This window comes from Rana temporaria, chromosome 12 (assembly GCF_905171775.1).
Source record: "Rana temporaria chromosome 12, aRanTem1.1, whole genome shotgun sequence".
Taxonomy (NCBI): Eukaryota; Metazoa; Chordata; class Amphibia; order Anura; family Ranidae; genus Rana; species Rana temporaria.
Genome location: NC_053500.1, coordinates 26,424,403 through 26,712,760, shown reverse-complemented (window position 1 = coordinate 26,712,760; position 288,358 = coordinate 26,424,403). Strand labels below are relative to the sequence as shown.

Below are 288,358 nucleotides of genomic sequence, written 5' to 3'. Positions count from 1 at the left end.
TTCATCTTCCACTAGTAAGCTTATGGTTGCTGTTGCCTGCCGATCTTTCCTGTCCCAGTCCCAGTCCTGTTTCCGTTTGTGGGTCTGTCTGTATTCAGCACTTGCCACAAGTCATCCATGCTAAAAAGCATTTATAGTTTAAACTTCCACAGCTGGTTCAGCATTGTTCAGCGTTGCAATTGTAAACCTTCACACCTGAACCGATTGCCATGTTTCAGCTGCTTGCTTGCATACAGTACACAGACTTGTAGAATTATTTTTCCAGTGCCTGGATACTACTGGGTTTGCTGGCTGTGCCTGGGCCCATAACCTATTAGCAGGTTATTGAATCATGTGCTGGAAGATTGTTGTATGCAGAGTATACCTTTACTTTCATGGAGAAAAAAGCTGAACATATCTTATGTCTTTATCAAAGAGCATAAGAGAACATACACTGAGAAAGATAATACTTCCTCTGGTTACATTACCATAGAATATACACTATAATGCTGCAGCGCCACCTTCTGCACAGATAGGTATAATGCATACAGTATTGTACGTTTATTAGCAACCATGCTGTTCTTTTCAACACTGACATCGCTGCATTCCAGGACAGGTAAGTGTCCTAAAATTAAAAGTCCTCAGCTACAATTACTGTTATTTTTTGTGGAGGGGCTGAACCTCCTCTTTAACTATTTCGACGTTTGACTGGTTAACTCATCAAATAAAGTAAAAAGCCTTTTATGCGTTGCTGCACAATGCAACACCAAGAGTACATTGTCAGTACATGATTATATTTGTAAGTAAAAGGATAATGTCTTCTGGAAGGTATTGTAATAAATCTAAACGCGTATGTACCAAGCCTATAGTAACAAAAACAAAATAACAAATTCAGTCTGTTGAAGTTTACCTGATTTTCATTAATAACAAAGAGGCAAGCACAGCATATTGCATATAATAGAGTTCCCCTGGAGAGTACATACATACCTTGACATCTGATATGATTCTGAACACTGTGCTACTTTCTCAGCTAATGTGTTTTTTTCCCCCCATCCTAATTACAGCTATGTGCAATGGGTAATCAGGCCTTTGACTTGCCCACTAATGGATCACAATGTTACTTCTAATGTCCCAGGTTGGCCTTGTTTGGAGACAGTGATTAAAGATAATTAGAAGCTTGACACCCTTCATACACACGGTGTGCTGTGATAAATGAGAATGCAGTGTATGCAAAAGGAGGATATAATCTAAGAAAGATGAGATACTAATAGCCCTGTCCCCTTACAAAGATCTACCATTATTTCCCTGAGTCTCCTTGGATATATTAACATTTCTCAATGGGCCTAAACGTGTAACAACCACATTAAGCACAAAACAATTAGGGATTGTTAAAAAACATGCACTGTGTAGCAGAATCTCTAACCTCTTCCAATCTAATGAGAACCTTTGAGGCCACAGACTGCTGACACCCTTCAATATGTAGTGGGTTGTGAAGCATAGTGGGTGCCAGACACTTCTTGGATGCAAAAGAGGTTTTATTTATTTTAACAGTCCTTTTTATATTTTGCAAGGGAAAGGAGGTTAGGGCAAGGACACCCTTAAGTGGTTGCAATTTCAATAGGCAGACTCTGAGACCTCAATAGGAAGACAGCCGTACAGGGAAAGGACCCAGCAAGGCGCCACTTCTGTACGTGTAGGTTTGCTGTCTCCTATGGTAACGGTATTTAACAGTTCCTAATGCAAAGTTCAACAATTCTCTCAGCTTGACTACAATGTCCACTTGTAGCTCTTCAGCCCCTTGAGCTCCTAGTCTCTCACTGGACTCTCTGATTCACTGACTCTGAATCCCTGGAGCTCCTCAAGGCTTTTGCGGTGGTATCTCCCTCAAGTTTTACCGACGCTTCCCTGCTGGGTCCCTAGCTTGGCACTCCTGGTACCTTTCAAGCTTCACCCCTGAGGACCGGCTCGGTCCCTGGCTTGACACACAAGGCTGCTCTGCATGCTATCCCCTCTGCTGGTTGGGTCCCTGAAAAGCTGCACCAATCTCTGTGAGCAACCGCTTTAGTAAATCTCCCCAATAGAGTAGCTGTGGAAGGATGTTCATCTTCAACATGGCTGCTCTACCGAACCCCAAAATATTTCATCCCATGTTTTCAGACCGGGTTGCATTCCTTAAAAGAGTGGGTGTGGTTTTGTATGTATAACTCACAGGGGAGTCACAGGGGAGCTGTATTCCTACATAAGTGATCGACTCAGTTGCCACACAAATGGGAAATGTTTTGGCATAAAGTCACATTATATTGGTTAAGGTTATTTTGAGTGGAGAAAATTTGGTGTACTTAATTTCTAAATAGATAAAGTCTGGAAATTATCCAAGGCAAGAATTAAATTAGGTAGTGTGGTGTGGGTTTCTGTAAAGAATAGAATACTGTCTGGCCTATAGTAAAGTATTTTCTTGGACAAACCCCAAGAAATGAGCAGGGTGTGTTCAAAGAAGGGTGCTAGGAAATATATTGAGCGATATTCTGATACCTAAGTTCTAAGAGTCTTCATTGGGAAATATTTGGGGCAAATGGACTTTCTTGGTACCATCAAAGACATAACAACATGTTATACTGTACATTTAAAAACAAAGGGCCAGATTCATGTACTTTTACGGCAGCGTAGCGTATCCCGTTTACGTTACACCGCCGCAAGTTTTCAGCGTAAGTGCTTGATTCACAAAGCACCTGCCTGTAAACTTGCGGCGGCAAAAAATTGAAATTTGACGCGGGAACGACGGCCATACTTTAACATGGGCTGTCTAATTTTACACCACCTAAATAGCAATCGCAACTTTAAGAAGGGAAAAGCCGACTAGCGACGATGTAAGAGAATGCGACGAACGCGTGTACCTTCGTGGATCGCCGTAAACAGCTAATTAGCATATGCGACGCGGAAAACGACTCGAACTCCACCCAGCGGGCGCGGAAGTATTGCATCCTAAGATCCGAAGGCGTACGAAGCCGTACGCCTGTCGGATCTTAGTCAAATGCCGTTGTATCTTTGTTTTTGAATTCAAAATAAAGATACGACGCGGCAAATTTGAAAGTACGCCGGAGTATCAGCAGATACTCCGGCGTACTTTTTCTGTGAATCTGGCCCAAAGATTGTTTTTTACAAATGTTCCCAAAAGACTAACACAATTACTCCAAAGGCTCCCTTAGGGCTATAGGCTCCATAATAATATATTCCAACAACATATTGATGTTAATACATTGTAGGGACAAATACATAGTCAGCCAATCTCAACATGTTTTGCGTATTAACTGCTAATTCAGGAGTATTAGAGGGACCGAGATTTCTGAGAAGAATCCAAAAATAAAATAATAGTAATGGTAATGATAATATACATTTAAAATATCACAATTATAACAGCGTGGATGAGATATCCAGAACGTACCCAGCAAAGCCAAATAGGTAAAGAAGGGTCAAGCATACAGGGGAAAAAGGCCAACCCTCACTCAGCAAGCATAGGAGCAATGTAAGGCCAAACAGTATCTACATGCAAACAAATAAATCCTTCATAAGCATCTAAACACTGCCATGACTTTACACTATTAAGAAAGGAAAAAATTATACGAACCATAAGGTGTACCTATAAGGAGGTAAACAATATACATACCAGCCAAACTAAGCTTCCAAAACTTGAAAAGCGGGCAGGTGGACCAAATGGCCAAACCAATACACAGGGGATATAGATATTCATTAATGATGATGTACATAAATAGCCAGATTCACGTAGTTTGGCGTATCTACTGATACGCCGTCGTAAGTCTACCTGAATCCGGCTAAAAGTGTCCAAAAATTCAGATTTACTAGTCAAATGATAGGGAGAACTCATAGGTGTGCGCATAGGGTGTGCCAGGTGTGCCCAGGCACACCCTAATCACCCTGTGCAGCATAAATTCCCCCTACTGCCCTAGTAGCCCTTCCACCTGCACTGCTGCTGGCTTTCCTCCTCTACCGGTGGCTGATGCTGAAGGGATGTTTTAGGATGAACAGGAAAAGGGGCTGGTAAATATGCAATTTACTGACCCCTTCCCTTTCTGAATGAACAAAGTGAGCGATTGGTAGTGTGTGTTTGAGCTTTGGGGTGCACACCCTAATACAATAGGCTGTGCACACCTATGGGAGAACTACACCTGCAATAACAAATAAAGCACATGTAGCTGGCAACCAGACCTAAATCCAAAAACTGTAGCCCTGGGGGCAACAACCCGTCGATCGCGATCTACCCGTCTGATGGGTAGATCTTTAACACTCCTCTGCTTTGCTGACCCCCACACCTCTTATTTTTGGGAGCACTTTATTCTTTTGGAGCACACATGGTTTTTGTGTTGGATGGAGTTTATGGTGTATATAAGTTTGAGAGTTAACAGTGGTCAGTAGTTTAATGAGGCTTATTAGTACAGGTAGTATGATCTCAAATTATAGATCTTTCCAGCCAGTATATAGGATTTTCAGTCAGGTATATGAGTATATTAGCACAGGTAGTGTGACCTCCAATACCCAGATTTTTAAGCGAGTCTTGGAGGTAAGTTTCAACCAAATAGAATCACTTAACACATTTGGTCTCCTCCAAATCTTTCTACAGGAAAGAGTAGGTGTCATAAGGTGGTGGTCTGAAAGGAACATTTGTTCTACAGTTGCTTTCTGTAGGTACAATAGGCCATGCTGTGGTATGAAAAAGTAGTCTATACTTGAGTGCTTATTATGTAGAAGAAAGAAGAAATTAAAATCCTTAACTGACAGAGTGTGCGGCATGTGTCATGTAGCCAGGGCCGCCATCAGGGGGGTACAGGCAGTACACCTGTAAGGGGCCCGGATGGCAACCCCCTTTAAAAGGGGTCCGGAGTTTTCCAGGGGCCCGAAGGCCCACAGGGCCCCAGATGGCAACCCCCATTTTTTTATTTATTTTTAAAAAAAACATATATATTTTTTTTAATATATTTTTATTTTATTTTTATTAAAGGGCCATTTTTTTTTTCTTTTTAGGGGTCCTGAGGTCCACAGGGGCCCGGAGATCCCCAGGGCCCTGGATGACAACCCCCCTTTTTTATAAAAAATATATATATTTTTTATATATTTTTTTATTTCTTTTATTTTTTATATACATATATATTATATTATTATTATTAAAGGGCCCAGAGGGCCCCGGATGGCAACCTCCCTTTTTTTATAAAAAAAAATGTATTTCTTTTTTATATTATTTTATTTATTTATATATATATATATATATATATATATATATATATATATATATATATATATATATTTTTTTTTTTTTATTAAAGGGCTCAGAGGTCCCCAGGGCCCCATGTGGCAAACCCCCTTTTTTTTATTTATTTTTTATTAAAGGGCCCAGAGGTCCCCAGGGCCCTGGATGGCAACCCCCCCTTTTTTTTTTATAAATGTTTATTTTTATTTTTTTTATTCTTTTTTATTTATTTATTTTTTATTAAAGGGCCCAGAGGTCCCGGATGGCAACCCCCCTTTTTTTGTAATTTCTTTTTCTAAAAAAATGTTTTGTGTGTGTGTGTGTGTGTGTATATTTATATGTATTTTATTAAAGGGCCCAGAGGTCCCTAGGGCCCCGGATGGCTACCCCCCTTTTTTATATATATTTTTCTGTATTTCTTTTGTAAAGGCCCCCCCCCCCCCGCTTCTCAATTCGTGGCAGCCTCCCCGCTTCTCAATTTCAGACGGCACCCCCCCCCCCCCCCCCGGTTCTCTTCTCCAGGGGCTGTGTAAGGGGTCCCATAATTCCTGATGGCGGCCCTGCATGTAGCATAAGTGAAGAGAATTGTTTCTTTTTTTGAAGCAGAGCCCTGTAAATCACTCGCTTGATGTTGAAATTCCACTTTTGAACTTGTACAGTTCATCGCGCACCATACATAGAAATAGTACCTGTTGATTGTCGGGACTCAAGTGTGATTGGTTTGCCTCCCGAGAACAAATAAAGTCTTTCCCTGTCTGCCAGTTGATCCATCAGCTTGGAAAACAAAATTGCATCCCCTTCGGTTGTACATGTCAGATTTGTGGTATGATAGACTGCTGGGAATCTATGGTTTAATAAGATATGATTTTAGTCACTTTTAAAAATTAGTTTGTGGTAGAGGTATCTTTTTTTTTTTTTTTATATATATGATACTATGGTGGAATTATTTATAATAAAAAAAATTATATTTTTTTGATAAAAATCCAGTTTCTTTTTTTTTTTTTTTTTTAAGAATCCTGTCCGGGCCTTTGGAACACACCTAATCTCATTTAATATACATTTATGTGAATGGTCTATGTCTAGCCAGTGGAAGAATTTTGTCTGTATAATTTTTACTAATTACCGTATTTATCTTGCTATAACGTGCCCCGGCGTATAGCGCGCACCCCCGAACTTGAAGGAAAATTCCTGGAAAAACAAATACTTACAGTTTGGATGCCCCTCGTCGGTGTCTTGCCCGTCGTCCATCGCGTCCATCGGCGGCCTCGTCCAGTCCGGCGTCCTTCTGCGGCCATCGTGGTGTCCTCCCTGCTCGATCCCTGCTTCCCGCGCTGTGTTTGAACCACTCCGCCGACAAATACCGAGCGCAGTACACTCGGGTATAGTCGGGCAGGCTCGGCTACTCTCGCGTAAAGGACGTACAGGACGTACACGGGAGAGGAGCCGAGCCTGCCCGACTATACCCGAGTGTACTACGCTTGGTATATGTCGGCGCAGTGGTTCAAACACAGCGCGGGAAGCGGGTATCGGCATATATCACGCTCCCACGATTTTGCCCTTAATTTTTTTAGGGCAAAAAAGTGCGCGGTATACGCCGATTAATACGGTACTCACACTTTCATGCCCAGACTATCACATTAGGGTGAACCTCTGTGACAACCTTTTTGGTTTTCTGCAGTAAAAGAAGTTGTGATTGTAAAGTTCATGTAGGTTTGAGACCTTTTCTAAGGTGTCCCCTTAGAGAGGCTGAACATGGTTGTGTAACTAGTAAAAGATGACATATGCTGATTCTTTTTACAGGAGAAAAAAACTTGGACCAAGAACTACAGTGGTCAACAAGAATGCAATTTTTGATCGGGTAAGACGTAATCCCAACATACTTAACCCTTGACCTCAGGGAAAGAAAAGTCTGTACAGAAAAAGTATATTCAGAAAAAAAAGCCAAAAACACAACAGCTGGAAACTTAATTGGAGCCTCTTAAATCTTTCACTTCAGGCAGAAGGTCCATAATAAGAAGGATATTGTTTGATAGACAAGTAATCTATTAACTGCCTCCTGCCCGCCATATAAACAAATGATGGCAGGCGGGATCCCCTCTCGTTCTGGGATGATGTCATATGACGTCGCCCAGTCTCACCGTGATCATGCGCCCCCAGGGGGCGTGACCCCGATCTTGGTAAAGAGCTGAAGAGCTGACTCTTTACCCATGTGATCGGCTGTGCAGGATCACAGCTGATCACATGTAAGCACGATAGTGCTGTTCCCTGACAGTGTGAAGAGAGGAAAGCCAATCATCGGCATCTCCTCACAGTGGAGACTTGTACTTATCATCAGGGCACTAATTATCAGTGCCCTGATGATCAGTGCAGCCCCAACAGTGCCCATCAGTAAGGCCATTCTGTGCCCATCAGTGATGCAAGTCAGTGCTGCCGATCAGTGCCCCCTATTCGTGCCACCTATCATTGCCCATCAGTGTCGCCTATCAGTGCCTATTAGTGCTGCATATTAGTGCCTCCCCATCAGTTCCCTTCAGTGCTGCCTCATCAGTGCCCATTAGTGCCGCCTCAGCAGTGCCCATTAGTGCAGCCTCATCAGCGCTCTTCAGTGAAGGAGAAAATTACTTAGTTTCTGTCAGAAGATTTTGCAAATAAGAAAAAACATTTCTTTTCTCAAAATATTTGATATTTTTTCTTTTATGTTAGCTGAGAGAGGAGTCCTCACTGACAGAATCAGGCTCAGAATACGAACCTGTAGAGCAGGGGTCTCAATCTGGCGGCCCTCCAGCTGTTGCGGAACTACAAGTCCCATCATGCCTCTGCCTGTGGGAGTCATGCTTGTAACTGTCAGCCTTGCAATGCCTCATGGGACTTATAGATCTGCAACAGCTGGAGGGCCGCCAGTTTGAGACCCCTGCTGTAGAGAGTAGCGGCATCCTGACAGAAAGCTCAGACGATGAAAAAGAGGTCCCTGCTAAGGTCAGGCATACCCGACCCCATGCTACAATCGCACAATGATTCTCATATGCAGCAGAGTGCCAGTACTAATGCCACACTACCTGCTGGTGAACTGGCAAGCACCGGCGGCCTAATTCATACTGGTCTTTTACATACCAAACACTGCAGTATCTCATGGCGACGTAGCGAGTGCCAGAAGTGCAGTCCAAGCTGGTGCAGTGGCTAGCACAGGTAGGGTCCCAAGAATTAGTAGTGTCCTTCCTGATGTGCTTGCAAATCCTGATTGGCAGCCCACAGATTCTGCAGCACCCGTACTGCCCACATTAAATGCCCAACCCGGAATTCAGGTGGAAACAGCAAATTTAACTACTCTCATTGATTTTTTTTTTTTTTTGCTGTTTTTCACGGAAGATCTGTATCGATTGATTGTGGACAAAAGCAATTTATATGCTGAGCAGTAAATTGCAGGCAGCCCAAATTCGTTCCTTGCCAGACAATTCAAATGAAAACCTATTATGGTTTACAGGTTTAAAACTTTTTTGGGTCTAACCCTCCACATGGACATTAATAAAAAGAATGACACCCGATTCATCATATACCCATGTTTCAGGCATAGATATGGGAATATAATGTGATTTATGTACCGTATTTATCGGCGTATACCGCGCACTTTTTTGCCCTGAAAATCAGGGCAAAATCGTGGGTGCGCGATATACGCCGATACCCGCTTTCCCGCGCTGAATTTGAATACTGCGCCGACATATACCGAGCGCAGTACACTCGTGTATAGTCGGCCAGTCTCGGCTCCTCTCGCGCTGACGTCCTGGACGTACAGGACGTCAGCGCGAGAGTAGCCGATCCTGCCCGACCATACACGAGTGTACTGCGCTCTGTATATGTCGGCGCAGTATTCAAACTCGGCGCGGGAAACGAGCGGGGAGGACGCGAGGACACCGCAGAAGGACGCCGGACCCGACGAAGAGGACACCCGAAGCCGCAGACGGACGCCGAACCCGACGAGGACGCCGCGCAAGACACCAAAACTGTAAGTACAAAAAATCTTTTTTCCACAGGAATTTTGGGCAACTTTAGGGGTGCGCGCTATATGCGGGAGCACGCTATACCCCAATAAATACGGTATTTAAATGACAATATACTCTGTTGTCCTCGGGGTGAGCCTGAATATGATCAGCTCCACAAAATTTGGCCCCTTAACCAGAAATTTGCAGATGTGTATACACCCCAACCAAATATCTGCGTAGATGAGTCCCTCATTCATCTTTCTGGCTGCCTTGCATTCCAATAGTTTCTCCCCAGCAAGTGTGCCAGATCTGGGGTCAAAATGTATAAGCTCTGTGGGAGGACAACAGGCTATACATGTAATTGCTTGGATTTATGAGCGAAAAGATAGTCACATGGATGCCCAGACTACATGGGGAGCAGTGGCAGGACAGCATGGGACTTGGTGTCACCCTTATTTCAAAAGGGATACGTGGACAGGTATTATTCAAGTGTGCCACTTTTCAGATACCTTTTTAATCTTGGAATTGGCTCATGTGGCACCATGCAACCTAATCACCAGGGCTTCCCCCAACGGCTTGTAAATACCCAACTTAGAAAGGGGGAAAGAGCCTGCTTGAGAAATAATGAATTGCTTGCAGTGAAGTGGAAGGACAAACGGGATGTTTTCATCCTGTCTCCTATTCACGAAACGACAGTTCAAATTTACGCGGCGTCTGGTGTTGTTGAGAAGCTCCTGTGTCCATGACTACAACCTTATCATGGGAGGGGTGGACTTTAATGACCAGATGAAGAAGCCGTACTTTTTTCCCATAGAGCCAGACGCTGGTACAAGAAAGTGTCTGTACAATCCTTTTGTTCTTTACAAAGCAATAGGACGAAGTGAATCTTTCTTAAAATTTAAGGAAGAGACCATCACGGCCCTTTTGTTTCCAGAAGGTGCTGTGGCCCAATCCCCAAATCCTGTTTACAGGAATGCCATTCAGCTGCAGCACTGACCTGTTTATTCTGACAGCAGCAGGGTGTGCTTTCAGAACACATACATCAGCTGTTGCAGTGCTGCTGGAGGAGATTTCTCATCTCAGTTTAAAAAAAAAACGTACATGCCCAAGCATTAGGGGCCTGTGGGCGGATAGCTCTTTTTTTTCGCATTTATATTTTTTATTTTATTGTTGGCACATATTTCACACCATTTTAAAGCGTGACATGTTTGGTATTTACTTGGAGTAGCATCATCTTTAAAATTTTACCAAAATAAATATATATTTTTTAAATTGTGTTTGAAAAACTCTGTTGCTCAAATACTGTGTGACATAAAAAAAATGCAACACCCAACATTGTAGTCTCTAGGGCCTCTGCTTTAAAAAAAAATGTTTGGGAGTAGTAAGAAATTTTCTAGAAAAAAATTAAAAACATTAAATGCTTAAGTCGCCATAAGCCCCAGAATTTTCTAAAAGCACCTCTGCCTAATAAAAAAACACAAACCCTTCATATTTTACATCCTGGGAAAAACCTATCGTATTTAGTTTCTATGAATATGTGTAATTGGGATGTATTTAACCCCTTGGTGCTGGCGCCTCCCAGCCCTTTAAGGGGTTTCAGATGCCGGGGGTGGGAAGGGGTTTATGATCATGTGAGCGCCGTAATTGGCTGCCACAGCAGTCATATGATCGGAAAGCTCCCTATCACAAGTAGCAATCAAGAGCTTTCCGTTAGCCGCTGGTAGCTATAGCTATAGCGCAGGGCACGTGCTCTCAGGACAGCTGTACTTACATTCTGGTACGCAAATATGCAGCCACTCGTTGTTAAGGCCCACCCGCTAAGAGGCCGTATATATGCATGCTGTCGGCGCCAAGAGGTTAAAAATGTTTGTCAAGGCTCGCCTTGAACTCCCTCCCAATTTATAAATGCATTTAGCTGTGATCTTCTACAAGAATGCTTTAACCACTTGCTGACCGCCCTCCCTATAGCACTTTTACTGCCACAGGGCGGCAGCTGTGGGCAGAATCACATATATATACATGATTTTGCATTTCAACCTGCAGGGGGCGGGGGTGCGTGCCATCGGCAGGTTGCTTCTGCTGTGATAATTCACAGCAGGAGCTGGTCTGTGGGTCCCTAGGATTCAATGTCCTCCAGCACCTGCCTGGTCATAGTAAAACACTATAGTAAAACACAGAGAACTGAGAAATGTAAACAATGCATATCTCAGTTCTAACAGGGGGGAAGGCACAATCCTGAGTCTCTGCAAAGCAGGCCCAAAGCAGAGACTAGAACCGATCTCTTCCCCTAGTGAAAACACCACACTGTGTACAGAAAAACACTGGCTAGGCACACAGTTAACCCTTTGATCTCCCTAGATGTTTAACCCCTTCCCAGCTAATGTCATTAGTACAGTGACAGTGCATATTTTTAGCACTGATCACTGAATTAGTGTCACTGGTTCTCACATAGTGTCAAAGTGTCAGTTAGTGCCACAATATCACAATCCCGATATAAGTCGCTGATCGCTGGCATTACTAGTATAAAAAAATTAAATAAATAAAAATTCCATAAATATATCCCATAGTGCAGATTTCCCCAACCCCTGGTCCGCGGCCCACTAACGGGCCGCGGCACTTCTGCAGCCAGGCCGCGAGCAGGCGGCATGAGAGAGCCCCACATGCGGACCGCGGCACTCTGCCATTCGAACCGCAAGGAGACTTTTCTTCCTCCTGCGTCGCTCATAGAGCCGACAGCGGGAGGCGGAAAAATTCTGGGTGGAGGGCGGAGCTGCCCGAGGTTATCAAACAGGCGATTGGCTGCTAGGACTGTCCTTCATCCTAGCAGCCAATCACCTGTTTGTTACCTCGGCCCTCCATCCAGAACTGTCCCGCCTCCTTCCCTGCAATTTTTCTCCTCATACTGTGCCTCCCTCCGATCTGTCCCTAAGTGTGGGGGATGGAACCGAGAACTGTAATGTGTGGGGGACGGAACCAAGGACTGTAATGTGTGGGGGACGGAACCGAGGACTGTAATGTGTGGGGGACGGAACCCGAGGACTGTAATGTGTGGGGGACGGAACCGAGGACTGTAATGTGTGGGGGACGGAACCGATGACTGTAATGTGTGGGGGATGGAACCGAGGACTGTAATGTGTGGGGGACAGAACTGAGGACTGTAACGTGTGGGGGACGGAACTGAGGACTGTAATGTGTGGGGGGGAAAGGCTGAGGACTGTAATGTGTGGGGGGGAAGGCTGAGGACTGTAATGTGTGGAGGGGGGAAATCTGAGGACTGTAATGTGTGGGGGGGGGAAGGCTGAGGACTGTAATGTGTGTGGGGGGGGAGGCTGAGGACTGTAATGTGTGGGGGGGGGAAGGCTGAGGACTCTAATGTGTGGGGGGGGGGAAGGCTGAGGACTGTAATGTGTGTGGGGGGACTGATGATTGTAATGTTTCTGGGGGGAAGGCTGAGGACTGTAATGTGTGTGGGGGGGGGAAGGCTGAGGACTGTAATGTGTGGGGGGGAAGGCTGAGGACTGTAATGTGTGGGGGGGGACTGAGGACTGTAATGTTTGGGGGGGAAGGCTGAGGACTGTAATGTTTGGGGGGGAAGGCTGGGGACTGTAATGTGTGTGGGGGGGGGGGGGGAGGCTGAGGACTGTAATGTGTGGGGGGGACTGAGGACTGTAATGTGGGGTTATGATATAAATAGGGGCAGATGACAGTAATGTTAATGGGGGAGCCCAGAGTATAACAACACTACCAGTGACAGGGTGAGTGTGAGCAGGGCCTAGTGGGGGCACTAGCTTCATCTGTTGGGGCCTTACCACATCTGGTGGCAGGCAGCATGGCAAGTGACAATCCGCATCTGGTGGCAGGCAGCATGGCAAGTGACAATCCGCATCTGGTGGCAGGCAGCATGGCAAGTGACAATCCACATCTGGTGGCAGGCAACATGGCAAGTGACAATCCGCATCTGGTGGCAGGCAGCATGGGCAAGTGACAATCCGCATCTGGTGGCAGGCAGCGTGGCAAGTGACACGCTCAAAGCTCCCACTGATTCTGCATTATGGTGGGTTTAACTTTATTTATTACTACAATGTAATAAATAGAAATAATGCCCTGACAAATTGCCTGCGAAAAATCGCTTACCCCCCGCATGCCATCCCCAACCTCCCCCCAACCGGGCCTTTGCAAAATTTTCTTCCATGCAGCCAGTCCCCGGTGCCAAAAAGGTTGGGGACCACTGCCATAGTGTGTAGACTCTATAATGTATGCGTAAACCAATCAAGATATGCTTATTGTGATTTTTTTTACCAAAAACATGTAGCAGAATACACCTTGATCTAAATTTGACTTTTTAGGTTTTTATTATTGCATAGTTTTTATAACGAAAAGTAAAAAATATTGTTTTTTTTTCCCAACGTTTTTTTTCAATTTCTTTAAAAATTGTCATTTTTTTTGTTTTGTTTATAGTACAAAAAAAAAAAAAAAAACGCAGTGGTGATAAAAATACCACCAAAAGAAAGCTCTATTTGTGGGGGAAAAAAAATAACACATTTGATTTGGGTACAGTTTTGCACGTGCAATTTTCAGTGCTGTATCGCAAAAAAATGGCCTGATCGTGAAGGGGGTAAATCTTTCCCGGAGGTCAAGTGGTTATTGTTGTTTTTTTGTTTTTTTTATAAAAGATGGGTGCATCCATTTATTGAATCCAATGACCAGTTGTGACACCAGACTTTTTACTTTAGGTAATTTGGCATGCATGGTACATGGTCCATAATCACAATGTCATTACTGGCCCTCAAGGATTTAAACACAATTGGTTGGTTGAGTTTTTCTAATATTGTAGTGCAAATAGTTATTAGGCTGCTGTGTACATAAGACAGAAACAAGACCATCTCATTTCACTGGGTAAACATCAGAATGAGTCATTGATTACCTTAAAATGGATGGAATTATATCCTCGCTTTTCTGTGCAATTTTCATAACCAATGCAAAAACTTTACATTTGACTAGGTTATTGACCTGCTAGCAATGCCCCCTTAAAATGAATTAAATAGTACATGATCCTGAATGGCCTTTAACTTTAACTTTAACTCTTTTTTTTTTTTCAGCCAGGTGGTACTAGATAATCACATCTCCTTTAGTATTCATAGAGCTGAACACTGACACTGAGGGGCAGATCCTCAAAGAAATTACGCCGGCGTATCTGTTGATACGCCGCGTAATTTAAAATTTTGCGAGTCGTATCTTTGTTTTGGTATCCACCAAACAAGATACGACGGCATCTGTGTTAGATCCGACAGGCGTATGCCTTAGTACGCCGTCGGATCTAAGATGCAATTTTCCGGCGGCCGCTGGGTGCCGTTCACGTCGTAATCCGCGTCGAGTATGCAAATTAGCTTTTTCCGACGATCCACGAAGGTACGAGCCGCCGTCGCATTCTTTTACGTCGTTTCCGTTCGGCTTTTTCCGGCAAATAGTTAAAGCTGCTATCTGGTGGCGTACTCAATGTTAAGTATGGCTGTCGTTCCCGCATATAATTTTGAAAATTTTACGTTGTTTGCGTAAGTCGTCCGTGAATGGGGCTGGACGCCATTTACGTTCATGACGAAAACAATGACGTCCTTGCGACGTCATTTGGAGCAATGCACCCTGGGAGTTTTGACGGACGGGGCATGCGCAGTTCGTTCGGCGCGGGGACACGCTTTATTTAAATGAAACACGCCCCCTACTCGCCGCATTTGAATTCCGCGCCCTTACGCCGCGAGAAATACACTACGCCGCCGTCACTTACGGCGCGAATTCTTTCTGGATTCAAACCAAAGCCAGGTAAGTTGCGGTGGCGTACCGTATCACAGATACGCTGCGCCGGTGCAGATCTTTGAGGATCTGCCCCTGAATCTATTGTTTCTAGACGTGTCTCTAAATACATTAAAAACCAAATTAAAAGGAAGGAAAAAAAGACGATGAAGACAGAAAAATTTCATATTTTTTTCTATTTTTCTGTGAAATTCCCTTTATATCACATCCATGTCTTAGAACAGTGGTCCCCAAACACCAGCCAGATGTGCCCCTTTAGTTGCTTTTATTTGACTCTGGAGGCTCTATTCCTCTCACTGATACCAACAGCCCCCACAGCCCATAGTAATAGGCACCTTTGATTAAGGATTTGAACTATAATACTCCATATCGATGTGAGCATATTTTCACACAAAAGAATATCTGAACTTTTGCGATGGCTGCTATGCAACAAAAAAAAAGCACACTTTTCAAAATAATTGACCATTAGCATTCACTTCTATAAGCTTTTATTTCTCATTTTAGATGCTGGATTTTTAGGCTTCATGTGCACAGGTTTGAAGACCTCTTCTGAACACTGACACTTGACAGCTAGTAACCGACGTTTAAAGCGGAGTTACACCCACATTTTTCACTCCTCACCATGCAGCACTAATGTGCATCCTTTAAATGAATTGGCAGTTAAATTTTTTTTTCTGTTCACTTACCTGATTTATGCCTATATCTAATTTCACTTCCTCCTCTAGGGGGCCGCGGTGCCCAGTTTTGCATTGGCTCCTGGGAGATCTTGGTCAGCTTGGCATGGCGTATATGGAAATTTTTGGCCAGCTTGTCATTGCACGGCTCTCGTAACATTTAACTTTGGTGTCTATGGAAAATCTCGGTCAGCTTGCCAAAATTGCACCGCACTGCATATGCGGAAGATCGGCAGGTGTATTCTGGGTAGCCAGCATGCACGGAATCCAGGAAGAAGGACACTGTGGCTTCAGATGCCCACACTGGAGATGGCCGCGCTGTGCAGAAACTTCACAAAGTAAGAAAAACATGGCTGCACAGATAGAAAACGCCGCATTAAAAGTCATATTTTGGCCGGAACTCCGCTTTAAGCACTTCAGCCCTGAAAGGATTTGCCCCCTTAATGACCAGAGCATTTTTTGCGATACAACACTGCTTTGCTTTAACTGACAATTGTGCAACGTGGTACCCAAACAAAATTGATGTCCTTTTTTTCCCCACAAATAGAGCTTTCTTTTGGTGGTATTTGATCATTTTATTTTTTTGTAAAGTTGCTGCGGCGTAGCGTAAATCCCCCGGCGCAAGCCCGCCTAATTCAAATGAGCCGGGTAGGGGGCATAGAGCATTTAAATTAGGCGCGTACCCGCGCCGAACGTACTGCGCATGCGCCGTCCCTAAAATTTCCCGACGTGCATTGCGCTAAATGACATCGCAAAGACATTGGTTTCGACGTGAACGTAAATGGCGTCCATCCCCATTCACGGACGACTTACGCAAACAACGTACATTTTTAAATTTCGACGCGGGAACGACGGCCATACTTAACATTGGTTGCCCCTCATATAGCAGGGGCAACTTTACGCATCGCAAATCTAACGTAAACGTAACTTCACTGCGTCGACCGCGCATACGTTCGGGAATTTGCGTATTTTGCTAATTTGCATACTCGACGGGGAAAACGACAGAGGCGACACCTAGCTGTGAAAAAAAAAAATGCATTTAAGATCCGACAGCGTAAGAGCCTTACGCCTGTCGGATCTAATGGTTATCTATGCCTAACTGATTCTAAGAATCAGTCGCATAGATACGACGGCCCAGATTAGGACGTACGATGACGTACATTGCGTTGCGCCGTCGTAAGCCCTTTGAGAATCTGGGCCTATGTCTCTGAAAACGCCTATAAAAGTAAACGCTTATAAACGCGAATTACCGCGTTTAGACGCTGTTACAAGCATTTAGCGTTTCAAGTACCCCTAAACTTCCGTCCTGAATGCAATTTTACGTTTAAAAAAAAAACACTTCTAACCTTAACTGCTTCTAAACGACTATAAACGCCAGAGTGTACATGTACCCATAAGATAATATTCAGGAGAGTTCCGAGGCTGCTGAAAAAACGCCCAAACGCTCCTAAACTTCGTTTACCAGCTGCAGTGTACATGAGGCCTTACAAAAGACTGAAAAAAGTAAACTAGTATAATCACTGGGTAAACACAAATCTATGATAAATGGTAGGGACTCAACTATATTAACTCGCTATCTGATTATTTATAAGTACAGTGGATTTCATCTGATTAAGTCGATTTGAAAAAAATATATTGTGAAATTTAAAAACTCTGATAAACCCAAAACTTTCCTCCTTTCCATTTCCTCTCACTTAAATACTGCAATATAATATTTTTTACTTTCAAATATTATAGCAGAATTGTGTCAGTAATGATAACGGCCCATGCATAGGTTGGAAGAAAAATATATCAGCCTGCTTTAAGAATTTCGAAGGTAGCCTGCTGCAGATTCATAAATCTAACTTCAAACCTTCCCACAAGCAATCAAATCACATTTCACAAATGCAAATTGGTGCAGACCAAGGCTGTCAGCTGGAGGAGTAGGCCGATCACACCGATATAAAACAAGTCTTATTAATAACTACAGGATGGATTGGGAGTCCTTGTATTCCTCTGGCAATCCTGTGTTAATGTCACAACTGAAGCTAGTGGAATTTGTCTGTGCTGATGTAAGGAATCTGTTTAACATTTGAGCTTTATAAAAAATATTTTACAGTACCTTGCAAAAGTATTCACCCCCTTGGCCTTTTACCCATTTTGTTACATTAGACCCCATTCACACCTAGGCGTTTTTACGCCTGTAGCTCTACGCCGCTGCCGCCAGAGGGCTGAAAACAGATGTCCCTCTATGGAGATGGTTCACATCTCCACGCCGAACGCCGGACGCCTGTCGCCTGCCGCGTGAAAAAAGGTCCCGGACCTTTTTTTCAGGCGTCTTCGAGCGTTCGGCTAGGAGATGGCAATCATCTCCATAGAGGGGGTCATCTTGGGGCACATCTAGGCGGACAATACCGGCGTTTTGTCGCCGCAAATCGCGGTACAAAACGCCGCTATTTTTACCGCGATTTGCGGCGACAAAACGCCGCGATTTCGTCCGTCTAGATGTGAATGCAGCCTTACAGCCTTTAGTTTAATGTTTTTTCAATCTGAAGTATGTGTGATTGATCAGAACACAATAGTCTAAATTGGTGAAGTAAAATTAGAAAAATATATACATAAAACAATTTTTCAGCAATAAAAAAATGATTGATAAATGAGGTGATAAGCGCAATAAAAGTGCAAATCAAATGAGAATGCAGCCTAAGGCCTTGTACACACTACGCAAAAAAACAGCAAGAAACTTGAGGCCTTACAAAAGACTGAAAAAAGTCTTGTGTACATTTTTCGACGAGGAAACTGTCGAGGATCTCGTCGAGCCAAAAAGAGAGCATGTCTTCTTTTTCCTCGACGGGAATGGAGAAATTTGGCTCGCCGAGATCCTCGACAGCCTAACAAGGAACTCGACGAGCAAAACGATGTGCTTCGCCCGTCAAGTTTCTCGGTCATGTGTACGAGGCCTAATGCTATAGTAAAGCCGCAATGGTGTGCAGTGATGTGAATAGAACACAACTGAGTTCTGTAGTAAATAGCTAGTGAACGCTAGTAAACATAAAATAATGCTGATAATATTCTTTCTGTGTTCTTCTGAATGAGTCTTCAAAGGAGTGGGCTCACAGAGCGCTTACCTTCCTGCAGTTAAAATAACGCCTTGGATGTATGGGTCTCTGCTGCTGGTGCTGGACGTGTGCTGTGCGGCTCCCCCTGATCCGTCTCCTCCTGGTGATTAATGATGCAAACTCGGTCCTCCGGGTGATCATCAATATTGCCCAGGATAAATTAAATAAAGGAGAGATCCCATGGTGTAGTATGTAGTGTACGATTTAATTAAAGATGCAAAAAAAAACTGCTGCTTACAAAGTTAAAATGAGTAATCACAGAGGTACTTCCTGATGTTAATTCCCTGGGTATATCCGTCCCTTACATGTTACGCCACATCACGTCATGATAATTGGCATGTGCGTATGTATTCACCCCCTTTGTTATGAATCCCATAAAAAGCTCTGGTGCAAACAATTACCTTCAGAAGTCACATAATTTGTGAAATGATGTCCACCTGTGTGCAATCTAAGTGTCACATAGTTACATAGTTAGTCAGGTTGAAAAAAGACACATCTGTCACATGATATGTCATTACATATACACACCTTTTTTGAAAGGCCCCAGAGGCTGCAACACCTAAGCAAGAGGCACCACTAACCAAGCACTGCCATGAAGACCAAGGAACTCTCCAAACAAGTAAGGGACAATGTTGAAGTACAAGTCAGAGTTAGGTTACAAAAAAATATCCAAATCTTTGATGATCCCTAGAAGCACCATCAAATCTATCATAACCAAATGGAAAGAACATGGCACAATAGCAAACCTGCCAAGAGACACCCACACAACAAAACTCACGGAACGGGCAAGGAGGGCATTAAATTAGAGAAGAAGCACAGAGACCTAAGGTAACCCTGGAGGAGCTGCAGAGTTCCACAGCAGAGACTGGACTATCCTTACATAGGACGGCAATAAACCATACGCTCCATGGAGTGGCCAGAAGAAAGCCATTACTTTCAGCAAAAAACAGAATGGCACGTTTTGAATTCACGAAAAGGCATGTGGGAGACTCCAAAAATGTATGGAGGAAGGTGCTCTGGTCTGATGAGACTAAAATTTTGTCTATCAAAGAAAACGCTATGTCTGGACCCAAAGAACACCATCCCCACAGTGAAACATGGTGGTGGCAGCATTGTGCTGTGAGGATGTTTTTCAGCAGTCAGGACTGGGAAACTGGTCAGAGTTGAGGGAAAGATGGATGGTGCTAAATACAGGGATATTATTGAGGAAAAACTGTACCGCACTGTGTGTGATTTGAGGCTAGGATGGAGGTTCATCTTCCAGCAGGACAATGACCCCAAACACACTGCTAAAGCAACACTTGAGTGGTTTAAAGGGAAACATGTAAATGTATTGGAATGGCCTAGTCAAAGCCCAGACCTCAATTCAATAGAAAATCTGTGATCATTAAATATTGCTGTTCACAAGCGCAAACCATCCAACTTGAAGAAGCTGGAGCAGTTTTGCAAGGAGGAATGGTCAAAAATCCCAGTGGTAAGATGTGGCGAGCTCATAGAGACTTATCCAAACTGACTTGGAGCTGTGATAGCCGCAAAATGTGTCTCTACAAAGTATTGACTTTAGGGGGGTGAATAGTTATGTGCATTGACTTTTTCGGTTATTTTTCCTATTTGTTGTTTGCTTCACAATAAAAAAAAACATCTTCAAAGTTGTGGGCATGTTCTGTAAATTAAACAATGCAAATCCTCAAATGTTTATTCCAGGTTGTGAGGCAACAAAACATGAAAAATGCCAAGGGGGTGAATACTTTTGCAAGGCACTGTAAAGAGCTACTACCATAGTTTGGGGTATTTTTGTATGTGAAGTTTATAATTTTACAAACTTACAATTACTTCTACAACATAAAATCCTTGTTTAAGAATTAAACATTTTACCCTATGGTTTTCCAGAGAGAGTGCGGCAGGAGGCATCAAGTTCTGTAAATAAGAAGAAAAGGCTAGCCTGGAAAACATGTGAAAAACAGCCAAGCACTCCACCAGGTGGTTGAAAATGAGAACACAAAACAACTATTGTGGAATAATGTATAAATATTTATTAAATAATGTATGTATTAATAATCTTTATTTCTATCCCTGATACTAAAAATAAATCTGAACAAGTGTTTGTTTGTTTTTTTTACATTTTTTATAAAAATTGTGAAAAAAACAAACTTTAAAAATGGTACGCAACACAGAGAAAGATGAAAAAGTAGGGATATACAATGGTAGCATGTACAGTATTAAGAAAATGTACAGTATATGTAAAACTGTAACCAGATTATATTTTAGTTTGAGGTAACATAATTATCTACCCAGGAAGGCCAATTTCTATCGAATATACAGCAATTCATCAAATTAATAGCCAACATTATTTCAGAAGTGTAATTGACGTGTACTAGGTTTATGGTTTCAGAGAAATTTGGGGAATCTTGAGAGTTCCACTTTTTGAGGATGGTGTTGCGAGCAGTTAATAGTATATGTGTCACTGTGGGTCTCATGGATTTTGGGTATGTATCTTTTACTAATATGTTAAGAATGGCTAGTCGCTGGTTGGGAGGTGCGACTGAGCACAATAAGTGGAATATCTGCCTCCAGAAGCTAGTGAGGCTCGGGCACTCCCAAAGAATGTGTAACAGACTACCTGTTTGCCCACAATTGCGCCAGCAGTTGGGGGATCTGTTTGGGTAGAATTTTGCTAACCTATAGGGTGTGAAGTACCATCTATGTGTGATTTTTTTTTTTTGTAATTTCCCAGTGGTTGCTACATTTGGAGAATTGATGTAATGATTGAAAGGCAGCTTGCTATTGTTTAAGAGAAAAGGTGTCACGGCCCCTACCATGCCAAGCAGACGGCTAGGCGTGGTCACGCCCCAAGTGGCTCTGGGTGGTATTGAACCTGGGACCTCTCTGTTGCTGCTTTGGTTCTTTACTTCTGAGCCACTCCTCTGTTTGGTATTCTGCCTGCTTTCCAGCTAAGCCTGGTTCTGACACCCCTTTCACACCTCTGCGACAAAACGCCCGACGCCGGACGCTCGTGCCGCTGGAGGGGAGAATTCCCATTGCTGTCTATGAGATGGTTCACATCTCATAGACGCCGTACGCCTGCCGCCTGAAAAAAAGTCCGGACCCTTTTTTTCAGGCGGCATTGGCGTTCGGCCATACAAAGCGGCGTTACTTGTCGCGGAGGTGTGAATGCAGCCTGAATGATGTGCTGATCGCCTTTCTCTGGATCTCCTTGCAATCTGCACCTGTCTCTCCTGGTTCAGCTGAGGCAGGTTACCTAATTAACTAGGGTATAAATCACTGCCTCACTCTGAGGGATGTGTCAGTTCATTGTTCTGTCATTGCCAAAGGTTTCTGTATTCCTGTGTTCTGTTTCAGCTACAGCTACAAGACTGACTCCAGCTTTTGACCCTGGCTATGTTGATCGTTTATTCTGAATTCTGGAATCTCTGACCACGGCTTTACTTCGACTATCCTTTGGCAAATCCCTATCAATCCCCTGTGCACAGACTCACAGCCCAGGTAGCTTCTTACCTTGTTACCGTGGGCTGTGTGTATTTGCAAGGGTGAGCATACATATCTGCATTATGGACTCCAACCAAGGTAAGCCCTTACAATAGGATTAGTTCAAATCTTTTTCCAATTTGAACAAATGTTTGACTTCGCAAAGCCGTTTTCTTCTGACTCTTCCAAAAGGAAAGAATCTCAGAGAAGTAAAGCCGACCATAGATTGTTCGTATCTCAGCCGGTGTAGCAAGGAATGGCCGAAATTTGAACCATATATGGGCAGGCTGTACCCAAGTTGATCAATCGGTCAGAGTTTACATGCAGGGCCGATCCTCCCTATAGGCTCACTATGCAAGCTGCTTAGGGACCCGCAAAGCTGGGAAGGGCCCCCCAAATTACTAGAGGCCCCGCCTGATGAGAAGTTATTTTTGCCCCCTCACCCCACTTCTAAACTCGCTGGCTGCAGAACACCCCCTCCCCCCGCTTCTCAACTTTCTTTGTCAGCGCCCCCCGCTTCTCATTTTTGATGTGCCAGGTCATTTTGCTTAGGGCCCCAGGGAGGTCAGGATCGGCACTGTTTACATGCGATTATTGCTAGCAACTAGCAGTAATCTCTGTGTTCTCCCGATGGTTGGCTCTGTTCCACTAATCTCACAATCTTAGCAGACAACTTTTTATGATGTCAAACAATGCAAACCAACATGATTTACACCACCTAAATCTTTGAAAAGGTTATAAGAAGGCAAGTCAATGTTGCTAAACAAGTAGGGATCATTTATGGATAAATACAATTGTACTGCTGTAGTTAGCTGATGTGATGAAAGACCCCATGCCAAGAGATGTCTGTGGAGGAAGATGATACTTGTATAGCATTTCCATGGACCCTCCCCACAGCTGCATCTGATTGTGTGCAAATGACTTTAAGAAAGCAAAGAAAGGAATAACCCAATGGATAAAAAAAGCATGTTCGCGCAAAAAAATTTAATAACAGCAATTAGCGGCGAGAGACTGAACGTGGCAATTAGAAAAGCCCAGATCAAAGGGAAACTTAAAAGGGTAATTTGCAACGGTGTCTTTAGAAAAGAAAAGTGTGTCAGCTCAGAGAACCTCCAAGACAGCTGTGGCTGCTTCTCCGCTGGTGCACAGCATGTTCCCTTCAGATAAAGGTGTTTACATGCCAGCCAATTACTCTGAGAGCACTCCACATGTCACAGAAAAAAAGACAGTAGTCACCAAACCAGCACATTGTTGCAGACCAAAGTCAGTTAAAACTGACAGCAAAATAATTTGGGAAACTAATGATAAGGGGGGGGGGGGGATAAAAAAAAAAAGAGACCCTTCCCTATAAAAGTACACAGTGGGTAACTTTATTACATGCTCGTAAACTTGTTTTACATGATTATTTGTAGCAGCAGTAAACCTGTTATGTCAGGCAGGGAATTTTAGGGTGTTTATGTTTGGCATTAAATTCTAATTTTACTCCCTTGTCTGTTACTATTACAAAACTTGTTTAAAAAGATTCTTAGGTTGTCAGGTTACATAGTTACATCTAGTTCAACCAAAAAAATAATAATCTATACCAGTGGTTCTCAACCTTACTAGTGCCGTGACCCCTTGATAAAATTTCCCATGTTGTGGGGACCCCCAACAGTAAAATTATTTTCGTAGCTTGGGTTGTCCTCACCCAAGGCAAGACAAATAATTTGCGCCCCTAAACCATGGACATTTAGCGCTCACTGAGTCCCTTCCACTCGTACAGTAAAACCCCTTATGGTACATTTTGGGATGTACCACTCTTTTTTTGTTCTCCTTTCTTTCCCTTTTATCTCTCTCTATCCTCATTTCTTCTTTTTTCCCCATCCCTCTCTCTAGCTGTCTTTCTTGTTCTTTCTCTTATTCTTTGTTCCTCCTCCTCTTTTCCTCTCCCTTCCATGTATTCTCTACTTTTAGGACTTTCTTACTCCTTGGTGGGGGGAATGGGATGAGTGGCAGTGCTGGTGGGGGGTGTGATCAGAGGCAGCACTAGGTGCTCTTGATCAAGGTCACCTATGCCATAATCAGGAGATAGGGTCTCCCCAGCCCCTCCCACTTCACATTCCTCACCAGTCAGCTGACGTCTAGTCTCTGCCCCCCACCCATGCCGTGAACTGAATTAGCGGCTGCAAAAAGTCTGAGTGGGCGGCCACAGGCTCCAGGGACAGCCCGGCTGGGCTTCCGCAAAAAGGCTGGGAGAGTGGTGCGGGTTTCAGGAACAGCCCAGGATTCGGTGACCCCTGGCAAATTGCCCTTCGACCCCCGAGGGGGTCCCGACCCCCAGGTTGAGAACCACTGATCTATACCCACAGTTGATCCAGAGGAAGGCGAAAAACCCTTCCTGATCCCCCGAGAGGCAATCAAATGTTCCCTGGATCAACTTTACCTATAAATGTTAGCACCCAGTTATATTATGTATACCTAGGAAATACTCCAGGCTTTTTTTAAAGCAATCTACTGAACTGGCCAGAACCACCTCTGGAGGGAGTCTATTCCACATTTTCACAGCTCTTATTGTAAGGAAACCTTTTCGTATTTGGAGATGCCCCCTTGTCCTCTGTGATGAGCTTAAAGTGAATGACTTATTACCAAGTTCACTATATGGACCCCTTATGTACATGTTGATCATATCCCCTTTTAATCTCCTCTTCTCAGGAGGGAATATATTCAGTTCCTCTGATCTTTCCTCATAGCTGAGCTCCTCCATGCCTTTTCTCAGTTTGGTTGCCCTTCTCTGCACTTTCTCCAGTTCCCCGATATCCTTTTTGATCTGGTGCCCAAAACTGAACTGCAAATTTCAGTTGAAAAGAAAAAATGAATGCAGAGTCTCAAAAGTCCGTCAAGGGTTAACTCCAAAAAAAGAATCCGTGAAGGGTTAACTACCAAGATAAGACAAGATGATTGCCAAGAAAGTGAATATAAAGTTCCGTGAGTAGTTAATTCCCAAAATGAATCAAGGTGTTGCCAAGAAAGTAGTAAGTGATACAAATCTTCCCAGGAACAGCGTGACTTTTCAGGTGTGACACCCAAGTGAATAATATCCTGCTTACCAGATAGCTGTGACTCCTCTAAAGCAGGACACATGGAGGAGAGATATTTTATACTGAATTTTGAATCTGAGATCTTGCAGTATTTTGTCATAGAGGCAAGCAAAAACCAGAAACTCAGAGGGTCCTTGTCTCTAGCGGGATCGCTGGTTTCCCGGAGCGATGAGGCTCCCTTCATGATGGTTGTATATTCTGCCAATGGCGAAGTCTATAAACTGAAAGCTGCTGATTCCAAGGAGCTACCGTTCTGGTTGACTCAGCTTCAAGCACTGAGACCAAGCATTATTGGATGATCAGCCATACCTCCGGACATCTATAGGGTTTGGGGAAACCTCATTCCCTAGGCTAGGTGAGACTGTGCATTACAGTCACAGCTATCTGGTAAGCAGGAAATTATTTACTTGGGTGTCACACCTGAAAAGTCACGCTGTTCCTGGGAAGATTTGTATCACTTACTACTTTCTTGGCAACACCTTGATTCATTTTGGGAATTAACTACTCACGGAACTTTATCATCACTTTCTTGGCAATCATCTTGTCTTATCTTGGTAGTTAACCCTTCACGGATTCTTTATTTGGAGTTAACCCTTCACAGCCTTTTTTGGGAATCTGCGTTAGTTTTTTCATACCTACTGATTTTTTTTTTTATTAATAATCTTATATTTTGTATTTTAAGGTTTATTATTTGTGTTATGTCACATATGATGTCAACTATTTAGCTCTGCACTCTTTCCAATTTTGTTAGATGGACACATCTCATAGTATTAATTAGTGTTGCTCACGAATATTCGTATTGTGAATATTCGGCTCGAATATGGCATATTCGAGTATTCGCGATATATTTCGAATTTCGCGGTGAATATTCGCTATTCCGAATATTCGCATTTTTTCAATTTTATTTTTAAAACAGATCACATCCTATCGACGTCTAAAAGCATTGCTGGTATGATTAGAGACCCTGGGCCGAGTAGCTAAGCTGAGGCGATCCTTTTATGTTGCCGAATATAAAAAAAAAAATTGCGAAATTTCGCTAATGCGAATGCGAAAATGATTGCAAATTTTCGATAACTGTGGTAGGAGAACTCTGATTGTCTCTGATGCAAAAGGGGGGGGCTTTGTGTATGTTTCTGTTATGAATATTTGCATGTTTGATATTATTTTTTTTTGTAAGAAGGAAAAAATTGCGCATACCTTAAAAAAAGGGGAGAATACAGCAGCAACTCAAAAATGTTATACAACATAAATTAATACAAGACAGAAAATGGAGTCGCTCTACAAGAATAAAAAATATGTCTAGTGACAAGACATGTGGGCAAATTATAAAATAAGCAAGCGCAAATAACTTGTGAAATACACAGTGAAACAAATATATAAAGAAATATAGTCCCAATAATAGAAAAATAATCTTTCATAAAAATGTCTTTGATATGTGAAGTGAAAAAAAGTCCAAAGCATGCAGCATGAACGTGTTCAATCTTCAAGGTGTTTGATTGACAAACGGCTGTGACAGATGGATAGAGTAAAGAATCACCACCAATGCAAAACACTTTTTATTTTCTATTGTAAAATATCACGAATATTCTGAGCCAATCAGAGTGCTCCTTCCGCATTTGCCGAATATTCGCAATTATTTTGTATTGTAAAATATCACGAATATTCTGAGCCAATCAGAGTGCTCCTTCCGCATTTGTCGAAATTTCGCAATTATTTTGTATTGTAAAATATCACGAATATTCTGAGCCAATCAGAGTGCTCCTTCCGAAATTTCGCCATCAATATCGCATTCGCATTTTGCGAAATTTCGATACAATATCACGAATATTCTGAGCCAATCAGAGTGCAAAATATCACGAATATTCTGAGCCAATCAGAGTGCTCCTTCCGCTGTTGTCGAAAATTCGCAATTATTTTCGCATTCGCAATAGCGAAAATTCGCAATCATTTCATTTCGATAAAATATCACGAATATTCGAATTTAGCGAATATATCTCGAATATTCGACTATATATTCGAGATATATCGCGAAATCGAATACGGCGTATTATGCTCAACACTAGTATTAATCCTCTCCTATTATCTTGTTGGATATTGTGTAATGCACATGCTCAGTGGAAATATGCTCAAAACCGCCCCATTATATGGAACCAAAGAATACAATTCAATTGCTTATTATCTATTGTGCATAAAAGAGCATGTTTTCAAATGTGCATTAACAATTACATGCAGTATATTATTCCCTGATGAATATGATGCACTTTATGGGGGGCCCTCCTGATGCCTTTAAACGGGAGTTCACCCAAAAATCAACTTTCTGCAGTTAGATCCAGCATACTGCTGACATCTGCAGTATGCTGGTCTTTATTTTATTTTGGTACTTATCGTTCTAGAAGTATTTTTTCTATAGCTCCGAGCGGGGAATCCTATGGGGAATGGGCGTTCCCGAAGGCAAGCAAGTTGATTGACGGCCTTCTTCAATAGCGTGTCACGGGTTCCGAAAACAGCCGAGATGACACTTGGCTGTTTACGGCGCCTGCGCCTGCCGAGTAGAGCTGACTGCGCAGGCGCCGTAAATTGCCGAGCGTCACTCGTGTAATCTTCGGAAGCCGTGGCGCGCTATCGAAGGCTGTCAATCAACTTGCTTGTCTTGAAGGGAACGCCTATACCAGGAAGTAATCCCCGCTCGGAGGCATAGAAGAGATACTGCTATAACGATAAGTACCAACCTAAAATAAAAAAGACCAGCATACTGCAGATGTCAGCAGTATGCTGGATCTAACTGCAGAAAGTTGATTTTTGGGTGAACTCCCGCTTTAAGTATGGCATGTCCCTTTTTGGTTCCCCAATACTGAAAGACTAGTAAGCTTGTATCCGTTTAACAAGGGGCTGGCTTGATATGCTTAGGGCTCGTACACACGACCGAGGAAATCTTCGTAAATGAAACATCGTTTTCCTCAACGAGTTCCTTGTTAGGCTTGTCGAGGAACTTGACAAGCTTTCTTTGCGTACACACTGTCAAGACCAAATCTCATCGTTCTCAAACGCGGTGACGTGTACAACACATACGACGGCAGGGGAAGTTTGATTCCCCTGGCACAACCCTTGGGGCTGCTTTTGCAAATCTCATGTTACTGCGTGTTAAGTAAAAGTTTGGGAAGAGACGATTTGCACTTTTCAGTCTGTTACAGTCTATCTCCATTACAAACGCTACTTTTACCGAAGGTGCGCTCCCGTCTCATACTTTATTCTGAGCATGCGCGGGTTTCTAAGCATACACACGAACGTGTTTCTTGTCGAAAACCAGCCCAACGAGGAACACGACGAGGAAATTGAGATTCCCGACGAGGAAAAAGAGAACTTGTTCTCTTTTTTTCTCATCGAGTTTCTCGACAGTTTTCTCGATGAAAAGAAAGCACACACACGACCGTTTTCCTCGGCAAAAAAGCTCTGCCACCAAGTTTCTTGATGGATTCTGCCGAGGAAAACGGTTGTGTGTACGAGGTCTCAGAAGAAAAACATCCACAGCATTTTTTTCAAACCAACACAAGTTTTTTTTTTAACATAAAAGAAACACTGCTTTGCCATGTATTACCAAATTCAGATCAAAGCAATCGTAATGCCCAAATTTGTCTTTTTCTCCCAGTAGGCTCTGGGAAGCAGATGTTAATATCACACTGTGAAATTCCATGTGTTTTTGACGCTATAGACTTTTCCTTCTTTCTGAAAAAAGTTTTCCTATCAAAACAAATGTAGTAATGTCGCACAAAATGTGACACTGCAGACCCAGGCCCAGATCTACAAAGAACTTACGCTGGCATATCTATTGACTTAGTACGCCGTCGGATCTAAGGTGCATATTTACGCTGGCCGCTAGGTGGCGCTTCCGTTGATTTCCACGTAGAGTATGCAAATTAGCTAGATACGCCAATCCTCAAACGTACGTCCGCCCGGCGCATTTTTTTACGTTGTTTCCGTAAGGCTTTTTTCGGCGTAACGTTACCCCTGGGTCTATGAGGCGTACGCAATGTTAAGTATGGACGTCGGGCCAGCGTCAAATTTTCCGTTGTTTACGTCATTTGCGTAAAACGTTCGCGAATAGGGCTTTGCTAAATTACGGTCACGTCGAAAGCATTGACTATTTGCGACGTGATTTCGAGCATGCGCACTGGGATACCCCCACGGAGGGTGCATGCGCTGTTCAAAAAAAAATTCATTTACGTGGGGTCGAGTAGAATTAACATAAAACACTCCCACATCTTATCCATTTGAATTGCATGCCCTTACGCCGACACATTTACGCTACGCTAACTTTAGACGCAAGTGCTTTGAGAATACAGCACTTGCCTCTCAAAGTAGCGGCGGCGTAGCGTAACTACGATACACTACACCTGCTTAAAATTACGCCGATCTACGTGGATCTGGCCCCCAGGGTATGGTATTTATATCTCCATATATAAAGTCCCAAAATATTGCACATGAGTGTAAAGACTAGATGGGTATAAAGTAATAATATTATTCATAGTCAAAACCTGCATTTCATATTCTATTTGGCCACCCTTTTTAAAACCCCTCCCCAGCCTGCAAAAGCAGAGATCCCAGTTGCAGTAGGGCCGTTTGATATTTTGCATGGTTTAATAAATGTACTCTGGAAGGTGAGTGCTCAGTGATCTTGGATTATAAATAGCAGCATCTGCAGAGCTCACAGGCCCCTATTCAGTAGAGAGCAATTACCTTGAATGTTGAGTAGTTGAAATGCAAGGTGAAAAGATGAGCACAATCTCTGAATTTAAATGCACTAATTACAATTTAGGAAATACAGTAATAAAGAATTACTCCAGGAAGTGAAACTAATCAGTAAGAGGATAATACTTTCCAGGAAACCCCAAAATTTGTCTTACAGGATAAATTTACCTTTTTTTTAAAAAAATAATAAATGTACATATTTTTGCAGGTTGCTTTAGGGAGCCTGAAAAACATTGCACCCGTGATCATCATGGCTGGAATGCAGGACACCTGCAGACTCTCAATATAGCTGTCTGCCCATACCTCGTATAAGCAGGCAGCCATTGAGAGCAGGAAGAATCAATGAACTACGAAGGCGCTCACCAGCGCCCTCACATTTCACTGAGAACTTCAAGCTGTCAGCCGCAAAGGATGACAGTAGTTGTAGTTCATTCATTCAAAGGAAACTGTAAATGAATTATGCGGGCGTGTAGGCAAAGTACCACACTGCCATGTTCTTTTAAAAAAATGACAGCGGGTGGGGAGAGAAGATCCCATGTCTGCTGTCACAGAATAGGGGAGATCGGCAGAATTGGAGGCAGGAGCTGGAACATGTTACATGTTTCATCCAAAATACAGTTGGAACATGTAACATTTTCCAAAACCTGAACTTATCCTTTTAAAGGGAATGTCAAGCCCCCCAAGAAAAAAATAAATCCTAGATTTGGATGGCGTGGGGAAGGATTTTTTACTGCTGTCTGGGGCAGATTTAGCCTCACTTAATTTCATATTGACAGTGTTTTCATCCAATCTGCAGTTGGGACACAAACAGAAACACAAATTTGACAGGGATTCTAGCTTTCCCCCACCCTACTAAAAGAGCTCTCCTTCTGGACAACCCTTCTACAGTCAGCTGATACCTAAAGGTATTGATCTACTACCTTAAAGTTGGTCCTCCAGAAATCATCCCGGTGGGTAAGGTACCCTTATTACTACCCTCTACAACTTGAGCTTGAGCCACGCATTGTACGATTGTATGTTTTTATTGTACAACTTCTAGGTTTTAGGTTTCGTTTTTTACATATGTGCTTCCCTCCAGGTGGGTTGTGAGCATGTGTATCTTTATTTTTGTACATTTCACACTTTTGTACATGTGTACTTTCGTCAAAAATTCAATAAAAAACATTTCTTGGTACCATACTGCTTCATTGTGACCCCTGCATGGGTCCCTTCTCTGAAAATAGCCAGATGTTGGCTGTGCTGTTGTACGTTTGTATTGTCAATTAGGTAGATTCAGTAAGAGTTAGGCCGACTTATCAGTAGATAAGTCGACCTAACTCAGAATCTACGCCGACTTATGTTTAAGCGTATGCTCAAACAGAGATACGCTTAAACATATCTATGATACGACGGATTGCGCCGTCCTATCTTAGATTGCAATATTTTGGATGGCCGATAGGTGGCGCTTCCATTGCGGTCGGCGTAGAATATGTAAATGAGGAGATACGCCGATTCACGAACGTACGCCCGGCCGACGCAGTACTTTTACGCCGTTTGCGTAAGAGATAGGCCGCGTAAAGTTAGAGCTAGGCCCTATTGGAATAGTAATGTCAATTATGGCCGCCGTTCCCGTGTCGAAAATTCAAATTTTTTATGTTGTTTGCGTAAGTCGTCCGTGAATCGGGATTTACGTAGTTTACGTCCACGTCAAAATCAATAGGCCCGTGCGGCGTACTTAGCCGCAATGCACACTGGGAAATGTAGGCGCCCGGCGCATGCGCAGTAAAAAAAACGTAAAAAAAATTCCTTAAGCTACGCCGCCGCAAAGTTACGCGAACGTACCTGAATCTACCTATATGTGTTTATTATAAAAAAATAAAAAGATAAAAAAAAAATCAATAAAAGAGATATTGTAAACAGTTTTAAATATATTAGATTATGTACACCACATGACAAAAATGCTTTAGCAATAAAGTTGTATTAGGCATGTACATAAAATTACACAATAGGTGTAATAGATGTCATATTACATCAAACATAATGCAGCATAGGGATTTGCGTCACTGGTAAATCCAACTAACAAAAATACCTGCCTTAAAAAAGTATTCACACCCCTTGAAACATTTTGTCATGTTACAACCAACAACTTAAATGTATTTTATTGGGATTTTATGTGATAGACCAACACAACGTGGCACATAATTGTGAAGTGGAAGGAAAATGATAAATGTTTTTTCAAAATGTTCACAAATATCTGAAAATTGTGACGTGCATTTGTATTTTACTCTGATAGCCCTAAGTAAAATCTAGTGGAACCAATTGCCTTCACCTAATTAGTAAATAGAGTGTGCAATTTAATCTCAGTATAAATACAACTGTTCTGTGAAGCCCTCTTAGAGAACCTTGGTGAACAAACCGCATCATGAAGGCCAAGCAACACACCAGACAGGTCAGGGATAGAGTTGTGAAGTATAAAGCAGGGTTATGTTATAAAAAAAAAATATCCCAAGCTTTGAACCTCTCATGGAGCACTGTTCAATCTATCGAAAATGGAAAGGAGTGTGGCACCCCAAAACTGAAAGGCCGGGCAAGGAGAGCATTAATCAGAGAAGCAGCCAAGAGGCCCATGGAAACCCTGGAGGAGCTGCAGAGATCCACAGCTCAGGTGGGAGAATCTGTCCACGGGACAACTATTAGTCGTGCTCTCCACAAATCTGGTCTTTATGGAAGAGTGGCAAGAAGAAAGCCATTGCTGAAAGAAAGCCATAAGAAGTCCCATTTGCAGTTTGCGAGAAGCCATGTGGGGGACACAGCAAACACGTGGAAGAAGGCGCTCTGGTCAGATGAGACCAAAATTTAACTTTTTGGTCTAAAAGCAAAACGCTATGTGAGGCAGAAAACTGGTTTTTGAATTCCCCATGGATTGAAGTTAAAGTAGAACTATAGGCAATTTTTTTTCCATTTTGGATAGAGCAAGAGATGCTTAGAACCCCGGTCTGATTTTATTTCCACCATCTATGTCCCATTGCAGAGATTTTCCCTCCTATAAGAGAGAAGAGCCGGCAACTCCAAAGTCCTTGTTGCAAAAAATGTTTTGGCTACATATGAACAATTAAAAAGCAAACCACTGGCATGTTTCCACGTGAGCCTTAAGCCTCGTACACACGATTGGTCCAACCCTATGTGTGTGATTATAAACCAGTATTACATTGTACAGTATATCCCTGTATGTTGTGGTCCTTCAGGTGCTTATTTAATAGTATTTTGAAACTATCGATGCCCCCCCCCCGCTGAGACGACCGCCTGTGGAAGGGAATCCCACATACTTGCTGCTCTTACAGTAAAGAAGCCTCTACGTAGTTTAAGGTTAAACCTATTTTCTTCTCATTTTAATAAGTGGCCACGTGTCTTGTTAAACTCCCTTCCGAAAAAGTTTTATTCCTATTGTGGGGTCACCAGTACAGTATTTTTTTAAATTGAAATCACATCTCCTCTCAAGCGTCTCTTCTCCAGAGAGAATAAGCTCAGTGCTTGCAACCTTTCTTCATAATTAAGATCCTCCAGACCCTTTATTAGCTTTGTTGCCCTTTTTTGTACTCGCTCCATTTCCAGTACATCTTTCCTGAGGACTGGTGCCCAGAACTGAACAGCATACTCTAGGTGCGGCCAGACCAGACTCTTGTAGAGCGGGATAATTATCGTTTTATCTCTGGAGTTAATCCCCTTTTTTAATGCATCCCAAATTCTGTTGGCTTTGTTAGCAGCAGCTTGGCATTGCATGTCCTGTGCTGTTCCAGGAGAGTATCCCCGTTCTTACTCTGGGCAATTTTACTCGCTCTATTTATATGCCAATCTTGATAGCCACAAGCTTTTAAGCGCATAGAAATATTATGGCATTCTATTGAGAAACTTTCCCGAGTGGAACAGTTACGCCTGACTCTTACATAATCACCGACTGGTATGGCACGTTTTGTGTGCAATGGATAGCAACTTGATGCTAAAAGTAAGGAATTGCAAGCACAACGTTTCTGAAATATTTCAGTATTAACATCTCCTGTACTGGAACTGCCCCTTAAGTGTGACAGAGATTTCCCCTCACCTTCTGCCCCAACGCCAAACAGGAAGTCAAACAAAATACTTGCAAATTAAGGGAATTCCTTGGGACCCCCCCTCCCCCCCGCCCCAGGTCACCAGAACTAGTGTCCCCATTGGAAGATTTCTCTTCTATTACCATATATACTCAAGTATAAGCCGACTCGAATATAAGCCGAGGCACCTAATTTTACCACCAAAAACTGGAAAAACGTATTGACGCGAGTATAAGCCTAGGGTGTCCATCTGTATGCCTCACTGTGCCCATGCCTCACTGTGCCCATGCTTCACTGTGCCCATGCCTCACTGTGTCCATGACTAGACTTACGTTTAACATGGGAGTATATAGAAGGGGTGCCCGACTTTGAAAAATCGGTGCTCCCCAGCCGTAGGTCCCCCGGACAACAAACTTTGCAGAGTGGGGCTATATATGTGCCAAGTTTGGGGTCCAGGGGACCTACGGCCGGCCGGTACCGGGTCCCCAAATTCCGGGAGATCAGGCGCAAAAAAGGTGACTCGAGTATAAGCCGAGGGAGGCATTTTCAGCACAAAAAAATGTGCTGAAAAACTTGGCTCATATTTGAGTATATACGGTACTTTTCGGAGGACAACCCAAAATTTGGGGTTTTCTTATACTTTTCACTTTCAATGATAATGGTAAACAGGACAAATAGAAAGGGTCAATCTTCTTAATGGGGGCACAGAACGCAATAAAAACTGAAAAAAAAAAAAAATGTTTTGCCTTTCGTTCTACTTTGTTTAAAATTCATTTAACAAATCTCTTTAGTGTTCTGTCAGAATACAAATAGGAAGAATGCAGGTTTTTTAATGCTCTATCATTTTTTGCAATCTCTTGTCCTAAAATGAGCTAGGTTGAAAGCTGTGATAAGTTGTGGTCTGGCTTGCCTCAGTGAAGGAAATAATTACTGTTCTTACAGTTGACATGAGTTATATAATGCTGAGGAGCACTCCATTATTCTTCAAAATTCCTGTTTACATTGTTGGCAGCTGGCAACCCGGAAAGCGTTCTCTTTCAAAAGCTAAAGGTTTTTATCCTTCGTAATATGCAGTCAGGAAGCCAGTAGAAGAGGCAGCTTCACAGCTCCTGAACTACAATAAAACTGGGTGCAATACACAAGCAATGGCGATGCAGCGATCTCTTCTGCTTAGACATTGAAGTTAATTTATGAAAACTGGAGAATGCTCGGGTTCGGTACGGACTTTGTTTTTTTTTTTGCTCCCGAACCCGAATAATTGTAAAAAGTTTGGGTTCGGGTTCGGAGTTCGGCTATTTTATGGCGCGCTGCACGGCAGCCAATCGCCATTTGTTATACTAGAGTTACTAGGAAGCCATCACAGCCATGCCTACTAATGGCATGGCTGTGATTGGCCAGTGCAGCATGTGACCCAGCATGTGACCAGCCTCTATATTAGATAGAGGCACACAGCACAGGTCGTCACTCTGCATTAGCTAGTGTAGGGAGAGGCTGCTGCTGGTTGAGGGACAGTGTCAGAGAGGTGTATCCTGCTTCAGAAATCTACACAAGCACTCTTTATTTCTGTGAGATCTGCATCATCTTATGGTTTATGGCTCGTCACTCTGCTGTAGCTATGGTAGGGACAGGCTGCTGTTTATTGAGGGACAGTGTCAGAGAGATGTATCCTGCTTCAGAAATCTAAACAAGCACTCTTTATTTCTGTGATATCTGCATCATATAGTTTAGGAATTTTGTTCAGCTATTTGCTATAGGGACAGGCTGCTGTTTATTGAGGGACAGTGTCAGAGAGATTTATCCTGCTTCAGAAATCTACACAAGCACTCTTTATTTCTGTGACATCTGCATCTTATAGTTGAGGGAGAGGTTCCAGCTATTTCCTATAGGGGACAGCAATCTATAGGTGACTCTCTGTATATTTCAACAGCACTGCACCTGCCACCACCTGTGCACCTGTGATATACTGTGTGTGTCCAGTACATAGTTGAGGGAGAGGTTTCAGCTATTTCCTATAGGGACCGCAATCTATAGGTGACTCTCTGTATATTTCAACAGCACTGCACCTGCCACCACCTGTGATATACTGTGTGTGTCCAGTACATAGTTTAGGGAGAGGTTCCAGCTATTTTCTATAGGGGACAGCAATCTATAGGTGACTCTATGTATATTTCAACAGCACTGCACCTGTCACCACCTGTGATATACTGTGTGTGTCCAGTACATAGTTGAGGGAGAGGTTCCAGCTATTTCCTATAGGGGACAGCAATCTATAGGCGACTCTCTGTGTATTTCAACAGCACTGCACCTGCCACCACCTGTGATATACTGTGTATGTCCAGTACATAGTTGAGGAAGAGGTTCCATCTATTTCCTATAGGGGACAGCAATCTATAGGTGACTCTATGTATATTTCAACAGCACTGCACCTGCCACCACCTGTGCGCCTGTGATATACTGTGTGTGTCCAGTACATAGTTGAGGGAGAGGTTCCAGCTATTTCCTATAGGGAAAGCAATCTATAGGTGACTATCTGTATATTTCAGCAACACTGCACCTGCCACCACCTGTGATATACTGTGTGTGTCCAGTACATAGTTGAGGGAGAGGTTCCAGCTATTTCCTATAGGGGACAGCAATCTATAGGTGACTCTCTGTATATTTCAACAGCACTGCACCTGCCACCACCTGTGATATACTGTGTGTGTCCAGTACATAGTTGAGGGAGAGGTTCCAGCTATTTCCTATAGGGGACAGCAATCTATAGGTGACTCTCTGTATATTTCAACAGCACTGCACCTGGCACCACCTGTGCACCTGTGATATACTGTGTGTGTCCAGTACATAGTTGAGGGAGAGGTTCCAGCTATTTCCAATAGGGACAGCAATCTATAGGTGACTCTCTGTATATTTCAACAGCACTGCACCTGTCACCACCTGATGTTAGAGACCTTGCGCTCTTTCACCTTCTGTTTAAGGATGCCCCACAGATGCTCAATAGGGTTTAGGTCTGGAGATATGCTTAACCAGTCAGTCCATCACATTAAACTTCAGCTTCTTTAGCAAAGCAGTGGTTGTCTTGAAGGTGTGTTTGGGGTCGTTATAATGTTGGACTACTACCTCCGAAGGGAGGGGATCATGCTCTGCTTCAGTATGTCACAGTACATGTTGGCATTCATGGTTCCCTCAATGATCTGTAGCTCCCCAGTGTTGGCAGCACTCATGTAGCCCCAGACCATGACACTCCCACTACCATGCTTGACATGTGTCTTTGTACTCCTCCCCTGGTTGCCGCCACACACGCTTGACACCATCTGAACCAAATAAGTTTATCTTGGTCTCATCAGAGCACAGAACATGGTTCCAGTAATCCATATCCTTAGTCTGCTTGTCTTCAGCAAACTGTTTGAAGGCTTTCTTGTGCATCATCTTTAGAAGAGGCTTCCTTCTGGGACAACAGCCATGCAAAACAATTTGATGCAGTGTGCAGCGTATGGTCTGAGCACAGGCTGACCCTCCACCTCTTCAGCCTCTGCAGCAATTTTGGCAGCACTCATACGTCTATTTCCCAAAGACAACCTCTGGATATGATGCTGAGCATGGGCACTCAACTTCTTTGGTCGACCATAGGGAGGCCTGTTCTGAGTAGAACCTGTCCTATTAAACCACTGTATGGTCTTTGCCACTGTGTTGCAGCTCAGTTTTAGGGTCTTGGCAATCTTCTTATAGCCTAGGCCATCTTTATGTAGAGCGACAATTCTTTTTTTCAGATCCTCAGAGTTCTTTGCCATGAGGTGCCATGTTGAACTTCCAGTGACCAGTATGAGAGAGCGATAACACCAAATTTAAGACCCCTGCTCCCTATTCATACTTGAGACCTTGTAACACAAACGAGTCACATGAGGGAAAATGGCTAATTGGGCCCAATTTGGACATTTTCACTTAAGGGTGCACTCACTTTTGTTGCCAGCGGTTTAGACATAATGGCTGTGTGTTGAGTTATTTTGAGGGGGACAGCAAATTTACACTGTTATACAAGCCACACACTCGCTACTTTGCAGCAAAGTGTCATTTGTTCAGTGTTGTCACATGAAAAGATAGAATAAAATATTTACAAAAATATGAGGGGTGTACCCACTTTTGTGAGATACTGTGTGTGTGTGTGTGTATATATATATGTATATATATATATATATATATATATATATATATATATATATCATAGTGTTTGAGCTCCAACAATGAAATAAAATTGTACAATAGCAATATATTGCAGTGGATATTCTGTATAGTGAAAAATGTGTCCTTCAAATAATAAAAACAATAAAATTGTATCCATAAGCATAAATCATAAAATGAGACGATTCAGGAAATTATAAATGAAGTTGTGTCCATGTGCATAAATCAAAAAAATTGATGACTTCAGATGGTAAGTGAAACAGTACAAGATCTCTTTACTCATTGTGACGGGGAAGTCTAAAAGCAGTCAAACTCAGGGGTGGGCAACACAGCAAACAGACACATAAAAATAAACAGGTCAAAAAGGCTTGACAAATCTGAGAAGCAGATGCCTATTACTAAAAAGCTCATAAAGCACTAATGCCCGGTACTCACAACCGGTTTTCCCATCGGAATTAACTCCAACGTTTTTCCGATGGAATTCCGCTCAAGCTGTCTTGCATACACACGGTCACACCAACTTCCGACTGTTAAGAACGCGGTCACGTACAACACATTACGACGAGCCGAGAAAAATTAAGTTTAATGCTTCCGAGCATGCGTCGACTTGATTCTGAGCATGCATGTTTTTTTTTAGTCTGTCGGAATTGCATCCAGACGAACAGAAATTCCAATAGGATTTTTTTCATCAGAAAAATTGAGAACATGTTCTCTATCTAATTCCGTCGGAATTTCCGATGGGGCATACAAACGGACAGAATATCCGATGAAAAGCTTCCGTCTGACTTTTTCCATCGGAAATTCCGCTCTTGTGTACAAGGATTAACAGATCTAGTAGAGTCTGCCTTAACAGGGAAGAAAGGAACCCTGTACTTCAGACTATAAGCCCTAATGACATCTTGTCCGATTCCCCTAGCATTGGTGGAGTGTGAACAGAGAGACCCCTGTGAGTACCTTCAAGAGCACAAAGAGGCATTCCGATTGTCTAAAAGAGGCAGTAGCAGAGAAGTAAACTCTCATGGCATGCACCATATCTAGACAGTGGAGTGAAACTGCAAACATGGATAAAAGGACCACCTGAGCCTTGGGCTTCAAGACAACTTTGTTTTGGCAACACTAAGAAAAGCTCTTTACTAGACATGTGCATTCGTTTTCGTCCGAATGCATTTTCGTCCAAATTTCAGGTATTTTCGTTATCGTTTTAACAAACGATAACGAAAGCACAGAAAACGAAAAACGAAATATCCGACATAAACAAATGCTTTTCGTTTTCGTTGCGGTCGAATGTGCCTAACCTTAACTCTTTTAGTTCAATATTATTCTACATAAAGAGAAAAGATTCGACATTATAGAGACATGAAGAAGAGTCGACATAGAGAGAAAAGATTCGACATTATAGAGACATAAAGAAGAGTCGACATAGAGAGAAAAGATTCGACATAGAGAGAAAAGATTCGACATTATAGAGACATGAAGAAAAGTCGACATAGAGAGAAAAGATTCGACATAGAGAGAAAAGATTCGACATAGAGAGACATGAAGATTCGACATAGAGAGACATGTAAGAGTCAAAAAATTTTTTTGTCGAATCTTCTTCTTTTTTTTTTTTTCTTACAACTTTTGACAGACACCATAAGCCTTCAATGACAGATTCGACCTTAATTTGGATTTTCGGACGAATGCATTTTTTTAACGAAAAACAAAATAAATAAAAACGAATTCCGGGAGTAAATTAATTAATAAATTTTTCGGACGAAAACAAAATTACGAAACAAAATATTTCAGTGTACACATGTCTACTCTTTACAGGATAATGCCATTAACTCACAGACCCTCTGAGTAGGGTAAGAGCAAGAAGACCTTGAGGTTCAAAAGGAATCTTATGCAGAGAACCAGGTTGAGTTCCCAAAGGACAAAGCAGGGTGCACAGGGGGGGAGAAGTGTGAGTTAACCCTTAAGAGGAATAAGAGGTCTCTGTAACAGTACAGCCAAGGCCAAGTTCAACCAAGTCAGATGCTGATCCAAAACAGACCGGAGAAAAGACAGAATACTTACCACAGAGTACTTTCTAGGATTAGAGTTTCACCAAGTGAAATCAGTCTTCCAGATGCCTCCTAACGTTTAAGAGGTTATAAGGCTGTATTCACACCTGAGCGTTTTGTCGCCTGAAGCGCGACGCTCAAAAACGCTAGAGGGGAAAAAATACATTATTCCCTATGGAGATGGTTCACATCTCCACTCCAAAACGCCTGACGCCGAACGCCTGAAGCTCAAACAAGTTCCGGACCCTTTTTTGTCGCGCAAATCGGGAGGTTTGGTTGTTTTTGAGCGTTTTTATTTCCCATAGAAAGTAATGGAAACGCTCAATTCAAGCGACTAGCGCGACAACGAGCGTTTGCTACGGGCTTTAATCAATAGAACATTTCACCCAGGCAGAAGTTTAAAAAAAATCTACCAACATAGCAACAAGTGTTGAAAAGATGATAATTTTTCCTATTGGCTAAAATAAAAACGTCGAAGTACAAAAACGTCGGACGAAGCTGTATGCAAACCCGCAAATAAGCATGAATACGCGCGACAAAACGCCGGAAAAAACGACCTACGCTCAGGTGTGAATGCAGCCTAAAAGGCCCATGTCCCTCAGGACTGTGGCTTCAATAGCCTTGACAAAAAAACTAGTCATATGAATGAAAGGATTTCAGGCCATGTGTTTGGTCCAGACAGGGGCCTCAGGGACACAGCTCTGCCACAGGCAGACCATTGCCCCCGAACCTTGAAAGCTCCCTGCAGTCAACTGCGTGTTTTGACCTACAGTGAAACCTTAGATAAATCTTAGACCTAATCCGTTCCAGGAGTATGCTCGCAATCCAAAGTACTCGCATATCAAAGCGAGTTTCCCGATTGAAGTCAATGGAAACTAAAAAAATTAGTTCCGCATTGACTTCATTGGTATGCAATACCGCATGCGGTCAGAGGCGGGGGGGCACCGGAGAGCCTCGTAAACACTCGGAAAGGGTCGCAGACACCTTGGCTGAACTCAGAAACACCCGGGAACGGACTATTTCCAAGATTTTCTGAACATTTCCGAATGGCTCCGAACTGTGCCGTTCGGCTCTGCTCAGCTCCGGCGCCCCCTCCACCTCAGTCCAAGCGCGGTATTGCACACCTGCTCTGTAACGGTCACCACCGTTTACGACCTTCCATCACATCCAAGACAGCTTATCGACACTCCAACCGACAGGACCCGATCCCATTTCATTTGCCCAGAATCAAGACGAGACACAGCTCTGTGCTTGTTCCAAATGTAAAGATACTTTAATGGTTTCTTCTCAGCTTTTTATACAGTACCAGGCATTAAAGCAACAATGAGATCTCCACCCCCCTAATCACACACTAAGGCTAATTACTAAACATTCCTTAATTAACAGCATAACAACAAACCCATCACACACTGAGTTATCTAGGCAGACGTTTCGTCTCCGCATGCAGCTTGACACCTATTCACACCTCTGAGCATCAATAGGTTTTAGACAGTGTTATCACACAATTAAAGGCCTTTCAAAAGCTAGCCTTATTTAACATATTAACAGTCTTCACAGAGAGATGAGTCACTATTGACTGGTTGGGGACACAATTAACCAACATCTTGCAGTGTCTCAAAATCCTGCAATACGAACTATCAGTGATGTTCCATCTCATGTAATACATGAATTATGATTCACTTGCCACCCCATGCCCAAAGGGCACAGGGTGGACTCAGACCCAAGAGTTATCAGTGACGCTGACACAGGAGTATCCTCCATCCTCACAAAGTCTTTGGGTGTCACGGGTCATTCCGTTACATGCTCGTTTTGCAAAACAACACTCGCACACTTTTTTTAAATACAGTGCTCGTATTGCAACAGTATGGAGCTTTAGAACTATATAAAAAAAAAAGTATGTAAGCAATAATGGAACATACAGCAGGCACTAAATATAGGTAGTAAAATGCTGCAGTGTCAGATGGGTAAAAAATTATTTTCAAACATAAATGTAACATCTGTCCTGCGTTCCATCTTTTTTTAAGTATAAAAGGATGCAGACACGTGCCAGGCTGGGTGATTTAGTGCAGGCAGTCAGTATGAACTCTCACTGTCAGACAAGAGGCAGCAGCAGTCGGATGCAGAATTACTTTGCACACAGAAATAACAGTTTATTGGCAAAACATGGCGGCATAATATGATGTTTTTATATTTCAGTCAGGTCTCCTTAACCCATGCATATTCTTTTCCTACTCTAGCCTGAGCATACTTCGGATATCAGTAGATATTTCCAAGTGGGGGGGCAGCCAGGCACTTGATATGGGAATTAAATGATTGTAGTTAATCAGCCATGCATGACCAATTTTACACTAATGGACACACATATACATGTTTCCGGTGTGTGCTGACCTTGTCCCGTACAGGGTTTAAATAACCAATTTCATCCCATGTGGGAAAAAAAAGAAGCTAGTGCAGTGTGCAAGTTAACAGGTGCAGATTGCCGAGGTCAGCAAAAGATCAATCACATCCCTGCCATCTCTATGAGTATCAGGACACCGCCACCACCCCAGCAGGACTGCCCCCACTTATAGGTGCATCCATAATGAGATTGCAGCCTGCATTCCTACATTAAAGATTGATTTTTCTTTAGAATATATGAGAAGCTGAATCGATTGCTGCTCTCCTCCTCTCATTCCCAGTGGTGAACTTGAAACAAGTGCCACTTTGTGGAAATTGGAAAGGGGATTTCAGATATAGACCTACTCCACTGACCTCTGGAATTATGCTCTGTCTGGCATGCCAAAGTTGTCCTATCGCCTCTGAAATGTCATTTATTCGCTCAGGTTTGATGTTTGTGTTATTTTTAGATTTACTGAAGCAGTGGTCTGGCAGAGGCTTAAAATTCTGTTCTTTGAACTGAGAGTTGGATGAAGACAAAGACATCAATCGTAACAATGTGAGCTCCTCTGAGATAATGTTCAATGTTCACTATCATAAAAAAACACAACATACAACTTAAATTATACCTTGACGGAAAAAAAAATGAATTGTGTTTAGTAAACTGTCTTATATTTTATCCAGGGCCGATCCTAGGCAGGGTGCATAGGGTGCTTTGCACCCAGGAGCCTGCAAAGGTGCGGGCGCCAAAGTGGCAGAGTTTTCCCCTCCCTACTTCTCTCCTTGTTTGTGTCCATCCAGAACTAGTGTTCTGAGCATAGGTGTGTGTGTGTCCGCCCATAACTGATGTGTCTCTGACCATCTCCTGTATTATGTATGCAGTCTCTGACCATCTCCTGTACTATCTCTGCAGTCTCTGACCATCTCCTGTACTATCTCTGCAGTCTCTGATCATCTCCTGTACTGTGTCTGCAGTCTCTGCCCGTCTCCTGTACTATGTCTGCAGTCTCTGAACGCCTCCTATACTATGTCTTCAGTCTCTGACCATCTCCTGTACTATGTCTGCAGTCTCTGACCATCTCCTGTACTATCTCTGCAGTCTTTGACCATCTCCTGTACTATCTCTGCAGTCTCTGATCATCTCCTGTACTGTGTCTGCAGTCTCTGCCCGTCTCCTGTACTATGTCTGCAGTCTCTGACCATATCCTGTATCATGTCTGCAGTCTCTGACCATCTCCTGTATCATGTCTGCAGTCTCTGACCATCTCCTGTACTATCTCTGCAGTCTTTGACCATCTCCTGTACTATCTCTGCAGTCTCTGATCATCTCCTGTACTGTGTCTGCAGTCTCTGCCCGTCTCCTGTACTATGTCTGCAGTCTCTGCCCGTCTCCTGTATCATGTCTGCAGTCTCTGACCATCTCCTGTATCAGGTCTGCAGTCTCTGACCATCTCCTGTATCATGTCTGTAGTATGTCTGGGGGCTCTTACTAACAGGCTCTCTAACAGAAGCCCTCTCTGTGTCCATCAGAGAGGCCCCCCTCCAGGTCCCAATAAAGTACTCTGCTTCTCTTCCTGTATTTTGTTTATTGTTAAGAGATCATGTAAGGATCCCAGGGTAATGAAGACTTTGTGGGGGAGCATCTCTGTGGTCATTGCCATAGAAACATTTGTAAAGGGGAGGAGTTAGAAAAATGATCACGCCCATGCGGGGGCGCCAGAAATATTTCTGCACCCAGGCGCCTGTGACCCTAGGATCGGCCCTGATTTTATCAACATGCTGTTGGTACACTTGACATTTACTCTGACTTAACCCGAGCTTAAAATGTAACTAGGGCCCATGAGGCCCCCCCGGTTCTCTGCTCCAGGGGGCCCACGCCCCAAAATTCCTGATGGCGGCCCTGACAACTATTACAAATCAGCAGTGCCAAAGGCTGCCAAGACCGTCATGGTCCTCATAATGGAACCAGCTTTATTTTTTATTATTGCCATTCATTTTTGAAAAATAGGTAGAAAATCAAAACAACAAATGAGAAGTACATGGTTAAAGAGCAGAGCCCTACATAGAAATCTGCAGTTTATATAAGAAGCTGCAGACATAATTGGTTAGCATTCCAGCAGCTATGACAGTAACAGAAATAAAGAACCGCCAACACAGACATGAGGTCATCCTGCTTTCAAATATAAAAGTAATAGACAGGAAGATGAATAGGGATGGTGCTTCTCTTCTGCCATTTTCAGTCATCTTAAAGTACTATTCGACTGATAATAAGATTTTTTTACCAATATGCCAAAGTTTTAAATAATGTGTCAGCAGCATGAAAAAGAAAGAAAGTGGAGGAAGGGGTAGGTGGCAACATTTATATACTCCATATACAATGTGAGAACTAGTTTTGTAGTCTAATAGGAAAAAAATATGTAATGTTAATAACACACTTCACTTAACCGCTTAAGACCCGGACCATTATGCAGGTAAAGGACCTTGCCCCTTTTTGCGATTCGGCACTGCGTCGCTTTAACTAACAATTGCGTGGTCGTGCGACGTGACTCCCAAACAAAATTGGCGTCCCTTTTTTCCCACAAATAGAGCTTTCTTTTGGTGGTATTTGATCACCTCTGCGTTTTTTATTTTTTGAGCTATAAACAAAAAAAAAGCGACAATTTTAAAAAAAATGCAATGGGCCAGATTCTCAGAGGAGATACGACGGCGTATCTCCAGATACGCCGTCGTATCTCTGAGTCTGGCCGGTCGTGTCTATGCGCCTGATTCATAGAATCAGTTATGCATAGATTTCTATTAGATCATAAGTCTCTTATGCCGTCGGATCTTAACTGCATATTTACGCTGGCCGCTAGGGGTGTGTACGCTGATTTACGCCTAGAAATATGTAAATCAGCTAGATACGCGAATTCACGAACGTACGCCCGGCCGACGCAGTACAGTTACGCCGTTTACGTTAGGCTTTTCCTGGCGTAAAGTTACCCCTGCTATATGAGGCGTATATGAATGGAAAAATGGAAAATGTAATTTTGCTGCAGTAGGCTCTATACATGGTACAGATATGCCACATTCCAGGTAGACTAAGGGGATCCCCCAGGCACTATATTTAAAGGAATTTTTCATTTTTATTGTCATGACTCATTTTTATGGTTTCATCAGTAAATCATGTTTTTATATAAACTTTTTTTCCATTGATACATGCACCCCATGGCAGTACCCGAACCCCCCAAACCAATGTTTGCCCAATTACTTGCATATAAGCCTTCAAAATCGTCCCTTTTGGTTTTTCCAGTTCGGGTCCCATAGACTTCAGTTTGTTATTCAGCTCCGAACTTTTGCAATGTTCTAAAGTTCTGCCGCAAATAGTGGTAACTATGGGCCAGATTCTCGTAGAAGTGCGGCGGCGTAACGTATCATAGATACGTTACACCGCCACAAGTTTTCATCGCAAGTGCCTGATTCACAAAGCACTTGCGATGAAAACTACGCCGGCGCAAGGCGGGCCAATTTAAATGGGCGTGTGCTTTTTCAATTAGGCACGCTCCCGCGCCGGACCTACTGCGCATGCTCCGTTTCTTAACTCCCGCCGTGCTTTGAGCGCCGTGACGTAATTTTTTCGAACGGCGACACGCGTAGCGTAATTCCGTATTCCCGGACGGCTTACGCAAACGACGTTATTTTTTACATTTCGACGCGGGAACAACGGCCATACTTTAGACAGCAATACGTTTGCTGACTAAAGTTAGGGCACCAAAAACGACGACTAACTTTGCGACGGTAAACTAGACTAGCGGGGACGTAGCGAACGTGAAAATCCGTCGTGGATCCGCCGTAACTCCTAATTTGCATACCTGCCGCTGGTTTACGACGCAAACTACCCCCAGCGGCGGCCGCGGTACTGCATCCTAAGATCCGACAGTGTAAAACAATTATACCTGTCGGATCTTAGGGATATCTATGCGTAACTGATTCTATGAATCAGTCGCATAGATAGAAACAGAGATACGACGGCGTATCAGCAGATGCGCCTTCGTATCTCTTTGGTGAATCTGGCCCTATGATCTTTACAATGCCTTCTGGTTCAATACATTACCGTGCAAAACAGAATATTCTGCAAAGATCTACAATGTGACGGCTTGTATGGCAATTGATGTTAAAGCGGAGTTCCGGCTACAATTTTACTTTTTAAATATAAATACCCCTGTAATACACAAGCTTAATGTATTCTAGTAAAGTTAGTCTGTAAACTAAGATCCGTTAGGTTGTTGTTGTTAGGTTGTTAGAGCATTTAGACACTTTATAAAATAGAAATTGACTGGGGCCATCTTAAGTGTGGGCATCATGAAGCCAGACTGTATGACTTCCTGTATGACATGCTCAGTGCTGCACAAGCAGTGTAATGGACAGTACAGGTGCTGAAACCTGACCTGAAACCTAAGTCACATGATTCTTCGAGACTGGGGAGTGCACAGACTCCTGGAAAGTTACACCCACTACATTCCCAGGAGTCTGTGCGGTGTAGGTTAGGAAGCTTAAGCACCTAGGTGCAGGAAGAGGGAAGATTAACTATTCTACCTAGCAACAACACTTTGAAGGCATCTAAAAAAAAAAAAAAAAAATTCTTTAAGGACTAATGACATTTTTTTAAAACTACTGATGTAATGTTATATTTGTGGGTTTAAGTAAATTCTAATTCCAGTGCTTTACCCTACTGTTTTGAGTAATCATAAGAAATCAAACAAATTTGATAAACGATTTGAAAGGCAATAGTGATGAAAAAGGAGAGACAAATGTCCTTTTGTCTCGTTTTGCATGCTTTGGTAAACATACAAAATCAGTCTATATTCCAGCGGATATATTGAGATATAAATGTCTTGACAAGCACAGCCGGAAACCACTCAGAAAAGTTTTTTTTTCTTGGCCGGATTTATCTATAGCCTCTTAATTAAAAAGAAATCCCAGATTCTTTAACCTTCTATGGCCAAGTTTCCCAAAGCGCTCATCTAGAAGCCAATCACATGTGACCCCTGCCTGTGAACAAGTGGGATAATTACAGGCTTGGTCAACTAGCTCACTCTGTCATTATATCACAATCTTGAGCGAGGTCCTTAAGCAAAGGGTCAGGAAATATTGATCTATAGCTTAATAAGCAAACATGACAAGTATTGCTCCCCTCTGTCATATTCAAGTTAAACTCTTTTCTGCCACAAATCACATTGCCATTAACAATAGAATGTTTTCACCCCACAAATGTATGCTTACTCAATGGAATGTATGGAATGCATTCACCTTTACAAGTAAGCATATAAGAGTCTGCAGAAAAGAAGCAGATTCAGCTGCACACTCTAACTGTTAAAAAAAAAAGAGAAAAATCAATGGCAATATGTGCTGGGGACACCCTGGGGACAGCAATTTAACTTGGCTGGTATTACAAGAGTAGCAAATTAGTTTGGAGGCAGCAGGCTGGTTATTGTTGATTGGTTAGAAGGAAACTTTAGCTGTTCAGTATAAAATGCTGAAAAAAAGGGGATCGTTAACTTGTAGTGGCCCTATTTCATGATAAGCAGTTAATTAGCTTGGTAATTAACAATTACCTGTTGTCATGACAATCAAATTTACAGCACCAATGCTATTTACTTTTGGCACCAAATGGTTATTATTTATTACGCGTGCTGTACACAAGAGAAAAAGTAATTTGTGTAATTGTTATTCCTGTTCACTGCATTAAAAGCTAGCGGAGGCGTTAATATTCTATTTCACATGAACAATATGAGGGTGCTTGAAACACAGCATACTTGACCTTTGGGCAATCTATGGTTCGCCAGCTGCCCTCCACTGTGGAATAGAGTGCAAATGAATGATCTCTCCCTTCCTTTTTTGCTGTTGTTATAGCAACTTATATATTAAAAAAATAAAATTTAGAGCTGCCAGTCTGCACTGCAAGAAAATTAAACTTTTTCCCCAGATGTAACAAATTTTGCAAAGGTATTCTTTTTGATTAGAACAGTAAATCCCACATCGGTAAATACAAAATAACTTTTACATGTCATATACTGTGCAATATAAAATTGTGTTTGTCAGATTTAACCACGTTCACTGCCTGCTCTCCAGTGTTCTCGATTCAAGTTTAGTTTTAATAAGAATTTAGGGGGTAATCCACAAAAGGGATACGCCGGCGTATCTACTGATACGCCGTCGTATCCCTGTTTCTATCTATGGAACTGATCCACAGAATCAGTTTACCATAGATAGGCAGAGGATCCGACATGTGTAATTGAATGACACTGTCGGATCTTAAAGCGGGGGTTCACCCATTTATACATTTTTTTTTTTCTCCCCTTAGCTTCCTGCTCGTTCGGTCTAGGGGAATCGGCTATTTGTATTAAAATATGAGCAGTACTTACCCGTTTTCGAGCTGCATCTTCTTCCGTCGCTTCCGGGTATGGGTCTTCGGGAGCGGGCGTTCCTTCTTTATTGACAGCCTTCCGAGAGGCTTCCGACGGTCGCATCCATCGCGTCACTCGTAGCCGAAAGAAGCCGAACGTCGGTGCGGCTCTATACTGCGCCTGCGCACCGACGTTCGGCTTCTTTCGGAAAATCGTGACGCGATGGATGCGACCGTCGGAAGCCTCTCGGAAGACTGTCAATCAAGAAGGAACGCCCATTCCCGCAGCCCATACCCGGAAGCGACGGAGAGGATGCATCTCGTAAACGGGTAAGTACTGCACATATTTTAAAATAAATAGCCGATTCCCCTAGTAAAAACGAGCAGGAATCTAAGGGGGAAAAGTGCCCTCTAAGGGTGAACCCCCGCTTTAAGGATGCAATTCTAGGCCGGCCGCTAGGTGGCGAGGCCATTGCGGCCGGCCTAGAATATGCAAATGAACACTTACGGCGATCCACGAACGTTCCGATGGGCCCGTCGCGCTAAATCTACGTCGTTTACGTCGAGTTACGCCGCGTAAAAATAGGGCTGAGTCCTATTTGACTAAGCCCTATTAAGTATGGCCGTCGTTCCCGCGTCGAAATTTTAAACTCTACGTCGTTTGCGTAAGACGTTCGTGAATGGCGCTGGACGCCATTTACGTTAACGTCTAAGCAAATGACGTCGGAGCGACGTCAGTTAGCGCAATGCACGTCGGGTAAGTTACCCCGACGGAGCATGCGCAGTACGTCCGGCGCGGGAGCGCGCCTAATTTAAATGGGACTCGCCCCATTAGATTCGGCACGCCTTGCGCCGGATGGATTTGAGTTACACCGCCGCAAATTTCCAGGTAAGTGTGTTGTGGATCGATACCTAACTTAGGAAATTTGCGGCGGTGTAACTTAAATCACTTAAGTTACGTTGCGCTGCGGGGCTGTGGATTTGGCCCTTACAGTGGGTGGAGAGACTGAAAGGAAACATAAGCAAATCAGGGCTTAGTCTGAAATTCTCATCGGCAGGGAGATGTATGTGCAATAAATGTATCAGTTATGAGTGAGCAGGATCAAGCACATAGGATCTCCTTGGGAATCAATAATAATTAAATGATACAAATCAATAAATTGTGTTTGTTTTTTTTAAAGCAATTTGTACTGGCAATTATAGATGTCACAATCAGGGGTCAGGCTCAGAGACCAGCTGCTATAGCAGTAGAGAGGCTCCCACCAACCAGCAGGATAAGTATAAAAGCACGTCACCCTGGTGGATGATGCTAGCTCACCGGGTGTGGGGTCTAAACACTAACCAGTATTCAACAGAGCTTCTGATGGTGGAGATTGATTTTGCTGAATGTTGGTACCAGGTCACTGTTCTCAGGATCGCCCCACCAGGAGGTGAGCAAAACGTGGGTCCAGTAGCAGATATAGCAGGTAGCGATCAAGCAGAAGCGTGGTCAGGAAACAAGTCAAAAGGTCAGTAAAAAGTAGTTGCAGGTTACATAGTTACATAGGGCCAGATTCAGATACATTTACGTTGCTCCACGGCAGCGCAACGTATCCCATTTACGCTACACCGCCGCAGGTTTACAGCGTAAGTGCCTGATTCTCAAAAATCTTACCTGTAAACTTGCGGTGGTGTAGCGTAAATCCAATTGGCGCAAGTCCGCCAAATTCAAATGGGGCGGGCACCATTTAAATTAGGCGTGTCCCCGCGCCGAACGTACTGCGCATGCTACGTCGGGTAAATTACCCAACGTGCATTGCGCTAAATGACGTCGCACGGATGTCATTTGTTTAGACGTTACCGTAAATGGCATCCAGCGCCATTCACGGATGACTTACGCAAACGACGTTGTTTTTTAAATTTCGACGCGGGAACGACGGCCATACTTAACATGGCTTAGAACAACTAGGGCTCAGCCCTAATTTTACGTGGCGTAACTCGACGGAAACAACGTAAAGTTAGATCGACAGGCAGCGTGGACGTTCGGGAATCGCCGTAACTAGTCATTTGCATATTCTACGCCGACCGCAATGGCCTCGCCACCTAGCGGCCGGCCTAGAATTGCATCCTTAAGATCCGACAGTGTAATTCAATTACACCTGTCGGATCTTCTGGCTATCTATGCGTAACTGATTCTATGAATCAGTCGCATAGTTAGGACGGCCGCAACACAGAGATACGACGGCGTACCAGGAGATACGCCGTCGTATCTCTTCTGTGAATCTGGCCCATAGTTACATAGTTAGTTAGGTTGAAAATAGACACAAGTCCATCCAGTTCAACCACAAAAAAAATAAACAAACAAATTAAAAAACACAATACAATCCCATACACCCAACTCCATACCCACAGTTGACGAACCAGTGACGAAACCGGTCTGGCAGAGCTACACATTCCTGTCATTATGTTGCTTTAGCCGCCTCCATCTTTGGTGTACTGTTTAATACTGATTTTGTTTGGAAACATGTAAGTGCAATATTCTTTTAATAAATGCAACAATTGTGAGAGGTTTTACACTATCAGCATTTATTTATTCTATTGGGAATATTAATCAGATGACCTGAGGAAAGAGGACTGGAATCACCCTGCGGCTGGTCTGGAATTGCTTGCCCTGTCTTCCATCTTTGACCAGCATTGGAGAGAAAAAAATTAGCATGTATGACCTTCCATATTAGAGAGTCCATCCCTAATTGTGGTGTCTGTGAATTCACCTGCTGGAGGGATTCCGTTATTATCTTGAATGCAAGATTTCTTTTCCACTTCATATGACACATATGAAACATGGGGGAAAATCTCCCTGCGTCTTATAGTCCGAATACTGAATGGACAGCCCCCCCCCCCCTGTCACGCCATTTAACATACCTGGGATAATACACGTCTGCAGATTGCAGGCAGCCGGCACCATCAGCGGGCGCACAGGTTTAGACTGGTCCACGGCGGGAAACCGTATTTTTCACAGCGGCATGTAGCGCTACCATTCAGCATATCACACAGCAAGGGAAGAGGGCAGGCGGCCTACGTTGAAGAAGCCCCAGGAAGCTTTTCAGCAGGTCCAGTGCACGGAGGTACGCCCACAAAGCGTCATTATGTGTAACTCCGTGCACTCTGCCTATTCTCCTGTTGCTGAGTCAGCTGACCAATATAGTGAGCCCTCATTGGTCGCTACCTTACAAGTCCCAAAGCACCTGTAAACAGCATACAGCATCTGTACAGCTTATAGTACACTGCCATAAACGGAAAAAGGCTACTTTACTGTACTTGGTAAATGGATATTATGGTAACACTGACCAGGTGCCAGCCCACTTTAGGGACCAAATTTTATTAAATATTTCAGTACACATTTGGGTCAGAATTTTTTTTTCTCTAATTTTTCTCCTCTAAAACCTAGGTGCGTCTTATGGTCAGGTGCGTCTTATGGTCCGAAAAATACAGTAGTTAACATTTAAAAAAGAATGTTAATGCACCCATTAATAAGAACAATGGGTGGTAAAATATAGACCTCATTCAAAGTCCCAAACTTTTTCCTTTGTAAAATATAGACCTGTCCTCAAGTGCAGCTTGACAGAAGGTAGAGTAGAGTAGATGAGTGCCTTGGCAGGTAGTGGCAACGCTTATCTCAGGGTGGAATAGCAATTGAGCAGATTTCCTAATCTGTCCAATTCATGTTATTCCCAATGATGGCATAGGCCAAATTGTGCAACTTTTATTTCATGTCCATGGGTCTTGAAATGGAACTTCACTCTCAATCAACACAGATTATTTTTAATCCTTATGCTGCTAGGTATGTAAAGTATATCCTATGTACCGTATTTATCGACGTATAACACTCACAGGCGTATAACACGCACCATAACTTTAAGAGGAAAGTTTCAGGAAAAAAACAATCCACAGCCCCCTGCGTATAACACGCAGGCAGAGTTTACCCTCTATTTTCAGGGTAAAAAAGTGAGTGTTAAACGCCAATAAATACAGTGCTTGTTTTTTTACATTTCTCTAGTTACTTCCTGGTTTCCAGGCCTAGGCAAATTATATCTCCCTTTTCCACCCCTCTCTCCTTTATTAAAAGGTTTTTCTATATGAATGTAATGGTGGGTGGGTCTAAAGGGTAATTTTTAAAAAATTAAAAATTAAATATTATGAGATGTTTAATCTTTGTATGTTCCCTTCCAGTCACAACACAATAAACCTCTGAAGAAGATCAGTAGGGTCGAAACGCGTTAGAAACAGTTTATACTGCAACACATTTCATTAGCCGTATAAATGCCTTGTTGTGCACTGCTAATACATTATATGTAAATCATGTCTCCTTGCTATGCCGCAACTCATTTTCTATTATGCAATCCATTATTTTTGCCCCTTTTTTGATAAAAAATAATTTTTATATATGTGAATAATTACTATATTTTTTACTACATTGAAATCATTTTTGTCTACCTGAGCTGCCAAAAAACCCCAACTGGGAAAAATGTCTCTATTGCACACACCGGGGTGAGCAGCAATTTTCTCTCCACTCCATGTGTTCTGTCCCTCCTAATGATATCATACATCCCAGAAGTCTTCAGGAGGGGAGGAGGGGTTTTCTCAGCTAAGCAAACCCTCCTATCCGCACGCCTGAGCTAAGGGAAAATCGATTCCAGGAAGTAAATGCTACATTAATCATTTGCCCTTACTCAAGATGACCACAGTTATAAATGTTATGCCACGTACCCACGATCGGTTCATCCGATGAAAACGGACCGATGGATTTTTCCATTAGATATCCTATGAAGCTGACTTTCATCAATCTTGCCTACGCACCATCAGTTAAAAATCCATTTGTGTCAGAACGCGGTGACGTAAAACACTAGGACGTGCTGAGAAAATGAAGTTCAATGCTTCCGAGCATGCGTCGACTTGATTCTGAGCATGCATGGATTTTTAACCGATAGACTTGCCCACAGACGAACGTTTTTTTTCTATCGTTTTTTTAACCATCAGATAATTTTTTTAACAGGTTCTAAGTTTTTTCACCGATGGGAAAAAAAACGATGGGGCCCACACACGATCGGTTCGTCCGATGAAAATGGTCCATCGGACCGTTTTCATCGGACGAACCGATCGTGTGTACGCGGCATTAGGGGATGATTTTCATAGTGATTTCTACGCTAAATAAAATTTGGAGACATGGATAGATTGGTAAGTTTTCTACAGAAACATTAACTATTTACAGTGTTCCGAGAGATGATACAACTGTTTTACATGAGCTGAGTCTACTTAACCACTTGCTTACTGGGCACATAAACCCCCTTCGTGCCCAGGAGAAATTTCAGCTTCCGGCACTGCGTCGCTTTAACTGACATTTGCGCGGTCGTGCGACGTGGCTCCCAAACAAAATTGACGTCTTTTTTTTCCCACAAATAGAGCTTTATTTCGGTGGTATTTGATCACCTCTGCGGTTTTTATTTTTTGCGCTATAATCAAAAAAAGAGCGACAATTTAAAAAAAATATATATATATTTTGTACTTGTTGCTATAATAAATATCCCAATTTTTAAAAAAAAAATATTTTTTGACGTATTTTTGTAAAAAAAAAAATCGCAATAAGCGACTGGTGTGCGCAAAAGTTATAGCGCCTACAAAATGGGGAACAGAATTATTATTTTATTTTATTATTTTTTTACTAGTAATGGCGGCGGACGTATCGGACACTTTTGACACAAATTTGGGACCATTCACATTTATACAGCGATCAGTGCTATAAAAATGCACTAATTACTGTATAAATGTGACTGGCAGGTAATGGGTTAACACTAGGGGGTGATGAAGGGGTTAAATGTGTATCCTGGGTGTGTTCTAACTGTGTGGGGGGAGGGGGGTGACTGGGGGAGGTGACCGATGCTGTGTCCCTATGTACAAGGGACACAGATCGGTCTCCTCTCCTCTGACAGCACGTGGAGCTCTGTGTTTACACACAGAGCTCCACGTCCCTGCTGTGTTACCGACGATCACGTGTACCCGGCGGACATTGCGGCCGCCAGGTACACGCATCGACTCCTCAGCGAAGCGCCGGGACAGTGTTTAACCTCTGCGCTCCCCCCAGTGGCGCGCACGGGTAATGCACTTTAAATGACGTCCAAAGACGTCCACTTGGCACTTGAGAGCCGCTCTCTTGACGTCTTTTGTCTATAGCGCGGGTCTTAAGTGGTTAAATCATCTAACTCCTGCAATTTCATTATTTATAACAATTTATCATTGTGTTTAATAGATTTTCTACATATGCAAATTTTAGCTTGGTGGATTGCTAGAAATGTTGCTATCATTTGACCCTGAAATGACCAAATACTTGAGATTAAATCAATATGCTAGTTTGACAGCAAACCGTAAAAAAAAAAATCTCTGGTGTTCCCGTGAAGAGACAATGATCACTCACCTGTCCAAATCAAGTGACAAGCCATAGGTCATTCTCTTAATCAATAATTAAAAAGACAAGACTAGATTAGATTGTGTAGTATGCTACTGGATTTGTGTGGAGAGGCTTTGACTGTGACAGGTATGCAAGTATTTTAATGGAAGTGTGTGGTACAGCTGTGTGTCGCTGTGGTTGTGAGTGACTGCTGTTTTGCACAACTGCATTCTAACAGAGGCTGAACTTGCTTATTATTTTAATAATAATACAGTAAAACCTTGGATTGCGAGTAACGCGGTTTACGAGAGATTCGCAATCGCGAAGGAAGAGGAGCCCACTCCTCTGTGCTTTACCATTGCACAATGCAAAGCTCCCAACTGTCCCTGATTTGGAACAAAGTCCCATTCTGCCGTTTGACCCAAATCATAATAGTGAAACACGCAGACCAGAGGGAAAAACAGTCTACATCCTTCACCTTTCCAACGTTCCGCCACAGACAGCGGCTGAACCTTTATTGGTCTTTTTTATAAACAACATGACATCATTCACATGAACACATTTGATTGGCTTAGTCCATATATAGTCCATATAAGGTGGCTTCTTCTCACAAGTCCATTTTTGGGCACAAGCAGTCCTTTTGCCACGAGACACATTGGCTCAGATCCACAAACGAATTACGCCGGCGTATCTATTGATACGCCGCGTAATTTCAAAGTTCCCCCGTCGTATCTTTGTTTTGTATCCACAAAACAAGATACGACTGAACGCTGGCCGCTAGGTGGCGTTTCCGTCGAATTCCGCGTCGAGTATGCAAATTAGCTAGATATGGCGATCCACGAACATACGTCCGTCCGGCGCATTTTTTTACGTCGTTTCCGTAAGGCTTTTTTCGGCGTATAGTTACTGCTATATGAGGCGTATCCTATGTTAAGTATGGCTGTCGTTCCCGCATTGAATTTTTAAAATGTTACATCGTTTGCGTAAGTCGTTCGCGAATAGGGCTTTGCGTAGAATGACGTCACCGTCGTAAGCATTGGCTTGTTCTGGTTTAATTTCGAGCATGCGCACTGAGATACCCCCACGGACGGCGCATGCGCCGTTAAAAAAAAACATCATTTACGTTGGGTCACGACGTATTAACATAAAACACGCCCCCATCACATCGATTTGAATTGCGCGCCCTTACGCCGCCTAAGTTACACTACGCCGCCGTAACTTACGGCGGAAATTCTTTCAGGATACCAAAAAAAAACTGTAAGTTACGGCGGCGTGGCATATCATAGATACGCTACGCCGGACGAAAGAATACACTGATCTACCTGGATCTGCCCCATTCTTTCCTTCCACAATCGCCATATTTGTTTTAGTCGACAGAGGGGTTTGAAGACATCTGTTTTCACTCTTAAATCCTGGCCGAGATTTTAACCGTATAATGTCTTTTAAGGAAACTAACAGCATTGTGACATATACCCATACATATGTATACTTATCTTATATAGATAAAGAAATAAAAACAATATAAGAATATAAAAGAAAAACAATATTTGAGTAGCTCAGGAGGAAAGTAACGTAACACAAAAATATTAATTTTAGTGACTTCCATCACAGTACCTATCAATGCCCACTAGTGCCACCTATCAGTGGCACCGATCAGTGCCAACCATCAGTTCCACCCATCAGTGGCACCTCTCAGTGCCACATATTAGTGCCCATCAGTGCCACCTATCAGTGCCGCCTTGTTAGATCCCATCAGTGGTGCCTCATGAGCACATATCAATGAAGGAGTAAAATTAGCTGGTTTTCAAAATTTTAGAACAAACTATGAAAGTTTTTTTTTTTTTTCTTCAAAATTTCCAGTCTCGTTTTTTATCAAAAAAATAAACGCAGCAGTGATTAAATACCACCAAAAAAAAGCTCTATTTGTGTGAAAAAATTATAAAAATGTCATTTGGGTATGACAGTGCAATTGTCATTCAAATAGTGGCAGCGCTGAAAGCTGAAAATTAGTCTGGGCAGCAAGGGGGTGAAAGTGCCCTGTAAGCAAGTGGTTAAAGTCTGAAAATCCTGAATATACATCCATTTATTGGTCTTTAACATGCCCAATTAAAATGAATAAATAAAATAAAGCAGAAAATATATATCAAGAACCATAAAATGATTGCACTAAAACAAGCTGATCTCGTACTAATGGTAATCATGACAACTGGCACTTAATAAAAATTACTAGTGTGGAAAACTGAATCAAATATTTATTATCCTTTCAATATTCTGTTCCTATTAAACTGCACGGCAATTTTATTATATTTTATAATAAAAAGGTCTTTGAGGGATAATTTTGTTCTATTTTGTATATCAGACCAAATATTTTAATAGCCTAATGTATAATATGTGTCACAACACTGTTTGTCCTGTGTGTCATAATAATTATGACCGCTCAGTAACCATACAAGGCTGAATTATTAAATAAATTATATGAAATTGTTTACAATTTAACAGTTTAACCTTTCAAAAAAATCTCTTTTATCATAAAAAGAAAAAAAAAGAGGATTGTTACAGTGATGTGGTTTAAAAAAAAGACAGGGCTCAGAAATTGGGAATACCTGAAACAAAACAGAGGGGTTGCTTTTTTATTTTTATTAAAATGGTGTGAAAAAGGGAAAAACATGTTTTGTCCATCCTGATGTGGCAGTCAATAACCTCTAGGTGGCGCTTTAATCACAGTGTCAGGAAAAAGGTTGACTGTACAGTTTTCAGCTGTATGGTAATAAACAACAAACATATTTTGCAACACTTTGCAGAGTATATAGTAATATTCACAATAGTCCATGTCACAGATCACCCTATAATGTCCACTAAATAGTCATAGACTTATGCCCTGTACACACGATTGGTTCATCCGATGAAAACGGTCCGATGGATTTTTCATCAGATATCCGATGAAGCTGACTTTCATCAGTCGTGCCTACACACCATCAGTTAAAAAAACGATTGTGTCAGAACGCGGTGACGTAAAACACAACAACGTGCTGAGAAAAATGAAGTTCAATGCCTCCGAGCATGCGTCGACTTGATTCTGAGCATGCGTTGATTTTTAACCGATGGATTTCCCCACAGACGATCGTTTTTTTTTCTATCGTTTTTTTAACCATCAGATCATTTTAAAACAGGTTCTAAGTTTTTTTCACCGATGGGATTTTTCACACGATCGTCTGATGAAAACGGTCCATAAGACCGTTTTCATAAGACAAACCGATCCTGTGTACGCGGCATTAGAAGTAAACGTAGGACGCTAAAGTCACAAGGCTACTGGGCTAATTGCTAATTCAGCAGATTTAGAGGCTTGATCTTTAGTGCAGAGCATCAAACCAGAAATATTATCTCATTACAATGGCATCTGAACTTGGGTGAGATATAATAATAAAAAAAGAGGGTTTAGTGGGACTTTATATGAGGTAATGGCACAATCATTAACCTGCATCCCTTTACTTGTATATTTAAAGCAAGGGTCCAGCGTAAAAAAATTAAAAATTAAAGCCAGCAGCTAAAACACTATGGGCCAGATTCACAGCGGACTTACGACGGCGTATCTCCACGTACGCCGTCGTAAGTCCGAATGAGAGCCGTCGTATCTATGTGCCCGATTCTTAGAATCAGTTACGCATAGATTTGGCCAAGATACGAGTGGCGTAAGTCTCCTACGCCGTCGTATCTTGGGTGCAATATTTACGCTGGCCGCAAGGGGCGCTTCCTTAGATTTACGCGACGAATATGTAAATTAGGTAGATACGCCGATTCACGAATGTACTTGCGGCCGCTACGCCGTTTACGTAAGGCTTACGTCCGGCGTAAAGTTACCCCTGCTATATGAGGCGTAGGTAATGCAAAGTATGGACGTCGGCAAGCGTATCTTTTTACGTTGTTTACGTAAGTCGTACGTGAATGGGGCTGTGCGTAGGTTACGTTCACATCACAGGCATTGGGCCTGGCGTATTTTAGGGCGTAAATTCGACGTGATACTGAGCATAGGCGCGCATGCGCTGTACAATTCGGCGCATCATTTACGTGGGGTCACGATTGATTTACATAAAACACGCCCACCTCTTCCACATTTAAATTACGCAGGCTTACGCCGGCCCATTTATGCTACGCCGCTGCAACTTATGGAGCAAGTGCTTTGTGAATACTGCACTTGCCCGTCCAAGTTGCAGAGGCGTAGCATAAATAGGATACGCTACGCCCGCACAAAGTTACGCGCTCGTACGTGAATCTGGCCCTATAGCTGCCGACTTTTAATAAGGGCATTTACCTGTCTTGGTTGCCCGCGATGTCGGCCGCCCGAGGTCAATCCATCACTTGAACCGGGTCCCGGCACCGCCATCCTCACTAAGGGAAACAGGTAGTGGAGCCTTGCGTCTTCACTGCCCATTTCCTACTGCACATGCGCGAGTCGCGCGGCGCTCTGTGAATGGGCGGCTGACTTCTGGGAGACACTCAGTTCCCAGAAGTCAGCGCGCCCCATTCCCCAGAAGACAACGCGAGGGGGACGAGACCGAGGAGCATCCTACAGCCACTGTTTGCCACTGATATACCATCTATACACCTGATGCCTGTCCATCCTGTGTGGGGCCTGTTGAGGTTGTCTGTCGTTGGGCACTCCGTCTCAGTCCCTGGGGGAAAGGTCCCTGCATATGGGGGTACGCACAGCCTGACTGCCATGCCATTAGTACATGGATACCCTGTATGCATCAGCTAGGACTTTGATCCCTTGTTTTTGCTCCTAATGTGTGAGTGCACTGGACCAATTTAAAATGTTTCTATGCCATTGTAGAAACACAGTACATGCTTGCTCCTTATGAACGACAGTAAGTCACGAAACGCGTAGAGCCTACAGATTTTGTGTTTCAATTATGTGTCCTATTAGTATTTCCCATATTGCACCTACTGTTTTATGCCTATACATTGTGGACTTCACTTGTGTTTACACCCATTGTATGGACTGCCTTGAACTATGTATTATCCCTGTACAATAAAGCTGTTATTTGTATTTGTGTACACTTTCTCATCCCTCCCAATGTTTGGGGATTAGAGCCATTTTTAATTACGCAGCTATCTATGCATATGTGTATATATATATATATATATATATATATATATATATATATATATATATATATGAGTTTTATTGAGCAATAGAATATAGTTACTTATGAATTAATTACTAAATATAATATAATATATACTATATACCATAGATACCGTATGTCAATTAATATTATATAACTAGATTATTGTCCCTCACATACTTCATGTAAATTCCCCCCCCCCCCCCCGATCCTTTCTTAAATATACAAATATTGGGTAGAGCCCACCCAGGTGTGTTACAACAGCGAATGTTTGCATCCAAAAGTGACCGGCGCCCATCATTTCTTTTTGCATCACACCCACCATGCCTGGTAACCCACTCTACAAGGAAGGATGTCAGAAAGGTAAGTGCCGGGCGATGGGGGGAGCAATCTGGCGTTTTTTGAGGGGACAAACTGGCGGCAATTGATGGGCACAGTGGCGACAATTGATGGGCACAGTGGCGACAATTGATGGGCACAGTGGCGACAATTGATGGGCACAGTGGCGACAATTGATAGGCACAGTAGCGACAATTGATGGCACAGAGGCTGCGTTTGATGGCATGGCACAGTGGCTGCATTTGATGGCACAGTGGCGACAATTGATGGCACAGTGGCGACAATTGATGGCACAGTGGCGACAATTGATGGCACAGTGGCACAATTTAAATAGATAGGCCCCTAGCACAACTCTAGAGCATAACTATTCTGCCGTTGATCCGAATTATGAAAGAAAGGCAAAAGACAGACTGCTTCCTTCTGTGCCCGATCGTCAAGAGACAGAGAGGCGGAACCTTTATTGACTTTATAGACAGAATGACATCATTCATATGAACACATTTGATTGGCTTAGTCCATATAAGGGTCTCTTCTTGTGAGTCTATTCTTGGCACGGAGTCCTCGTAGCACTCTCATTCCACAATCAATCGCCATCTTCCTTCCTTCGATGGAGGGGGCTTTGGAGTGAGTTACATCTGTCTTCATTTATCACTTCCTGGGCCGAGATTTAACTCTATTATCTGTTACTTCATTTAAGGAAGATACTATTGTAGTATATACCCATACATACATATGTATGTATGTGTATATATATATATATATATCTCAAGAAGTAAAAGAAATAAAACAATATAAGGAAAGAAAAGCAACATTTGAGTAGTTCAGGAGAAAAGTAACAAACACAAAATAATCATTTTATTTACCTCCACCACACAGTGGCGACAATTGAAGGCATGGCACAGTGGCAACAAATGATGGCATGGCACAGTGGCGACAATTTCTGGCACAGTGGCTGCGTTTGATGGCACAGTGGCGACAATTGATGGGCACAGTGGCGACAATTGATGGGCACAGTGGCGACAATTGATGGGCACAGTGGCTGCGTTTGATGGGCACAGTGGCAACAATTGATGGGCACAGTGGCTGCCGTTGATGGGCACAGTGGCGACAATTGATGGGCACAGTATCTGCGTTTGATGGGCACAGTGAGGCTGCAATTGATGTTGTTGTTTTTTTCATTGGTTTGCGCCCCCCCAAAAATGTTGAGCACCAGCCGCCACTGCCTTGAGGTCACCATTAGGCTTCCTTGGTCCCCGTGACCTTGCTACATATAGTTTTCTGTATTACGATATTTTATGTGATCATTTTAGAAAATCGAGTGAAGGTCTTAAGTAAGGGCAAACACCAGTGTTTTCCAAAGTAATGCTATTGATATCCAGAGAATATATATTAGCAAGAAGCCATCTGAGAAGGTGTTGTTTTAATTAGTTTTATTTGTGAGGAACTGGGTAATCTGAGCTGAGCAGAATGAAAGCATTAGATGTTGAAGTAGATAATAATGACGACTGCTGAAATCTGTAATTGTACACTGAGGCTTAAAGGATTGCAAAGTAGAAGTTTCACAAACAACATCACTTTCTCTGCCTCGGTGCACATGGATGTGTGATGCCGCGTACACACGATCATTTTTCGTCATGAAAAAAACTTCGTTTTTAAAAAATGTAATTTTAAATGATCGTGTGTGGGCTTCACATCATTTTTCGGGTTCTGAAAAACGACAAAAAAAAAATTCGAACATGCTGCATTTTTTAACGTCGTTTTAAACTATGTCTTTTTTCGGGTTGTAAAAAATGATCGTGTGTGGGCTAAAACGATGTTAAAAACCAGCGCATGCTCAGAAGCAAGTTATGAGACGGGCGCGCTCGTTCTGGTAAAACTACCATTCATAATGGAGTAAGCACATTCATCACGCTTTAACAGACAAAAAAGCGTTTTTTCAACATGCTGAAAAACAATGGGCCAGATTCACAAAAGAGATACGACGGCGTATCTCCTGATACGCCATCATATCTCTGAGATACGAAGGTCGTATCTATGCGGCTGATTCATAGAATCAGGTTACGCATAGATAGCCCTAAGATCCGACAGGTGTAAGTGACTTACACCGTCGGATCTTAGGCTGCAATTCCAGGCCGGCCGCTAGGTGGTGATTCCATTGCGGTCGGCGTAGAATATGCAAATGACTAGTTACGCCAATTCACGAACGTCTGCTTTGCCCGTCGCTCTAAATTTACGTTGTTTCCGGAGAGATACGTCGCGTAAAACTAAGCATGCCCTCTAGGTGGTCTAACTAATATTAAGTATGGCCGTCGTTCCCGCATTAAATTTTTAAATTTCACGTCGTTTGCGTAAGTCGTCCGTCAATGGCGCTGGACGCCATTTACGTTAACGTCGAAACCAATGACGTCCTTGCGACGTCATTTAGCGCAATGCACGTCGGGAAATTTTAGGGACGGAGCATTCGCAGTACGTTCGGCGCGGGAACGTGCCTAATTTAAATGGTCCTCGCCCCATTTGAATTAGGCGGGCTTGTGCCGGGCGGATTTACGCTACGCCGCCGCAAGTTTACAGGTAAGTGCTTTGTGAATCAGGCACTTACGCTGTAAACTTGCGGCGGTGTAACGTAAATGGGATACGTTACGCCGCCGCAGCGTAGCCCATTTCTACGTGAATCTGGCCCAATGTTTTTTTTCATGCTGAAAAATGATCGCGTGTACGCGGCATAACACACACACTCTCTGTGTTCTGCGGAGGTGTTTGAGTGGGTGAATCTTGTCAGGTAAATGTTCTTGAGTCACAAAGTAATTTTAACATTAGAATGATTTGGTGACTGAACAATCTCTGCTTTTTTTTTTTCATATAAAATATGTGCTGTGGTGACTTGAAAGTGCCGGTAAGCCCCTTTTTCATCATTAAAGAGAAAATGTATTGAAATCTGCCACCATTATCAAAATTTAAAGAAAGTCTGTCCTTTATACCAGTGGTCCCCAACCTTTTTGGCACCGGGGACCGGCTGCGTGAAAGAAAATTTTGCCAAGGCCCGGTTGGGGGGAGGTTGGGGATGGCATGCGGGGGGTAAGCGATTTTTCGCGGGCAATTTGTCAGCGCATTATTTCTATTACATTGTAGTAATAAATGAAATAGTTAAACCCACCATAATGCAGAATAAGTGGCAGCCTACCCCCCACATTACATTCCCAACCTCCACTTTAATATCCTCAGCCCCCCCTCACATCACAGTTCTTGGTCACCCCAATTTAACTTCTTCAGGCCCCCCCACAGTCCCCAGTCCCTCCCCCCCCCCCCACACTCCAGGCCTGCCACCTACAGCCATGTCACTTGTCACTTGCCACCTGCAGCCATGTCACTTGCCACCTACAGCCTGTCACCTGCAGCCATGTCACTTGCCACCCACAGCCTGCCCCTGCCACCATGTCACTTGCCAACCACAGCCTGCCACCTGCAGCCATGTGACTTGCCACCTGCCGCCATGTCGCTTGCCACCTGCCGCCATGTCGCTTGCCACCTGCAGTCATGTCACTTGCCACCATGTCACTTGCCACCACAGCCTGCCACCTGCAGCCATGTCACTTGCCACCCATGTTCCCCTGTATAACCTTCCCCTCAGTAACTTCACTTGTCATCAGTGTCCATTTGTGTGACTTATTTATTTACCTTTCACACCCTCTGGTGTATGGTCTCTCAGTGAGCCGGGCCATGGGTGGGAGGAGGAGGAGTCGGGCACTCGGTTGGCAGCCGTTGATCCCATCCAGCAGGTACACAGAACAGACACCAGACGACCATGTCCCTGCTGCTGTCACACCCTCTCCATGCCGCCGAGAGATCAGTCACACGAGTCCCTGCTTGTGCCGAAGGAGGCAGTGCCGATGTGGGCAGTGGAGAGGACTGTGCACAGCATGTCTGGAAAGGGACAGGAGACTGAGGAGAGGCGGGACAGTTCTGGATGGAGGGCCGAGGTAACAAACAGGTAATTGGCTGCTAGGACTGTCCTTCATCCTAGCAGCCAATCGCCTATTCGATAACCTCGGGCAGCTCCGCCCTCCACCCAGAATTGTTCCGCCTCCCGCTGTCGGCTCTGTGAGGATTACAGAGCGACGGCAGGAGGAAGAAAAGTCTCATGCCGCCTGCTTGCAGTCGCGGCCCCCGGCTGCAGAAGGGCTGCGGCCCGGTAGTGGGCCGCGGACCGGGGGTTGATGACCACTGAATGTCATAAGCCTGAGACTACTTTATGACATGGAAAATGCCATTTCCCCAACGAAAAGCTGATGGTCAATTTTCCTTTATGTACACAAAAATATACAAAAAATATGTTAGACAGAAAGCTTGAGAATACATTCACATGATTATCTATTTTGAATAAAAACATTGGCCCAGATTCTCGTAGGAGTTACGCCGGCGTATCTCCAGATACGCCATCGTAACTCTGAGTGTGAGGCGTCGTATCTATGCGCCTGATTCTTAGAATCAGTTACGCATAGATTTGTCTTAGATCCGACCGGCGTAAGTCTCTTACGCCGTCGTATCTTAGGCCTCGTACACACAACGGGACATGTCCAATGAAAACGGTCCGCGGACCGTTTTCATCGGACATGTCCGCTGGCGGATTTTGGTCTGATGGCTGTACACACCATCAGACAAAATTTCCCACGGACAGCGAACGCGGTGACGTGGTCGCGCCGTCGCCACGACGATGACGCGGCGACGTGCGCGACCCTGGAAGGTCAATGCTTCCACGCATGCGTCGAATCACTTTGGCAGCGATCAGCGATTTTTTTCCGTGACTGCCACATTATGGCGGAAACATCGGACACTTATGACCCATTTTTGGGACCATTGTAATTTTCACAGCGAAAAGTGCTATGAAAATGCACTGATTACTGTAAAAATTACAATGGGAGTAAAGGGGTTAACCAGTAGAGGGCGCTGTAGGGGTTAAGTGTGACCTAATGTGTGTTTCTTACTGTAGGGGGGTGGGGCTGGACGTGTGACGTCACTGATCGTCGTTCCCTATATCAGGGAACAGACGATCACTGACACTGCTACACTCACCTTTCCCCGTTCTTCAGCTCCTGTGACCCGATCGCGGGACACCGACGGTGATCAGGTCCTGTGGGCGTGGTCACGGAGCTCCGGACCGGGTCTCGAGCGCGCCGCTGTAGGGGTTAAGTGTGAACTAATGTGTGTTTCTTACTGTAGGGGGGTGGGGCTGGACGTGTGACGTCACTGATCGTCGTTCCCTATATCAGGGAACAGACGATCACTGACACTGCTACACTCACCTTTCCCCGTTCTTCAGCTCCTGTGACCCGATCGCGGGACACCGACGGTGATCAGGTCCTGTGGGCGTGGTCACGGAGCTCCGGACCGGGTCTCGAGCGCGCCGCTGTAGGGGTTAAGTGTGACCTAATGTGTGTTTCTTACTGTAGGGGGGTTGGGCTGGACGTGTGACGTCACTGATCGTCGTTCCCTATATCAGGGAACAGACGATCACTGACACTGCTACACTCACCTTTCCCCGTTCTTCAGCTCCTGTGACCCGATCGCGGGACACCGACGGTGATCAGGTCCTGTGGGCGTGGTCACGGAGCTCCGGACCGGGTCTCGAGCGCGCCGCTGGTGGCGCGCTCGCGACCACGGCTGGGCTCGTAAAGGGGACGTGTATATATACGTCCATGTGCCCAGCCGTGCCATTCTGCTGACGTATATAGTCGTGCGGCGGTCCTTAAGTGGTTAAAGCGGAGTTCCCTCTGCATTTTTCAGTGCTCACCATGCAGTACTAACGTGCATTCTTAAAATGAATTGGCAATTTATTATTTTTTTTCTGTTCACTTACCCGATTCATACCTATATCTAATTTTACTTCCTCCTCTAGCATGAGTGCTCAACTTGTGGCTCTCCAGCTGTTGCGGAACTACAAGTCCCATCATGCCTCTGCCTTCGAGAGTCATGCTTGTAACTGTCAGCGGCTTCCAATGCCTCATGGGAATTGTAGTTCTGCAACAGCTGGAGAGCCACAGGTTGAGCACCCATGTCCTCTAGGGACTGCAGCACCGTACGTCATTTCCGGTTTTGCATTGGCGCCTGGGTGATCTTGGCCAGCTTGGCACGGCTCTGCTCCCGTAACATTTAACATTGGCGTTTATGGAAAATCTTGGTCAGCTTGGCATGGCACTGCTCCCGCAACATTTAACATTGGCATCTATGGAAAATCTTGGTCAGCTTGGCATGGCTGTGCCATGTCAAGCTGACCAAGATTGCACTGCACTGTACATGCGTGAGATTGGCAGGTGCATGCTGGGTAGCCAGCCTGCACGGAATCCAGGACTGTGGCTTCAGGTGCCCACACTGGAGATGGCCACGCTGTGCAGAAACTTCACAAAGTAAGAAAACGATGCTGCACAAATAGAAAACCGGGCATAGTTTACATCATACCTTTGTTACATTGCACGAGGCATGAGTATTCTAGCAGTATTTTTATCTTAAAATACATATTTTGTCCAGAACTCCACTTTAAACTGACACTAAATCTCTTTATTCTGCAAGAAGAATCCAAACACATACACTTCTTCCCATCATCCATTTTTTGTGAACTCATGTCTCACTCCTTGTAACATCCTCTGAGCTACCGAACCTCACATTCTGTTGGATTGCTCTGTGCTCATTATAAATCCCAAATTGCATAGTCCATAGTCCCTAGTGCATCTAAGAGGGGAGTAAGAGAATGTGGCTACGTTCCTATATACAGCAGGACCATGGAGAAATAATGAAGTGACTCTCTAACAGGACGTCAGATCACAGCAGCAAATACAATGCTCCAAAAAATTAATGGAACACTTTTTAATCAGAGTATAGCATCAAGTCAATTAAACTCCTGGGATATTGATCAGTTAAGTAGCAGAGGGGGATGTTTATCAGTTTCAGCTGCTTTGGTGTTAATGAAATTAACAACAGGTGCACTAAATAGGCAAAAATGAGTCGACCTCCAAAACAGGAATGGTTTTACAGGTGGAGGCCAATGACATTTTTTTCCCTACTCATCTTTTATGACTATTTTTCATTCTTTTTGGCTAGGGTCAGTGTCACTACTGGTAGCACGAGGCGATACTTGGACCCTATAGAGGTTGGTCAGGCAGTCCAACTCCTCCAGGATGGCACATCAATACGTGTCATTGCCAGAAGGTTTACTGTGTCTCCCTGCACAGTCTCAAGAGCATGGAGGAGATTCCAGGAGACAGGCAGTTTCTCTAGGAGAGCTGGAAAGGGTCATAAAAGGTCCTTAAACCATCAGCAGGACCGGTATCTGCTCCTTTGTGCAAGGAGGAACAGGATGAGCACTGCCAGAGCCCTACAAAATGACCTCCAGCAGGCCACTGGTGTGAATGTCTCTAACCAAACAGACTTTGTGAGGTTGGCCTGAGGGCCCAGCGTTCTCTAGTGAAACTTGTGCTCACTGCCCGGCAATGTGGAGCTCAAATGGCATTTGCCATTGAACACCAGAATTGGCAGGTTAACCACTGGCGCCCTGTGCTTTTCACAGATGAGAGCAGGTTCACTTTGAGCACACGTGACAGACGTGAAAGGGTCTGGAGAAGCTGTGGGGAACATTATGATGCCCGTAACATTGTTCAGCATGACCGGTTTGGTGGTGGGTCAGTGATGGTCTGGGGAGGCATATCCATGGAGGGACGCACAGACCTCTACAGGCTAGATATTAGATAGCAGGATAAAAAACCCCACTTTTTTTGTAATTCCTTTTTATAAAAAATAATAATAATTTGTGTATATATATATATAGGGCCCAGAGGTCTCCAGGGCCCCAGATGGCAACCCCCCTTTAAAAAAAAAAGAAAATAATATATTTTTTCTTTTTTTTAAAGGGCCCAGAGGTCCCCCAAGCCCCGGATGGCTACCCCCTTCTAAATTTCAGGGGGCAGCACCCCCCCCCCCCGGTTCTCTGCTCCAGGGGGCCCATGCCTGAAGCTTTGTAAGGGGCCCCATAATTCCTGATGGCGGCCCTTAGTGCTTGTACTATGTGCCTGTGCATTTGGGCACGCTCATTAATGACCCTGTGTGTTAATTATAATTGAAATAATATTCTTATTTTGCATAAGCCTGGCTATATTTTCTTTTATCCTAGAGTCTACCTTGTTTAATCCTAAAGCTAATCATCATCATCTCTCCTTCCGCCAAGTCTGTCTTTCTATCTTATTGATCACGCTGGGATTGTTACTTATATAGTGCACACTCAAACCTGCATCCCCTGGAGAACACAAGTGATTTATAACTCTCCCATGAGTATGTCTTTCCACCATCAAGCATGCATTAGCTACTTCACATTTCTCACGTCCCCAGTCCCCCATGGCTCTGTGTCTGTGGTCTCCCTTTGCTTGCTGTCATGTTAAACACATTTCCTGCTTGTTCTGCCATTTTCTGCTGTCACAGCTCTATTTAATTTTACCCTCAAGTGGAACATTTTATTTCCTCCCTGAGTAAATAACTATAAACTACTGCACAACGGGTAGAATGTGTTAACTAAATCTGTTCATCCTATTATATATGGGGAAATCTAGTGATGGCCTGTGCTCTTCACTCCAAACGTCCAACTGAGGCCATTCATGTGCAGATGAAGCTGAAAATGATGGATGATCATGTACCATAATGAACAAATGTCCAACCTAACGACTTTTAAAAATGCAAAGCCACACATTCCCCCTGAAGGTTATTACCTGGGCATTACAGGAGTTGGGCTTGCTTTCAGGTGCTTTCAGCAGAGCTTTTTTTCTCAGAAAATAGGTGCAGGAACTCAACCATGACCCGTTCAGATTTCACAAACAGTAAAATTGTCTTTAAGGGGCATTAAATACCAGGATTTCATTACTTACAGAGTACAGAGTTCAGGGGGGTTACACACAGAGTACAGAGCTGTCACTTGTAAACACAAAAAACAGACTTCTGTGTTTACAAGTGATTGTGGTGAGCAGGCACCAAAGGGTCTGAGCCAGAGGTGGTGGAACTGAGTTCCCCCAAGTTCCCCCTGAAAAAAAGCCCTGGCTTTCAGGCAGGGCCGATCCTAGGGTCACAGACGCCTGGGTGCAGAAATATTTCTGGTGCCCCCACATGGGCGTGGTCATCTTACTAACTCCTCTCCTTTACACATGTTTACACATGTTTCTATTAGCTCAAACACAGAGATGCTCCCCTAAGAAGTCTTCATTAGTGTCCCCCATCAGAGCCTCCCAGCAGGTGTCCCCCATCAGAGCCCCGCCAGCAGTGGCCCCCCCATTAGAGCCCCCCCCACAGCAGTTGCCCCCCATCACAGCCCCCCCACAGCAGGTGCCCCCCATCAGAGCCCCCCCACAGCAGGTGTCCCCATCGAAGCCCCCCACATCAGGTGTCCCTTGTCCAATAGATCCCTGTAGCTTGTGCGCGCTGGGAGCAGAAGCACATTACAGGGGGCAGGGCATACGTGGCATCTTTGGTTACTTGGAGGGTGGCACTCGGAGAGCATTTCTGGGAGTGCAAGCGGGAATTATTGCCGCAGCGCCGGCCAACCCAGAAGCCTCTCATCACACCGCCTATGGGAAAAGAGCCGACACACGCAGAGGGGCAGACAGGAGACTGCTCCATGCACACCAGACAGAATTAATTAGGGGAGCCCAGTGCTCCACTGTGTACGTCTTCTGGTAATAAACTCCGCTGTGGTACCCAGTCCGGATTCCAGGGACAGCGGGAGGTATGCGCTCTTGTCGGTTGCCAGCGGAGAGAGCAAGCAGGATGGGAAACCGCAGCACCCGCTAAATGCGCTCTGTCTCTGGACTCAGACAAGGAGGTGGGAGGGGGGCACTTTGGAGCTTCGGCGCCCTCACCTCTGCGGCGCCTGGGTGCAGCTGCTTTTGAAATCAGTTTGACCCCTTTCACAACATATAACGTTTCCCTCACAAGGGTTCTTATTCAGTGATATGCACAACTGAAAAAACTAGCCCACTTGGCTCTCTCTCTTTAGCAGTACTTCTGCTCTTTATGCTGGTCCTCAGACCATAGGTTCTTCAAAGCCAACAGCTTCACTCTGGCCTTAATCCTTAGGCCATTACCTGTCTCTTGCAGACACGCGCGTCCTCTCGCTGCCACCTTCAGCCTCTGACTCCTGGAGATCTCCTGTCTCCCTTGGATGGAGCAGTCTCCAGCTGGGAACTATGAGGTCTTCCTATACCTTCATTATAAGGGCTGAGCACACACCCTGCTGGTCCTCCACAAAACCTGGACACAAGGTTGGAGATTCCGTCCCACCCAAGACACTATGGAATCTTGTGTCAGCGGGGGGTGAAGCTTGAGGAGTATCTAAGTGCCAAGCCAGGGACGAAGCAGGGAAGCGGGGGTGACGCTTGAGGAGTATCTGTGAGTTCCAAGCCAGGGACGAAGCAGGGAAGCGGGGTGACACTTGAGAAGTATCTAAGAGCCAAGCCAGGGATGAAGCAGGGAAGCGGGGGTGACGCTTGAGGAGTATTTGTGAGTTCCAAGCCAGGGACGAAGCAGGGGAAGCGGGGTGACGCTTCAGGAGTATCTAAGTGCCAAGCCAGGGATGAAGCAGAGAAAGCGGGGGTGACGCTTGAGGAGTATCTGTAAGTTCCAAGCCAGGGGACGAAGCAGGGAAGCGGGGTGACACTTGAGAGTATCTAAGTGCCAAGCCAGGGACGAAAAAGGGAAGCGGGGTGACGCTTGAGGAGTATCTTGTGAGTTCCAAGCCAGGGACGAAGCAGGGGAAGCGGGGGTGACACTTGAGAAGTATCTAAGAGCCAAGCAGGGATGAAGCAGGGAAGCGGGGGGGTGACGCGTGAGGAGTATTTGTGAGTTCCAAGCCAGGGACGAAGCAGGGAACGGGGGGTGACGCTTGAGGAGTATCTAAGTGCCAGCCAGGGACGAAGCAGGGAAGCGGGGGTGACGCTTGAGGAGTATCTGTGAGTTCCAAGCCAGGAACGATGCAGGGAAGCGGGGGTGACGCTTGAGGAGTATCTGTGAGTTCCAAGCCAGTGTCCTGCCCTATAGGGGAAGATACTCCTGCGCTAATCTCAAACTAGTGAAATTGATAGATCAATTAATGAAAATAAAAGGCTGAAGCAGCAACATAAACATGTGATAATCATGAAAACATACAGTAATAGACCAATGTAAACAAATAAAAACACTTTAGTGTCCTGGCCCTAACCCTCTCTCCCACAGTTCTGTTAAAGAGACAATAAATCTCTTGTTGCATTCTGAAGAGTGTCTGGCGCCCACCATTTCATCTTGCATTACACCCACAATGCCGTGCAACCCACCTACACAGAAGGATGTCAGCTGTCCCTAACTCCTGAGGTCACCATTGGGACTCGAGGGGCCCCGGGACTTTGTTACACTCTCTTACAATATTAAAGCTTAGGTGACCTATTCACAGACCCATTTATTGTTACATGTAGAAAGTCACATGCAAATAGTTTAGTTGTTAAATTTGAGAGGACATCACACAATCCAACATGGCCAACAGGCCCTCTTACCAGACCCAGCGAAACTACAGCAGTGATCCCTCCGACTGGATGATCGTTCACTCTGGGTTCCCCCGGGGGCGACTCTGGTCAGTAGTGTAGCATGTCTGCACCCTGGCAGTGACTCAGTCTTCTCTCTCTGGTGGCGATGGGCAGACGTGCCTCTCTCTGGCTTCCGCCCATCACACTCCTCTTTCTTTGTCCTGTAGCACTCACTCCCTCAGCTTTTTGCCAGCTGCAGTCTCTCAAGTCTCTCTCTTGATCGAGATGTATGAGCATAATGTCCCATTATGCTCTCCTTTTACTAGTCTCCTTTGATTGGCCCTCAGTTATGGCCAATTGGGGAAGAAACAAAATTGGCAGGAAGCTGGGCGGGGTAACCTAGTGAGGGCCGCCATCCAGTGCCGCCCAAGACATTGTGCTGCCTGTACCAAGAATGAAATGCTGCCCCCCCCCCCAAAAAAATTACGCCCACCAAAATGCCCCACATCCATTATTTTATATCATGATAACTAAAGTGGACCTATCATGGCTCTATACATGTATATATGAGTATACAAAGGACCTGTTATGGCTCTATTCATGCAATTAGCCCCACAGTGGAGTGGAGAGCAGAGCTGGCGGAATGGGATGGTGTGCGGGCGGCAATTTGCTGCCCCCCTGAATGTTCTGCCTGGTACAATGGTACCATCGGGTCCCATGGTAGGGCCGGCCCTGCTGCCATCTCTTCTCCCTGACCGGAGAAAGAGGGGGACGAGTGGGAGAAACCTCTGACAGCCCGCAGTTTGCCTTTCTCTTGTCACAGCGCCGCTGAGTTTTGTGCTGAACTGAGCAGGGAAAAGAGCCCGCAGTCACACTACAATGATGGGGGCTTGACAGCACCTTGATGGTGTCACCCCTCTGGCGGGTGGCACCCCGGGTGCGGACTGCCCGCACCCCTATAGCGACACCAATGTGCTGAATGTAACAGTGACGATCTGATCCCTGATTCCAGGGGGGGGGGGGAACTTGACCCCCCTTGCCCCTACCTGCGGACGCCCATGCATATAGATAGACCAGAGAGTTGTTGCATGAGTAAGTAGTTGGTTGTGGTTGTTGGATAACACTGCATTTTACTGTAAATCAATATTGCATATTAATAGACACAGCAGGCTAATTTTAGAGTCACAGGAAATGAGAATATTATGTGAAAAAAAATGTGTATTTATTTATACGTGTGTGTGTGTGTGTGTGTGTGTGTGTATTTTTAAACATAATTTGCACCTCTGCTTCCAACTCATTTATTTAGATCAAGGTTGGACATGTCCCGTGCCGGCAATAAATGCCTCTGCACATATTCTGCTTTGCAGTACAATTTGATTATCGCAGCTTTATAAATATTTCTGTCTTTAACCATTTAATAGCCATGGGGTAAAGACACAAATGGCTTTTTGAGTGACAAGAGCCCTGTCCGTGTCATGAAGAGTTCATCTGACCATTTACACCATTTGAAATACCCTACGGGTCCTACAAATACCAATACGACTTGTTTGAAGCAGAGGGCAGGACAAGCCACCGCCACACTCCACCTTATGCCCGCTATAAATATCCCATATATGAGCAAGGTATTTTACTCTTGACATTTATTACCTCCCGTACATCCCCAGAGCCCCAGGGGAGATGAAGCAATCTCATCTTATACAATTACTGGCCACAAGTAAGACAAAGAACTGACAGGGAGGAGGTATGCACATAAAATCCTATATTACACTATTCATTTCCTTAAGCTTTATTAAATCTTTTTTTTTATTTGAAGACAAGAATATTTAAAACATCAGACAGCAGACTGTACTTGATTACAGGATAGGAGAAAATTAGGGGGAAAAAATAAATGGGAAGTTTATTGGGAGATGCAGATACAGCGGGTGAAATAGTATTCAACTCGCCACAATTTTTCTAGGTAAATGTATTTCTAACAATTCTATTGGCATGACATTCTCACCACAGGTCAATAACAACCCATGTGTAAGAGTCCAGGGCTTACTATTCATGTACCAATGGCACTTTGCCGCAAGAGGAAATCTGTGCCAACTGAGCATGTGCCAAAGACGCCTCAGTGCGCCAACCCCAAAGTACCCTATCCCCATTTTGATAAGGACAGGGCCTCTTCCCGACAACCCTGGCCGTTGTACCCCCCATACTCATTCACCTAGGGTGGGGGCCGGTATCTGGGGGCCCCCTTATTAAAGGGGCTCCCAGATTCCGATAAGCTCCCCGCCCGCAGACCCCGACAACCAACGGCCAGGGTTGTTGGAAGAGGCCCTGTCCTTATCAACATGGGACAGGGTACTTTGGGGTGGGGGGGGGCTGCAGGACTCCTCCCTGCCTCAGAGCACCCACTCCCCCCCCCATGTTGAGGGCATGCGGCCTGGTACGGCTCAGGAGGGGGGGCACTCGCTCGTCCCCACTCCTTTCCTGACCGGCCCGACAGCGTGCTTGCATATGGGTCTGGTATGGATTGTGTGGGAACCCTCATGCCGTTTTTTTCGGCGTAGGGGTTCTCCTTACAATCCATACCAGACCTAAGGGCCTGGTATGCCCCTGGGGGGAACCCATGCCGTTTTTTTATTAAAAATTTGGTGTGGAGTTCCCCCTCATGATTCATACCAAACGCCGCGGTTAGAATTGGCGGGAATCCAAGTCGGATCTCGCCGAGAAAGGGAGCGAGATTGACACAATATCGCGGTCACCTACTGTACCTGGCCACCTAGTGTAAGAAGAGAAAAGTGCAACAAGGCCAATCTTTAAGGGAGGAATCAATAGATCTCTAACAATCAACCAGGATAACTACTCCTGGCAAGTAAATTTGTGAGGAGCAACCCTGCCTAAACTACAGGGTGCTACACTACTATAACTACAAATATAATATGCCTAAGCTCCTGAAAAAGCATTCATTACAATGTAAAGCTGATCTACAGCACGCCTCCTATTAGTCTACGTTAGGGGTCCCCAACCCGCAGCCTGTTTACCGGCGGGCCGCAAAGTCTGCGCTATATGAGGTGCAGCAGCGGCGGGTGAACAGAGAGATCGCCGCCATCGCCTCCCTTCCGCCCACACAGCTCCGCCACACTTCCGCCCACATAGCCCTGCCGCTACACCGTTGGGGTTGAAGCAGGCGAGCAGAGAGATGACATCATCTCCCACTGCCCGCCCCGCATCACCACTGTTCTCTCTCATGCGGAACTCACTGTGCTTGGTGACAATTTGCATCGAGGAGGCAGGAGACAGTGGCATGTGGCAATCTGCATCTGGTGGCATGTGCAATCTGCATCTGGTGGCATGTGGCAATCTGCATCTGGCGGCATGTGGCAATCTGCATCTGGTGGCAAGTGACTGTGGCAATCTGCATCTGGTGGCATGTGGCAAGTGACTGTGGCAATCTACATCTGGTTGCAATCTGCATCTGGCGGCATGAGAAAATCTGCATCTGGTGGCATGCGGCAATCTGCATCTGGTGGCATGTGGCAATCTGCATCTGGTGGCATGTGGCTGTGGCAATCTGCATCTGGTGACAGGCACCGTGGCAATCTGCATCTGGTGGCATGTGGCAAGTGACTGTGGCAATCTACATCTGGTTGCAAGCTGCATCTGGTGGCATGTGGCAATCTGCCTTTGGTGGCATGTGGCAATCTGCATCTGGTGGCATGTGGCTGTGGCAATCTGCATCTAGTGACAGGCACCGTGACAAGCTGCATCTGGTGGAAGATTCTGCATTATGGTGAGTTTAAAATATATACCCTTACTGATATGCCTTGTTCTCCAGGTCCAAGACTTGATTCCAGTTTTGACCAAATTTTACCTTGTACATTTTTTATAAATTTTTTGATGTCACAATGTAATGTATACGATTTCCTATCATCTGTGCCCAGTCTTGCCACACAGAGTTAATCCAGCTCTGAGCAATCCTCTTTTATTGTTTAGTAAAATAAAACGGACTTACAGAGAAAAACCTTAGTCTGTTCCGTCACCCTTGCTGTGAGTGACAGATTATTTACATATCTCATTCACTAGCCCGGAGACAGGCATTATTTTTTAATTCCCACCCCCACTCCTTTTCTGAAGTCATGTGGTTACTTTTCTGGATTTTGACTGGATGTTAGTGATCATAGCAGAATTTAGTGTAAGGAATACACAGGAAAAAATGCATGTTGACAAGGAGAGTGTAGAGGAGGGGGGGGAGTCTACTGACATCACGACTCCACCCACCGAGCTCCAGACAACAGATCCACCCACAGAATCTGCAGTTTTCAGTTCTTATAACAGACAGAGGGGAGACATTTGACAGGTAAGGATACATGCAGGAGGCATCTATATCCTTTAGATCAGCACTATGGCAGGAGTTTATAAAGGATGAGAGTGGGTTTACATCCACTTTAAAGGCAGCCATGCGGTTATTTATCATTTATTTGATTTCTTTATTACTCAAAAAATCCCTTCTACTACCAAAAGAGAATAGCAGGTAGCATTTAAAATGAATGGTTACAAAAATGTAATCCTCACAGGTCATAAATCTTATATACAGACTAGACATTTGTATTTATTTACCCAGGATCTGCAAATCTCTTGTGATATCAATCTGCCAGCCAATGTGCTGCAATACAGAACATTGCTTAGCAGCTAAGCATTCTAATTTTTCCTGTCGTCATGAGAAGGGATCTGTGTGGTGGTGGCGGTGGGCGTCTGTAATATATTTTCCCTTGAGAAGAATTGAGCTCACCAACTCTATAAGCTGAAAGACAGATGGACTAGTCAGCATCTCAAGGCTGCTAATGTCCTTTATCTATTAGGATGACAATGAAGCTAACAGGTCAAAGTAATAATCACAGAGCCTCACGGATCGATGGACCGTTTTCATCGGACGAACCGATCGTGTGTGGGCCCCATCGTTTTTTGTATCCATGGGTGAAAAGAAATAGAACATGTTTTAAATTTTTCCTATGAAAAAAAAAAGCAATAGAAAAAAATTATCGTCTGTGTGGAAGTCCATCGGTCAAAAATCCACGCATGCTCAGAATCAAGTCGACGCACGCTCGGAAGCATTGAACTTTTTTCAGCACGTCGTAGTGTTTTACGTCACCGCGTTTTGGCACGGTCGTATTTTTGACTGATGGTGTGTAGGCAACCCACATTTAAAAATATACCTTTTTCTGCTTTTTTTTTTTTAAGACCAACAATTCCTAAAACTACTGTACATTAAGGCTGGTAATTCGATTGCATATCTACAATTTTTACAGTTCATTTCCGCTCAGACTAACACTTTATAAAATCTATGTTTCACAGATTGATTTTTCACAGTAGTTCACACAATCTATAGACTCGATTTTTGCCTCAACGTTTTTCATGAACAGCGTTCACTCCCTTAGGGGGGGTATTGTCAGTGGAAATAGATCCAGCCAATTAAATACAATGACCTTACTATTGTGTGGGAAATAATCTTAACTGCCTTGATGGGGGGGAAATAGGTGAAACCTGACAGAGGACTTTCCTCCAATGGTGGCCCATACTTGATGCTTAGGGGATGACCAAACTCCAGGCCAAAAAGTATTCTATGTTGATCTGCGGTGGCTCAACGCGATTGGCACTGCGCTGACAAGCCATTCACCCCTGCAGCTAGGGGTTCGGATCCTGGTCTCGGCTACATGTGAATTGAGTTTGGTGGTCTCAGCCCGGCTCCCGGTGGGTGTGCTATGCGAGGTAAGCCTGCGCTTAGTACGCCCACCCCCTCCCACAAAAACCACCACACTTACACGCACTCGAAATTGGGTTTACATGCACGCACTTTGACCACGCTGTCTCTAAAAAGAGAGGCAAAGGACTAACAGGGCTGGTTGAGCGGGCTAGATCCTCTCACTCCCGTTAGGCTTCAAATAGGAGCAGGTAGGGCGGGCTATGTGGGAGGACCCCCTCACACACCCGCCATTGCCACCCGGGGCATGGAGAAAGGTGTCAGATTGCCTCTGGGGGAGGCCTGCCTACTCCCAACTCCTGCAGTCCTGCTCCTCTCTCGAGTACACGTACAAAAAAAAAAAAAGTCTTCTATGGTATGGAAATCTTCAAATATCCTTTTGATACAGTAGAATCAAAATCGGTTTAGATACTCCAAAATGCCCAGCTTCCAGTAGCTCCAAGAGGGGGAGGGGGACAAATGAGGAGACAAAGCTATCTCATGCTATACTTCTCTCAGCACTCAAAGGGGTTGATTTACTAAACCTGGAGAGTAGGGATTGCCCGGGACTGTCCCGCAATTGACATGTCTGTCCTGGGTCCCGGGCACCTTCTTTCCGGGACAATACAGTGTCCCGGAATGAAAAAGAGGACACAGCCACCCCCTACTAACTAGTAACTACATTTCCGGAACTGGTTGCTAGGACCAGCGCTGCCTGGCATCTTGCAACCAGTGACAATTTACTCTGACAGTGAGGCCAGGAGTGAGGCCTGCACCTAGTGCTGCACTGCTGTCCCCACCCACCTCAGCACCTCCTGCTTCTTCGGCACCCAGCGGCAAGCAGCAGGGACTGGTCTGATGTTCACTCTCCAGATAGTGACGCCACTTCTTTCCTTCAATGCATGTGGCTCATGCAGAGGGAGTAACAGCAGCACTGCATCTGGTGGCAAGTGGCACATTCACCTGACAAATAACCCGCGGCCAAATTCCCCATCAACCCCCGAGACTACATTTCCCCCCCTCATCTTTTGTTGGGGAAGGTGGGAGAGGGTGTGTGTCCCTGAATGGCAGTTTGGAAATGTGGTCACCCTACTGGAGAGTGCAAAATTCGGTGCAACTCTGCATAGAAACCAATTAGCTTCCAGGGTTTTTGCAAAAGCTTAATTGCAGCTGAAGTTAGAATCTGATTGGCTACCATGCACAGCTGCACCAGATTTTGCACTCTCCAGTTTTAGTAAATCATCCCTAAAGTAACCCTATTCCTCCAACCATTTCCAGCTCACACAATACTGTTGGGTGTTAGATGATTGTTGTTTTAGCTGGCAAATGTAATTTACAATTGATTTCAGCACCATGGACAGTGCTGATAGTTGAAGTTGCAAGACACCACGGCCCGGATTTACAAAGCACTTGCGCCGACGTATCTCGAGATACGTCGCGTAAGTGCAAATATGCGCCATCATATCTATGCGCCGTGCCCACAAACTGAGATACGCTTAAAAATAGGCTTCACCCGACCGACGTAACTTGCCTACGCCGGCGTATCGTGGGCGTATATTTACGCTGGACGAATGTGGCGCTCCCATTGATTTACTATTAAAATATGGAAATGAGGGAGATACGTCGATTCACGAACGTACTTGCGCCCGGCGCATTATATACACGGTTTGCGTAAGTCGTACGTCCGGCATAAAGTTATTCCCCATATATGAGGCGCAACTCATGCAAAGTTATGGACCAGGGAACACAAGCCGTCGTATCTTTTGTCGTTTACGTTGTACGTGAATATGACTAGGCGTAGGTTACGTTCACGTCGTAGGCAGTGATCCGGCGTATCTTAGGGAGTAGTTCCGACGTGATTGTGAGCATACGCACTGGATGCGTCCACGGGACGGCGCATGTGCCGTTCATTATTCGTATCTTTATGGCGCTTGGCCCATCATTTGCATGGGGTCACGCCTCATTTGCATGGCTCACGCCCACTTCCACTTACGACGACTTACACCAAAGAAACCCAGCGCAGATTTGGTGGCAAGTGCTTTGTGAATTCAGTGCTTGCCTCTCTGCTCTGTGTCAGCGTAGCGTAAAGAAGATACGCTATGGCGGCATAAATATGCGCCGATGTATGTGAATCCGGGCCCACATCTGCATGTGTAGGAGCGCTGTCTCCTATGGCAACAGTCTTATGCCCTGTACACACGACCGGTTTTCCTGACATGCCAAAACCCAACGTTTTTCCCGACGTGATGTGGGCTCGACTTACGTATGTGTTCATTTCTGCACACGAGCGCAGAGGGACTGGGCGCTTTAAAAAAAAATATCTTGTTTATTTTACTTCTTATTTTTTATTTTTACACTGTCCTTTAAATGGCTCATTTAAGGCCATTGGGCGGAAGTGACGTTTGAGTTGATGGTGGGCCATCATGCCCCCCTCATCTCCTCCACTACCGACGGATCCGGTAAGTGGTGGCGACCACCAGGTCGGAGCCGGAGGGGGCACCTCTCCCGCCACCAAAAAAGTGATCTTGCTGCGAATCCGCGGTGGAGACTCTTTTACCTTAAAGTGCACAGCCCGCCGTTTAAAAAAATACTGGGGTTATGGCAGATATCCACTGCCATAACAACGGTATTTAATGTCAAAGTAGCGACGTATATCAATGGTGGGCAGCGATTGTAAAGGCTATTTTTTTTTTTAGTTAAACGTAACAAACATGTTATACTTACCTGCTCTCTGTGGAGTAGATTTGCACACAGCAGCCCCGATCCTCCTCTTCTCTGGTCCCTCTTTTGCGCTCCTGGCCCCTCCCTCCTGTTGAGCTCCCCCACAGCAAGCAGCTTGCTATGGGGGCGCCCGAGCCACAGCTCTCTGTGTCCATTCAGACAGGGAGGCACGGCCCGGCCCCACCCCCGTTCTCCCCTTTCTCATAATTGGCTGACTGACTTTGATTGACAGCAGCGGGAGCCAATGGGAGGCTGAGGGGGGCTGCTGCACACAGAAGGATTTTTTATAAGATAAAGATTAAGATTAAAAAAAAACTTCTGCCTTTACAATCACTTTAACGCCATTGAGTTCACTTTCACACAAGACTATTCTGTCTTATTCTAAATATCTACAGCCTTGATTTCCAATTATTTCGATTTCCTGGGGAATTTGTTTTAATGACTTTGAAGCTACCTTTGCAATTAATTACTTTATTAGGTAGAAGAGATATGGTTTAATCTCTGACCCACAGAGCAGCCACCACTAAGTGAAATTCAAGCCCTCATTCTTGTTGCGCGTTTCAGATTTCCTTATTGCTATATATATATATATATATATATATATATATATATATATATATATATCATAATACTGGTAATAAACAGCCAAAGGTTCATTGCAGCTCCTTGAAAACCTACTTAATTTGGCTAAAAATAAAACATTGTCTTGTGGATGAAGAGGCTGTCTGCCTTTCATCGACTAATTAAAGAGCATGCAGTGGTGTCCATTACAAGGTTTACCTTATAGTGCATATATCGGTATATCTGCTGTAGCCATGATTCACTAGAACAAACAGCATGGCACAAAGCTGAGTTATGCTATACTTCTGCAGTCTCTAAAAAACACCCCATTATCAGAAATGTCTCATAGCACTACCACTTACCATTAGTGGTCTGACTCTAGCCTCAGAAATGTGCAGGGCTGGACTGGGACAACACATCAGGGTACAGGGTACAGTGCACATCAGGGCACGGTACAGAGCTCAGCACATCGGAGCACAGCACATCAGAGCACGGGGCACAATGTCGGCAAAACGTGGTAAAAACAGCCGCAAAAATTGCGGAAAGCACTATGCTCAGGTGTGAATGCAGCCTAACTGTGCCAATGCCACAAAAAAGCCAGTGAGGCATGTCAATGTGTTGTTGGGCATATTGTAACTAGTCTTTTTTGTGGAACTTGTACAGTAAACGCTTCTTTCTGGCAACTTGACCATGCAGCTTTTTTTTGTTCAAGTATCATCGTACCACACAAAACAACCACACCATATTTTTCCAGAGCAGCTTGTATTTCTCCTGAGGTTACCTGTGGGTTCTTCTTTGTATCCCGAACAGTTCCTGTGGCAGGTGTAGATGAAATCTTTCTTGATCTACCTGACCTTGACTTGGTATCAAGAGATCCCCAAAGTTTCCATTTCATATTAAGTGATTGAACAGTACTGACTGGCATATTCAAGGCTTTGGATATCTTTATACAGTATATCCTTTCCCATCTTTTCAATGTCGTATTACCTTGTTACGCAGGTCTTTTGACTGTTCTTTTCTACCTCCTCATGGCTCAGTGTCTAGCCTGCTTACTGCATCCATGTAAGAGCTAACAAACTCATTGTCTATTTATACACAGACACTAATTGTGATTTAAAAAGCCACAAATGTGGGAAATTAACCTTTAGATGCAATTTTAACCTGTGTGTGCCAACTTCTGTGTCTGTATCAAGGCCAAACATTCCAGGGTATGTAAACTTTTGACATGGGGCATTTGGGTGATTTCTGTTATCATTATGACCAGCAGGGCAGCCATCACAAATTTTGGGGCCCCTTACACAGCTTTAGGAAGGGCCCCCCTGGAGCAGAGAACCGGGGGGCCCTCCTCTCTCCTCCTGTGAGATGATAAGTGGGGTGGTTGTGGTAAGGAAAGTGTAATCTCTTCTCTCTCCTGCCGCGATATAATAAGCGGGACGGGGGGTTGGTGCTGACGAACAAGTCTTCTCTTCTCTCTCCTGCGGCAAGTTGCATGGGAGGGGCGAGCCGCGAGTTGCTAAAGGTGGGGGGTCAGACGAAAAAAAAAATGGGGGGTTGCGGCCGGGCCCCTTACAGGTGTAATGCCTGTACCCCCCTGATGGCGGCCCTGATACCCAGTAGTTCAGCAGATCAAGCAGGTAGGGGCAGGACAACACGACAGACTAGGAGGCAGTACACAGCACCCCATGTTCTTGGGTTTCCCAGCTGCTGTATAGCAATGTTTAGGCACCTGGACATGTTTGTCAACTGCTTTCTTTCTGCCCCCCCCCCCATCGCCCACTAGTTTTCTATAAAATAGTTCTTAGGTGATTCTTACTACTTTGAAGACAGCAATGCTCAGCTGGAAACGGTGACTGACAATAAGCAGAACTCCTGGCTCTGACAAGCAATTTACACTGCTGAATGCTTGGTAATTACGGCATCATCCACACCTCAATGTAACACGTCCCCGAGACAAACAACACACCAGTCATTATCCATCCACAGCTCAATACTATGTGTGTGTGTGGTTCTTATTTATGTGAAGAAGCAAAACACTGGTCATTAGGAAGCAAGTTTTAATGAAGCTGTTACAATAGGAATTCAATCAAATGTCAGGTTTGAAGAACACTTTTATCACAGTAAAGTGTTTAGAAATGCAGGCATTAACATTGTTAAGATGCTATCATAGGAAAACATGCAGCAATGTTGGACTAGAATATATTATGAAATTAGGGGGCCTTTTCTAATCAACCCCACTTGTTGAACGGGTACTGGTAAGTATTTTTCCATATTACTATGAGGTTTATTTACTAAAGGTGAATAGGCTATGCAAGAGAATTTGCACTTTGCAACGCTTAGTGAATTTAGAGAAGCTGTACTGACTACCATCATCCAATCATGTGCAAGTACAAAACAGAATCTTGATTTACCTGTTAATTCCATAATTTGGAGCACAGTACAGGGCACAGGCTGGATATTCATGGATCCTGGGTTATCGGCAGCTACCTTCATGTGACAGGACACTGATACCCCAATAACCCCACCCCACTCCATGAAACTTCAGTTTTTTAGCAGGCAATGAAAAATAACACAGTAATGGGGGGAGGCTGTCCTTTGTCTTCTACTGTAGACAGTATCAATATATGGTATTTACAGGTAAGTCAAACATTGTTTTATCTTAAAGAGGATGTCCACTAAAAAAAAATATTAAAAGCCAGCAGCTACAAATACTGCAGCTGCTGACTTTTAATACTAGGACACTTATCTGTCCTGGAGTCCAGCGCCATCCGCAGCAGAGGACGAGCGATCGCTCGTCACTCTGCTGGCCAACCCCCCCCGCCATCCTCGGTGAGCGAACCAGGAAGTGAAGCGCTCCGGCTTCACTGTTTGGCTCCCTACGGCGCATCTGGTATCTGCACCCCCCTGAAAGGTGTCAAATGTGACACAGGAGGGGGGGAGGGTTCCGATCAGTGGGAGTTACACTTTAGGGTGGAGCTCTGCTTTAATCATACAGTACAGGACAAAGGCTGGATATTCAGGATATATAGGATGTTCCCAAGCAATGAATCAAAAGGGGTGGGCAACAACAAACAAAACAATCAAGGGTCAAGGATTCAACTCAAGCGTGCCATTGAAAGAAACTTAAGACCAAAAGCTGCATTCACTATGTGTAGGCCTTACAAAGCTAAGCAACAGACAGTTGATGTTGGAATACTAAGAAAACTCCCACCATTCTATTGCAGCAAGTTCATAAAGGTACTGGAGGGACAATATCCTTTAGAGCATAAGTTCTTATAATAAGTTGAATTATGGAACTGGCAATAGTGGACTTGGAAATAGGGTGTTATCAGGGGTGGGCTCAGCCCTTCCTTTTCAGAGCTGGCTGCTCAGCTGTCAGTTAATTGCCACCTCTTGTCTCTCCACAGTGACTCACCTGTTGATGATATCCTGCTTATTAGTCCTACCTACTTAAGTCGTCCAGCTCAGATCATCTCTGCCTTCGTCTTGGTCAACATCACAGAGACTATCTCCTGCGTTCCTGTTGAAGACTTGCTTGGCTGACGTTCCTTCTGGCTCCTAATCCTGCTTCCTGTTCTACTACGTTTATCTCAGGCTCTCTGACATTTTGCTTGGATGACTATACGATCCGGTTCCTGAACTCTGGCTATATTTTGACTACGTGGAAAAATTTTCCTGGACTGCCGCACTCTGATAGGCGATTTATTAAAACAAAATGAACAAAGGATAAAATCCAAAGCTGTATGACATCCAAAAATTCATGCAACACTGCAATCAATGATAGAGAGTGGACATAGGGGACAAAAAAGCTAACATGTTTCACATCATGGATAGATGATGACCAGCTATGACTAAGCATCTATCCATGATGTGAAACATGTTAGCTTTTTTGTCCCCTATGTCCACTTTCTATCATTGATTGCAGTGTTGCATGAATTTTTGGATGTCATACAGCTATGGATTTTATCCTTTGTTCATTTTGTTTCAATAAATCGCCTATCAGAGTGCGGCAGTCCAGGAACAATTATTTTTCCACGATCAGCGCAGAGTCTCCAGCCAATATCTAGCTCTTGTTGCTCCTGCTGCTGCCCTATCTTTGCTATCACTCGTTGCCCTACCTTTGACTTTTTTTTCGACTAGGCTTCTGCTTGATCCCAACCTGCAACAATGTGTCACTGACCTTTGGCTTGTTTACTGCCTACAGTACAAACAAATGGCCACTGCCCCACCTATAACTGGTCTTTGCAGCAAGGAGCACATGGTAGGGTGACACATGTTAACCAAAACCAATAGAAAATTACCAGCTCAACTTACTGACCAGTCTGCAACCAACTGAATTATCCTGTCTAACAGTATGCGTTAAAAACAGGGGTTTCATTTGCACACATTTGCAAATACATGCATAAGCTTCAGAGCCACTTCACGGCACCCCAGTATTATCTGCAGTCCTAGCTTTAAATTTTGAGAGCCTCCACAGTGGAAGAACATATGTTATAATGGATAGGCAAAGGGCAGGTGAGCCTGGAGGGAGCTTACCCCTCCTTAAGGGCACAGGAGCACACTGGACACCCAGCATTTGGCACAATGGCAGCAAAGGTGTCCAGTGCGTCCCCCACCATTATTATAAAAGTACAAACAAATGGTCACTGCCCCCACCTAAAACTGGCCTTTGCAGCAAAGAGCATATGGAAGGGCGACACATGTCAAACAAAACCAAAGAAATTCCCAGCTCAACTTACCTACTAGTCTGCAACAAACCAAATTATCCTGTCTAACAGTATGTAAGCCTTGATGCAAAGGCCAGTTATAGGTGGGGGGCAGTGCATTTACTTTGGAGAAAAAGATGGTATTGATTTTTATGAACCTTCTGATTGAGGAAGTCTTAGCTTGGGCCTGCCCTTATGTAGAACAAAACAGCGCAACATTTTGAGACTTTTGTGACTGGGATGAAAGAAGATGTTTGGATCCTGCCCTACACATTATTATTCAACACTGCAGCATCCAGAATGAATTTAGTTATACACTATAGCATTAATTTCAGTCCCGACAGACTTAGGGAAGCATGTTCTTTAGTCTCATCAGAGAACTGCTCTTTAACCGTTATCATTAGTTCAAAATCTCAGCTATAAGCTCCCAAGTGGCTACAGCCTGATTTGACATATTATTTTTGTTAGATATCTTTATAGTCACAAGCAGATGTTTGTTCTTTCAACATTGTATTGAATATTTGTTGTGCAAATGGTATTTTAGGTTTGATGCTTGAGCTATAGGAGTGTTTTTCTTTCCTATGGGGAACTGTTATGGTGCTAAATGAGGACAAAATATAAACCAGAGCCCAATGCCATCAAATCACTTTTTACCACTTCCCGCCCAGCCTATAGCAAAATGAAGGCTGGGCAGTGGTTGCATTATCCTGACTGGATGTCATATGACGTCCAGCAGGAAAATACCAGTACTATTATCAAAATATGATCTGATATCCAGATAGATGTAAAGCTTCAGGATCCTTTCTGGATATCCGATCCTATTTTGATAATAGGACTGGTATTTTCCAATGTAAGAAAAGAGGATGCCTTACTTGTCAGTTTATTACCCACGGGTCTAACAAAAGCTGTACTAACCTGGGTAAAGAATATGTGATAAGACAATTTGTCACATGTTCTACTGACTTTGTGGTCTATGTGCTGTGGTGTCCCTGTGGGTTCTTGTTCGTGGGTTGCACAATTCGTGCACTACGTGCAAGAATAGGTGATCATCGCAGGCTCATACAGAAGGGCTGTGTTGAGCATAGTCTACCCCGACATTTCCAGAGATTCCATGATAAAGACAGCAAACACCTGGAGGTCTTTGTGATTGAAACCATACCCAAAGGTACACTTACGGCCAACGAATGATTCTCCCTGTTATGTAAATGGGAGGTCTTCTGAATATACATGTTCGACTCCTTGACCCCGACAGGGTTAAATGAGGAGCTAGAAACATGTTGTTTCATCTGAAGTCGCTACACATGTTAGGGCTTGCTTTAAGTTGGGGTAATTTCAGTATTTAAGTGGTTTTATTAACTATCAATTTTCTATATATAGATATATATAGATAGATAAACATCTTTATTGTCTTGCATTTAGTATTATTGTCATGTGGGTTTTTGTTTAGTCAGTTTTTGTTTTTTCGCATTTGTATGATATATTTCTAGATTTCCCATTTAATTAAAGCGGTGGTTCCCCCTTAAAAACAACTTTTTTTTATTCCACTGGCCCCCCACGTTACAATCGAATTAAGGCTATTATTTTTTTTTGTCTGCTGTACATACCTTGATACAGCATATTCACCCGTGCATCCGGGTTGCGAGTCCCGCGGGAGTGGGCGTTCCTCACATGTGTTTGATTGACGTTTTTCGGAAAAACGAGCTCCCCCCCCGTCGCGTAAGCCGCGTCACGATTGGCGAAAGGAGCCGAACGGCGATGCGCATGCGCAGTATAGCGCCGACTCGCCGTTCGGCTCCTTTCGCCAACCGTGACGCGGCTTACGCGACAGGGGGGAGCTCGTTTTTCCGAAAAACGTCAATCAAACACATGTGAGGAACGCCCACTCCCGCGGGACTCGCAACCCGGATGCACGGGTGAAGATGCTGTATCAAGGTATGTACAGCAGACAAAAAAAAATAATAGCCTTAATTCGATTGTAATGTGGGGGGCCAGTGGAATAAAAAAAAGTTGTTTTTAAGGGGGAACCACCGCTTTAATTACCCTTTTTTTTCCCCCCGCCCCATTTTACTTAATTTTCCTCTCCTTTTTTCATTATTTAAAAACCCCCTGGGTGTTACTTCACCTTGACTGGGTCAAAGCGTTAAAAGTGTGAAACGCATCATCGAGGCCACCCAGGATTGTCATCCCCTAAGATCTGGCTCCATTTGCAATCGAGAGGCACCTTTATTACATCTCTCAATTGCCCTGTTGTTATCGTGGTGTCCTTCCACAGAGCGCAAGGGTGATTTGTTATCTTCCCAGGGTGTGGGACCTTTTTCATAATTTCCACTGTACCATCGTTCTAAAGTTTTCCTGGTAGAAGATTCACAGTTCCGGTGTCATAGCACAGCAGTTCCGGTTTTTCAGTTCTGTTTTCCCTCTGCCAGCGTCGCAGCTGGCCTGTCGTCACTGGCCGGCGTGTCATTCGGCGGTTCCTGCAATGCTCACCGCTTCTGTCTCCCCATCGGTCGGATCACCACCTACAGGCCCATTGGAGTGTCCGTCTGACTTTTTCCATCGGAAATTCCGATCGTGTGTGTACGGGGCAGAAGGTATATTGAGTTGGTGAGTGTTTTATCTGACGGGAGAGGAATCACTGGCACCTGGGTGTGGTGTATGATTAGAAGATTTGAACACACATTCAACGTTTGAATTTCAGTTTATGAACTTTATGTTTTATACACCTATTTTTCAAGTGTCACAGGGTGTTTATCTATAAAAATATTAACACTGTTTGTCACTTTTTGGATCTGTTTTGAACAGACTTTTTTGGACATTTTGTTTGGACATTTTAAGCGCCACTTATTTTTGAACACTTATTCACAATTAAATAAATCAGCCTGATAAAATGGCTAACACATTAAAGTATATACTGTATAAGGGATGAATATGAAATGTGTTTAACAAAAACAGATTATACGGTAATTATAACTCACCCATATGTGCAACAGATTATACGGTAATTATAACTCACCCATATGTGCAACAGATGTAACAAACGACAGAACTCTCAACCCTGAGAATAAAGGTAGAACACATATTAAATGAAGTACAGATCTCTGTGTGGGTGCATCTCTTAGAAACACATTCATGTGTATTCCCGTATTATAAGTAAGTGGGAGTGTTGCTACATGGAAATTATAGACATTGGGTGATATAAGGTTGGAATTTTTCTCTACATAATACATATAAAATTAAATATAAGGAGATACATTTGGGAGCTGCCACTGCAAGTCTTGGTTTCACACCTGCCAGACTTTACCATTTGTTCCAGGTCAGTGGATAACCTGGGGGGGGGAGTGTATTTATCAATGAGTTTTGCCCATTTTTTTTTGGTAACCATTTACCCTCATGCATCAAGCCAACTTGGTGGAAATGTTCCCTAGATTCATCTAGTGCAAACTTTTCTCTGACATTCCACAACATTGGAGAAATGTCTGTGTTCGGATCCAAATAGCTTATGTGTCATGGGTGCTCAACCTGTGGCCCTCCAGGTGTTGAGTAACTACAAGTGCCATCATACTTTGGCCGTTGGGAGTCATGCTTGTAACTGTCAGCCTTGCAATGCATCATGGGACTTGTATTTCTGCAACAGCTGGAGGGACACAGGTTGAGCACCCATGCCATATAAGCTATTTGGATCCAAACACAGACATTTTCTAATGTTGTGGAATGTCAGATAAAAGTTTGCACTAGATAAATCCAAGGCAAATTTCCACCAAGTTGGCTTGATGCTTGAGGGTAAATGGTTGTGTCCTCTGCAGAGCTTCCGCCGATGAAGATCGGGTCAGATCGGCTTCCAAAATGGTATGTATACCTAATTATTCTTTACAGGGATAGAGAGGTTAGTGTTGCATCCCTGGTGTCTATAGATGCTGACGACTTTAAGAGTATGGACTAATATAAAAGTATGCAAGGCACTGCGTACAATTTTAAGCAAAATATACTGTAAATGCCAGTAAAAAAATAAGGCAACATTTAGCCTTAACACAACATAAAATTCTAAATTTGTATGACTCACCTAAAGTGATATTCCAGCTATATATAACTAGCCCTAAAACAACCCACTTGTAACACCTAGGCTAACAAACCTGTGTAAGAAAGATGTATATACTTACCTATTTTCAGCCCGCTCTGGTTCGATCACACAATCTCGCCCTGTGTCAGCCAGAAAAATTTCCATTCCCTTCCCATCCTAAAGACTTAACAGGAAGTAAGATGATATCTTTACAATGCAAGGGTTATCCCATTTTAGACAGTTGTTATAGGAACAAGTATCCCTATTATAGGCAAATTCACACTGCGACACAAAGCAGCTGGAATGATTTACCGCTCTGAATTGCCGGCTGCAGTAGGGGGCAGTGTGGGGCATGATTTAGCGCTCCACATGGCTCCTTTTTTATTATTTTTTTTTAAATAAACTTTATGCTAAGTGTACAAAACTTACACTTCATTCACTGCAATGCAGGGAAGCACAATGCGCTGTGCTGCCTTAAATTACAGTGCGATTTAACACAAACGATGTGATAAAATGCAGCATGTTTGCATTTTACTGCAGCATGCTGCAACACAGCACTTGGGACGTTGCAGTGTGAAAGGGACACATAGGAAACATTTGGTAAAGAAAATGTGCTGTGGTGACAGATGTTGTACAATGCAAAGAAAATGTCTGTCACCGCATATAGTGTGAATTAGCCCTATAAGATTTCCCCTCCATTCCCGCTCTTGTGATAAGTCAATTTTTTTTACCTTCACTTCTATTCTCAGTGACATTGGTCATCTGAACAATAAAACATAGTGAATCTGAGTACACAGACAGCAATAAAAACCCAACAGTGATTCTAATGCCTTGTACACATATTGGTGTGTATGTTCCCTAGCAGTCTTCTTGACGAAAATCTGCCCGCAAAAAAATTGAAACCAGCTCTCTTTTTTCTCGTTGTGTTTCCCGTTTTCTACTCGTCGTGAAAAACTGTCATGTGTATGCTTTTCCGAGGGAAAAAAAAATGTGCATGCTCAGAATCAAGTATGCAGCCCAAAAGCAGCCCAAAGGGTGGTGCCATTTGAAAGGAACTTCCCCTTTATAGTCCCTTCGTACATGTTGTACGTCACCGCGCTTTGATCAGACTTTTTTTGCATGAACGTGTGTACGCAAGTCAGGCTGGAGCGGAATCACGTCGGGAAAAACTTTGTTTTTTTTCCTGACGAGAAAAATGGTTGTGTGTATGAGGCATCACACCTCGCCACTCTATTCAAGTCTAGATAAATACAATTTTAATTATGCTTAGAAAAGAGGCCACACTTACATAGTTAGATTGAAAAAAAGACACAAGTCCACCTAGTTCAACCAAAAAAAAACATAATAATAATAATCATAATAATAATAATAATACAATCTCATATACACAAACCTATACCCACAGTTGATCCAGAGGAATGAAAAAAAAACCCCAGCAAAGCATGATCCAATTTGCTACAGTAGGGGAAAAAAATCCTTCCTGATCCCCCGAGAGGCAATTGGATGTTCCCTGGATATACTTTACCTATAAATGTTAGTACCCAGTTATATTATGTGCATTTAGGAAAGAATCCCGGCCTTTCTTAAAGCAATTTACTGAGCTGACCAGAACCACCTCTGGAGGGAGTCTATTCCACATTTTCACAGCTCTTACTGTGAAGAAAACATTCCATATTTGAAGATGAAATCATTTTTCCTCTAGACGTAAAAAGAGTGCCCCCTTGTCCTCTATGAAGACCTTAAAGTGAATAACTGAACTCCAAGTTCACTATATGGACCACTAATATATTTGTACATGTTGATCATATCCCCCCTTATTCTCCTCTTCTCAAGAGTGAATAAATTCAGTTCCTCTAATCTTTCCCCATAGCTGAGCTCCTCCATGCCTCTTATCAGTTTGGTTGCCCTTCTCTGCACTTTCTCCAGTTCCCCGCTATCCTTTTTGAGAATTGGTGCCCAAAACTCAACTGCATATTTCAGATGATGTCTTACTAATGATTTGTACAGAGGCAAAGTATCTCTCTCTCTCTCTCTCTCTCTCTCTGGAGTCCATACCTCTCTTGATACAAGAAAGGACTTTGCTTGCCTTGGAAACCGCAGCTTGGCATTGCATGCTATTATTGAGCTTATTATCTACCAAAACCCCCAGAACCTTGTCCACTATGGATCCCCCCAGTTGTACCCCCCCCTATTATGTATGATGCATGCATATTCCTAGCCCCCAAGTGCAAAACTTTACATTTATCAATATTAAACCTCATTTGCCACATAGTCGCCCAATTAGACAGAGAATTGAGGTCGGCTTGTAAATTGGAGACATACTGTAAGGACGTTATTCCACTGCATAGCTTGGTGTCATCTGCAAAGACTGCACACACTATGCTAACAGTTATTTGTTTAGTACAAAACTAAATTTATAAATTCACAAATTAGTATTAGCTCAGATATGAACCTCTTACATAACTAGTGATGATAGTTCTCAATTTTTTACTCAGGATTTTATGTGTAGCTGGGGCAGTATATGGAGGAGGTATGAGGGCTTTGTGTCAGCACAACTCTGGCATATTATGAAATGATAGCCGACATTTAATTTGTGCTCTGGCGTCTCACTGTTCTGTAGTGCTGACATGAAATGTTGTGTGGCACTTCATTCATGTGTCTGTAGGAGCCCAGGTTATTAACAGTCTGTTTTTAAACATCCATACATATGAGTCTGCTTATAGGGAAAGAATTGCATCTCTGGGAAATTCTGCCACAGCTGACACTCATTTTTTCAGCAGAAAAAACTATTAAAGCATTTATACATACAGTATGTGAAAGACATAATGCAAGAACATGTAATATCACAAATTATGGGGGTGGTAGTAAGGAGGTAAATAGTGAGAGCATGTGGGGGGGGGGAGCAAAGGGGAGGATAGATAGAGAGAGGGAGGGGAGGAGAGGTGGTGGGAAGAAAGTGAGGGGGGAGAGAGCAAGGGCAGGGTGGAGAGCGAGGAGGAGGAGCGACAGAGTGGGGAAAGTGATAGGGGGAGATAGAATGAGAAGGAGAGAGAAAGTGGAGGGTGACGGGAAGAGTGAGAGAGAGGGGGGTGATGGGGGAGAAGAGAGATAGACAGAGGCCTAAAAAACTGCAATCCAGACAGGAGAAATGATTCTAACAAAGAAGATTACAGCATACAAGTACAAAATTTGAAGTTACAGTAATTGTATAAGGAATATATTCTCAACAAGTTATTGATGAAGTTGGTCTGATGAGTAGAGAAAGGATGTTGGATTAACAAGGAAAAAAGTGGCAGTGAAACCAAATAAGTTTACCAGATCTTTGTAAGAAACTTTTTGACCCAATATTATGATATTAAACAGATTTCGAAGAGAAAATGGTCAGTTTTAAAGAATGTCAGGCTTTTGAGACCTCTTTTACCTGACCGTCCATCATGGTGTAAATTCATTACAACACAAAATTGCCCTTAATATAATTGACCGCTCTAAAAAAAAAAAACATTATTTTTGAGTCTATTGTAACACTGTGTACTGTTACTGTGATGCAGATTCATATTTGACCACAAGATGGCAGTGCTTGGCATCACTGCTTATCATAGTCCAAATACTGGAGTGCAAAGACTGCTGGGATTTGTGTGCTGAAAGCAGACATTGTCACACAGTGGAGCTGAATCTAAACTACAAAGGCCAGAGGCAATCGTCAGGGGCAGAAGCAGAAGCAGAAAAAAGCCCAGGAACACAAGGGGGAGTAGGAGAGAGACGTAAGCTTAGTACACACTATCAGTCCGCCTTTCCTTACTGCTTACAAATACTGCCTGCAGGTTACCCAACTGAGTTAACCTCCTGCTAGGTAGCCTTGGGTAGCTATTATTAATCCAAGTTCAAGTCACATTAGCAAGAAGTTTGTCGCCCAAGTCCATCTTTATTACTTAAAAAAAATTCACCCAGTTCCAGCCTGGGTGAATTTTTTTTTAAAGTCAGCAGCCACAAATACTGTAGCTGCAGACTTTTAATATAAGGACACTTACCTGTCCAGGGAGCCCACGATGTCAGCACCCGAAGCTGATCCGTTCATCGGCTCTGGGTGCAGGCACTGTCATCCTTACTAAGGGAAAAAGGCTGTTTCCTTCTGCGCATGCGCGAGTCTCGTGTCGCTTTCTGAAGGGTTCCGACATTTTCTGGGACACACACAGGTGTCAGAAGGCGATGGGGGGAAGGAGGAGGGCACCACGGAAGTGACATACCTCGCCACGACGCCGTGGGATGGAAGTCCCAAAGAAAACTTAAAAAAGGTATGAAAACAAAAATATCCAAAAACGAATGCTTACAAAGGAGTTAAATTTTTGTCTCGAACTCCACTGTAAAGGGAAATACACCTTACAACCTTCCCCCTACCCCCTCTCTGTCTTTAAAAGATTCTCGTCTCCAAACCATATATCTTAAGTTGAAACTCTGCCTTCTATTAACCAGAAATCTGCAAATTACCTGGTCACCACAAAGAGGAATTATCCTGATTTTTCACATCTTAAAGGGACCACACCTTTCACTGCATGCCAACTTAAGGGCCCCAACAAAGTCGGCTGAAGAACCAGCCTGCATAGGTGATTTGACAACACTCCTATTGTGTAAGCCTAGACCCTTCAGACTTAGGACATACAAGTGAGTTAGCCTTAATTTCTTGCTACTCTTTTATCTCACTTGTGGAGTATCTCCCAGCCTAAGGGCTACTGTTTATATTCTCAGTCCTACAGGACTGGTGGGCAGGCTTTAAAAGGGTATTGCACTGTATTGAATTGTTCCAGTGCTGAAACGTATTGTTTGCCATTAACTTCTGCCAACTGTTGAAATACTACTGTACACTTTGTTGATTTCAATACAACCTACACCTTTACTTAATAACAATGTGTAAGTATTTTACTTGTGTGACATCCGGGAGACTCCCTAGCCAAGGTAGTTCAGTGTCAGCAGTGATGGACCTCTACCTAGAACCCAATCATAAACAAAAGACCCAAATATACTCCTGCAGTGGTAGTGCTACACTATGAAAGGATTTTATTGCTGGAAGTGTACAGTTTGCAATACCAATAAATTTAAAGAGAGCAAGATTTCATTCACAACAGACTACTAAGTCTTATGATAGCAGTTTTCTCATAATATGTTCTTCGAAGAATGTTGTATATGTGATCCAATGCCCATGTGGTATGCAATATGTGGGATGCATGGTGCTTATGCTATTTGTGTGTCTGAAGAAACATATTGCTTATATTAAGCACTGCTTTACGGGTCACAATGCCAGGTGTCATAATAAGGACCCTGCAGGCTCCACAATTCTAGCTATAGATATATTTACACCTCATTGGAGAGGCAGTCAAGGGAAATTTCAAACTTAGAGACACATTCGATTTACAATTTGAAAACATATATCTCGTTTGGACTAAACATGGAATGGGATGTGAATTGTTTCATTAACAATAGTTTAATTCTCTCCCATTCATGTTTACCCCCTTTTTCAAAAATGTTTTTATTTTTTATTTTTTCACAAGTTTTGCAAATATAATTCTGAATTACAATTGTATAAATTCTTCCTTTTTCTGGCCCTTCCCTCTGAATTTTTAACATCTATCTAATATATATATATATATATATATATATATATATATATGTATATGTATCAGTAGATATGCCGTCGTAAGTCCGAATGCACGTCGTCTTATATTTAAGCATATTCTGGAAACCAGATACGCTTAAATTTGGCTAAGATACGACCGGCGTAAGTCTCCTACGCCGTCGTATCTTATGTGCATATTTACGCTGGCCGCTAGGGGCGTGTACGTGGGTTTATGTGTCGAATATGCAAATGACCTAGATACGCCGATTTACGAACGTACTTGCGCCGATACGCTGTTTACGTAAGTCGTTTTTCCGGCGTAAAGATAAACCACCAAAAAGATGGCGCAGCCCATGCAAGGTATGGACGACGGAACAGCCGTCGTATTTTACGTCGTTTGCGTAAGCGTACGTGAATGGGGCTGGGCATAGGTTACGTTCACGTCAAAAGCAATGAGTATTTGCGACGTGATTCTGAGCATGTGCGCGCATGTGCCGTACCAACGGCCCTCATTTACACGGGGTCACAGTTAATTTAAATGAAGCCTGCCCACTACATGCCTATTTTGAATTAGGCGGGGTTACGCCGGGCCATTTGCGCTACGCCGACGTAACTTAGGGAGCAAGTGCTTTGTGAATACAGTACTTGCCTCACTATGTTACGTCGGCGTAGTGCAAATGGGATGCGCTACGCCGCCATAAAGATACGCCACTATACATGAATCTGGCTAATAGATTTTATTATTGTGTGTAAATTTTGTTTTCGTTATTTTTTTAATTGTGTTTTCTATGATCTTATAATACGTTCGCAATCGACAGTGGTGATATTAAAGTTTTTGGTGCTGAAATATAATTTGGACACAAGTAAAGCATATAAGGCTCAGGTAAATAAATAGCTAAAGCGTGATGACCCAAAGAGGCAAGTGAAAACAAATGCCAACATGCTCTGAATGCTGAGCTTTGGCATTGCCCTCTTATCGCAACAAGCTGCCCTAGGCAGTGGCCACCAACTGCTTTATGAAAAATATTTTACTGCCTGGAAAACTAGTAAGAAAATACATGCCTGTCAGGGCTCCTTAGCTCGAGCTGATTTCCTAAGGCAGCAATAAACCAACAGCGATGAAAGGAATATTAGTAAACATGTCATTAACATGTTAACATAAAATATCTGTGAAAAAATGTATAATTTTTGTAAGGAGTATTTTTGATACGAGAACCTGCCAGGAACTCCTTAAACTTATTTTGGTGTGCGCAGTAAATTTTTTAAAGAAGATTGCAAACTAGACATCAATTATCATTTCTCTCCCACCCCAGAGAATTTGCACACTTCATCACATGATACAAGAAAGGAACACCGGAAGAGTGGTGAGGAAATAGAAACAACAGCTGTCCCTACTGTAGCAACTCTACATTCTCTCCCCGTTTCACAGACAGCAGAGCCTGGCAGAGACTGTCTAGACTGGCATCCTGAGCCTGGCAAGCGTAGATGATGTATGTATGCGGACAGGAAAAATGCCAAACCACACATGCTGTTTTTGTATACAAACACCTTCAGCAGTGCAAACACTTTTATGCTCTTAAATGATCCTATGCCCACAAACACAAGATGCTTTACAGAAAAACCCACTGCAGCAAGAAAACAGAAGCGCATTGCCCTGCAGACAAAACAGACAAGCTACGAAAAAGTATCCCTGCTAGATAATGTTTGCAAGCCAATATTGATCAGAATTTGATTGACTAGCAGAGGCCCCCTTATTTATCATCATTTACCGACTTCCTGACCAGGCCATTTTTTGCAATACTATATAAAAAACAGGGTGCAATCAGCGCAAATATATAGATCAAAAAATGATGATATTAAAAGTGTATTTATGTGATACAGACCCCCAGGGTTCAGATCACTGGTAATGCCAGCTGAACACTAAGGGAAATTCGCAAAAATCCTAAGCAAGTAAAAAATAAAATAGAAAAAGTGCAGCGCAAAACTCAAATATATAAATTATACTGGTATACTCAAACACCAATACCATAAGTGTGAATATGAATATGCAGAAAAAATTGAAAAAAAAATATATAAAAAATTAAATACAATTCAAACAAACAGTCCAAAAGTCCATAAGTGTCAGAAGATGAGTGAATTAAACGAAAATAAATCTCCACCACGTGACAATCCACCAAAATTTTGAAGTGATCCCTCCACCGTTGTAGATGGCTACTCTCACCTTCATATATGGACCACTGAGTTAACAGATGGTCAATAAAGCAAATCAAATAGGCAGGTCATGAACAGGAACCAGGCTGATGTATTAGATCCTCATAAGACAACCAAACCGCAAAGGACAGGTGCATGTAAAGAGATAATCACAGACTAAGTGCTCACTGTTGCAATGTGTGGATTTATTCTTTAAAAGAAGCAAAAGTCAGGCTACTCACATTTGGCCAGACAAAAAACGACATGAAGTAACAATCTTTAGGAATGAACAGCAGATGAGCGACGTGATGTTTCGGTCTCGGTGGTTTAGGAGCCTGAAACATCACGTCGCTCATCTGCTGTTCATTCCTAAAGATTGTTACTTCATGCCGTTTTTTGTCTGGCCAAATGTGAGTAGCCTGACTTTTGCTTCTTTTAAAGAATAAATCCACACATTGCAACAGTGAGCACTTAGTCTGTGATTATCTCTTTACATGCACCTGTCCTTTGCGGTTTGGTTGTCTTATGAGGATCTAATACATCAGCCTGGTTCCTGTTCATGACCTGCCTATTTGATTTGCTTTATTGACCATCTGTTAACTCAGTGGTCCATATATGAAGGTGAGAGTAGCCATCTACAACGGTGGAGGGATCACTTGAAAATTTTGGTGGATTGTCACGTGGTGGAGATTTATTTTCGTTTAATTCACTCATCTTCTGACACTTATGGACTTTTGGACTGTTTGTTTGAATTGTATTTAATTTGTAATATTTTTTTTTTTTTTTTCTGCATATTCATATTCACACTTATGGTATTGGTGTTTGAGTATACCAGTATCATTTATATATTTGAGTTTTGCGCTGCACTTTTTCTATTTCATTTTTTGCAATACGCCACTGCGTCGCTTTAAAGGCGTCGCTTTAAAGGACAATTTCACGGCTGTGCCATGTTGTACCCAAACTAAATTGATGTCCTTTCTTAACCACAAATAGAGCTTTCTTTTGGTGGCATTTGATCACCTCTGCGGTTTAAATTTTTAAACCGCATCCCATCCAGCCCATTCAGGTGTTTTACAACAACGAATAAACACTTGCTGTTGAAACACTGATCCCCAATCCAGCCAATCAGAAGCAGGTGTGAGACCCGTTTTGTCCAAAAAGAGAAGACTCTCGATTGGCGGGTATGATAAAGTTTGAAACACAAAATCATAAATGATAATATAATAAATAACTATAAATAATTATAACAAATAATAATGTAATTATAATAACAATTATTCAATAATGTAATCAAATCAAATACACTGAAAATTGCTCAGTTGCAGAATCGTTGCTGTCATTACTTTCAGTGTTTGATAACGAATTTCCCCACAAAACACTATCGCTCAATTCCGCAAGTGATTCTAATTTATTATTGCTGTTTTCTAGCTGGTCTAAAACCACTTTTGACGTAAACAGACACATTTGGTTGCTATGGACAATCTACAGTTTCCAGGCAGAAAGAACAGTTTTTATAATATAAAAGTGCATGTAGGGCACTGGGCAGACCACTAGGAACCGCGGGCATTGTGTTTGACACCTGTGTCTTAGATTGTACGCTCTGAGGCCGCGTACACACGACCGGTCAAAACCGATGAGAATGGATCGAGGTTCAGTTTCATCGGTCCAAACCGACCGTGTGTACGGCCCATCGGTCTTTTGTCCTTCGGACCAAAATTTTAAAACTTGATTTAAAATCGAACCGATGGACCGCTGATTGATCGGGCCAAACCGATGGTTAGTACACAAAAGCATCGGTTCAAAACCCGTGCATGCTCAGAATCAAGTCGACGCATGCTTGGAAGCATTGAACTTTGTTTTTTTCAGCACGTCGTGTGTTTTACGTCACCGCGTTCAGACCCGATCGGTTTTTGAACTGATGGTGTGTACACACATCAGACCATCAGGCCACTTCAGCAGTGGACCGATGAAAACGGTCCGTCGGACCATTCTCTCGTGTGTACAGGGCCTAAGAAGCAGGGCCCTCTGATTCCTATTGTATTAAAGTGTATTAAAGTGTAATTGTACTGTCTACCCTCAAGTTGTACAGCGCTGTGTAAACTGTTGGCGCTATATAAATCCTGTATAATAATGGTGCTTAAACAGTAAATGTAAGAAGACACGGAGCAAGACATTTAGAAATGTTTTCATGAGACACTACTAAGATGAAAAATAATACAGAGTATAAATTTTACATAGACAAAGAGGAGCAATATAAGGCAAGGGGGAAGTGTTAGAGTAAACCTGTCAGTACCATAATGGTGCTAAATAGTCTTCTGTGCTACAAAGCAATCATCTAAGTGGTGCCTGTACATACCCTTACATGTCTTCCTGAGTGCTCTGGATGCCCTGAATACCAAATAGGAAGATGCTGCAGAAGATTGGCCAGATTGCAACACTGCCAGGAAGAGTCATCATTTGCATATAATGTCGCGTACACGCGATCAGGCTTTTGCCCGGCCAAATCACATTGGAATTCCAACGGAATTCCATCGGAAAAATATAGAACATGTTCTATATCTAAAGTCCGATGGAATTCATCGGAATTTCCAATGAAAAAACTCAGATGGGGCTACACACGATCGGAAAATCTGATGGAAAAAGTCCATCGGAAATTCCAATCGTGTGTATGGAGCATTAGGAATCACTGAGATTCATAACTTATATATTTTAAACAGGAACTTACTAAATTGCTAACTATGATTATTTGGGGTTTTAAGGTCCGATAACTGACATCCTCCAATATTCTGCATTCGTGTCCATCTCATACACTTTATCAAGCTGAATTACAACTCAACGGTTCGAAAACGTCTCCTGTTTCAAGCCAACCGAAAAAAATCATCACAGGTCAACATGGACACCCCCGCCCATTCTGGATAAAACCCCTAGCACCAAAGTCAAAAGTCTCGGAGTAATTTTTGACACCTACATGACAATGGATGCACAAATAGGGTCAGTAGTCAGCGGATCGCACCATCTGCTGCGCCTACTACGCAGACTCACCCCCTTTATTCCGAAAGAAGACATTGCAGTCATGGTGGGAACAATTATCAATTCCAGACTTGACTATGCAAATGCCCTCTATCTAGGACTTCCCAAATACCAAATCACTCGTCTGCAAGTCGTGCAAAATACGGCCGCTCGATTAGTGACCGGCAAAAAACCATGGGAATCAATCTCACCTTCTCTGAGATCCCTTCACTGGTTGCCGGTAAAATACAGAATCTCTTTCAAGGCACTCTGCCTAATGCATAAGTGTATTCAAGGAAACGCCCCCCAATATCTATGCGCAAAAATAAAAGCTCATAACCCCAGTCGCATTCTGCGATCCACCAATCAAAACCTTGTCCAGATACCCAAAGCCAGATACAAATCCAAAGGAGATCGAAGGTTTGCAGTCCAGGGACCTCTACTGTGGAACGCCCAGAGGCATATCTAGTGAAAATAGCGCCTATGACAAGCACTAAAACTGCGCCCCTGTCGCAACATTTGAAACCCATCTTTCAGATAACCTTAACAAAAAAAAACAGCTAACAAAACTAGTGATATTTATCATCCCTCGTGATACCTTTGGTAGTGAAATATCCTCTTTATGGAGAAATCTGGGGTTTATTAGACTCCTGATCCCTCTTCTGCCCTCCAAGGCTAGGTAAATGCAGAACCAATACTGGAAGTGATGAAATCTTCATCACTTAAGGCCTCAGTTTTAACAGAGGAGAGGAAGAAACTGATGTTCCTCTGTCTTCTTTGTGTGCTGCCAATCCGACCAGATGGAATGGGAGAGCCTGGGAGAACAGGGGAGGGCTGTGGCTGAACGCAGCTGGGATAGCGCTGCCATTGTCCATTACTAGCAAAGGTGCTGAAAAGGAGATCCTGCCTATGCTCGGGAGGAGGGAAGAAGAGACCCTCAGACCCTGGTAAGTGCCTTGCTGCCCAGCCACTCATCAGCGCCCCCTATATATGGCGCCCATGGCACTTGCCATGGCTGCCATACCCTAGATACGCCACTGGGAACGCCCTACCAACCACCATCTGATTGGAGTTGGACCACTTGGCCTTCAGGAGAAGGATTAAAACCCATCTCTTCTGAGGTCAAAAGGAATTCACGGAGTGGATAGAGCGGCCAGAGGCGATTCGGGTTGCATGTGCTGCGCTATATAAGTTTTTCACCCACTCACTCAGAGCATAAAAAGCCCTTTTGCAGCACAAGAGGTAAGCATATTGTTATAGGGTTAGACCTGTTAACCTATGACATACTAAGAAGGGATATCCAAACAGAGGAGTAAAAGCTTGAAGCCATGCACGTTTGGATGCCAGTTAAGAGTCAAAGTGATAAGATAGAAAAAAAAATTGCAAATAAAGATATAGGACTAGCTTACATGGTGAATGTCGATATCAACAGTGCTTCACAGAGTTCTTTAATAAAAGTTTTTATGTACTGTAGATTTCTAAAAACCCAAATACCAGGAGAGACAGAGATATACGGAATGAAGCTATCCAAAAAAACAGTACAATGTACATTTAGTAGAAAGTGTGTGGGAGAAACAGAGGAAGGAGGGAGATGGATGCAGAGAAAACGGGGATGTTAGGTGAGGAGGGGGAGAGATAAGAGAAGAGAAGAAAGTGCATTGATACAGCAAAGGAGATCTTAACACACAAAAGAGCAGTTAAAGGGAGGGGAGAGGAGAGTTGGACTCTATCCAGCAAAGAAAATGTGTAGGAGAAACAGAGGGAAGACAGGGAAGGCTCTGTACAGTTAGGAAGAGACTAAGGGATTCCCCCACATGAGAGATCCCCACCCTCTAGGTTAGGAGAGCAAACAGCTGATGTCCCTGCCTTTGCTGACTGTCACAATACTGCTCTCCCTCTGCAGTGCGGGGATGTTTGGCTGTGTAATCTCTGGAAGGGACGCCAGGGGCTACAAAGGACTCGAAGACCTGCAGATGAGCTGGGGGTGAACTCACCCCGAACAAAACAGGACATTACTGCCAGCAAGAGGGTGAGACATTAACAAATACTAAAGGGACGAGAGGGGGGGGAATGGGCATATTCCACATCTCAATCACTCTGTTCAAGGCTATTTTATTAATGCTTGCTTTAAAAAAGAAAGCTACAAACCATGCTTTGACAGCTTAGCACCTGCAATATACATAATGTTAGGATTAAAGTAAACAGGGTGCTTCTTCATTTTTGAGAATTATTAAAGGAGTCAATATTGAAAAACCCAAAATGTATTATAGGATTAAACTACAAGGGTTGTAACTTGAGGCAGGTTGAAGAATCCATGGATTCTCTCAATGATTCTTGGGTATGAATAGAAGTAATTATATGTGGTTCTTTTTTTTGCAATAATTTTTTAGAAGAAAGATAAAAATGACCACACCAAACATTTTCTTTCTTTCTCTCCTTACGCGTTCTATCTGATGCAGTCATAGCATAAGTAAAATAAGGATGCACAGGCAGATTGACAGTGACAAACATGTTCTGTTCTTTAGCAGAAGTAACTGGTCAGGGAGAGACAGGTGGGCAGGCAAAAGAATCAGAGAAAAAAAAGTGCTATTAGTCTGTGGAAAAATCTAAAACTGTTAAACCCACATCCATTACAAACAGCTGTCAGACTAGCAAGGGAATCACACTAAACAATGACCCCACCAGTGAATTTAGGTATTCTCATAAGACCTTTTGACTCACAAAGATGTCAAGGACAGAAGAGATTCCTCATGATTTTGCTTCCCACCAAAGAGACATCCTGAAGGTCTCTCAAATTGAAACTGAAGAAATCACATAACGTTTCTCTTGATATTTAATTATTTAAATGATATATTTATATTTTTATTTTTGATTATATTTAGTGGATACAGTACAGGTATTTAATTCACTTTATTTTTTTACAGCACTAACATATTCTGCAACACTTTATTAATTCACTATTCACATTAATGTATATCTAATACATATAATGTATATCTAAAGAGCTGCATAAATTGACGGCGCTATAGAAGTATCTTAAATATCTACAATCTAATGTCAATATCTCTGACAAACTACGCACATTATGGCCAAACTTGCTGGTTAACCTAAAATTGTAAGAAACCAGAGCAGTAGGACTTCAAGGCTAAAGTGTAATGCCGCGTACACACGACCGTTATTCATGTCATTGAAAAAAACAATGTTTTTCTTGACGTAATTCCTCTCAAGCCTGCCTTGCATACACACGATCGTGAAAAAAAATGCTTGAGCAAAGCGTGGTGACGTACAACATGTACGACGGCACTATAAAGGGGAAGTTCTATTCGAATGGCGCCACCCTTTGGGCTGCTTATGCTAATTTCCCCGTCGCATAACTTGCTTCTGAGCACGTGCGTTTTTTCCCCCTCGTTAAAGCGTACACACGACCGTTTTTCACGACGTGAAAAACGGCGAGAAAAAATAGAGCAGGTTCTAAATTTTTAACGCCCATTTTTCTTGCCGTTTTTCATAATCAATTTAAAAAATGTATTTTTCTCGTCATGAAAAATGGTCGTGTGTGCATTAGAGTCCTAAGCCAATCACTTAGCATGTAAGACAAGAAAAAAACAACAACAACCCACTAAACAATACATTATAACTTTTTGTATTGATCTTCATTTCTGAACCATGCAGTTTTTGAGATATTGCCCTCTACTACCCTTTCATCTTATAGCAAGGCACTTACATAACATACAGCAGTGAAGTTATAATTAAATAACTGATGGCCGACTCTTAGTCTGCATGGTTAATCTTTGATTGAATCAATCAATGGCAAAGCCAACAAAAATATACTACAAATACACAATCAACGCTCTTGGATTTTACTGAACATTAATCCATGATCTATACAAACATCTGGTCCAAACCTCTAATTTAATAGTAAATACGGGTAAGATGAATTACCCCCAGTCTTCAGGAACGGGGCATCCCTCTCGCTTAAATATTGGATTTATATCATGGATGATATAGGAGTTGGAGTGAAACTACCATGCATAGGAAAGAACACTCAAGATTCAGGCCCCGTACACACGTCCGAGAAACTCAACGGGCAAAACACATCGTTTTGCTCGTCGAGTTCCTTGTGAAGCCGCCGAGGATCTCGGCGAGCCAAGTTTCCTCATTGACTAACGAGGAAATAGAGAACATGTTCTCTATTTGGCCCGACGAGATCCTCGTCAGTTTCCTCGGCCAAAAGTGTACAGATGACCGGGTTTCTCGGCAGAATACGGCTCCGATCGAGTTTCTGGCTGAATTCTGCCGAGAAACTCGGTTGTGTGTACGGGGCCTCAGGGAAATCTCAGTACAGGAGTATCCAAGGGACAAAAGAATACAGTGAGTGAATCCAGCACTAAATAAGTACACCAATTTGAATATTTTTATTATAATACATTTTTGGATAGATTATGCTCTTCATACAAAAATGTAAATAACAAAAAAAAAACATTGCATTAATGTTATTTCAATATGTAAAATTGCACATAATTTTCTCCTTAAATAACCTGACCTATGTATGCATTTTATGTAAATAAACTAATTTCAAGCAAAAGGGGCATTTTTTTTTTTAACCTATAAATGGACTAAGCTTCCATCATGATGAAGTTGGTGTTCACTGATGCACTGATATCTTAGGGCTGTAAACATAAATAGAAGTTTTAGACTCTTTTTATTTTCCTCTCTAGGTTTTATTCTTCCTTACGATAAGAACCGTTCAAAGAGTGATCACTGGATAGAGGTGGCTGGAAGAGAGAACACTGGGATCATACCTTGGGAAAGAAGGAGCAGAGGGAGGGAGAGGCAGGAAAGGAGGAGGAGGAGGGAGAGAAAGAGTGCAGAGAGAAAGGCAGGGATAGAGGATGCAGAGGTACAGTACAGAGATGCACAAGAGAAATGAAAGAAAACCTGATGTGGGAAGGTTTTGCCAAATGTAGCAGAGGAGCAGAAGAAAGAAAAATAGCAAAAAAAGAAGCTGGAGAGCAGTACAAAATCAACAGAGAATGGGAGATAGAGGGTAAAGGAACCAAAGAAGAAGAGAAAAAAGATCACACATAAATTGGGGATTGGAGAGAACAAGATACACAGTAAGAAGGAAAGCAACTCACAGGAAGAATGTAGAATATTAAGATGCAAAATGTGGAAAAGGGAGATAACTGATCCTTGAAAAGCTGACCTCACCTGTCTTTTTCTGCCTTGTCCAACTATTGTTCAATCAACCTTCTTCATATCATATCTGGAGACCCATCCGCTTAAACCACGACAGCTCTTCATTCCTTGCTCACCTGCTTATTTTCGAAGGTTTGTGTGCTCTGTATTTCCTTGTAGTTTGAATCAGGAAAAGTCTGTTCTAAATGGGTGAGAAATACTTTCTGTAAAATCGAGTCTTACTCACACACTCGGCTACGTTTTTAGAGGCAATAAAGCACTGCGATATAACTTGTGTCACCGGACTTTTTGGGTTTTCTCTATTGGTGAACATTGTTAAATTCCTAAGAATAGAATGCTGCTATCAAAATCTCCATTGCTACTATTTGTGCAGGTAAGACAACATTTAGTATTTATTTTAGTTTCTGGCTCTGATCTGTACCACCTACCTTTAGTTGTGGAATGGATTTTGTTTATAAGAAAGGATTTATTTGGAAATAGAGGAACTGTAAGGCGATAACACATGTTGGTTGAGGTCTACTGTCAAAGTCAACTGCTCTAAGACCTAAGACCAAAGTCAACTGCTCTAAGACCTTCTGCTTAACTGTGGATGTTTGCATTTGGAATTATCCCACTAAGAGAACCTAACTAGAAAACCTTTGTGTCTTTCTGAGGAATATCCAAAAATGGAGGGGGGGGGGGGATTCATAAAAAAGCATCTAATACAAACTTTGTCTCAAACCGAGCACAGCTAATCGTCTATTACATTTTCTAAGCTGTGAAACAAATTACTGTATTTATTGGCGTATAACACTCACTTTTTTACCCTGAAAATAGAGGGTAAACTGTGCCTGCGTGTTATACGCAGGGGGCTGCGGAAAGTTTTTTTCATTAAAATTCCCTCTTAAAGTTAGGGTGCGTGTTATACGCCTGCACGTGTTATACGCCGATAAATACTGGTAAATATAGAGGCTGAATGGCTGTTATGGACAAGAGTTCTAGTTGCGATGGAACTTGTCTCAGGTACTTTTTATTGATTCACCACAATACAGGAATGTAAAACATTTAGCAATAGCTTAAAAAGGTATGCCATAAACAATAATATTATAAAAAGGCAACTCAACTATATGGATGGGATTGCGAGTATGTATGTAGTAAACAAGTAGTAAACTCCTGATGAAGACTAGGCGAAAGAAAGAAAGGAATAAATAAATGTGTTATAATAATTAAGTTTCCTAATTGATATATAGGAGAAGAAGCATTTATTTAAAGTAATGAATTTTGTATAACTGTGAACTTTTGTATAAAAATGTATAAAAACTAAATTGAAATCTAATATATATGATCAGTGACCTATGATGAACACAGAAACTTATTTTGAGACAGTCGGTACAAAGTTTATTCTGACATAATGTTCTTTGCGTATTTCAATTTTATTAAAGATGCGTTCCTCCTTTTGCTAAACTTCCCGTCACACCATGTAACTCCTCCCTATAACCTACACATTGTTCCATATCCTCACAACTCCTCCCGTCACTCCATTCTCTCGCTACTACTACTTTTCATTTAATGGCAATAGATAAATTATATAATATGTTGCAACAGTACAGCAGCTACACTTTACGTTATTACAGGTTGATAAATGAATGAGTTATAAACCACAGCCAACACTCAATATCGGAAATATAATATGGTAGGGTAAAGATGTATCCAATTTTTTTTCCTATATTGTGTGAACCTCATTTTTAAACTCCCTGGTAAATAATGGACAATGGTTCTACATAATAAAGCAAGTTTTGATGCTGTTAATCACATACCTGAGCCATTCTCCCAACGTTTACGTTTTATCTTGCTTGGTGGTTAATGGGTAGTTTAAGATGCAGCTTCATTTAACGAAAGCAATTACTTAGTATTGTGATTCGATCTCCCACAAACCAGCAATTTCGTAATTGTGAGTCGATCTTCCACAAACTAGCAATTAATCGCTACTGCTAGTTTCAATGTGTATAGTTGTATTTGGGTCCAAATTATTTTTTGTACATAAGCTACCTGTTGCTTGTTTACTAGTTGGCTTATCATCTTTTTTTTTTTTTACTGCTACATATGAAATCCATCTGTTTTGTACTTTATATAAAGTGACTAAATCCAATACAAATGTTTACAATTAAAAAAATCCACTGATGAAAGTGGATGGATCCAAGGCTGTAGATGAAAAAGAAGTGCCTGGAGTGTAATTTGTCTATTATTTTCTTGGTATCTGATTTGCTGAACATCATATAATACAAAGTGGTAATTTGTGTAGATTTGAACTACACATGGTACATGCTGAAAATGCTACTTTGGTATCTTCTGTGTGGTCTGCTGATTTAGAGATCCTATGTGTACAGGTCCAGTGTCTTTCACAAATGACTTGCAGCATTGCCACTGATGTTTCATGCTCTACTTACCTGTTAAGACAACACTATGCTTCATTAGCTATGGCTAACAGTAGAAACTGGTGGCAGTGCAGGTATTCATAGCTGTGTTATGGACAGAAGAGTTCATCACGTTACTAGTGAACTGATTTACTATCTTTACTGTATGATGGCAATTGGTGCATACCAATAGTGATACACAACAGTGTATTTGTTATATTTTGCATTATTGCCCAGTGTAAAGACCTAGTACAGTTTTTTTATATATATATATATATATATATATATATATATATATATATATATATATATAATCTTTGTGCCAGTTGCTAAGGAAAACCACAACATTAGTGTATAAAATAGCCAATGATTAATGCCTAATGCGCTTAAAAATGTATTTTTATTTATCATTAAGACACTGATTTCCCAGAAATTAAGGACAGACATGTTTACCTGCTCTTCAATGCATTTGTTAACTGCATGTTGTACGCTACACAAAGGGGGTTATTTACTAAAACTTTTTGGTACAAAATCCAGTGCAGCTCTGCATAGAAACAATCAGCTTCCAGGTTTTATTGTCCAAGCTTAATTGAACAAGCTGAAGTTAGAAGCTGATTGGCTACCATGCCCATCTGCACCAGATTATGGGTGCACCAGTCCTAATAAATCTACCCCACAGTGACCAATGATGGCTAATTGATGTAATCTGTGAATAGATATATAATATGGGTATCTTTCACGTAGGGTTGCCTTTTGCTTGAAGTAAACCTGTCACAAACTTGGGCAATTCAAACAGAGCATATGATAAAAATGCATACGCAGGGACCACTCTCTGTGGAAACCACATTTAAACTGTCCAGTAGATCCAGACATACCAGGTGTATAGATAGTTGAATGTATATGAAAATCTTGACTTTCCCTCTTCCCATTGGCCTCCAAAGCCTCTCTATTGATTATTGAGCCTTAGTGAGGAGATTTATCCTCACTTCCTGTCAGGACAGGATGTGATGGAAATCTCTCCAAAAGAGGCACAGACATAAACAAAAACATGCTTTTAGTAGCATGAGAAAGTACAGACGATCCCGGGTTACGAACAAGTTAGGGACTGTAGGTTTGTTCTTAATTCGAATTTGTTTGTAAGTCAGGAATTATGCATTTTTAAGTGCAACTCCAATCTGTGCAGTGATGTGGGATGTTCTGGGCGCTTCTATGTGTGCAGTTGTGTTATTTGGGGCTCTTGTGGTCATGCAGTACAGCACTGTGGGATGTGTCCGGTGCCGCAAGACGGCTGCTTGGGGGTATCCTGGACCAGTGTGGAGCACAAGCGGCCGGCAGTGACGTCACACCACCTCCGTTCGTAAGTAGGAGTTGTTCGTAACTCGGGGACTGCCTCTATAAGGACTTCTGGCAATGTTTTTATTGCTGTCTATGCTTTCATATATTGGTGACAACCACAGCGACAGGAAGTAAGATTTAAAAAAACTCCCAAAGGGGATAAAAGAAGAAAAAAAGTTGACATAAATGTTAACTCTTCCTCACTATATGTAAAACAAAAAACTAAATGACTGGAATTAGGCTTCAAAGTTATGCATCAAGTTCTAGTGGCATCCCAAAGAGATTTTGCTGTCAGGTAGTCTTTTTCGGAAGTGAAAAAAGATTTTTATCAGCTAAAAGAGTAATTAACTACATGCCGACCAGCCGCCGCAGTTCTACGGCGGCAGGTTGGCTCTCCTGCGCGAGAGCCCGTAGCTTGACGTCGCCTCGCAAAGCGGCCACTACGGGCGCGTGCGCGCCCCCCGCTCGCTCCTGACTCCCGCACGCGTGCCAGGCGGTTGCGATCACCGCCAGGCACCCGCGATCGCTCGTTACAGAGCGAGAACCAGGAGCTGTGTGTGTAAACACACAGCTCCTGGTCCTGTCAGGGGAGAAATGCCTGACCGTCTGTTCATACAATGTATGAACAGCGATCAGTCATTTCCCCTAGTGAGTCCACCCCCCCTACAGTTAGAACACACCCAGGAACATACTTAACCCCTTCCCTGCCCCCTAGTGTTAACCCCTTCCCTGACAGTGGCATTTTTATAGTAATCAATGCATTTTTATAGCACTGATCGCTATAAAAATGCCAATGGTCCCAAAAATGTGTCAAAAGTGTCCGAAGTGTCCGCCGTAATGTCGCAGTACCGAAAAAAAAACGCTGATCGCCACCATTACTAGTAAAAAAAAATATTAATAAAAATGCCATAAAAATACCCCCTATTTTGTAAACGCTATAACTTTTGCGCAAACCAATCAATAATCGCTTATTGCGATTCTTTTTTACGAAAAATATGTAGAAGAATACGTATCGGCCTAAACTGAGGAAAATAATGTTTTTTTATATATTTTTGGGGGATATTTATTATAGCAAAAAGTAAAAAATATTCATTTTTTTCAAAATTGACACTCTATTTTTGTTTATAGCGCAAAAAATAAAAACTGCAAAGGTGATCAAATACCACCAAAAGAAATCTCTATTTGTGGGGGAAAAAGGACGCCAATTTTGTTTGGGAGCCACGTCGCACGACCGCGCAATTGTCAGTTAAAGCGACCAGCAATATGGTCCGGGGGTTAAGTGGTTAGTTGATTGATTGAATACACAATATATATATTAAAAAATATTATTGTGATTTGATGCTTATGCACCTACTAAATTACACATTCTGATGTTCCTTTCCATGAAATGAGCAGGATTCCTTTTCTGTAATACAAATGACAAGCATATTTTTTTTCCAGGCATAACTCTCAGTGCTATGTGGCTAAATCTTTAGTCTTACACCCCAAGAGTCTGAAATCAGAGCAAAGAGTTGGTAATCCCTTGCACGCATCAGATGCGTCTAACTCCTCTTTGCATGAATAGCGGCAGTTGGTTATTTTGAAACTGTAATCCTTAGATTATGTCTCCCTACTGAGAATATGGAAATAGAGCACACGTAGATGAAGCATGTAGATGCATTTAAAAACTTCCCAGCAGCTGGAAATGTTAAAATGCATTTTCATAATAAACACATCACATGTATACTGGATAGAACATTCCAGACTTCACTAATTAATTACCCACAGCTAGTGGGAACATTGTGGTTTCTCTGCCGGGGCCATATTTAAAATGTAATTAAAGATATCTAGGATACTAATGTCCCTCAGTCCAGCGATGCAGGGGAACGAAGCCCCGCTCCTCCCCCCCATCCTCTTCGTCACTGTGGGTGCCCGAATGTGTCTTCACAGCCGGGCATGCACTGCGCATGTGCGAGCCGCGCTGTGCACTGTGACTGGCTGGGCAATCATCTGGAACTTGTGACGCGTCCCAGATGACTGCCGAGAGGGAGGGGGGAGAGATGAACTTCCTTCCCGCGCCGCAGAGCCTAAGGAGGAAGTGGGAGCTGGAACCCTTTAAAAAAAGAGGATTTCTGCCCCCCCCTCAAAAAAATGACATGCCAAATGTGGCATGTCAGGGGGTCACCTTCACTTAGAGCAGAAGTTAAATTTTTGGGTGGAACTCCATTTTAAGTTGTGCTATAAATCAAAATAGTGCACCGCTTTGCAAATTTTACCCCAAATGATAAATATTTACCAATGAATATAAAATTTGAAATAATCAAAATATATAAGTCATGCCATGTAAATGAGATATTAACACTTTGATGTACACACAAACACAAACAATCGATCATACACATGACAATCAGTGAGCAATCACATTGTGCTTAAAGTGGAAGTAAACCCTCCTATTGGTTTCAGCCAAGGAAGCTGCCATCTTTGCCTCTGCTTAATCTACAACTGCCATGATGCTGCATATGTGATCATTTATGACACCAGCAATTGGATGGTTTGACAGTCTAGCTGAGAACACAACCAATGGAAGGGTTACATTCCCGGCATGTGCCGTAAATGTAACTGTTATTTTAAATATTTAAATGGGTGGGTATACTTCCGCTTTAAACCAGTCTAATACAATATAAGTGAAACTCTTGTGCAAACAAAGACTGTACAAATTGCAATAAGATGATGTTCGCCTCTCAAAGATCTTAAACACATGCATCCAAAACCAAGCGAGATGGGGTTCATCGCTCCAGGGAAATCCCAAGTGCAGTTGTGGATAAGTCCAGGTGGGTGTGGGTGCTGGCAATGCACTAGGCAATGGAAAGTAGCAAAAGTCATGTGTACGAGGCCTGAGGGTTAGGAGCATTTCATGTTTACTGTTCCTGGTTTTGGATGCATTGGAAAGTAGCAAAAGACGGATGGACGGCCGCGCACCAAGGAACCATGGCCATGAATAAGCACTAACTAAGTGTGAAACGCGTCGGCTGTTTTTGATTCCTGCTGTGTATTTGCGGTGTTTGCTTATGTTCCTTCAATAAAGACAACTCAAGAGTTCTTTGGTGTGCGGCCGTCCATCCGTCTTTTGCTACTTTCCAATGCATCCAAAACCAGGAACAGTAAACATGAAATGCTCCTAACCATCAGGCATCGTACACATGACCGAGAATCTCGTCGTAAAAGAAACGTTGTTTTTCTCAAAGGGGTTCTGGTGAGGCTTGACGAGAATCTTGTCAAGCTTTCCTTGCATACACACTGTCAAGACAAAATCTCGTCGTTCTCTAACCCGGTGACATACAACACGTACGAGGGCACTATAAAGGGGAAGTTCGATTCCACTGGCGCCACCCTTGGGGCTACTTTTGCTAATCTCATGTTGCTGCGTGTTAGTAAAAGTTTGGTGAGAGACGATTCGCGCTTTTCAGTCTGTTACGAATGTGCTATCTCCATTACGAATGCTACTTTTACCAAAGGTGCGCTCCCGTCTCATACTTTATTCTGAGCATGCGCGCGTTTCTAAGCATACACACGAACGTGTTTCTGGTCGTAAACCAGCCCCGACGAGAAACACGATGAGAAAATTGAGACTCCGACGAGAAAAAAGAGAACATGTTCGCTTTTTTTCTCGTCGAGCTCCACGTCAGTTTTCTCGACGAAAAACATACACACGACCGTTTTTCCCACCAAAAATTATCTGCCAGCATTTTTCTTGATGGATTTTGCCGAGAAAAAACGGTTGTGTGTACGAGGCCTCAGACTATAGAGTGGTCAACATCGCTTGTAAAGTTAATCCACAATGTGCTGATGGAACCAGAACCTCAGCTCAAATGGAGACAGGAACAGAAAGAGCCAAGACACATGTGGGTTGATTTACTAAAACTAGAGAGTGCAAAATCTGGTGCAGCTGTGCATGGTAGCCAATCAGCTTCTAACTTCAGCTTGTTCTATTAAGCTTTGACCAAAAAAAAAATGGAAGAACGAGATGGGGCATAGGCAGTTCACCTGCTCAGGCGGGCACAGTTGCCTATGCCCCATCTCGTTCTACAGAGCATATATAAGTATGCCAGTCATCTCCTCCCATTAGATCTGATGAAAATGCGGAAGCATTAAAACGCGTCATCACTACAAGCCCCTGTCTGACGTCACTTCCTGTCGCCGAGAGCCGTGTGCGCTCCAGGCTGAAACGCACGCCGCCGAACAGGTACTTCCGGGATTCGCTGTTCCTGCAGTGCTCTGCCTCGCTTCTTTCCTGGACAGCAACCAACAATATCTTCACCAGAGAAGCCACCATCATCAGCTGACTATCCTTCTTATGAGCGCATTTTGTACTACTTTTTAGTGAGTAGCCATTTGGCTGTTTTAATGAATTAATAAATTCCATATTATCAGACATACTGCACTTAGTAGGCGCATTTTTTCTATTTCTTTTTGCTATTACAGAGTCTTGCTTCACTCTCCAAAGTGCTGCCATGGTGTATATGTCATTTTGAACTGTTTATATACGAACTTTAAATATTGGGACTTTCATTACCATCCTTTTTATTATTATCCAGTTACTGGTCTTTTTGTTTCCCTTCCTCCCCTTCCCTTTTTATAACAATTTATTTATCCACTTATTGTGGTATTGTGGTTCAAATCTCCCTCTTTTGCGCCGTCATTGTGTTTGTTTTTTCATGTTCATATATATAGTATGCTTATAATACACAAACATGTATGGCTATGAGGAACCATGGAAAAATTCAGACTGTGTCTACAGAAGTTGGAAAGTAACTTCAGAGGCAGTGTCCGCTCCTTCGTCCTGACAAAATCAACCCAATCATTCATCAAGCATCCACTGGTCATGGGTATCTAAAATTTAACCTGTGCTTTGTCAATGAAGGGCAGAGAAGCAGGTTCATTTATATGCCCCCTTCCAAGGAGCTCATCCTTCATTTGCTCCCCTATTGTTCCATTCTACGAGTTTCTTAATTTGTAACTTACATAGAGCTATGAACTTTCTCCATGTGGCAGTGCTAGCGCTTGGTGATTGGCTCAGCGCTGTCACATGGAGTGAGTCACATGCTCCTTCACAACCTTACATGCTCTGTATTTTCTTTGCTTTTGGCAGCAGAAGATTTAGGAAAACGAACAGGTGAGTAAGTGCAGTTGGCAAGGGTATGAGGGATTAATGTGAACCTGTTGTTTTAAAGTGAGCACAGATTTCATTTACAGAGAAACTAATATGCGAGTATACTGAGCACACGTAGCTGTTTATCTCCCAGTTTGCCATCCTCCAGTGATGACAACTCCATGCTCTCCATTAACACTCCGTCATCTTCCCCACTATTCCTTCTGCATCCGGTACTTTCTTCGGTCACAGTCTGTCCAGAGATATTGCAACGCAACTCCTACAAATGCATAGTGGAATTAAATAATGTGACGGGAGTCCCTTTTGGGCATAGGATGACTGAGAACTGATATCTCGGATTACATGAGATGGGACATTAATGATAATTCATGTATTGCAGGAGATCTGGGAATATTAGTTTGATTTCATGCTGACCCCCAACCGGTCAATAAGAGTGTCTACTTCAATGCTTAACCTAGGCTGTTGAGATGCTAACTAAGTACGTCTGCTCCTAAGACCTTTCATTGTGTGAAGATGCTATTGATGATAGATATGTGTTGTGAGTTAGCAGTCTAAAGGTCAGACGTCTGACTTAAGGAATGTGTATTATGAAGTAGGTGAGAACAGCTTGGCGGAGCCATGCTGTCTGGATAATGTTTAGTAATTAGCCCATCTGAAGGTGTATTGAAGCCCCATTGTGTGATGTGTGGGTGGAGAGTTCCTTTGTTCCTTTGATTACTGTAACATGCTTGTAACTGCATAAAAAGCTGAGAAGGAACCATTAAAGTTCATTCATTTGACTCAGAACACAGAGCGTATGTCTCGTAATTCTGGGGGAACTCTTATGGAATGGATCGGGTCTGCTGGATGGTTGGAGTGTCGGAAGCTGTCTTGCGTTGGAGGAATGGAAGATCGTGAACGGTGTTAACCCCTGTTCGTTACAAATAATATTGACCGCACTCATTTCACACTAGGCATCTTACAGATGCCAAACTTCTCTAGGGCAGTGGTTCTCAACTCCTGTTCTCAGGACCCACTAACAGGCCAGATTTTGAGTATTACCTTGGGGAGATGCAGACTAGAATACTGCAATCACTGAGCAGCAAATGATATCACCTGTGATGTATTTCAGTTATCTTGCAAACCTGGCCTGTTAGTGCATCCTTAGGACAGGAGTTGAGAACCACTGTCTTAGGAGGAAAGGTAAATACGTTTTTAGTAGAGCAAAACAAAGTTTCTCATACCAAAAACCTATACCTAGTATAATCTAGTTCTGCTTTCAAAAAGATGGTGGAGCGTGGATGGGTGAAGCGGAGGGGGAGTCACATGCAGAGGTCCGAGCTGAAGAGGGGTGAAAGTAAGATGTGGATGGTAGATGCAGAGGTAAGCAGCTGTGGAAGAAGGCTGAACTCTGCGCTCTGTGTGTGGCGCACCCCTAAACTCTGCTCTCTGTATGTAGCCTAACCCTTGAACTCTGCACTATGTACATAGCACACCCCCAAACTCTGCATGTAGTGCATCCCTAAACTCTGTATTATGTACCAAGCGCACGCCCGGAACTCTGCACGTAGCGCCCCCCCCTGGGGGGCGGTTTTGGGGGGTTGTGGTTGAGTTCCTGCACCTATTTTCTGAGAAAAAAAATCCTGCATATATTACACAAAGTGGTTATTAAAAAACAAGACTAGAAAATAGCAATCACTTTGCACACAGTATTTAGCAAAGACTCGTGTTTTACCACTACATTTCTTTTATATCTTTTTATTCTTTTTTCGAATGACAAATATAAAGAGAAACACAGCGTAAGCAATCAATGTGGAAAAAATATTTGAAGTAAAGCAATATATTTAAAGCCTGTAGATTGTTAGGAACATGCCCATTGGGTTCCGAAGAAATGTAACAGAGGCATTTTTCTCATATTCACATCCTTTTCTCATCTAGTGTGTATGATCTCATGCCAATTATTTTCTTGGAAACGCTACATGCAACAGAAAATGTAAACTAGGCCATTAACATCAATATTTTTTTGCTCCACCTTTTCTGTAGAATTTCTCATAATAGTTAAAGGTGAAACTGTGCCAGTGGTTGCTTAACATCCTAAAGTTGGTTATATAGCATTACCATAAACGTTACCATAGCTAAATGTCAACTGAGATCAGACTGTTCAAGATTCAAAGCGAAAATTTATGAGCTACTGTACATATAGCAAATACCTACATTGTGGCACTTCCTCTGTATCTCTTAGCTGTCTCGACATATAAAAAGCTCAGTTTGTAGGGGGAGGCCCAGCCCGGGGCACAGGATGATCCCATTAGGGGTGCTCAGGACGGGTAGGCCCCCTAGACCAACGGTTCCCTTAGCCAGTGTTCCTACTTCCCTTGTTAACCCACTAGCCAGGGGTAAGGACTTCATCTTCTACCAGACAACCCTCCGTGGCGACCCGAAACACCGGCTGTGATCGTGTTGCCGATACCTTATTGTTTTATTCACACCTTTTACTGCTGTTACGCATCTTTCCTTATGTCATGCCGATATTACCGTATGTCATGCCTACTTGTTGATTTGAAAAATAAAAACCTATTGAAAGTAAAAAAAAACACATGTTCAACATGTTAATGTGGTTTGAGGTTTAATCATTTAAATGGGATGATAGTGCACATTAATGAATAAAAAATTGGGCCTCCACATTGTTTGGCAATGCTCTGCACCACAATACATAGTAGACATGTGTACACTGAAATATTTTGTTTTTCCGAATTTTGGTTTAGTCTGGAAAATAAATGTATTTAGTTACTCCCGAAATTAGTTTTTATTAATTTTGTTTCGTAAAAAATGAAAAATTCGAATTACCGTATTTATTGGCATATAACACGCACCCCAATTTTAGGAGGGAATTTTAAGGAAAAAATTTAATTTTAACCACTTCCCATCCCGGCAATTGTAAATTGATGGCCACGAGGTGGCTCTACAATGCCGGGAGGACGTCATATGACGTCCTCGGGCCTCCTGGCCACTGGGGGGCGCACGCATGCCGCCGGCAGCGCGTGTCCCTGCCGCGTCACTCAGGTGCCGATGTGCGTGACTGGCGGCCGCGATGTCCGCCCAGTACCCGCGATCGGCAGTTACAGAGCCATGGACGTGGATCTCTGTGTGTAAACATTGTGACGTGCCGATACGTGTCGGGATTGGAGCACTAGACCCAGCACTCTGACGGCAGGCAGCTCACAAGTGTCACCGATCATATAGCTGAAGTATATGTGAGTGTTTTTTACCGTTCTTTACCAATAAATGTGCACCATTTTTTATGGGATTACGCAATGTGCTTCCTTTCCTTTTTTCCTTGACCATACTGCCACCCTTCGAGTACGCTTTGCTGTACACTGGGAGTAGGACAGATCTAAGGGGAACATAAGGATTTTTGCGAGCTCTGCGCTCGTGGGGACAAGCCTGCTATTCATTGTTCCATGTGAGTGCAGTAGTGTGTTTGCCATCTGGGTCTACTTTGGGGTAATAGAGTTAAACTATATACATCCCTTTTCTTTCCACATGGTATCATCCGAGAGTGATTCCCCTGCCCGCATATGAGCTCATCGCAGTATCTGCTGTGTTACATGAGGTGCTATAAGCATTAAAGCATTAAAACAGCTTTGAGGTAAGCTGCTTGGCCACCACTGGAAGTGTGTGCACTTTTGGAGTTTTTTACCCCCCAACACGTGTGATGGTTTCCTGGATTCACCACTCAGAGAATCTCTCTATATCTGCTGGGCATTTAGTCTAGCTGGTGTAAGAGTTAAATTAGATACTCACTGGTTTAGGTTTCCTACCATCTGGCTGATTATATTATCGGATGTGTATCCCTTGAGAATTTTCAGGTCTTTAGATCTACAGCTGTGAGGTAAACTGCAAAGAAGCTCCTCATTTCTCAACACTTGGTTTTTTGGGACCACCACTCAGAGACTTTCCTATATATATTTATTTATTTATTATATTATTATATATAATATATTTTTGCACGTATTCTATGCTGACTTTGTTTGGCTCTTACATGTAAAGCATGTTACAGTTACAAATTACTTGTCTGAAAAAGTAAACTCAGTTACTACATTGGCAAAGTAATTAGTTACTCGGCAAAGTAACTGAGATTTTTTTTTGGTATGGACTACAAGCTTGAGCTTATTGTATCTGAACAGTCCATAAAGGAACCCTATAATTCATGAAAGATACAGGCTAATATTGGTGAATTATCCCCTCAAAAATATTACTTTGCCTAAGGCCTTAGGCCTGGTGTGGCGAAATATGAACTTTGTGCTGCTACTGGCTGAGCTGACTGACTGCTGATATTGCTTGTAAAGCTTAAAAGACTCCAATTATCTGTCGATAAATATATAACAGGCTGTTATATAGACAGCCACAGTGCAGCATGTTTACTAGATCCAGATCAGCTACCAAAAACCATGCATTTTAAACATGGGCGTAATGGCTGGGTTCACACTTGTCCGACAAACGCTTCGACATTGGGAGCTCATGTCGCATGACGTGTGAAAATCAATGTTTCCCTATGGGAACCGCCTTAACTGGTCCGACACAAGTCGGTCCGACTTTGAAAATGTTCCCTGTACTACTTTGGTCCGACTTTGGTCCGACTGCAGCCCATTGAATATCATTGAAGGCGGATCAAAGTAGGAGCCATGTCCTTACCATCCGACTTTTGACATCCGACATGTGATTACAGCAGCAGTAAAAAGGAATTTATCTCACTCTGGGAATGTTTTGATTGGTCAAAGAACAAGTTAGACTATCACAAAGTTGAATCAAAGAAGTATCCTGTTCATGAAAGTCGGATGGATGTAGGATCAATGTAGGACCTGTGGCAGAGCAAAGTAGGATGAAAGTCGTGTAGTATAGTGTAAACCCAGCCTTGGGGTTGCCACCTCATCCCTTTAAAATCCAACACATGTTAGTTAAGTACAGGCATACCCCACTTTTAAGTACACAACGGGACCAGAGCATGTATGTAAAACAAAAATGTACTTAAAGTGAAGCAATACCTTTTTTCACTTCTAGGCTGTAGTGGGGGTGCCAGGGGCTTTAGTGGGGGCATCAGGGGAACACTCACATGTAAATAAGCTCATCTGATGCAATCCATCCCCCGGACATCGCGCTGTGCACAAAGGACAGTGCTATTGAGAGGCTTGATGGCATTCTGTGGCTGACAGGGAAGCCTGAAAAAACACTGAGGGGATGTGATGTCACCGGAGGTGGGGAGGCAGCCAGGATACAGAAAGAGCACACTGGAACTGGGCAGGCTAAGTGCTCAGAACTTCAGTTCCGTCTAATGCGGGTGCACGGCGCGGGAATATTTGTACTTGTGAGACACTTTACGTACACTCTCGGGTATGTCCGTACCCGCGAGTGTACGTAAAGTGAGTGTCCGTAAAGCGGGGTATGCCTGTACTGTGGTTGATTAAGGTGGTAATTAAACTCCCTTGGTGCCTTATCTGTATTAAATTAGCCTCAGAACATGTGTAATTCATATGTGTTCGGGTTTAAAGGGATGAGGTGGCAACTTTAGCAATGAGAACTGGCCTTTACTTAGACTGCATTCTGACATCCATGGGTGAAACAGCCAAAGAGTTCAAATTTAAGGTTCACCACAGCGTTGCTACTAAATGTCAGTTTTCATCTGTAAAGCTCCTGTGTATATAAAGTTGAGCATATTTATTTTAGCTTTTCATCCCTGCTCCTGACAGGCAACTTTTGCTCTTCCCCAGCAGTCCTCAAAACTGACGAACACCTTTATTACATCCAGACAGAAGGAGACAGCTGCTGGTGTGTACTGACAATCACCACAAATACGGCTCTTTTTTTGGATTCAACACATTGTTTCTAACTCTGCTCACATAAACTCCTATGACAAGGCGGCTATAAAACAAGGCACTTGGTCAAACAATCCCAGTTTTAAAGAAGACAAATCCACAATGTAATATTGTGGCGGGTGTTCAAGGGGTTAAATGTGTGTTCCCTAAGTGTGTTATAACTGTGTGGGGATGGGAGTGACTAGGAGAGGAGACATATAATTTTTCCTGCAAAAAAAGGGAGTGGATTCAGCGCCAACTTAAATACTACTAAAAAAATATATATTAAATTTAAAGCTGCTCCTCTGAGTTAAAGTGTGAACTGTAATATATTGAAGGTGTGGTAGAGGGCGCTCTCCTATAATGTTAAACTACCAAAATTCAACTTATTGTTGGATACATATCAATAATACAAATATATAACCATGCATATATAATAATTACTGTGGAAAAACAAGTGAAAAATAGTGCACAATTTCTAGTGCAATAAATACAATAAATAAAAGTCCCGATATTGGAGTTGTAAGTGGTCCAATGATAGTTCTTCCAAACAACTTGACGTGCAATTTGCTTAAGGTGATATTATTTCTCCTCCACCAAACATTATACTCTGTCTTCACCAGGGGTGGACTGACAACTCATGGGGCCCCCGGGCAATAGAAGATTATGGGGCCCCCGGGCTTACAGGTGGCCACCACGCCAGGAGGCAGTGCAGAGGCAGGGCAGCTAAAATCTCAGGATTTTCACATCAAAAGCATGTCGGTTTCGGACATATAAGGGACAGATGTAAAAAAAAAAACACAGATTTTTACATACATCCCTGGTTTTATTGAGCCTGGCAACCCTGATGGGGCCCCCTAGTGGCATGGGGCCCTCGGGCAGTGCCCGAGAGTCCCTATGGTCAGTCCGTCCCTGGTCTTTACCCAAAGTGCTCAGAAGTAAAATGCGCTCACCAAAAGTACCTGACTTCTTTAATGAAATAGAAAGTCAGACATAGCGTTGACAGGATTGTGCCTGTACACATACAGTGGGGATCGAAAGTTTGGGCACCCCAGGTAAAAATTTGTATTAATGTGCATAACGAAGCCAAGGAAAGATGGAAAAATCTCCACAAGGCATCGAATTACAGATTAGACATTCTTATAATATGTCAAAAAAAAATTGATTTTATTTCCATCATTTACACTTTCAAAATTACAGAAGACAAAAAAATGGCGCCTGAAAAAGTTTGGGCACCCTGCAGAGTTAATATCTTGTACTGCCCCCTTTGGCAAGTATCACAGCTTGTAAACGCTTTTTGTAGCCAGCCAAGAGTCTTTCAATTCTTGTTTGAGGTATCTTTGCCCATTCTTCCTTAAAGAAGTCTTCCAGCTCTTTGAGATTTCTGGGCTGTCTGTCACGCACTGCTCTTTTAAGATCTATCCATAGATTTTCAATTATGTTGAGGTCAGGAGATTGTGAAGGCCATGGCAAAACCTTCAGTTTACACCTCTTGATGTAATCCCCCGTGGATTTTAAGGTGTGTTTAGGATCATTATCCATTTGTAGAAGCCATCCTCTCTTTAATTTCAGCTTTTTCACAGATGGCATCAAGTTACCATCCAAAATTTGCTGAAATTTTATTGAATCAATTTTTCCTTCTACTTGTGAAATGTTTCCTGTGCCACTGGCTGCAATACAACCCCAAAGCATGATTGATCCACCCCCATGCTTAACAGTTGGACAGAGGGTTTTTTCATTAAATTCTGTGCCCTTTCCTCTCCAAACCTACCTTTGCTCATTCCGGCCAAAAAGTTCTATTTTAACCTCATCGGTCCACAGAACTTGTTTCCAAAATGCATCAGGCTTGTCTATATGTTCATTTGCAAAGTTCAAACGCTGATTTTTGTGGTGAGGACATAGAAGAGGTTTTCTTCTGATGACTCTTCCATGAAGACCATTTTTGTACAAGTATCTCTTTATAGTGGAATAGTGTACCACAACTCCAGTGTCTGCCAGATCTTTCTGGAGGGATCGTGCAGTCAAACGTGGGTTTTGAATTGCTTTTCTCACAATCCTGCGAGCTGTTCTGTCTGATATTTTTCTTGGTCTTCCAGATCTTGCTTTAACTTCCACTGTTCCTGATGACTGCCATTTCTTAATTACATTCCAAACAGAGGATATTGACATCTGAAAACGCTTTGCTATCTTCTTATAGCTTTCTCCAGCTTTGTGAGCGTCAACTATTTTCAGTTTCAGCTTTCTAGACAACTGCTTAGAAGAACCCATGGTGCTGATTGTTGGGGCAAGGTCAGATGAGTCTGGGCATTTAAAACCTTTGAGATTGACATCACCTGGTCTTCCCAGAAGATGATTGAGAACAATACATGACACTGGCAGGTCTCAGCTTTGCAAAGGGGGCAGTGCATGCTATAAATTCTGCAGGGTGCCCAAAATTTTGCAGGCGCCATTTTTTTGTTTTCTGTAATGTTGAAAGTGTAAATGATGTAAATAAAATCTAACTTCTTTTTAACATATTATAAAAAATGTTTAATCTGTAATTTGATGCCTTTTGGAGATTTTTCCATCTTTCGTTGGCTTCGTTATGCACATTAATACAAATTTTTACCTGGGGTGCCCAAACTTTCGATCCCCACTGTACTCGTTTGACAGGGAAATTCCTTATTGCCTCACTCCTGGAGTTCAGGTTAGATAAAAAAAAGCAAACAGAAAAGCCCATAGCATAATACTGTTTTATTTTAAAAAAAATGGATAAAAAATGCCAAGTAGCTTCTTACATTATAATGTGCCTCCCGGCACTGGGGCTGCAGATTTGTCACCAATAAGTCTTGCGGTGCCGCTATGCTCTTGCCTCCGTGGCGGCGTGTGTTCCACCGGACCCTGCTAGCTCCTCAAGCGCTGGAGATGGAGTGGGCAGACATGTGACTAGGTACCACCGCCGACTTACGTTTCATTGGTTTACGTCTTTAGGGGGCCAACGAAACGTATGTTGGCGGTGGTACGTGGTCACGTGTCTGCCCACACCATCTCCTACGGGTCACGTGTCTGCCCACCTACCATGGGTCAACCGATACAAGAAAAAAAATTGTATTCCAAATGTGTGAAAGTACTTTTATAATTACAGCTCTTTAGGGAGAACATTGTACATTTTTACTATGGACATGGTGTAATGGAGAAAACGGACAAGTCCAACCATTGCCTCGAAAGGCCTGGTTAAATATATACAAAGTTTAGATGCTTTCCGTCAAGGGATACTGGTCCCTTTTTGCATTGATTTGCACAACTGTCTAACAGAACATAAATTCAATCTATTAGACCAAGAGTGCAATAAAACAGTCTCCCTCCCTTTAAATGTAATCACATCAAGAATGCATATATGCTAGATACAGAGGACATATGGAGACAGTCAACGATCTGCAAACATGCACAAGTGTGAAAAGGATAATATATACAATATAAAACTGGATTTCAAAAGAAAGCCCAGTGAGTATGAAACCGTAATGAGGCCAGTGAATATAACCTTTCAATGAACTATTGGGAAATAACATGGAGATTGAGATTGACTCAGCACAACCATGATTATTACTATCTCAGAGGGCAACACTCCACCTCTATAGTCTATTAAAAGTAAGATTACTACAGTGAGATTTATTTGTCAATTTTTTTCAACATGCATATTGAATAAAAGAGTCAGGTGAACTTCTACTGGATAGGCACAATTTAGGTTTGCATATTCTGAAACCTTTTTTTTTTAATTTAGCACCATCAAAATAAATAGTTAAATGTTTTTTCCCAACCTTCTGAAATTTAATTAGATTTGTAATGTAAATTGTAGCACAATCAAAAAAATAAATAAATAAAGGAAGCTTGATATGCCCACCCTCAGAAATTAAATTTAGTTTTTCATGTCATTTTGTAGCAATCTGCAGATAAAAGAAACATATTTTAAGGCATTTTCTCTGATCTCTGAAATGAGAGCAGTCAACCCACATTTTATAATTCTTTAGCGAAGTCTGCAACCTAGGGCATCTCATTACTTGTAAGAAATTACATCCCGTCAGAAACCTTAAACATGGAGGACTGTACCCGCAATTGAAACCGGTATAGAAGAAACATATAAAATGAACATTTGGAAACCCCTGAATATGTTCTTTTTTGCTGCTTTTTCAGCTAATGTTATTGCTCTAGATTAGGGGTCTCCAAACTTTCTGAACAAAGGGCCAGTTTATTGTCCTTTAGATTTTAGGAGGGGTGGACTTTGTCCAGTGTGATAAAAAATAATGCCCCATTGTTTGTTTCAATGAGAGAAATTGCGCCCTATTATTGGTGTAAGTGGGTCGAATTGTGCCCCATCTTGGGCACCATCGTTGGTGTCATTGAGAGGAATTGTGCCCCATGATTTATGTCATTGGGCACCATTGTTGGTGTTATTGGGAGAAATTTTGCCCCATTGTTGCCATCATTGCTGTCACCGGAAGGAAATATGCCCCCTTCATTGGTGTCAGTGGGGGGTATTTTGCCCCATTGTTGGTATCAGTGGATCAAATAGTGTCCAAATGGGCAGATAAAAACAAGAAAAAGGTCACATCTGGCCCCTGGGCCGCAGTTTGGAGACCCCTGCTCTAGATCAGTGTTTTTCAACATTTTTACAGCCATGGCGCCCTTGAAAAGTATTTTCTCAAAGAACCCCAGTCTAAGCCCCAGTTAACACCACTTTTGAAATAGCGCTACATAGGTGCAACTTCAAAGCCGCCAGCCAGTTCGATTTCACGTGCAGCTTCCCAACATCTGTGTGACTTTATGCGCTGATGTCAATGCACATAAAATCGACAAAAATAGCGCAGGAAACTTTTCAAAATCGATGCAAGTCAGAGTTGCACCAATTGGAACGGTTCCATAGCCAAAAATATGGTGCAATTTTTTTATTATTATTGTACACGATTTATATAGCGACTTTGTCATGCGACTTTGATCTGTCACATCACAGGACAATTCGTACTGGTGTGAATGGGGGCTAAAGCTCAGTTTACATTACTGTGTGTCGAGGGGCACACACAAAATCACACGTGCTCCCCGACACACTGACACATGGGTCTCTTTTGAGGGGAGCAGCAGTGCTTGCCCTATTATCAACGAGTCCTAAAAAAAGGCAGCTCTGAGCATACTGGATTAGGGGTCAGGATTAAAAGTAATGTTCATACACGCATATAAATATGCACAATTCACAACTCCTTACGCACAATGCCCGGGACATACAGCTTCCACACACTCCGGTAAAGTACACCCCCAACCCCAATCCTCCAACCAAAATTTACTCCAAATCCCCAAAACCAGATACAAGTCCAAAGGAGAAAGAAGATTTGCTGTCCTGGGCCCTTGACTTTGGAACACTTTGCCAACCTCCCTTCAGTTGGAGGAGAACCACTTGGCCTTTAGGAGAAAGATCAAAACCCACCTCTTCTGAGCTCAAGGGAGAAGTGGTCGAACAAGTGCCCAGAGGCGATTCAGTTCGCATGTGTAGCGCCATATACATTTTTCACTCACTCACTCACTTGCGCGCTTCCCCGCTATGTATTTTGTGGTCCGCTTGCCTATCTGCGGGCCCAGGGCCGGTATAGCAGATGCTGCCATGTAGAGGGGAGGGAGGGGATGTGTGTCTGCTCTCCTCCCCATCTTTTTCCCGTGCATGACATCACTTCCTGGTCCCCGTTGACATTTTCCCGACCCATGAAGGCTGAAAAAGAATGTAAAGCAGTGCGATCTTCAGGGAATTACATTCAGTGAAACAGAGGAGACAAACAGGGCCTTTTAGACCCTAAACGCCTCATTAAGGAGAACCTGTCACCAAAAAATTATGATTAAAAAAAGAAAAAAAAATGTTTTTAATTGTAAAAGATTAGTTACACCCAAGGACATAAAATCTCAATTAAAAATGTGTGCCCATATAATTAGTATGGTAAACAGATCTCTGTGTATTTCATCTGTGTACTTAGCTGTTTGCCTGAGATTCAGCTTTATTTTTTTGCACCTACATTAATTAAATCAGAGAAGACCACCTGTCTGCTGTTTTGAGGACGGCTGCAAATGCAATGTGTGCTATCTGCATTCCCAGACTCTTATATTTTACTGTAAACACTAAACATTTACTAGCAAGGCTTTCTCATCTATTGTTTCATTTTAGGTGACCTACACATTGCTGATCCCTGCACTGTATGTTTATATTGTGATTGTAATGTAATGCCCTGCAGAAAATGCTGCTGCTATATACCGTATTTATCGGGGTATTGCACGCTCTGGCGTATAGCGCGCACCCCTAAAGTGGACCCGCATTCCTGTAAAAAAAACATTTTAGTACTTACAGTTTTGGTGTCTTGCGCGGCGTCCATCGGCGGCCTCTTTGGGTCCGGCGTCCATCTGCGGCTTCGGGGGTGTCCTCCTCATCGGGTCCAGGGTCCTTCTGTGGTGTCCTTCCCGCTCGATCCCCACTTCCCGCGCTGAGTTTGAACCACTGCGCCGGCATATACCGATAAATACGGTATACAAAATAATGATAATCAAAGTAGGGGTTAAATATTCAGCCAGGTATTTGTGGCCTTCTCTGCCTCCTTCCAACCTGGGCTTAGCTCTCCTAACTTAGAACCTCTAAGGAATATTCTTGCAAGGTGATGGATTTGCTGCCTAATCAAAAAGGACTGCCTTCTTCTAATTAGCCGCCCCAATAAATGAGAAAACAGAAGAGAGGAATCCTCACCTTTGCTTCTTGAGCATTTAGGCACATAATCAGTGCTTCTCCATTAATCGCTTTTATGTCAGGTGAGTCTACCTACATCAAAGTCCCTCACTGTACAACAGGGGCGGACTGACAACTCATGGGGCCCCCAGGCAATAGGAGATCATGGACCCCCCAAGTTTAAAGATAGCTCCCGTCATACCCTCCGCGCTCCTTTTCTGTACATACTGCCCACTTTCATACCCTCCACACTCATCTCCTGTACATACCGTCCACTGTAATACCCTTCACACTATGACCGTGGGCAGAGGAGAGTCAATCGTCTTCTCCATAGCTGACAGGACGGGCTATGTGACGGCGCTGACCAATTAGAATGCTCCAAAACTTCCCTCCTGATGAGGGACATTTTTCACATTCAGCTCAGGGGATTAGAAAATAAATTAAAATTTACCCTTTAAAGTAAAGTCCCGCCTCCCCAGCAAAAAACTAAAAGTCACCAGATACACATAATGTATTCCAGGACCACTTACCTGTCCTGGAATCCAGCGATGTCGGCACCCCAGCCAATGTTTCCATTGGCACGTGGGTGCTGCCGTCGCCATTGCCTGTAATGGAAACCGCATGGGTGAAGTGTGCTGCGCTTTCTGACTAGCCGGGGGCGGAACTTCCGAGTGATCCTGCCATATCGAAGTGGGGACAGGTACCTGTCAAAAACATTTAACTGCTCCCCCCGAAAGGTGCCAAATGTGGCACTGGAGGGGGGGGGACAGATAAGTGGAGCTTCCACTTTTGGGTGGAACTCTGCTTTAATGAAACTAATATGGGGAGTTTCTATGCTTTTCTTGGTAGGATATAGACTAACTGTACCTTCATAAGGTCTGATAGCTCAGGTTGTTACGTTGTTATTATTGTCAACGTCTATATTCTATACCTGGGATACGGCTACATGTGTAATGTCTAGAACATGCGTTTACTAATGCGTTTTCCTAATGTTCGCATGATAAGGATATAAATAGATAATGTTGATTGAGAACGTTTAGTTCCACTTTAAAGATTTTAGCTAACTTCATGCAGATTCTTGCCTGCTTCTGTACCTCTGGAAACAGGACATTGCAGTGATTTGTTTAGACTTGAAGGGCCAGCCTACTATCATTGTGTTTGGTTGCCTTGTTGTTAAAAGGCATACACCCGTCTGAAATATTCAGCATCATAAAATCTTCCAGATGTTTAGTATCTTTGGGTTGATGAAAGACCCACTTCAGAAACACGAATGTTGGAGTTGCCTTAAATGTTATGCCAAGAACACTTCTGGCAAGCAGTAAACCAGTCATACAAATAGGAAATAAAATTTATTGACGTATTCCATACACCAACAGTGTTATCGTGAACCAAAATTGTAATTCTTCTCCAAACATAAAAAATAAAAAATTCAAAGGAGTTTTTTTTTAACCTACTATATATATATACTCGAGTATAAGCCGACCCGAATATAAGCCGAGGCACCTAATTTTACCACAAAAAAAAGGGAAAACTTATTGACTCGAGTATAACCCTAGGATGTCCATCTGCATGCCTCACTGTGCCTCACTTTGCCCCACTGTATCCATGTGCATGCCTCACTGTGTCCATGCCTCACTGTGCCCATGCCTGACATTTAACATGGGAGTCTATGTAAGGGGTAGGGTTGTCCCGATACCACTCTAGTTTTTCAAGTATTCTATTTAGGTATCGGGGGACCTACGGCTGGGGAGCACCGATTTTTCAAAGCCGGGCACCCCTTACTAGGGTTGTACCGATACGGATACCAGTATCGGTATCGGGACCGATACCGAGTATTTGCGGGAGTACTCGTACTCCCGCAAATACTCGGTATCGGTCCCGATACCGATACTGGTATCCGTATCGGTACAACCCTAGTAAGGGGTGCCCGGCTTTGAAAAATCGGTGCTCCCCAGCCGTAGGTCCCCCAGACAACAAACATCATACACTTGTAGAGGAGAAATGGGGCTACATCTGTGCCAAGTTCCGGGTCCAGGGGACCTAGGACCGGCCGGTACCGGGTCCCCAAAGTCACCTGAGAAATGACCATTTAACATGGGAGTCTATAGAAGGGGTGACCGGCTTTGAAAAAAATCGGTGCTCCCCAGCCGGTACTGGGTCCTCAAAGTCCGGGAGATCAGGCGCAAAAAGGTGACTCAAGTATAAGCCCAGGGGGGCATTTTCAGCACACAAAAAAATGTGCTGAAAAACTCGGCTTATACTCGAGCATATACGGTACATCCACCAGTACCCAAAGATGTATGGTTATGTAGCTAGGATACCCCAAATGCCAAACTGCTATGCAGTAAGCAGCAAGTTATGACAACTTCAGTTAGTATTAAATGGTAATTCTCTCACCTCTTACCTCCTGTATGTGAGTTGTAAGGGGTGAAGGTAAGCATGCAACACTAACTAGAAGTGATAAAAGTTGACTGTTAAAAAAGCCCAGCATTGGGGCACCCAGGCTGCAGAAGAATGCTCCCATGATATGTACAGGCAGCATCTGGATCAGTATAATTAATGTACTCACAGATTTATGTAATTACATTCAATTAGGTAATAGCTTGTTTAACAATTATGTATGTAATTTTAACTGAAGTTTTCCTTTTTAAGGTAACTCGATTTGACCAGAGGATAGTGTAGGTCTGTCCATACAGCTGAATACTGTATATAATCTGACTTAACTGACATGAAAGACTCATTTTGTGCTATTTATTACTATCTCTTGGTTCATTCTTACAAAAACGATTTCCATTAAACATGTAAAGCCCCAGGGACAGACCTGAAGCTTAAAAAAGGATTATGATTTAAACAAAAAAAAAGATATAATACACACTGTAGTACAGCAGAATATTAGATTTAGAACTTTTCTTGTGAAACGATTTGTGAAACTTCTTAAGAATCATTGACAGACACTAAATATGTATGCCATTCATTTGTAGAATGAAATGAGTTTATCAATGTGAAAGACCGGAAGCAATAGCTAAGTATATTCTGCTCCACCATCCATCTGCAGGTGTAACACCTTAATCAATATTGTTGCTTTCAGCTCAGCATCAAACACAGAATAAGCAAATGAAATGGCTAAATTGACCCTAGTATGTGTATGTATGAATGTGAGTTAGGGACCTTAGATTGTAAGCTCCTTGAGAGTGGGGACTGATGTGAATGTACCATATACAGTTAGGTCCATATATATATTTGACACAATTGCAGTTTTTTCAGATATTAACCAAATCATATTTAAGCTATATTTATATAATGGATATGGACTGAAAGTGCAATTTCTGGGGTTTAATTTGAGGGTATGTAAATCCAAATCGGAGGAAGGGTTCAGGAATTACAGCTGTTAAGAATAACCACCCCCTGACCTTTTTTTCAAGAGGCCAAAAGTAATTGGACAGTTGAATCAAAAGCTGTTTCATGGCCAGGTGTGGGCTACTCCTTCCTTATTTCTTCATCAATTAAGCAGGTAACAGTTCTGGAGTTGATTCTAAGTGTGGTATTTGCATTTGGAATCTATTGCTGTGAACCTACATCATGCGTTCAAAGGAGCTGTCCATGCAAGTGAAGCAGGTCATTGTAAGGCTTCAAAAATGAAACAAATCCATCAGAGAGATAGCAGCAACATTAGGAGTGACCAAATCAACAGCTTGATACATTGTGAGGAAATAAGAACGCACTTTTGAGCTCAGCAACATAAAAAGGCCTGGACTTCCACGGAAGACAACAGTGGTGTATGATCGCAGGATCCTCTATATTAGGGGTCCTCAAACTACGGCCCTCCAGCTGTTGTAGAACTACACATCCCATGAGGCATTGTAACACACTGACATTCACAGACATGACTAGGCATGATGGGAATTGTAGTTCCTGAACAACTGGAGGGCCGTAGTTTGAAGACCCATGCTCTATATGGTAAAGAAAAAAACATTCATAACATCCAGACAAGTGAAGGACACGCTCCAGAAGGTGGGCATATCATTTTCAAAGTCTAAAATCAAGACAAGACTTTACCAGAGCAAATACAGAGGGTTCACCACAAGGCGCAAACCTTTCATTAGCCTGAAGAATAGAAAAACCAGATTAGACTTTGCCAAAAAAACATATAAAAAAAGCCAGACTAGTTCTGGAAAAGCATTCTTTGGATGGATGAAACCAAGATTAATCTGTACCAGAATGACGGGAAGAAAAAAGTGTGGAAAAGGCTTGGAACAGCTCACGATCTAAAGCCACACAATGTCATCTGTAAAACATGGTGAAGGCAGTGTGAAGGCATGGACATGCATGGTTTCCAGTGTCACTGGTGTTTATTGATGATGTGACAGAAGACCGAAGCAGTCGGATGAATTTTGCAGTGTTTAGAGATATACTGTCATCCCAGATTCAGTCAAATGCAGCAAAAGTTGATTGGATGGCGCTTCACAATACAGATGGACAATGATCCAAAACACACTGCAAAAGCAACCCAGGACCTTTTGAAGGAAAAGAAGTGGAATATTCTGCAATGGCCAAGTCAATCACATGATCTCAATCCAACTGAGCATGCATTTTACTTACTGAAAGCAATACTAAAGGCAGAAAGACCCACAAACAAAGAACAACTGAAGACAGCTGCAGTTAGAGCCTGACAAAGCATCAGAAAGGAGGAAACCCAGTCTTTGGTAATGTCCATGGGTTCCAGAATTCAGACAGTCATTGCCAGTAAAAGATTCTCAACAAAATATTTAAAATGAACATTTTATTTATGATTATATGCATTTGTCTAATTACATTTGAGCCCCTGAAAATGGAGGGACCTTGTATAAAAATGGTTGCAGTTTCTAAAATGTATACTTCATATTTATGTTCAACCCTTTGAAGCTGAAAGTCTGCACTTCAAGTTCATTTGGATTGCTGCGTTTTAATTTTATTCTGGTGGCATACAGAGCCAAAAGTATGAAAATTGTACCAGTGTCCAAATATATATGGACCTAACTGTATATGTAATGTGCTGCATAACTTGATAGCTCCATATATAGTACCTGTAATAAATAAATAAAAGAAGCAAAATCTAACAACTATAAAAACTTAAAAAAGGGTGATTTGTCCTGTTGCTCTACTCAAATACTTACTGACCCACCAAAGGCAACAGACAGACAGACTTCCATACCATTTATCTTCTGTTTCCGATTTTACTGAAGTTATCCAAGAGAGAGGAATGAGAGAAAAAAATATGTAATAAACAGCAGCAAAAATTCACTCAGCTCAGTATCTATAACATTTGTCACAAACAAATGCAGATTTAGTAGGCCAGAAGAACAGTTACCTTTAGAGCCAGAAGTGTTGAGACTGCGCTAGGCAGTCTTTTCCAGTGCAGTACTATGCACAGACAAGGCAAGCTGCCTTGTTACCGATTTGTATCAGTTGCATTGGTGTGTACTGCGGTGAAAGGAAATTAATTATATATCATTTTGCTGTTTCAATACAGTTAAGACAAAAAAAATTCAACAATGCGACAAGCTGAACACAGTGCCTACCAGTGACCACAAAATGCACTTCTGGTGTGAATAAGCTATTTCCCGGACCATATTGCTGCCCAAAGACCAGAGCACTTTTTGCGATTCGGCACTGCGTCGCTTTAACTGACAATTGCGCGGTCGTGCGACGTGGCTCCCAAACAAAATTGGCGTCCTTTTTTCCCCACAAATAGAGCTTTCTTTTGGTGGTATTTGATCACCTCTGTGGTTTTTATTTTTTGCGCTATAAAAAAAATAGAACGACAATTTTGAAAAAAATGAATATTTTTAACTTTTTGTAGTAATAAATATCCCCCAAAAAATATATAAAAAAACATTGCTTTTCCTCAGTTTAGGCCGATAAGTATTCTTCTACATATTTTTCTTTAGAAAAAATTCATTGGTTTGCGCAAAAATTATAGCGTTTACAAAATAGGGGGTATTTTTATGGCATTTTTATTAATATTTTTTTTTTACTAGTAATGGCCGCGATCAGCGATTTTTTTTCGGTACTGCGACATTATGGCGGACACTTTGGACACTTTTGACACATTTTTGGGACCATTGGCATTTTTATAGCGATCAGTGCTATAAAAATGCATTGGATTACTATAAAAATTACACTGGCAGTGAAGGGGTTAACACTAGGGGGCAGGGAAGGGGTTAAGTATGTCCCTGGGTGTGTTCTAACTGTAGGGGGGGCCTCACTAGGGGAAATCACTGATCTTCTGTTCATACATTGTATGAACAGAGGACCAGCATTTCCCCCTCTGACAGGACCGGGAGCTGTGTGTTTACACACACAGCTCCCGGTCCCCGCTCTGTAATGAGCAATCGCATATGCCCGGCGGCGATCGCGCCCGCCGGGCACGCGCACGGGAGTCGGGGGCGAGCGGGGGCCCGCACGCCCCTAGTGGCCTGCGAGAGAGCTGACGTAGAGCTACGGGCTCTCGCGCAGGGGAGCCGACCTGCCGCCGTAAAACGACGGCGGCAGGTCGGCAAGTAGTTAAAGGGTTACTATAGGAAAAAAAATATTTCTTTAAAATAACAAACATGTTATACTTACCTCCACTGTGCAGTTCGTTTTGCGGCGCGTCGTGTCATTGGATGTGATTGACAGCAGCGCCAGCCAATGACTGCGTTGCTCTAAATCCATCTGCTCTAGCCAATCAGCGGCCAGGCTGAGCGGCAAAGAGGATCTCGGGACCAAGCACGGGACTTTCGAGGGGTCAGGTAAGTAAAACGGGGGCTTGGGGGGGCGGCATCATCAGATGTTTTTTCACCTTAATGCATAGATTGCATTAAGGTGAAAAAATTAATTTCTTTACAACTCCTTTAAGTAAAGTATCTTCAGCCCCTCTCATAGGCTAGTAATGGACCTTTTACCCGAGCCTGGAGCTTTGTATTAGCTGAACATTTAGGCCAGAAATTGACTAGGCAGAACTCTTCTTCAACCTCAGATTCCTTCTCTAGGCAGTAAGCCTGAGAAGCATGAATTGTGCCTCTCAGTTACTGACCAGGGTAAAATAAATATCCATATCATAAATAAATTTCATCTTCTAAAACAGAGCACACACTCGAAATCATTTCTTGTTCAACCCAGTGGGCACTGTCGCCATTCACAGAATACTTTGTATTTTTTTTCCAATGAACACAAGGCGCTCTCTGATTAGAAGAGGTGACGAGGAGGGGTGGTGACTGTGCTGTCCTAGGACCGAGAGCTAAACCTTCTTGCTCTATAAACCAGATACCATATTTCTTTGATCTTCAGTTCATTAGAACAAGCCAGACGAAACTACAAATTGATAAAACAAACATCAATCAGTACAATATGTCATATAATAAAGAAACAATGCTCTATAATACAGAATGGGATAACAAAAATTTACTTTTTAAGCTTGCTAAAGCAGGCCATACAAGGTCAAGTTTCGAACAAATTTTCTTTTCAAAATCAGAAAGTTCGTTTTTTTTGTGATTCAATGATGCCACCATTGATTTTCGAAATTCGGCCGACCAAGCCTTCATGTTGTTACAGAAAACAATTTTCATGTCTGGGAATCGTCTTTTCTCTCTCGGAATTTTCTTTTCTTGCAAATGCGCATTTTTTTTCTATAACATCTCTCGCACGATTCTCCCATCATTGATTAGAAAACTGTTTGTTTTTCAAAGAAATTCCAACATGTCCGATTCCTCAAATTTGATTACCGCAGGAAAATCGGCTGTTGCTGCAGCCCACTAACCGTGTGAAATTCGTACGGAAATTCTTAGAAACGATTTTCGAAAGAAAATTCTTTCGAAATTCGAACCGTGTATGGACGGCATAAGAGGTTATAGCAAGAGGTTGGAGAAAGCCTTGTTGTAAATTCTTAAAATGGTGGCTGACTCACTTTCTCTAGAGTATTCTCCCAGAATGCACTGGTTCCTAACAACTTTATTGACACATTCTAAGAGAATACAATGTGTAACTTCTATAAACAGCAAAGCTATACCAGAAAGGGAACACTAGGTGGCCCCTGCACTCTCTGCATATAACTAGCTTGGTGTACATCAAGAGTGAGTGAGTGAATAACTTGTATAGCGCTACAAATGCGAACTAAATCGCCTCAAGGCACTTATTCCATCCGGTGTCGTCCTTATCCTTCAAAAGAGGTAGGTCTTACGTTTTTTTCTGAAGACCGGATGGTTTTCTTCCATGCGGATGTTGGTTGGTAGAGCGTTCCATAGCCGTGGTCCTTGGACTGCAAATCTTCATTCTTCCTTAGATTTATAGTGGGACTTGGGGATGTATGTTATTTTACGCACATAAACATAAGTAAACTGAATAGAAGCCCGGTGAGCAGAGCAGTGACGCCACGTTGCTATGAAAGAACAACTGCCCTTTTCTTACAAATCCAAACATCTTACAGTAATGTAGCACAAATGTTTACTATTAACAGATACAGAAATGGATTAAAGAAGGTTATTTCTTGGCTCATAGATATAAGATGTTATGCTTACCAAACGATGCATTTACAATGACCGTGTTTTCACATTATTGTCTACTATAGGTGCCCATACAGAGGACAATTATTGGCTTAGAGAAGTTGTTTCAGACCTTCTCTGCCAAAAATTGGCCCGTGTATGAGTGGTCCTCAACCTCTATGATTGACAGATATTCTACATTCAGCCAGAATGGAAGATGCCGTTGCAGCATTGGTGCTGGTCTATGGTTTCTTAGCAATTGGTTTTGTTGCACCCTACACCGTCGTATATCTAAGACTTCATTTTTATCATGGACTGCTAGATCAGTTGCAAAACAGGCCTCCTTTCCAAAAGGTGATCTGCTATGTTGCCTGTTCTGTCCCAAAATGGCCAAACCAAATTTTTATTACAGGACAAGTACAAAAGTAATGATATTTCTGTGAAGTAAATTTAATTGTCTCTCATTGTTGATTAACCACTGTCAAGCTGGAAAACTGCCGGGACAAAAACTTGAGAGGAAAGTATGAAATGGTCATTGTCTATTTTACCCGGTTCAAGTGACTATTTAAAGCGGTGGTTCACCCTATAAAAAATTTCTAACACTACATCCAGCCCAGTTCTGCAAATAAAATTACACTGACCTTTTTTTTTTGTCGCCGTAGATAGCTTTTATCGTTCGAATTCACAGCAGCTTCCGGGTAGGGAATCCTGTGGGAGTGGGCGTTCCTATTGACATGCCAATTGATTGACATGCTAAACGACGGCGCATACAGCGCGTCACGACTTCCCGAAAGAAGCTCGGGTCGGCTCGGCTCTATTCGGCGCCGGTGCGCAGGCGCCGAATAGAGCCGAGCCGGCCCGAGCTTCTTTCGGGAAGTTGTGACGCACTGTATGCGCCGTCGTTTAGCATGTCAATCAATTGCCATGTCAATAGGAACGCCCACTCCCGCGGGATTCCCTACCCGGAAGCCGCGGTGAATTCAAACGATAAACGCTATCTACGGCGACAAAAAAAAAAAAAGGTCAGTGTAATTTTATTTGCAGAACTGGGCTGGATGTAGTGTTAGAATTTTTTTATAGGGTGAACCACCACTTTAATGTTCTGTATGGGTTGATTTACTAAAGCAAATAAACTGTGCACTCTGCAAGAGCAGTTGCTCCAGAGCTTAGTAAATGTGCAGAAGCTCTGCTGATTTCCATCACCCAATCACGTGCAAGCAAAAATGCTGTTTTTTTTTTCCTTACATGTGATTGGGTATTCTTTGCAAAGTGAAGCTTTAACTCAATTACTAATCTCTGGAATAACTGCACTTGCACAATAGAATGATAAATTTCCAAATGTGGTTAAGAGGAGAAAGGAGAAAACCCTATTGGGGCATTTGGGACTTTCAGGGTGCTATAAACTATTCAAATTACAACAATTTTAATTAAAAATATTTTATTTTTATTACTCATGAAAGAAGAGAAAGAGTACAGTAGTACATTTCCTCCATACAATTATTCCACACTTAACGTTCTACGTGTTTCGCCTTACGGCTTCCTCAGGAACATGTGTGGAAATTCTTTTCTAATGGATAAATATGAATATAGGGCCAGATTCTCAAAGAATCAGCGTTGGCGTAGTGTAAGCCATTTACACCATGCCACCGCAACTTACTGGAGCAAGTGCCGTATTCTCCAACCACTTGCTTCGTAATTTGCGGCAGCGTAGTGTAAATGGCCCGGCGTATAGCCGCGTAATTCAAAGGGGGCGGCTTGTATTCAAATTAAGCGCGCCTCCGCACCGATCGAACTGCGCATGCGCTGGGCGGTAAAAGAGCCCAGTGCGCATGCTCCAGCTCACGACGGAAAACGTCAATGACGCCGACGTGAGCGTCATTGAAGTAAAGTCGTATTCGCGGATGACTTAGTAAAACGACGTAACCAACGGAAAAAGACGACGCTGACCAGACGCCATACTTAACATGGCATACGGCAGACTGGCGTAAGGTTACCCCTCATATAGCAGGGGTAACCTTACGCTTACGGAAACGACGTAAACGACGACTACGCGGCGCAAATTCGTTCGGGAATCGGCGTATCAGGCTCATTTGCATAGTCAAATGAGAACTGAGCGTAAACGTCACCTAGCGGCCAGCGTCGCATTACATCTAAGTATCTATGCGAAAATTATTCTAGGAATCACTCGCATAGATACCCGGGGCCAAAAACAGAGATACGACGGTGTTTCCTGAGATACACCGTCGTAACTCTTTTGAAAATCTGGCCCATAGTATGTAACGCCATAAGGTGAAACATGTAGAATGTTAAGCGTGGAATAATTGTATGGAGGAAATGTACTACTGTTTACTTTTTCTCTTCTTTCATGTGTAATAAAAAATAAAATCTTTTTAATGAAAATTGTTGTATTTTAAATAGTTTATAGCACCTTGAAAGTCCCAAACTCCCCAATAGGGTTTTCTCTTAGCTGCACTTGCAACGTCTATTTGCTTTTAGTAAATGAACCCCAATATGTCTACCTACAGACACCATTACTCAAGGAAATATTGAAGCACCTCAATAAAGTTGCAGCTGTCGTGTCCATTAATGGGCCACAGTTAGCTTATCTGTCATATAAATGCAAGAGATTTATCAAAATGTCACATTTTATGTAATAATTATGTTGTATTATTTTGTGACCATTGTTTTGTCAGATTATGTGGAAATGTGTGCCAATTTGTCAAAATTTGCCTAAAAATAGCTTTTAAGAAAGCATTTAAAGGAGAAGTGCGGGGTTATACAAAAACAAACATACATACTTACCTACCTTTGCAGCATCAGTCCGACGCTGCAAGCTGTCCCCTGCTGGCTTTAAGCCTGAGAATCCGGCTCTCTGCCCCTCTAGCACTCACTGCAACGCAGGGCAGGAGAGGGGTGGGAGCTGCTGGCTCAGGCTCTCAGCGGCGTGCTGCGAGCCTAACTGGGTGGATCCTGCACAGCGGAGGCAAGTATGATATGTTTGTTTTGTTTTTTTGTTTTTTTTTAAACAAACCTTTAGTAACACTTTAAGCAACAGCAGAAGATTTGTGGTGGAGGGGTATTAGTAGACACTTTTTTAACCCTTACACCTCATCTTCTGTACACCTCACCTCAATGCTGTCCGTATGTGGCCTGTATATTAACCACTTCAGCCCCGGACCATTTTGCTGATCAATGACCGGGCCACTTTTTGCGATTCGGCACTGCGTCTCTTTAACTGGCAATTGCGCAGTTGTGCGGCGTGGCTCCCAAACAAAATTGGCGGCTTTTTTTCCCCCCCACAAATAGAGCTTTCTTTTGGTGGTATTTAATCACCTCTGCGGTTTTTATTTTTTGCGCTATAAACAAAAATAAAGCGACAATTTTGAAAAAAGAATTATATTTTTTACTTTTTGCTATAATAAATATCCCCCAAAAAAATATAAAAAAATATTTTTTTTCTTCAGTTTAGGTATTCTTCTACATATTTTTCATAAAAAAAATCGCAATAAGCGTTTATTGATTGGTTTGCGCAAAAGTTATAGGGCCAGATCCACAAAAGGGATACGCCGTCGTATCCCTGTTTCTATCTTTGGAACTGATCCACAGAATCAGTTTCCAATAGATAGACGGAAGATCCGACATGTATAAGGGACTTACACTGCCGGATCTTAGGATGCAGTACCGCATCCGCCGTTGGGGGCATTTCGAGTCGAAATGCCGCTTCGGGTATGCAAATTAGCACTTACGGAGATCCACAAAGCTTTTCAGCTTCGTTTTTTCTCCATAAGTTTTAGTTTGCAATCGTAAAATTAGGGCTTCTTTTACAAAGTGTAAACTGTTTACACCTAGTAAAAGTAGACCCTTCTTACCCGCGACGCTGTTATTTATTTATTTATTTTATTTTTTTCCCGCCGTATCTTTTTTTTTTCCCGACGCAACTTTTTTTACCCGGCGCGATTCACAAAACTCGGCGTAAAGTAAAACCGCGCTATGCACGTCGGGAAAATGACGTCGGGAGCATGCGCAGTACGTCCGGCGCGAGAGCGCGCCTAATTTAAATGGGACTCGCCCCATGAAAATAGGAACGCCTTGCGCCGGACGGATTTAAGTTACACAGCCGAAAATTTCTAGGTAAGTGCTTTGTGGATCGGGCACTTAGGTAGAAATTTTACGGCAGTGTAACTTAAATGGGAATTTTTTTTTTATGTTACGGCGGCTCTTTGTGGATCTGGCCCATAGTGTCTACAAAATAGAGGATAGTTTTATGGCATTTTTATTAATATTATTTTTTTACTAGTAATGGCGGCGATCTGCGATTTTTATCGGTACTGCAACCTTATGGCGGACACTTCGGACCCTTTTGACACATTTTTGGGACCATTGGAATTTTTATAGCGATCAGTGTTATAAAAATGCACTGATTACTGTAAAAATGTCACTGGCTGGGAAGGGGTTAAGACTAGGGGGCGAGGAAGGGGTTAATTATGTTCCCTCATTGTGTTCTAACTGAAGGGGGGGTGGGACTGACTAGGGGAAATGACAGATCGCTGTTCATACATTGTATGAACATGCAATCAGTAATTTCTCCCCCTGAAAGAACCGGGAGCTGTGTGTTCTCGCTCTGTAACAAGCGATCGCGGGTGCCCGGCGGTGATTGCGCCCGCCGGGCACGCGTGTGGGCACCAGGGGCGAGCAGCAGCCGAGCCAACCTGTAGCTGTAAAACTAAGGTGGGCGGTCGGCAAGCAGTTAACTCCTCCCTTATGAACCCTTTTATCTCCATCCTCCCACTGTGTAACCTGCAGTGTACATTAACCCCTCCATCTCCACTTCCCTCTGTGTATTACTTAGAAATGAATGAGCTGTATCGAATGCACAATTGACAAGCTCTATGTTTGAACCCTCTCAATGCCTGCATGTTTCTTCATTGCCACAACAATTGTGGCAAAAAGTTTGATCACCTTTAGATGTCCACACACACACCTTTAGGTGTACAAACAAATAGCAAATAAGAAATCTATACCTTGCATTCTTAGGCATACATTAGAGCTGCACGATTCTGGCTAAAATGAGAATCACAATTTTTTGGCTTAGAATAAAGATCACGATTCTCACCGTGTAACATCATCTTTTACATTATACAAAAAAATTGGGCTAACTTTATTATTTAGTTTTTTATTTTATTTATAGAAGTGTATTTTTTTCCAAATAAATTGCATTTGAAACACCTCTGCGAGTGACATAAAATATTCCACCATTTTATACTCTAGGGTTTCTGCTAAAAATATATATATGTTTGGAGGTTCTAAGTAATTTTGTAGCAAAAAATACCTATTTGAACTTGTAAGCAACAAGTGTCAGAAAAAGGTTATGGGCCAGATTCTCAGTTGAGATACGACGGTGTATCTCCAGATACGCCGTCGTATCTCTGCGTTGCGCCGTCGTATCTATGCGCCTGAGTCTTAGAATCAGTTACGCATAGATATCAGTTAGATATCTTACGCCGTCGGATCGTAACTGCATATTTACGCTGGCCGCTAGGTGGTGCTTCCGTCGAATTCCGCGTCGAGTATGCAAATTAGCTAGATACGCGAATTCCCGAACGTACGTCCGGCCGACACAGTAAAGTTATGCCGTTTACGTTAGGCTTTTTCCGGCGTATAGTTACCCCTGCTATATGGTTGCGTAAGTGCGGCGTAACAATGTTAAGTATGGCCGTCGTTCCCGCGACGAAATTTGAAAAAGTTACGTCGTTTGCGTAAGTCATCCGTGAATGGGGCTGGACGTCATTTACGTTCACGTCAAAACCAACGACGTCCTTGTGGCATACTCTGGAGCAATGCACACTGGGAAATTCCACGGACGGCGCATGCGCCGTTCGGGAAAAACGTCAATCACGTCGGGTCACACAACATTTACATAAAGCACGCCCCCCTGTTCCAAATTTGAATTAGGCGGGCTTACGCCGGACTATTTACGCTACGCCGCCGCAACTTACGGAGCTAGTGCTTTGAGAATACAGCACTTGCCCGTCTAAGTTGCGGAGGCGTAACGTAAATCGGATACGTTGCGCCGCCACAGAGATACGCCGCTGGACGAGAATCTGGCCCTTAGTCTTCAAGTGGTAAATCTGACCTCATTTACAGACTGAAGTTAATTGCTTTGTTTTAAAAGAACTAAATGATACTTTTTGAACCTAGACTTAGCTTTAACTACTTTGAGGAACATCCTCTATGGTGCAGGAAAAGTAGAAAGTGATCGAAGATTCATAAAAGAAAATGTCTGACAGCCTTAGAGAAAACAATCAAGGTAGCTATCTACTGAAAATGAGCGAAAGTCGTATAGAAAGAAGGAAAATTGGATTCTGCAAATAAAAATGAATACACAACATTAGGAAGATAGCTGCTGACAACCTCATATTTTTATTTTCACCCACGTCAATATTAAATTGAACAAAAGCTTTTGTAAACGAGGATCATGAGTAATTTTACCCCTAATTGTTATTTGTAAATCGAAAAATAGTATAATTATCTTATATCTATTTTTGAATATAAGATAATAATGTAAACATGGAAGGCTTTTATTCAGAGCTGATTATGCCAAAGGTAATTCGCTGTTTAAGTGAAGTAGAAATCCCATCATGGCCTATGTTTGCTGAATGTCATTGACGCTGTTTTCATCTTTGGTGGATTACTTGGTAAAATTAATGGTTAAAGGGTTTGTAAAGGTATTTTTTTTTTAAATAACAAACATGTTATACTTACCTCCACTGTGCAGCTCGTTTTGCACAGAGTGTCCTCGAACCTGGTCTTCTGGGGCCCCTCGCCAGCTGTCTCGGCTCCTCCCTGCAAGAACTAACCACCTTCCTGCACGTTCCTTCCCTCCAATGGGGGTTAGTTCTTGCAGGCTTGCTCCCGTGATAAAGTCGACGTCCATAGCCACAGACTGTATCACTTAGCCCCACCCCCCGGTGCGCCGGTTCATTGGATGTGATTGACAACAGCACGAGCCAATGGCTACGCTGCTTTCAATCAACCAATGAATGAGCCGAGAAGCCCGGCCGAGAAGCCAGCACGGGACTTTCGAGGGGTCAGGTAAGAAAACGGGGGGCTGGGGGGGCCACTAATCCTCGGATGTGTTTTCACCTTAATGCATAGAATGCATTAAGGTGAAAAAATGTGTGCCTTTACAACCCCTTTAACCACTTAAGGACAGCCTAACGCCGATATACGTCGGCAGAATGGCACCGCTAGGCACAATCACGTACCTGTACGTGATTGTATAAAGCCCAGCGGTGGGTCGCGGGCGCGCGCCCGCAACCCGGTCCGAAGCTCCATGGCCGCGGGACTCGGGGACCCAATCGCCACTGGAGTCCCGCGATTGGTCCCCGGAGCTGAAGAACGGGGAGAGCTGTATGTAAACACAGCTTCCCCGTTCTTCACTGTGGCGCTGTCATCGATTGTGTGTTCCCTAATATAGGGACGCACAATCAATGACATAAGACCAACAGCCACACCCCCCTACAGTTGTAAAGACACATGAGGTCACACTTAATCCCTTCAGTGCCCCCTTGTGGTTAACTCCCAAACTGCAAATGTCATTTTCACAGTAAACAATGCAAAAATTTGTCAAAATTGTCCGAAGTGTCCGCCATAATGTCGCAGTCACAAAATAAAATCGCTGATCGCCGCCATTAGTAGTAAAAAAAATTTTTTATAAAAATGCAATAAAACTATCCCCTATTTTGTAAACACTATACATTTTGCGCAAACCAATCGATAAACGCTTATTGCGATTTTTTTACCAAAAATAGGTAGAAGAATACGTATCGGCCTAAACTGAGGAAAAAAATCTTTTTTTATATGTTTTTGGGGAATATTTATTATAGCAAAAAGTAAAAAATATTGAATTTTTTTCAAAATTGTCGCTCTATTATTGTTTTTATCGCAAAAAATAAAAACCGCAGAGATGATCAAATACCACCAAAAGAAAGCTCTATTTCTGGGAAAAAAAGGACGCCAATTTTGTTTGGGAGCCACGTCGCACGACCGCGCAATTGTCAGTTAAAGCGACGCAGTGCCGAATTGCAAAAAGGGGCCTGGTCTTTTACCTGCATTTTGGTCCGGGTCTTAAGTGGTTAATATGATCCATGATTTATGGACTATATGTAAGGACTGCATCCATTAGATTTGTTTGATCTATTAATATAGTTCAATATATGCAGTCTGCTGCAGCTTCAACGATGCCACAACTTCTTCGTTATTATGAGGTGCAACACCGCCTGGACATTGGTAGATATACACTTTAAACAGCTGGGTCTTTATCTGCTTTTTACGGCTTTTATAGCTCAACTTTGACTCCAGCTTTACAGAATGTGTTCTAAACTCTAAGAGAAGGTTCAAACGTACCTTGACCTATATGCTCTTCACAATTTATGGACGTGGTTGCTTCACTGTGTTCCTTCCTGACCTTACCGATGTATGATGTACATGGAACAAAGGACTGAATATACCACTTGGGATGTGCCAAGTCTTCAGTACTGTGCTTCAATATTGATGCCTGTCAAGCACAGCTTGTTAGATTCTGCTTTGCAACTTTTTTAACCCCTTTAGGATTTTGCCATGCACATTTATTAGTCCTGCTCTGCTGTTTTTATTGGCTTTTCATACATTTGTGCTTTTGCTTGATTTTTTATTTATTTTTTGCCTTACCTACATTAACCAAATTTGGAGGTAACCAACAACTGGCCATGCCATGCTCATTTATGACATTTATAATTTTGTTATTTTTGGGGGGATTGGCACCAGTGAATTTTGACCTTCTAGATATTTTTTTTTTTACTTTTTTAGAACTATATATTTTTGTTTTTCCAAAATTCTGATTTTTTTGAACTGTTGGTCACATATTGGTATTGTATTTATGCCATTTACATTGGTCTCCTTCCAGGGGATTTAATTCACTCCAGTGGGGAATAAAAAATCCCTTCCTGCTCTTTTCTAGATCAATTTTTTATTTCCTTTTTTAGAACTATGGCCCAGATTCAGAAACGATGTACGCCGGCGTATCTCCAGATACGCCGCCGTAATTTCAAATGTGCGCCGTCGCATCTTTACGCCGATTCACAAAGCGAGATACGTCCAAAAACATGGCTTCAGCCGTCCGACGTAACTTGCCTACGCCAGCGTATTGTGGGAGCATAGTTACGCTGGACGTATTCGGCGTTCCCATTATAAATATGCAAATGAGCTAGATACGCCGATTCACGAACGTACTTGCACCCGGCGTATTAATATACGCTGTTTACGCAAGGCGTACGACCGGTGTAACTTTTCCCCCCCCATAAAGCAGGGGTAAGTCATGTTAAGGTATGGACGTCGGAAACGTCGGAACAGCGTCGTATTTTACGTTGTTTGCGTAAGTCGTACGTGAATGGAGATGGGCGTAGGTTACGTTTACGTCGACAAAGCATTGAGCCGACGTAACTTAGGGAGTATTTGCGACGTGATTCTGAGCATGCGCACGCATGCGCCGTCCGTTAGGCGCGTCATTTATGTGGGGTCACGATTCATTTCCATACAACACGCTCCCTACCAGCCTACTTTGAATTAGGCGGCCTTACGCCGGCCAATTTACGCTACGCTGCCGTAACTTATGGAGCAAGTGCTTTGTGAATACTGCACTTGCCTGTCTAAGTTGCGGCGGCGTAGCGTAAATAGGATACGCTACGCCCGCACAAAGATGCGCCCAGATACATGAATCTGACCCTATATATTTAGTCATTCGTTTTTCCAAAATTCCAGAATTTTTTGGAACTTTTGGTCACATATTGCTAATGTATTTATGCCATTTACATTGGTCTCCTTTCAGGGGATACAATTCACTCCAGGGGGGATAAAGATCCCTTCCTGATCTCTTCTAGATACATTTTTTGACTTTTTTAGAACTATATATTTTGTTTTTCCAAAATTCATAGAATTTTTTGAACTTTTGGTCACATATTGGTATTGTATTTATGCCATTTACATTGGTCTCCTTCCAGGGGATCCAATACACTCCAGTGGGGGATAAAAAATCCCTTCCTGATCTCTTATGATGCCATTTGATATACCCTGGATCAACTACTCCTGTTATTACCTCTAAATATTAATTTCCAGTTGTATGTATTTATGAAAGCACCCAGCTCTTGAGGGAGCCTATTCCACATTTTTCACAGCTCTTACTGGAGCAGAGTCCCCCTGCCCCAAAGCACCTCCCCATGTTGAGGGCATGTGGTCTGATATGGTTTAGGAGAGGGAGGGGTGCTTTCTCATCCCCTCTCTTTTCTGATCTGGCATTCTGCATACTTGGATAAGAGTCTGGTATGGATTTTGGGGGGACCCCACGCCATTTTTTTTATTTCAATTTGGCATGGGATTCCCCTCCAAATCCATACCAGACCTGAAGGTCTACGTGTAATGCCCCGTACACACCATCACTTTATGTGATGAAAAAAAATGACGTTTTTAAAAACGTCACTTTAATTGACTGTGTGTGGGGGAAAACGTCGTTTTATGTCTTGTAAAAAACGACCAAAAAAAATTGAAGCATGCTTCAATTTTATGTGTCGTTTTTCAAAAGTGCACTTTTTACTTCACAGAAATTGACCGTGTGTAGCAAAAAACGTCGTTTTGTAAGACGTTTTTTCATCCACGCATGCCCAGAAGCTACTTCAATGGTAAAACGTGGTGGAACGTAACCTCGCTTTGCTAGAACATTGTGAGAAAAACGATGGTGTGTAGGCAACTTCGTCTTTGAAAATTGAAGTTTCAAAAACGTCATTTTTTACTTCACAGAAAGTGTCGTTTTTTTTCATCACATAAAGTGATGGTGTGTATGCGGCATAAGGACTGCATCCATGAGATTAGTTAGATCTGTTAATATAGTTCAATATATGCAGTCTGCTGCAGCTTCAACAATGCTGCAACTTATTTATTATTATGAGGTGCAAAACTGCCTGGACATATGGCGGATCATATTGTAAACTGAGGGGTTTACACTAGAATTGGGAATAAGGGTACAGTCATTTTAATACAGTTTTGTTACTTTAGCAATCTTTCTTGATTTTTGGAATTTTTGGTATATGTGCAGTTAAAGGGGTTGTAAAGGTAAAAAAAAAAATTTGCTTCCTTTACCTTAGTGCAGTCCTCCTTCACTTACCTCATCCTTCCATTTTGCTTTTAAATGTCCTTATTTCTTCTGAGAAATCCTCACTTCCTGTTCTTCTGTCTGTAACTCCACACAGGTAAGGTAAGTGAAGGAGGACTGCACTAAGGTAAAGGAAGCTATTTAGGGAAAAAAAATTACCTTTATAACCCCTTTAAGTTTCTTTTTGTTTGTGTGGTTTAGGTGTTTTTTTGAGCAACAATAAAAGTTTACATATTATTACCCCTTGAATTAGTATTGTGATGACAGGGTTGTGTTTTTTTGTTTTGCAGATGGGATTTCAACTTGAGCTATTTAGCCTGTGTATATAATAATGTAAATATTACTGTCAATTAGCTCTCTGGTTTTTGCTGCTAGACAGACATGTAATCTGTTTTTGACCATTTTTGACCTGGCGGTTGCATGGTCTCCCTTGGGCTCTTCTTCTCTGCTCCTGGATCCCCGCTCTGCTCCGTGCACTGGAAGGGAAGGCCGCAGGCGTCGAATGGGAGGAGAGCGGAGGAGGGGGGAGCCGGTGTCCCGCTGGCATCTGTCTGCTCCGTGTGCTGAGAAGGTAGGGGCTGCGGGCATCGGGCGCGAGGAGAGCAAAGGGGGGAGTCGCTGTCCTGCTGGCATCTGTCTGCTTTGTGCACTGGGGAGGGGGGGCTGCGGGCATCGGGCGGGAGGAGAGAAGAGCCGCTGTCCCGCTGGCATCTGTCCACGCTCCGTGCGCTGAGGAGGGAGGGGCTGCGGGCATCGGGCGGGAGGAGAGCAGAGGGGGGAGCCGTTGTCTCACTGGCATTGGCCCACTCCATGGACTGGGGAGGGGGGGTCGGTGTCAGCCAGGAGGAGAGGAGAAGACCTCCGGCAATCATTCTGCAAGGTGGATTAGGGTAAAAAAAATAACAAATTTTACTAGGGCTTATTTTCGGGGTAGGGCTTATATTGCAGCCCTCCCCCAGAATCGTGCTAGGCCTTATTATCAGGGTAGGTCTTATTTTCGGGGAAACACGGTATGGACTATAAACTGAAGGACCTATGAATCAATGATTGTGGAACGAATGATTTGAGTTTACTTTACTTATTATGGGGAAATTTGCTTTGCTATACAAGTGCTTTGGATTACAAGCATGTTTCTGGAACTAATTGTACTCGCAATCCAAGGTTTTACTGTATTTGAACATGACATGGTATTTTTATATTATCTTTTAATAGGTGGTACATTTTTATCTTGTTATTTTTGGATAAAAGCAAAGTAATACTAATAAAGTGGAACTTGAAAAGATCTAGTGCAAAACTTCCCAGGGAAAATCACAGCCTAGCACAGGTCATGATCACAAAATGCATAGAATTAGCTATAGAATGTGAATGAATAATAGAATGTACACATCTCACTAACAAAGGCACACCAAAAAAGCTTTACATTGTCTTACAAATCTGTGAATGAGGATATGCGCTAGATTTAGAAGCAAGACACTTAATTAAGTAGGCCCAAAAGTCATGGATGTGAAAGTAGCCTAATGGGGAGCAAAGGAACATGACATTCCATGTTCTCGCTCTGCTGCAGGTCACACACACAAAAGCTCTATTCAGGGAGTTCCATTAGAGACACAATTAAAATGCTTCACAATACCCCCCCAACCCAATTAATTAAAGGCTCTAGCAGCATCTCATGACCCGACACGTGATTTGTAGGTTTTAATATAGTCTACAAAATATTTATCATTGTACACTTTCTGGGCTTATGTCCAGCCTGGACATGGTTCATAAAAGTGGCAGCAACCCTATTTAGTGTCAGAGACAAAACTGCTGGCTACCAACAACGCTTCCAGCTTCAAACAAGACCTACGCTAGCGCAATTTATGGGCAGTTCAATGCTATTCCCTCTGCTACTGGAATTAATGTTCACACTTCAAGTGCGGCTTGCCGACATCTTGCCGAGTGACTTCATGCACAGATATCTATGCAAATCGCACATGAAATCGCCAAAAAATGGCGCAGGAACAATGACTATGATAAAAACAGATGCAACTGCCTATTGCCATAATACCAAACTCCCCACTTAACCACTTAAGCCCCGGACCAATATGCTGCTAAATGCCCAGAGGCGTTTTTACAATTCGGCACTGTGTCGCTTTAACAGACAATTGCGCGGTCGTGCGACGTGGCTCCCAAACAAAATTTGCGTCCTTTTCTTCCCACAAATAGAGCTTTCTTTTGATGGTATTTGATTGCCTCTGCGATTTTTATTTTTTGCGCTATAAACAAAAATAGAGCGACATTTTTGAAAAAAAATCTATATTTTTTACTTTTTGTTATAAGAAAAATTGAATAAACGAAATTTTAGTCAAACATTTAGGCCAAAATTTATTCAGCCACATGTCTTTAGTAAAAAAAAAAATCGCAATAAAAAAAAAATTGCTTCCTAGCGGCAACAGTGACACTAATACAGCGATCAGAAAAATGATCGCTTAGTGACACTGGCAATAGGGAGTGAAAGGGTTAACTAGGGCGGTGATCAAGGGGTTAAAACTTTATTAGGGGGGGTACGGGGCTACCCTGGACCTAACACTAACTGGCTGTCACACTAACTGTCACACTGACACTAAATGCAGTGATCAGTACATATATGATCACTGCATTCAGTGACAGTCTGACAGGGGGGTGATCGGAAGGGGTTAAATGTGCCTATGTGTACTGGTGTCAGTGTAGTGTTAGGTGCGACTTACTGTGACTCTTCTCTCATCTCGGCGGTTTGAAAATACCGCCGAGATGAGAGCTGCATCACTTCCTCTGCCTATGTTTACATTTTACAGGCAGAGGAAGTGACACGGCGGCGGCTCACAGGATTGGCTGGAAGCGATCACGAGGGGGCGGACAGAAACGAACAGCCGTCCCCTCGAGTCGGATCGCTCCCGGAGGTAAGCCCCCCGCCGCACGCAGTGGAGGGGGTCCCGATCGGACCCCCGACCTGCTAGAAGGCAGGGACGTATATATACGCCCATCTGCCTGTACGTGCCATTCTGTGGACGTATATAGGCGTGCGGCGGGCGTTAAGTGGTTAAAGTGGATGTAAACCAAAAAAATGTATTTTATTTTTTTGATGTCACAATGTAGAGAATAAGATTTCCTATCATCTGTGCCCAGTCTTGCCACACAGAGTTAATCCAGCTCTGAGCAATCCTCTTTGTTCAGTGAAAATTAACAGACTTCCAGATAAAACCCTGTCTAAATAAAAAGTCCTTTCCTCTTTCCTTGCTTTGAGTGACAGGTTATTTACATATCTAGCTTAGACATGTTTATCATATGTTATGTTATGTTTATCATAATATGAGGTGATCCACAGTATAAAAAGTGAGAAATCCACCCCTCCCCAACATAACACATCCTGGTAATATACAATGAACTGTGGATCACCTCATATTATGATGAACATAACATAACATATGATAAACATGTCACTCAAAGCAAGGAGAGAGGAAAGGACTTTGTATTTAAACAGGTTTTTATCTGGAAGTCTGTTAATTTTCACTGAACAATAAAAGAGGATTGCTCAGAGCTGGATACTCCACTATATCCACTTTAACCTACAAATAACCAGGCAACACCCGTTTATTAACATATTAACCAATAACATTTTATTTACAAAAACAATCATTTATGTTGCTGTTGAGGATCATTGAAGGCACTGACCAAATTTCCTTTGTATCAGTGTGGCCACCCAAGGTCCCCAGACGCAGTGTGCCGACTCAACGACAATACCGCTCTGCACATTCCCACGCTGATACCCATCTCCCGATGCCAGGTAAATCACTTAAGACCCGGACCATTATGCAGGTAAAGGACCTGGCCCCTTTTTGCGATTCGGCACTGCGTTGATTTAACTAACAATTTCGCCGTCGTGCGACATGGCTCCCAAACAAAATTGGCGTCCTTTTTTTCCCACAAATAGAGCTTTCTTTTGGGGGTGTTTGATCACCTCTGCGGTTTTTATTTTTTGCGCTATAAACAAAAATAGAGCGACAATTTTGAAAAAAATGCAATATTTTTTACTTTTTGCTATAATAAATATCCCCAAAAAATATTAAAAAAATAAAAAAAATTTCCTCAGTTTAGGCCGATACGTATTCTTCCACATATTTTTGGTAAAATAAAATCGCAAATAAGCATTTATTGATTTGCGCAAAAGTTATAGCGTTTACAAAATAGGGGATCGTTTTATGGCATTTTTATTAATAATTTTTTTTTACTAGTAATTACTAGTAACACTTTTGACACATTTTTGGGACCATTTGTCATTTTCACAGCGAAAAGTGCTATAAAAATGCACTGATTACTGTGAAAATGACAATGGCAGTGTCCCCCCTTAGGGGGCCATGCTACATATAGCTTTGTTTTTCCCCCTTTTTACAGTTTACCCTCACAACTAACTGTTTATATAGCAAGCACATCTTAGTGTATTTTTTGTTATTCATTCTGTTGGTTTGACTACTTTATCTTCATGTAATATTTATTTCTGCAGAAAATAAAACTGAGAGACGTGTTGTTTGCCCTTGTCGAACAATCTGATTTTTTCTTTAACTTTCTTAGAGAATAAATTATTAAATTATATATGGAGCCTGCAGCCGCCCACTTGCCTCTTCGCAGCCGCCCATTCAGTTCACGGCATGGATGGGGGGCAGAGACTAGAGGTCAGCTGACTGGTGAGGAATGTGAAGTGGGAGGGGCTGAAGAAGACCCTATCTCCTGATTCTGGCATAGGTGTCACTGTTATGAGACACCGCAAAGTCAGGGACACAGTGAAGCCGGAGATTGCCTCTGCAGGTTTTATTTTTTTTGCGCTATAAACAAAAAAAGACAGACATTTAATATCTCGCAAGATTTCAAACCGGCAATGCAGTCCGACTTCGAGGGAGATCTGATAGACAACTGTGTGGGTTCTTGCACAGATGTCTATTCAAATCGCCCTCGAGGTCTCCAAAAGTAGATGAGGAACTATTTTTGTGAATCAGTGCGCCGCCGCAGAATCGGCGTCACATTGATTCGGACGCTGCCATTTCCAGCAATAGCCGCTGATTCGCCATGCGATTTGACATGTCAAATCTCATGCTAAATTGGCCCAATGTGGGCTTTATTGTAAAAACTTAATTGAACAAACTGAAATTAGAAGCTGATTGGTTAATATTAACCACTTCCGGACCCCCCCAAAAAAATATACGTCGGCTGTTTGAAAGGGGATATCTCTGTTATGGCAGCAGCTAGCTGCCATTACCCAGATATCCTCATCTTCTGGCGGCGGTCTTGTTTCCGATAATGGTGATCTCTGCGACGGGCTCCCCCCCGCCGCTCACCGGAGGCGTCGGCTGCGGCAGAGGTGATCAGGTCCTTGTCATGGCCGGGAAGATCGCCCCCACCCATCTCCATACCATAGCAGGGCAAAAGCGACGTCAAAACGTCACTTCCGCCCATAGCTCTTAAAGGGCCATTTATTTATTTTTGAAATGCCAAAATTATTTTTTTGGTTATTGCTTTTTGGTCTAAATATGAGATCAGGGGTCTTTTTGACTCCAGATCTCATATTTAAAAGGACCTGTCATGCTTTTTTCTGTGACACAATTTTTTTTTTTCTTAAACAAAAAAAACTGAAAGTAAAATAAATAATAATAATAATAAAAAAAAAATCCTAAAAGCACCCCATTTCGACAAACTTGCGCACAGAAGCGAAAGCATACGTGAGCAGCTCCCGCATATGAAAACAGTGTTCAAACCACACATGTGAGTATCGCCATGATCGTTAGAGCGAGAGCAATAATTTTAGCCCTAGACCTCCTCTGTAATGCAACCTGTATAATTTTTTAAACTGTCGCCTGTAAAGATTTTATGGGCAAAGGTTTGTCACCATTCCACGAGCGGGCGCAACTTTGAAGCGTGACATGTTGGGTATCAATTAAACATTATTTAACATTAAAAAAAATTGGGCTAACTTTATTGTTGTCTTATATATTTACTACATAAAGTGTGGGGCAGATCCACAAAGCGTATCTACTGATACGCCGGCGTACTTTCAAATTTCCCGCGTCGTTATGAATCCTCAAAACAAGATACGACGGCATCTGGGTTAGATCCGACAGGCGTACGTCTTCGTACGCCTTCGGATCTAAGATGCAATTCTTCGGCGTCCGCTGGGTGGCGTTCCCGTCGTAATCCGCGTCGAGTATGCAAATTAGCTATTTCCGACGATCCACGAACGTACGAGCGGCCGTCGCATTCTTTTACGTCGTCTCTAGTCGGCTTTTTCCGGCGTATAGTTAAAGCTGCTGTTTGGTGGCGTATAGTTAAACCTGCTATGTTAAGTATGGCCGTCGTTCCCGCGTTTAATTTGAATATTTTGTTTTCGTTTGCGTAAGTCGTCCGTGAATCAGGATGGACGTAATTTACGTCTACGTGAAAACAATGACGTCCTTGCGACGTCATTTAGCCCAATGCACGGCAGGAAATTTAGGGACGGCGCATAGCGGGGACGCGCTTCATTTAAATGAAACACGCCCCCCTACTCACCGATTTGAATTAGGCGCCGTTACGCCGCGAGAGATACACTACGCCGCCGTAACTTACGGCGCAAATTCGTTCAGGATTTAAACCAAAAAAAGTAAGTTACGGCGGCGTAGCGTATCTCAGATACGCTGCGCCGGGGCAGATCTTTGTGGATCTGCCCCTGTATCTTTAAAAAAAAAAAAGTGCGCTTGTAAGACCGCTGCGCAAATACAGTGTGACAGAAAGTATTGCAACGACCGCCATTTTATTTTCTAGGGTGTTAGAACCCCCAAACATTATATATTTTTTTTCTAAGTAATTTTTTTACTTGTTTTTACTTGTAAACAACAAATTTCAGAAAGAGGCTCGGTCCTTAAAGCGGTAGTTCACCCTCACTGACATGATTTTTCCATCGAGACAGGCATTGTAGCGCGAGCTACAGTATGCCTGTCCCGATTTTTTTACCCCCGTACTCACTGTGTACTCGTACATTAAAGATTTCGGCTCCCGCGGGGAATGGGCATGCCTATGGAGAGGGAGGATGATTGACGGCCGGCCCTGGCACGTCACTCTCCCCGAAGACAGCCGGAGTAGGTCTCGGCTCTTCACGGCGCCTGCGCACAGGCTATGCGCAGGCGCCGTGAAGAGCCAAGCCTATTTCGGCTATTTCCGGAGAAGCGTGACGCGCCAGAGCCGGCCGTCAATCATCCTCCGTCTCCATAGGCACGCCCATTCCCCGAGGGGAGTGGGTATCTTCGATGTACGAGTAAACGGTGAGTACGGGGATAAAAAAATCGGGACAGGCATACTGTAGCTCGCGCTACAATGCCTGATTTTATGGTAGAAGAAAAAATGCGTTTATAGGGTGAACCCCCGCTTTAAGTGGTGAAAATGATAGCAGCAAAGATACGCTGACATACTATTCATTCTAAGCTAGGTGGAAGATTGTGGCTTTTTATTTTTCATTCACATAGACAGACATATTAAACATAATTGAATGTGTACTAAGTATCCTCGATGCAATCATCAGGCTATGATTAGGAGTCTCGGTTTTATATTCTGAACATCATTACAAGTATCTGTGAGTACCGATCAAACCTGGACCACCCACAAGGAAACACAGACAAGGTATCTTTAAAGAATCAAACTGTAATAAATAGGATTAATGATAACACAGGTGGAACAATTGATCAAAGTGGACTTGGAATTTCCCACAGGGCAACCTATACAAGTGAAGGGGAGCTTATGTGCAATAAATAGGAAATTGCTTTTCGTATGATCTGCCTAATCTCATTTTTCACTATTCTGCTCATTAAAGTTCTGGATCACAGTGTGGTTTTCCGCAGTCAATAGGCTCAAAATAATTTTTGGATTTATTATTTATTGCATGTCCAAAAAAAAAATCTGAAACCTTTAGAAAAATTAGAAACCTTTAAAGTGGAGTTCCACCCTAAAAAATAGGATTTTTGGGCCAGATTCACAACCAGCGGGCGCAACTTAACTTTTCCGATTTAAGTTACACCGCCGCAAATTTTCTGCCTAAGTGCCCGATCCACAAAGCACTTACCTGGAAATTTGCTGCGGTGTAACTTAAATCCGTCCGGCACGGGCCCAATCGAATGGGGCGAGTCCCATTTAAATTAGGCGCGCTCCCGCGCCGGACGTACTGCGCATGCTCCGTCGGGTAAATTACCCGACGTGCATTGCGCTAACTGACGTCGCACCGACGTCATTTGCTTAGACGTTAACGTAAATGGCGTCCAGCGCCATTCACGGACATCTTACGCAAACGACGTTGATGTTTAAATTTTGACGCGGGAGCGACGGCCATACTTACCATGGCTTAAGAGAACTAGGGCTCAGCCCCAGTTTTACGCGGCGTAACTCGACGGAAACGTTCGGGGATCGCCGTAAGTCTTCATTTGCATATTCTACGCCGGCCGCAATGGCCTCGCCACCTAGCGGCCGGCCTAGAATTGCATCCTTAAGATCCGACAGTGTAATTCAATTACACCTGTCGGATCTTAGGGCTAGCTATGCGTAACTGATTCTATGAATCAGTCGCATTGTTAGAAACAGAGATACGACGGCGTATCAGTAGATACGCCGTCGTATCTCGTTTGTGAATCTGGCCCAATGTACTCACCGTAAAATCCATTTCTCTGACTTCATAGACGGACACAGCATCCTTTGACAGTAGGGAAGCGGATATAACCCTACTGTCAAAGGATGCTGTGTCCGTCTATGAACGGAAGAGAAAATAGGATTTTTGTACTCACCGTAAAATCCATTTCTCTGAGTTCATAGATGGACACAGCATCCTTTGACAGTAGGGTTATATCCGCTTCTCTACAGTCAAAGGATGCTGTGTCCGTCTATGAACAAGAAATAAACTTTCTATTTACAGCTTGCCTTTAATGTAAAAGAAAAAAAAACTAAAAAAAAAAAAACACTTCTATCTGGCTGTTTCAAAATCTGCCTAGTTCCTAGTTCGCGTGGTTCAACTTCCTGTCCTAAGACCCCATTGCCTCCTGGGAAATGATTAGACTAATTTCCCAGGAGTCTCTGGACATTACTCTGCCTAAAAATCACCCAGCATGCACCTCTCCCTGAAAACCAGGAAGAAAAGGGAACTTGGCTTCACATGCCCACACATATGATGGCCACAACATGAGCTGGAGGATATAAGGCAAGTGTTTGCAATGATTTCTGGAATGATTGGGGAGATATTAATATGTTTTAGGGACTATTTAGGCCAGAAATGCTTTAAGCTCATACATGGATAGAATTTGACTGGTTCAGCTTGATAAAGGAATGTTGGGAAATTTTCATCTGATCCACGTCTGCAGCCATATGTCTGCTGTGCTGATCAGTGTATTCTGACAGTAGAGGCGTGCGCGTGCCCACTATCAGAATACAATAGCACAGCAGGAAGGGGGATTCCTCCATTCACCTCGCTCCCTCTATGGCCGGCCTTTAGCTTCTTTCAGTACTGCTTACAGCCCTCCAGGGTGGATCGCTTTTCAAAGGGTGGTATAACAGCCACTGACAGACGTTAAGGAGGTACTACTGAATGACACTTTTTTTTTTATTGCGGAATGGCACTTTTACATTGCTGGACAGCGGTGAGCTTTGGGCTTGCAGTTGCGGTGCTGCCCCATTGACTCAGTGGGCAATTTTTTATTTTTTTTAATCTTTTTTTTTAAGTTTTATATATTACATACATAAAATACAGTACTGTATATACTCGAGTATAAGCCAAGTTTTTCAGCACATTTTTTTGTGCTGAAAATGCCCCCCCCCCCCCAGGCTTATACTCGAGTCACCTTTTTGTGCATGATCTCCCGAACTTTGGGGACCTGGTACCGGCCTTGGCACACATATAGCCCCACTCTTCCTCTACAAGTGTACAAAGTTTTTTGTCCAGGGGACCTACAGCCGGGGAGCACAGAGTTTTCAAATTCGGGCACCCCCTTCTATAGACTCCAATGTTAAACGGTAATTTCTCCGGTAAGTTTGGGGACCCTGTACCAGCCGGCCGTAAGTTCTCTGGACCCGAAACATGGCACACATGTAGCCCCAGTTCTCCTCTGCAAGTGTGCAAAGTTTGCTGTCTGGGGGACCTACGGCCGGGGAGCACCGATTTTTCAAACCCTGGCACCCCTTCTATATACTATATACTATGTTAAACGTAAGTCTAGTCATGGACACAGTGAGGCATGGGCACAGTGAGGCATGGGCACAGTGAGGCATGGACACAGTGAGGCACAGTGAGGCATGGGCACAGTGAGGCATGGGCACAGTGAGGCATGCACATGGACACAGTGAGGCAACGTGAGGCACAGTGAGGCATGGGCACAGTGAGGCAAAGTGAGGCACTTGTCAATTTGTATTCTGCTACATATTTTTGGTAAAAAATAAAAAAACAATAAGCTATATTGATTGGTTTGGGCAAACGTTTTAGCATCTACAAAATAGGGGATAGATTTATGGCATTATTATTTTTTTATTTTTTTTTACTAGTTTTGGCGGTGATCAACAATTTTTAGTGGGACTGCGACATTGCGGCGGACACATCGGTCGCCTAACTGACATTTTTTACACTTTTTTTGGGAAGCAGTGACATTATTACAGTGATCAGTGCTAAAAATATGCACGGACATTGTACTAATGACACTGGCAGGGAAGTGGGTTAACATCAGGGACGATCAAGGGGTTAAATGTATTCCCTAAGTGTGTTTCTAACTGTGTGGGGGGTTGGGCTGCTTGGGACAACACACAGATCCATCTTCCTGCATAGCAGAAAGACAGGATCTCTGTGTGATCCCCTGTCAGAACGACGATCTGCCTTGTTTACTATGGCAGATTATCGTTCTGTCACTGTGGGGAACGATCGCAGGCGGCCAGGGGACATAGAGTCTGCCGGACCCGCTGATTGGCTCCCCCGGAGATCAGGGGCGGATCCAGAGTCTAGTTTCGGGAGGGCCACTGCCAGAAAATATGTTTTTTTGGGGGCAATTTATCAGGGAAATGGCTGGTATTGGCACTTCATTTATCCTGGCACCATGGTTATTATGTTCTCAGGATGATTGAAGCGCATTATTTATATTATTACATTGTAATATAAAATGAAATAGTTCAACTCACCATAATGCAGAATCAGTGGAAGCCCCGAGTGTGTCACTTGCCACGTCGCCTGCCACCAAATGCGGATTGTCACTTGCCACGTCACCTGCCACACAATGCGGATCGTCACTTGCCACGTCACGGATTGTCACTTGCCACGTCACCTGCCACACGTTGCGGATTGTCACTTACCACGTCACCTGGCACACGTTGCGGATTGTCACTTGCCACACCTTGCGGATTATCACTTGCCACGTCACCTGCCACATGTTGCGGATTGTCACTTGCCATGTCACTTGCCACCAGATGCGGATTGTCACTTTCCACGTCACCTGCCACCAGATGCGGATTGTCACTTTCCACGTCGCCTGCCACACAATGCAGATTGTCACTTGCTACATCGCGGATTGTCACTTGCCACGTCACCTGGCACACGTTGCGGATTGTTACTTGCCATACGTTACGGATTGTCACTTGCCACGTCACCTGCCACACGTTGCGGATTGTCAATTGCCACGTCACCTGTCACACATTGTGGATTGTCACTTGCTACGTCACCTGCCACCAGATGCGGATTGTCACTTACCACGTCACCTGCCACACGTTGCAGATTGTCACTTGCCACGTCACCTGCCACCAGATGCGGGTTGTCACTTGCCACGTCACCTGCCACACAATGCAGATTGTCACTTGCCACTTCGCCTGCCACACATTGCGGATTGTCACTTGCCACGTCACCTGGCACACAATGCGGATTGTCACTTGCCACGTCACCTGCCACACATTGCGGATTGTCACTTGCCACGTCGCCTGCCACCAGATGCAGATTGTCACTTGCCATGTCACCTGCCACACATTGCAGATTGTCACCTGCTATGTCACTTTCCTGCTAAGGTACTCTGTCCCAAAGTCAGGCAGCTGAGAGATGATATAATCTCTCCGCTTCCCACAGCTGCCTACACATTTACAGTGAGGGCGGAACTGCAGGGATGCAAGGCGGGAGATGATGTCATCTTTCTGCTCCCCTGCCTGCCAGCTCCCTGATTGGCTTGCAGTGCTCACAAACAGAGCCACCCAACTACCCCCCCCCCTCACGCCCACTCACCGACCGAGCGCCCGCTATCTTGCCCGCGGAGATGCACCACCGCGGACTCCCACCCGCATTCTCAGAGGGGGCAATATTCCCGTTGCCACCCCCTGAATCTGCCGGAGATAGCTGTGTACCAGCCAAGGTACCGGTACAGCATAACTGCGGCGGCTGGTCGGCACGCAGTTAATATCATGAATGTAAATGAATATGAATTTATTGTCGGACATTATCGCCACCTTTATCGCAAGAAAAGCTCTAGAAAAATGCATCCCTTTAAATGCTATGTATATCTTCACACTGGTCCATTGTGCTTCCGTTGTGTTAAAAAAACGTGCTTGCTGCATTTTTGGTCAGGTAAAAAAAATGCACCAAAAACGCACCTCCCTGTTGAAGTGCATTGAAAATGCAGCAAGAATGCATCAAAAACACACCTGCATTAAATTTTTAATGCGCTTTTTAAGTCACATGACCTATGAAAAACACGCCATAAGCACAGTAAAATTGCATCAAAATCGCCGTAAACTCGGGGCAAAAATTACGGTAAAGTCGCTGCAAAATCGAATGCGACTTCGCTACCATTATCAGCGCCCTTTTCTTTATCGGCAAAATGGCAGAAAACAAAATTTTCGGTAGATGTGTTTCGGCCACTGAGATTTCGTTGCTTTTCCAAGAAAAGGAAACGTACTTTCATTTTTTTTTTTGTTGTTGTCATGCAGCGCACCACAACTCACTGGGGGGAAGCAAATTAGCAACACGATTAATCAAACTGCGTCTCCTTCAGCAAAGTCTCTGCAACAGTTTGCAGATTTCAAAGGCAGATTTATTACCTAAAAACAAGAAAGGATTTCACTCTGAACAGACGCAGAATTTAGAAGAGATCAGGGCCAATGCAGCTGCAAGTGCGGACTGCAGAGCAGCCAGAGTAGAAATTTATGACTCCGGCTGTAACCTTGTAATAAATCCGTCTCCCGATGTGTCTCTGTGCTCCTGTTTAGCACTGCTTTGCCTTGCGGCAGAATTGATAAATGACCCCCCATGGTAGTCCATTGCTGTGCATGGTGCAGCATTGCAACAAATGTCTGTTAGCAAGATGCATAGGGGGTGACATTACGAATAGCCCCGCGGTGTGCCGCCAATAATGGGAAAAATGTGTCACAGCAGCGCAACAATGTGATCCCAACATCCATGTATATTGTGCTGAATGTCATTGTTACCACACATTACAACTTTGTAACCTATCGTCTGTTTATATGTAACAACAGGCTAGGACTCTCCCTATATTATATATACACATATACATACAATAGATAGATATACTGTACATACATACATATATATATATATATATATATATATATATATATATATATATATATTAGTGCTGTCAGTTAAACGCGTTATTAACGGCGTTAACACAAACCCATGTTAACGCCGTCAATTTTTTTATCGCGCGATTAACGAGGCGGCGTTCGGGGGTTATACCGGGATGATGCCTGCAGCCGCAGGCATCATCCCGGTACCGTTGTTTAGAGCGGGCGATCGGCTATCCTAACATAACAACCGATGCGGCTAAAAGCCGCTCGGTTGTTATGCTGGAGGAGCGGGAGGGGACATACCCCCCCTCCCGCCGCCTTTCGCCGCTCTGACCGGGCCTCCCGTCCCACCGGGAGACCCGATCCTCCATCCGGCGCCTTCTGTGTCCAGGCGGAGACTGACACTAAGCCGTAAACGGCTTTGATTCAGTCTCCGCATTGAAACCACGGAAGCGGCATCATGACGTCACTTCCGGGTTTCTCGGCTGCCAATGGCGCCGGATTTAAAAAAGTACACAGTATTCAGAATCGCCGTTTTCGGTGATCTGAATACTTTGAAGTGCAAAGGAGGGCTCGGAGGTCTTTTAGACCCCCGATCCCTCCATAAAGAGTACCTGTCACCACCTATTGCTGTCACAAGGGATGTTTACATTCCTTGTGACAGCAATAAAAGTGATCAAAATGTAAAAAAAAAAAAACACAATTTAATATTATAAAAAAAATAAAAATAAATAAGAAAACAAAAAAAAAATGTTTTAAAGGGTGAACCTCCTTAATCGCGCGATTAATCGTGAGTTAACTATGACATTAATGCGATTAATCGCGATTAGAAATTTTAATCGCTTGACAGCACTAATATATATATATATATATATATATATATATATATATATATATATATATATATATATATATATATATATATATATATATTAGAGGTGCACCGAAATGGAAATTTCAGAACCGAAACTAAACTGAAATAAAAAAAATGTCAGGCCGAAACCGAAAATGACCTTTCTTCTTTTTTTTATAATCGTATGTTAAAACACCACCCCCACCTCCTGCCACAATCACCTCCTGCCAGCTCCTGCCCCCACCACCCCCTGCCACCATCACCTCCTGCTAGCTCTTGCCGCCATCACCTCCTGCCCCCACCACCTCCTGCCAGCTCTTGCCGCCATCACCTCCTGCTTGAACTCATCCCTGGTGTGCATGAGCCCTTTCATGCTCTGCATGGGCAAATTAGAGGATCACTTGAAAACAAATCTGTACTTAGCACACACAGGGCAAATCAACAGGTGTGCCTTAGTACCCCCTACCCCAGCAATTCCATCTTTCCTCTGTTTTCACCAGCAGAGGCCTCAACTGGGTTCCCAAGCGGTCAGTTGTCATGATCCAGGGCAATTCAGTGGGAGGACGGAGAGTGGCATACTCCTTACCCTTTCTATGCATTGGCATTGCAGTTATCATGACATGTTAAGGACCGACTTGCATTATAAACCACCCCTTTTATGACTGCTACCCTTATCCCCCTTTACCAAAATTAACGACTGACACCAGTGTGGAGTAAAGTTGGCCTTACGGCCTATTTTATTTAACAAAACTAAAATTAACATAAATAACCATTTTCAATAAATAACGTTTTACACAGCTTTAAACCACCTGGTGGTCTAAAGACCACAACTCCAATTGGCCACTGGGACAATAACTGTTTTTTAACTTCGGCCTCAGTCGCAAACCCCAGACTCTGAGGCAGTACACCTGTCCACAGTGACCTACACATTAACTCCTTCCTGGTCAACCACGTTGACCGAAAGGTACCCGTATCCCCCATATACCTATGGGTACAACCGTTTGAAATCAAACTTCCTGCCTTTTCCCTCTCCAGAAACCCCAAACACCGCCTTCCCCCTACCGCTCGCCTACCACATGGGAGGGTGGGTGGGACATTTTCCTGAAGCTAAGATGGAGGAGTGACGCTACGTCACTTCCTCCCTCCAGGCTAGAGCCAGCCAGCCCCTGCTTTCTCCCCCAGCCTGCTCCTCTCCCTTAAAGCGGCGCTGCTCTATTTTCCCCACGGCCCCTCCTTCTGTCTTAAGACGGCCCCAACTACACTGCATTCCTTCCTGCGGTCCCACCTGTCATGCCGTCCCTCCTCCTACCGTTTTACTCTCGGCTCTGGGACTCTCTGTTCAGTAATTCACGCCATTCTGAAGTGCTTTAACATTTTTCTTCCATGACCAATCTAATAAAGTCATGTGTGTGTAGCTTGTGATTTATTATATTCCGCAAAGCATTCTTACCAGTGTCAGCACAAGTGGGATATTACTGGTTAAGTTAATTAGGCATCGGCAGCTGTGCATGCAGTCATTTGGAGGATTTTAAGAGAGTGCGTAAAACCTGTGCCTATTGCCAGAGATTTATAAGAACTTCTGCTGAGGTAACAGAATCAAATATTCTAACTTATAACAACATATAGCCAGATTCAGGTAGAGCGCGCATTTTTTGGCCGGCGTAGCGCAGATCATATGCGATACGCCGACGTAACATAGAGAAGCAAGACCAGTATTCACAAAGCACTTGCTCCGTAAGTTACGGCGGTGTAGCGTAAATGGGCCGGCGTAAGTCCGCCTAATTCAAAGTAGGCAGGTAGTGGGCGTGTTGTATTAAAATGAATCGTGACCCCATATAAATGACGCGAATGCGCGTGCATGCTCAGAATCACGTTGAATTTACTCCCTAAGATAATACGCCAGCTGAATGCCTACGACGTGAACGTAACCTACGCCCAGCCCCATTCACATACGACTTACGGAAACGACGTAAAATCCGACGGCAGTTCCGACATCCATACCCAAACATGACTTAGACCAACTATTTGGTGGTTTAACTTTACGCCGGACGTACGCCTTGCGTAAACGGCGTAGCTTACTGCGACGGGGGCAAGTACGTTCGTGAATCGGCGTATCTAGGTCATTTACATATTCAACGCGTAAATCAATGAAAGCGCCCCTAGCGACCAGCGTAAATATGCGCCCAAGATACGACGGCGTAGGAGATTTACGTCGGTCGGATGGAGCTGAAATTCAGGCGTATCTCCGTTGCAGAATCAAGCGCATAGATAGGACGGCGCATCGGTGGACTTACGTGGCGTATCATTAGATACGTGGCCGTAAGTCTTTGTGAATCTGGGCCTAAATAGCTATTTTTTTTTATAGCGTTGATTGCAGTAGAAAAACATTGAGATTTGACTGGTTGCTGGGAAATACTTGTCAGCCTAAGGAGCCATTATGCTTGTTTGTTTAAAAGGAACTGATGATTTTTTTTAGATATACTGTACTTGTAAAAGAGAGCAGCTTGATGTAAATAATGTTATCAATATGTATATATATTTATTGATAAACTATATATACTGTAGTATAAGCAGAGTTTTTCAGCACATTTTTTTGTGCTGAAAATGCCCCCCTTGGCTTATACCCGAGTCACCTTTTTGCACCGGATCTCCCGGAATTTGGGGACCCGGTACCGGCCGGCCGTAGTTCCCCTGGACCCCAAACTTGGCACACATGTAGCCTCACTCTTCCTCTACAAGTATGCAAAGTTTGTTGTCTGGGGGACCTATGGCTGGGGAGCACTGAATTTTCAAATCCGGGCACCCCTTCAGTAGACTCCCATGTTAAACATCAGTCTAATCATGGACACAGTGAGGCATGGGCATAGTGAGGCATGGGCACAGTGAGGCACAGTGAGGCATGCAGATGGACACCTTAGGCTTATACTCGAGTCAATACGTTTTCCCATTTTTTTGTGGTAAAATTAGGTGCCTCGGCTTATATTCGGGTCGGCTTATACTCAAGTATATACGGTAGTTTGAATTTATCAACTAACATGGGTCAGCAATATTTAGACACCACACATAAAATAATTAATTTAATTACTAGTTGATTAGGATGACACAAATGACATGGGATGCATATATATATATTTATGGTTGGAGCCCTATGGCCGATACGGACATGGAGGACACAGACTGACAAGGACTCACAACATACAATGGGCCTGAAGTGTGCCCTGGTCTAATGAACGGTACGCCAAAATAAGGGGGCATACCCTGTTAAATGATGGATGTTGTGGAGAGGAATAAAATCTGGGAATTCCTTTAAAAGGTGGGTGGGTGACGTGCGCCAGAACCACGTCCTGGGACAGGAAACCGACGGAGCCCGCAGCCGCGTGTGGGGGCTAAATAGGCTGACGGGCTCCGCCCATAAATGCAGGCCGCTGCACGGCCTTCTAACATATATATACTAAATGCGGGCATGCAGCAGCCTTAGCATTCCTGTTTCCATGGCAGTGCTCTACATTAATGATCAGGTGATGCCATGGCTCCACCCCTCTGACGAAGTCCCGTAGGACATTACGCGTACGGGAGGAGCAGCCACATTCCGTGGTGTCACCCACTGCTATTCAAGATGAGCTGAATGTATTGATTAGGTGTCCGGCGTTCAACATGTATACTGGAATTTTATGCTTGAAACAAGAGTGGGCTCTTGTAAGGTTTACTCAATAAAGCGTGTATCTTTAGATCGTACAGAGAGCACTTAGATTTGTTTTTATCTTTTTATGTGTACTTGGTTATATGTGTGACCATTGGAGCGGCCGGGAACTTTTTGCATCTTCCATCCCTCATCCCCGGGTAGTGGAAATCTGTGCGTTTGACCTTCCTGTTAGTTCTGAGGTCAACTAATTGAGGCAAGTGAGCAATCTGTGTGCTGGTGGTGGGCTCATTTATGCAGAGAATCAGTGTTCCTGAAATTTCTCACCCTAGGGATCCTTTTCTATTTAAATGTTTTGAATATTTGGCATTTACTGTTTAATTTGTACTCTTTTTATTTGCGCTGCATTGTTTATATGTTGATCTAAAACAATGCCTGCCCTATGTGGCTGATGTCTCAAAGCAGAAGTATTGAAGTGGCTACTCTACTCTCCTATTTCTAAATCTTCTCATTCCTGGAGTGCAAAGTGGAAGGGTCATTCGTTGGGTGCCACTTTCCATTTATGGGCCCCTCACAGGGTCCTGGAGACTTCAAAAGTAGCGTAATGATGTCAAGATATAGGGGGCTAACAAGACTAGTTGGCAATAGACCTGGACTAGAGTGGTAGATCACCCGTCTTTGCTCCTGCAAGAGGGACGACAGAGGTTCCTGTGACAGTGGAAGTTGTTAAGTTATCCGACAGCCCCAACATCCCTTTATCAGGGTCTTTATACCTGAGGGGCGGGAAGAACTGCCCAATCATGTGACCACTGTGATTGGCTGTCACAGTGCTCACAAGATTCCGTAGGTGGTCTTGCCAGCTCTCAATCATTACTAGAGACCAGGAGCTGTCTACGATAGTCACTGTGCTGGGAGTGTGCAGTAAACACGTTCTCAGCACAGGAACCTTGGCTGGTCATGGGCACATATGTGTGGTGTGCAGTGGTTGTGCTATTTCAGTAAAACTGCCTTGGAATTTGCAAATAGAGCAGTTTTATGTATAAAAATCGGTTCCTAGAGTTCTTTGTTTTTGCATGTATTTTATCATGTGTCTAACTATTGCCCGATTAAGTCCCTTTACAGCTGTTTCTATGTGAGTAACAAAAAGCTTGTTATGAATAGGTCAGTGTGCTGGTGAGATTTGTCTCTCCCTGGTGCCTTTTTTATAAATATTTTATGCAACCAGTGATATCAAACGAAGACCAAAGGCTGGTTTTCATATTTCTCTCTAACCTATCCTTCATCTCCAGTCTGGGAGTACATAATACAAGTCTATACAAAATAGGGGAAAGATTTATGGTATTTTTATTCATATTTCTTTTTACTAGTAATGGCGACGATCAGTGACTTTTGCGGCGGACAAATCTGACACTTTTTTTGGAACCAGTGACACAAATACAGTGATCAGTGCTAAAAATATACACTGACATTGTACTAATGACACTGGCAGGGAAGGGGTCAACACCAAGGGTGATCAAGGGGTTAGGTGTGTTCCCTGCTAACTATATGGGGGATGGACTGACTGGGACAACATAGTGATCCATCTTCCTGCTTAGTAGGAAGACAAGATCTCTGTGTCCTCCCTTGTCAAAATGGAGATCTGCCTTGTTTTCATAGGCAGATTGCCGTTCTGTCTCTGTCATTCACGTGCTGGGAGGCGGAGCCAGCTGTGAATCAGGCGACCTGGTGTATGCCAACAACATGCTTTGAACCCTTCAAGAGCCTGGAGCGGCATTGTAACATCAGCTGACAGTGGGAAATAGCCTGCTATAAGCTGACTCTGGAACATCGGAGAGCAAAAGTACATGCACCCGTGACCCAAAAAATATTTGGCCATGCTTCTAAATGACATGAATACAATCAATAAAATCTCATATGGTATAATATGTTAAATAACTTTAAACATAAAACTTTCAGGCTTGGTTCACACCTAATGCCGATGTGGCTCCCAGCAGGGGTCCTGGGCGTCCTGGCTCACCTTTTCAGGTCGGATTTTGGGCTGAATACGGACCAGGAATTGACCAAAAGACGCACAGGGCTCCTGTACAAAATGCACCGGAGCTGCATCGGAGATATGTGAACCAGCTCCATAGAGAGCCGGTCACAATCTCATGCTGTTGCAAATTGGATGCAGGGATCCTGCATCCAATTCTCCAATTTGCAATAGTGTGAACCCAGCCTTAATATTTTAAATGTGCAGCTTTCATTCAAATAATACCTGGTGATCCTGCCATGATGGCTTGTGTTCAGGTACTTCCTCCTATAAGGTGACATCGCTTTGTCCCTTTGACTCCCCATTGTTCTCCTGTGTTGTCGCCTTGTCATGTGCTCTCCCAATGAAGACTACGAGTAGCCAAGAATGGTAAAGACACTGAAGGAAGCTGCAGTGATGGATCAGGAGAAAAGTAGGACAGGTCGCCAGAGAGATGAGTAGACTGAGTCTTCTCTTTCAGGGACCTGGTCTTTTGATTTCTTTAGAGACCTGACATGGTTTCTTTAACATTCTTCAATGCCCAGAACATGACACATATTATCTCTTATCAGAAAACAGGCCCATACCAAAGGTCATCATAAATGTTACAATCAGGCCACATCATAGTGTTATATATTTATGGTCGTTACCCTCTGACCGAGAGAGATGTGGATCACATAAACACGCGACAAGACTTACAACATAAATAGACCTGAAGTGTGGCTTGGTGGTCTGGTCAGTATGCCAAGAAAAGGGGGCATACCCAAGGTAAGTAATGGGTAGTTAATTGAAGAAGGACATGCTGAGAAGTGCCCTGAAAAAGGGAAGGGCGGGAGGGTGTCGAATGCGATTGAATGCGCAGACTCACGGACATGAGGTGAGCTGGGAAGAGTCGGCCCAGTGACGTGTAGTACTGCACACTGAACCGACAAAGAGCATGTGTGAGTGGGCTGCTTAAATACCCTCCGGGCTCCTCCCATAAACTCAGGCCACCATACTGGCCTTCTTATTTACAAAATTATGTAGTATGATGGCCTACTGTCGAATCAATTTATAAAAAATCTTGTAGGCCTTTGCACTACATAGTTCTTGGTATGTCTATGTTAGCAGGGTACTAAAATCATGCGCTGGAAGCTTCTTGGATACAGTAATAGGCTTTACTTTTATGGAGGGATATCAGAACATGTCTTTTCATGGAACAGGAACAAGGAGCATACAACTACATACACAAGGAGAGATAATACTTCCTCTAATTACATTACCATAGATACATACTACAGTGCCACCTGCTGGATAGATGGGTATAATGCATACAGTATATAGTTCACAGTGTAGAAAGCTATCTGCTGTTGTTCTTCCAACAGTCTAAAGTTTTCTGAGATGGAAACACGCCCTGCAATGCCCCCTTTGAAGGAGAATTGTACAAAAAAAAAAAAAAAAGATTGGTTAAACCCACAAGTGCTTTTTTTTGCCACTATTCCTTTATATTGGCTTTTGGAATTTACAAATGCAGCCATTTAGAAATATGGTAAGAGGTTTAGTGCTGTAAAAACATTTTTGATAGATAAGTAGTGCATTTTATATACAACTATATAGATCAGACCAAAATGAGGGACAAATGAAGAGGAAAGAGTGACAGAGGGACTTTGTTCTAAATGAGGGACAGTCCCTCGAAATAAGGGACAGTTGGGAGCTATGAGATTGTGACCTATATGGTGAACTTTAGTGACAGCATACAGAACGCATATAGATGTAAAAACTGCCCTGGACTTATATCCCAGTAGTTGGAAGCAGGCCTACCCCCCCAAAAAAAGTGCATTGATATATTTGCAATTTACACCATAGCAGTTTCTAAATGTTTAATTATTCTAAGAATATTTTTTGTAACAATAAATGTGTCAAAATTTAAAAAAAGAGAGAAGTTTCGGTAGGAATGGAATAAACCTTTAAATATGTTACTGCATGACACTTAGCACTGTCCATCTAGGGACTTGCTATTTCTGGAGCAGTAAAACTGCAACACAATGGAACCATAACGTCTGTCAAGCTTGATTAATGTTTTGCGACTGGCAACTGTGTCTACAGGATTTCGTTCATGTTTCTTTTTTCACTGTCTGCACGAACATAACATTCCAGTACCATTAGTACTCATATGTATGACATGCTTTTGCTGTGTTCTCTATTGCTCTTTCTGTGTCCTCTCTGTAGGGGAGTCTGAAAGAGACATCCACCAACAATAGCTTCCACATTCAGGTCCATGCCCTCAAATTACTAGAGTCCTATCATTCTCAGGCACTCAGGATGCTTCTTTGCAAAGGCCCTGATAAGTGAATAGACCAAAGAATCCAGGACACAATTCTAGTCTACAGAGGGCCAGATTCAGAAAGAGATACGACGGCGTATCTCCTGATACGCCGTTGTATCTCTGAGTTCTGCCGGTCGTATCTATGCGACTGATTCAGAGAATCAGGTTACGCATAGATATCCCTAAGATCTGCCAGGTGTAAGTGTCTTACACCGTCGGATCTTAGGCTGCAATTCCAGGCCGGCCGCTAGGTGGCGTTTCGTTTTTTTTACGTGACGAATATGCAAATGAGGATTTCCGCCGATTCAGAAACGAACGACCGCCCGGCGCATCTTTTTTACGTCGTTTGCGTTCGGCTTTTTACGTCATAAAGTTACCCACTTGTAAGCTCCTTGAGGGCAGGTACTGATGTGAAAGTACAAAAATTTCAAGTTCTGACCCGCGAGCCAGGCCTTAAGAGTTACTTGACCCACTCAACCCCTACCCTTTCCCGCCCCTAAGTCTTAACAACAACTTTAACTACTTCCCGCTCGCTCTATAGCCGAAAGATGGCTACAGCGCGCCCCTTAATTGCCGGGAGGGCGTCCATGGATGTCCTCCCGGGCAAGCGCTGTCTGCCCATCCCTGCGGGTCACACGTGGCGCGCTTTGTGATCACTGAGACTATGAGACTCGGCAGATCACAGATCAGTGTAAGGGGTCCAGTCCCTTACCACGTGATCAGCTGTCAGCCAATGATGCTGCTCTATGGGTGTGCCAGTCCCTCCCCCCTACCCAGCCAAGTACTTCCATACTGCCCATAAGTGTCCCGCTACAGCAAGCCACTGGAAGCCCGGGACTGTATATGTTCAGGAGGCTGCAGCGGGAGTTGGGAGGGCTTTCTTTCGTGCAGCAGGTGGCAAAAAGGCCTTGTTGGCCTAGGCCAAGATACAGCACTGAGTGCAGTGAACGCTTTAATAATAAAAACTTGTAAAATCAATACACTCACATGTTAGTAGGGGCTGTGTAAGCATATGAAGGTATCAGTGAATGAAACTCCTACCTTGCGCCTCCTAGAAACAAAGTCCACATCTGCTTGGTGACATCGATGCTGGCAAACTCCATACTGCCAAGAGAGGCCAGGAATTAAGAACCGGTTCTTAACCCTGACATCCTGGTAACTTTGATTGATTTAAAATGAAAAGTATTTTTCTATAATTATACTCCTGAGTGCTAATCAAATACTAATGGGTATTATTGCCTTTCAAAAAAGAACATAGTACAACTTTAGACAATCCTGGGGGCAGCCAGTATAACAATCCATAACGGTCTAATACCATTGCTGGGGAAGGTGGGTGCCAAATATTCTATCTCCTGCCTTTAGTAGAGTGATGACATTGTTATGTCCTTTAGTATGAAAGGCAGAGATATAGAATGCTTTATTAAAGTGTTCAGGCTTTCATAAAATATGTACAGCTCTTTTGAGTGTCTCATAGCAGGAACAGGAAATAAAGGCAGCCATACATGGATCAAAATTTGGTCGGTTCAGTGGGAACCGAATGAATTTCCATCTGTGTATGGGCACTGTGGTTGTACAGAAGTCGATCTGCGATCGACATTTGTACAATCGCCATGTCGGACTTTCCCTGCTTTATCAGTGCTGCAGGCTAGAGCCTGCAATGTGATCAGTCAGTATATTCTGACGGTGGGGAAGTCTCACCACTGTCACGATACAATGACACAATGGGAAGGACTCCCTTATCCACCTTGAATGTGTGTATGGGGTATCTGGTACATTGTCTAAAGGCCCATACACACGATCTGACTTTTTGACAACAAATGTCCGACGAACCTGTTTTAATGGACAATCCGACGTTTGTACGCTCCATCGGACAAACTTTTTCACCGGACAAATGTTCGCTGTGAGAACATAAAAACTTTCCGGCAACAAATGTCCTACGTCAGCTAATCCGATCATGTGTACACAAGTCCATCAGACTTAAGTCCAAAGTACAAACACGCATGCTCAGAACCAATGCTAAAGATCAGACAACAATAGCAGATGTTGCCCAAAGGGTGTCGGTAAAGAGCAGAAAAAACACGTAGTACGTCTCCTGCCGTGTATATGCATACCAAGTTCAAGGACAACGCCCTTCAGACAGAAATCCACGGAAGATGGAAGTCCGATCGGGTGTACGAAGCTTAAAGTGGACTTTCCCAACCTTTTTACCCCAGTGGAACCCTTGAAATAATTTTAAATACATGAAACACCCTTGCTAAAATCATTTTTTTGGGGGGTCACTGGGAATAATGCGTCTTACTTTGGTATCTATACTTCATATTCCCATCGCACACGTTCCTAGATAAGTGCTCAAAGTTTGGGTGCTGCAGCAACAGCCAGCTACTTCCAACAAGAACTCTGCTTCAGCTAACCACATGCCTGAAGAGCTCTGTAGCCTCATGGTGGGCCTTTGGAGGCCTATATGGGTTTATTACAAGCCGTGATCCACTTTTAACTAGTGAGTGCATTTTTATTGTCTTTTATTCCCTTTTAATAAATCGCTACCCCTAGATGGAGATATCCTCTTGTGTTTGGGAGATATGTATGCCTCTCATACAACCCCAATTCCAAAAACATTGGAATTCTATGTAAAATTTACATAAAAATAGAAATGGATACAAATTTGGAATGAAAAAATCTACATTAAAAATGTCTTTATCTTTCTTCTTTTCTTGCTTGGAATGCCAATGCCGATTGGTACTATAGGCAAAAGTGGAGCACCCCTCTTTTTTTTCTCCTTTTTTCTTTTCTTTCCTTCCTTTTTTTCCTTTCTCTTTTTCCTTTTGTCTTTATGAAGATGATATGCATTGAAGATCTGTAAGAATTTATACTGTATTCCACTAGTATTGGCAGATGGTCATTTTATATATATATATATATATATATATATATATATATATATATATATATATATATATATATATATATATATATATATATATATATATATTTTGTGAGGGGTTAGCTCGGTAGCAGGGTGTGTGACCCCTTGGATGGGTTCACCACCCACTGAATTTATACAGACTGGCAGTCGAAGACGGTTGAAAATCAAAGTTTTTGGTTTATTTTTCCATCTTGCTGGAAAACAATTGCAAGCATCCAAACAGCATAAACAAAATCAAACATAAAATAAATCCTCGCCACTTTGGGCGTCTACCTTCCACACAGGAACCTATCTATGAAGTCTAACACAGCCTACTGCTGGGTAGACAGTGCTGGCCATACAGCACAAAACAATAGTCTTTTGATTTTTATCACACAGAAAAATCAATGGTCTCCTCACCTCCACCGAAGACCTTCTGGCACTGCTCTCCTACTCACACAGCCTTAGGAGTGATGCAGCCAATTAGTGGTAATCCTTTGGACTTCTTATAGAGGCTTTAATTGCCTCACTCTGAACAGCTGGAGTCTTTCAACGCCCTTAGACCTTGTCTGGCTATTTCTCGCAGCTGACGCCTAATAATGATTGGTGTATTGTCTAAACAAGGCAAAAAGGTATGTTCCGTCTGTGACAACACCCACAGATTTACCTGACTTCCTATCACAATATATATATATATATATATATATATATATATATATATATATATATATATATATATATATATATATATATATATATATATATATCTGTTGTGCATAGGGAAAATCCCTGTAATACGTATATAAAAATAAAAATAATAAAAAAAATATCTGGACAAAAAATAGAGTGCAATGATTTGCAAATTTTATAAACCCATATTTTATTCACAATAGAAAATAGAAAAAGGTCTCAAAAAAGTTTGGACAGGGCAACAAAAAGCTGACAAATTAAGTGGTACTAACCAGGAAGGACTGGAAGAACATTGTGTAACTAATTAGTTTAAATTGGCAACAGGTCAGTAACATGACTGGGTTCAAAAGAAGCACCTTAGAGAGGCAAGAGTGTCTCAGAAGTAAAGATGGGCAGAGGTTCACAAATTTGTAAAAAGCTGCATCTAAAAAATGTCTAACAATTTAAGAATAATGTTCCTTAATGTTGCAAAGACTTTAAATGTTTCATAATCTACAGTACATAATATCAAACGATTTAGAGAATCTGAAGAAATCCCTGTGCACAAGGGAAAAGGCCAAAACGCAATATTTGTCACCCGTGATCTTCGGGGCCTCATACGGCACTGCATTAAAAACAGGCATGATTCTGTGATGGACATCACAGCATGGAATATTTCCAAACGTCTGTCTGTGAACACAGCTCACCATGCCATCCCAAAATGCAAATTAAAGCTCTATCCTGCAAAGAAGACAATATATCTGAACATCCAGAAACATCATCGTCTTCTCCGGGCCAAAGCTCATTTAAAATGGTCTGTTGCAAAGTAGAAAACTATTCTGTGGTCAGACAAATCGAAATTTGACAACCATGATGCGGCATCCTCAGGACTAAGGAGGAAAGGTGCCTTTCAGCTTGTTATCAGCACTCAGTTCAAAATCCTGCATCTCTGATAGTATGGGTGGGGGGTGCATTAGTGTGTATGGAATGGGCAGCTTGCACATCTGGAAAGGCACCATCAATGCTGAAATATATATCCGGGCTTTACATGAGCATATGCTCACATCCACCCAACATATTTTTCAGGGAAGGCCTTGCACATTTTTGCGGGACAATGCTAAACCGCATACTATGTCTACATACCTCCCAACATTTTGAGATGGGAATGAGGGACACCTACTGTTAAAAGTATGTAGGCATAGGATACACCCCCTGCCACACCCCTTAAAGGAGGATTAACCAAAAACAAAAGGTTGATTTTAATCCACAAATGCTTTTTTTTACCACTACGATTCCTTTATATTGGCTTTTAAAATCTGCAATTTAGAATTTAGATGAAAGGTTTAGCACTGGGAAACACTTTTTGTGCGGTTGTGCGTTCGTGCAACGTGGCTCCCAAACAAAATTGGCGTCCTTTTTTTCCCACAAATAGAGCTTTCTTTTGGTGGTATTTGATCACCTCTTCGTTTTTTAGTTTTTGCGCTATAAACAAAAATAGAGGGCCAATTTTGAAAAAAATGAATATTTTTTACTTTTTACCATAATAAATATCCCCCAAAAATATATAAAAAAACATTTTTTTCCTCAGTTTAGGCCGATACGTATTCTTCTACATATTCTTCGTAAAAAAAAAAAAAATTCGCAATAAGCGTTTATTGATTGGTTTGCGCAAAAGTTATAGCGTTTACAAAATAGGGGGTAGTTTTATGGCATTTTTATTAATGTTTTTTTTTTTACTAGTAATGGCGGCGATCAGCGTTTTTTTGTCGGCTTTTTTTATTGCTTTTTAAAGGTCTTAGAAAGTGATGATTTTAGAGGCATGGCCTTTGTAGGAGTTGTATGTTGCAGGGTGAGCAAAAAATATCTAGCAATGTATGGTCTACCAAGCCCCTTCCCTCCACCACCTGACCCTTTAAGAGGTTCTAAATGGCGGGAGGTAGAGGTAGGCATTTCGATTGCGTGAACGCTGTGATTGGCTGCCACATGATTGGAAAGCTTCCAATTGCAAGTTTGCATTGGGAACTTTCCGGTACCTGCCGGTAACTATGCTGGGAGCGCACAGGGTGCACGCTCTCAGCATAGAAAAATGTTTACATAGAGTCACTTTCTGCTGCCTCTTGGCGTTAAAGCCTACCTGCCGAGGGGCAAAATACAGTATATACATATGGCTGGCGGGAATAGGTTAAGCTAAGGTGACCAGATTTTTTAAATGAAATCCGGAGACATCTTTTTTTTTACTAGTAATCAGCAACTCTTTGCCCGTCATTGCCGCCCGCCTCACAACCTGTTGAGTCTCACTCTCTGGGCCCCAGCTACTACTGGGTGGGGAGCGGAGGCAGATCACTCCACAAGGGAAGGCAAGGAGATAAGCAGGTGGCTGGCCGGGACTTGAGCTAAGGCAGAAGAACATGCGAGTGGAGCTGAATGGGCATGCGCCCGAAACTGAAGAAATATTCCCTCCACTCCGACCAGCACATGATCATCAGAAAGGGGCATGATGAAAAAAAATGAACCCCCCCCTAAGCTAGTAGGAGCGGCGGGGGTGTGTAATTCAGATTTTTTTTTATTATTCTGCCCCAGCTCCTGTTCAAATCCAATCCGGGACACAACCAGGGACAGACTTGGTCCGGGGACAGTGTCCACAATCCGGGGACTATGCCCGGAAACCAGGGATGTCTGGTCACCCTAGGTCAGGGGTGTCCAAACTTTTTTCAAAGAGGGCCAGATTTGATGAAGTGAACATGCGTGAGGGCCGACTATTTTGCCTGACATTTTTTGAACCATTAAAATTAAATGCAAATTAACGAATACACTGCCCAACGAGAATTCTCTTGCCTTTGTGGCTGTGTGTGGTGAAGAGTCTAAGGATGAGCTTGGGCGTGTTATTTTGATATACCATATTTATCAGCGTATAACACGCACCCTCATTTTAAGAGGGAAGTTTCAGGAAAAAAATACAATTTTAAATAATGAACTGTTAAGCAAAATAAGGGTCAGTGCCCATGAATGCAGCCTCACCATTGCCATGAATGCAGCCTCACCATTGCCATGAATGCAGCCTCACTATTGCTATCAGTGCAGCTGGATCAATGCCCATCTACAGCCTCGGAGGGGACAGGGAGGGGGGTGGGACGAGTGCCAACGGATTACATACAGAAGAATCTCCTGTTTTCTTGGTGACCTTCCTATTACAGAGGCCGCCAAGTAAACAGGAGATTCTCCTGTATGTTATCTGACAGCACTCGTCCCACCCCCCTCCCTTCCCCTCCGAGGCTGCCAGAACGATAAATAAGGTATATATCTTTTGTGGCCCCCCAACGAATCCCAGAGTGCCATGCGGTGCTCTGGGATTTGTTGGGGGCCACAAAAGATATGCATATGTCCAAATTACCAGTGGGGCCGCATTAAACCAAAACGCGGGCCGCATTTGGCCCCCGGGCCGGACTTTGGACATGCCTGCCCTATGTCAAGCAATGAGATCAACAAACAATACAACCAACTGCTCCTAAACATCTGTTTACCAGCAGCAGTGTACATGAGGCCTTAGAGTCACTGGCAGGCAACCAATCACACTACTAGGGTCCTTTAGGGCCCGTTCCCACTAGCAGCACACTGAAATATTTTAACGTGCTGACTCCTGGTGTCCTTGTTGCCAAGCAGTGAGGGGGCTGTGAGATGCTCTGTTTCAGCACATCACACGGGTTACAATTTTTTATGCTTTATTGATTGTGTACAAGGTTACATTCTATCCAAGTCTCCACAATGCAGCACATTGCGATGTGCTGTGGTGATCTGCAGTGTAATCTGATTGCCTGCAGCATGTTTGCATTTGTCAACACAACACATCACACCAGCATTCTGGTATGAATTGGGCACATATAAAACAATGTTTTTATTGTACCATTGTGGAGACTGGCCTTAATTAGGTGTGGAAAAACAACAGTCACCACATATAGTACAGACAACAATCATGCATGGGTGCAGATCCTGTATCAAGCATCAGGACAATGAAATAGTCCTTGTTAGCAGAAGCAGTATTAGTAAAAGTTACAACACACATTCTGGAATGGAAGTTTCATATTTATTTACCCTCAAAAGATAGTATTGCCAAAGCTTTTTTGGCCAAACTTCTCATGTGGGTCACAGAAGTGCATTTACTTTTCAGCTGATGTTAAAAAAACATTCTGGATCCCGATATGCCCTGATTGCCCCAACACAACTGATCCAGCTTCTCCCACCCCTTCTTTTGCTCGGCACTCCAATAAAGTGCTGAGTGGCAGAGCAGAGAGCGGTGACTGATAGTCACTGCTCTCTGCTCAGAGCATATCAGAGAACTGAGTGATCAGCAGTCATATGATCGCTCAGTTCTTGGTGTTAGAATCAGCAGGGAGCAGTAGCACTGATGCTACAGCCATATAGTTGAGTGTGTGTGTTTTTTTTTTTCATATAGCCCTCTGGGGCAGTAACTTCATGAACCTGCCTAGCAGTAGATGTATGGAATATTTTTTCAGTGTCATATTTTCTTTCATTTATGGCACTGTGCATCTTTTGCAAGGCATGCGGCATAGTTTGCAATGTGCTCTCTTCAACCACATGTAGCCCCCTCCTCTAGTTGGCTTCTAGGTTAAAGGAGTTGTAAAGAAAAACATTTTTTCACCTTAATGAAATCTATGCATTAAGGTGAAAAAACATCGGATGCTGCCCCCCCCCCCCCCCCCAAGCCTCCGTTATACTTACCTGACCCCTCGAAAGTCCCGTGCGGTCCCGAGATCCTCTTCGCCGCTCAGCCTGGTCGCTGATTGGCTAGAGCGGATGGATTGAGAGCAGGGTAGCCATTGGCTGTGTCCGGGCAGCGCAGCCAGTGACGTGGCGTGCCGAGGGGAGGGGCCGAGTGATACAGTGAGCGGCTATGGCCGCTTGCTGTATCATGGGAGCGCGCCCGCAATTACTCACCACCATGCGAGCTCTCGCATGACTGTGGTCAGTAATTGCGGAGAGGACAGAGACAGCCCTTGAGGGACCCCAGAAGACGTGGATCGGGGTCACTCTGTGCAAAACGAACTGCACAGTGGAGGTAAGTATCACGTTTGTTATTTTAAAGCAAAAAAAAAAATCCCTTTACTAACCCTTTAAATTTAGTTTATGGCTTTATTGCAGACAGTGGCACAGTAATTGGTTTTGTCTGGTCAGGATTTCCTAGCTGGGGAGTTTGATTTATCTTACCTGCTTCTAGAAGAAGCTTCCAGAGTATAGGGCATGGAGAGTCAAATGACCTGCATTAGTATATAGGTCATGCGCCAGGCAATCCCTGGAAGGAGGCATCCAGAAGGTAGCTGGGAAGATGATAAATGTTTTGTCCTCCCCAGGGAGGGTCCCAGTCTTCCTGGCACTGCTACCCCTGGGGAATAGCTACTGAGACAATAAGTTGCAGTCTGGCCTTAGCAGGAGCTGGGCTGAGGGCCTGGAGTAGATTTCTGATGGAGATCTGTAAGGTACCTGTGATTGGTAGTGTCCAAAGTGGAACTTGTGTGCTGAGGATTCAGATGAAACATAGTCAGGCAGATTAAGTTGGCAACAAATCAGGCAAAGCGGTACACGATTGAAATCCAGAGAGTGGTCAGGCAGGCAAAGGTCATACATGAGCTGGCGGTGAAGTACAAAATCAGCAGGCTAGAGAGTAGTCAGGGATTCCGGCAGAAGTTTAATCAAGATCACAAGCAGTCAAAACACCCAGGGAGCTAATCCACATAAACGGGCGCTGAGTGATAGCATCACTTCCTATTTATGGGCTGCATTGATTGAAAATTGTCCACAGCTGGCAGCAGGTGGGGCTAGCGAGTTCAAGGTAATGGACGAGGACATTTCCAAAAGTCCAGATCTCCTCCGTAGCACAACAGGTAAGGCTGCAGCTGTGGGACCAGGAAGATCCCGGTTCAAATGCACCCCGGTACATGACAAGATCACTGTCCTGAGGTTCTGGCCTAGAGAAGGATTTTTTACCTCCTTCAATAAGGGTCTACCTGTGGATGTTGGGTGGCAGACAGCTTTGGGGACATTGTGAATAACAGCTAAATTGGGATTGTAGTGTGTGCCTGTTCCTGTAATGCCGCTTAGACACGATCGGTTTTCCCGTCGGAAAAAGTCAGATGTAAGCTTTTGACGGGAATTCAAATGCTCCATCGGACTTTTTCTGTCGGAATATCCGCCAGCAAAAATTTGAGAGCAGGTTCTCTATTTTCCAGACAGAAAAAATTCCTAGCGGAAAAAACAAACAGAATCAAACAGAAGAGCCAAACTGCCTATTGATCTCGGCTCGTCGTACGTGTTGTATGACACCGCGTTCTTGTCGGGCAGGATTTGGTGTGACCGTGTGTATGCAAGACAATCTTGAGCGGAATTTCATCGGAAAAACATCCAAGGTTTTTTCCGACGGGAAAACTGATCGTGTGTACGTGGCATAAGGCTTTTTCCACGAAGATGGTTCTCCCATCAATTATTATCGTTTTGGTGTATCCTGTGGCCCTAATCCCTTTCATGTTCAGGTTATTCAGCAATAAATTCTGAAAAGACATTACCTAGACTGAGCCTGTATTATTAGTGTGCATGGAACTGTGTCTGTGGCAGGTAGCCTCTGTACTAACTAGGGAGACCTGGCTTATTCTCAGTGGCCCCTCTGGGGGGTGAGCACCTAACGCAGCTGAAACAGTATTTGTATTGTGTATGTGCAGTTTCCGCATTGCAATTTTGATAAATTTATTGTTGTGTCTTTGTATTGGGACTAAGGGCCAGATTCACAGAACAAATACGCCGGAGTATCTACTGATACTCCGGCGTATTTTCAAATTTGCCGCGTCGTATCTTCATTTGTGATTCACAAACAAGATACGACGGGTTTTGGCTAAGATCCGAAAGGCTTACTGCTTCGTACGCCTTCGGATCTTAGGCTGCAATACTTTGGCCGCCGCTGGGTGGAGTTTGCGTAGTTTTCCAGCGTCGGGTATGCAAATGAGCTTTTACGGCGATCCACGAAGGTACTCGCGTGCGTTTTTTCCCGTCGCAAAGTTAAGGCTGCTTTTTCATGCCTTAACTTTACACCAGCCATGTTAAAGTATGGCCGTCGTTCCCGCGTCAAATTTAAATTAAAAATTTTTTCAGGGGAAGTACGTTACGCACGTCGCCATTCACAAACACGTCGGGGCGCCATAATTTCGCGCAAAGCACGTCGGGAAATTTACTAACAGAGCATGCGCAGAACGTTCGGCGCGGGAGCGCGCCTAATTTAAATGGTACATGCCCCATTTGAATTAGGCGGGCCTGCGCCGAGCGGCTTTACGTTACACCGCCGCAAGTTTACAGGTAAATGCTTTGTGAATCAGGCACTTACGCTGAAAACTTGCGGCGGTGTAACGTAAAGACGATACGTTACACCGCCGCAGTTATTGCTGAATCTGGCCCTAAGTATTTGTCTTATAAGGGTGATTTTCTGAATTCACAGTATGTATGGTGCCAGTAGTCCCCAGACTGAGTTTATTTTGGCTCCGCCACAGCAGTTACAGATTGGATTAAACTTCTAATAGCATGGCATTTGTCAGAGTTAAATCATGCTCCAAGAGAAACGTTTATCTAATGTGTCCTGAGTTTATGTTTTATATAGGTTGGTCTCTTGTTATTTCATCTGTAAGAGCCCCAAACCCACAGGTAACAAGCAACTCTCTCAAAGCTGCTATAAATTGTCCTGTGGAATGGATCTTCCATTATTCTGTCCGCATTGCCAAAGTGTACATCGTTCTACAACCACAATTACTTTCGGCACAGAAAAGTTCTTTATTGCAGTGAGAGCTGTATCATAAATGTTATCTTCTACTGGCATAGTATAGAATGCTGGTCTTCTGCTCCCAGACAGTTAAAGTATAACTAAAGGCAAAACTTTTTTAGTTTTATAGAGGGGAGGGGGATTAGAAGCCCTGTCAATTTTTATTGTGGTCTGTGCCCCCTTTAAGGATATTCATCCTCTCTATTTGTCCTATTTACCTTTATCAATAAAAGTGAAAGTCCCAAATTTTGGGTTGTCCCCAGAACATTAATGGAGGGGAAATCTTCCAATGGGGACCTGGAAATTCCCTTAATTTGCAGGGATTTCCTCTCACTTCCTGTTTGGCTACGAGACAGGAAGTGAAGGTAAATCTCTGCAATGGGACAGAGATGGCAAAAAAAAGGGTATACCCTCGTGTGGACAGTGGACAGTGGAGTTCTTTACAGACTTTCTTCCCCTAGACCAGTGTTTCTCAACTCCAGTCCTCAGGGCGCACCAACAGGTGAGGTTTTCAGGATTTCCCTCAGATGAAACTGCTGTGGTAATTATTAAGGCAGTGAAACTGATAAAATCACCTGTGCAAAATAATGGAAAGCCTAAAAACAAGACCTGTTGGTGCGCCTTGAGGACTGGAGTTGAGAAACACTGCCCTAGACAACGAATATTGAGGTAACGTGCAAGCCCAAATCTAAACCAGCAGCTCCTACGGGGGTAGTGCTACACTATCAAAAATTGTTTTCCAGCGCTAAACCTTTCATCTGATTTATAAATTGTTGCATTTGTAAATTCAAAAAGCCAATATAAAGGAAAAGTAGTGATAAAAAAAAGCACTTGTGTGTTTAGCCAATCTTGTTTTTTGTACAATTCTCCTTTAAGAGGGTGTGGCAAGGGGTGTGTCCTATGCCTGTATGCTTTTGCTTATAGGTGTCCCTCATTCCCATCTCAAAAAGTTGGGAGGTATGCATTCACGTGTGTAAATCCCAACTTTGGGGGCGATTTCAGAGACATCTGTGCGGGTTTGTGCAGAAATGTCTATTAAAATCGCACCCCGAAGTCACCAAAATGGATACAGAAACTACATTTGGGAATTGGTTCGGCGCCGCAGATGTGGCGTCACACCGATTCGGACGGTGCCATTTACTGCAATAGCATGCGATTTGACATGTCAGATCGCATGCCAAATCTCAGCAATGTGAACCAGGGCTATGTCCATGATTTTTCAGTCTTTTGTTTTCTCGTTATCAATGTCTTCAGATTAATGCTCCTCGGTGATTTGGCCGGCACGTCCTGAGTGTCATGATTTCTTGTGTTACCGTAATGCTGAATGAGAGACTTTTAGCATGAATTGCTCGAAGGTTAAGGGGTTAATTAGTTAGCTTCTATAAATATCACTAATAATAATAGAGAGATATGATATGTCAGTGGGGTTTCATATCCATGAGCTGTACACGTGGGAGGCCTTTGCTGCAGCTGCCTGCTGCAAATTCGCATTTTATTCTTCTTAATCGTTTGAACATCTGCTGCTTTCACAATTTCTATCAAAACCCTAATCTCTAGAGCCCCCTCATATTAACCCTGCACCTCCTACTGCCCACAGAGCACTTTTATTAGCTGAGTGGATGTGTAATGTAAATGACCTGGTGGCTTTAATGGCCAATTCCATATTTTGATTTAGTGTACTTGCTAGCAAGTTGGATTACATGTTTGCTTCTTAAATGTCTCGGGAACTCTGATGGGTGAACTATTTCCATTAGGACTTTTGGTACTGCCTTCTGCCATATATCCTTTACAAATCCAAATGTGGGTGTCACTCTACATAATGTAGACTAAACAAATAAAATAAAAAAATCAGCCACGATGGCCTTGTAGGAGGGAAACACAGACACTGGGGCAGATTCAGATAGATTAGCGGATCTTTCGATCCGCGTAATCTATCTGATTTTCGATCCGCCGGTCCAATTTTGCGAGGCAAGTGCATGATTCACCAAGCACTTACCTCGAAAATTGCACCGTTGGATCGTAACTCCCCCGGCGGAATGCAAATTCCGCGGCTAGGGGGGGTGTACAATTTAAATCAGGCGCATTCCTGCGCCGATTTAACTGCGCATGCGTCGCCGGCGAAATTTGCCAGTGCGCATGCTCCAAATGACGTCGCTAGGACGTCAATGTTTTCGGCTGCTACATAAATTCCGGCCATCCGTATTCCCGATTGACTTACGCAAACGACGTAAAAATTTGAATCTCGGCGCGGGAACGACGGCCATACTTAACATTAGCTACCCCTCATATAGCAGGGGTAACTATCCGCCGGAAAAAGCCGAACGCAAACGACGTAAAAAAAAAGCGACGGGCGGGCGTTCGGTCTTGAATCGGCGGTTCTCCTCATTTGCATATCCGACGCGTAAAAAAAACTGCGACGACACCTAGCGGCCGGCGGTAGATTGCAGCCTAAGATCCGACTGGTGTAAGGCACTTACACCAGTCGGATCTAAGGGCGATCTATGCGGAACTGATTCTTATGAATCAGTCGCATAGATCCGACCGGCTGGACTCAGAGGTACGACGGCGGATCAGGAGGTCCGCCGTCGTATCCCCTTGATGAATCTGCCCCATTGTATACTGTGCTAATGTCTCATCAAAGAGGTCTTCAAGAGTTCGTTTTGCACAGAGTGGCCCTGATCCTGCTGTTCTGGGGTCCCATGGCGGATGTCTCGGCTCCTCCCCGCTAAAGCTAACCCCCTCGGGGAAGCTCTTTTCCGAGGGGGTTAGCTTGCAGGCTCACTCCTGTGTCATACAGTTGGCGTCCTTAGATTGCATTAAATTCACTTCATGAGAATTGCTTTATTAAAAGGGTAATAAACGTGTAATCCACCCAGCTTTTCTTCTTTGGTGTTACTAGAGCTTTGGTGTTTTAGAGCAGACATTTAACTTTATAGTTAAGGGAGCACGAAAAAATTAATGATATTAGTTTGAAAACAAAAGGCTAATAACATTAGAAGTACATATGTAAAGTCCCTGAATATGCACAAAAAAAAGATTTGTAGCCAATAACAAGTGTAAGTAAAATTCTGATTTATTGAGTGCAGTTAGACTTTAGGAACTAACCTGATTTTTTTTTTTTTTGCTACTTGAAGCAGTATTAACTTCAAGTATTAACCGTCCCACGTTCATGGTGGCAGCTCCTGCAGCTCCTTCCGGGTCTGCGAGTCTTGTTGGCCTAGGCCAGGATACAGCATTGCACCCTACACATGGGTAAAATATGAAACTTGGTCAGAAAGGTGAACTTTTCTTTTTAAAGTTGCATCAGAAATATATTTTGCAGCAAACTTTACAAGAATAGATTAAACGAGTACTTAAATGAGAATTAACTACAGATTCTATTTTAATATCCCACCCCTCTACCACCTCCACATTCCTTTCTGCACCTCGCCTTCCATCATTCCCCTCTGCTCTCTATTCATCATGCTATGACCCCCTCTCAGTCTCATTTACCGCCCTTGTCTCTTACACCTTGAAGTCTGGTATTATCTCAATCCTCATAAAAACGAGGGTGAAATTAGCCAGGAAAAAACTCTTAGATTGACGCACATATCGCCACATCGTACTTGCCATTCAATATAACGAGGCCCAATCTTGAGAACATGTTAAGTGTTTCCCAAGGATTGTTATTTTCTTGTGAGGGAGGCATTGTTACCAGACCACAAAGGTTTCTTTAATTGTACTCTCAGCCTAGCACTTCAGCTCCGGGTAATAGCCACCTTGTGTTGTTGGGCTATGGACCTCATTTTAAGTGCTTTCTGCTGAGATAAGAATATAGTACATGTGTCCCGTGCGTAGGGGGATCTTTGCTCAGAAAATAGACGGGACTTCATTTGCTGACTCCTGAACCCACTTCCTTTCCACTTCCCTCTCTGCTAATTATAATTGTACAGGTCCATCCTAAGTAATCGAATCTCCACTGTGAGAAAAGGCACATCTGAAAAAATCACTTCATATGAATTGCTTTATTAAAAGGGTAATAAACGTGTAATCCAGTGCCGGCCCAAGACATTGTGCTGCCTGGTACCAAGAATGAAATGCTGCCCCCCCCCCCCAAAAAAAAAATTACGCCCACCAAAATGCCCCCACATCCATTATTTTATATCATGATAACTAAAGTGGACCTATCATGGCTCTATACATGTATATAGGAGTATAAAAAGGACCTGTTATGGCTTTATTCATGCAATTAACCCCACAGTGGAGCGGAGAGCGGAACGGGAGGAGCGGTCGGGCGGCAATTAGCCCCACAGTGGAGTGGAGAGTGGAGCTGGCGGAATGGGATGGCGTGCAGGCAGGAAATTTGCTGCCCCCCTGAAAGTGCTGCCTGGTACAATGGTACCATCGGGTCCCATGGTAGGGCCAGCCCTGGTGTAATCCACCCAGCTTCTCTTCTATGGTGTTACTAGAGCTTTGGTGTTTCAGAGCAGACGTTTAACTTTAGAGTTAGAAAAATAAATGATATTAGTTTGAAAACAAAAGCTTATAACATTAGAAGTACATATGTAAAAGTCCCTTAATATGCACAAAAAATAAATAAAAAAAAGATTTGTAGCCAATAACAAGTGTAAGTAAGTAAAATCCTGATTAATGAGTGTAGTTAGCCTTTAGGAACTAACCTGATTTTGTTTTGCTACTTGAAGAATGTAACGGTCACCACTGTTTACGACCTTCCATCACATCCAAGACAGCTTATCGACACTCCAACCGACAGGACCCGTTCCCATTTCATTTGCCCAGAATCAAGACGAGACACAGCTCTGTGCTTGTTCCAAATGTAATGAAACTTTAATGGTTTCTTCTCAGCTTTTTATACAGTAACAGGCATTAAAGCAACAATGAGATCTCCACCCCCCTAATCACACACTAAGGCTAATTACTAAACATTCCTTAATTAACAGCATAACAACAAAACACCTTCACCCACTGAGTTCCCTAGGCAGACGTCTCCGCATACAGCTTGACACCTATTCACACCTTTGAGCATCAACAGGCTGTAGACAGTGTTATCACACATAAACAGTATTTAGCATGCATAATTAGAGTTCTGGGAGCAGACCTGGGTTAACACCTGTACACAAGGACAATGGAATGTCTTCCAGGAGCCCTGACTCAATTAGCATGTCACTAGTCAGGGCTAAGCATAGAATGAGTCACTATTGACTGGTTGGGCCAACATCTTGCAGTATCTCAAAATCCTGCAATACGAACTATCAGTGATGTCCTATCTCATGTAATACATGAATTATGATTCACTTGCCACCCCATGCCCAAAAGGCACAGGGTGGACTCAGACCCAAGAGTTATCAGTGACGCTGACACAGGAGTATCCCCCATCCTCACAAAGTCTCTGGGTGTCCCGGGTCATTCCATTACAAAGCAGTTTTAACTTCTTGCCGACCGTCCCACGTTCATGGTGGCAGCTCCTGTGTGCAGAATCACGTACAGGTACGTGATTCTGCACTTCCGGGTCTGCGGCGTGCACGTACTGTGATTGACCTCCTGCTCTCTAGCTCTCTCATCACCTCCTCCCATGCTCATCTCCAGGACTTTTCCAGAGCCTCTCCAAGCCTATGGAACTCCTTACCCCAATCTGTCCATCTATCTTCTTCTCTATTAGCTTTTAGAGGATCCCTGAAAACCCTCCTCTTCAGAGAAGCCTATCCTAGCCACACCTAACAACTGTATTTTCATTTTGTCCATTTGATCATCCCCCCACAGCTACTACCCTTTGTTCCACTTGACCCTCCCTTCTAGATTGTAAGCTCTAATGAGCAGAGCCCTCTGATCTCTCTTGTATTGAATTGTATTGTAACTGTACTGTCTTCCCTAATGTTGTAAAGCGCTGCTGAAACTGTTGGCGTTATAATAATAATAATTTGACACACCGGGAGCCAATCAGCGGGTCCAGCGGACCCAATGTCCGCCAGGACCCGCCAATCATTCCTGACAAAGGCAGAACTGCGGCCTGCCTATTTAAACAAGGCAGATCGCCGTTCTGGTAATAGTGAAGACAGAGATCCTGTGTTTCGGTTAAGCAGGAACACGGATGTCTATCTTACAACAGTTAAAGCACATCCCCCACAGTTAGCAAGCACCCCTAGTGGCACATTTAACCCTTTGATGACCCCTGATGTTAACCCCCTCCCGATCAGTGTCATAAGTACAGTGACAGTGCATATTTTTTTAGCAATGTCTTCTCTCTACTTCCAGAAAGTAGAAGAGAAGACGTTGCTGGAAGTGGCAGAAGAGAAGTACGATCCTCCATCATCTATCTTTGAGGTCTACCTTCCACTTACTGCTTCACTCACAGATTACTACATTGAGGCTGAGTCCTCACTATGCCTGTTTGACCGATGTGCTGTAAGGTACATGTGTCCACCTGATCTAATAAGCATGCCAACCTTACAATTTTGACTGCACTTCATGATCAAGCACTTTCTTCAAGATTATTCACCTTAGACTTTACACTTGTGTTGATGTTTATTCACACCGTCATGGTATATTCAATCAAGATGGACTGATATTCTATGTCATTATCTCTATTGTCATAGTGGTTTATTTTCATAGGTCAGTAGCTATAGCAATGGAGCACCGCCGACTGGCAAGCGGGACAGGTATCCAAACAGGTCACCCTAGGTGATCACACCTGAGGTGTGGGATCTAAGTACTAACCAGTATTCACCCGAGCTCCTGATGGTGGAGATGGGTTTTGCGGCATGATGTTAGTACCAGGCAGTGCCGATCCTGACCTCGCTGGGGTCCTATGCAAAATGACATGGCACATTAAAGAATGTTGAGAAGCGGGGGGGGGGTGTTCTGCTGTCGGAAGTGACATGTTACATTAAATTGAGAAGCGGGGGGTACTTACTTCTTACCTCTTCTCCCATGCAGCCAGCGAGTTGAGAAGCGGGTGAGGGGGCGAAAATGACTTCTCACCAGGCGGGGCCTCTATTAATTTGGGGGGCCCTTCGCAGCTTTGCGGGGGCACTAAGCGCCTTGCATAGTGAGCCTATAGGGCGGATCGGCCCTGGTACCAGGTCACGGTCCTCAGGATAGCCCCACTAGGAGGTGAGCAAGTCAGGGTCAAGTAGCAAATATAGCAGGTAGAGATCAAGTAGAAAGCATAGTCAGTAAACAAGCCAAAGGTCAGTAACCAATGTTTGCAGGTTGGGATTAAGCAGAAGTGTAGTTGAGGAACAACCCAAAAGTCTGTAACGAATAGTAGCGGAGATACGGACGGCAGCAGGAGAGACAAAAGTGAGCTATTGGTTGGAGAGAGCACAATAATATGGCAAACAGGAAGTGTAGAAACATGGCTTAAATCATGAAGTTCATGGGAGGAGAAAGGAGTTCAAGGTTCAAGACAAACAAGCCTCAAGGCAGGATCATTCAAGGAATTGTCCAGGGAACTGTCCAGCATTTCAGGTGGCTCAGCAGGAATTGCCAGACACAGCAGAGGTCCCAGGTCCCAAGTCTAGACCCTGACATAAGGTAACAATGATGTTCATTCTGCAGTGAAATCACACAGCAGTGTTGTCGCTGCGTAGCCAGGATAGTCTTGCTGGACTTGTAGTTTTAAGTGGAAAGTAATCAGGTCCATTAAGGGCAAAGTAACAGGTTAACTTTACCCACTTCCCGCCCACCGCCCATCAGTGCAGCACATCAGTGCAGCCTCATCAGTGTACATCAATGAAGGAGAAAAATTACCCATTTGCAAAATTTTATAACAAAATATAAATATATATATATATATATATATATATATATATATATATATATATATATATATATATATATATATATATTTGTATTCTGTATTTTAATTTTTTTAACAAAAAATAAAAGTCGCAGAGGTGATCAAATACCACCAAAAGAAAGCTCTATTTGTGGGGTAAAAAAATGATAAAAAATGTATTTGGGTACAGTGTTGTATGACCGCGCAATTGTCATTCAAAGTGCGTCAGCGCTGAAACCTGAAAATTGGCCTGGGAAGGAGGGGGGTTTAAGTGTCCAGTAAGGAAGTGGTTAAAGGGCTCACATACCTGGGGCTATATGCAGAATCTCGTGTGGCTTAGGGCCATGTTTCCCACAACATTGAAATGCTGTACAGAAAAGCATTTTGGGGGGGGGGGGCAAATGAAGTGATAATGCCTGTTATGCCAAGTACGGCCAGGAGACTCATTGCAATGTTTATGTAGATGTGCCACAGCACAGAGCAAAGCAAGCACTTAGCTAAATGATTATGTTTATTGAGCCTCTAGGTTCAATACATGCTTCAAGGCCTGATGTTAGGAGGCATTAGCAACCAGCACCAAGTGCTAATCCTTGACTCTCTTCGATAAGAGCCATTAAATAGAAGGCACCAAAACTGATTTTCACTAGCGATTGCTTAGTAGTGACAAAAATAAATGTAAACATGTGACTTCAACATTGTTTCAGATACACTGCCACCTTGCCTGTGCATCTGTGTAGTCAGTAGGTCTATACACTGTCACATGACTGCCGGAGTGATATCACCACTCTCTGTAGCGTCCGACCCAAGCTTAGACTAGAGATTTAGTGCCAGCTGTGACATGGGAAGGAATGGCGATGGAGCGCTGAGAAGGAGAGTATCAAGAGTTCGGGCAAGGGCCAGGTGACAGTGTGTCTTTGAACAAAACTTTTCATGAGAGATATAAGTAGGCTGCTATCACTGGCCTCCATCTTCTACTTGTCTGTCTAAAGCCCTGTACACACGGTCGGTCCATCCGATGAGAACTGTCCGAAGGATCGGTTAGGCGTCCATCGGTTCAATTTTAAAGCAAGTTCTCAATTTTTCGACCGAAGGATAACGGACCGATGGGGCCCACACACGGTCTGTTTGGACCGATGAAACTGAACTTCAGTCCGTTTTCATCGGTTTTGTCCGATCGTGTGTACAGGGCCTAAGAGTTAAAGTGGAGTTCCACCAAAATGGTAAGGCTCTGCTGGTTTCGAACCCTCCCCCCCCCCCCCCCACTTCCACATTTGGCACTTTTTGGGATGGAGGATGGAGCAGGTACCTGATTTTGACAGGTACCTGCTGTGGCAGACCTAGCCGGGACAGGGGCTTTTGGAGAGAAAGGGAAACCTTTGTTTCAGTCACCCATGTCCCTCTTATGTGTAAGTTACCCAGTGTCTATTAAGGGCACAGGGTGACCAAGCAAATAATGGACAACTACTTGATGGACACTGAGAATGTGGTTTGGATTACTGCAGATGAGACAGTAATATTTATCAACAATATCCCTCAAGAAATCTATGATACATTAATTCCACAGTACTGTATAAGAATGGCGCCTGCGCAGTCAGCTCCTAGTCTGTGCGCAGGCGCCGTATAGCGCCGTGAAGAGCCGAGTCCTACTCCGGCTATTTTCGGAAAGCGTGACGCGCCATAGCCGGCCGTCAATCATGTTCCCCTCTGCATAGGAACGCCCATTCCCCGCGGGGAGTCTGAAACGTAACTACGGGATTAAACTGTGAGTACGGCGCAAAAAAAATAAAATAAAGGCATACTGTAGCTCACGCTAGTATGCTGGATTTCATGGTAGAAACTTGTTTTTTAGGGTGAACTACCGCTTTAAATGTTTTAACATACAGGGTTACTTATTTTTTTAAATTTAATGTCGGGTTCACACAGGGGCACTGTTGTTTGTGTGCAGCGATGGTTATATACGCGTTTTACACACTATTTTAAGTGCGCTCCCATTGACTTCTATTAGACCGCGTATATTCTGGAAGCGCATTAAAGATGAAGCATGCAGGACTTTGATGTGCTTTCATGAAAACGCAGGGTCTAATAGAAGTCAATGGTAGCTCACCTAGAACTATATCTAAAATGCAATACAATTGCACTGAAACCGAACCGCAGTACACTGATGTGAACCCGGCAGAGATGGAGTTGGGATTTAACTGGCCAAGATTTTTAGGGGTTTCTAGCTGATATGCCCCATATACACGTACGGGTTTCCCGGCGGACTTTTAATCCCCGGGAAACCAGAGGGGAAAGCCGAGAAAACTGCCATCAGAGCTTGGGCTGGGAAACCTGGCCGTGTGTACGCTCCACCGCAGTGTTTCCCATAGGAAAACTGCTGGGAAAAAGACCGCCGGGAATCGTGGCAGGAAAAAAGAGAACATGTTCTCATTTTTCCCGCCGGGACCCCCGGTGGTTTTCCTGTCGAGAAAACTGCCATGAAGCATACACATGGCCAGTTTTCACGGCCAAAAGCAGTCATGGCAGTTTTCTCGACCGGAAAACTGGTCGTGTGTACGAGGCATGAGAGTTTTTTTGCTGTTTTATGGTTCAAATTTAAAAAAATAATAGTAATAAGCAATATGAAGTGAATAAAGAACCTTTGGCTATGAAAGCCAAGGACATTTCCATGTTCGCAAAAACATCTAATAGAAGGTTTGTAAAACCAAGGACCATCTCTAAAAACTAGGCACAGCTGTCACCTATGTCATATTGCAGTTTTATGAACACTACCTATATACCGTATTTATCGGTGTATAACGCGCAATTTTTCCCCCTGAAAATCAGAGGGAAATCGTGGGTGCGCGTTATACGCCGATCCCCGCTTCCCGTGCTGTGTTTGAACCACTCCCCCGAGTGTACTCCGATCGTAGTACACTCAGGTACACTCGGGCAGGCTCGGCTCCGCTCGCGGTCACGTCCTGTGCGTCCTGTACGTCCTTTACGCGAGAGGAGCCGAGCGTGCCCGAGTGTACTGCGCTCGGTATATTTTGGCGGAGTGGTTTAAACACAGCACGGGAAGCGGGTTTTGACTGAAAAACTCAGCGGGGAGGACACCACGATGGCCACAGAAGGACGCCGGACCAGACAAGGCCGCCGATGGACGCTGGGCAAGACACCGACGAGGGGCATCCAAACTGTAAGTATTTCTTTTTTTTTTCAGGAATTTTCCTTCTAGGTTGGGGGTGCGCGCTATACGCCGGGGGGCGCGTTATATGAAGATAAATACGGTAATCCAAATTTATGATGCTATATATATATATATATATATATATATATATATATATATATAAATATATTGTATGTCTCCTTGAACCATTCACAGGGATCAGAACAAATGACAGGTGGGTGGTGTGTGTTGTGCTTTATGCACAATTTAACAGGAGCTGCTGAATGATTTTATATGGCACTGACCTTAATTGTTTTTGCTCCTTCTCACTTATATCAACAAGAGGAAAAGGAAAGATGTTTGTACCCTGGTCATTTTTAATATAGAACTCAACAGAGCGTATCCTGGAGCAGAGCTGGTAATGAACGCTGCTAAAAATAGAGAGAAACTGACATTATGAAAAAAAGGATATGAATAAATCATGTTATAAGTTGTGAGTAAATTTTTCACATATACAGTATAGGCTTGCTTGCGCTGTCACTTGCTGCATGCACAATTACACCGGGAAGACATCATTAGTCACATGCCTGTTTCTAGAGGTTATATTCAATAGAAAATGGCATAACACTTGTGTGTTTAAAGAGAGGGCAGCCCACCCACTTATACTCACCCTCCCCTTGTTCCCCTCATTCCCCCTCCCGCTCTGTTTGTCTGTTGGAACCCTGTGCCTAAGCCCTGTTTATGCCCTGTGTTAGTCTGTGTGTCTTTGTCAGAGCTTACACAGGGTTAGAGGCCCTCCCCTCCCCATGTGACTGTGCTGTGGCCTGGTGATTGCATACCTCCCAACAAGCACGGATTCTGCGGGATTATCCCGCACTGACTGCATATTCCCGCAGTCCCGCACTGTGAGGATCCAAGCTCCCCCCTGCTCAGTACTGTAGGAGGAGGCGGGTGGAGCTGAATGGGCAGTTCTGCTGGAGGAGGCGGGTGGAGCTGAATGGCAGCCTATAGGAGGAGGCGGGCGGAGCTGAATGGCAGCCTATAGGAGGAGGCGGGCGGAGCTGAACGGCAGCCGTACTGTTGGAGGAGGCGGGCGTAGCGAATGTACTGCGGCGCGTCGATGAGATGACTGCAGAGGAAGGAGACATGCTGTGCAAAGGTGAGAGGCATCCACTTCGCCCCCCCCGCGCTCAACAACCTCGACACCCCCCACTCAACAACTTCGAACCCCCCCACTCAACAACTTCGATCCCAACCCTGCGGAACAACTTCGATCAACCCCCCCCCCCCCCCCGCTCAACAACTGTCCCGCAGTGGACTTTTTAAATGTTGGGAGGTATGTATCAGGCCTGAAATCTGCATCCATGGGAGAAGATCACATGATATCCCATTCCCATTTCCCATCCCATGCAATGGAAGCACCCATAAATTTCACCAAAAACACGTATTATATCGATGGCTCTGGTAAGCTCGGAAAACGTCCGAGAGGCAACGGGAGAGGGGGCACCTCTCCCGCCCCCGCCGCCTCTAAAAGTGATCCTGTGGTGAATCTGCCAGTGGGACCACTTTTAACCGATGCCGAATCGTCCATAGAACAAAATGATACTGGGGTTATGGCAGCTAGCTGCTGCCATAACAATGGTATTTAACATCAAAGTTGTGACGTAAATGTACTTACCTTAGTCATAATCCATTTGACATCATTTTGACTAAGCTCTTTGTGCTGTTTTTCTGTCACATGTAGCAATAAAGTGGAGTGGAGCCGTCCAGAATCTTTTTGTTGTATTGGTACATGCAGGTGTGAGAGATTGTGGGAGGAGCACAAGTACCTGGAGCAGTGTTGACTTCAAAATGATAAAGTGTAGGAGGAACAAAGGGGTGTGAAGGTGCACAGTGGCAGCTGGTGCTCAAAACTGTTTGGGGGGGGAGGGTAAACAAACTAAAAAAAAAACATCAATTGTAGTCTCACTGTGCCCATCAAACGAAGCCACTGTGCCCATCAAACACAGCCTCTGCGTCCATCAATTGCAGCCACTGTGCCATCAAATGCAGCCACTGTGCTATCAAATGCAGCCAGCTGTGCCCATCAATTGCAGCCACTGTGCCATCAAACACAGCCACTTTGCCCATCATTTGCAGCCATTGTGCCCATCATTTGCAGCCACTGTGTCCATCAAATGCCACCACTGTGCCCATCAAATGCCACCACTGTGCCCATCAATTGCAGCCACTGTGCCCATCAATTGCAGCCACTGTGCCCATCAAACGCAGCCACTGTGCCCATTAAATGCTGCCAGTGTGCCCATCAAATGCAGCCGCTGTGCCCATCAAATGCCGCCAGTGTGCTCATCAATAGCAGCCACTGTGCCAATCAAAAGCAGCCGCTGTGCCCATCAAACGCTGCCACCGTGCCATCAAATGCTGACACTGTGCCCATCAACTGCTGTCACCATGCCATCAAATGATGCCACTGTGCCCATCAAATGCCACCACTGTGCCCATCAATCGCAGCAACTGTGCCATCAAACACAGCCACTGTGCTCATCAAACGCTGCCACTGTGCCATCAAACTCTGCCACTGTGCCCATCAAATGCCACCACTGTGCCCATCAATTGCAGCCACTGTTCCATCAAATGCAACCACTGTGCCCATCAATTTCCACCACTGTGCCCATCAAATGCCACCGCTGTACCCATCAATTGAAGCCACTGTGCCCAAAAAAAACAGCCACTGTGCTTATCAAAAGCTGCCACTGTGCTATCAAATGCTGCCACTGTGCCCATAAAATGCTGCCATTGTGCCATCAATGCTGCCACTGTGCCCACCAAATGCTGCCACTGCACCCTAAAATGCTGCCACTGTGCCATCAAATGCTGCCACTATGCCCATCAATTTCTGCCTCTGTGCCATCAAATGCTGTCATCTGCTTCAGATGAGGAAGGTCAGGACGCCTAACTACTCCCTTTAGCATAACAGCTGTGTGCCCACATTTCTTTCTGTACAGGATAGGGCAGATTGCCCTTTTCTGTTCTTTCATCTGCCAGTGAGTCTCTTGTGGGTTTATTGAAAGAAAGCAAACGGCAGCCCATAATATTAAACAGCTGAATGGAACACGGTTGTCGTATGAGATATGAGAGGTTCCGGTGTAAAACTGTACGCCAAGTATCTGCGATTTTTTTAGCTATACCTCCGAGAATATCATAGTTGTGCTGCACAATGCAGTACCAGCTTTTTATGTGGCCCTTGGTATGCCTCTATTGTGATGCTCTATATGGCGTGACACCATATATACGGAACTCCTCTGCCTGCCTGTTACCGATTAGGGCCTCTGTATTAATCCATCATATCGCATGTCTCTACTTCCCTCCCCCCGCTCTCCTCTCCTTTTTTCCTACAGCAGACACTATCCTCCTTATCTTGGCTTTTATCTCAATCTCCTCCATTTTCCTGACACTATCCACCCCATCTGCTGTCCGTGTTATCACCCAACACCCCTCTTCCCTAGATATTGTCTCCTCATTATTCCAGTATTGTCATCCTCTCTTTCCATTCCACCCAAGCCTGCACCTTGGCTATCTCTTTGTACTGCACAGATGACAGAGCTATCAGTCACACTGGGTGAAAAAATATACATTCAACGCTTGCATTCTGTGTTTTCAAGTAAAAAAGGTTTGGAGAGGTCCATCCGTCATCCTGCCATTGTGCTGTCAGTTCAGCCAATGGTTTTTATTGATAGGGGTGTGCCGAACCATGCTGTGTCCAACATGGCTTCTGTAATAGCGTTCTTCTCCACCCAGACACAAAGGGCCACATTCACATACAATTGCGGCGGCGTAACGTATCGCATTTACGTTACACCGCTGCAAGTTTTACGGGCAAGTGCTTGATTCACAAAGCACTTGCCTGTAAACTTGCGGCGGCGTAGCGTAAATCCGTCCAGCGCAAGCCTGCCTAATTCAAATGGGGCGTGTATCATTTAAATTAGGCGCCGAACGTACTGCGCATGCTCCGTTTTGAAATTTCCCGCCGTGCTTTGCGCGAAATGACGTCGCACCGACGTAATTTTTTGAACGCCGACTTGCGTTACGTCCTTTCTTATTCACGGACGACTTACGCAAAAAAAATAAATTTAAAATTCGACGCGGGAACGACGGCCATATTTTAAGGCCCCATGCACACGAGAAGCAAATGCAAACACATGTAAACTCAAGTTTTCAAAGGCAAAAAATGGCGTTTAAAACGCCCGTTTTTGCTGCGAATTTTGCGGCGTTTTCCTGCGTTTAGCTGCGTTTTACTGCGTTTGCGGCTATCAGCGTTCATAACAAAGACATTGTAGACCCTCCCAAAGCTTTGAAATGCAAAAACGTTTCCGTCTGAACCGAAAATTTTGCGTCTGAAAAAACGAGCCTAAACCCAACTGCTTTAAACGCAAAAAACGTGAATGTGTGCATGGACACATAGGATAACATAAAATGTGTTCAGGGGCAGTTGAAAAAAATGCCCAAATGCCTCTGAACTCGAGTTTACCAGCGTCTCGTGTGCATGGGGCCTTACATGGCAAGTCTAAATATAAGCCATGAAATAGCAGCCGTAACTATACGCCGGGAAAAGCCGACTAGTGGCGACGTAAGAGAATGCGACGAACGCGCATACCTTCGTGGATCGCCGTAAACAGCTAATTAGCATACCCGACGCAGGAAAACAACGCAAACTCCACCCAGCGGGCGCCGAAGTATTACACCTACGATCCGAAGGCGTACGAAGCCAAACGCCTGTTGGATCGAAGCCAGAAGCCATCGTATCTTTGTTTGAGGATTCAAACTAAAGATACGACGCAGCAAATTTGAAAATACGCCGGTGTATCAGTAGATACGCCGGCGTATTTCTACTGTGAATCTGGCCCAAAAGGTCTACCACTGTAATTAGGTCCTGTAACAAAGAGGGAAAAAAATGTATACAAAGGTTCTACATATATAATTAATAGTTAAAGAACACCCGTCATAGAAATATGGGGCCTGTCTGGTTGTGCAGACCCACTGGCTGTACCAGTTTTTAAGTCACTAACCTAAAAGACATGTCACAAAGTGCTCTCAAGCATTGCACTTTGTCGTAATTGCACTTAGCTTTAGCCAGGCTTCCCGGGAAAGGGGGACCAATGGCGGTGCGTCCATAAGGGGCACACAGACGCCGCCCCCTCTCTCCTGCCACCTCTCTATCACCATAGATAGATTTATGCATTTTCGGGCGCCGCGCACCTGAATTCCAGCGGGGGGATATTTTTTGGAAGCACCTGATTAGAGCTATTGGCCCAGATTCAGATACAATGGTGTATCTATCCGCGGGGCGTAACGTATCTCAGATACGTTACGCCGTCGTAAATTAGGGCGCAAGTTCTGTATTCAGAAAGAACTTGCGCCCTATGTTACGGCGGCGTAACATATGTCGTCCGGCGTAAGCCCACCTAATTCAAATGTGGATGATGTGGGCGTGTTTTGTTTAAAGTTAGTGTGACCCCACGTTTTTGACGTTTTTTACGAACGTAAGAATCCCAGTGCGCATGCTCGAAATTACGCCGCAAATCGTCATTGCTTTAGACGTGAACATAACTTACGTACAGCCCTATTCGCGAACGACTTACGCGAACGGCGTAAAAATTTTCAAAATTCGACGCGGGAACGACGTCCATACTTAACATAGGATATCCCTCATATAGCAGGGGTAACTTTATGCCGGAAAAAGCGTAACGTAAACGACGTAAAAAAATGCACCGGGCGGACGTACGTTTCTGAATCGGCGTATCTACCTAATTTGCATATTCGACTTGGAAATCTACGGAAGCGCCACCTAGCGGCCAGCGTAAATATGCAGCCTAAGATACGACGGTGTAAGAGCCTTACGCCGGCCGTATCTTAGTAAAATTCTGGCGTATCTTGCTTTCTGAATACAGAAAGAAGATACGCCGGCGCTTCGTAGCACTTACGCGACGTATCAATAGATCATAGGCTCTAATAGGCGTCCAAAAAGGTGAACTGCGGACTCCATGCTGCTGGGTGCTTGCTGTTCACTCAGCGTTGTGTTAGGAAAGCAAATGAATATTCACTTTCCTAACACTGAACGGCCTCTCAGCCAATCAGGTACTCGGGTCTGTTACCTGTCACCGCTGCCCCACCGAGACAGGTAAGTGCCGGGCGGGCGGGGGAAGCACACTGGCATAATTTGATGGGTACAGTAGCGGCAATTGATGGGCACAGTAGTGGCAATTGATGGGCACAGTAGTGGCAATTGATGAGCACACTGGCGGCAATTGATGGGCACAGTAGCGGCAATTGATGGGCATACTGGAAGCAATTGATGGGCACAGTGTCAGCAATTGATGGGCACACTGGCAGCAATTTATCGCTGCAGTGGCTGCGTTTGATGGGCACAGTAGCTTTGTTTGATGGGCACAGTGGTTGCATTGATGGGTTTTTTTTTTTCAGTTTGTTTGCGCCCCCCAAAAAATTTGAGCACCAGCTGGTGACCAAATGGCTTCTGGGCATGACTAAAAAAAAATTAACATTTTACATTCTTTAACCCCTTACAACATGGTAACACATACAGTATATGCGCATCCAGGAGGTGGGCTTTAAACTTGGGCATTGCATATATAGTATGTGTTCTTGTATTGCGCAAGCCCACGGTTCGAGCCAAACGTAAGTTGAACTCGAAGATCGGGTGTTCGTTTGCTCGCAAACGAACCGAACATATGGAGCGTTCGGGGCAAATGCGAGTGCTGCAGCACGCCCCATAATGCACTGCGAGATCGCAATGTATTGAAGTCTGTTAATAGGCCAAATGGGGGTCTGTACTAAGGGGGGACTATAGTTGGTGGGGGGGGGGTAACACCAACCCTAGTGACGCCACTGCATAAAATCCCAATAAAATACATTTACATTTTTGGTTGTAACATGACAAAATGTGGATAATTTCAAGGGGTATGAATACTTTTTTTGAGGCACTGTATATCTATATGTAGAGCCTGTGTACTTTATGGTACCGGTGCTAGTTAAATTTAAGGGTAAGATCAGAGTGTAGTTAGACTCTGATCCAGATTGTTAAGTGCAAAACAGGGTCTCTGTCTCAGCTTGGCTGTGCTGCGGGCTTATTCTGTTGTACTGGGGTGTTCTTCCAACCCTGGTGCTGCAGGTGGCAGCAATGGATTCAAGGTTTGGGTGCTCTTTCCCAGCAGCCAATTGGGAGGGTTTGACCTTGCTGTGCATGCTGGGGAGGGGTATGTATGAGGCAGACGCCATTGGTTCTGGGTCTGCTTCGTCCAGTGTGGCACCCACCTTTAGGGTGGCCACATCACGGTGCCCCGTTGTTATGGCCTACCTGGCCGGGGCATGCGAACTACGCGGTGTTCCTGGTTCCGGGGCCATGTTGGCCCGGAGCATCTGAACAGCGACGGGGACCCAGTGAGTGACTGGGTTCCCACTTTGAGGATCCCAAGCTGTACTGCTGTTCGGTGGGGAGTCAGGCATTGAGAGGCTGCCGGTTCAAAAGGGCCTGGACAAAGCACTGGGGATCGAGGTAGCCGGACACTGAGGGATTGATCACCTGTCAGTCGGTACCTGGGTGACAAGTTGAAGGAGATCCAGGCGAAACTCATCTAAGGAGGGATGTCTCCAGGAATTCAATCCAGAGAGGGCCTGTGGCAGAGGTATCTTTCTGAGGCTCACCGAGGAAGGTCTGTGGCAGAGGTGTCTCTCTGAGGCTCACCGAGGAAGGTCTGTGGCAGAGGTGTCTCTCTGAGGCTCACCGAGGAAGGTCTGCGGCAGAGACTTTTCCTCAAGTTCAAGTTCACCGAGGAGGGTCTGTGGCAGAGACTTTATCCTACAATTGTCCGAGTGATACTCCGGCTGTCAGGTCAGTGAGAGAGGCCTGTCCGGGTACAGTAAACCCCCTGGCGGGAGTGGCGCAGAGAAGTGTTACGTTTGGGAGCAGGACTGTTTTCCTATCATTACGCCTGAATCTGCAGTTCTCCTTTCTTCTTCAACTTTACTTTCCTCACCACAAGTTTACTGTTTTTACCCGGCTGGGTAATAAAGAGCACAGCAAAGAGCACCTGTCATAGACATTCCTTTACTTCTACTATATGAAATACGCATCACATCACCCCTAGGAATTTGGAGGAGCCATGAGGTAATGTGCCGCCCCAAACATCCAGCTGCTCCTCCGGGTGTAATGCTACATATAAACAAATGTTTTGCCTTTCATTTCTATTTTAAACTGAATGGGAGGTTTTTCAAGGTGAAGGTAACATAAGCTTTATTAAGTAGACATAGGAAATATCACCAAATTAATTTAGGCCATCATCACATTGCGCACTTTGCTCTCTCCACCTGTTGCTAAGCTCTGTGTGTCAGACTGAGACCCTAATTGGCTAAAACAGTTTTCACCCCCCCCCCCCCTTCTCCACAGGAGAGTCCTGCTTCTCGAGGGGTTTTTAGAAGGCTAATATAAAGGCAGATTAAGGTAGTTATACTAGCTGTGTTTATGATGATTATTTTTATGAGTACATAACTAGATTATACGATAATTTTCTGATATCCCTGGAGTTCAGTGTTATCCTTTCAAAAGAAGGAAGGAACAGTACAAATTTAGCAGGTCATGGGCATCATTGGTATGGCTGCTGCCACGTTGGCAGGTGGGCATCATTCATCTGGCATGTTGATTTTGTCAGCACTGATATTGTCACTTAGTGGTGGCCGACCATGCATTTCCTCCACTGATTTAAATGATTAGCACAATGCAGACATTCTGCTGTCCTTGTTTGGGCCCAATTAAGGCAACAAATGAGACCTAATGGAGGCATGGAGATGCGTGTCACATCCATGTAACAAACCGATCACTCGAATCCCACAGAATAGGCCTTCTAACCATTCACTGTCATAAAGGCTTGGAACAGATTGCACCATAACTCAGATAACAACTTTATATGAGGAGCAACAAAGTAATAAGTAAAGACCCAGATAGACAGAATATTATTTAGACGTGCAAACAGAAACCTCAAATTTGGGGTGTAAGTCGTAATCTTTTTACATTACAACCATGTGCTACTGAAGGCCAAAGGTAAAAGGATAGTCTTCCCGTTGACATTATTGGGTCCATATATTTGCCTTGTCTCATTTTATTTGCTTAAAGCGGTGGTTCACCCTAAATAACAACATTCTACCATAAAATACAGCATACTAGCGTGAGCTACAGTATGCCTTTATTTATTTTTTTGGCGCCGTACTCACAGTTTAATCCCATAGTGAAGTTTCAGACTCCCCGCGGGGAATGGGCATTCCTATGGAGAGGGAAGATGATTGACGGCCGGCTATGGCACATCACGATTCCCGAAAATAGCCGGAGTAGGTCTCGGCTCTTCACGGCGCTATACGGCGCCTGCGCACAGACTAGGCGCAGGCGCAGTGAAGAGCCAAGTCCTATTTTGGCTATTTCCAGAGAAGCGTGACGCGCCATAGCTGGCCGTCACTCATGTTCCCCTCTTGATAGGAACGCCTACTCCCCGAGGGAGTCTGAAACTTCACTACGGCATTAAACTGTGAGTACGGGGCCAAAAAATAAAATAAAGGCATACTCTAGCTCGCGCTAGTATGCTTGATGGCATGCTAGAAAAAAAAATCTTAGGGTGAACCCCCGCTTTAATTTATGATCAGTCTTCTTGTATGGTTTAAAATGGCTGACAGGTTCATGTTTAAAGAGTATGTAAACACATTTCATATTCCTGATACCTGTATGTGCCTGCTGTACCAAGTACTTGTATAAGGAAGTATCCTGTTCTCCTTGTATTGCCTCCTTGTGAAATCCCTGGTGTTCCTGTCTGTCTCTCTGCTTCAATATTAAAAACTGACCACGCTAAGCAGCAGAGCACCCCTGTCAGGAACCAAGAATCAGACTGAGACAGAAGTGCAGTAAAAATCGCACTTTAATAAAATGGTAAAATAGTACAAAACAAAATAAATATGGTCAAAACATAGCCAGGGTTCGGTAACCAGAGCGGGTAGTCAGAACAAGCCAGTACACAAGGAATCCAGAGATTAGCGTAGTCAGAAGCAGTGGAATCAGGCAAAGCTCCCAACTGTCCCTGATTTGAAGGGACTGTCCGTGATTTGGAACATTGTCCCTCTGTCCTTCGTTCCTCCTAATTTGTCCCTCATTTTGGTCTGATCTCTATAGTTGTATAAAAAAAATGTGCTTTTTATCTTTCAAAAAGTGTTTCCCAGTGCTAAACCTTTCATCTAATTTCTAAATTGCTGCATTTGTAAATTTCGAAAAAGCCAGTATAAAGAAATAGCAGTTTTAAAAAAAGCACTTGTGGGTTTACCTAATCATTTTTTTTATATAAGTCTCCTTTAAGGGGGCGTGGCAGGGTGTGTGTCCTATGCCGAAATACTTTTGCTAATGTCCCTCATTCCCACTTTAAAAAGTTGGGATGTATGGAATCAGGAACCAGAAGGGAAGTCAGCTAGGCAAAGTCTTTACCAGGAAAACACAGCAGAGAGTATCCAGATATGTTGACCAAGGCGAAGGCACAAGAGATCTAATCCAGGAAGTTTAACCACTTAAGCCCCGGACCATATTGCTGCCTAAAGACCCAAGGGGTTTTTACAGTTCGGGACTGCGTCGCTTTAACAGACAATTGCGCGGTCGTGCGACGTGGCTCCCAAACAAAATTGGCGTCCTTTTTTCCCCACAAATAGAGCTTTCTTTTGGTGGTATTTGATCACCTCTGCGGTTTTTATTTTTTGCGCTATAAACAAAAATAGAGCGACAATTTTGAAAAAAATGCAATATTTTTTACTTTTTGCTGTAATAAATATCCCCCAAAAACATATATACATTTTTTTTTTCCTCAGTTTAGGCCGATACGTATTCTTCTACCTATTTTTGGTAAAAAAAAATCGCAATAATCGTTTATCGGTTGGTTTGCGCAAAATTTATAGTGTTTACAAAATAGGGGATAGTTTTTTTGCATTTTTATTTTTTTTTATTTTTTTTTACTACTAATGGCGGCGATCAGCGATTTTTTTCGTGACTGCGACATTATGGCGGACACTTCGGACAATTTTGACACATTTTTGGGACCATTGTCATTTTCACAGCAAAAAATGCATTTAAATTGCATTCTTTATTGTGAAAATGACAGTTGCAGTTTGGGAGTTAAACACAGGGGGCGCTGTAGGATTTGGTGTACACTGTGTGTGTGTTTACTAGTGTAGGGGGGTGTGGCTGTAGGACTGACACCATCGATCGAGTCTTCCCTATATAAGGGATCACTCGATCGATGCGCCGCCACAGTGAAGCACGGGGAAGCCGTGTTTACACACGGCTCTCCCCGTTCTTCAGCTCCGGGGAGCGATCGCGACGGAGCGGCTAAAAACAAATAGCCGCGCCGTCGTCCCGGATCGCTCCCCGAGCGGACCCGACCTCCGCATGTACCGGGGGGGGTCCCGATCGGACCCCCCCCACCCACGTCTAGCAGAGGACGTACAGGTACGTACATGTGCCTGTCCGTGCCATTCTGCTGACGTATATGTACATGAGGAGGTCGGGAACTGGTTAAGTAGCCAGCAGAGCTGGCTGACAAGCAGGATATTGTCATGAGGTGAGTCCCTGTGGAATGATGAATGCTGGCAATTAACCGACAGCTGAGTGGTCTGAGCTCTAAAGGCTGAGTCTCGGTCAGTTCTCTAACTATGCTGGGAACTTAGCCTGCTCTCCTCCAATGATCAGACTTCTACTTAAACCCCGCCCCCCCCAGCACAGCCTTTCACTAGAAAGCTCAGTGTGCTGCTGTTTCTCCTCCCAAGCTCTTATGCAGCTGTGAACAGAGGGAATGTGATCACTTCTAAAAAAGAAAAAAAGGGTATTTGCCATTTTTGCCTTTCATTTCAATTTTTAAAAGGAATGGATTGTTTTACAAGGTGATCGTTTACAATCACTTTAACTGCCATTTGTCAGTGTTTTAAAGATCTTCTTTTTGCTACATAGTCAGCCCATAAGTGCCAGAGCCTATGCTGTATTTCTGACAAATTATGGACACGCAGTCCAAAGCCGGCAATAGATCAGCCGGCTGCTTGCAGCTATTCTCTAAGGCCAATTCAAGGGCCTGTTTTGCTCAGGAGAGAAGTTCAGCTTACTTTAGCTGTAAACTGGCTAAAAGGCAAAAAAGGATATATTTACAGGCAAGTGCTATCCATGATAATGATGCTTAGTGAGGTAAAGTGAGTGCTCTTACCTGTGTACCAATCAGAACTTAGGGCCAGATCCACAAAAGGGATACGCAGGCGTATCTACTGATACGCCGTCGTATCCCTGTTTCTATCTATGCGGCTGATTCACAGAATCAGTTACGCATAGATATTCCTAAGATCCGGCAGGTGTAATACTTTTACACTGTCTGATCTTAGGATGCAGTACCTCGGCCACCGCTGGGGGCATTTCTCGTCGAAATTCCGCGTCGGGTATGCAAATTAGAACTTACGGAGATCCACGAAGCTTTTTCCCTTCGTTTTTTTTCCGTAAGTGTTAGTTTGCCGTCGCAAAATTAGGGCTACTTTTACAAAGTGTAAACTTAGTACACCATGTAAAAGTATATCCTTCTTTCCCGCGTCGCTGTCAAATTTTTTAAAAAACATTTTTTTTTCCCGCCGCAACTCTTTTTTTTTCTTTTACGCCCGTCGCGATTCTCAAAACTCGGCGCAACGTAACTTCGCGCAAAGCACGTCGGGAAAATCGCAATGGGAGCATGCGCTGCACGTCCGGCGCGGGAGCGCGCCTAATTTAAATGGGACTCGCCCCATTAGATTGGGCACGCCTTGTGCCGGACGGATTTAAGTTACACCGCTGCAAATTTCTAGGTAAGTGCTTTGTGGATCGGGCACTTAGGTAGAGATTTTGCGGCGGTGTAACTTAGATCCGAATATTTAAGTTGCGCTCGCTGTACGTGGATCTGGCCCTAAGTATATTCAGATATTTTGATATCTTTTAAACGATGACTGCATGTTTACTTACAAAAGATTTAGGGGGTTATCCACAAAGCCTTGGCGCAACGTAACTTTTCTGATTTAAGTTACTCCGCCGCAAAATTCCAAAGTTAGGTGCCGATCCACAAAGCACTTACCTGGAATTTTGCGGCGCTGTAACTTAAATCCGTCCGGCGCAAGGCGTTCCTATTCAAATGGGCGAGTCCCATTTAAATTAGGCGCGCTCCCGCGCCGGACGTACTGCGCATGCTCCGTCGGGTAAATTACCCGACGTGCATTGCGCTAACTGACGTCGCTCCGACGTCATTTGCTTAGACGTTACCGTAAATGGCGTCCAGCGCCATTCACGGACGTCTTACGCAAACGACGTAGAATTTAAAATTCGACGCGGGAACGACGGCCATACTTAACATGGCTTAGGACAACTAGGGCTTAGCCCTAGTTTTACGCGGCGGAACTCGACGTAAACGACGTAGATTTAGAGCGTCGGGCCCGTCGGAGCGTTCGTGGATCGCCGTAACTGGTCATTTGCATATTCTACGCCGGCCTCAATGGCCTCGCCACCTAGCGGCCGGCCTAGAATTGCATCCTTAAGATCCGACAGTGTAATTCAATTACACATGTCGGATCTTCGTCCTAACTATGGGAAACTGAGTCTGTGGATCAGTTCCATAGTTAGGACCAGGGATACGACGGCGTAACAGCAGTTACGCCGCCGTATCTCTTTTGAGGATCTGGCCCTTAGGGTGCATCCACTTACGTTTCCTTAAATTGTCTGTAAGTCTGACTCTTTAGGGGTCAAATGTCCATTGAGGTCTGACAGTTGCTACCTTGACTGAATTCATACAACCTCTTTCACCTCTTTAGTTTGTTAATTGTACATACACTGTATTGCCAAAAGTATTGGGATACCTGCCTTTACACTCACATGAAGTTTAATGGCATCTCAGTCTTAGTCTGTAGGGTTCAATATTGAGTTGGCCCTCCCTTTGCAGCTCTAACAGCTTCAACTCTTCTGGGAAAGCTGTCCACAAGGTTTAGGAGTGTGTCTATGGGAATATTTGACCTTTCTTCCTGAAGCACATTTGTGAGGGGTAAGACACTAATGTTGGACGAGAAGGTCTGGCTTGCAGTCTCCAATCAAATTCATCCCAAAGGTGTTCTATCGGGTTGAGGTCAGGACTCTGTGCAGACCAGTCAAGTTCCTCCACCCCAAACTCGCTCATCCATGTCTTTATGGTCCTTGCTTTGTGCATTGGTCCAAATCATTTGGTGGAGGGGGGATTGTGTGGGGTTGTTTTTCAGGGGTTGGGCTTGACCCCTTAGTTCCAGTGAAGGGAACTCTTTCATGGACCAATATGACTGTGAGGCTGTGTGTTTTGTGAATGGGCAGAAGGAGAGGTGGTGGCGACATGACTGCAATGCTGGTTTTTATAAGACCTGCAGCACTTACATCTGAGTGCCCAGAAGTACAGAAAGAGCTGAACTGTTCCTTGCATGTAAATGAGCAGATTTAACACACAAAGAAAAAAAAGCCCACATGATGGGAGGTGGCTTTTGAGAATAAGGAATTTTTAAATGTGTCAATCCAGGTAAGGTTGCTGTCCCCAGTGTTGGACTTTAAGTAACAAATCCCTGTGGTTAAAAAGGCCTATATAAAAATACAGAGCCCAATTATATCTCTCAATTCAGGGTGCCAACCAGGGCCGCTGATAAGGCAATGCAGCCAGCCCTCTTGTACTGGACCCAGGCCCCATCAGTTCAAAAGGGGGTCTAGGCACCTGCTGAGCAGGAGAACCAGCTGTACTACCTTACTGCAGACACTGATTCTCTTCTCCCTTCCCCTACAGCGCTGTCAGTTTTTCTTCCGCTCCCTCCCTCCAGCTGTGTTGCAGGGAGATCAGTTCTAGCATCCAGGCCTCCATCCCTATGCCTTTTAGGCCCCCCTGTGCATCCCTTTCCACAATAGCTTGGCCAGCTTCCCTGCTCTCCTGCTGGCAGCTGCTGTGAGCACACAAGGGGATGTTCCAGGATGGAGAGTGGAGAAGGGGGGACGGTAAACATGTCATATAATAATGATTTAGGGAAAAAATTATTTAATATTTTCTGAGGAGAGAGTAGTGCCCTATCAGGTAAGCAGTATGGGGCCCCGTGATTTCTAACAGCAGCCCTGGTGCCCACAACAATTTGAACTTGACAGAGGTCCTCAAACAAACTCCTGTCTTCTATTGCAGTCTGTGTCCCTGTTCAGGAGATTCTCCTTCATTTTCTGTCTAGGTTATCAAATTCATTGTCACTTGGTTTGAATTCTGCTAAAGTGGATGTAAACCTGATTCATTAAATTTCAGCCGCAGTGTTTTCTTATCTCTTTCCAAAGCCCTAAGTCCCGTGGCTTTCTCCTGCTCCATTCTTCTGTTATCAGCATGAGAACTTCAGACAAGTTCTCTGACACATATGATAAAACCAGCCTGAAGTTTGTGTCAGGGCGGGTGCTAGCAATAGATTAGCAGACTGGTTGGCAATTCACAGCACAGCTCTGCAAGTCTCTGCCTATGAGGAGAGGGGGCGTGTGCCTTTCCTCCAATCAGCTGCCTCACAGTGTATGGAAAGACTCCCCTCCCCTGCTGGAACAGGACATGCACATTCTAAACAGTATATAAAGGTGAAGACAACAGCAGCTATACATGTAAAACTTATGTAGGGAAGTGTGTTTCATCTCTGTGTATCATCTGAGGCTGCTCACTTCACTGGGTATATGTGAGGGTTTACATCCACTTTAATATAAAGTCTAGTATTTCTGCAGTTTTATACGTTTTTCTCTGGACTTTTAAATGGTATGTCCTATATGAGTAATACGGTGAACTGAGATATCAGCTATAATCAAAAGATAACTTCTCTTTTTCTTCTTAAAGGTCATCACAGCGGGGGTCAGTCTTGCGTTAACCTCTATCCAGGACCAATGCGAAAATCTCCATAGTAGCTCAAACATCACAGGTGAGTAGTAAGATGCTCAGGAAGTGTATGCCGGTGATTCAGCCTTTGGTGTTTAAACATCCTAGTTACTGCTTTAATGTACTGTACAGTTAATGGATGTGTACTAAAGATAAAGATTAAAGTAAAATTGTCATCTCAAGTGTTTAAAATCACTTTAAGCAGACACTGAAAAATAAAACGGGCTAGATTCAGCAATGATTTACGCCGGCGTATCCATAGATACGCCATGTAAATTCAAAGCTGCACCGGCGTATCTTCTTTCTGTATTCAGAAAGCTAGATACGCCGACATTAGCCTAAGATCCGACTGGCGTAAGTCTCTTACGTCGTCGTATCTTAGGGTGCATATTAACGCTGGCCGCTAGGTGGCGCTTCCGTCGTTTTCGGCATAGAGTATGCAAATTACCTAGTTACACCGATTCACAAACGTACGTGCGCCCGGCGGTAGTTTTTTACGTTGTTTGCGTAAGGCTTTTTCGGCGTAACGTTGCTCCTGCTTCTATGAGGCGCACGCAATGTTAAGTATTGACGTCGTTCCCGCTTCGATTTTTTTATTTTTTACGTTGTTTGCGTAAGTCGTTCGCGAATAGGGCTGGACGTAATTTACGTTCACGTCGAAACCAATACGTCGTTGCGGCGAACTTGGGAGCAATGCACACTGGGATATGTACACGGACGGCGCATGCGCCGTTCGTAAAAAACGTCAATCACGTCAGGTCATCACACATTAACATAAAACACGCCCCCCCTTCCACATTTGAATTAGGCGGGCTTACGCCAGCCCCATTTACGCTACGCCGCCACAACTTACGGAGCAAGTTCTTTGTGAATACTGCACTTGCTCCTGTAAGTTGCGGCGGCGTAGCATAAATAACATACGCTACGCCCGCACAATTGTACATCCCCCTACCTGAATCTAGCCCAACATGTCTAATTTTCAGCATTTCCGTGCATTGGGAGGTAGACATGTGCCTTGCCGAAAAAATGTGTTTGTTTTCATTTCTAGTTTTTTTCATAAATTCGTAAATTCAAAAATTCATAAATTTCAAAAATTCATAAATTCAAAAATTCGTATTTAAAAAATTAGAACATTTTGAAATTCGGAAATTCTAAAATTTGGAAATTCAGAAATACGGATATTCTAAAATGTGGAATTCTAAAATTTGGATATCTGAAGATTCGAAAATAAGAAAGGAATATCCGAAGATTAGAAAGAACGAAAGTCTATTTTTTTCAGCATTTTCGTGCATTGGGAGGTAGACATGTGCACTGCCGAAAAAATTTGTTAGTTTTTAGCGGGACTGCAACAGATCGGACACCTAACTGACATTTTTGACACTGGTTTGGGAACCAGTGACATTAAGGCTCCATTCACACCTAGGCAGACAAATTTGCGGCGTTTTGTCAATGCAAATCGCGGTACAAATAGAGGCGTTTTGTACCGCGATTTGCGGCGACAAAACGCCGGTATTGTCCGCCTAGATGTGCCCCAGATTGACCCCCTCTATGGAGATGCTTCCCATCTCCTAGCCGAACGCCGAAAGCCGCCTGAAAAAAAGGTCCTGGACCTTTTTTCAGGCGGCAGGCGTCCGGCGTTCAGCGTGGAGATGTGAACCATCTCCATAGAGGGACATGTGTTTTCATCCCTCTGGCGGCAGCGGCGTAGCACTACAGGCGTAAAAACGCCTAGGTGTGAATGGGGGCTAGTGATCAGTGCTAAAAATATGCACTGACATTATACTAATAACACTGGCAGGGAAGGGGTTAACATCAGGGGCGTTAGCTTAGCAGGAAGACAGATCCCAGTGTCATCCCCTGACAGAACGATGATCTGCCTTGTCTACTTTGGCAGATCTGCTCTGTCTCTGCGGGGAATGAGTCCGCCGGACACACTGATTAGCCAATTGGAGCGTGCGCATGCCACCAGTGGCGTGTGCGCACCCACGAATGCTAGTGCACCGTACAGCGATTTGCACAGCCAAACCACCTTGCCGCAGTATATCTGCGGTGGGTGGTCGGCAAGTAGTTAATAGAATTGGGAAAGGTTAAAGCATTTGTAAAGTATTTTTTTTTTACTTTTAAAATAACAAACATGTACTTCTGGCTCTCCCTCTTCTTGGTGTGCAACCATAGGAAGCCAATTTCTACTGTGGCACTCCTGCAGGCTTGCTACCAAAAATGACTATTATTGTTAACGTCTATAGCATCAGCTAGCAGTAATTGCAGGTAAAACCTGGCATGCTGGTTGTATCCAAGTTCAGGGATCAGTCAACTTGGTACATTCAGCCTGCCCATACACAATTCGAATCTTGGCAGGAACCAGCTGGGATTTGAACCGTGTATGGTCTGCCTTAGGACAAGAGGTGACGGAAGAGCTCTCCAATCAGACACGAACTGCCAAAAAAATTGGACAGGGATTTTAACCATTCCATATCCTATCCAAATAAAAAAAATGGACATTTAAAATAGACAGTGGTGTGATTTACAGACTGTGCTTAGTGCTCCACTTGCTGTGAGTATTGTATAAAATGTCAAAAGGGGTAAAGAGAACCCAAGATGTCATAGGATTGGGTAAATGGGGAAAGGGGGGGGGGGTAAATCTAGGGTTTGGGCTTTAATGAATTCAGTAAGTCAATTCAAAACTGATACTTCATGTACTGAAGTGACCACTTGACTGTATCTCAGGGGCTTTGCTTGTGAGGCTGTGCTGAGTTCTTGGGTCTATGCATCTGCTGTGCCCATTATGAAGAGCTCCCACACTGGTCGTTGGCTTTTTTTAATCTATTATGCAGAATGTGACTTATACATCTTGATTAATTAATGGTGGTTAACAGATGCCATTATTAACAAAATGTTGTTCCTCTGTAGGTCTGGCCTGTAATATCTCTATTGATATGATTGGGACCTGTTGGCCTCGAACACCAGCTGGGCAACTGGTGGCACGACCATGTCCTGAATACTTCCATGGTGTACAGTACAACACAACAGGTAAGGCTCTAACTCACATCATTCCAAGACATAAAGATAAAGTTCCATTCTATGGGAACCTTCTATTACAACTGGACTATAACGTAACATCGTAAATAATGCTGCCAAAGGACTTTTTCGTTTCTTTTTCCTTTTGTAAAAATAGTGACATCACATGTTTTGAGTTATGTCTTGCTATTGCAGCATGAACCCTATATGTGCCTCCACCTCATAGGCTGATAATTGGAAAAAGCCTTTCGAAGATCACCATTGAAGAGTAATGCCGCGTACACACGGTCGTTTTTCGGCATGAAAAAAAACAAAGTTTTTAAAAAAACGTCATTTAAAATCATTGTGTGTGGGCTTCACATCGTTTTTCGGCTTCGGGTTGTAAAAAATTATCGTGTGTGGGCTAAAACGACGTTTTAAACCCGCACATGCCCAGAAGCGAGTTATGAGACGGGAGCGCTTGTTCTGGTAAAACTACCATTCATAATGGAGTAAGCTCATCACGCTGTAACAGACAAAAAAACGCGAATCGTCTTTTACTAACAAGAAATCAGCTAAAAGCAGCCCAAAGGCGAATAGAACGTCCCCTTCAGAGTGCCGTCATACGTGTTGTACTTCACCGCGCTTTGTTCATAATTTTTAAAAAACGATGGTGTGTGGGCAACATCGTTTTTAATGATGAAGTTGGAAAAACGTCGTTTTTTGGACATGCTGAAAAACTTCGTTTTTTTCATGCCGAAAAACGACCGTGTGTACGCGGCATAAGGAACAGTATTTTCAGACACTGTATTTGTTTTCTGTTTCCAATTTTTTATTAAGTTTCAAGAAGGCAGAAAAATCCATGGTTTGCCCCATGGGTGAAATTTAACCGGCACGTACACAAAAAAAACATCGTATGTACGTATGATAAATAACATAACTATAAACTGTTACCGGGACCAAAGAGGATCAAGGTAGAGGTAAGTATCACAAGCTATACTGCACTGTTACCTATAGAGATATCAGTCTTCATGTAATATCCTTCATATTAGGGATGGAAAGGAAAGAGACAGAGGAGAAAGAAAAAGAAGAAAGAAAGAAAAGAGACAGAGAGGTTCCAGAAGAAGGCGAGTACCACGGACGCGGGACCTGCACAAGCAAGGTTTGCAGTCAACCACAGTTAGTCGAGGGCACGGACGGGCAGGAGTAATTTATCCAAGGGTCCCAAACTTTCAATAATTTCCCATGTGAATCCTTCAAAATACTAGACATCTGCTCATTAACCATCAGGGTAGTCATACTGGTATTCACTCCCTGGAAAGACAGACAGAGACTTACAGGCCCAGGCTATAGTTCACTTGGCAGATATAAAAAGGTTTGAGACCAATTTCTGCTAGGGTGCAAAAAGACCCAGTATAGGGCAATGTAAAAGAGCCAGTTGGGTATCTTTACGTACAGTTACATGAAATAAGGATTGCAGTAGGCCAAAGACCCTGGACCAGAAGCCGATCAGATCTGGGCATGACCACCGTGTATGTAAGTCTTGTCAATAGTCCTATCGCACACGTTCCTGGCAAATAAGGCTCACAAAATGGTGGGTGCTGCAGCGGTTACCAGCTGGGTCCTGGAAACATCAAGCAAGTGTACATATTCGCCAGCACACCATGAATCAACAATCACTGTCCAAATGTTTCTTTATTGTAGAGAGATCACATCACAGAGATATGTGCAACGTTTCGGAGCCACACCTTCGTCAGGCCTGTAATGACGGGAGTGTATTTCTCAAAGGATGTATTATTGAGAAGCGTGTAATGCCTACAAAAGAGGTCGTATTTTACAATGATGGGCAGAGCTGATAATTTGGGGGTGTTTTTTTAACCCGCCCCTTGCAGAGTTGCACGAGCATCGGGAGCGTGCGGCAGCGTGTGGCACAATGTCGTGTTGATTGTGCAGGCGATCAAAGCTGTTCATCTTCTGAGATTTTAGGCCGCTCCATTGTGCGCCTGCGCAATCCAGGGCGGGCATTATCCGAGGGGGGACCCTTCTCATCAGAACACCGGGACCCAGTGCCACCGCAGGAGCACTTTATAGGGCTATTTGTATCCAATTGAATTCCAATAGGTCTGCTTTACAAACGTTTCCATTAACATGCATATGAGATGGCGTAGCATTAGACTTGAATCTTTAATTTTTAATTCCATTTATATTAAAGTTAATTTCCTTATTAATTTTACTCTTCCAATCCCACATATATTTCAAAGAGAAGATGTGTCACCAAGGGTTGGGCATTTAGCCAATGACATTAAAATTTGTAGCAGCATTTAAGATCATTGACTGCTATGACAAATTCAGTGGATCGCCGCTCTATTTGGCAAAAGAGTTGATGATGGGAATATATAGCGCAGCGGTTCGTAATCTCTTTCAGCTGGAACCCATATTCTACCTTTGAATCAGCTCTAAAACTGATGGATTATGTTTTCAGTGAATTGAATTCTTTTATATGACTTGAAAGGGTACAGATTACTGCCCATTTACATAATGAAAGGAAACTGGCGACTTATGCAAAATAAAATTAGAACATAATAAATAGAGATGAGCTAATCAATTCAATGGGTAATGTAATGCTGCACGAGCGAACTGAAATTTGCCATTCCATGTGACCAATTTTTCCAATCTGCAGCGAATTGTCAGACTGCACATTAATGTAAGCGTCCATGTTAGATTATTAAGCATTATATGCTTCTAATTTTGACAGATTTCAACATTGTTCTGTAATGTAAAGTATGTGAATAGCTAGTTCAAATCTTGTATTTATTGCCAGAAAAGCAGGACAATATTTTTCTCACCTACCCCACCATTATCAGACTTCAGTGTACATATTAAAGGGGTTGTAAAGGTTTTATTTTTTGCACTATAAACAAAAATAGAGCGACAATTTTGAAAAAAATTCAATATTTTGTACTTTTTGCTCTAATAAATATCCCCCAAAAATATATAAAAAAACTATTTTTTTCCTCAGTTTAGGCAGATACGTATTCTTCTACCTATTTTTGGTAAAAAAAAATCGCAATAAGCGTTTATCGGTTGGTTTGCGCAAAGATTATAGCATTTACAAAATAGGGGATAGTTTTATTGCATTTTTATTAATTATTTTTTTGTATTTTCTTCCTGGTTTTACTGTGTGGTGTTGGGGTGTCCTGTGCTATGAAAACTCTTTAGCCATGTCCAAATTGCCAGTTGTTATACTGATTCTTTACTGGTGAGGGTTGTTGTTCTTGTGGGCACTCACCAGGATGAAAGTCTCCACATCCAGCATGGACACTTATTGATCCTCCATTTTGTTCACAAACCTGGGGTTACTGGGAGGAAGAGATCAGTTGTTTGCCTGAAAAACACCTGTGTCTTGAAGTTTCCATTGAGGTCTATGGAGTCAAAAACACTTGAATCTGCCTGAAAAAAAGCTTGTGTACTCTAATGCCGCGAACACACGGCCGGACTTCCCAACGGGAAAAAACTCAATCGGAATTTCGGACGGAAAAATGGAAAACCTGCTTGTAACGGTCACCACCGTTTACGACCTTCCATTAACCCACGACAGCTTATCCGACACACCGACAAACCAGCAGACACGATCCATATGAATTCCCCAGAAAATTTGACTGACAGCTCTTTTCTCTGCTTTAAAATGTATGAAAACTTTAATGGTATCTTAGCTTGCTTATATACACAGTACAACATATTACAGTAATCACAGGAACAAAGAACTCTCCACCCCCCTCATCACACACTGGGAGGCTTACATACAGATTTTAGAGAGACACTTTGGCACCGGTCTATAATTAACATGACCTAATTACTACACCTGAGAAGTCACATTTCTTTATCAATTGAATTCAAACAAAACACCATCACACAATGAGTTCCCCTTAATCCACATCTTTAGACAGATGGTCTGTCTCCGACAGAAAGGTATTCACACCTGATCATCAATAGGCTTTAAACAGTGTTATCACACAATGAAAGGTCTTTCAGGAGCCAGCCTCATTTAACAACTCAATAGCCTGGGCTAAGCATTGAAATAGTCATTCTATTGACCGGTAGGGTCAGAATAAACCAACACTTTTAATATCTCAAGATCCCCTGCAATAAATGAATTATCAGTAATGTCCCATCTCATGTAATTTAGGATATAATTTCTCAGTCACCCTATGGCCCTATTGGACATAAGGTGACCCTAGACATAAGACTCCTTGGTGACGCCGGCACAGGAGCACCCCTCATCCTTCCAAAGTCTCTGGGTGTCACGGGTCATTCCGTTACACTGCTCTCTATCTATGTCCATAGGAAATTCCAACAGAAAAAGTCCGATGGGGCATACACACGGCCGGTATATCCGACAAAAAGCTCCCATCTGACTTTTCGTGTCGGAAATTCCGACCATGTGTACACGGCATTAGGTGTGAACGGGCACATTGAACTAATGGGAATCTTCATGTTATGGGTTGTCGCACTTAACAAATTAGTCCAATTGTGTGCCCTTGTTTTAAATCAGTCCTCTGGAAAGTAGGGAAGAATTAGAGGAAGGGCTGGGAAATGTGAACATTTCCTGTTGCTTTGATGGTAGGTGGTGACACCGCTCAGGTTTTCCGTCATGAAGATGACATGGGTAGACAATTACCTGTAAGAGTAATTTCAGTCTTCCCATCTGTCACTATAACAAGAAAGTTACAGATGAAACCCATTATCAGCCACACTACAGTCTTGCTTGGCCGAGCTTTTGATTCTTCCGTAGTATTATTTATCTCTATTACCGGGGCCTGTTATTCACCGCAGAGGTCTTTGATGCCTGCAGCAATCTTCACTCATTCTGATGGCTCCATGATTTGTGATGTGCCGGCAGCAGCTTACCAATAGGAGGAGGATTATACTTTTTCTGCTGCATGGCATGAGTGGCTGCAGCTGGGCTCCCCCTGAACCTGCGTGAATGTAAAATGTAGCAGGCAGAAGGCTCAGTGGGGTATTGCTCTGCTCTATGGGCTTCATGTATTGGAGGAGGCAAGCTATGATGCGGTCACTGAAAAAATCAAAGCAGTTTAACACTATTTTTGTCTGGTTAGGCTCCCTAAGGCATTGCTTTTAAGTGAACCTTTCCTTTCCAAATAAAAGAGGGAAAAAAAATCTTCTTTAGCATGAGCTTCATTTAAAGGGGTTAAAAGGTTACAATTTTTTTCCCCCTAAATAGCTTCCTTTACCTTAGTGCAGTCCTCCTTCACTTACCTCATCCTTCCATTTTGCTTTTAAATGTCCTTATTTCTTCTGAGAAATCCTCACTTCCTGTCTGTAACTCACCACCGTAATGCAAGGCTTTCTCCCTGGTGTGGAGTGTCGTGCTCGCCCCCTTCCTTGGACTACCGGAGAGTCAGGAGGCTCTCTACGTTGCAGATAGAGAAAGGAGCTGTGTGTTAGTGGGCGTCCTGACTCTCCTGCAGTGCAAGGGAGGGGACGAGCACGACACTCCACACCGGGAAAAAAACTTGCATTACTGTGTGGAGTTACAAACAGAAGAACAGGAAGTGAGGATTTCTCAGAAGAAATAAAGACATTTAAAAGCAAAATCGAAGGATGAGGTAAGTGAAGGAGGACTGCACTAAGGTAAAGGAAGCTATTTAGGAAAAAAATTTACCTTTAAGACCCCTTTAAATGAAGCTCATGCTGAAGAAGATTTTTTTTTCCCTCTTTTATTTGTACTTTCTGGAAGGAAATGTTCACTTGAAAGCAATGCCTTAGGCCCTGTACACACGACCAAACATGTATGCTGAAACTGGTCCGCGGACCAGTTTCAGCATACATGTTCGGTCGTGTGTAGGCGCGAGCGGGCCAAATTCCAGCAAACATTTGCCCGCCGGGCCTTTTCCCAGCAGACAAATATTCCTGGACGTGTTTTAAAACCGTCCGCTGGAATCCTGCCCGCTCGGACATGTACAGTCGTCAGTACAGACCTACCGTACATGTCCGAGCGCCCGCCGTCCCTCGCATGCGTCGAATGACTTCGACGCATGCGTGGAAGCCTTTAAATGGCAGGCCCGCCCATGTATGGCAGGCCCCGCGTATTGTTTACGCGCGGACTTCTGTACGATGGTTAGTACAGCCATCGTACAGAAGCCCTCTGGCAGACATGTACGGTGAAAACGGTCCGACGGACCGGTTTCATCGTACATGTTTGCTCGTTAGTACCCGGCCTTAGGCAGCCTAACCTGACAAAAAACAGTGTTAAACTGCTTTGATTTTTTACCTTTACAACCCCTTTAAGAAGACCCCACACTTTTATTAATCCCTTTGTAAGTGCATTTCCCTTTGTTGCATCTGCAGGGTAAATAGGGCTAAGGAATACAAAAAAAAATCATATTTCCTTGCACGTACTGCTTCTCTCCTGAGGTTGCTGGGAGCTGCATTACTACCAATAACAGAACAATCACCTTTAGGAAGTGTTGCTGATAGAAATCACGGGGCCCCATGCAGCCTACATGATCGGGAACTAATGTTTTTGCTATAATGCAAGAAGTACCAGCCCCTCCCTGATTGCTGCCAGAGTACTCCAGTTCCAGTGGGGTGGCCCTTTGTCCTTGGATCCCTCCGACTGTTCACCTGTGTGACCAGAACTACACTGGACTTTACTGAGAGGGATGCTGTTTATGAGGATAATTACTGTAGCTGTTTGTGTTTTGAACTGTTTAGCCCATGTATGTTTCCACGCTCCTGGGAGGCACAGGTGCAGCATCCAGAACCTACGTAATACCCAATTTGTTTTCCTACGTGATTGCATAACTGAGGCAAACATATATTTAGTAATCTAGGAGAACGTTCACAATTATTTGCATACATATTATTTCCTAGTTAAAACAGTCTCTATTTCTTTAGCAAAACAACTGTCTGAAGCTTTTACAGTGTCTGGTGCTTCCTTTTGGGTAAACCTGTATCGGATTGACAGATGTGGTACAGCACTGAGTGACAGTAGACGAAATATGACGGATTACACCAAAAGCTGTTCAAGGCTTCAGATCTCTACATGCAGATCTGCTCTGCCTGCTGGAGACACATGTTGCCCAATCCTTGGCTCTCGACTATAGACAATTGTGATTCTTTACTCGTTCTCTGTCTGTGCTTTCCTTGCATCCTCAAGGGCTCTTATTTTTCTGTGGATGCTCTAATGCCATGCTGTAATCACATAAAGATACTACAAGATAATAGATACTACAAAGTTGCCTATTTGTTGCAGAGAGCATATTATTTGCACAGAAAAGTGATTGTTAAACCCGCAATAAAGAAAAAGAAACAAGAAACCTTTTATGCTGTCGTCTTCCATAATTAACATATCCAGTGTAAAGTTTCTTGGGTCTTTTTCAAGAACTTAAAGTAGGACTTGAAGGCATGCAAAGGTGAGGTAACTATAATGGGGCATACACACGATCGGAATTTCCGATGGAAAAAGTCTGGCTGACTTTTTCCATCGGAAACTCTGACCGTGTGTATGCCCCATCGGAGAAATTCCATCGGAGTTTAGAACATGTCTTCTTTTCTTCCGATGGAATTCCAATGTGAATTTGGTCAGACAAAGGTCTGATCGTGTGTACAGGGCATAACAATTTGTGTGGACAAGAGTTCATAGTGAAAGTTCCTTTTACTGTGCCCTCTGCCTTTAAAGCAGCCATTGACAAAACCTTGGAGCCTTGCTTGAACAAGATAATCTCACCAAATGGTAAGAAGATACATCAAGATACATAACACTTCCCTTATTACACCAATGACAATTTATTTTTCTTCAGAATAGATCCTATATTTCTTAATAGTGAAACATTACTCCTGATACTGTCCTCTGAAAAAAAAATTTTTTGGGGTCAGATCACAGCTTATTATATCCATCTAGATTTAGAAATAAAGATACTTGTAGGGGGCGTTGCCGGGATGTGAACTAACATTGACATGCCTTGCAGAGGCTCCCCCTATCCTGTGCTTCTATCTTGATTGGAGCCTTCATCCTGCTCACCCCTTCTTCCAACATTGGGACCTGCTCCCTCTCTCCCCATACCAGCAAGGAAGTCCTCCGTGAAGACACGAGACTCCAGCGGGTCCCGGTGTTCTGTCAAAAGAGCCAACTTGTCAAAATCTCCAATTACGTCACTTACGGTTTCTCTCCAGCAATAGTACTTGCAGATTTAGACGACTTGGCTGTTTTCACAGAACACCGGCAGTGTATATACTACAGTAGACAATATAATAAGTGGGCATTGTTAGTCCGCCCGCTAGTAACCAACAATATGTCTGACTCCAAGGCTGTGACAACTTTTTTACTGCCTTGCCATTGTTCAAAACAGCCAACTGGTCCTGTACCGTACTGTATACGTTGCCGGTGTTCTGTGAAAACAATCAAGTAGTCAAAATCTGCAATTACTGCTTCTGGAGAGAACCCGGAAGTCATGAAATTGGAGATTTTGATGAGTTGGCTTTTTTGACAAAACACTGGAGCTCCCCGTCTGCTACACGTGGCACGTCCATATTGCCTGCACATGTGCTGCCTGGACTCTCTGTAGCAGTGCAGACTGAGTGGCAGAGCACACCCGACAGGGCTGCAGAGGCTGGAGAAGGATCAATGACCCTTCCTGCTGCTGTTCAGCCTGAGGAATCCTCCACCTCAGCCATTATAGCGGCCATAGAGGCTGATAAACCTCTTTAATGACCAAGATTGATTTTCTGACACTGGAGTATGGGCTCATCAGACAGGACCTGGACAAAATCTGAGGTCGCCTGGGCACTGTAGAGACCCACCTCTTCTCATGCTAGAACTCTGTCTGAGTTCTAATGCCAGGTAAACCTCCTGATGGAATGCTTTGAGGATGCTGAGAACAGACTACGCTGCAACAATGAGTGTGTAGTCAGCTTACCAGATGGGTCCTGAACCTGGTCTCTCCAGCCTACCTAGTAGAAAGGGCGCAGTGAGTTCCCACTGGCTCTTGAACCCCGGGGCGACCCTTTGGATTCTTTTCTTGTTCACTTCCTCAATTTCTGCAACCGGAATCTCAGTGCTATGAATAAGCACTGTATGAGAGTGTGAAACGTGTTAGCCCTTTTTCTGATTTTTTGCTGTGAAATCCATGTTGTGACCAGTTTTTATTAAAAGGAACACATTTTTATTTTTGGAGTGCGGCCGTCCCGGTTCTTATACATTTTTGCGGAATCTCATCTTGGCCGAGGCACCAAGATCCCAATCTATTCAATTGTTTCACTGACGTATGAGGACCCTATTGTGTGGACAAGATATGGGGTTAAAAAAATAGGGTACATTAAAAAAATGGGACTATGAAGTGTTTTGATGAGTTGAAATCTTTATATAGCCTCCCTAATACACAGTTATTTCGCTATATACACCTATGCCATGCTTATCAGTCACAATTTGAGTGTGCTCAGGATTCCTTTTTTACGTCGGACCTGGAGTCTATGTTGAGAGATGATGATTTATCTAAGCCTCTATTTACTATATACGAATGTATTTTTCCTGAAAACTAATAAATTGCTGAGTGTAAGTCTAGGTGGGTATCAATGGTCGCTGATCTGGATACTGAAGATTAGGAGGATGTCTGGGATGTACCTTTTACCAAGCTCATCTCTGCTTGAGACCAACTTATTTATTATACGTTTGTACACTGTATATATATGACTCCCGCCAAAATAGCTAAGATTTTTGGAAATAATTCCTGTTGGTGCTGTCCTGTGACTGTTGCAGACTTCATGCACGTAATAAGAAAAGCTGGGCTATATGGGTTTATTGGTCTGAGGTCCTTCGGTGTATCCAGTCTGTGACTACTATACCCCTACTTCCCTCAGTGAAACATTGGGGTTGATTTACTAAATCTGGAGAGTGCAAAATCCGGTGCTGCTCTGCACAAAAACCAATCTGCTTTCAGGTTTTATTGTCAAAGCTTAATTGAACAAGCTGAAGTTAGAAGCAATTGGCTACCATTCACAGCTGCACCAGATTTTGTAACTCTACAGTTTTAGTAAATCAACCCCATTGCCTCTTAAGTTTAGAGGATGATTTAGCCCCCATCAAAGTTATACGCACCCTACTTACCAGGGGTCAAGTCCTGGGGAAAAAAGTGTGGGAACTCCCACCCAAGATCCATTCCCCCACCAAAAAAATGATATGCTCATATGCATAATTACTAAACCGCTTGCTTAGAAAGAAGCAAGTTCTTTCTAAATCCCACGATAACTCGCGGCAGACCTCCGCAATGTCTCCTGGGAACAATGTCAAAAGCTCCCAGGAGACATTGCGGCATTAAGGAAGTGACGGAATACCCGCACACTACCCGATGAATCCATATACAGGAAGCGACCAGTAACATAAAGGATTACTAAGGTTCGCCTGCCTCCGACAGCGACTCGAGCTGGGCATCGCCACTTAGTGAAGGATTGGCTCGGGTGGCTCGGCTGCTCTAGTTCTGCAAAGGGAACTGAGTTCCTGCTGTGAAAAAAGTGCAGGAACTCCGTTCCCACGCGTTCCCGCAGGACTTGAGCCCTGGTACTTACTCTGTTGTTCTATCATGCCAGGAAACGTATCACGCTGTCTTGAAGGAAAGCCATGGCCCCGTCAGTAGCAGTCTGGAAAGCTTTGGAAAAATAAATCCCTTCCTTTTTATAAGCCCACATATTTAACCACTTGCCACCCGCCAATGACATATTGACGTCGGCAAAGTGGTTGTAGAATCCTGACTGGACGTCATATGACGTCCTCAGGATTCTGAGCCGCTGCGCGCCCCCGGGGGCGCGCATCGCGGCTTTCGTTGTTGCAGGGTGTCAGTCTGACACACCGCAACACCGATCTCGTTAAAGAGTCTCTCTCTTTACCACGTGATCAGCCTGTCCAACCACGGCTGATCACGATGTAAACAGGAAGAGCCGTTGATGGCTCTTCCTCACTCACGTCTGACAGACGCGAGTAGAGGAGAGCCGATCGGCGGCTCTCCTGACAGGGGGGGTTCGTGCTGATTGTTTATCAGCGCAGCCCCCCTCGGATCGCCACACTGGACCACCAGGGAAGCCCACCCTGGACCACCAGGGAAGGGCAAAAAAAAAAAAGTCTGGAAAAAAAAGTCTGGAAAAAAAAATACATTAAAAAATAAAAAAGATGCCAATCAGTACCCACAAATGGGTACTGACTGGCAACATGGGTAAATCAGTGCCGCCACACAGTGTCCATCAGTGCCACCCCACAGTGTCCATCAGTGCCACCCCACAGTGTCCATCAGTGCCACCCCACAGTGCCCATCCATGCCCAGTGCCCACCTATCAGTGCCCATCTGTGCCACCCATAAGTATCCATCAGTGCCACCCATAAGTGCCGCCCATGAGTGCCCATCTGTGCCGCCTATGAGTGCCCAGTGCTGCCCATCAGTGCCCATCAGTGCCGCCCATGAGTGCCCATCAGTGCCGCCCATGAGTGCCCATCAGTGCCGCCTATGTGTGCCCATCAGTGCCGCCTATGTGTGCCCATCAGTGCCGCATACCAGCGCCGCCAATCAGTGCCACCTCATCTGTGCCCGTCAGTACTACCTCATCGATGTCCATCAGTGCCATCTCATCAGTGCTGCCATATCAGTGCCCGTAATTGAAAGAGAAAACTTACTTATTTACAAAAAAATTAACAGAAAAAAATAAAAACGTATTTTTTTTTCAAAATTTTCAGTCTTTTTTTAGTTTTTAGAGGTGATCAAATACCACCAAAAGAAAAGCTCTATTTGTGGGGAAAAAAGGACGCCAATTTTGTTTGGGTACAGTGTAGCATGACTGCGCAATTGCCATTCAAAGTGCGACAGTGCTGAAAGCTGAAAATTGGCTTGGGCGGGAAGGTGCGTAAGTGCTTTAGTGGTTAAATAAAGGGGCACTTTGCAAAATTGAGACAGTATAAGGAGGGTGGGTAGCCTCCTCTCTTACCATATCAGATTGATCGTGTATTCCAATTCTTACTGAATTTCGTGGTCTACGGATTTGATTCTTGCAGTATGCAACCCTGTGCAACTCCTACTTACCAGCTTGTACTGGTTATGTGAATTATCCTGGAACGGAATACAGTGTGGATTTCTCCTCTATATATTGTGTGGGCCTCAGCTGTAGCATTCACAGGCAATGTTCTTTATTGTTTGAATGGTTTTGTTTTCAGGATTGCATGTCGCTGTTCTAGTGACTATCTGCAGTCAGTTTCCTTTTTTGTATTTTATACTTTATTGGAAATAAATATAGAGGATATAGAGTATAGAGCAGGGATATGCAATTAGCGGACCTCTAGATGTTGCAAAACTACAATTCTCATCATGCCTCTGCCTTTGGGTGTCATGCTTGTGGCTGTCAGAGTCTTGCTATGCCTTATGGGACTTGTAGTTCTGCAACAGCTAGAGGTCCGCTAATTGCATATCCCTGGTATAGAGAATATAGAGGATTTTTTTTTAGAAAAGGGGTGAAAAATACCGTACTTGTAAATATTACCGGTTGAACTTTGGTTTTGATAGCCTTCAGTGTTTCACTGTTTAGGTCCCAAGTTTGTATGTCTGTATGCTACTTGGCCATACCATTAGCAAAAATCCACATTAAACTTTGCTAAGTAAATGTAAGCTTGTACAAAGGATATAGAAGTATTAGGGCCTCTTCTAGGGAGATTTTATTTTCTGTCTCGGTGACACCTTGAAGTGACACATTGCTGTAAGTTGATCTTCTTGTTACCCCTCTGTGGAGTACCTTCTGTATATATTCCTTTTGGGGAATCCACTAGTGACCAGTGACAGTGTTGCTGTCTATAATTTTTCCATTGTCTGAAGATCTGTATTACTGGGTCACTGTGACAGATGCCTTACACATGGCTGTACAAGTGACAGTGGATGAAATTGGATGGAATAAATGACTCCTTAATTTTTATACACATCATCACAGACAGACATAAGCCTCATGCATGACATAAAGGGCAAAGATCAGCGGTGTCCAGGGAGTCAGCACTTTACCAGGAGCCTTGCACCAATGGGCTGTTTAAATGTGATTGAGCACAATAAGATGGGATTTAGGACGATCCATACGCAAGCTCATTGTACAATTTAAAATGTACTGACATCAGCAAACTAAATTGGCTATAAGAATAGCTAATGTCCTCCATGTGTTCCATCATTTTTATTCATGCATAGTGCTAAAGGATAATTCCAACCAAATCTCATGCATCATTTATTGGGAGATGCTGGAGGGATACAGTCAGATGGATGATTACCAAGAAGTGAAGATTGTAGCTAATCGAACTGATCATCAATTATCCAAGGATTTTGGCAGGAAATAATAACCTTATAATGTAGCCAGGTGCTTAGCTAAGAATGAAGAGTAAGAAAAACACTGGCTGCAGCAGCTGTCTGTAGCTGCTGCCCTGGGGTGCTGAACTGGTTAACTGCCATATTAGCAAGAGGAGGGAGCTACTGAGCAGGAAGAGTTCAATAGACTGAGTCAGGTAGCACTGCACTGTGGGAACTGTAGTCCAGAGGAGAGAGACTCCTCTGTAATCAAGAGCTTTTGAACTGCATTTCCCAGAGAGCCGGGAGGAGGGGAAAGGGTTGTATTTTCCTAGGCTATACAGGACACAGCTTCCTCTTGCCATAAGGGAGACCGGAGAGTGCACTTCTCTATCCGGTTTGCACCATCACTGCTGCATATCAGCGACCTGAGCAGGATTCCGGAGTGCAGAGCAGACAGTGGATTATTTGCTGTGTGTGACCGGATGTTGAGCTTCAATATCTCTGGGACTTGTGAACAGCTGCTGTGGAGATATAATAGGCTTATTGCTGCCAGCTGGCTTGACTGGGACTATTTTCGTGTGCACCAATGTTACAACAGGGCCCCAATGCTAGCCGGCTGAAGAGTTAGGAATAAAGGCCCTTTACAGCTGCTGTATAGAAACCTTTACCTATTGCTTATGCTTAGAGATACATCTCAGGGGACATTGCACAATATCCTAGTCATTCTCCTAGAGTGCTCTCTAGACTAGTTAAAGTATTATTATTCACATTTCAGTTAATGTTTATAAGCACTGCTAATTACCGATCTTGCTGATTTCTGAGTTGATTCCAGTCTAGTAGTACAGAACTCTAACCAAAGTCACTTTGGCCAAGAGATCGCATTGTTTGACAGAAGCCAATCATTTGATCGACTTCTATGAATGAATGAATGAATGAAAAACTTATATAGCGCGGCACATGCGAACTGAATCGCCTCTGGGCGCTTGTTGTTTGTGTCTCATGCCTTTCAGAAAAGCAGGGTTTTGATCTGCCTTCTGAAAGACAGGTGGTCTTGCTCCAACCGAATGCTGGTTGGTAAAGCATTCCAAAGCCTGGGGCCCTGGAAAGCAAACCTTCTTTCTCCTTTGGACTTGCATTTGGTTTTAGGAACCTTGACCAGATTTTGGTCGGTGGATCGCAGCATGCGATTGCAATTGTGCGGTTTGATCTTGTCGCATAGATATCTAGGAGCCTTCCCTTGGATGCACTTATGTGTCAGGCAGAGTGCTTTGAATGCAATTCTGTCTTTCACTGGCAGCCAGTGAAGGGATCTCAGTGAAGGTGAGATTGATTCCCAAGATTTTTTCCCAGTCACCAGTCTAGCGGCCGTATTCTGTACGACTTGAAGACGAGCGATTTGGTACTTGGGTAGCCCGAGGTAAAGGGCATTTGCATAGTCCAGTCTGGAATTCACGATAGTTCCCACCACGACTGCTACGTCTTCTTTGGGGATAAATGGAATTAGTCTGCGTAGAAGGCGCATCAAATGGTGCGCCCCGCTGACTACTGACCCTATTTGTGCGTCCATTGTCATGAAGGTGTCAAACGTGACTCCCAGACTTTTGACTTTGGAGCTAGGGGCGATGATTTGTCCCAGGATGGGAGATGGTGTCCAGTTTGTTGTCGGTGGTTTCTTCCGACTGGCATCGAAGATAAAGAGTTCTGTTTTAGCACTATTGAGTTTGAGATAACTCTTAGTCATCCAGTTTTCTATTGAAGAGAGACATTTCTCTAATCTGAGATGATGATCCTTTTTATGGCAGATGCGAAAATACAACTGCGTGTCGTCTGCATAAGAGTGATAAAGTAGTTCATGGCTACTGATAATATCAAAGAGAGGACGAAGATAGATATTAAACAGCACTGGTGATAGGGGGGATCCTTGGGGGACCCCACATGGCACCGTGCGTTTTTCTGACGTGAAGGATCCCAGTTTCACTGTTTGTGATCGGTTTCCAAGAAAAGAGGAGAACCATGGTAAGGTATCTTCTGAGACTCCGGCGACTTCTGTTAGTCGTCTCAGTAGCAATTTATGGTCTACTGTGTCAAAAGCTGCGCTTAGGTCCAGCAGAACCAGGAGACAGGATTCTCCTTCGTCTGCGGCCTCGAGTGCATCGTCCCATATTTTCAGTAAGGCCGTTTCTGTCCCGTGTCCGGGACGGAACCCGGATTGAAATGGATCGAGTAGGTTGTGGGTGTCCAGATGCTGTTGCAGCTGATTTACCACCACTTTCTCCATTATCTTGGACAGAGCATTTAGACCTGTTATGGGACGGCGGTGAGTTGGGTCCATAGGATCCAAATTAGGTTTTTTCAAGATCGGCAAGATTGTGCCCTCTTTCAACAGGGAAGGCACTATGCCTTCCTTAAATGACTGATTTATAAGCTGCGTGATCGGAGGCGCCAGGATGTCGGCACATTCCTTCAGTAGCTTAGTGGGAATGATGTCATTTGGTGCTGTGCTGTTGCGCAGCACACCAATGAATTTTTTTGTTGTATCAATGGAGATGGGTTCCAAAGTGAACTTAGTTGATTGTAGAGGCGTTCTGTCGTTGTTTTGATTGAAGACGGGGCTGAGTGGAGTATTGTTTTGCCGAATACTTACCCGAATTTTTTCAATTTTGTTGATGAAGAAATCCGATAGTTCGTTGCAGAACTCTTGGGTGTCTGAAGTGGGGACTTCTAGACATCCAGGGTTCATGGTCTGGGTGACCATCCTGAAGAGTTCGCGTGGGCGATTCATTGCGCTGTTAATCACCCTGGAGAAGTGAAGTTTTTTGGTTTTGAAAATTTCCTTGTGGTAACGCGTTGTTACTGCTTTGTAGAAGTTGAGGTGCTCTTCTGACGGACTTCTTTTCCAGGCGGCTTCCGCCCTCCTGCGCTCTTGCTTCAATAGCGACAGCTCGTTATTGAACCAGCTGGACTTTTTTTCCCGGCTGCGGAGTTTGCGCTTTGGTGCTGCTAAGTCGGCTGACTGTAGCAGAGCTGCATTAATGGCATCCAAAGTATCTGAGGCTGCTAGCTGGGGAGGAATAGCCCCAATTCGGTTTCCCAGGGTAGATCTGAAGAGTTCCGAGTGGAGCTTCTTGTGAGATCTAGCCCAGTGTATTGTCACCGGCTTGGGTACTTTCATGACTAAAGGAGTTCTGGGGATTATGAAGCTAATTGCATGGTGGTCTGTCCATGGCAAAGGTTCATTTCCCAAAATGTTTATTTTCAGATTTTGTCTGAAAATTAGGTCGAGTGTGTGACCTGAAGCATGAGTTGGTCCGCGTATAAGTTGTTGAAGTCCTAATCCTTCCAGGTGGTCGATGCAGGCATCCGCGATGGGATCCTGTGAGGAGTTAGCCCACAAATTGAAATCCCCGAGCAGCAAAAGATGATTGCTGCTAAGGGAGTAAGTGGAGATGAACTCCGTTAATGCTGAAATCAACTGCGATTTGGGCCCAGGGGGCCTATAGCAGAGGAGAATGTGAACGGTCTCCTGAGAATGAGCTTGAAGTTGAAGCGTAAGGGTTTCCATAAAAGGTAGAGGATTTTGAAGGACCGGTTTAGTGATTGCAATATGCGACTTATGAATCACCGCCAGGCCTCCTCCCCTTTGCCCTATTCTATTTTCCGTTAAGATACGATAGTTTGCTGGCACCAATTCTCCAAGAATGGTGTTGCAATCGTCCGACAGCCAACTTTCCGTAATAAAGAGGCAGTCTAGATCGTTTTGTAGTAAGAAATCATGGATTTCTGATCGGTGTTTAACTGCTGATCTAGTATTAAGCAAGGCACAAGATATGTGCCTGAGCTGTATTGAATGATTGAAATTTTTGATGATCGATCGATGATCGAACCTCAAAAGTTGATCTGATTTTAAGGCTATTGTGGTGGCGGCAGGTATTGTAGTTGCGAATTGTCTCAGACCCCAAATGGTTTCTGCAGAGTATCGCAACTTAACCATTGTTGCCCGTCACCGAGGGCTGGAGTGCGGGCGTAAGGTGAGAGAGGATTCGAGAATCCTAGCTCAAGGGGAGTTTAGGTTTTTTGGTCCAGAGGAAGGCAAAAAAACCCTTGGCAAGCTGGCCAATGTGCTGCGGCAGGGAAAAAAATTCCTTCCTGATCCCTGAAGGCGATCGGCTCAAAACCCTGGATCAAAAGACAGACGGCTAAGGAGGGGAAAAAAAGGGGGGGGGGATGCTGGGTGTCACTGCTGCTGGGGTAAACCAAAATACTGGCCGCCAGGCAAAGTACAGGACCCGGGCTGGGGGGGGGCTGTCAGCTTGGTAAAAATAATATTTACCGATGAAGTTGCTGAACAGGGGGCCTCTGGGGGTGTGGGGGTTGAAAAACTAGAGCAATCTATACTTAGGAAGTTAATAAAGAGAGAAATGAACGGCGCGCCGGTAGGCCGCGGCTGAAGCCGCGGACTTTCCTAAGGTGCGGCGGCCGCGAGAAGGAGCAGGCTGGCGCGGGGGTGAAAAAGCACCAGAAAACGCCGGAAATACACCCAGGGGGGGTGACTTGGGATCACCACAAGAGCGGGTGGCCGTGCGGGCGATGATGCCGGCGAGAGATTGTATAGAGAGCCGCAGTGTGGGGTCAGAGTGACGGCTGCCCTGATAAGGACGGCCGTCCGTGGATCCCCAGGATGTCGGGCCCTGAGAGACAGGGTCTTACCTGCGGAGGTAAAGAGGAGTCCTTGTGGAGAGCGAGGTGCTGTTTCCTGGTTCCAGGGAGCTGTTTCAAGGAGCGTCTAGCCTAGCAGCTGCCTAGCCTCTGACTGCCAGGTCTGGGTGGAAGCAGGCTCGTATGCGGAAGGTCCGAAGCGCCCTACTCCACCGCTGACACTGACTGAACTGACTGACTGCTATCGAAGGGACATGTTGAATTATTATTTTTTCAATCAACCGCTGAGCAGGGGGGGATTCCTACATTCACCTCACCCCAGTGTATGTCTGTCCACAGGGTGACAGTGCTTAATTTATTGCAGAACAAATAGCTTGGCCACCCAATTACAGATCACATAAAAAAAAAACAAAAAAAAAACACTGGCAGGATCATCGAATAATAGAACTTTTTTAAGGAAATAAAATATGTGTAAATTCTAGTGGCAGACTGCAACATTTAGACCCCTTACCTATGGGGGCAAACATTTTTAACACATATGTGTCACCTTCTGTAACCCTCCTAATTCATCCAGATATTGTGCCTTGATGGTGCGTCATTGTAATTGTTACCATATCTATGTATACCTCTTGAAATCCTTAATAAACATTTATTGAGAAAGATAAAATTTATGCAGAGCCTTTGTGTCTTTTTCAATGACTGAATCTCCAGCTTGCTCCTTACTATGCAAATGAGCGATTGTTTTTGAATACGCTTCTTTAAGTTGGAAAGCACCCTTGACCCCTGAGAAAATGAGACACAACACGCGCCTCCTTCTCCATCCCAATCTCCAAACCACTAGCAAAGTGCATTTGTCTGCAAGTAATGAGAAACCAGGCAAGCTGGAAAACCAATTATATGCTTATATATACAACACTTCAGTGTATTAAATATATCTTGCGTAGTATGCAATGCCGACAAAAGTTTTCTATCTCTAATAGAAATAACTACGCCAGGGAAATACAAATCAACTCAGGCTGGGTAATCTGTCCCGCAACGGAATCCATGCCAGCGGGGAGACAGCTGATTATGGTGTTACAAGAGCATCCAGAAGTATTGGGGGGATATCTGAACTAATAGTCCTCCACAGCACACATCCCATGACCTGGCTCCTTACTAATGCAGCCTGCAAAACCGCTGGAGCCAGCGTGGGCTGTGAGAATGTCACAACATCAATCTTCTGCCTTCGGCAGTGAACCTGCGGGTCCTTGGCTGCAGGAGGTGACAACTGTGAGGGTGACAGCGGGCTCCAGGGAAGAACAGGAGCTGCATAGAAAACAGATTCGCTGTGTGTTCTTGTGGTCTCTCCTCTGCCACAGTAATAAAGAGTGAACGGAGTTCTAAGCAAAGCCATTTTAACCACTTCAGCCCCTGAAGAATTTACCCTCTTCCTGACCAGGCCATTTTTTTGCGATACGGCACTGCGTCGCTTTATCAATTGCGCGGTCGCGCAACGCTGTACCCAAACAAAATTTATGTCTTTTTTTTCCCACAAATATAGCTTTCTTTTGGTGGTATTTGATCACGTTTTTCTTTTTTGCACTATAAACAAAAGAAAAGTGACAATTTTGAAAAAAAAACACAATATGTTTTTACTATAGCAAAAAAACTAAAAGAACTCTGGACAGCCGCACTCCAAAATGACTTAAAATAAAGTTGGTCTTTTAATGTAAAAAGTACATACAGGCACTGCAAACAACGGATACAGAATGGCCGACGCGTTTCACGCTGCAATTCAGCGCTTAGTCATGACTAAGCGCTGAATTGCAGCGTGAAACGCGTCGGCCATTCTGTATCCGTTGTTTGCAGTGCCTGTATGTACTTTTTACATTAAAAGACCAACTTTATTTTAAGTCATTTTGGAGTGCGGCTGTCCAGAGTTCTTTTAGTTTTTTTGCTACAATCAGCATTGCCGGCACCCTGGTGGTTCAAACTACCCTTGATGATCCACGAGACTCACCTGGAGCGGTGAAAGAAATTGTATGTTTTTACTATACTTGCTATAATAAATATCCCAATAAGTTTAGGCCATATTCTTCTACATATTTTTGGTAAAATAAATTGCAATACGCATATATTGATTGATTTGCGCAAAAGTTATAGGGCCAGATCCACATAGAAATGGATTGGCGCAGCGTATCAGAGATACGCTACGCTGCCGTATCTTACCTGGCTTTAAGTCGAATCCAGGAAGATTTTGCGCCGTAAGTTACGGCGGCGTAGTGTATTTCTGGCGGCGGAATTCAAATCGGCGATTAGGGGGCGTGATTCATTTAAATGAAGCGTGTCCCCGCGCCGATTGAACTGCGCATGCTCCGTTTTCAAAATTTCCCGCCGTGCTTTGCACGAAATGACGTCGCAACAACGTAATTTTTTGAACTTAGACGTGACTAACGTCCATCCCTATTCACGGACGACTTACGCAAAAAAAATTCAAATTTCGATGCGGGAACGACGGCCATACTTAACATGGCAAGTCTATCTATACGCCGCAAAAAGCCGACTAGAGACGACGTAAGAGAATGCGACGGCCGCGAGTACGTTCGTGGATCGTCGGAAAAAGCTAATTTGCATACCCGACGCGGAAAACGACGAGAACTCCACCCAGCGGACGCCAAAGTATTGCATCTACGATCCGAAGGCCTACGAAGCCGTACGCCTGTCGGATCGAACCCAGATGCCGTCGTATCTTGGTTTGAGGATTCAAACTAAAGATACAACGTGGGAAATTTGAAAGTACGCTGGCGTATCAGTAGATACGCCGGCGTACTCTCACTGTGGATCTGCCCCATAGCGTCTAAATATAGAGTATGGATTTATGGCATTTTTATTTTTCTTTTTTTGTTACTAGTGTGTATATAGAGTGGAGACTGCAAGCCAGGCCTTCTCGTCCACATCAGTGCCTGACCTCACAAATGCCCTTCTGGAAGAATGGTCAAGCATTCCCATAGACACCCTCCTAAACCCTGTGGACATCCTTCCCAGAGGAGTTGAAGCTGTTATAGCTGCAAATGTTGGGTGTCCCAATACTTTTGGTAATATAGTGTAGAACCAGTGCTTTAAATTTGGAACAGCATTCTATAAAATAAAAGTACATCAGTAAAAATATTATATAATGCCCAGCGAGTCTCCCTTTGTTACTTTATTGTCGAAAATACCTTTTTTAAATCGTGGCTGGGCGCTCACGTGATCTGCCGGAGCTCTTCTTCCCTCGCTCCGAGCTCTGCAGAGGAAAGGGCCGAGATTCCTGCTGACGTCAACTATGCTCCGAGCACTGAGGGAAGGGCCGAGATGCCTGCTGATGTCAGCCCCACTCTGAGCACTGTGGAGGGAAGGGCCGGGATGCCTGGTGACGTCAGCCTCGCTCCCAGTGCTGAGGAAAGGGCCAAGATGCCTGCTGACGTTAACCCTGGTCCGAGCACTGCTGAGTGAAGGGCTAAGATGCCTGCTGACGTCAGCCTCACTCCAAGCTCTGAGGGAAGGGCCAAGATGCCTGCTGATGTCAGCCTCACTCCAAGCTCTGAGGGAAGGGCCAAGATGCCTGCTGACGTCAGCCTCACTCCAAGTTCTGAGGGAAGGGCCAAGATGCCTGCTGATGTCAGCCTCACTCCAAGCTCTAAAGGAAGGGCCGAGATGCCTGCTGACGTCAACCCTGCTCTGAGCACTGCAGAGAGAGGGACCTGACGTCACCCAGAAGGAGAGAAGATCTCCAGCAGGTCACGTGAGGGCCAGCGGCGCTGTAAATAAGTTATTTTCGACAATAGTTACAAAAGGAGACACAGTGGACATTATATAATATTTTTACAAACCAAATTATATTTTACATGGACTTATTTTTGGGGTAGGGCTTATATTGCAGCCCTCCCTGAAAATCAGGCTAGGTCTTATTTTTGGGGTAGGGCTTATTTTCGAAGAAACACGGTATCTGGAGCTTGTTAATTTATAAGACCATTTTATACCAAAGGGCATCTGTAGATCTGCCAATAGATTTGGAGTTAGTTTTAGGCTGAACTTCTACGTTAAGAATCTCACTGACCAACTACCTACCTGATGAGTTTCTAGACAATCAGATCACATATGTGCTTGCTGTATCAGTGATATCCAATGGAACAAGTCATATGCTCCTGTTTTCCTGAATGGCCTAATGGTTTGATGGAGGAACAGAGGAAAAGCAAGCATATGGTGCTGGGGAGGGTGGTAAAGAGAAACTTATATTTTGCTATGCATGGACAAAGCACTGAGGTGTTCTGTTAGGCAGGTAGGTGACTGTTTTGACCAAGGTAACATCTAATTGTTCACACCAATGATTCTGCATAATCATGCATTCTGAATTACAATTTTGCATGTTTTCACGTGCTTTGTTTAGGTATTTTTCATGCACTTTCATACCTAATGCATTTTTTGTTTTGTTTTTGGCCAACGACAAGCAATAGACAACTGGTCTAGCCAGTGCTAATGCAGCAACAATGATGGTATGCAAAATTGTCATTTACACAAGCATTCATCAATATATCAAAGGAAAAAAATGTCCTAAATAATTAACTAACTTTACATTAAAGCGGTGGTTCGGCGGGATGTGGGTTTTTTTTTTTCTGTAATGTGCAGCACTTACCTTTCCTCCTTCCCTAACAGGGTGTCCCACACGTCCAGCCGTCCGATGCGCTGTTTTTCGCAAAAAGATAACTTTGATTTGCATGCGATGGACGTTTCCATCTTGCCTGTGGGCATACTGAAGCCGACAGGGTCTTCTTCCGGGATCGGGCGAATGCTGGCCTCCCAGCATTCACCGCTCGATCCCGCGCATGTGCAGTGTCACATGACACCCTTCAGGACTCAGCTGACCGACGAGATGTCGCGCGAATACAGAAGAGCGCGTAGACAGATGAGGTCAGAATTCTGAGTGACAGGACGGGGGAGAAGGGACGAACACGCCCATTCCCCGCGGGAGATAGTGATTGACAGATCACTACAGCGAGCGAAGGACGGGTAAGCAGCGTGCAAAAAATAAAAAAATTATTTGTCAGTGCATTATTTTTGCAGGGGAGTCCATTTGATAACAACATGTAAAAGAGGGTGAACCACCGCTTTAATGTTAGTTGATGTGAGACTGGGTAGGCATCCTAATCAAAATAAACCGCATGAGCAATGTCATTCCATGCCCTCCTGCTTGCAGCAATCCCTGGAAATATATTGTCCTTGGGATCGTAGAGCAATGTCCTTTCACCAGCTGTATCATCACTTCAGCATCCAGTATGGTCTTGCCTGCTCTCCCCATTTTATCTGCAGCCTGGTTAGAGTAGATGCTGCTTGGAGATAAAGGGGTAGATTCACGTAGATCCGCGTATCTTTGCGGTGGTGTAACGTATCCGATTTACGTTACGCCTCCGCAACTTAGACGGGCAAGTGCTGTATTCTCAAAGCACTTGCTCCGTAAGTTGCGGCGGCGTAGCGTAAATCTGCCGGCGTAAGCCCGCCTAATTCAAATGTGGGACAGGGGGGCATGTTTTATTTAAATGTTCTGTGACCCGATGTGATTGACGTTTTTCCCGACCGGCGTATGCGCCGTCCGTGGAATTTCCCAGTGTGCATTGCTCCTAATACGCCGCACTCCGTTTCGACGTGAACGTAAATGACGTCCAGCCCCATTCACGGACGACTTACGCCAACGACGTAACTTTTTCAAATTTCGACGCGGGAACGACGGCCATACTTAACATTGGTACGCCGCACTTACGCCACCATATAGCAGGGGTAACTATACGCCGGGAAAAGCCTAACGTAAACGGCGTAACTGTACTGCGTCGGCCGGGCGTACGTTCGTGAATTTGCGTATCTAGCTGATTTACATATTTCAACGCGTAAATCAAGAAAACGCCCCTAACGGCCAGTGTAAATATGCAGTTACGATCCGACGGCGTAAGAGACTTACGCCTGTCGGATCTAAGTGAAACCTATGCGTAACTGATTCTATGAATCAGGCGCATAGATACGACGGCGCAACTCAGAGATACAACGGCGTATCTGGAGATACGCCGTCGTATCTCCACTGAGAATCTGGCCCAAAGGCTTTTAATGAGTTCCCACCAGTCTATGGGGCCAAAAATGCACTATTTCAAAACTCTCACTGTAGTATGTTACATAGGTGTGAACGTTCACCCCAGAGAATAAAGTGATTCCTGTTGTCATGCATAAGGGATTTTCTATGTCTGATGTCTATTATTCTCGATTCTTTATCCTCCAACCGCTCCCTCTTTAGCTACAGGTACTTTGTATTGTAGCACAGCAAAAATGATCCATGCAGAATGTTTTTCTTTATTGTATCCCAGTACATACCGTATTTTCACCGCCGCTTCCGGGTATGTCTTCTGCGGGACTGGGCGTTCCTAATTGATTGACAGGCTTCCAACCGTCGCATACAGCGCGTCACGAGTTGCCGAAAGAAGCAGGACTGCGAGTCGGCTCTATATGGCGCCTGCGCACCCGACGTTCGGCTTCTTTCAACAGTAAATAGTATTAACCATTACTTCACGATCTGCCATTGTAAAGGTAAAAATAAATTGTCGGTCATTAAAGTGTTACTTAGCCCACAACAGTAAAATCAGTCTGTAAAAGGAATAAAGCCTGCTTGTTATACTCACCACTAGACATGTGCATACTGAAATATTTTGTTCCGGAATTTCTTTATTCTTTCTTTATTTCTGTATTTATTTAGTTACTCACGAAATTTGTTTTTATTTATTTTGTTTCGTTATTTTGTCCGAAAATCCGAATTATTAAGGTTGAATCTGTCAATTGAAGGCTCATGGTGTCTGTCGAATGTTCTAAGAAGATTCGACGAAGCAGCTAAACTGTATGACGACTCAATCGTACATTTCCGGTCGAATGCTTCCGCCCACAAGCTTTAGTAGAATTCTAATGTTGTATGACTAGTAATAATTATATTAATTATTATTACTAGTCAACAAACATTAGAATTCTTCTATAGCCTATGTGCCTAGCATTTGACCATAAATGTCCGCTTGCGGCGATGGTATGTTTTTAGCTGCTTCTTCGAATCTTCATGTCTCTATAATGTCAAATCTTTTCTCTCTATGTTGAATCTTTTCACTCTATGTCAAATTATCTTGGACCAATAGAGTTAGGTTAGGCACATTCAACCACAGGTTCGATAGACACAGATCGCTATTGTAACTGTCATATCGAATCTTCTATCTATATCGAACTGTTGTCGCAACTAAACGAAAATAAAGCATTTTTTATGTCGGTTCTTTCGGATTTCGGATTCTGCACATCCGTTATCGTTTGTTAAAACGAACGAGAAAATCCCCAAAATTAGGACGAAAATGCATTTGGACGAAAACGAATGCACATGTCTAGTATGCACAGATCCTCCTCTTCTTCCACTGCCTCCAGAACAGGTCCGGATAACACAGAGCCTTTGGAGTCAGGCTGCACATGCTCAGTTTGGTGTATATTGCTAGAGAGTTTTTTTTTTTCTTGGGAGAGTGCATGTGATCAGCAGAGGGCCAATCAGCACTGTCCAGACAGAGGGTCAGGGGTCCTGGATCCTAATAGGACAGCTAGTGCAGTATGAAAACTCCTAAAAGCTTAACCAGGAACTGATAGAAGTCGCAAGACTGTTATATACTGCTAATGAGAAAAGGTATTTAGCAGTTGATATTTACTAAAATAATTGCATTTCCATATTCTGTGTACTGTGGGAGAGCAGATATATGAAGGGTCCTGGGTTTAGTAACACTTTAATACGCCAAAAAGAAATGAGAAAAACTGATGTAAAAAAAAAAGGTAACGCCTTGAAAGACAGAGATATTTATCCGCGGATATATTTCGGGCCGACCAATTTCCAGTGGATAAAAATTTCTTAGCATGCTAAGAAATCTATCCGCTGGAATCGGCTCCAGCGGATCGATCCGGTGGTCTGTACAGACTCACCGGATCGATCCGTCCGAACCCATCCCTCGCATGCGTCATAATGATTCGACGCATGCATGGAATTCCTTATATGACAGCGTCGCGCACGTCGCCGCGTCATCATCGCGGCGACGGCACGACATGTCATCGCGATGGGAATTCGGCGCGGATTTCGATCCGATGGTGTGTACACTCCATCGGATCAAAATCCTCAGAGGATTTACCTGCGGAAACGGTCCGGAGGACCGTATCCGCGGATAAATCCTATCGTGTGTACTAGGCATAAGAGAAAGGGGGGAGAGGGGAAAGAGAGGGGAAAGAAAGAGATAAATCTGAAGGAGACCTAGGATGAGTCAAAGGTGCTACAAATCTGGTTGGACACCTGCGTTGAAGAGCGGGCACATTTATATAAGCCACCCACAGCAGTTCAAATAGATTTTATTTGTCATTAATAATGCTGGCAACCTTTTCATGGATCTTGATTCAAGAGATCTTGTGTTTCAAACGTCTGAAAGATAGTGAAGGCGTCTTCCATGCTTGAGTGTTTAATTCTGATGCTTGTCCTCCTAACAATGCCTACCATATAAAATAGAAGGGGTACCTGGGTTAACGCTTATGTAGGACCTCTGTTCTTTGTAATCTGTGAAGAATCAAATCCAAACCATCTGATAATCAGGTTCCTAATGAGAGTGATAAGAGCAGGATCTTAACAAGCAAGGAATTTCCGCTGATAAATGATTGCAAAAATTTGTCTGTAGTGCTGTGTGATTTGGAGAAGTCAAGGTGCAGACAGCATGTCAACAGCTCTGCCCAGCAGGGCATCAAGAGGTGTTACTGCGAAGATTACACTTTATACACACTCTAAGATCTTATCATTAGAAGTCAGAAACTTATACTAACACAAATTATTTTCAAATCCAAAAGCTTTCAAGTGGTTCTACACTTCAAGTGGTTTTAGCTTGAACTAAACATTTAAAGTGCATATATATATATATATATATATATATATATATATATATATAGTCGTTACCCTCTAACCGAGAGAGATGTGGATCACATAAACACGCGACAAGACTTGCAACATAAATAGACCTGAAGTGTGCCTTGGTGGTCTGGTCAGTATGCCAAGTAAGGGCATATCCAAAGTAAGTAATTGGTAGTTAATTGAAGAAGGATATGCTGAGAAGTGCCCTGAAAAAGGGAAGGGCGGGAGGGTGTCGAATGTGATTAAATGCGCAGACTCACGGACATGAGGTGAGCTGGGAAGAGTCAGACCAGTGACGTGTAGAAAATTGGCTTGTCGAGTTTCTCGACGGCTTCACAAGGAACTCGACGAGCAAAACGATGTGTTTCGCCCGTCGAGTTCCCAGGTCGTGTGTACGAGGCCTCAGTGGGCTGCTTAAATACCCTCTGGGCTCCTCCCATAAACTCAGGCCACCATACTGGCCTTCTTATTTATGGTCGTTACCCTCTGACCGAGAGAGATGTGGATCACATAAACACGTGACAAGACTTACAACATAAAAAGACCTGAAGTGTGCCTTGGTGGTCTGGTCAGTATGCCAAGAAAAGGGGGCAAAAGACTCAGATAGGGAAATAGCTTTTATTGAATATTTGTATTTATTGAGCCAGCTTGGTAAAGACTTGTGCCATTTCTTCCTGAGGATTTGGCATGTATGTGGCAAAACAAGGAAACTTCCATCAGCCTGGTATCTTGATTACGTGGTCTGGTACTCCCTGTTGGGAGGCAGCTGAGGCTGCTCTAATTCGGAAAGAATGTCCAGAGAACTGACTGGGGTTTGAAGCTCAAGTTACTTAGGAGGATTCTGACATGCTTGACAAACTGGCTGCCACTCAGGGAGCTGGTTTAGAAAGGGTAGCAACAAGCTACCATCAGATTGGCTGGGTAGATGGAGCAGTAGTCGGTTGAGCACCATCACTGGGCGTCAGGCGTTGTTAGTCTGAAACAGATTGATGTCAACCCCCGGGGCTGGTTTGTTGCGTTTGCAGACTGTGAGAGTGTAGTGGTTCGAAAGCGAGTCGGGTGGCGTCGGAGCAGTGTCTGACTGCCGGAGCCACTGACTGTAAATTCACTAGGTCGTAGGGAACCGTAGAAGGCCTGGTAGATGGCTGTTTGGGTGACTATGCTGGGCAAAGCCCTAAACGGGGAACGAGTAAGGATTTCAGACATATCCCTAAAGAGGGCACTCTTGAAAGGTAGGCGCTTGCCATTGACTACAGGTTGGTGCTTCTGTATGCCCTGTAGGAGGGACTTGACTGCATGGGCTCGAGAATACTGACGGTTTACTGGGGTCCTGCAGGGACAGGAAATGCTTGACGCCATCTAGATATGGCATGATAGTATTGTTGGAAAGGGTCCGCTGTGTGTGGCAATACGAGATGAAGGCTAGGACGTGTCTAACGTTGCCTATTGCTGCTCTGGGGCAAGGGGCCAAAAATTAGCGGTTAGTGTTCCAAGCAGTGCGAAAATGCGTTTTTCTCAACGTGATTTGTCGTGATTCCTCTCAAGCCTGTCTTGCATACACACGTTCGTGAAAAAAAAATGCTCGAGCACAGCGCGGTGACGTATGACGGCACTATAAAGGGGAAGTTCCATTCGAATAGCGCCACCCTTTGGGCTGCTTTTGCTAATTTCCCCATCTCATAACTTGCTTCTGAGCATGCATGTTTTTTTCCCCCTCGTTAAAGCGTACACACAACCGCTTTTCACGACATGAAAAACGACGAGAAAAAATAGCAGGTTCTAAATTTTTAACAGGCTTTTTTCTCATCGAGAAAAAGGCTCTGTGGCATACACACGACCGTTTTTCACGACCAATTTAAAAAAATTGCATTTTTCTTGTCATAAAAAACGGTCGTGTGTACGCGACATTAGTCCCATAATGATAGTTGATGGCCCTTTATTGTTTTTCTTTGTATCTAAGTCTCATATTTTGTAAGACCTTACTAATAAACAACAGGATCTCACTAATGTACTTTCTCTTCTATTGTATGTTGTTCTCTAGAAATGCATTAAAAGGAATGTGCAATAATACCAACGCTGGTTGTCTTTGTAGTGAACATTGGTGTGTCATTGGTTGTTGGGGACAGTTTTGTTTGCTGGAAGTGGAACTGCTTTTATCTCACACAATTCCTTTATCTCAGGGGATGAAGAGCGTTCAATATTTCCTTTGTATGTGCGTTCCATTTGATGCAAGGACAAATATCAGGCTCTAGAGCTAGGACACTATGGGGGGAACTGGGAAAAGAATCACTCCAGTGTATGTCTGTATTATATTATACACAACCCTACAATACATTTCCAGCATACTTCATTCCAGTGTATTTAGTAAGGATTTCACTTTTACGATTTGACTGTCTATTTAACATGCTGTTCATTACAGATTGGCTACATTATTGTAAGGTTGCGTTTATTTGAAGTAATAGAAAGTAATAATAATGTTGCATTGCAGACAGGCAAAATGGAAGAGAGAAAATGGGAACTGACAGCTTTATTGACAGTAAATCACAGATACGGCCTGCTCATTGAGTCATGCAGACAATATTCAAAGATAAATTAAACACAGGTGATTTTAAGTAGCTCAAGCGTGCTACTAAGATCATTGGCAAATTTCAGAGCAGTAATCATTCAATTAAAGCAGGGGTGCCCAACCTTTTGAAGAGCAAGGGCCACTTAAGCGAATTGGTAACCGGTCGCGGGCCACAATGAGCGGAGCGGATGGATGGCAGTCCACTCAGCTCTATAGAGTCCACTCTACTCTCGGCACAACAAACTCACAGGTAATAGAAGTCTATGGCTCAGTGCAGGTAACCCTCAGTTGCACTTCTCTGCACCTGCGAATCAGTTTGAAAGCAGCCCAGTAACGACTGCAGAACAGATATGCCCATATATACACTGTGATTTTAGTAATAAATTTACCTTTAACAGCGTTCTATTCTATTTTATTCCATCCCAGAGCAGAAGGTCGTGGGCCACATCAGAGGGCTCTGCGGGCCACTGATTGGCGACCCCTGAATTAAAGGGTAGTTCTACTTTTGTGGGGAAAAATATAGCAAATAAAGAAAAAATAATATAGGGTGTACAATTGCGATACAAGTCATATTGTAATTGAATGTTATTAAAAATCACCTTTCCTTTTCATTCTGCAGCCACTGTAATTTTATATAAATGCATTACAATATGGCTACATGGAGTTGTTCTGTACACAGAATGTGTACTGACTAGACATGTGCATTCGTTTTCGTCCAAATGCATTTTCGTCCAAATTTCAGGTATTTTCCTTATCGTTTAAACAAACGAAAACAAATGCGAAAACTCTTGGGGCTGCTTTTGCTAATCTCATGTGTTTGCGTGTTAAGTAAAAGTTTGTTAAGAGACGATTTGCACTTTTCAGTCTGTTACAGCTTGAAAAATGTGTTATCTCCATTACAAATGCTACTTTTACTCCCGTCTCATACTTTATTCTGAGCTAGCGCGGGTTTCTTAGCATACACACGCTCGAGTTTCTCGTCAGAAACCAGCCCGACGAGGAACTCGACGAGCCAATTTGAGACTCCCGTCGAGGAAAAAGAGAACTTGCTCTCTTTTTTGGCTCGTCGAGTTTCTCGACAGTTTCCTCGATGAAAAATGTACACACGACCGGTTTCCTCGGCAAAAAAGCTCTCCCACCAAGTTTCTTGATGGATTCTGCCGAGGAAACTGGTTGTGTGTACGAGGCCTATCAGACCACTTTGACCTACAGGCAAGCCTTAGATTAAGGCTTACCTGTAGGTCCAAGAAATATCTCCTTAACCTACACGGTAAAGGAGATATTTCCAAGAAAGGCGTCAACGATGTCTACGGCGCATGCGCCATAGACAACAGCGCGCAGGCGCACTGAGCGTGCTGCTACTGAGCGCGCCATTAGTGGGGGCTTCGTTCTCGGGTAAATAATTCATAATGAGCTAGTATGCTATGCATACTAGCTCATTATGCCTTTGTCTTGCAGGATTTTTTATTTCTTTTTTAAAGAGAGGGTTTACTTCCTCTTTAATTTCAACACATTCCCAGAGCTTTGGGGCAAATTCCTATGCAAAGTGAACAGCTTTTTTGGCTTTAGTAAATAAATCCCATGTGTGGGCAGGCTCTTGGGAGTCAAAGTAGCAGTATCGTCTTTGCCTTTGTGTATGCCTGCTTCTATGGTGTTGCTGTCTAAAATGGCGCAAGTTCTCACATGACAATGAGGGATCAGCAACATGGTGACACCTTACTGGTTCGGCCAGTGAGAGGTAGGTAAGCGCTGGCTTAGTGTTCCTGACAATTGTGAGTTGCTGCTAGCAGCAGGATCAGTTGCCGGCAATACCCACCTCTCAAAGGCATTAGGGTTCTCATAGACATTAAATGTAACCTGGTTCTGTTTTAATTGTGACTGATTCACTTTAATATTGCCTAATCCAATCTCTCTGATTTAATTCTATTCCTGTGTATTTGCCCTTCATGCTTTATTCTCCTGTATACAACTTTCCTACGCCTTCACAGGAAATGAATAGTCATATCATGTTTCTGATTGTATGCTTAGGTAACGTCTACAGGGATTGTCACCTTAATGGCAGCTGGGCCGGAAGAGGAGATTATACACAGTGCCAGGAAATACTAAAACAGGAGGTAAGACAGACCAAAGAAATATCCCTGCTTGAGAAATCCCAATCAAGTTTTGATGGATAATTGCACTTTTATTGTATTTTTGATAATATTATAGAAAAACATGTGCTAAGAACAGCTGGTCGTTTACCACTGCTGAACCTAGCTTCTGAAAATGTTTACCTGGCTGCCATGCTGATCCAAGATCTTCAATGTTTTCCGTCCGGGAACCAATCAGTATGGCAGCCATTCATGGTGGTCACATTGCACTGTACCTCTCCATTTGTGCACCCACTGTGCACAGAGGAAGAAGAATAAAATGTTAACCTCTTCCCACTGATGGAACACATATCGACTTTCTTCTGCGCGGCCTGCATATATGCGTATCTCTCTTTGTGCTGGTAGCGCACCACACAGTGAGCTCCCAGAACAGAGACTGGGCTCTCACCTGAGAGTCCCGTGCCCTGTACTAATGGTCAGGACCTGAAAATCCAGATTCTGGGTCATCTGATCACTGTAGTAGCCACTGATTGGCTACCACAGTCACTGTCAGGGCTGATCCTGGAAGGGTGCACCCAGGCGCCGCAGAGGTGGGGGCGCCAAAGTGCTACCCTCCCTCCTCCTCTTTTTGTGTGTGGGCAGGCGCGCTAGTGTGGGCACAACTGCCCAGGGGCGAACTGACCACCAGCATCGCGCCCTGCTCAGAAAACATTGTCCTCAGCCCCTACTGAAGCCCCACCCAATCTACCATCTCAGCGTCTGTGTCACAGCTCCTCCCCCGTGGTTGCCTGGCAGCAGGACGCTGTAGACAGCGGAGTGGTGGGTGAAGGTGCCATTGGGCCCAAGTAGGAGGGAATAAAGAGCATTGGTGGGAAGAAGAATGTGGCAGATGAGAGGACCAGAGGGGAGCCCGTCCCAGAGCCACTGGTAGGCTGCATTGGATTTGCACTAATGAGGCTGCAATTGATGCATAGATCTCTTGTATCATGTCTGCAGTCTCTGACCATCTTCTGTATCATGTCTGCAGTCTCTGACCATCTTCTGTATCATGTCTGCAGTCTCTGACCATCTCCTGCAGTATGTCTGAAGGCTCTCTCTAACAGACTCTATAACAGAAGCCCTCTCTAGAGCACTTACTGTTAAGAGATCATGGGAGGATCCCAGGGTAATGAAGACTCCTTAGGGGAGCATCTCTGAGTTGGGTCGTTGCCATAGAAACATCTGTAAAACAGAGGAGTTTTTAAGATGACCACGCCTAAGCGGGTGCGTCAGAAATATTTCTGCACCCAGGTGTCTGTGACCCTAGGATCGGCCCTGGTCACTGTGAAGCCCGCTATGGGTACAGACTACAAGTATAACATACACATATGTGGTATCGCTGCAATTGTCAGGAACAGGAGAATTGATTTTGGGTTGTTCTTTGGTGGTAGGTTGTGATAGTAACAAGAAATATACAGCTACATTTGATTTTTTATTTTTTTTTGTTTGTTTTGTTTTTTTACTATTTTGGGCCAGTTTTTCTTTGATAATAAAAAAAATCAGGAGTTATCCATAACCATTTACTCCCAAATGAAAGCCCAATTTGTCCTAAAATAAATAAATAAATAAATAAGGTATAATCCACCTGGTTGCACAAAGTAGTGAAGATATATACGGTTTTACTAATACATGTCAAAGATGCAAAATTGTGCTCAGGCATTTTGATTTGTTTTACCCTTAAAGGGGTGTTCCAGCCAATTTTTATGTTTATTAAAAGTCAGCAGCTCCAAAAAGTGTAGCTGCTGGCTTTTAATAAACATACACTTACCTGCTCCAGCGTTCCAGCGACATGCCGGCCGGGGAGGGGGGGAGAGGAGCGGGTCTTTAACCACTTGCCGACTGCGCACCGTCGTTATACGTCCACAAGGTGGCTCTGCTGGGCGAGAGCACGTAATATGACGTCCTCTCTCCCAGCCGCCACTAGGGGCGCGCGCGCGCGCCCCCCGCTCGCCCCCGACTCCCGTGCGTGTGCCCGGTGGGCGCTATCGCCGCCGGGCACACACGATCGCTCGTTACAGAGCGGTGACCGGGAGCTGTGTGTGTAAACACACAGCTCCCGGTCCTGTCAGCAGGGGAAATGCTGATCTTCGGTTCATACAATGTATGAACCGAGGATCAGTGTTTCCCCTAGTGAGGACACCCCCCCCCCCACAGTAAGAACACACCCAGGCATACTTAACCCCTTCCCCGCCCCCTAGTGTTAACCCCTTCACTGCCAGTGGCATTTTTATAGTAATCCAATGCATTTTTATAGCACTGATCGCTATAAAAATGCCAATGGTCCCAAAAATGTGTCAAAAGTGTCCGAAGTGTCCGCCATAATGTCGCAATACCGAAAAAAAAAATCGCTGATCGCCGCCATTACTAGTAAAAAAAATATAATAAAAATGACATAAAAATACCCCCTATTTTGTAAACGCTATAACTTTTGCGTAAACCAATCAATAAACGCTTATTGCGATTTTTTTTTACGAAAAATATGTAGAAGAAAACGTATCGGCCTAAACTGAGGAAAAAAAAATGTTTTTTTATATATTTTTGGGGGATATTTATTACAGCAAAATGTAAAAAATATTAATTTTTTTCAAAATTGGCTCTCTATTTTTGTTTATAGCGCAAAAACTAAAAACCGCAGAGGTGATCAAATACCACCAAAAGTAAGCTCTATTTGTGGGAAAAAAAGGACGCCAATTTTGTTTGGGAGCCACGTCGCACGACCGCGCAATTGTCTGTTAAAGCGACGCAGTCCCGAATCGCAAAAAGTACTCTGGTCTTTGGGCAGCAATATGGTCCGGGGGGTAAGTGGTTAAAACTGAGAAGTTTGTTCCGCTTTAACGAACCTACCCAAAGTATGATGCACAAAAAAAACAGTTCATCTTAACTGGCAGACTCCAGAGTGTCTATCTCACAGGTTTAGGCTGCCTGGATAATGCTGAAAATGATATCGCTGTCTGATATAAATTGGACCCTGTAGCCTGAGTAGGTGCATCCGGCTGTTTGTTGTCCCGTGCTAAAACGGGTATTCATGGCTGATTTACTTTCCTGATGGCTTGCCTCGGGATATGAGTTATGTGTGTCATAGACAAAGATTTATTTTAACCATGAATTCACCTTCATTGGAGCATAAATAGGAAGGAAGCCATAACATGCCACTTATAGGTCATGCCACCTTATGAACAGAGACACAGGTTTTTTTTATTTTAAAGGTAAAATCTGGGCTAAACAAATATTGTCTAAATACAGGATCGGTGTGTAATCTTACTTGGTGTACTTTGTGTATTTCCTCCAGATCTCTGCAATAGTCTAGCATGAAATAACTCCAAAACTTTACCTTTTTTTTTTTTTGTTCCAATATTTAAAAATATGTTTTTAGACTTTTTAGTCACGTAAAATAAGAAATATTACATATTAATTTTTATTTTTATGTTTGCCCATTCACCAGCTGATAGATGGTGCTCCAGATGTTTAACATACTGTATACCAAGCCTTTTCTTTACTATACTGCTGGAAACAAACCAATTGTTTACATAGCTAATTATCTGAAGCTTAAAGTGATATTAAAGTCTTGTAAAGAAAATAAAAAAAATAGCAAACGTGGTTTACTCCTTTTCTTCTCAGTTTTAAAAGAACAGTGTAAAAAAATAAAAAAATAAAAGTAAAATAAATAAGAAAAAATAAATAAATAACATGGTTTACTTATCTGCTCTGTGCAGTGGTTTTGCACAGAGCAGTCCGGATCCTTCTCTTCTCAGGTTTAAAAGAACAGTGTAAAAAAATAAATAATAATAATAAAAAAAAATAACAAACATGGTTTACTTTCCTGCTCGGTGAAGTGGTTTTGCACAGAGCAGTCCGGATCCTTTTCTTCTCAGGTTTAAAAGAATAATGTAGAAAATAAAAATAAAAGGTAAAATAAATAAGAAAAAATAAATAAAAAATGAAATAACAAACATGGTTTACTTTCCTGCTCGGTGAAGTGGTTTTGCACAGAGCAGTCTGGATCCTTCTCTTCTCAGGTTTAAAAGAACTGTGTAAAAATAAAAGGTAAAATAAATAAGTAAAAATAAATAAAAAATGAAATAACAAACATGGTTTACTTACCAGATTTAAAAGAACAGTGTAAAAAATAAAAATAAAAGGTAAAATAAATAAGAAAAAAAAATAACAAACATGGTTTACTTACCTGCTCTGTGCAGTGGTTTTTGCACAGAGCAGTCCGGATCCTTCTCTTCTCAGGTTTAAAAGAACAATGTAAAAATAAAAATAAAAGGTAAAATAAATAATAAAAAATGAAATAACAAACATGGTTTACTTACCTGCTCTGTGCAGTGGTTTTTGCACAAAGCAGTCCGGATCCTTCTCTTCTCAGGTTTAAAAGAACTGTGTAAAAATAAAAAATAAAAGGAAAAATAAATAAGAAAAAATAAAATAAAATTTAAATGCTCCCCGTGAACAGTGAGGTATTTCCACGATTGTTAGAGCGAGAGCAATAATTCTAGACCTCCTCTGTAACTCAAAACATGCAACTTTGCTGGAGCTCTTGGCCCCTCCATCCTGCCAAGTGCCCCCAGAGCAAGCAGCTTGCTCTAAGGGCACCCAAGCAGGCTCACTCCTGAGCCACAGCTCTGCGTGTCCTTTCACACACACACAGCCGCGCCTCACCCGGCCCCCTCTCTCTCCTGATTGGCTCACTGGCTTTGATTGATCTAATCCTGCTGCTGTCTTAGCCAATACAGAGTGAGAGTCCACGGAGAGACCAGGCTCTTGTGCACATCGCTGGATCGGGATAGGGCTCAGGTAAGTATTGGGAGGGCTGGGGGGGGGGGCTGCTGCACACAGAAGGTTTTGTGCCTTTAGAAACACTTTAAATTACACACAACTGAAGAGTCAGAGAAGTGATTTTCCTCCCTTGCCTGCATTTTTTTTTAGACCGGGCCATATAAAGATAAACATTAATGTTTGGCCAAACAAACTAATATGTTGTAATCTCTTCAATATTTGTACATTTTTTTTTTTCATGTTTTGTTTCTTCAGAAATGTTGCAAGTACAGAAAAATGTCTGTTGATCCGCCATAAATCGGAGAGAGCTTTGACCTTCCTGCAGTGACCTGACAATGTTGCCTCTGCTGTACTGAAAACCCAAGCAGTATTGTCAGTCCTGCCTGAATTCTCCTCTTTCAGACTACAGAACACCTCCCCACTAAGTTATGAGGATGAGGGTGTTCTGTAGTCTCAGCCAGGGTGGATAAAAATTGATGATTTTTTAAAAATAATAAAACAAAATATTTTTATCAAATTTATCTTAGTAAAATGCTTTTGGAGTGAAAATCTATCTAAAGATAGTTTTCTCTTTAAAGGCTTTTCCTTTGATTTCCGTTCTAAATGTTTTTTTTCTTTGTCTGAATTTCTCACTTCCTGTTTCTCCTCAGTAAGCTTGCCCCCATCATCCGAGCCGTTCTGGCTGGGGGTTAGTCAGCCAGAACAGCTTACTGAGGAGGAACAGGAAGTGAGAAATTCAGACAAAGATAAAAAACATTTAGAAGGGAAATCAAAGGAAAGGGTTAGTGAACCAACAATGCACTAGCTTAAAGGAACCTATTTAGAAAATAAAAAACAAACCTTTACAACCCCTTTAAGATACATTAATAATTTTGTTTATTTGTTTATTCAGCATGAAGTGGAGCTTATGTAGCATGAGGCTGTATATTCTACAATCTTTACTTTTTTGGGAAACTCATTCAATTAATTCAAGCTCTGCAAGCTGAGATAACATGCATTGCATTGATACATTCACACAATTTCACACTAACTACCAGCAAGAATGATTCCTTACATTCAGGGCCGCCATCAGGAATTATGGGGCCCCTTACACAGCTTCAGGCATGGGCCCCCTGGAGCAGAGAACTGGGGGGGGGGGGTGTGCTGCCGCCTAAAATTGAGAAGGGGGGGGGTTGCCATCAATATAATAAGAATATATATACTTATTATATTTTATAAAAATAAATTACAAAAAAAGGGGGGTTTCCATCCGGGACCTCTGGGCCCTTTAATAAAAATAAAATAAAAATAAATATATAAAAAAATAAAATAAACATTTATAAAAAAAAAGGGGGAGTTTCCATCCAGGGCCCTGGGGACCTCTGGGCCCTTTAAAAAATGTTTATATATATATATATATATATATATATATGTATATATATATATATATATATATATATATATATATATATATATATATATATAAACAAAAAAAGAAACATTTATAAAAAAAGGGGGTTTGCCACATGGGGCCATGGGGACCTCTGAGCCCTTTAATAAAAAAAAAATATATATATATATATATATATATATATATACACAGTATATATATATATATATAAAAAAAAGAACTAAAAAGAAAAAAAAAAGAAATAAAATGATATAAAAGAAAATAATATTTTTTTTTATAAAAAAGGGGGGTTGCCATCTGGGGCCCTGGGGACCTCTAGTCCCTTTAATAATAATACTATATATATATATATATATATATATATATATATATATATATATATATATATATATATATATATATATATATATATATATATATATAAAATAAAGGAAATAAAAAAATATATAGAAAAAATATTTTTCTTTATAGAAAAAAAGGGGGGGTTGGCGCTTCAATAAAAAATACAATAAAAATATATTAAATTGTATTTATTTATAAAAAAAACGGGGGGGGGCTGCCATCTGGGGCCCCTGGGAACCTCCGGGCCCCTTTAAAGGGGGTTGCCATCCGGGCCCCTGGTAACCTCTGGGCCCCTTACAGGTGTACTGCCTGTACCCCCCTGATGGCGGCCCTGCTTACATTTAAAGAGCACCTGTCATTTCAGATCCATCATGGCAGCGCCCGTTAGCGGGCACCCACTCACCTGCTGCCACCACTTCCCTCACCTTGTTGTGTCACTGCCACATCACCAGCCGTCCCATTAAAGTGAATGGGACTGTCGGTGAGTCAAAAGCAGGTCAGAGGAGGAGCTGCTGCGGGACAGAGATGACAGTTGCTCTTTAAAAATTATGATTTAACCACTTAAGACCCGGACCATTATGCAGGTTAAGGACCTTGCCCCTTTTTTGCGATTCCGCACTGCGTCGCTTTAACTGACAATTGCGCGGTCGTGCGACGTGGCTCGCAAACAAAATTGGCATCTTTTTTTCCCCACAAATAGAGCTTTCTTTTGGTGGTATTTGATCACCTCTGCGGTTTTTAGTTTTTGCGCTATAAACAAAAATAAAGCAACAATTTTGAAAAAATTCAATATTTTTTACTTTTTGCTATAATAAATATCCCCCAAAAATATATCAGTTTAGGCCGATGCGTATTCTTCTATTTATTTTTCGTAAAAAAAAAATCACAATAAGCGTTTATTGATTGGTTTGCGCAAAAGTTATAGCGTTTACAAAATAGGGGATAGTTTTATGGAATTTTTATTAATATTTTTTTTTTTTTACCAGTAATGGCGGCGATCAGGGATTTTTTTCATGACTGCGACATTATGGCGGACACATCGGACACTTTTGAACCATTTTTGGGAACATTGTCATTTTCACCGCGAAAAGTGCTATAAAAAATGCATTGATTACTGTGAAAATGACAATGGCAGTGAAGGGGTTAACCACTAGTTGGCGCTAAGGGGTTAAGTGTGCCCTAAGGGAGTGATTCTTACTGTAGGGGGGGCGTAGCTGTAGGTGTGACATTACTGATCGTCGTTCCCTATAACAGTGACAAGCCACAGAGAAGAACGTTCCCTGAAGGATAGCTAAATCATAGGTATAGAATTAAGGAGAGAATTAAAAAAATATATAAATGTTTAAAGATAAAGTAGAAATAAGACATAGGAGAAACTAAGGGGCAGATTCACGTACAGCGGCGCATTATTCCGCCGGGCGTAGCGTATATAAGATACACTACGCCACCGTAACTTACTTTTTTTTGAATCCTCAAAGAATGCGCGCCGTAAGTTACGGTGGCGTAGTGTATCTTTGGCGGCGTAAGGGCGCGCAATTCAAATCGATGTGATGGGGCGTGTTTTATGCAAATACGTCGTGACCCGACGTAAACGCCTTTTTTTTTAACGGCGCATGCGCGGTGCGTGGGGGTATCCCAGTGCGCGTGCTCGAAATTAAACCGGAACAAGCCAATGCTTCCGACTGTGACGTCATTCTACGCAAATCCCTTTTCGCGAACGACTTATGCAAACAACGTAAAAAATTCAAATTTCGCCGCGGGAACGGCGGCCATACTTAACATTGAGTACGCCACCATATAGCAGCTATAACTATACGCCGGAAAAAGCCGTCTGCAAACAACGTAAAAAAATTCGCCAGCCGGACGTACGTTCGTGGATCGCCGTATCTAGCTAATTTGCATACTCAACGCGGAATTCGACGGAAACGCCACCTAGCGCCCAGCGTAAATATACACCTATGATCCGACGGCGTACTAAGACGTACGCCTGTCGGATCGATCCCTCATTCCGTCGTATCTTGTTTTGTGGATACAAAACAAGGATACGACGCGGGAACTTTGAAATTACGCTGCGAATCAATAGATACGCCGGCGTAATTTCTTTGTGGATCTGCCCCTAAATGTGTTTAAGAGTAAAATTATGCAGAATGTATACATAAGATGGTTGATTGGTAAAGATGTATTATGACTATCCTTGTGAAAAGAAAAAACATTAAAATAAAGAATTGAAAAAAAAAAAAGAATGTTCCCTGTTCTTCAGCTCCTGTGACTGATCGCGGGACACCGGCGGCGATCGGGTCCGTGGGTCACACGGGCGCAGTCACGGAGCTTTGGACCGGGTCGCGAGCGCGCCGGCGCGACCCACGGCTGGGCTCTTAAAGGCGGCGTGCAGGTACGTGCCTGTGCCCAGCTGTGCCATTCTGCCGACGTATATGGGCGTTAGGTGGTCCTTAAGTGGTTAAATCAAATTGATTTAATTCAAGCCTTTTTACTAGTGATTTAAATCGTGATTTAATTAGACTTAATTTAAATCAAATCCATGCTGGTTCCAGCGCACTTTCCTTTCTGTAGTCCAGCAGGGGAGAAGTCATGCAGGGAGTTAGGAGCTCATTTCATTTCTAGCAAGTTTCTTATTTTTTTTCATTATTTCTACTATTTTTAATTGTTTTTTTTTTGCCCAGATATACACTTTTAGTTAGAGCTCCACAAACTTACCCCCTCTAAAACAATACGGAATCGTGAATTTTTTTTAAATATGTCAACTTTTGAGCAAAAAATTGACCTAAACCAATTTAAAAGGGTCATTTCCTTAACATAAATCTTTAATCAGGATTATAGGAGTCTTGATGGTTTGCACTGTTCTGTACGGACTAGAGATTAGTATTCCGTAACTAATCATTCTTATTTTACCTAAATCCTACTGCTCTCACCTCTTTTAAATTAAAAATCTATTTTACATTCGGTAAACTAATTGGTTCTCCTATATCGTTCCAGCTCAGGATGGAACATTTTTAAAGATCCGCTGCATAAAGCAGAGGATTTGCAGCCAGGTTCTGTATATCTGGTATTACCAATTCAAGACTAATCTGCAATGCTGCAAATGAAAGTAAATGTACATAACTTGTATTTAGAACATTGCAAGATAGCAAGCGTGAAAACATTGGCGCAATATTATCCAAGCATTATATGTCGGGGAAATGTGGAAGGTAATTAAGAACGGGTTTTAAATTCTGTGCCCGATTTTTCTTACTTTTGGCTCTGTTGTCTCTTATAACAGGTGTGACTCGCAGTGTTAATTTCATCGACCAAAACATTTTCGTTTACTAAATAAATACTATTTTAGTCGACTAAAATACGACTAAAACTAAAACAATTGAGATGATTAAAATATGACTAAAACTAAAATGGTGTTTTAGTCAAGACTAAAATACGACTAAAATGAAAATGGCATTTTAGTCAAGAGTACGACTCAAACTAAATTGAAATTTGATGTAAAAAATAACACTGGTCTGTAAATAATAACACATTGGATTTTTTACTCCAGCAGTATATATAATGAGTTTGGAAATTGTAGAGAAATGCTTAAATAATGCATTACAATTTAACTGCACCTATTTAGTGCTGCCAACCCTCCGTATTTTTACGGACAGTCTGTAACAACGGGCACTTTTTCCCCCCGTTTGTAAATGTCTGTGGTTGCGGGAATGTGCCAGTAAAAATAGCCGAGATTGGTTTGGCTTGGAACTGCGCATGGAGATTGGAGGCAGGGGGTGATTGGAGGCAGAGGGTTAGGGTGGCTGTGCAGAGGGGGATGGTGGCATCACAGAGGGTGGGGATGGAGACAAGGGTTGTTGGTGGCACCGCAGAGGGGGAAGGAGGCAGGGGACGATGGATGCAGGGGGTGAATGGAGGCAGGGGGTGATGGTGACTGCGCAGAGGGGGATGGTGGCATCGCAGAGGGTGGGGATGGAGACAGGGGTTGTTGGTGGAATCGCAGAGGGGGATAGAGGCAGGGGGTGATTGGAGGCAGGGGGCCTGGGGGAGATTGGAGGCAGGGGGAGATTGTGGCACCGCAGAGGGGGCTGAAGGCAGGGGATGATGGAGGCATTGGGTGATTGGAGGCAGGGGGCCTGGGGGTTATTGGAAGCAGGGGGAGATTGTGGCACCGCAGAGGGGGCTGAAGGCAGGGGATAATGGAGGCATTGGGTGATTGGAGGCAGGGGGCCTGGGGGTTATTGGAAGCAGGGGGAGATTGTGGCACCGCAGAGGGGGCTGAAGGCAGGGGATGATGGAGGCATTGGGTGATTGGAGGCAGGGGGCCTGGGGGTTATTGGAAGCAGGGGGAGATTGTGGCACCGCAGAGGGGGGTGAAGGCAGGGGGTGTTGGTGGCAGAGAGGAATAGAGGCAGAGGGAGATGTGACTTAATAATTTGCCCTTTTTAAATTGAAAATAACAAAAAAAAAAAAAAATTTACCTTAATATCTACCTCAACGCGACGGTGCTTGGCGGCGGCGGGTTAATAATGGGATGTGGGTTCCAGCACCTTGTATCTCTGGACCCCTTTACATTACACAGCACCCTGCACCTCTGGGCCCCTTTACATTACATAGCACCGTACCTCTAAACCCTTTTACTTTACATACACAGCACCCTGCACCTCTGGGCCCCATTACATGGTACTCCGCACCTCTGGACCCCTTTACATTACATGGCACCCTGCACCTCTGGACCCCTTTACATTACACAGCACCCTGCACCTCTGGACCCCTTTACATTACACAGCACCCTGCACCTCTGGACCCCTTTACATTAAATAGCACCGCACCTCTGGACCCCTTTACATTACACAGCCCCCCACAGTTTGTTACACAGACACCTCCCTAACAGTCCTGGACCCCCTGCATGTTACACTGGGGGGGAGACGTGACATGCAGCCCGCAGGCCGCCACAGCCCACCGGGCATGTGCCCGGTATGCCCTATGGCCAGCCTGCTTGTGCTTCAGTTCACTGACTTTGCTTAGGCTGAGATGACGCTATCAGGCAGAAGGAAGCATTTCTTCACTCTCTTCTCCCCCCAGTGTTCAGATCACAACATTGTAACTGCACAAGGTAAGAGGCTACATCAGAGGCTGATCTGGGTCATGCATTTGTGAGCAAGTGCAAGAACTGCATAGGCATCAGAATATACATGATTGCCTCATCTCTGAGCCAGGATCTAAGTCCCTGAAGTAGATGCTGAACCAGTATAATGCTTAAACGAAGCTGGTTCCATCCCTCTATGGAGATAAGCAGATAAAGCCATTGTCGAGGTGAGTACTGTAAAAGGTTATATACTTAGCATCCACTTATTATAAATATATATATATATATATATATCTGATGTCAAGTCAACATATGATAAAATGTTTAATTGACGATCTTTTTTCTTGGCAGAAAAAGAGCAAGGTACACTACCACATCGCCATCGTTATTAACTTTCTGGGACACTCCATCTCCTTGTGTGCACTGCTGGTGGCTTTCACTCTCTTCTTGAGATTGAGGTAAGGCTGTAGACTAAGTGCAAAAAATGCAAAATATTGACTTTACCTTTCTATTTTTGACACACCAATTGTAATTAGAATAGTTTTTAGTACATTTTTGGTTTATGGATACCAAGGGCCTGATTTACTATGCTCTGTGCGCTGCGCTGGTTCATGCGTTAATTAGTACTCCGGGTGGAGGCTTAATTGGGCGCATGAACCAGCGTAGCAGCCGGCGCATTGAAACTAATATGTAAAGCCGCGCCGAACTCCCTATAGAAGTCTATGGGAGAAATCAAAAGTGTTCATTTTAAAGGCTAATCTGCAAGTTTTGTCCTAAAAAGTGTTTGGGGACCTCAGTCCTGCCCCAGGGAACATGTATCAATGCTTTTTTTATTTTTTAAAACGGCCGTTTTTTCGGGAGCAGTGAAATTAATAATTCTTAAAGTGAAACAATAAAAGTGAAATATTCCTTTAAATTTCGTACCTAGGGGGGGTGTAATGTCAGCATGTGAAATAGCGCATTTTTCCCGCACTTAGAACTCCCCCTGCACAAAGTGACATTCAGAAGGAAAAAAGTCATTTAAAAATTCACACGCGGCTATAATGAATTGTCGGCTCTGACAATTCTAAAGGGATTCATTCATAAAACAAACAAAAAAATGTGTAGGGGTTCCCCCAAATTAAATTACCAGGCCCTTCAGGTCTGGAATGGATATTAAGGGGAACCCCGCCGTAAAAACCAAAAAAAAAAAAGACGTGCGGTTCCCGGCAAATATCCATTCCAGACCCTTCAGGTCTGGTGTGGATTTTAAGGGGAACTCCACCCCAAATTGAAAAAAAAAATGGCGTGGAGTCCCCCTAAAAATCCACACCAGACCCTTATCCGAGCACGTTGACCTGGCCGGCCGCAGAAAAGAGGGGGGGACAGAGTGCGGCCCCCCCTCTCTCCTGAACCGCACCAGGCCACATGCCCTCAACATGGGGAGGATGTCCCCATGTTGATGGGGACAAGGGTCTCATCCCCACAACCCTTGCCCGGTGGTTGTGGGGGTATGCGGGCGGGAGGTTTATCAGAATCTGGAAGACCCCTTTAACAAAGGGGACCCCCAGATCCTGACCCCCCCCCTGTGTGAAATGGTAATGGGGTACATTGTACCTCTACCATTTCACCCCAAAAAAAATGTCAAAGTGTTAAAAATGACAGTAGCCGGTTTTTGACAAATCTTTTAATAAAATCTTCTTTTCTTCTTTCCTTCGGGTTTCTTCCGCTGCTTCTTTCTTCTCGTCCACATCTTGCCCGACGTGTTCTTCTATCTTCTCCGTCCGTCCTTCAGCCTTCCGGTCCCGCATCTTGCCCGTTGTCTTGTCCTGTCTTCTTCTCCGTCCGCCTCCTCGTCCGCATCTTGGGTCTTCTGCGGTGTTCTTCTCGGTCCGCCAGCCTTCTCGTCCCCGGACCCAGCGTTTGAATTTGATTTGGCCGCCGTTTTCCCGCTCCTGGGACCCGCCCCCCTCTGACGCCACAAGTAAACTCCTTAGAAGGTCATGTGCGTCAGAGGGGGGCGGGGTTTTCTCCCACAATATAAAAACACGCTGTAAATCGGTTCCGGTCTAAATAAGCCCTAATATGCAGTAGTATATTTAGGTTTGGTTCTGCCCTAGGCCTGACTACATATCTGCACCTCCTAATAGAAAAATGACCCACCCCTTCCTGTCAAGGTCACACCCTGTTTTTGTATAACCCCGCCCAGTAATTTTCAGGGGACCCACACACTAGTTCTGGGGGGGCACTGGATTCCCTTAACCACTTCCATACCAGGCACTTACGCACCTTCCCGCCAAGCCAATTTTCAGCTTTCAACACTGTCGCACTTTGAATGGCAATTGCGCGGTCATACAACACTGTACCCAAACAAAATTGGTGTCCTTTTTTCCCCACAAATAGAGCTTTCTTTTGTTGTTATTTGATCACCTCTGCGTTTTTTTTTTTGCGCAACAACTAAAAAAAGACTGCAAATTTTGAAACAAAAAAAAGATTTAATTTTTTTAGGTTAATTTTTTTGTAAATAAGTTTTTCTGACAGGCCGGACAGAGAGAGTTTTGGTTACTGAAACCCCTGTTTTCCTCACGAAGACTGAGGAGAAGAATACATTCAAAACCTCCACTACCTCACCATCCTTTGTAACCAGATTTCCTTCATCATTCTTTATGGGGCCAATATGATCTGTCCTCCCTTACGCTCAGAATGCAGGATTTGGGAGTGTGTTACGCTCAGAATGCAGGGTTTGGGAGTGTGTTGCGCTCAAAATGCAGGGATCAGGAGTGGATTGCGCTCAGAATGCAGGGATCGGGAGTGCATTACGCTCAGAATGCAGGGATCAGGAGTGCATTACGCTCAGAATGCAGGGATCAGGAGTGCATTACGCTCAGAATGCAGGGATCAGGAGTGCATTACGCTCAGAATGCAGGGATCAGGAGTGCATTACGCTCAGAATGCAGGGATCAGGAGTGCATTACGCTCAGAATGCAGGGATCAGGAGTGCATTACGCTCAGAATGCAGGGATCAGGAGTGCATTACGCTCAGAATGCAGGGATCAGGAGTGCATTACGCTCAGAATGCAGGGATCAGGAGTGCATTACGCTCAGAATGCAGGGATCAGGAGTGCATTGCGCTCAGAATGCAGGGATCAGGAGTGCATTACGCTCAGAATGCAGGGATCAGGAGTGCAGAAAGGATAAGACATTTGTACACTTTACCATGTTTAAAATGCAGTATTGTGTACACTATTAAGATTCATTCCAGTAAAAAGTGCCTGTAAAGCGCCTCTCCTCTCACGCTCAAAAAAGTCCTGCAAGCAGCATCTTTGACGCGGTGTATACACAAATAAACACACCACTGTTTGCAACTTTGTCACTGGACTCGTATCTGTGCCTGAATGTATGCTCACCCCATGGAGTTTTGTACCTGTCACCTATCCCCAACACACAGAAAAGTAAGCAAGCACCAAGAAGACATCCTTAAATGTTGTGTGCGTGCAAAAGTGAAATGCAATAATTACCAATCTTGATTGCTGTGCCCTTTAGCATTCTTGCATGTAAGCTCATAACTCCATTATCTCTCTTGCAGGAGCATTCGATGCTTGCGCAACATAATTCACTGGAACCTCATCACGGCCTTTATTCTGCGGAACATCACTTGGTTTGTGATGCAGCTTACATTGAGCCAAGAGGCCCATGACAGCAATGTGGTAGGTGCCCCTGACCTCAATGGCTGTTTGTGGATTTTACATCTGTACGTGTCTTTTTCCTCACTGTCTGTGTCTCTGAGTAAGTCACAGTGCTTAGTTAACACAATTAGCTAGATTCAGACACATTGGCCTAAACTTGTGGCGGCGTAGCTTAGCGTGTTTAGGCTACGCCGCCGTAAGTTAGCTAGGCAAGTACATGATTCACAATGTACTTGCCTGCTAAGTTACGGCGGCGTAGCCTAAAGCGGGCGGGCGTAAGGGCGCCTAATTCAAATGTGTGTAAGGGGGCGTGTTTTATGTTAATGGGGCTTGACCTTACTTTTTTTACTTTTGTTTTTAACTGCGCATGCGCCGGGCGCCTACATTTCCCAGTGTGCATTGCGGCTAAGTACGCCGCACGGGCCTATTGATTTCGACGTGGACATATACAACGTAAATCCCGATTCACAGACGACTTACGCAAACAACTTAAAAAATTTGTATTTCGACGCGGGAACGGCGGCCATACTTAACATTACTATTCCACCTAGGGCCAAGCTCTAACTTTAGGCGGCCTATCTCTAACGTAAACGGCGTAAATGTACTGCGGCGGCCGGGCGTACGTTCGTGAATCGGCGTATCTACTGATTTGCATATTCTACGCCGACCGCAATGGAAGCGCCACCTAGCGGCCATCCGAAATATTGCAACCTAAGATAGGACGGCGCAAGCCGTCGTATCTTACATATGTTTAAGTGTATCTCTGATTGAGAATACACTTAAACATAAGTCGGCGTAGATTCTGAGTTAGGTCGGCTTATCTACTGATAAGCCGGCCTAACTCTTTCTGAATCTACCTACATGTGTTCTTGTGTATGATAACGCAATAAGCTCTGGTAACTTAACTTCTGCCTGCCTTGATTTTTTATTCTTTTCACTGGTGCAGTCTGGCAGTGCCATTGTAATACTACCGCACATTGTCTCAGCATTCTTTGCATCTGAGTCAGCAGTTTGCTGGGTGTATATCAATTCTTTACAAAGGTGGCAGCAGCAGAGTCTCTGTCCCAGCACTTTAGTACGGACTACCTGCAGAGGCTCCCAGACTTACTCATCACTTTGCAGGAGAGAGTTGTAAGAACTCCAAGAGGCATAGGAAAGAGAAAAAAAAATAGGAAGTCACAGGAAACAGTCACCTAGTGTCAAGGGCGGACTGACAACTCATGGGGCCCCTGGGCAATAGAAGATTATGGGGCCCCTGGGCTTAAAGTTGGCCACCACGCCAGGAGGCGGGGCAGCTAAAATCTCAGGATTTTCATATGAAAAGCATGTCGGTTTCATACATATCAGGGACAGATTTAAAAAAAACCACTTATTTTTACATACTGTCCCTGGTTTTACTGAGCCTGGCGACCCTGATGGAGCCCCCTAGTGGCATGGGGCCCTCGGGCAGTGCCCTACTGCCTCAATGGTCAGTCCGCCCCTGCCTAGTGTAATACTTCATTTCAGAATTGTAGAAAAAGGCGGCTTTCAGAATGTCTAAAATTACTTACATCTGTAAGATTGCTACATGAACCATAGAAGCTGTGCCCAAAAAGACAATCGGAGGAAAAAAATACTATTCACCAGTATTGCCTCTGGTCTTCCTGCAGCTGGTCTTTCCCCATTACTGACTTTACCATGCCATCTTCGGCACTGTAGGTGGCGGCCTCCTTAAACCGGCCAAACGTGGATTGAAATTCGTCTGGTTCAGCAGTGACCGGCCAAATTCCAATTCATGTATGAGCTAGTTTGTTATACACAAGTCAATTTATTAATCAACTTGTGTACAACCAGCCTGCCGGCTTTTTTCCAAATGATGAGTGCAGCTGGCTATAGCCCAGAACACTAATCACCATATTCTGACAACAGGGAAGGCTACCCACTATCAGAATACAATACAACAGTGTGAAGGACTCCCCAATCCACCTCGAGTGTGTGGATGGGGAAATAGGCTCATGTTTTCCCCTTCAACCTGTTGGTTGAAAGAAAAAATGAATCATGTATGGCCTACCTTAGTACAGCCAGGGCTTTACTTCCTGTTCTAATGACTGATGAGGGAATATTCAAAAAGCAGCAGGAGAGGTTCAGGAAGCATATATAAATCACTGAAAACGGAATGAAGAGGAAGCAGGGAGATCCTTCCACTGCAGGTCCTTGGGAATAGTTTCCTCTCCAGCAAGGAGAACAGTAATGATATCTCCTTTTCTCTCTTCAGATCTGCCAGCCAGTAGTTTACAGTCAGCAGATAGACAGCTATGAGGTTGTAATGACAGGAGGTGCACTGCTATTTTTCCGGTAAAAATTAAGGCAGGAGGTAACTCTGTCAGGCTACTGTTTAGGGCGGCAAAAGTAACATTTTCAGATCCCTAAAAGATAGCAATTTTTTTGATTTCAGGGTGTTCAAACATTTGATTCCATAGTTTGATAAAATTGTAGAACGATTAACAGGGGCTGACTGACAGCTCATGGGGCCCCCGGGCAATAGAAGATTATCGGGCCCCCGGGGCTTACAGATGGCCACCACGCCAGGAGGCAGTAAAGAGGCGGGGAAGCTAAAATCTCTGGATTTTCACATCAAAAGCATGTCAGTTTTGGACATATCAGATGTAAAAAAAACACAGATTTTTACATACTGTCCCTGGTTTTACTGAGCCTGGCAACCCTGATGGGGCCCCCTAGTGGCATGGCAGTGCCCGAGTGACTCAATGGTCAGTCCGCCCCTGACGATTAATATGGTTGTCTTGATTGACCACAAGGAGATCGATTTTAAAATTGTTCCAGTTGAACACAGTTAAAAAAAATCTGGATAACTTTTACCAAAATTGCAGTCGTTTTTTTCCTTCATGTACTAAAACTATTTATTTATTACTCAGTTTCGACTTTAAAGTTGTTGAAATGGACATTTATCCTTATGAGAGCAGTGTGGGAAATAACTGGATTAGACTATTTCTCTACAAATACCTTTACCCTGCAACGGCGCTATAAAGGGGAAGTTCCATTCGAATGGCGCCACCCTTTGGGCTGATTATGCTAATTTCCCATCTCATAACTTGCTAAAGCGTACACACGTCCATTTTTCACGTCGAGAAAAACGACGACGTGAAAAACGACGAGAAAAATACTCTGGAGCCTACACACAACCGTTTTTAGCCACTTAAGACCCAGACCTTTAGGCAGCTAAAGGACCCGGCCAGGTTTTGAGATTCGGCACTGCGTCGCTTTAACAGACAATTGCACGGTCGTGCAAAGTGGCTCCCAAACAAAATTGGCGTCCTTTTTTTTCCCACAAATAGAGATTTCTTTTGGTGGTATTTGATCACCTCTGCGGTTTTTATTTTTTGCGTTCTAAACAAAAATATAGCGACAATTTTGAAAAAAATTCAATATTTTTGACTTTTTGCTATAATAAATATCCCCCAAAAATATATTAAAAAAACTATTTTTTTCCTCATTTTAGGCCAATATGTATTATTCTACCTATTTTTGGTATAAAAAATCGCAAAAAGCGTTTATCGGTTGGTTTGCGCAAAATGTATAGCGTTTACAAAATAGGGGATAGTTTTATTGCATTTTTATAAAAAAAAAAATTTACTACTAATGGCTGCGATCAGCGATTTTTTTCGTGACTGCGACATTATGGCGGACACTTCGGACAATTTTGACACATTTTTGGGACCATTGTCATTTTCACAGCAAAAAATGCATTTAAAATGCATTGTTTACTGTGAAAATGACAATTGCAGTTTGGGAGTTAACCACAAGGGGGCGCTGAAGGGGTTATGTATGACCTAATATGTGTTTCTAACTGTAGGGGGTGTGGCTGTAGGTGTGACGTCATCGATTGTGTATCCCTATAAAAGGGATCACACGATCGATGATGCCGCCACAGTGAAGAACGGGGAAGCTGTGTTTACACACAGCTCTCCCCGTTCTTCAGCTCCGGGGACCAATCGCGGGACTCCAGCGGCGATCGGGTCCGTGGGTCCCGCGATCCCAGTCCCGGAGCTTCGGGCCGGGTCGCGGGCGCGTGCCGCGGGCGCGCGCCCCACGGCTGGGTTCTTGCACAGGACGTACCTGTACGTGCATGTGCCCAGCCGTGCCATTCTGCCGACGTAAATGTGCAGGAGGCGGTCCTTAAGTGGTTAATGACCAATTTAAAAAATTGCATTTTTCCCCTAATGAAAAACGGTCATGTGTACGCGGCTTTACTCATTAAAGCTCCACAGGCACCTTAACAGCGATCTACATTTTACAACTGAATCAGCTTTTTACTGTAGATTTATGATGGGAAGGGCATTTTTGCACAACTTAAACTGGTTTCCAGAGGCAGTATAGCTAGAATAAATTTTCATTCACTGCAAAGTGTTCTAATGATGATCTGAAATCTCCCCTCATCATCTTATCAGATTGCCTTTTCTTCCTCTCCTTGCAGGTCTGGTGTCGCCTGGTCACTATAGCTCACAATTATTTTTATGTTACCAATTTCTTCTGGATGTTTGGTGAAGGGTGCTATCTGCACACAGCCATTGTTTTGACGTACTCCACTGACAAGCTACGCAAATGGATGTTCATATGTATTGGCTGGTGTAAGTGACCGCTTTGTCCTGGAACAAGCAAAATACAACTCTTGTTGCCATTGTGACTTGCGTTTTTTTTTCTTATTATTGCTAACCTTTAGAATATTTTTTTATTTTTTTACTATGCGTAAAAGACTTTGATACTTTTCTTTTACAAGAAAGTTTATTGGCAGTATTAGTAGTATAAAGGGGTAATGAGTGCAAAAAGAGTACAAAAGGCTGTGACGTAAATTAAGTGGATTCTAGATAAAGAAATTATTGGGCTTTTTTTCAGCTGGAACTTGAAGGAAACTCAGTTACACCACCTCTGGCTCAAACACTCACTCTGCTCTCTGCTCACCGCTATCAGTTGTAAACATAGAAGTCCGGCTTCTGTGGCAGATCCTCGTACAATTGCATGGGACGAAGCGTATGTGAGATATGCTACGCCGCTGTAACTTACTTTTTTAATCTTTGAATCCACAAAGAATTTGCGCCGTAAGTTACGGCGGCGTAGTGTATCTCTCGCGGCGTAACGGCGCGTAATTCAAATCGCCGAGTAGGGGGGCGTGTTTCATTTAAATGAACCGTCCAGCCCCATTCACGGACGACTTACGCAAACAAAATAAAATATTTTCAAATTCGACGCGGGAACGACAGCCATACTTAACATTGCGTACGCCACCAAATAGCAGCTTTAACTATACGCTGAAAAAAGCTGAACGGAAACGTCGTAAAAGAATGCGACGGCCGCTCGTACGTTCGTGGATCGTCGGAAATAGCTAATTTGCATACTCGACGCGGAATACGACGGGAACGCCACCCAGCGGACGCCGAAGAATTGCATCTAAGATCCGAAGGCGTACGAAGACGTACGCCTGTCGGATCTAACCCAGATGCCGTCGTATCTTGTTTTGAGGATTCAAAACAAAGATACGACGCGGGAAATTTGAAAGTACGCCGGCGTACTCTCTTTGTGGATCTGCCCCTCTGTGTTTACAAGTGGAAGCTTGTCTCCCAACAACTCCCAGAGATCTGATCTCCTGAACAGCTCCCACTGAATGCAGAATTGGGACAAGGGAGATGCAGGTCCCCTGGGGTGCAGTGTGGATGCTGACACCCCCACTGGATGATCTCCCTGCGAGTGAGAGAGGCGGAGCCACCTACAGTGTTTTGGGGGGTACTAGAGAAGAAGAGGGGTGAAAGTGAGATGTGGATGGGGGATGCAGAGGTAGGCAGCTGTGGAAGAAGGCTGAACTCCGCACTCTGTATGCAGTGTAGCCCACCCCTGAATTCTGCATTCTGTATGCAGTGGCCCCGTGAACTCTGTACTATGTACGTAGCACCCCCCCCAAAAAAAAAAAACTCTGCACTCTGTACTTACTGTGTACTGTACTATGCACTCCTGGTATTTTATGCCCCTTTAAGACCCTCCCACTGTTGGCAAAAATTGACCACACCCACTATTTAATGCAGTTTGGAGGGTGTGCGCGTAAGTGAGGGAAGGGAGGCTTTGGGGGGTCTAATTCCTGCACCTATTTTATGAGAAAAAAAAGCCCTGTTTGCATCAATAAGGAACACACAAATAAAAGTACATTATGACTGTCAGGAGGTGTACAATAATACTAGCATACAGAATCACTTACACTATATAAGAGCAGCAGTAGAGCTGAGGTCTCAGAATAAAGCCCATTGGTCAATTTGAAAAAAATATAATAGGATGAACTGAAAAGGGCCATCCAAGAGGGAATATTTGGAAGAGAATTGGTGGCGTTAGAGAGGGGGAGGAAGAAGCAAAAGGGGATTGAAACATAAGGAAAGGAAAAAGGGCGGAGGGAAAAAAGGGGGGTTCTAGGGGTTCATAATGCTAAATATGTCAAATGGTAAGTAGAAGGTTATCATATCTGGGCAGGTTTGTGTACAATATCCAGGGGTGCCAAAATCACAGAAATTTGTCATGAGAGTCCATTAGTAAAGCCATTAGTTCTTCATTGGAAAAAGATTCTAGTTGCGCTAATAAGTGAGAATTAAAATTGATATTCAATATTGACAAAACCAAGCAATAAAGTCCAAAGATTCAAAAGTCCTCAATTAGCTTGGAATATTAATTGTGAAAAAACAATGCAGTGAAGCCAAAACGTAACCACCACCGGTGAAAAAACTTAACAAGATGTGCGCTTACCAGAAGGCAAGCATAATAAGCTTGCGGCTGAACCCCAGCCAGGGTCTTTACACTGGAACCGCCATCGACATCAGGGGTAAGGATCCTCCCAATTGGCGAAGATGGTATAGAAATCCCAAAGGAAAAAGGCTCACAATAGTGATGTACCGTAATAAATTGAAAATTGACCATATAGTAACACACTGGGAAAGAGAGAACCACCACCGACAGGGAGCACCATATAAATTGCTCGCTTACCAGACAGATAAGCTTTAATGCCTTGCGGCTGAACCCCAGCCAGGGCCTTTAACCGGAACTATCTCCAACCTCACAGGTTCAGGGCTCTCCCAGTTTCCACGGCAACAGTAAACCACCGAAAAAAATGAATGAACCCACAATAGTGATGTACCGTAAAGCAGGGCTCAAAATTTCAAGTCCTGAGCTACTAGCCAGGCCTCAAGAGTTACTCGCCACCAGTTACCCCACCTAATTCATACACTGCCCTGCGCCTAATTGCACACGTAAACACGCCCTCGTAGATTATCTCATGGAATGACAATGTTTTATGCAGAATCAAGTTCCAAAATTAAATATTACCAACAACAACTTTAACAAAATGGGACAGGGCACTGGAGGCAGACCAGAGGGACATGGCACTGGGGGCAGACCAGAAGGACAGGGCACTGGGGGCAGACCAGAGGGACAGGGCACTGGGGGCAGACCAGAGGGACAGGGCACTAGAACTGGGTCTCTTCCCCATTCTCTTGCTGTCTCCTCTGCAACTCCCATCCATCCTCTCTCTCTCTCCCATTCATCTCATCATCAGGAGCCTGTGTGTGCGGCTCCACGCTTGCATGTCCCCACTTCCCCCTTTTATTCAGGCTGGCAGAGAGGAGAGGAGCTGCAGCACAGCGGGAGGGAGTACAATCCAGCGCTGAGATCCACACAACTGCACAGCCATTGACACCATAGCACAGCGCACACTGACAGCGCACAGCACACATTGAGACCAGTCTGTTCACAGTGCTCAGACTAAACTGTTGGACACTTACATAGAGCACAAGGAGAAGAAAACTGCACAAACTAGAAGGCTGCCGCTCTCATGTCAGGGCAACTTTCAGTGAGCGCTGCACCAGTGGTAATTTTTGCAATCCTCCACCTCACTCATTACTTTCTGCTCTCCAGCTACATTGGTCGGGGCCCGGGGGAGGGGGGCAGGCTCAGAGAGGTCATACTGTTAAGTCCCATGGCTTAATGAGAATTGTAAGGAGAGCACCTGTGTACTGCTCTGCCTGTGCGCGGCTCACCAGACTACTTTTCCAGAGCATGCACCTTTCCTCTTCGGCCGCCAATATCATCGGGACTCTAAGTGTAGGCACAGATTGGAGGGAGATTGGTCATGCAGCCCTGTCATCACTCGCCCCCAGCTTAAATCCACTCGCCAAATGCTAGTAGGCGAGTGGAAATTTTGAGGGCTGCCGTAAAGGATATGATAATTTAATATAAAAAATGCACTTACAAGAAATGTCATTCAAAAGAGTTAAAAAGGTGAGCCGGCCGGCTTGTACGAACGCCTGTCCTCATGGACCGTAACGCTACGCGTCAGAACGTCTCCTTACCCGACGTACGTTTCGTCAAATAATATATATTGTTCACCACATTAAAACTCAGGGTGGGAGATTTCTAGGCCGTTGTTATAGTGAGCTTAGTGGCGATAAAGATGTGGGCAACTAGCGTACATTCGGTATGGAGAAGAGCGCCAATAGGTTTGGGAAGTAAAGACTCGTAAGGATTTTTCTGAATATTAGAATAAAATAGAGCGTAGGAGTTTGTAAACTCAGATCCATAATTTGCTCACAATTGGATTGGTCCACCAAATATGTCATGGTACCTTCCTGGGACTAGAACTTTTTTATTTATTTTTTTATTCTTTCTTTCCAGGTATTCCATTCCCCATCATTGTGGCCTGGGCCATTGGCAAGCTTTACTATGACAACGAGAAGTAAGGAGTTATGTTTGGGTTCAATGAGGGTGTAAAGATACATAACTTTTCAGGGTGAAGACAGAAATAGATAGAATGCATTGATTCTGTAATTAAAGGATAACTCTATTATTAAATATGTTTTTGGTTATGCAGGCAATACAAATATGTTACAGCTTTTTCCCGTATAATACCTATTTAATGTGCTTTCCACACATCCCTATTACCAGTTTTAAAAAAGACCATTTTCAGTTAGGAGTCTGGCTTTGAGGACAACAAACACAGGTTTTTCCCTAAATACTATGCTACCCTAACATTTTATATTTCTGATATGTGTCTGTTGTACCATGTACTTGTGTTAAAAAGTATCCCGTTCTGTTTGTATGGCTTCATTTGTGTGAAATACCTGGTGATCCCGTCAGTTCCCCTGCTTTCCTATTTCAAACTGACCACGCTACGCATGAAAGCACATCAATCCCAGTGTGGTTAGATTTCAAGTTGTGCTGGAGGCCCAGCATGCCTGTCCCAATCCCCCCCAATTGCACAGCCATTCACTGGGAAGATCAATGTATTGCTGTTTCTCCACCCGACCTTTCTAAGTCCCTTATGCAGAGCTGAGAAAAGAGATTATGTGATCACTCACAAAACAAGACAAAAAGGTATTTACAATGTTTTATTTTTATATAAACACACCCAACACACCCATACCTCCCAACATGTGACTATTTCTTAGATATGTATTAATACAAGTTAACTACTTTTGAAGAAAACTTGTTTTGGTACCTTTAAAATTCCATACGTTTTTTTGGTTTTGTTTTTGTGCCTGTTGGGTTTTTTGTCTTTCACTGTTATTATATTTACCATTATGATAATTATTAGAAACAAAGTAAATATGGGACGTTGCAGCTTGTGTTTCCTGCTCCTACATTTCTTTGGATTGGCTTAAGAAATGTAGTAGATCTGTGTTGATCAGAGCATTAAAGCTCATGTACAGCATTCTGACATTTGGATCTAAGGGCCAGATCCACAACCAGCGGGCGCAACTTAAATGTTCCGATTTAAGTTACACCGCCGCAAAATTTCTACCTAAGTGCCCGATCCACAAAGCACTTACCTAGAAATTTGCAGCGGTGTAACTTAAATCTGTCCGGCGCAAGGCGTGCCCAATCTAATGGGGCGAGTCCCATTCAAATTAGGCGCGCTCCCGCGCTGGACGTACTGCGCATGCTCCCGACGCTATTTTCCTGACGTGCTTTGCGTTACGTTACGTTGCGCCGAGTTTTGTGAATCGCGACGGGTAAAAAAGAGATGCGGCGGGAATTTTTTAAAAAAAAATTGACAGCGACGCGGGAAAGAAGGGTATACTTTTACATGGTGTACTAAGTTTACACTTTGTAAAAGCAGCCCTAATTTTGCGACGGCAAACTAACACTTACGGAGAAATAATGAAGGGAAAAAGCTTTGTGGATCTCCGTAAGTGCTAATTTGCATACCCGACGCTGGATTTCGACGAGAAATGCCCCCAGCGGCGGCCGCGGTACTGCATCCTAAGATCCGACAGTGTAAGTCCATTACACATGTCGGATCTTAGGGATATCTATGCGTAACTGATTCTATGAATCAGCCGCATAGATAGAAACAGGGATACGCCTGCGTATACCTTTTGTGGATCTGGTCCTAAATGCCTAAAACAAACTATTCAATACCTCTCTAGTTTAGTTTTTTTTTGCAATGAAAAATATATGTAGATCTTTCCAGTGAGGCCTCGTACACACGACCGTTTTTACAACAGTCGTGTTTATGTTTTTCGTCGAGAAAACTGTCGTGGATCTCGACGAGAAAAAAAAGAGAACATGCTCTCTTTTTTCTCGTCGGGAGTCTCAATTTCCTCGTCGGGCTTTTTTACGACGAGAACCACGTTTGTGTGTATGCTTAGAAACCTGCGCATGCTCAGAATAAAGTATGAGACGGGAGCGCACCTTCGGTAAAAGAAGCGTTCGTAATGGAGATAGCACATTCGTCACGCTGTAGCAGTCTGAAAAGCGCAAATCGTCTCTCACCAAACTTTTACTAACACGCAGTAACATTAGATTAGCAAAAGCAGCCCCAAGGGTGGCGCCAGTGGAATCGAACTTCCCCTTTATAGTGCCGTCGTACGTGTTGTACATCACCGCGTTTGAGAACGACAAGATTTTGTCTTGACAGTGTGTATGCAAAGAAAGCTTGAGTAGATTCTCGACAAGCCTAACAAGAACCTCGTCAAGGAATACGATGTGGCCTGAGAGACAAATATTGTGCTGAGAACTTGCAGTCCCATAGAAATGAACTTGGAAGCAAGAGTTCTACAGTGGGACTCTCCTACCATGGGGTCTATTTGTCCATGTTTTCACCCAAAAGGCACACAAATTTCACCCAAAATGTACACACATCCCAATTTAATCCTAAGTGAAAAATGTGTGACTGTCTGGGGAAGGTGTCTTGTGTCAGGACCTGGATCACCTGCTTGTGGCACTGTGGTTCCCACAGCTGAATGGCGTAGTTCCAGTGGATACCAGTGGGTGACTCACATCTGTCAGCAGATCCCAATAATTAGGCCCCACCTGATGCTGGCTACTGGGAACGTATATAATCCCTCCTTTGATTTGCATCAGTGCTTTTTGCCTGTTAGCCATACCTGCTTAAAGGATTATCCTGATCCCTGCCTTCTCTTGTACCTTGCATTCAGTTCCCTATATCCTGTTACCCTATCTCTGCTCACCTTGTTCCCAATCCCTATCCTGGTCCTCCCCTGTTTACGTCAGCTTCCCTCCATTTGTATATATTGTATTATAGAATAGGTTGTTGGTTTGGTTTTGCTTTACTGTCTCGTTTTCCACATTTGCTTTCCATTTCGATTCAGTTCGCATGTGCCGCGCTATATAAGTTTTTCATTCATTCATTCATTTGGTTTGGTATTGGATAGGTGTTGTGTGCATGATTAAATATTATTTTATTCTTACTTAGTCTTATTTGAGTTAACCAAGTACAGCTACACTGAACTGGTCATCCCTCCTGCTTCTGGATATCAGTATCCCTTACACATTGATAAAGAGATCCCTATAAGTGCAAAGATGTGCAACTAATCACATAGGGCCAGATCCTCAAAGAAGGTACGCTGGCGTATCTATTGATACGCCGCGTAACTTCTAGTTTGCTCCGGCGTATCTTTGTTTTGTATCCACGTCTTAGTACGCCGTCGGATCTATATTTACGCTGGCCGCTAGGTGGCGTTTCCGGCGATTTCCGCGTTGAGTATGCAAATTAGCTAGATACGGCGATCCACGAACGTACGTCCGGCCAGCGCATTTTTTTACGTCGTTTCCGTAAGGCTTTTTTCGACGTATAGTTACCCCTGCTATATGAGGCGTACTTAATGTTAAGTATGGCCGTCGTTCCCGCGTCGAATTTTGAATTTTTTACTTTGTTTGCGTAAGTCGTTTGTGAATAGGGCTTTGCGTAGAATGACGTTCACGTCGTAAGCATTGGCTTGTTGCGGGTTAATTTCGAGCATGCGCACTGGGATACCCCCACGGACGGCGCATGCACCGTTAAAAAAACCCGTCATTTACGTTGGGTCAAGACGTATTAACATAAAACACGCCCCCATCACATCCATTTGAATTGCGCGCCCTTACGCCGCCAAAGTTACACTACGCCGCCGTAACTTACGGCGCAAATTCTTTCAGGATAAGGAAAATACGCTGTAAGTTACGGCGGCGTAGTGTATCAGAGATACGCTATGCCGGCCGCAACAATGCGCAACGCTACGTGGATCTGCCCCATAAAAACTACAGTGCATGTAGAAGCTTGTTTTAGGGATTTAGAGTTAAACTGTGCTGTACTACACACAGCAAACATCAATCAAACCTTTATCTCTTCCAGAGGGAGCTGAAAAGAATGTGCAAGGGCATTCAGATACCCTTTCCAAAAGCTTCACCTCCTATTCACACTGCATCTCCTCAGTCTTCTGTAAAATGCTTTTGAATGGTCTTGGAAAGGGGGGTATGGAAAGTAAAGTTAAAAATGGAATTATCCTTTAAGTATGGTCATATAAAGTATGTCACACATTAAACATGGTCACTTATTACACAATAGTAATGCAAATGCAGGTCACTTCTTGATTGTCATCATGTTTGATCTACTCCAGGTGCTGGTTTGGGAAGAAGGCCGGAGTGTACACAGATTTTATTTATCAAGGTCCCGTCATCCTGGTACTGCTGGTAAGGACATGACCTGATCTCATTAGGCATGGGCTGCAATAACCACAGCTTTTGGTCATATGGAGTTTCCGTGTATACTTTAGGTCACAGAAAGCACTATGATACTGACACCAGGACATACACTGACCATGTAATTAAAGTGGATGTAAACCCACTCTCATCTTTTCTAAACTACTGCCATAGTGTTGATCTATAAGGATATAGATGCCTTCTACATGTAACCTTACCTGTCAAATGTCTCCCCTCTGTCTGTTATAAGAACTGAAAAACTGCAGATTCTGTGGGTGGGTCTGTTGTCCGGAGCTCGGTGGGTGGAGTCGTGATGTCAGTAGACTCCCCGCCCACCTCTACACTCCCCTTGTCAGCATGCATTTTCTCCTGTGAATTTATTACACTAAATTCTGCTATGATCACTAACATCCAGTCAAAACCCAGAAAAGTAACCACTGCCTGCCCAATCATGCTGATGTGTGGAACAGCCAATCCTGGGAGAGCTGCAGAAGAAAGGAGTGGGGGTGGGAATTAAAAAAAAATGCCTGTCTCAGGCTTGTGCATGAGATATGTAAACCACCTGTCACTCAAAGCAGGGGGAAGAACAGACAGGGTTTTCTCTGTGTGTTTGTTTTTATCTCACTGAAAAAAGGTAAGAGGATTGCTCAGAGCTGGATTAACTGTTTGTGGCAAGACAGGGCACAGATGATCTAAAATCCTATACTATACATTGTGCCAGCCCAAAAAATAAATATTTCGGGTTTACATCCACTTTAATGTGTTAGTAGACAAGTAACAAAGATGATAGTGTACAGCAGGGGTCTCCAAACTTTATAAACAAATGGCCAGTTTGTCGTCCTTCAACTTTGAGAGTGGCCGGACTGTGGCCAGTGTGTGTAGAAAATGCCCTTGCATTGATGGGTGTAAAGAATGGCCCATCGTTGGTATTAGTGGGAGAAATATTGCCCCATTGTTGGTATTAGGGGGAGAGAGAGTGCCCCATCATTGATGTCATTGGGAGAAATAGTGTCCCATTTTTTGTATCAGGGGAACGAGTGCTGCCCCATCAAAGGTTTCAGTGGGAGGAATTGTTGCTCATTGTTAGTATTAAGGCAAGGAATAGTGCCCCATCATTGGTGTCAGTAGAAAGAATAGGGCCCTGCAGTTAGTGCCAGTGGGAAGAGACTAGTCCCATCATTGGTGTCAGTGCGAAAAATAGGTCCTCGTTGTTGGGTTCAGTGGTAAGAATAATGTCCTATTGTTTGTATCAGTGGAAGTATCTATGCCCCATTGTTTATGTAGAAGGACTAGTGCCTTATATCAAGGGGAGGAATAATGTCCCAAGCTTAAAGGCAAGGAAAGGACCACATCCGGCCCCCGGCCGCATTTTGGAGACCACTGATGTACAGTCAGAGCTGGTTCCATTTGTATAAAAATGTACAAAAAATATTGAAGGGGTTCTTGGATCTTACAGTCTAACGCCAGCAGACTCACACACTAGGGCCCCGTACACACGACCAAACATGTATGCTGAAACTGGTCCGCGGGCCAGTTTCAGCAGACATGTTTGGTCGTGTGTGGGCGCGAGCGGGCCGAATTCCAGCAAACATTTGCCCGCCGGGCCTTTTCCCAGCGGACAAATATTCCTGGACGTGTTTTAAAACCGTCCGCTGGAATCCTGCCCGCTCGGACATGTACGGTCGTCAGTACAGACCTACCGTACATGTCCAGGCGCCCGCCGTCCCTCGCATGCGTCGAATGACTTCGACGCATGCGTGGAAGCCTTTAAATGGCAGGCCCGCCCACGTCTCCGCGTCATCGTCGCGGCGACGACGCGGACACGCCCCGCGTATTGTTTACGCGCGGACTTCTGTACGATGGTGTGTACAACCATCGTACAGAAGCCCTCTGGCAGGCATGTACGGTGAAAACGGTCCGACGGACCGCTTTCACCGTACATGTTTGTTCGTGAGTACCCGGCCTTGGGGGCAGATCCTCAAACGAATTACGCCGTCGTATCTCTGTTTTGTATCCACAAAACAAGATACGACGGAATCTGGGCTTGATCCGGCAGGCGTACGTCTTAGTACGCCGTCGGATCGTAGGTGCATATTTACGCTGGCCGATAGGTGGCGTTTCCGTTGAATTCCGCGTCGAGTATGCAAATTAGCTAGATACGGCGATCCACAAACGTACGTCCGGCGCATTTTTTTACGGCGTTTGTGTTCGGCTTTTTCCGGCGTATGGTTACCGCTGCTATATGAGGCGTATCCTAAGTTAAGTATGGCCGTCGTTCCCGCGTCAAATTTTGTAAATGTTCCGTCGTTTGCGTAAGTCGTTCGCGAATAGGGCTTTGCGTAGAATGACGTCACCGTCGTAAGATTTGGCTTGTTCCGGTTTAATTTCGAGCATGCGCACTGGGATACCCCCACGGACGGCGCATGCACCGTTCAAAAAAAAATTTAAAAATTTACGTCGGGTCACGACGTATTAACATAAAACACGCCCCCATCACATACATTTGAATTGCGCGCCCTTACGCCGCCTAAGTTACACTACGGCGCCGTAACTTACGGCGGGAAATCTTTGAGGATACAAAAAAAAGTAAGTTACGGCGGCGTAGTGTATCCGAGATACACTACGCCGGACGGAGAGAAGCGCTGCGCTTCGTGGATCTGGCCCTAGCACTGCACTCTGGGACTGAAAAGCAGCATAGCAGTCCCTACTTATGGAAGTGTGCAGAGTTTTCCAATCTGAATAAAGCAGTGGCATAGTAACCGTATGGATGTGAGCTCATTCTTCTATGTTGTTGAGCTACCGTGTTTCCCCGAAAATAAGCCCAGGTCTTATATTAATTTTGAGAGGAGGAAAGAAGCAGGAGATCAGCTGATCGCAGAGCGGCTGTATTCTGAATGTACTTGGCACAACTGACACACACAGTCTACACACTATACACTTCTGCAACGGAGTAGTGTATACACTATACACACAAGCACTCCACGCTAGGGCTTATTTTAGGGGTAGGGCTTATATTGCAGCCCTTCCCAAAAATCGGGGTAGGTCTTATTTTTGGGGTAGGTCTAACTTTCGGGGGAACACGGTATGTGAGAATATACAAATAGGGTGAGAATTAAACTAAATCCTTCAAATAACCCACATACTTATTGTGCATTTCATCATTATACAGGTATTTGATGTTTCAAATCTAACAATATTCACTTTTTTTTTCTTAGATAAACTTTATATTTTTATTTAACATTGTGAGGATTCTGATGACAAAGCTCCGAGCCTCCACTACTTCAGAGACCATCCAGTACAGGTAAGTTATCCCTTTTGAATATGTTTTATCTTTTCGCTCTTTCTATTTGTTTTCTTACACTCTAGGCTGTCTTTCCCTTCTTGAGTATCTTGTTCATTTTTCTTCATTGCCTTCCAGGAAAGCAGTAAAGGCGACTTTGGTTCTGCTGCCTCTTCTGGGAATCACCTACATGCTTTTCTTTGTCACTCCGGGAGAAGATGAAAACTCACGAATTGTCTTCATCTATTTCAATTCATTCTTGCAGTCCTTCCAGGTAGGAAAGGGAAATTGACCAGTATTGAGTGTATATATATATATATATATATATATATATATATATATATATATATATATTGTGATATTTTGGGTATCTGGATCACTAGCCATCTGTGTCTTTGTAAAAAAAAAAAGTTTTTATTCAAAACCATCAAACATAACTAGTTTAACCACTTCCATACCAGGCACTTATACACCTTCCTGCCCAAGCCAATTTTCAGCTTTCAGCAATGTCGCAATTTGAATGCCAAATGCTACACTGTACCCAAATTATTTTTTTTATTATTTTGTTCCCACAAATAGAGCTTTCGTTTGGTGGTATTTGATCACCTCTGCGATTTTTTTTTTTGCGCAACAACTAAAAAAATTTTTGGGGGAAAAATTGTATTTATTTTTTTCTGTAAATAAGTAAGTTTTCTTTTTCAATTACGGGCACCAATGAGGTGGCACTGATGGGCACCGATGAGGTGGCACTGATGGGCACTGATAGGCGGCACTGATGGACACTGATAGGCGGCACTGATATGCGGCACTGATGGGCACTCATAGGCGGCACTGATGGGTACTTATGGGTGGCACTGATGGGTACATATGGGTGGCACTGATGGATACATATGGGTGGCACTGATGGGTATATATGGGTGGCACTGATGGGTGGGATAGGTGGGCACTGGGCATGGATGGGCACTGAGAGGTGGCACTGATGGACACTGATGGACACTGAGGGGTGGCACTTGTTTATTTACTATTTTGCCATTTTTACTATTGTGTCAGTGCCCATGTTGCCAGTCAGTGCCCATTTGTGGGCACTGATTGGCATTTATTGTGCCTATTTTTTTACATGTTTACATTTACATTTTTACACATTTTGCCCCCTTCCCTGGTGGTCCTGGCGGCTTCCCTGTGGTCTAGTGTGGGCATCCGAGGGGGAGCTGCGCTGATTGTTAAACAATCAGCGCGAACCCCCCCCCCCTGTCAGGAGAGCTGCCGATCGGCTCTCCTCTACTTGCGTCTGTCAGAGGCTCTTTACCGGCATGTTATCCTGCTGGACGTCAATAGACGTCCAGTCAGGATTTCACAACCACTTCTCGGACGTCAATTGTCTATTGACCGGGCGGGAAGTGGTTAAGGCTGGGTTCACATATGAGCACACATCGACTAACAGCAGGAGTCCGGTGTGTCCTCTTTCACCATTTCAGGTCCGATTACAAGCTGTACACTCACTACTTTAAATTGTAGCAAAGTGTCATTCCTTCAGTGTTGTCACATGAAAAGATATAATGAAATATTTTCAAAAATGTGAGGGGTGTACTCACTTTTGTGAGATACTGTATATATGTTTTTGTGTGTAATCTTGCTGTTTAAAGTCTTCTTACTCTTTTGATAGGCACTAGGGCACCTGTTCAGTTTCAGGACATACATGTGGTGATTTTCAGTCATTTGCAACCACTTCTCGTCCACCATAAATCACACAATGCCGGACTATGGCTACATCCCGTTGCTAATTCTTTCTGTTTCTTTCTTTAGGGATTTTTTGTTTCAGTCTTCTACTGTTTCCTAAACAGTGAGGTATGTGTAATTGAATTATTTTAGCACTGTAGTGGTCTGTGTTCTAGCTTGTTTCAGGACTACAACTAGTACATCAATGGGACTACAAGCAGATTTCAGCTAAATGCACTGTTAAAATAAATACATATTTGCTAGTTAACTGAACAAGCAGTCAACTTTTCTATCTTTATTGGTCTATATTCACATGGTTAAACAGGATGTAACACCCTCCTAGTTAGGCTGCTAGGCAAATTTAGTTTTTGGCTCCTGCTGTAGCCAGAGGAGCAATGATTGTTTATACCGGGTTGCTTGGGGCTGCACTGGCTGGGAGTTTGATCGCTTCCCCCTGCCTCTAGAAGAAGTTTGTGAAACTTTGAAAGGGAGAACTTAAATGACCAGCCTGAATATTGAGCCATACCCTAGGGAGGTGTGCAAAGATAGTGGCCAGGAGAGGAGATAAATAGTTGTTTGGAGCCCTTAGGAAATTGTCTTTCTCCCACCTGAGGGAATGGATAAATGAGATGAAAGGAGGAGGGGGCATTTGCCCCCCTCCCCCCGCGACTTGATGTTGAGCTGCCTAAATAGGGCTGCACCTATCCTCTGACCCAGTTCCTGGATTCTGTGAGTGGAGCCTTCTGTCTGTTCTACAAGCCACTTCATTGTCCCCAACCGTGAACCTATAGACCAGATTTCTCAAACTGGCGGTCCTCCAGCTGTTGCGCAACTACAAGTCCCATAAAGCATTGCAAGGGTGACAGTTAGGCCCAGTACACATGAGGAGACATGTCCGATGAAAACGGTCCGCGGACCGTTTTCATCGGACATGTCTCCTGGGAGCTTTTGGTCTGATGTGTGTACACACCATCAGACCAAAATCCCCGCGGACAGGGAACGCGGTGACGTAGAAGACACCGACGTTCTCAAACACGGAAGTGCAATGCTTCCACGCATGCGTCGAATCAATTCGACGCATGCGCGGGATTTCGGGACGCTGGTTACACGTCATAACCAGCGGACATGTCCGATTAGGTGTATTAACCATCGGACATGTACGACGGACATGTTTCCAGCGGACAAGTTTCTTAGCTTGCTAAGAAACTTTTGTCCGCTGGAAACCTGTCCGCTAGGCCGTACACACGGTCGTACATGTCCGCGGAAACTGGTCCGCGGACCAGTTTTAGCGGACATGTTCGACCGTGTGTACGCCGCCTTACAAGCATGACTCTCACAGGCATTATGGGACTTTTCAACAGCTGGAGGGACGCCAGTTTGAGACCCCTGCTATAGACTGTCCCAGATTAGTCTATGTGTCCTACAAGCTACTTCATGGTCTTCAACCTATAGACCTTTCCAGTCTTGCTGCACCCGATTTACCAAATATTGCATGATCTCCAGCTGTAAGTGAAAAGAAGCTGTGCTGCTGCTGTTTAGAAAATTGTCCTCTGAAAATTGTGTCCAAGAGTTTTGGACTATTCCACACTACCCCAAATCCCCTCCCCAGTTTCCTTTATGCAATTAATTACAGAAAAAGACAAACCTCTAGACCAGGGGTCTCCAAACTACGGCCCTCCAGTTGTTCAGGAACCACAATTCCCATCATGCCTAGTCATGTCTGTGAATATCAGTTTTACAATGCCTCATGGGATGTGTAGTTCCATAACAGCTGGATGGGCGTAGTTCGGAGATCCCTACTCTAGACTAATCAATGAGCCGGAGTGGATGAACGTTAAGGCTTCATTTCCATGGACGTTTTTACAGCCACTTTTTTTTTGCCTTTTTTACAGCTTAAAAACGCCTGTCCATGTTTTTTTTTATTTTATTTTTATTGAGCTGGAGCTCAAAAACGCAGCGGTAGCGTTTTTGAGCGTTTTTTAACGTCTGGCGTTTTTACAGCTCTAACGCTGGAGCTTCAGAACGCACTGGTCCTGGGTTTTTTTTTGCAGCTTAAAAACGTCTCAGCCATCTACAGCTCAAAAATGTCATGGTGGGCATGAGGCCATAGACTAACATGGAGAGCTGTTTTTAAGCTGCAAAAAACGCTCAGAAAAGTGGCTGTAAAAACGTCCATGGAAATGAATCCTAACTGTGTGCCTGGCTGCCTCTGCACTGTAGTGGGAAAGAACCTGGTAATATCTGCGGCCCTTGCGGGGGGTGGCACTACAAGGGGAACACCACGTCTGAAAAAGCCTACTAAACCAAACCAAAGTACAGACATCTGTGTTGGTTTGGCATTGGTCCATGTATCATTGACTGAAATGTTTCATGTAACATCCCTTATTCTTCCTCTTTTTCAAGTGCAACTTCTAAGTAACACAGGGGTAGGTTGAGCTGAAAATAGTCGTATCAATGGTGTTCAGTGCTAGGGTTTTAATCTTCTTCTGTCCCTTTTTACATAAAACAGTAATGATCATGTGATAATTAAATCAAAACTTATCTGGGAATAGAACTAGTAATTATGTAATTTCATTTCCAGGTGCGCTCTGCAGTCAGAAAGAGATGGCATCGTTGGCAGGACAAGCACTCTATCCGAGCTCGTGTTGCCCGTGCAATGTCCATTCCCACTTCACCTACACGGGTTAGCTTCCATAGCATCAAGCAATCTTCTGCTATCTGACCCACCACTTCCTGAATGGCTCCTCTAGAGCTTCCTACCCAACCCTATAATGAGAGGTTGTAGAGGCTCCAAACTGAACAGTAACTGAGAGACCACATTCCTTGTGTCCAACTAATTGTATTTCGACAATCAGAAAAAAGATGATGGAAAGGAGCAACTGAACTTTCCGCCTTAGTGCAATATTGGCAACTGCTAGATTTGAACTGCTAGGGACTAATGCAGAGACAGAAAACCACTAAAGCAGAGAAACCAATAGATAGAACACAGCACAATCCATAAACTTCTACTGATATATCACCAGCCACAACCAAACAATTACTGAGAATGTGCATCTAGGCTACCTAGCCAATCCTCTGTGCCTCAACGTGGAAAATGACTGGCACCAGGCTTTTTCATTGGTGACAAGAAAGTTACCTAACACTTTGTGAATCATTCTATACACTTATTTTCTACACAGACTATGAGCACAAATATCTGTGCCGATGGAGGTGGCCCTTCATTTCAGGTCACACGTACCCCAGCAATGAATAATCAGCCATGTGATTGTATATCAAGGGGACCAAATGAACCAATGAAATTTATGCAGTGGCCTTCTAGTCAAGTCGGCTGGTCAACATTGTGGAAGATGATTTGCTTGACTCAGGAGTAAAGTGGACAAGGCCTGACCTATTAATCAAGTGGCACTGGTCTTACTCGCTTTGTTGCCTGGCTTTGTAATACGGTTGCAATTGTAACGCAGCTAGGGCAAGCCTGAAGAAAACAATATGTCTGTTTAAATCCATCAAATCGGTATGCTGGGTCATAACAATTCTATATCATGTGCGAATTTGTACAAAGAGATTCTATGTGTGAATGTTCTAACATTGGACCTTATGAAAGTCTGACTGGGTCAGTAAAAAAAAAAAAGTGCCACTGTGGACCGGATCTGCAACCCAAATAGCTTTGTGCTATGGACATTTTTGCTGCACATATATATATGTTAGAGTGTTGCACTAAAATATAAAAAATGTCTTTATATATTGTCATGCTACACAAATAAATCCTTAAAATGGTGATGAAAATTGTCTACTAATGTGTGCCACAGCTGCTTCTCTGAAACAAGTGTCATACAGATGTAAGGGTCGAGAATGGATTATGTCAGGCTTCTCGGATTAGGTTATGACTGAGGCAAATGTCCCTCTGTCAAGTTTTGTATTATTTCAGAATGCAATAATGTACAAATAGCAAGTATGTTAATGAAGTAGGAAAAACTGAGCACAAATTATATAAATGATACCAAAATGTGGAACTGTTGGCCATGGTGGCCAATAAGATTTTAATGTTCTAAGAAAAGACTGTGTCACGATCAGGGCTCAGGCTCGAAGACCAGTTGCTATAGCAGTAGCAGAATTACCACCAACCAGCAGGATAGATACACAGTCAGTCAACCCTGGTACATAACATGGGCTCATCTGAGGTGCACAGTCTTAGTACTAACCATTGGTCACCAGAGCTCCTGATGGTGGAGATGGATTTTGCTGTGTGTTGGCACCAGGTCTCGCTCCTGTCTTCCCTGCTGCCATCCATATTTTGTTATCAACCCTTAGCTTGTTCCTCGACTATGCTTCTGCCTGATTCCAACTACTCATTACTGACTGTAACGGTCACCACCGTTTACGATATTCCCATTCCATCAACCCAAGACAGCTTCCGACACGCCACAATCCAGCAGACACGATCCATATGGATTTCCCCAGAATAAAGACGAGACAAGCTCCGTTCTCTGAGTCAAAATGTATGAATGCTTTAATGGTTAGCTCTCCGGTTTATATACAGTTACAAGGCATGTTTCAGTAAGCACAGGAACAATCAAATTCTCCACCCCCAACATCACTCAATGCTTCAATCACATTCTTTTAGATAATTACATAGGAGTTAATTATCCCCCAGACGTTACGTCTCCGACAATAAGTGATTCACCTGTATAATACACATTTCTATGTCAGACGTTTTGGCACCGATCTGAAATAATTACTACAGTTGACAAGTACATTCCACACATAAAACAGTATTAGCATACATAATGAGAGATCTGGGGCCAGGCTGTCTACCAAGCTCAAATCCACCTCACCCCAGTACAGACTCAATTAGCATATCAACAGCCTATGTTACACAGAGGAATGAGTCACTATTGACCGGTAGGGTCAGCATGAAATCAAACTGTAGTATTCCAAGATCCTGCAAAACATGAATTAACAGTAATGTCCCATCTCATGTAATTTAAAAATTAATATTTCTCAGTCACTCTATGCCCAAAAGGGGCACAGGATGACCCTACACCCAAGAGTTATTAGTGACGCTGGCACAGGAGTACCCATCATCCTTCCAAAGTCTCTGGGTGTCATGGGTCATTCTGTTACACTGACCTATAGGCTTGCTTAGTGACTACGCTTCTGTCCCTGATCCATACCTGCTTATCTGCTACTGGACCCCGGCTTGCTAACATCCAGGCCCTAAGGGATCCTTAGGATCAGCCCACCGGGAGGTGAGCAAGCCAGGGTCCAATAGCAGATAAGCAGGTATGGCTCAGGGACAGAAGCGTAGTCAGTAAACAAGCCTATAGGTCAGTAACGAGTAGTTGGAATCAGGCAGAAGCATAGTCGAGGAACAAGCTAAAGGTTGATAACAGGTGGTAGCAAAATATGGGTGGCAGCAGGGAAGACAGGAGCGAGATACTGGCTGGAGAGAATACAATAATCTGGCAAACATGGGAGGAGCAAAGAGTTCAAGACAAACAAGTTTCAAGACAGGGTAAGTCAAGAAATTGTCTTGGGAACTGTCCACCATTCCAGGTGGCTCAGAAAGAGGAGACATTGATTGACACAGCAGAGGTTTCAGGTTCAAAACCAGGCCCTGAAAGACTGAATATGTTCGGCTGTTGTGTGGTAGAAGACACCCTGCAAAATGTTGTCTCTACTCATCTTCTCCTATACTGTGCATTGGTCAGCCTCTTACAAATATCAACAACCCTAAAACATATTACCTAAAATGATATAAAAAAAATTAATCCAAAAGATGGTATGCGTTTACAAGCCTTTATGTTCTGTCTGGTGTTCTTATTTTATGAGATTATTTTATGATATTATTTAGTCATTGTAAAAAGACAATGGAGGGGGTACTGTAACTGTGGCGGAAAAGAGGGCTAACTGAATTATACTGATCATCAGTTTAAGTTGGCTGATATATATATACCCCCTCTCCCCTCATTTTCTTGCTGTGAAGTTTGATTGGCCTGTAGTAGAGTTCACACCAGTTAGGGGGAAAAGCATGTAGGCAAGGTTTGCTGGTTGTTAAACATCAGTGTCCTTGATGACTGGCTTGACTTTAGGGTTGACACCCTAAACCATGGGTCTTCAAACTACGGCCCTCCAGTTGTTCAGGAACTACAATTCCCATCATGCCTAGTCATGTTTGTGAATGTCAGTTTTACAATGCCTCATGGGATGTGTAGTTCTGCAACAGCTGGAGGGCCGTAGTTTGAGGATCCCTGCCCTAAACATAAAGGAAGCACCATCTTGGTAGGGGTTTTAGTATTCATGCATTGGTTTTGTTTGACTCTTTACAATACCTAACACAGAGCAGGCAACCTAGTGGTCATCAACCCTGTCCTCCGGGCCCACTAGCAGGCCAGATTTTATGTATTACCTTGGGGAGATGCAGACTAGAATACTGCAATCACTGAGCAGAAAATGATATCACCTGTGATATATTTTAGTTATCTTGCAAACCTGGCCTGTTAGTGGGCCCTGAGGACAGGGTTGATGACCACTGTTGTAGGGCACTCCAATTAACAGACAAATTCCTGGTTTCCAGGTCTGCCATCTCCTCCTATCTTCTGCATCTTGCTATTGGCTAGTGAGACCACTCACAGTGGTGGGGCAATGGTATGGTACAGGAGGTTCAAGGGAGTAAGCCAGGGGTCTCAACCTGGCAGCCCTCCAGCTGTTGTGAAACTACAAGTCCCATGAGGCATTGCAAGGCTAACAGTTGCAAGCACGAATCCCACAGACAGGGGCATGATGGGACTTGTAGTTTTGCAACAGTTCGAGGGCCAACAGTTTGAGACCCCTGTAGTAAGCAGAACCTGACAACCACATGACAGGCAGTCTGTCAGAGCTTCACTAGTTTGGGGAATATCAGCTATCAACTATATGGAGAATAGGACGCAATGAGGTTGATTAACTAGAACTGGAGTGTGCAAAATCTGGTGTAGCTTTGCATAGAAACTAATCAGCTTTCAGGTTATTTTGCCAAAGCTAAACTGAATAAGTTAGAAACTGGTTGGTTACCATGCACTGCTGCATGAGATTTTGCACTTTCAAGTTTTAGGAAAATCAACCCCATGGTGTAGGCACGGGAACGTGAATGGCAGTTTTAAGTGATAAGCTACATTATTATTATTATACACAATTTATATAGCACCAACAGTTTACGCAGCGCTCTACAATGTATAAGGGCAACAGCACAATTACAGTACAATACGGAAGGCACGAGAGGGCCCTGCTTGTAGTGCTTACATTCTAAAGGGAGGGGGTGGTGGTACAAAAGGTAATAGCTGCAGAGAATGATTTGATGGTGGTGGCTTGGGGACAGTTGTTAGGTGGGTGTAAGATAGGCTTCCCTGAGTAAATGAGTTTTCAGGGATCTCCTAAAGGTGGACAGGGTAGGGTCTGATCGTACATACCGGGGCAGGGAGTTCCAGAGGATGGGAGAGGCTCTGGAGAAGTCCTGAAGGTGAGCATGGGAGGAGGTAACAAGGGAGCTAGAGAGCAGGAGGTCCTGGGAGGAGCGTAGGGGTAGATTTTGGTGATATCTGCAGATGAGGTTGGTGATGTAGATGGGGGCGATGTTGTGAATGGCCTTGTATGTTGTGGTTAGCATTTTGAATTTTACACAGTGGGGTAGGGGAAGCCAGTGAAGGGATTGGCAGAAAGGAGCAGCAGTCACGGATCGGTTAGTGAGGTGTATTAGTCTAGCAGCAAAATTCATAATGGACTGAAGGGGGATAGCCGGCGTAAGGGTAGGCAATTAAGGAGAGAGTTGCAGTAGTCAAGGCGTGAAATAATCAAGGAGTGAACAAGTTGCTTTGCGGTGTCATTAGTCAGGAAGAGGCGAATTCTGGAGATGTTGCGAAGGTTAAAGCGGCAGGACTTAGCCAGTAATACTGATTTTATCGGAAGAACCTCTTAAGCCTCGTACACACCACCGGTTTTCATGCCAGGAAAACTGACAAGAGAGCTTTTGGCAGGGAAAACCGTCTGTGTATACATCCTCACAGTTTTCCCGACAGGAAAACTGCTGGGAATCCCGGCGGGAAAATAGAGAACCTGCTCTCTATTTTCCCGGCGCTTTTAAACCCGGCAGTTTTCAGTTTTGCCAATCTGATGCCCCCAAAAAAGGCCGCCACATCACCGCTTTACTCACTGACAGTACTTGTCCTGGCCGGGAATGCCTGGAGGAGCACAATCCCCGCCCCCTGCTTGTGATTGGAGAAATCATAAATCATGCCTCTTGTGTCCAATCACTGTGCTGTGATTCATTACACCACAAGCTGATTTTTGGGAAGGGGGGGTGTCCCTGAATGGTAGTTTGGGAAGGAAGGGTGTCCCTGAATGGTAGTTTGGGAAGGGAGGGTGTCCCTGAATGCTAGTTTGGAAATGTGGTCACCCTAGCAGAGGGATGTCTGGTGGGTGTGGCTTAGCTTCAACAATGGCGTCTGTATGTGACGTTCCAAGTGAGATAATGCATACAGGTTTCTTTGGGGAGCATAGCAGAAGATTGTTGGGATACAATTTTTTAGCAGGGATCTTGTAGTTACCACTCTGTTCCAAGTGCTACTGACTTACCAGCTCATACATATTTACTGTTAAACCCTAAAGACAATATTACAAACACCATAATTATAAATTTGTGCCATAATGTAGCTAGAAAAATAAAATTGTCCTTTGACACATACAAGCATGACCTTTGACGAATATGTCCCAGGACTCTTCTCAATAAAGCATACATGGAAGCCACAGAAATCTCTCAGTACTCGGTCATGTTGTCACTTGGGATCGACCCGATGTGGCAAAAGTGTTACTTGCCTGAACATTTGTACTACAAGAGAAGAGCCTGGCTCCAACAGTACTAAACAGGCAGAACTTCTTCTCCTTCACCCCTCATGCTGTCATAATTGTATCTAAGCAACTGATGTCATAGGTCACCTTCAGCAGGAAAATGGTGGTTCCCGTAAGGCCCAATTACTGCCCAGCTGGGCTAAAAGCTGGGGAGAACAATGAGTGACTTCCTTTCAAAAGTTGGTATAATCAGACCGTCATCAGTCTAGATGAGAGCAGAGATAGGGATTTAATATCAGCTCAGGCAGGGAGGGAAGTAGCTCTAATGCAAAGCAAAAAATCTCAAGGTTAGGAGAGAACACCCCGCAGGGGACCCATGAGAGAACGAACGTCGTCCTCACCACCTATTCTTAGCTACAAGTAAAGAATACACACTATATCAACATATTAATACCATAATATAACATATAATATTAATATAGTAATATTATTACAATATATTAATATCTGTATATGACAAATAATATCATATTGCTTCTTTGCTATACAGTTGAACCTCGGTATACAAGCATAATCCGTTCCAGGAGTATGCTCGTAATCCAAAGAACTTGCAATCAGGTGCTTCAAAAAACACCCCACTGCATTGGAATCCATAGTCCAGTACCCTGATATGTAGATCAGGGGGCGGGACACATGAATAGAAGAGGCGGCGCCCCGGGCGCCCTCTATTGACGGGCCGCCACTGCCCAGCAGTAAATGACGGCCACTTAGATTTCTATGAAGCTCATCTTCCTCCATCTGCTGATCAGGAGCCAGCCCCCTAAAAGTCTGGGGGTGCTGTAATGGCAGGCAAGGCCAGAAGAGTGAGTCTTTCATCGCTGAAGGCCATGCCCGTTGGTCTCTGTAAGTATGAATCTGCAGAGGGGGAGGGTAGGATTATTTAGGTCTGGGCAAAGGGGCAAAAATAATTATGCCCCGTACACGCAGTGGTGTATTCAGGTTTTGTGCTGCCCTAGGCCTGACTAAACTCGTGCACCCCCTAATTTAAATATGACCCACCCCTTCCTGTCAAGGCCACACCCCTTGCGGTTTAAGACCCACCCTGACATTTTAAAGTGGGGGCACTAGTTCTGATGGCCGGGGGGGCAATGGATTCCCTAAATTTTCATAGATTTCCTCTCACTTCCTGTTTGGCTATGGGACATAAAGTGAAGGGAAATCTCTGCAATGGGACAGGGATGGTAAAAAATTAGAAGTGATGCCCCCCCCCCCCCACAGTTGCAGAATGCCAACCGCCCGCAAACTAGATTTATGGGGGCGCTAAACTAATTTGCCCAACAGTGTAGCGCAAGCCGGCGGGGACACTGTCCGTGCTGCCCCCCTGCAAAGTGCTGCCCTAGGCCTGGGCCTTGTTGGCCTAGGCCAGGATACAGCGTTGCGTACACGCGACCGGATTTCTAGTCAGAAAAAAAAGTTAGATGGTTTTTCCGACAGAATTCCGCTAAAGCTTGTCTTGCATACACACGGTCGCACAAAAGTTCTCTGAACTTTCAAGCATTAAGAACGCAGTGACATACAACACTACAACGAGGCGAGAAAAATTATTTCAATGCTTCCGAGCATGCGTCGAATTGTTTCTGAGCATGTGTGTTTTTTTTCCCCCGTAGGAATTCCATACAGTCAAACGTTTTTTCCGCTCAGGAAAATAGAGAACCTGCTCTCTATCTTTTTCCGGCAGTTTTTGTGTTGGAAAAAGTCAGACGGAGCATACACACGGTCGGGATTCCCGACCAAAAGCTCTCATCTGACTTTTTCCGACGGGAAAACCGATCATAAGAGCACCTTGTCTGAAACACTCTGGTGTCATTTATCATAGGCATCCTGATACAATGATGAAGAGCAAAAAGCAATGATGATGTTCCTACTAAAGCTTACCCTGATCTGATGTCCGATTGTTTGCACTTTGCACTTGCACTTTGCTCACCACTGTTGCCCTTTTTTGCTACAAAAATCGAAACTGCCTTGGTATATTATTTCAGAATGTGTTTACGAGGAAAGATAAGACACATTATCCCACAATTTAACTTGTTTCCTATCAGCCTTATGGAACCAAGGGGTTAATTATAGCAAATGAGGTGTGATAGGTAGGTGACCAGTTTGCCTGATTATACAGCAATTAGCTGTCTAAATGGCCCTGTCCTTTTCCCCACAATAGTAATGAGGATGTCACAGCATTGGTGATTTACGGTGTAAACCTTGTTAGCCTGTAAAGGACGGCTTTTCACAGTGTCAATTAGTCATTTAAGCGATTACATGGCAAGGTGCACAGACTTCAGCTTTGTGTAGCCTGCCAAAGGGAGGTTATGGTACAATTATGTTCAGTTTCCTGCTTTCTAGAATAAATATTTGCATTCACTTTAAATGCATAACTCAGTAAGTCTTTTTAATTGTCTGTACATCACTAGAACCACAATGTAATAATGTTTTTTAACAGTCTACAAAGACCACTTTTTTTTGGCATTAAAACAACAGTCCAACCAAAAAAACGATATTGCAGCCAGGGCCAGATTCCAGACAAGGCCTTGGGGCGGCAGTGGGTGCAGGGGCGGCACTGTGGCTGAGAGGAGAGGACACTTTCACTTTCATTTCGGGAGTTCCCCCCTGTCATGTCACGGATGGTGAGAGGAGAGAAAACTGAGGGAAGAGGTGGTGAGCACCCCCCCCTGTTCTCAATGTCATATTCGGCAGCCGCACTTCCCCCCCCCCCCCGCTTCTCAGTGTCCTGCCGAAAAAGTCCCCCGGCGGATAATGTCCCCCCTGTACTGCGCAGGCCGGGGCGGCATTGAAGGACCCGGCCAAAGGGAGTAAATCCGGGCCTGATTGCAGCAGCAAATGGCTACTGGCTGGGCCACCCACCCCTTATCTCTTATGTATGTCTCTGAGCTTCACTATTTTGCTATGCAGGGCCCCTATCAGGAATTATGGGGCCCCTTATACAGCTTCAGGCATGGGCCCCCTGGAGCAGAGAACTGGGGGGGGGGGTGCTGCCGCCTCAATCAAATTGAGAAGCGAGGGGATGCCCCGCGAATTGAGAAGCGGGGGATGCCGCCGCTAATTGAGAAAAGCGGGGGATGCCGCCGCCAATTGAGAAAAGCGGGGTTTTTTTTTTTACCAAAAAAATATATAAAAAAAGGGGGGTAGCCATCCGGCCCTGGGGACCTCTGGGCCCTTTACTAAAAAGAAATAAAAAAATATATAAAAAAATATTACAAAATTTGTTTTATAGAAAAAAAGAGGGGTTGCCATCTGGGGCCCTGGGGACCTCTGGGTCCTTTAATAAAAACCAAATAAATCAATAAAAAATCTAAATATATATAAAGAAAATTAAAAAAAAATGTATATAAAAAAAAAAAATCTATGCGCCTGATTCTTAGAATCAGTTACACATAGATTTCCCTTAGATCCGACTGGCGTAAGTCTCTTACGCCGTCGGATTGTAACTGCATATTTACGCTGGCCGCTAGGGGCGTGTACGCTGATTTACGCA

General features: G+C 43.7%; 1 protein-coding gene across 1 annotated transcript; it reads left to right on the top strand.

Moving 5' to 3' along the window:
- The first annotated feature begins 102,814 nt into the window (after window positions 1–102,814).
- CRHR1 (corticotropin releasing hormone receptor 1) lies at window positions 102,815–278,852 on the top strand. The gene is made up of 14 exons (XM_040329804.1): window positions 102,815–103,159; window positions 105,849–106,702; window positions 208,070–208,151; window positions 211,019–211,138; window positions 242,631–242,716; window positions 254,677–254,783; window positions 257,891–258,011; window positions 262,462–262,615; window positions 266,688–266,748; window positions 270,914–270,986; window positions 274,211–274,296; window positions 274,414–274,549; window positions 276,079–276,120; window positions 278,573–278,852. The coding sequence occupies exons 2-14, from the start codon at window positions 106,664–106,666 to the stop codon at window positions 278,711–278,713; spliced, it is 1,248 nt and encodes a 415-aa protein (XP_040185738.1). The 5' UTR covers window positions 102,815–103,159; window positions 105,849–106,663; the 3' UTR covers window positions 278,714–278,852.
- The last annotated feature ends 9,506 nt before the right edge of the window (window positions 278,853–288,358 follow it).

What these genes read in the sequence shown, in the direction of transcription:
- CRHR1 (XM_040329804.1), top strand. Translation starts at nt 106,664, where the DNA reads ATGCTGCTATCAAAATCTCCATTGCTACTATTTGTGCAG. An exon ending in GTTCATATGTATTGGCTGGT is followed by an intron (nt 262,616 to 266,687) that starts GTAAGTGACCGC and finishes CTTTCTTTCCAG; the next exon opens with GTATTCCATTCCCCATCATT. An exon ending in CCGTCATCCTGGTACTGCTG is followed by an intron (nt 270,987 to 274,210) that starts GTAAGGACATGA and finishes TTTTTTTCTTAG; the next exon opens with ATAAACTTTATATTTTTATT.